General features: G+C 38.0%; 3 protein-coding genes across 7 annotated transcripts; 2 read left to right on the top strand and 1 right to left on the bottom strand.

The window, feature by feature from the left end:
* The first annotated feature begins 18,350 nt into the window (after positions 1–18,350).
* Positions 18,351–33,938, top strand: tmem175 (transmembrane protein 175). The gene is made up of 10 exons (XM_007250478.4): positions 18,351–18,772; positions 21,938–21,976; positions 23,933–24,030; positions 24,497–24,548; positions 25,404–25,439; positions 26,515–26,598; positions 27,036–27,200; positions 28,057–28,138; positions 28,238–28,373; positions 29,738–33,938. The coding sequence occupies exons 1-10, from the start codon at positions 18,569–18,571 to the stop codon at positions 30,405–30,407; spliced, it is 1,566 nt and encodes a 521-aa protein (XP_007250540.1). The 5' UTR covers positions 18,351–18,568; the 3' UTR covers positions 30,408–33,938.
* Positions 33,939–38,628: 4,690 nt separating this feature from the next.
* cds1 (CDP-diacylglycerol synthase (phosphatidate cytidylyltransferase) 1) lies at positions 38,629–92,276 on the top strand. The gene is made up of 13 exons (XM_022664901.2): positions 38,629–39,045; positions 62,166–62,314; positions 67,669–67,765; positions 70,174–70,271; positions 73,946–74,085; positions 76,243–76,301; positions 79,793–79,875; positions 82,569–82,656; positions 83,333–83,401; positions 83,506–83,658; positions 85,639–85,758; positions 85,868–85,971; positions 87,944–92,276. The coding sequence occupies exons 1-13, from the start codon at positions 38,977–38,979 to the stop codon at positions 88,074–88,076; spliced, it is 1,362 nt and encodes a 453-aa protein (XP_022520622.1). The 5' UTR covers positions 38,629–38,976; the 3' UTR covers positions 88,077–92,276.
* A 10,465-nt stretch (positions 92,277–102,741) lies between these two features.
* Positions 102,742–283,838, bottom strand: wdfy3 (WD repeat and FYVE domain containing 3). 5 transcript variants are annotated; one of them, XM_022664815.2, is made up of 66 exons: positions 283,614–283,838; positions 257,509–257,719; positions 251,358–251,481; positions 246,489–246,598; positions 236,820–236,981; positions 236,035–236,227; positions 233,869–234,055; positions 232,714–232,880; positions 225,930–226,397; positions 223,998–224,096; positions 221,388–221,581; positions 220,233–220,690; positions 218,091–218,174; positions 215,778–215,955; positions 212,777–212,991; positions 207,768–207,880; positions 205,124–205,358; positions 197,429–197,529; positions 193,652–193,870; positions 190,872–191,053; positions 189,288–189,519; positions 186,548–186,708; positions 185,775–185,886; positions 185,377–185,567; positions 183,199–183,351; positions 181,506–181,579; positions 180,252–180,413; positions 178,704–178,798; positions 178,472–178,592; positions 177,435–177,652; positions 176,190–176,386; positions 172,620–172,754; positions 172,264–172,443; positions 170,390–170,623; positions 169,460–169,559; positions 169,208–169,368; positions 164,313–164,542; positions 136,307–136,416; positions 135,434–135,616; positions 135,102–135,259; positions 134,173–134,250; positions 131,954–132,181; positions 131,459–131,509; positions 129,374–129,542; positions 127,234–127,394; positions 126,675–126,823; positions 126,207–126,327; positions 126,020–126,105; positions 125,843–125,923; positions 125,696–125,750; positions 124,754–124,873; positions 124,438–124,555; positions 123,480–123,586; positions 120,056–120,209; positions 119,872–119,963; positions 118,838–119,050; positions 116,852–116,999; positions 116,207–116,361; positions 113,823–113,981; positions 111,872–112,051; positions 111,523–111,705; positions 110,573–110,669; positions 109,975–110,343; positions 108,492–108,603; positions 107,067–107,264; positions 102,742–105,556 (listed from the first exon to the last, which is right to left on the bottom strand). In XM_022664815.2, the coding sequence occupies exons 2-66, from the start codon at positions 257,686–257,688 to the stop codon at positions 105,436–105,438; spliced, it is 10,581 nt and encodes a 3,526-aa protein (XP_022520536.2). In that variant the 5' UTR covers positions 257,689–257,719; positions 283,614–283,838; the 3' UTR covers positions 102,742–105,435. The 5 variants fall into 5 exon arrangements, with proteins under 5 accessions (XP_022520536.2, XP_022520533.2, XP_022520534.2 ...); XM_022664812.2 differs by lacking the exon at positions 283,614–283,838 and adding an exon at positions 276,714–276,980; XM_022664813.2 differs by lacking the exon at positions 283,614–283,838 and adding an exon at positions 276,714–276,979 and having other exon boundaries at positions 176,196–176,386.
* Positions 283,839–288,358: the final 4,520 nt, after the last annotated feature.

Raw genomic sequence — 288,358 nt, 5'->3', positions numbered from 1 at the left:
AAGTTGTTTGACTGTAACAATAGGCATGTTTCTGTATTGCTGGACACAGATACTTAATTTGACTAAAAGTCTGTGTGGGTCTCGGTGGCCAGTGCAGTCAAAGACCTCATATTTTCCCTGTGGTTTATCAAATATTCACAAAAGTGACCAGCCTTCCAAAAGTTTAAGGCCTTGCTCAGCTCAAATAAGGTGAGCTTTTCCACCATTATGATGATTCCCCCATTAGAAGAAACTGGACAAAACTGTATTTATGGGAGAGCTGCAAGGCTTTAGAGCTAAACAAGAGAAAGATAAGGGCTTATCTTACATTCGCCAAAAATACTATGGTAACCCAAACCTTAGGAATAGTGTTCTCTAGGCAGATGAGTCAAAAGTGGAACTATGTGGGAGTCAGGGATTTAGTTACATATGACAGCATCATATCAACAGTCAAACATGGTTGTGGTAGTTTGATGTGTGTGGATGCTTTGCTGCTTCAAGGCCTGGATGACTTGTTAAAAGTCATGGGATTTATTTTTTTTAATTGATGAAGGGATTTTACTTTCTACTAGGGGTGGGCGGATCGATTTAAAATATCGCTAGTATCGATAAATGTTCTTAGTTAACGTACTTAAATAAGCCCCTCCCCTTTCTTAACAGACTGATTAATAGACTATTCAGACAGTCACATACAAATATTGCCTGAAAGGTCCAAATTATTTAATTTAATATTTATTTAATGTATGATTTGTTGTACTTTTTTACATCAAATAAATAAAAGTAACTATGTAACTTTTACTCAAATTACAGTTTAAATTGAGTACTTTTTTACTTTTATTCGAGTAGATTTTTATATGGGTACTTTTACTTTTACTTGAGTAGAATTTTAGCAAAGTAAAGGTACTTTTACTTAATTACAATTTTTCAGTACTTTTTCCACCTCTGGTCAATACTGGCCCTGTATTAACTTGGTATTGGATTGATACCAAGTTTTGCAATATCGCACAGCCCTACTTTCTACAAGTAATTGTTTCAGGAGAATGCTCATCATCAGAAAATCAGATTATGAACATACAGATATTTAGTTATCAGAATTCATAAAACTGCAAACTGCAAATATTACTACAGCTATGAAATACTGTCTGTAGTTTTTCTGATGAAGGGTCAAGCCTATTAAGTCGAATTTATTTTAACTGGGTAAGACCTGAGATTAGATTTAGCTTCTGAAAGTCTTAAGATAAAGACAGACTACCACTGGAGTTCCAGCTAAATGACTCAATAATCCTCTACATAAAACTTAGTGAGTCTTAGTGAGTCAGTCTGGCTGTTAGTGAAATCACTGATGGCCATCATGGATATCAAATTCCACTTTCTACTACATGCCATTCCAGACAGACTGGAAGCCACAACATCTGCTCCAGAGTCAACACTGTCGAGAAACAGGATGACCTCAGATGACATCATCTCACTGTGAGCAATCCTCCACATATTACACCGCGTTATTGTAATCAAACACTGCCGTACATTCATCAGTTGACAGTGATGATGAGATTACTTACTAGGAGAACACACTAGTAAAATATTATTTCATAAATAGCACTTAATAAGAAAAAAATTAATAAGTAGAACAATAACAAGGTAGTCAAGTCAAGCGGTTGATAATGACTTGACTTGACTTGACTAATAACAAGGTAAAACATATGTTAGCTTTTTTTCCTCTGAACCATTTAAAATAACTTCTAAATAGCACCAAAATCTTTCACTCAAAGGACAGTTTTTAACAGATTAACATCTATAGTTCTGTCACTTTGATTTTACCAAATTAAAAACCTCTGGAATATAATCAAGAGGAAGATGGATGATCACAAGCCATCAAACCAAGCTGAACTGCTTGAATGTTTTGCACCAGGACTCAGGAGTGACATAACGTTATCAAAAAGCAGTGTGTAAGACTGGTGGAGGAGAACATGCCAAGATGCATGAAACCTCTCATTAAAAAAACAGGGTTATTCCACCAAATATTGATTTCTGAACTCTTATTAATATGAACGTGTTTTCTTTGCATTATTTGAGTTTTGAAAGCTCTGCATCTTTTCTTGTTATTTCAGCCATTTCTCATTTTCTGCAAATAAATGCTATAAATGACAATGTTTTTATTTGGAATTTGGGAGACATTTCCATTTTTGTTTATAGAATATTGTTTTTCATTGTATTTAATTGCCAAATGTTTTTGTTTTATTCTGTGGCAAACTCAACATAAAATAACAAACCAAATGAAAAAAGAGCATTGTGTATACATGATTTAGCATGTACAGTATGAAAACAGTCTTCTCCCTTGAATACAGTTTTTTTCTAATTGCTAACACACTAAAATGACATGCATAGCATAATTATTTAAGCCACAACACACAAAGAGTATAACCTCTTCTCAAGACTTGTGCCGATTCTTATATTATACTTGGCAACCAGGGTATTGGCACAAGCCACTCATGCCGATTCCTATATTATACTCGGTAACCAGGGTGTTGGCACAAGTGATTAATGCTGATTCCTATATAATGCTCGGCAACCGGGATGTCGGCACATGCGGCTTGTGCCAATTCCTACATTATACTGATCAACCGGGATGTTAGCACAAGTGACTCATGCCGATTACTATATTATACTCAGCAACTAGGGTGTTGGCACAAGCGACTCATGTTGATTCCCATACTATACACGGCAACCAGGGTGTCGGCACTCTCTGCTCTTCCCAATTCCAATATTATACTCTGCATCCTGGGTGTTGGCACATGCAGCACTCGGCCTGGATATGAGCCAAGCATTTGGGCTGAATTGAGCCTAGATTTAACTCAGAACCAGACCGATGCAACTGGAAATGGCGAAGTGATTTTTGCACTCTCTGTAATAACTTCTAAAAGTCTAGGGGTTCACATACCTTTTCCACCCTGCACTGTGAATGTTAACATGTTGTGTTCAATAAAACCATGCAAACATAGTTTTTTGTGTGGTATTACTTTAAGCAGACTGTGTGTTTTTGTCTATTGTTGTGACATAGCTAAAGATCAGAACACATTTAATGACCGATTTATGCAGAAATCCAAGTCATCCCAAAGGGTTCACATACTCTTTCTTGCAACTGTAAACCCCTCCTTTAGAACTGACCTGAAAGTTGAAGGTTCTGACCATATTAAACAGCTGGGGAAACAGAGGACTTAGAGGAAACTCTGGCCAGGCTGCTCAGGTTTGGTGAGATTACACGGCTGTTATATGGAACTATGAAAAGCCAAGTCTGGGAGAGCCTTTGGAGACCAGAGTCTACTGCTCATCATCACGATTGGCTGCTGCTTGCCTTACCATCACAGACATGCCGTGTTAGCGGATTAGCTAGCAGATAGCAACATCTGAGGCTCCGAGTCTTTGTTCTGCGTCTGAGTTTCGTTATTTTTTTAGGTGAAGCTTGGAGAAGCGCTAGAAGCACACATTATCATTCAGTGCTGAAGCACAGTGACTTTTGGACTTTTAAATAACGTAATGTTCTCTACATGGAATTAAGGGCTGATGTACTTCAAAACGATGCTTGGATTTAACCTCACCAGAGCGGTGCCTTTAGAACTCTGACTGTGTGATTAAGGCTAGTCTCCCAGAGACACACTCACAGTCGCTTATGTCCCGAGGCAGAAGAGAGCGAGAGTGCCAGTATCACGCCAATCACTCTCCAACAGTGCCCCATCAATCATTAAATCACCAAACCAGCACATTCTCTGAGGAACACAGCCTGAGATGGCCTGAAGGCAGGGCATACTAGAGAGAAAGAGAGAGAGAGGATGGGACTTTCCTGGTTTCAATTCAGCAAGATTTCAAGAGAAAGATGACAAGTTAAAAACGTCCGTCACAACCACAAGAGAATGATCAGCATATTTAAAAGAAAAACCTTTAAAGTTCCCAATTTCATGTAAATATCTGCAATAGGAAAAAGGAGAACCAGATGGAAATGACCGCCCTGTCTGACTGTAGACCAAGAATGGATTAGAATATTTTTACTTTCAGCTGTTTGTTCTGTTCCTTATTCATTTTCTACCCAATTTGGAAAGACGGTTCCCCAATCCCAATTCATATGCACTCCCACTATCACAGTGCTAGTGTGCACCTTCTTTCACTCACTGAAACAGATGGTTTGTTACACTGTGTGGTTAGGGGGGGGGGGGTCTTTAATATTTATGATGTTCCACTTACAGGTTTAGAAGAATACTTTGGCAAAATAAATGTAAATGTAAACTGATGATTTATTACATACCCAGATGCAATCAATCAGCCAAGACATGTTTTATGTTTCACATCTGATGTTTGCGTCTTATGTTTTGAGTTCTGAATGGGAGATGCTAGGCTAATGCTAACCACTGCTAACCAATCATCTACATCTGACAATTTATGTCCAATATTGTCTTTAACTTTTACAAAACGCTTCCATTTGGATCTCCATTTGGTGTTGAACACAACAGGAGTTACTTTAATCTTTTCAATAAACCTTAAACAAGGTCCTATCCATACTGTTTTACTAGGTTTTTTACTTGATGACAAAGTCACTGACAGATTTTTTAATCAAATTTAAGATTTTGGCATACGTACCAACATGCAATTGGTGTCCAGTAAATCTTAACAACCTTAGTTTAGCATTCACTGTTCTAAACTAAAGACATATATGCCAGATATCATTGTGAAATCGTGGAATACTGTAAAGCATTTAAGAGGGTTTATCTGGGGTGCTGTTAACTTGGTTTCTGAGGCTGATAATGCTGATGAACTTATCCTGTCCTGTAATTTACCGGGGAGATCCTGATGAGTGCCAAATTCATCATAACATTTTTGTGACTGCACTTAAGGATGCATTCAAAGTTCTTGATATTTTTCTGATTGACTGATCTTTATTTCTTAAAGTAATTTTTTCCTTTTCTTTTAAGGTTTAGTATATATCTTACATTGTGCTCAGATTTGCCACAATAATAACTCAATCATTTATTAAGAACTCAACTATTTCTACTCAAAACACAAGAGGCAAAAGGCATGCGGTTCAGATGTACATTTGTAGTTTTAGTATGTAAAATTGTACCAACACATCAGGTGTTATTCCCGAAATATATGTTTTATTTTATTATGCAAAATTACTTGTGTATCTTGTTCAAGTTGAAATGAATGTGTTTATTTAGGGTTACACAGCTTTAGTTCTTAACTTCTGAGTGTTTCTTTGAAGTTTCAACTCTCAGAAGTATCTCATGTTTCATCTGTGTCTAATTTTGTTTCTCTTAAGGAATTTTAGGAGAAACATCTCTGACAAAGTTGATTTCTAAATGAAACCTACTTCACAAATACATCTCCTGAGACTTCAAAGATCAACAATGAAGCTCAATGAAATTTTCATCTGGGATGATGGTTGAACAGTATAACCAAACAGTCAAAAAGCATGATCATCATCATCAAGCTGGTTGACCAGTGTGACCATGTTTGTTAACCATGACCAGTATGACCACACAGTCAATCAGTATGACCAACCATCATCAAGCTGATTATGTGGCTGGACCAACATCACCAAGTTAGCTGATCAGCATGATCAGCATGACCATGACCACCATCACCAAACTGATTGACCAACATCAGCCAGCATTATCAATCAGCATGAACAGCATTGCCAAGGAGGACCATTATAACCAAGCTGGTCGACCAACATTACCAGCATGACCACACTGATAGACCAGCATGACCAACAGTCCCAAACTGGTTGACCAACATAACCAGCATGGCTACACTGATAGACCAGCATGACCAACAGTCCCAAACTGGTTGACCAACATAACCAGCATGACTACACTGATAGACCAGCATGACCAACAGTCCCAAACTGGTTGACCAACATAACCAGCATGACTACACTGATAGACCAGCATGACCAATGGTCCCAAACTGGTTGACCAGCATGACCAGCAGGATCAACATGACTACGCTGGTCAAAGTGCATGACCAAAATGACTAACAGCGTTGACCTGTGTGACATTGAATCATGCTGGTTGACCAAAATGACCAGCATGATCAAGCATGACCATAATCAAACGCTACATTACTGTACTGTTAAGAGCTAATTAACCAGCTATCTTACCATTATAGTGTATATTTTCACAGGGTAATTTGCTTTTCAACCACCTTGACCATCAAAGTCCAGTTCAGACCATCTAAAACCAGTTACCAAAAAAAAAACTTGACGTCTTGACATTTTTGCAAAGATCAAAGACAAATACAAACGGTTTGTTAAAAATATCAATAATGATAATAAAAAAGCTCTTTTTATGATTAGGGTATGGTTATGTCTATTTAAAAAGCATCATACATCTCTCTCCTCATATCTGATCAGTCTCAGCTGTTCACTGTAAAACAGAGAGGTTGATTTGTGCTGCTAATACCGCTAATGCAGCTCACGTTCCTTCACGGCCATCCCGGCCTCCCTCCCCCTCCTCCTCCACAACACGGCATGTAAAGATTAAAGAGCAATTAAGAGCCACTCTACAAATTACAGATTAGGAGGAGGGAAAGTCGATGTGGCGCTGACCTACTTCTGCCCCATCACTGCGCTGGAGCAGCGGGGTGAGATCTGATATACAAAAGAGCCACGATTTCGAGGACGAGATAGTGCTGGCTGCCTGCTGCTCAATTCAGCAACTTTACAGAACTGAAACACTGACAGCAACAAGGAATTTGCACATCATTCACATTTCTACAGATGTGTGACAGCTGTGCACAGAAATTAGCATACAGGAGCAGTTTGTAGTTGTATAATTATATTCAATTAGTCCTGTGGGTAGAGTCCTATGGGCAGCTTCCTGTGGACAGTGTCCTGTGGGTAGAGTCCTGTGGGCAGCGTCCTGTGGGCAGTGTCCTGTATGTCCTGTGGGTAGAGTTCTATAGATAGTTTCCTGTGGGTGGAGTCCTGTGGGCAGTGTTCTATAGGTAGAGTCCTGTGGGTTGTGTCCTGTGAGTAGTGTCCTGTAAGCAGCATCCTGTGGGTGGCGCCCTGTGGGCAGCGTCCTATAGGTAGAATCCTGTGGGCAATGTCCTGTAAGTAGAGTCCTGTTGACAGTGTCCTGTGAGTAGAGTCCTGTGATCAGAGTCCTATGGGTAGAGTCCTATGTGTAGCATCTTGTGGGTATAGTCCTGTGGGCAGCATCCTGTGGGTAGTGTCCTGTAGGTTGTGTCCTGTGGGTAGAGTCGTGTGGGCAGTGTCCCGTGGGTAGAGTCGTGTGGGCAGTATCCTGCAGGAAAAGTCCTGTGGGTAGTGTCCTGTGGGCAGCGTCCTGTGGGTAGTGTCCTGTGGGTAGTGTCCTGTGCATAGCATCCTGTGGGAAGAGTCCTGTGGGCAGCGACCTGCAGGAAGAGTCCTGTGGGTAGTGTCCTGTGGGCAGCATCCTGTGGGTAGCATCCTGTGGGCAGTGTCCTGTGGGAAGAGTCCTGTGGGCAGCGTCCTATGTGTCGTGTCCTGTGGGCAGCTTCCTGTGGGTAGAGCCATGTAGGCAGCATCCTGTGGGTAGTGTCCTGTGGGCAGCGTCCAGTGGGTAGAGTTCTTTGGGTAGCATCCTGTGGGCAGTGTCCTTTGGGTAGTGTCCTGTGGGCAGTGTCGTGTGGGTAGATACCTGTAGGCAGTGTCCTGTGGATAGAGTCCTGTGGGCAGCGTTGTGTGGGCAGTGTCGCTGCAGTGCTAGGAATTATCCACCACCTAAGTAAAATGAAGATCTGTTCATGATATAAATTTACTCCAAAAGAAAGAAAACTTTGGACACTTTTTTAAGATTCTAATCCAGGTTGATTTGAGGTCTATTTGGATTTGATTCGGTTTATCAGTGGGACGTCTCCTCTTTAATCAGCCTGTAAGATCTGGCTTTTCTGACTCACATGATTTGCTCTCTCCTGCTGTCAACACATGATGTTTCTTCTAGTATGAAGAAGAAATCAGTAATAGAGTCCCTTCTAAATGTATAGTGTGGTACGTATTGCAAAACGGCTAGAATAAACTTTTTAATTGTATTATAATATCTTTTAATGTTTTATTGTGCTAAGTAAGGCTTTTAGGGAGAGCATGTGCATGATGGAGCTCGGAGAAAGAAGCTTTAATAGAAATAATGAACCACAGCTACCACAACACAGCTGTTAACTAAAATAGTAAAACTACTCTTACTCTTAAACACGACTTAAACAGAAAAACAAGTGGATTAAACACGCAGGAGAAGAAACAAGGCAAACTGACTGTATGCCTCGCAAAATCAGTGTGTGTGACAGAAAGAGAGGCAGAAGAATGAGAGTTAGTTATGAGATTTAATCCATATTTCAGCATAAATAAATAGTCATCTACCTTCTGAACTAGTATGTCACTAGGATCTATTATAGAAAGTGAATTTTAGAAGTTTATTTATGTGTTGTAGCAGTTGTCATAAATACTTAATCTGGCTGAATGTATGAAACATTGCCCCAATACTTTCACCACCATGTTTTACAGACGAAGTGCTGAAGTGCCTTTTTGCTTTCATGTTTTAATTTTGCTTTAAACTATTTTCTGCAGATCTCATTCCCACATGGACCTGTTTACATGTGCTCTTTTTTGTCTATTGCTGTCAGCTCCATCACAGTCACCAAACCCTTAGGTGACTAGAAAAAGTCTTACTTAGCTAAAATCACTGTGTCTTTACCCAAAACTTTAGGCAATTAGGTGAATTTGACATTTTATTTAAGACTCACTTTTTGCATGCTTTTTTTGTATTTCAGCTTGGATATTGACTGCCCCTTTAAACACTCCATCCATCCGTTTCCTTTGAATCAGCTTAAAGAGTTTCGTGTCAGGAATCATATGCTTCTATGGATCACTTGAATGGCTCCCTTATTGTGATGTCAACTTCCTCACCCACTACATCAGTTAAAGAAATGTTATTTTAGTCATTTTGGTTGAGAACCTCAGACAGTACAGAGCAGGATTAGCCAGCAGACTTCGTCTGACTGAGGGATCTGTATCTACTGTTCGTGATAAGTTAGCTGATGAGTGAGATAAGTGAAGAGTAAGTACTTTTAAAGTAATGAGTTTTGTTTTTCTATCGCGTGTAGCATGTGGTAAACGCTGAGGTTAAACATGGAGGCGTGGCCAACAAAAGCTTATGCCCAAAAAAGGCAGAGTCTTTAAACGGCTTATTCTGAAATAAACTGGGAAGAATAGAACTGGTGAGATCTCATTATGTGAACGTGATTTTGTGCAAGGAACTACATGAACATTATTTTTAAAGCCCATAGAATTCTATTCTAACATTAGGTCTAAAAAATAGCTAATAGAGCCCTAATTGATGCTTTATTGTGGTTTTATTGTGTTTTTTTAATTGTGTACTCTGTGTGGGGGGGGGGGGGGAGAAAATAGGACAATTGATAAATCTTGAAAGACCATTATTTTATAATATACTGTATAATAGACTCCTGCTGAGCTGCTGACTCAGGATCATCACAATATCTTTGTTGTCTTGTTATGCTTTTTTCTTAGATTATCCCTGATCCACCAATAAGAATGAATAATTGATGTTACACAACAAGCTGGATCAGAACAACAAACATCTCAGGGCCAGATTTACGAAGCAGTACAGTATACAGTTCAGATCAAGTGTGCGTAGCTTGGCTCTAAAACATAATTGGTTCTTTTTGAAGTTACTGCAAATGCAACAAGATTGGTCATCTTAAAGTGGCATTAAACCTGCATTATTCAACACAATATATCAAGTAATAACAAGTTCTAGTATTTAATATAGACAATATGCTTCTTCTGAAAACAAGAGTATTAAAAGAGAGTTTATTCTGCTTTTGTTGTCTCTACTGTCCATGAAAGATTTTCCACTAGATGCTGGAACATTGCTTTGAGACTTTGTGTGCATTTAGCAACAAAAGTATTGTTGATCACCACCTCACCTCATGTCAAACTCATCTCTTGATCAAGCAGTGGGTGTCAGAGACCTTATTAATGATGGGAATGATGAGTTCGTCTGTGTGAGTGTGTTCATACACTGAAAAAAAGATTAGTAAAATCTACTTTAAAAATTTAAATTTCAGATAAATTTGAGTAACTTCAACTTGGTTTCAAGACTTAAATGTTACACAGAGTAAATAAGTGAACTGAATTCAGTCAATTCTTTCTTTTATTAAACTTTACTTAATTTATTTTTGCTGAATCAATTCTTTCTTTTAGTAATCTTTACTTAATTTCTGCATACAATACTACCTAATTATGATTACTTAATTTATACAATATTACTCAAATAATTTATGATACATAACATATTATAATTCCTGAAATGTAAATATTTTTATTTAAAACACACATATTACACTGTCTCAACACATGGATGGCATGTAATACATTCTTTTGATTATACTAAAAAGATTGCATTACATGCCATCCATGTGTTGAGACAGTGAGACTTGGTGGGTTTACAAAATAAAAAAATAAAACATAAAAATTTTAAATATAAAATAAATTATTTGAGTAATATTGTATAAATTAAGTAATTGTATTTAGGTAATATTATATGCAGAAATTAGGTAAAGGTTACTAAAAGAAAGGATTGACTGAAGTTCAGTTCACTTATTTACTCTATGTAACATTTAAGTCTTGAAACCGAGTTGAAGTTACTTAAATTTATCTGAAATTAAATTTACTTAAAAAAAAAAAAGCAAATGCAGAAAGTTGCAAAACTTTTTAAAAGTAATTTTTACTCAACCTTTTTTTATTCAGTGTACACAGCAGGATTAGCCAGCAGACTTTGTCTGAGGGAGGGATCTGTACCTACTGTCCGTGACAAGTCAGCAGATGAGGGACATTGTTGATTACCACCTCACCTCATCTCAAACTCATCCCTTGAAAAAGCATTGGATGTACTTGATGGAGCACCATGATTTTAGAGAACACTGTTCATTCCACTGCTCCACATCTCAGTGTTGGGGATCGTTATACCCTTTGGTCCCCACTAGAACACTTGGTTTGGGAAGGTCCGTTAAAGGAATATTCCACTGTGCAGTTGCTGCTGCTGTGTGCTGTAATTTGCTTAAAATGTGTAATTAAAAGTACACAGTAATGGTGCTCAAACAGAAAAAAAAGAAGTCAACTAAAGCAGCATGTGTTTTGACCTCCTAGTCCACTTGTCCGGATCCATGTACTAAATTATGCATATCCTAACAACCCACCTATTCCGTCCCACCTCACCTATCTTTGGGCTCCAGTCAGAGACTTTAAATAATGATGGGAATGATGAGTTTTCTGTGGGAGTGTGTTCGTACACATCAGGATTAAATTAGCAGACTTTGTTTGATGAAGGGATCTGTACCTAGTGTTTGTGACAAGTCAGCATATGAGGGAGATGTAAAAACTTTCAAATGGTTTAGGTTTAGCATAGATAATGCTATCCCCACCCTTTACACTCTCTCTCTCTCACACACACACACACACACACACACACTAAAAACCTAGTATATCTGTTACACTTGACAAGTTTATCTTGTACAACCTCCATCTTCACTGCCTCTTCCAAACCTGCCACATGTTTTAATCTCATCAACCCCTAAAACTGACCCTGGGTCAGTATATCCATGCAGCAATTGGATTGTGATCAGGTCTGCTTCTCAGTGGTGTTTGTAGAAGACAAACTGTGATCTGTGTTAACAACACACACACACACACACACACACACACACACACACACACATACATTTACAGCTCCACTGACCTCCATCGTGAATCACTCCACACACACCTACAGCAAACACAGTCATCAATAATACGGTCTGGACTGAAGGAAAGTGCATCGTCAGCATCTAGAAAATAAAAGTCAGCAAAGTCTGGAGAGTCGGAAGAGAACTTTACAGTCAGAGTCAGTTCTATTACCCTCCACAGCGTCCAATCAGGACTCAGAGACTGGACATGCCATATTATAACTGTCAATGATGATGAAATATAGAAGAGCTTTGAAGAATTCTGTACAAAACGTCATAGAGCGAAAACATTCATACATTCATTAGGCAGGTTTAAACAGGGCATTTATGCAAACAGTTAAAGGCCCCTTTTTTGTTATTTTATTTATTAACAGTCTATTTGTGGTCTCTAGTATGAGTGAATGAAAAAAAAGTGACCCAGTGTTTTTCTATAGCCCTGCTTTAGTTCACTGTATTAGTGGTCTCTGAAGAAAGACAGGATTACGCCTATCTGTCCTCCCCCAGTCAATTTTACAGCTCTAAAACTCAAAGGACACCTTTTTTTTTGGAAATGCAGCCTTAGTTGTAAAGATATAGCACTAAGTGCTATAGGTAGAGTTAACCTTTAAACTTTACTTAACACCAGACTTTCAGCGTTGCTCGGCTGCTTTGCATCCATAACCCCCCCCAACCCTTCCTCCACGTGTACAAACAGCATTGTTAACGTGGCATTAATAACGTTTCTTTCAGCTAAATTAACACTACTAAACTCTTACCTCAGACTTGGTGATTCGGTCCTTGGGCAGTTTCACCACATCAAAGCCCCAAAGTTCCCTCTATACCTTAAAATCTGCGAATGTCGCTTGCTTTGACTGGTGTTCTGTCAAGTTGTGCTACCTTATCAAACCATGCTTCCCTAGTGTATATTTAAAGTTTCAGTAAAACGCGCAATCCACCGGAGATCCGATTTAAACCTATAGTTAATTACACAAGTAACAAAAACCCAAGAAATCTGTAAGGGGCAAAAACTTTTTCACGCAAACGAAGTCAGAAGCAAGGTTGATATGTTTGTTACATTGAGTATTATACATTAATTCTGGTTAGTTTTGGTTTCACATCGCAGTTTAATGAGCAGACTTTGTATCATAGATTACATATAAGACATTTGTTGTAATATATTGGTGTGTACAAGAGTTCTGATGTGTGCTTGTCAATTCTTTGAGTGCAGGAGCATCAGGCAACATAGAACGTGACAGATTACCCTCAGATGTTAATACTCATTTACAGTAGCTGTAGGTATTATTCATGACATGTGTGCACACAAAGGGGAATCGTATTTTGGCACATCATTGATCCTTTTTCTTTTTTATTTGTTTGATTGTGATTATAGAATGCCTCAACTTCCTCTAATGGTGGGTAGAGCTAAATTCAAGCTAAAAATAGAAAACTGGATGTTAAAACTCATTATTTCATTTATTTTTTTAAGTTTTCATCTATGGTCAGTGTAACGTTTAGCAGTTTCATTTTCTGGCTGTATCAACCCAAATTAAATTTTTCAATGATTGAGTTTTTCATATTAGCCTTTCGCAAACAGAATTTCAAGAAAAATGAAAAATTCAATGTTCTCTCAATTTTTCAGATTTGTCCATTTTTGTATCTTGAAACACACATTTCTAATGTATAATCCAACTTGCATAATGCAAATATAGAAAAATCTGAAAATAAAATATTTTTTAAATCAATGTTCCTGAAATTACGAATGTAATCGATTGTGAGGGGTAGAGATGAAAAATGGATTAGAAAAATGGATGAAAACTTATTTCTTGTACACTAAGCTACATAAACAATTAAAGCAGCACTAGGTATGATTTCCTTGATTTTTGATCTTTTTAAAGTAGTAAAATTACAGCTTGAAACTCACTGCAGCGCTGCATTGAGGTGTAATAGGAGGAATAGTGGTGCTCTCGTGTCTGTGCCGGAGCTCCTCTGAGCTCAAACCAGACTCTGTGAGTTTTCCGAGGCGGCCGCGACCAACGCTCGCGAGAACTGCGACCTGCTTTCCGACCATTACTTCTAACAGTTCTACAAGAACTACTGGTTCGTTCTTTACAAACTAACATACAGACACTCTGACAGAAGCTGGAAAGAGACCAAATATGTCTGTGAAAGCCAGAAAACGAGAAAGAGAAACTAATCCGCCTGAAACATTTATTACGATCTACAACTGTAGGGGGAGCCCACAAGCACAAAATCTCAATCCTACCTAGTGGAGCTTTAAATAAAGAGTTTTTACATCCAATTTTTCTATTTTTGCATTTAATCTCAAACGGTCAGAAAATGAAATTAATAAAGGTTACACTGACCCTATATCCACAAACAGGCTTTAAAATAGAGTCATTGAACAGATTTGAATACAACTTGAATCTTGCTCTAAAGCACATTTAGTATAATTGACAATGATCACACAAAGCTCCCATACAGTACAAAAACTTAACCCACTCTTCGGAACAGTTTTTAGTTATCCTCCCTTTATTTTTCATCACAAAAAAACAGCTTCAGCTCTTCCTTCTGTTATTCAGCGTACAGATCCAGAGTAACATGGATTAGACCCATATCCACCGCACAGCTATTATAAATTACAGAGGTTATGCACCATGAAATGGAATTCCTACTGCTTGTTAATGTTGCAGAGCATCAATGTTCACCAGACTGAATAGTGTAGTTTTAAAGCTCACTGCAGTTTAAGGCACGTCTCTGTAGAGCAGGTGTACATATATTTTTAAAGAAGGGTTTACAAGGTTCTTTAATAAAAATAATGGTCCTGTATAGAACCATGAATACTAAATGAACCAATGGGATGCTTAAATTGATCTCTGCCTAGTTAAAGGGTTCTTTGCATTGGTGGAAAATAGATTTTACTAGATGGTTTAATAAAGAACCTTCATAATATGGTTCTTATTAACCTGTAAAATGGTTCCAAAATTTTTACACATCAAATAACCACTGTTCAGATTGCACTGAAACAAAGAATATTTGGCCAAAACCACAAAATTAAACATGTGGCCAAAGGCAGACACTTATTTTTATTTTACTTATTCCAGAAGACAAATAACAAGGCACAGTATATTAACGACAGTAGTGCTATTTTAGTCATAAATGTACCCCAGCAGTGGTGTTCAGGCCATATTCAATTCAGTTTAATTTTATTGTCATTATACTGACACTGGGTTGTGCAGTTTTGTACAGGCTAGATCTCTGGTAACTAACAGAAGGACATAATTGCAAAGACAGACATTAGATAGACATCACACTGTGACAAAACATCAGGTCCATATAGACAATAGACAGTACAATAATTACAAGTATGTACAGTGATGTGATTTCTTATTTGTTGCATGTTTTTCTCTTAAATGTTTCCAAAATTACCCCAAGAGCACAGTGATGACTCATCCAATAGGTCACAAAAGAACCCATAACAACATGCAAGAACTGCAGGCCTCACTCGCCTCAGTTAAGGTCAGAGTTCATGACTCCACCATCAGAAAGAGACTGGGCAAAAACGGCCTGCATGGCAGAGTGCCCAAACAAAAACTACTACTGAGCAAAAAGAACTTTAAGACTCATCTCAATTTTGACAGAAAAAAATCTTGATGATCCTGAAGACTTTTGGGATAAAGTCCCAAACTCTGCAAACTGACAGGATAAAAGTTGAACTTTTTGAAAGGAGTGTGTCCCAGGACATCTGGTGTAAATGTAACACTGCATTTCAGAAAAAGAACATTATATTTACAGTAAAACATGGTGGTGGTAGTGTGATTGTCTGGGGCTGTTTTGCTGCTTCAGAATACCTGAAAGACTTGCTGTGACAAATGAAACCATGAATTCCACCATGAAAACCAAAAAAACTCCTTGCAAGTTAAAGCAACAAAATGTCTGTTGGCCAATTCATCAATGCATTATGAAAATGATGCCAGAAGAAATGTGTTCCAAAATCTGTAAAATGGCAAAATTAGTATAAGGGTTTTGTGTCCATTATTTGTAGTAAAATCTACAAGGACGTATGATATGTTGCCTATAACTCAACCAATCATCAGATTGCAGTTGTTTTTTAAAAGATCTCTACTTACACACCTGCTGATTGCAGATGCTTCATGTTTCATGACATATTGCAGTAAAGGGGTGGCTCTGTGTGACAATGTGTTCGTTTATTTCTAAAGATCTGCACACAGCCCTAAAAATAATCTAAACTATATTTATAAACACACATATTATATAGTTACTAGAATTACAATCCATATAATATACAATTACACGCATGATTAGTCAGAAATATGTGTCTTAATATTAATCTTCCAACTACACTATGGTTACTTTAACCAGTTAGCTGCTAATGCAGTTAGTGATATTTATAGTACATCGCTAAATGTGTGTGTGCGCATGTTATCTGGTTGTAACAGGGAGGAGGAGACCGGATGCAAACGCAAGTTGATTTTTATAGACATAACAAGACAAACCAAAAACTAGGAGAGGAAAATAAACACTAAGACTATAAAACAAAGACGATGAAACAAAAGATAAACAAACTTAAGAGAGGGTAGAACAGGACAGGGTCAAACAAAAGAAATCAAACAGAAAAAGACAGAATCTACAAAAAATAGTAAAACATGGTTGGAGTTGAAAAGGACTGTGAGTAACACAAAGAAAGACAAAAAGCACGACAGAGAGCAAAGGAGCACATGGGGTATATATGGACAGGCACATACAGGGGACACCCATGAAAATAACGAGAAGGGCGGGGTTACAGGTGAGACAGGAGAGGCTACAGATGACAGGGCGGGGCTAAGGCGGAGACAAAACCAAAACAATAACAGAGCCATGTGAGGCACATGGAGAACAAGCAGAGGTTTGCATTTTATTAAAAGTAATACATTTTAGGCATTTTATACAAGTACCTTTTATTTTCCTTTTATTCTCCTTTTATTGTGAGCAACTAATATTCATGAGTAAGAAAAGATATGCAAAATCTATCAAATCAATAATTCTCTAAGTATTTATACTGAAAGCACCAAGTCAATGGCTAACTAAGAACCACATCCTGGTGTGTAAATCAGGGTAATTGAAGTCTGACTGCTTGTAGCCCGAGGCCATGTCTGCATGTCTAGCCTCTCCAGCCTCCATCTCCCTCCCATACCGGTTCTAATCTGGGCCTGCTGCTTATACTGGACTCCCAGCAGACTCCTCCAGAATACTCTGTATATCCTTAAACTAATGCTGCTTTTTTACATTTGATTTCTCATCTGATAAGAAAGAACAGGAGTGATTTATTTTAGTCAAAAGCTGCAATGCTATTGAAATCATACATTCAAAGAAAATGTATTTTAAAAAAATATTTTCTATATTTATCCTGTATTGTTGATTTTTTCTGCAGTGGCAATGTTTGTGTGAGTTATTTAAACATGTAATTTATGTTCACAGAATTGTTATTCATGTATACATTACATCAGTTCCAACTGGGTTTCTAATTAAAAATAGAGCCAAATTAAGGGTGCCGAGTGGTCCAGCAGACAAAAGTAAGAGACCACTTCTCTTTTTGAATCAGTTTCTTTGAGATTGTTATTTATAGGTATATGTTTTAGTAAAATTAACATTGTTGTTTTATTCTATAAACTACAGACAACATTTCTCCCAAATTCCAAATATAAATTATATCATTTAGAGCACTTATTTGCAGAAAATGAGAAATGGCTGAAATAACAAAAAAGATGCAGAGCAAAGAAAACAAGTTCATATTCATAAAGTTTTAAGAGTTCAGAAATCAATATTTGGTGGAATAACCCTGGTTTTTGTGTGTCAGCTGGGTGTGATCTCTGCGAAAGATTTTGAGAGCAATTAAACTTTAGCAGTTTAATTTTCTGACCATATCAATCTAAAAACTCAATATTTCATTTTTTTAATGTAGTGCTGTGTACAAGAAATAAGTTTTCATCCATTTTTCCAATTTTATTTTTTTCATCTCGGCCCCTTACAATCGGAATTGCAAGAAAAAAATACAAAAATATGTCTTATATTCTTTTTCTTTTCTTTTTTTTTTTGCATTTTGCAAGTTGGATTATACCATCAGATTTGTGTTACAATACACAAAAATGGACAAATCTGATAATCGAGATAAGATTCAACTTTTCGTTTTTCTTAAAATTCTATTTGCGAAGGGCTGAAATGAAAAACTTGATAATTTAAAAAATCGGATTAAAAAATACCTTTTTTGTTCATTTTGAAATTTAGCTTGATACAGTCAGATAATTCAACTGCTACATTTACACTGACCTGTTTTTATCCAATTTTTTATTTCAATTATCTAGTTTTTGTTTTGGCCTTTTACTACATTGAAAACTACATTTAATTACATTTAAAAATGAAAATTTTAACGATTAAATAATTAAATAATGAGTTTATAGTGAACTATAGTCAACCCACAAAAAAAAGTTCATGCATTGTTTAACTGTTCAGCACCAGCAGTCCGTGTGCTCTCAGCGCCCCCTGCTGACCAGTGCAGCACAGCGCAGCGCAGCGGACCAGCGCTCGTGATTATCACGTGTCCAAACATTGTGTCATTTCCTGTGGGCTCTGATTTAGTTTCCCTGTGTTCTCTGTGTGTGTATCTGGGCTCTGAGCTCTGTCTGTGTGTGTGTGTGTGTTTTAAACAGTATATATATATATATATATGCGTGTGTGAAGCAGGTCTGCACAGCTCTGTCAGAATGCAGCTCTTAGTCTCAGTTCAGCTCAGTTCTCACTGATATTAGTCCAGAACTGAGAGCGCGCGCTCACTGCAGTCATGGGGGAAAACTGCGACAGCAGCGAGATCATCGAGCACCACGACGACGAGGCGATGGAGAAGAGGAACCCGCTGAGAAACGACTCCAACTCCTTCCTGGAGAGCCTGACTCCCTCAGAGAGAGACGGGCAGAGGAGCACCCAGCCCTCCCACCGCCTGCTGGCCTACAGCGACGCTCTCATCTCCATCATAGCCACGGTCATGGTGAGCTCACCAGCACAAGCACAACATCACTACAGGGTGTGCACAATGACTTACATACAGCACAACATCATTAGAGAGTGTGCACACTGACTTACATACAGCACAACTTCACTACAGAGTGTGCACAATGACTTACATACAGCACAACATCATTAGAGAGTGTGCACACTGACTTACACACAGCACAACATTAATACAGAGTGTGCACAATGACTTACACAGAGCACAACATTAATACAGAGTGTGCACAATGACTTACATACAACACAACATCATTAGAGAGTGTGCACACTGACTTACAGACAGAACAACATCACTACAGAGTGTAAACACTGACTTACATACAGCAGAACATCACTACAGAATGTACACAGACTTACATACAGAACAACATCACTACAGAATGTGCACACTGACTTACATACAGCACAACATCACTACAGAGTGTAAACACTGACTTACACAGAGCAGAACATCACTACAGAGTGTAAACACTGATTTACATAGATCAGAACATCACTACAGAGTGTGCACATTGACTTACATAGATCAGAACATCACTACAGAGTGTGAACACTGACTTACATACAGCACAACATCATTAGAGAGTGTGCACACTGACTTACATACAGCACAACATTAATACAGAGTGTGCACAATGACTTACATACAACACAACATCATTAGAGAGTGTGCACACTGACTTACAGACAGAACAACATCACTACAGAGTGTAAACACTGACTTATATACAGCAGAACATCACTACAGAATGTACACAGACTTACATACAGAACAACATCACTACAGAATGTGCACACTGACTTACATACAGCACAACATCACTACAGAGTGTAAACACTGACTTACATACAGCACAACATCACTACAGAGTGTAAACACTGACTTACACAGAGCAGAACATCACTACAGAGTGTGCACACTGACTTACATAGATCAGAACATCATTACAGTGTGCACACTGCCTTACATAGATCAGAACATTACTACAGAGTGTGCACACTGACTTACATACAGCACAACATCACATCACTACAGGGTGTGCACACTGACTTATATAGATCAGAACATCACTACAGAGTGTGCACACTGACCTACAGACAGCACAGCATCACTACAGAGTGCACACTGAATTACATAGATCAGAACATCACTACAGAGTGTGCACACTGACCTACAGACAGCACAACATCACTACAGAGTGCACACTGAATTATATAGATCAGAACATCACTACAGAGTGTGCACACTGACCTACAGACAGCACAACATCACTACAGAGTGTGCACACTGACCTACAGACAGCACATCACTACAGATTGTGCACACTGACCTACAGACAGCACAACATCACTACAGAGTGTGCACACTGACCTACAGACAAAATACATACAGATACAGGGTTGTGCTGATGATTTAAACATATAAGAACGTTATCTCAATTAAAACCAATTCATCTATATTATGAAACATGTTCTGCTTTGTCTTACCTGGATTTAACTAAAGTAAACGATGTGGGGTTGATGCTGCAGTTGGTCAGGTTTAGGTTCAGCAACAGTATGTGCTGAAAGAATGAATCTGAATATACTGAATATAGAGCAGGTTATTCCATCAATGGATTTTTTCTTCCCTGATGACACGGACATATTCCAAGATAACAATATCAGGATTCATGGTGCTGGAATTGTGAAAGAGTGATTCAGGGAGCATGAGATCATCATTTTCACACATGCATTGAGAGAGTTCACCACAGAGTCCAGATCTTAACCTCATTGAGAATCTTTGGGATGTGCTGGAGAAGACTTTGTGCAGAGGTCAGACTCTACCATCATTAATGCTGCTGCAAGATCTTGATGAAAAATGAATTATGAAATGAACACTGGAATAAAAAAAAAACTTGTGATATTGTCAAAGCTTATCGAAACAATGCCACAGTGAAATTGTAGCTAAAAGCGGTCCAAAAATATTAGTGTGTGTGACCTTTTTTTTTGGCCAGGCAATATATTAATAATATAGTCTTCAATATTTAATCTACAATGTAAAAGTCAATTATAAAAAGATAGAAAACACATTGAATGAGAAGAGGTGCGTCCAATCTTTTGACTGATAATGTATAAACACAACTAAGTAACAATCCAGCTCACAACAAGCTTCTGCTTCTGCTGGTTTTAAGTGGTTCTAAGCCCTATCTGGATGGGATTAGTTTCTCAGGGGGTCCTGAGGTAATTTCTCATTTATGGGAGGGTCCTCTGAGATTTTATTCCCGTCTGGAATGATCATGTATGTGTTTTTCTCAGATCATGTCCTCTGAGAAAATTACAGGCTGAAATTCCTATGTTTTTTGCTCTAAACTCCGTGGTCCTCCGGTAATTTTATTGTTGTCTGTTTGTAAATCTCTGAATTTTGTCACCTCGCGTTTAATAAAATAGCTACTTGTCCACTGCTACCCACCGTAATTACACTTTGAGTGCACGTTTCCACAGAGATCCACATAAACACAGCAACAGAAGGAGCTACTCACATTGTGAAATATTTTTCATTGACTTCTCCCTGATAAACTAATTGCTAGTGTATGATGAAACAAACCTTGTAATGGTCAACATAGTGTATGTTGCATTTGATTTGAGTCATACTGCTTGACCAGCTCTGTTGTGTTGGCCAAGCTTGCCAACCGTATTGGTCAGCCAACCTGGTGATGCCAGTCATGCTTGCCAAACAACTTGTTCATTCTGTTCAGACAGCTTGGTCAAGCTGCTTGTGCTGGTCATTCTGGTCAATTTGCTTCGACTTTCTTGTCATTCTGTTCAACTGAAATGGTCTCTCTTGTTATACTGGTCGTTCAGTGGGTCAGGCTTGATCATACTGATTGTTTAGGTTGGTCAGATGTACCAGCTAAACCATCAAACTCAAACAGGAAAATACCCAGTTCTGGTGAACAGTTTAGCTTAGCTGACATGTTGATTTTCTCAGCAAGGTAATGCTTACTGAATAAATAAACACTTCCTACCTAGATAAGGAGCTTTTTCATTCTAATTTTCCACAGGTGACTAAAAAGTTTGCACAATACTATAAATGCTGCACCATTTAATCTCATTCAGTATCCATCATCATCCTCTCATTTGTGTTTTTTCTTTCTCGTTGCAGATATTACCTGTTGCCCATACCAAATTCCAAAACAATGAGGTAAGACACATTAGTTCTAGTTCTTCAGCTGTTTAGAATTAATCTGTAAAACTTTTTATCTCCAGTAAGAAAGTGATTCATTCTTCACAGTCTGGTGTTGTTAAAAAGCTGAACAGAGCAGAGGGATTTCTTCCAGACGGAGGAAAAGGCCAAAAGCATGACTGAGTCATTTTTGTTTGGATTGCTTGCTTACATTTTGTAATCATGTTTTTGTCTTATTTGCTCTAAATCTACAGAATTAATCATAAAATGTATAGAGCAGTATAAAACTCTATAAAGGCAGTCTAGTCAAATTGAACAATTTAACCATTGCTGCTGTTGTTGTGAACATGCCTAATCATCGTAAGTGACAGCTGTGCATCAGTACCCCCCTCTAGAGGCGTGGTCGTCTTGTAGATTTCAGCTCAAACACAAGTCTAACACCTTATTCACACAATCAAAGACTTGTTAGGAAGGCAGTGATTAATTTTAAAGACTTTTAGAGGATGAGGTTAAGGCTGTATTAAAAGCTCTCTTCAGGAACCGAGTTGCTTGAATTTATCAATGGCTGTGCTAGCACACAAGGGTTCCTATTTTCTGGATAGAGGGAATCACTAATTCTGTAAAACCTAAAGCTAAAAGAGACAGTGTTGCACTACAGTAGTATTACATAACGTGACCAATACATCCATCTATCCTTGTCTTTTCATCCACCTCTTCTTGGTCAGCATGGTCAGAGTCTGGGTGTTTGGTGTTAACATAAATCTGAACATAAGTTGCCACATTCAAAGGTGATCAGAGACCAATATGACCTGATTAATATTATTATTGTAGTGTGAACACCAAAGTGTTTTATTGCTCCCCCCAGCAGCAAAGTATTGCTTTTGCTTTGCCACATTAATCTTATCACTACTTCTGCTGCAACATTTGTTATAACCACACCCACATGCGAGACCACACTGTCCATCCATCATCCACACGGGTTAGCTGAGCACTTTATAGTTACAAGCTAATGAATGGAGGTGATGATAGTCATGGCTGGTGTGCAAACCTAAAACTAGGTGCCTCGTCTTGATTTTTGGGTGAAGATTCCAACAACTGGACATTTGGAAGACTCTTACCATAATTGGTTCCTTCTTCCAGCCAGAAACAATGTGTGAGAATGTGTCACAAACAGTAACAGGACTAGGGGTGGGCCATTATGACCTTAAAATAATATCACAATATTTCATGGGATTTTCACAATAACGATACTCTTGGCAATATGGCAAAACACTGAAAAAAAATTCCATACACTACTGGAACAAAATGAACTTAATTAACTTTTATTATTGCATACGGTATGGCATGGCACACAGCTAACTGAGATATTAAAAAAATAGATTTTTTTTTAGATTTGTAACAGTCTATTTGTTGTAGAGAATGTCATGATATGAATAAGGCACTCCATATATTCAGGATTAAAGCAAAATAAATGATACTGGACAGATATAATCAGTCTCTAGTAGATATATAATAGGAAATGAGAACAGTGTAAATTTTCCTTTTGCTAAAAACAGAAAGGATGCATGTTAATTTCAAGTGTGTAGGTTGTAGGTTTACTGGGTAATTTGACCCCATGCTCTATACAAAAAGCAGAAACCAACAAACACACACATTTAAATGAGAAGTGGATGTTTTCTGAAATATCTTGTGATGAAATGGCACTCTGTACATGGTGCATTACTACACTGAGCTTCTTTGACATTAATCAAGGTGATTGCAAATGCATAACATAATAAATTCTTCTTTTAGTAGGATCCTATGAACTTCATTTGATCAAATCCTTGATTGCTTACTTTTCTCTTGGTTGTGGATATCATAGAGCCCTATTTTAGGCATGAGTGCATGACCAGTAAGAGTGGTATTATGTATTATTTAGCGCAAAGCATTTCTAATTCTGTTTCTAAGGATTGTTTGTTATTTCTCCGTCCTCAGGAGCTGAAGGACAGCTTCCAGCTACTCCTCACTACTAAGATCGCTGTGTACTTGATGACCTTTTTAATAGTCACTGTTGCTTGGGCAGCCCATATAAGGTAAGTAAACACTGAACTTTGATTAATCTCATTAGCATTTTGATTCAATTTTCTAAAGTGGGATAATGAAGATTGTACATATTTAAATATAGAAGCTGATTCATGGGTGAATCTCAGCACATTGTGTTGGTGGTTTACATATTTTACACTTTTTCTTAACTGAAATATAAAGAGGTTATGTTTACACTGTGTTTAATATAAAAGTTGTAGTTGCTTACTATTTAAAAAATAATAAATATAACTAAATAAAAAAATGTAAATGAAATTTAAAAGAAACAATAGTTTGCCCATAACTTTTAATGGTCCTGTCTGTTTCCAAATGAAAAGAAATTGTAAGTTATATAATTGAGAATCGCTCATATATTTGAACAATAATGAAATTAATTTTAATTTAAAATATCACCCAGCCTTACCGGGTCGTTTAGCTTAAGGTTTTATAGTTGTTTTATTTTCTTCATGTTTTCAGGTTGTTTCAGGTCATTGAGCGCATCGATGACACACTTGCACTTCTTAATCTGGTGAGTTTATAAAAGTACACATAGTAATAATTTCGTGTAAGTTCATTTTGAGGGTCTCTCATCCTCATAGGGCCTTTTGTGGTCTCTGTGTATTTTAGCTGAGTGTGTTGGTGGAAGGAGGTACCAGGAGGTACCCGTTTGATGCCCAAAAGTCAAATGGTTTGTTTGCTGGGATATTAAAAATATTAAGTAAATTTTAAATTGAAGTTTTATATGATTACACCTTAGCTATTTCATTTTTTGCAATGGCGAAAAAAGGGACAGAATAAATGAAAACCTGTTAAAATTCTGCAAATGGTTTAATTTTGTTCGGCTTCTGTGTATTTCGATGAATCAGTACTTGAGAAAGAATCCAGTTATTTAATAAATAAATAGAAGTTTAATAGAGAGTTGTATTATTATTTTTGAACACACTGCAGCTGAGCAGTGATCATGTGACCTACTTCCCCAGCACTCATGTCTGTAGACAGTTTTTTAATTGTATTTATGCTTCATGTTTCTTTGCTTGTGGTGAAACTTGCATTCATTCAGACAGAAAAAGGAAAGTGGTGTAACCGTGATGGTAGGAACTGTACATCAGCAGACTACAGTCATGCACAGACAGACAGTATTGCATAATATTGTGATGCACTTCTAGTAAGTACATATGCGTGTAAGCTGTGCTCACGGTGCTAAAAACATAAGAACATCAACATACAAACACAGGGCACATCATCAGGGACTCCTTACTGACTTATACCTGCTGTATCAAAAAAACAAAAAAACACCATATCATGTAGAATCGTGTGTTTCTTGTTTCAGGTTCCTGTTATTTGACACAGACCTTTCATTTCCATTTTTTTCTCTTTTTTTCAGGCCTGCATGATGCTGATAACATTTCTGCCTTACACAGTGAGTAATGCAGTTTGAGGAAATAGATATGGAAATGTTCAAGCACTACTCACTGCTACAGTGTGTCATGTGTCATTTCACTATACAGACACAGTCACATGGTATTTGATCGACAGATTCAGGTTGAAGGTGGATTACTCAAAAGGTTTTCAAAATCATGACCTCTAGTGGTTAAGTAGGTGAATACTGCAATCAACATAAAGCTCACTTTTAGGAATATATCTATGCCAATGGGTGCAGTGGTCTCGAATTGAGGTGTTTTCAGGTAAATTTCTGGTGTATTGCTATCTTGGCAATGAAAAACATTGACAAAAACACTGACAAAAAAAACAACAACATAATTTGACATCAACGGTCAGACGTTTGCTATCTTGGCAGTGAATTGTCAATACATTCACATCCTCAATACGTGTTCATCCCAGCTTGTTACTCACACATAGTAACACAGCAGCAATCCACCAATGTCAGATTGTACCTGTCTCTTAAAGGGAATGGCATGTGACACGCTGACTGGTTTATTCACGTTATGCCCAAAACTCACCCATGATTATTAAAGAGAATTAGTCCATACCTTTTGCAGGTTTTGAGCCAAACAAAGGGTACTTTTCCTGTTGTTATGATAGCAAAGTCACACTGGCATGCTCTAAAGAAAGCTGCATGGTGTGCAAAGTTGTCGGCTTGCCTAAAGTTCACTAAAAATAGAGCTCTTAGTTTCTTAAAAATAAAGTTATGAACATATTAACTCATATTATACTTTAGCTTGTAATCTCCCATGAGTTTATCAGTCACTATCCTTGTTATATGGTTAACATTGTTAGCTCCTCCATGTTTTTCTAATTGGGATAAAGCATTAATGAAATAGGGTGGAGTAACTGATAGGAGTTCAGTGTAAATACAGACAACACTCTGGTCCAGAGCGCAGTTTTCTCCTAATACTGTATTAATGGTAATTATCACATACTTATGCTATTGTTCCTATTATTAAATGATTAAATAAAATAAAATTATGATCTTTAATGTGCTACGTTTGACAGGGAGGGCAAGTTTATGTTTTTTTTTCTTTCATCTTTTCCAGTTTTCTCTGATGGCAACATTCCCAAATAACATTCTTGGTATTCTCTTCTTCTGTGCCTGTGTCATTGTGATAGGCCTCATTCAGGTATGGGAGCAAAACTCCACGTGTTTAACACTTAATCTGAATGAATTATGTTTTTATATGTTATATGTTATATTTTATAATGTTGCAGTGTGTACTATTCCAGAACTAAAGTGAATTGTCTTAATAACTAAAACTCTCTGTATTATTAAATATAAATATGATGCGAACAAAGTGCCCATTGTCATGCATGACTTATTGCAAAACATTCATGTACTGCTTAATAATAGTAGTATTTCCATTTGAGAATTACTACAGAGTAATAGAGCTGATTTTTTTTGTATTAACTCTGTAAAATGGGACTAAGACACACAGCAAGGGATTAGTGTTCTTATTTTGTAGATGCAATAAATATCTGAATTATATCAAATTTGATGCAAATAAAACCAAAAGGGAATCCAGAATTGCCTAATTTTAAATGTTCTCACTCATATCCACAGGCAATTATTGTTGTTTATGGATTCAGCCGTCCTTACCTCCTCAATGAGCACATTCAGATGTCGGAGAACCAAGCCTACTACAGACGCCACGTCCTTGAAGTTATTATGAGGGTCCCTATAATGTGTGTCTTTGCCAGCATCTTTTCAATCATTTTTTTGCAATTGGTAGGTATTCTTAATCATGTTTCTGGTTTAAGTAACACATTAAAAGTAAAACAATATGAGTCAGATTCCTGGACAGGGATTAAGTCTAGTCTTAGACAATGAGATTTTCCCTTCAGTCAAAATGCTGTTTAATTTAAAACTAGGCCTAATTCTTATCTAGGAAACTGCCCCAAGATAGAGTACCATATTTTTTGCACTGTAAGGAGCACCGTATTTCTGGTCTATTTTTAAACATAAGGCGCATTGGATTATAGGGTGCATTATGCAACACTAGTAAGGAACAGGGGTGTCACCATGTTTTCCGTGTAATTCATCAGGTCTCACCGCTGGGTGGTTAGACCTGTTAAGATAAGCTAAGCTAGGTATACAAAACTGTGATTCTTACAAAATAAAAAAAAATAATAAAAAAAAACATTTATTTTACAAGTGCAAGTTTTTTTTTTTATAAGGAATCTTAGATTTTCAGATTTTCACTAAGGCTGGGTGCAGCAGCATTATATATACTCACCTCTGAACGGCGAAAGAGCTAGAGCTTAGCGCGGTTAGGGGCTAATGCTTATGCTGCTCCAGCAGTGCTAGCTGGGGTTAGCAGCAGGCTACATGCCAATAATACTCACCTCTGAACAGCAAAAGAGCTAGTGCTTAGCGAGGTTAACGGCTAATGCTACTACTGCTAAAGATTTTCAATCGGAGTGGCTTTCTGCACCTTAAAACCTGACTGGTAAAATTCATACATAAGGCGTACTGGCGGTTTTTGGTGGGAAAAAAAAAATTAAGTGAGCCTATAGTGCAAAAAATATGGTAACTGAAATGATGCTACATGAATGCTTCTGAATCTGTGCTTTTTGTTTTCCAGTCTTATGTCCTGCTGGCCATTGTCATATTCCTGCCCTATATTTCTCAGTCTTTGAAATGGATTAAGAATAAAGCCATAGGTGGTGAGTACTGATGCCTACAGACGCATTCATAGGTAGTGAAGTTTAGTGTGTTTATAACTGACCTTTTATATTAATTCTCTCCTCCGTCTTTTAACTCAGGTCAGTTGGATGACACTCCAGACTCAATGGTGTTCTACACATATCACCCAAATGAACCACTGAGCAAAGAGCGGGTAGAGGCTTTCAGTGACGGCGTGTATGCCATTGTAGCCACCCTTCTCATCTTAGACATTTGGTATGTATTTAAGTTACGTTATTAATGGAGTGTATTACACTATACATATGCATAAACTGGACTACTACACTAAACATACAGTATATTGGTGTGAGGTTCTGAAATACTGGGTACCAGAATAGTAGTCACTTTTAGGAGTTCAGGCATCAACAACATGTAACTCTTTTACTGAAGATTGTGCAGAAATGTATTGCTAAACATGTGGTTTCAGTGTGTGGCAGCCAAGGTTTTTCAGTTTATGACACCACTGCTCTCTGTGGAGCTTTTAAGAGACATAACTGCATGAGTTTTGTTCTAATCCAGGGTGCATTAATGTTACGACTTCAGTAGATTATACCTTTTTAAAACGTAAACTATTGTAATTATTTATTAGCATCTTTCTTCTTGGTTTAGGGCGTCAGTGAGTCTTTGCTGTTGTAATGATGGGAAAAGTACACCTTGCGTGGCTTGAAGCACGGCAAAAGCATGTACCAATTCCCTTAATTAATCATGGCAAAAACAAAGTCTATAATTTTTATGATTTAATATTTTTCCATGGTATATTTTAACAGAGAAAGACTGAATATCAATAAAAAATCCAGAACATAAAATGTAAATAAGAGTCATAAATGAATTTGTATTTGATTGAGTGAAATAAGTATTTGATCCCTACCAACCAGCAAGAATTTGTACCCCCCACAGACTGTTTATGTAGCCATGAGGCACACAATTTAGTTCTGTCCTTTTAAGAAAGTACTCCTAATCTCACTTCATTATGTGAAAAATCCCTGTCACAGAAACAGTCTCTTCTATTCAAACCTCTCGATCACCATGGGCAGAACCAAAGAGCTGTCAAAGGATATCGGAAACAAAACTGGCTGGAATGGGCTACCATCCAGACCATTCACAAAAAGCTTGGAGAGAAAGAGACCACTAAATCGAAAATGAAAGGAAAACAAAAAAAGTCAGTTGCCCTCATTCTGGAGATCCATGCAAGATCTAACCTTGTGGATAAAGATGAGTCTGAGCTTGTTAATGATCTCAAGGTAGCTGGGTGCACAGTCACCAAGAAAACCATTAAAGGTCTTATTCTATCGTTTTTTCATTCATGTTAAAATTTCTAGTTGTGGTCTCTAGTATGAATGACCCGTAAACAAGTGGCTCCAACCCAAACACCATGCATATACAGCTCAGAGAAACCTATAGTATTTCACAAAGAACAAGAAAAGGTAGATTTTAGAGAAAGGAGACCTTGAATAACACATTTTGTGTTTTTCCATAATCAGTGACATTAAAAGCAAAATATGGCAGCACTACTGACACGTAATGATCATTTTACTGGTGCTGATTTGTAACAAAATGTGCAATAACTCTATTGTTTTCAGTGAGGACAATGTTCCAGACCCTTCCGTGGTGAATAAGGAGTTTGACGGCAGGCTCATAAATGCACTTCAGGAGTACGGCCCTGAGTACCTGGCCTATTTTGGCTCCTTTGCCACTGTAGGCCTGCTGTGGTTCGTCCACCACTCGCTCTTCCTGCACGTGACCCGGGCCACTCGTCTGATGGGCCTCTTCAACACTTTCTCCTTAGCCTTCGTTGGTGGTCTGCCGTTGGCCTACCAGCTGACCCACGAGTTCCCCCGTGGATCCCGCAATGAGCTGGAGGCCATCCAGATCAGCTGTGTTATTATTTTCTTTGCGGGCCTTTTCCAGCTGGCCATGTGGGTCACTGCGCTCTTTTCGGAGCGTGAGACACTGCACCCGTACGTGCGCTACGGCGGGCGGGAGCACGCCTTTATGTTCGCCAAACTCTCGCTCTATCCCTGCGTAGCTTTAGGAACCTTCTTCTTCACCTGCATCCTCAGCCGCTTCAGCTCACCCATCTTCCACATGATGCAGATTGCCGTCCCCTTCGCTTTCCTGCTGCTCCGGCTGATGGTGCGGGTGACGCTGGCTGTGCTCAGGTGGCTCTTCTGTCCTGCTAGACCTGAAGTAGGGAACACTCCACTGGAAGAGGAGGACTCGCGTCTGCCCTTTAATGAGATTGTTACCTAGCGGGAGATGATCAGTGCTGGGTTAAGTCCAGCAGGTTCTGGGCCTGTATTCACAAAGAATCAGAGAATTCCTCTACTGTTCTTTGAAGTGCTTGTAATATCAAATTGAATATGATTGAAACTGTGCTGTTAAGTAATCTTGCATGGATTTTATTTTCTCAGTTGTCCCTGTGGTAGCAAGCTATTTTTTCAGCCCTTCAAAGTATTAGGACAGCAGCACATGCCTATTTTAAATCCATAGGCATTAATATGTAGCAGGCCAGTCAAGTTATTCCATGCCCCTGAAAAAAACCCAATAGCATTATCCCTCCTCCACCAAATTTTACAGTCGTACAGGTTACTTTATCCTTGAATTCACCAAAGCCAGACTTAACTTCCACACCAAACTCACCCAACCATGCCTTACTTGTACACTGGGGCAGTGTACAATTAAGATTAAGATTTGCCCTCACTTGAACTAAGGGGCCCAGGCCTGTCCCTGAGAACAACTCAGTAGCATTATCAATACTCAATACTTTTTTCTATATATTGTGCTGCTTATACTGCGGTGTCCGATCTTATACACACTTCGACTGTGGCAGAAAACAAATAAAATGCAGTTGTTATCCTATAAATGAAAAATCCAAATCTATTGGCCAGTTTGGAGGAATGTAGCTAATGTTAAACTGACACTGTATAGCAGGACAAAAGCAGCCACTGGTGAATGGTGGTGATGTTACGTGATGGTTTTGAAATGAGGAAATTAGTGCCTTAGTTTTGTAGGATCAAGACTGATGGATCCACAAAAAGGTCAAAATCCTGGCATAATAAAACAATACAAAACATTTATCATAAAATATATTAATTGGACACTTTTTTTAAATGCTTATCAGTTGATTTCTTATTAAATTCTCACAATATTCTCATTCAGAACAGCCTCTCTTTGATGATATTTTGTAAATACAGGCCCTGATGTTGGATACCCTAGTCTCTAGATTTGTTGGAGAATGGGAGCAAAACTTACCACTGTATAACCTGTAACACTAACCTTAATCATTCCTACCTTTTCATTCAGATTAGCTGCAACATAATACAGTACCACTTTACAATAAGGTTTACAAATAATACAATTAACAGTACTTAAAACAGACCATAATAAACATTGTTAAATGGTTAAGTGATGTCTTAGCTAATTATTCATTGACACTAGTTAAGAAAGACATTTCTATTAAACATTACTAAATTTAATGTCTTAAAAATGTTGTAAATAATGATTTGACATTAGTTATACAAACTGTAATGATTAATAATGTCTTAACTATTGTCAATTAATAATTAATTAGTTAAGACATTCTGTTGTAAGCAATGTTAATTAACGTACCCTCATTTTAAAGTGTTTCCAGTAATACATATAATTCTACATTAAGATATCTTGTCTCTAAACATTTTCCATTCAATACAACGGAATTAATGTTGTTTTATAAAAATATTCCTGATAAAGGCAAAGGAAGGAAACAACCTAATTTTATTGTAAGTCTATGATCTTTCCCATTATCTTCCAACTTATTGGTTTGTATTGCTTTTCTTCTCAGAGCTGAACTGTATTTTTTATGTAGAATTGTAACGGGTTTTTATTTATTAACATTGTCATTAGACATTATTTTATGACAAAAAGTGCACATAGACCCTGTTTACACTTGTTCACGTGTGTGTGTGTGTGTGTGTGTGTGTGTGTGTGTGTGTGTGTGTATGATAATGAGTTCACCTCTTCACATTTTTGTAAATATGACATGACAGATATGACACTTTGGTACAATGTGCTCTTTCACCTTTCATTTGAGGATGCCCAACAGTAGGGAATAGGGATTATGTTTGGAGGCATGCTGGGCAAATCCGTCACTTTTAACTTTACCTTCCTCCACAAGGCAGTTGTCATTTTGGGGGGTGTGTGTGGGGCAGTTATGTTTGAAAACTGCTTCACGGCCCACAGGGTTCGTAGGGTCATGAAAAACCTGGAAAAGTCATGGAATTTGAAAATAGCAATTTCCAGGCCTGGATAAGTTTTGAAAAAATAAAAAATACCCAGAAGGTTTAGGAAAAGTCATGGAAATTTGGTCTACAAATCTTTGTGTTTCCGCTTATCGATGAAGAAAATCTAACAAATCCGTCAGCTCAGAGGTAATTCAGTAATTTATCTATACACAATGGAGCTCTCAGGATGTGACACACATTTTATTATTAAAGATTTTGTGTCCACATTTTTGTCAGATTAATTTTAGGCCTACTATAATTATATATAATTATTATTTTGATTATAGATTATAAATTTTAGTTTATTTTTAGGTTTATTGTCCATATCTGCACTGATGTTGTAAAGATTGTGTGGTTGTGTGGTAATTTGCCATGAAGGCATGGAAAAGTCATGAAAAAAACCCTGGACATTTATTGGTTAAAAAGTGTATGATCTTTGGGCCCAGAATCTGGGGGTAGGGGGCACTGACTACTTTACATTGTATCAAAGTGTCATATCTTGACCTGTAAAAAAATATAATAAAATATTGACAAAATGTGAGGGGTGTACTCACTTTTGTGAGATACTGAATGTCATGAAAAATGAGAAATATTAAACTGCATCACATTGTGACTATTGAAATTATATATTTTGCAATCTGGATAAGGCCTAGACAGCAAAAAATTCAAGGCCATATTTATGTCTCATCAAAATACAGTCAACGATCATAACTCCTCCTAGTATAACGAACAACATCACTAACTATTGTTGCAAAAAAGCACTTGCAATTTGCACATTCTGTCCAAAACAGATTTTCAGCATGACTAACCAGAGGTGCAGTTGCCAACCAAGTGTAAATGCATGTGATTACAATCTAATCAGGATACAGGATTCAGTACTGGTTACATGATGTGACCAGGTGTAAACATGGTCTTAGATTGTTTCTTAGATATATCCATATAGCTTTTTTTAAGGTATAATTTCCAGTTGCAAACATTTTTCATACCACTTAGCTAATATTGAGGAGAAGATAGAATTCACTAATGAACAGTGATCCACTTAAAAACAAAACTGTCTATTTAACAAAACTTGTTTGCACTTCAGTTGGGATGATGGCGGCGATGATGATGTTGATGAGGAAGAAAGCACCTGAATGATCCATTGATTATCTCCTTGCACTTTACCTTAGATCCTAAAATCAGGGTTTTGATTTCTGTTAATTCTGAAGAAATTAAAGTAAGCCATTCTTATACGCATGTTCCTAAATTGTCTAATATGTTTTTGTATTGGTTTATTTTCTGTCTCAAAATGTTGATGATTAAGCTTCCTTGGTTATGAATGCATTGTGAGTGTGTAGTGAGAGTGTGACAACTGTACCCGCCACAAGGAGCTGCTGTTGCATATCTGTTCAATTACATTCATTGTTGGTAAAAATGTTGCTGACCTTTCCCCGTCTGAAAATAAATGTCAAAGGGAACGTTAAGATCACTGTCAGAACTTATACATCAGTTTATTATTTGAATAATAAAGCCTAAAACTGCTGCTTTGTGTAGTATGTGCATGTATTAGAGATGGGGACTCGCACTTGCACAGTTTCAGACATGACTCGGATTCGTGTTTTGAGACTCATGAACACTCATTGTGTTTTTATTTTTTTTTTTTATAAAAAAAATACAATGCTATTGAGCGAGAGTCCTACAACATCTTCAGCTTTTAAGGTGGAACAGAATATAATTAAGAATCCAGGTGTAGTTTTATGTGGAATGTTTGTAATGCCTGCACAACATAATCAGAAATGTATGAATCGTATATAGCTCTTAAAATCTAATACAGGCTCAAAGTAACGTGCACAATTTTAAGGTGGAATGGAAAATGTTAGTTACCATGAATCTAAAAGATTCATAATCTGGTGGCTGTAGGAGTGTGGAATTAGCTAGTTCTAGAGTAAACTCAAATCAGGGTATATGCAGGTATGAGGGAAATTAAATTTAAAACTTTTATTTTTTTTGTAATACCACTCAGAGTGATATTATAAGATAATTTTCAAACAACAAAATTAAATGTATAGATTTTACAGCAGGTTTGTGATTATTGTGTTTTAACCAATATTTAACAGTTCTGTCACTTCGGTGCATTTCTAACATCAGAATTAATATTTGCACCACAGTCTGGGAATTCCTCAAAACAATTTGTTTAAATAGCTCCACATAATGGATGAGCAGCAAATGCACTTACTTCACTCACAATCCTTAGTTCATGTCCCGAAGGTGCATATTTATATTAGTAACCAGATTAAAAAAAATATTTGGTCATTGAGTCATAATCATTGAACATAGTCATAATCTAAATGATTATTCATGTGGACATGTATCAGTTTGCTGATACGTATATATATATATATATATATATATATATATATATATATATATATATATATATATATATATATATATATGTGTGTGTGTGAGAGTAAACAGCTGGTCTGAAGTATATGCTCAGGCTGAAAAGGAGAAAAAAGGCCAGCTATAGCTGCACAGAGATGTGTTGATATGAGAGAGAAGCATGTAGCGCATGCGTAAAAGCAAAAATACGCATGAAATTCAATTTGATCTTTCACATTCATGTTGCATGAATCGGATACATATCTGATTTAGTACCACAAAATAAAGTGACTCAAAAAATGGATTTGGCACGTTCACACAACCGTGAAAAAATCTGATCTGAGCCACATTGAGCAAAAAATCAGATATGAGTCACTTCAGCCTGGTAATGTGAACGTGGCCAAATAGACTCAGAAAACTGTAATATATGGTGTAAGGGCGAGCTGCAGTATGGAGGATGGTCTACTGGTGGCGCTCTGTGATAAGCGCGCGGTGAGCTGACGGTCCTCGCGCTGCGATACCGAGCCGCAGAAGCGCGTCCCGCCCGCGCGTGCGCTCAAAGCGGATCAATTGCACTTACTGACCATTAACTCACAGTAAACTGGAGGAACTGTTTCACACAGTCTGTGGAAACAAACACACCATGTTAACTATAGCTCAACAAACCAGCCGTGTGCGTGTGTGTGTCAGTGCTCCTTAGTGTTGCCAGATTGGGCAGTTTTACGCTGGCTAATGAAAACTTAATTTGGCAAATTCTGGGCTGGTTTGAAACGATTTTGAAATGCTATTTATTTACACACATACAATAAAGTGCATTGCATTTTATAAAGGCGCTGAAATATATAATAATAAATAACCTTACCCTCAGCCCTCAACCAATCAACTGCCAGCAACGTGATTGACAGGTTCATTGGCGTAGGAACCGGGGGGGGGATGGGTGAGACATGTCCCACCCAATATTGGAAACAGGTGGATTTGTCCCCCCCAAAAATTATATCGTTTCGCTCAGATCAGCTGTACTATTAATGAGGAGACAGACCGGACCAATCACGGAGCCGGTTCAGGTATTAAGTCACGCCTCTCAGCACAAACAGCCAATCAGCTTGCTGGTTTTGCGGCCCGCGGTGTGCTAGTGGGGGAAGCCCCGCCCCCTCGCTGTGAGATTTAGCAGCGGGATCGGGCTGCAGCAGCTTCAGCTGATTAAGATCTGGATATACGGGGATTTTTCTAAAAGAAAGGTAACGATAGGCTAACCACATAAACTGTGATGATGTTTCTGATAGCTGGTTAAAAATACAAGACTCTAAATCAGCACACAGTTTAAACCCACTGTGATTAATAAACTGCAGCTGTGTGAGTGAGTTAGCTTAACTTTGGAATTAGATAGATTGGAAGTCAACGTTAAAGAAAAAATAAACTATATACGTAATGTTCAATTTGCCCTGTACCTGATCAGCTAATTACTGTTTCATTTTTAAACTGTCTTTATTAATTTAGGATTACAGGATTTACTGTGAGCAATAATGAACAAAAATTAATTTAGTTAACTAGTTATCTAGAAGCCAGATGTAGTGGATAGTCAGAATTTAGTACAGTACTTTATGTTTGTCGTTTAAAGCAGTTTCTTAACCCTGATCACTGCCCCAAAATTGTGTTTTCCACCTGATCCAGCTGATCAGCTAATAAACAGTCATTTACTGAGTTTACTGAGTTTAATCATGTATATCCAGCAGTGCATTAGACACATCATACCACCACTTACTTTATTAAATGTCTTTAAAGCAGAGAAAGCTCTAGAATATGTAGAACAGTGTTAATATTCAGTAGAATATGTAAGAACAGGGTTCACAGTAAGGCCACATGTCCTGACGTTTATAATTAAAATCTTTATGAAACGTAAAGTTACATTCTTTTACATAAAAGGACACCAATCTTTAGAAGAGCTCTTAATAGAAAAATAAAAGCGTAGGATTTTTTTTAAAGAGTGGAGATAATGTAAATATACAACAGAATTGACATGCCAATACATGATTATAATAATAATAATAATAATAATAATAATAATAACAACCAAATCTGTTATATTATTTTAAATATTAGGTGATAACTGATAATTTTTGTCATATGTATATGTATATGCATAATTTTTTCTTACAACAGTAAATGTAATGTGAAGTCACATGTTTAGGTTGTAAAATCACCTTGTTAACTAATAAAAAACAAAATACAGAAAAAAAAATATTATTTGTGATTAAAAGTAATTTCCACAAATGTTGTTCTAAGAAACTATAGGGTGGGCTTGGGTTCATATTGGCAAATGTGTCCCCCCCCAATATCAAACCTGCTCCTACGCCCTTGGACAGGTTATTCTGTCAACACAACTGCTGTGCCCAAAATTGTTGAGGGAAACTTTACTTGCCCATGTTCTAGTATATAGCAGTGCTGTAGCCAAAATTGCAAAAGCAGAAACTTTTAGTAGTTGATTTTGGCTCAATCCCATTTTATGCCTTGGCTCTACCACTTTGCCCTACCCCTCTGTTTTTTGTGTGCACACCGAGGGGTAGGATGTTCTGATTTGGTGGCACATGCCACCAAAAGACTGCTAGTACTTCGTCTCAGATAACTAGCTAGCTCATTTTACCATTTCACCTTAAATCTTGCAACATATGGCAGAGCTCCCCATCTCATAGGAAATAAGGAATGGACAATAAAAATTACTTGCTGCACCACCCACCTCCTCTTTGAAGACATATGATGCCCTAAAGTAACCTGAACTCAAGATTTTAACAGATTTTAAGTCATCCAAAATAAAAAAGAAGAATATATGATATATAATATAATTAACTTCATTGTATATTCAATATCAATCAATATACATGATTGATTTACATTATTAAATTCTATTACAGTTTATCATATATGTTGTAAGAGCCCAAAATAATTATTTATTATTATTCTATTATAGCTTACTATAACTGTGAATTTAGAGTAATAAAATAAAATGACAAACAACGGTCATACAGTACAGTACCAGTCAAAAGTTTGAACATTTAGATTTTCTCATTCAATATTTTTTCTTTTTTATTTTATGATTTTTATATGGTAAATTTAATATAAGACATTAAAGCTATACAGGAACACATGTGGAATTATTTAGTAAACAAAAAGTGTTAAACAAACCAGAATATGTTTTATTCTTTAGATTCTTCTTAGTCTGGGGCGGTATACCGCCCGATGCCGGCTTGGATAGGCTCCACCGCAACCCTTGCCGGATAAAGCTGTATTGACAGTGACAATTCTTCTTAGTAGAACATTTATCTTTCAGGACAGATCTGCAGACCCTTGGTATTTTAATCTCAGTGTCTTCATGAGGGGAAGTCACCTGGAATATTGTTCTCAGCGTCTTGATAGAGTTCCTGGAGGTGCTGAACAATAGTTGCTGCAGGTTGGATTCAATTCAAAATTCAATTCCACAACCTGTCGGATGGATTCAATTCATATTCAATGTCTAGTAGGGTGAATAAAATTATAATTAAATTCAACATTCTGTAGGATGGATTCAATTCAAATTCAAATGTATTCACTGAACTAATTAAATTCAGAATTTTGCACATACTTGAAATGTACAAAGGGTACTTTAAAGTGAAGGTTAACATTGTCTATACTCTACATTTGTAATAATGTATTGACTCAGGGTAAACCTAGAGAAAATGTATTGTAACAGTGTCTGTATCGAAAAATAAAAAGGCAGGATATAGTGATCTTGACCCAAAAACAAACGATCTGGCAACCCTATGCTGGGCTCCAGCCGCAGAGTGGAGCAGTGTTCACTCGTGTTGAGTCACTGAGGGGTGTGTGTGTGTCTGTGAGAGAGAGAGAGACACACAGGGGGCAACAAGATAGCTGTTAACACGGGGAGGGGGACAGATCCCACCACCAACAAACAAACTCCGCACCTGCTTACAGAAAACAAATGCAGGTATATCTGACTCTCAGCGCACAGAGGGTCTCCCGCACTTCCCCGACCCCGCAAATCCGCCTCTCCCCGCCTGTCAGTCTGATGGTCGGCGGCTGTAGGTCCAGTTAAACCGGATTACCAGAGCGGACACTCGCTTTAACCCAGCTTCTCCTCCCGGGACGCTCTCCGTTCTCTATGCGTCTCTGAGCGAAGATCAGCTGTTTATCTACAGGGACGGAACATGACGGAGCTGAGACGGCGGGGAGCGGGAGGCGGAGACCCGGACAGCGCAGAAAACATCAGCGACAAGGTGAATAACGTTGTTTAACGTTCATTTAACGCGAAGAAAACTGTAGGGAATGCTTTTGGTGCCTTTTTACACATCTGCTTGGGCTTATAGAGCACGGGAGAATGCGTGTTAAGGATGTATTGTGGAAAAAAACAACTAATTAGCTAGCTAATATAGCTAGTTATCTAATACTCACTGGTCAGGAATTAGCTAGAAAGCGTGGTGAATCCAGATCCAGGTATGGTAATAATCCGCTCCAGGATTTTATTCTAACTGCGTGTGGATGACTCTGCTGCAGCGCTAAACCAAGCAGGTGGAGCTACAAATCCTGGAGCGGATCTTTATTTCAAGGATTTGGATTCATAACTAACAGCTAATATTAGCTCTTTTTATTGTAAAGCTAAGTTATATTGTCGCAGTGTTTTTTTATTTATGGTGCACTGCTTATTATTGAGCAGACAGGTGTTTAAACCTGTCTCACATTCTAATACGTCCTTAAATTTAATATTAATAATATTTTCCTAAATATAGACGTTTTACTGTCATAGCTAAGCTAACTAGATAGTTAACGTTAGCTATTTAATGTGGAGAAAAATCTAGGGTTTGCTTTTTGTGCCTTTTTAGACCTGTGTTTAAGCATGTTAAGCACTGTAGAATAATTGTTAAGATTTTTTTAAGGATAAAACAGCTAATTAGCTCGCTTACTAGTTATCTAACCCAGCTAGTTAGCTAACAACTTCAGTGCTGAGTCTCTGAACACACAGCAGCTAAACTCAGCTAAGCTACCTTAGCTAACCTAACTTCTTATAAAACACGGTAACTAGTCTAGCGTTAACTAAATTAGCTGTATGTCAGGGCTTGCTGCTAATTTGTCAGGCTTATTTAACGTTACTTTAACTTCCCTCGGTCACATATCAATAAAAGCTGCTCTCTGAAACGAGAATTTGTGTGGTAAAGTGAGGCGGCAGGTGTGAGGAGAGCAGCCAAGCCTCAGATTTGCTTACTAATGCAGGTGCAGTCAGACACACTGTAGGGGGTGGGGTGTATTTAAATTTCGATAACTAGCTAGTTATGTTAGTTGTGTTATCCATACACTACACGACTTTGAAAAGACTCTAAAGACAAGTTACAGACCTTTTACTCACAGATAGGGGTGGGCAATATTATATCGTATACAATATATCGTGACAGAAATATCATGATATTAAAAATCCATATCGTGAAAACAAGGCTGTTCTGTCTTAAAAGTAGTCTATTATTTACTGTGAAGCTTTAGGTGTATTTATCGTATAATTGTTTTAGTTTGCAGTTTACATGCATGCACTAAATATTCTGCAATATTATTTGGTGCATTATATTATTTTATGCTATATTATTTATTTTGCCACATTATGATTATGCTGTTATACTATTATACTATATTCCTGAAATGAATTAACTATTGTAGTTTTCCTATATCGGCAAGTATATCGTTATCGCAAAAAAACCCTGAAATATTGTGATATTATTATAGAGCCATATCGCTCAGCCCTACTCACAGACTGGGGATCACTATCTGTAGAACTGTAACTAGATTCCTTCTAAAATTACTTTCCATCATGCTTCTGGTGGAGTTTACACACAATACATATTAAATATTAAGTTACAAATAACGTGTATATCGACTCACAACTTTTGTCCCAAATCAGCAGTTTATTTTTACGCCACAATGTTAGTTATTGGTATTTTATAATAGAATACATTTTGTGTTTAACTCTGCCTATAAGCCTCTTCCCCCTTTTTTGCTACAACCTTGTATAGCAAAGAATAATCGTTTCATAATAATTTGTTTTAGATAGAATTAATGCAATAAAGAACATTATACTTGTAATATACAGGGGTTTGACAATAAAACTGAAACACCTGTTATTTTTGTGTGGGAGGTTTCATGGCTAAATTGGAGCAGCCTGGTGGCCAATCCTCATTAATTGCACATTGCACCAGTAAGAGCAGAGTGTGAAGGTTCAATTAGCAGGGTAAGAGCACAGTTTTGCTCAAAATATTGCAATGCACACAACATTATGGGTGACATACCAGAGTTCAAAAGAGGATAAATTGTTGGTACACGTCTTTCCAACGCATCTGTGACCAAGACAGCAAGTATTTGTGATGTATCAAGAGCCACGGTTTCCAGGGTAATGTCAGCATACCACCAAGAAGAATGTTCCACATCCAACAGGATTAACTGTGGACGCAAGAAGAAGCTGTATGAAAGGGATGTTCGGGTTGTAACCCGGATTGTATCCAAAAAACATAAAACCACGACTGCCCAAATCACGGCAGAATTCAATGTGCACCTCAACTCTCCTGTTTCCACCAGAACTGTCCGTCACCACAATAAATTATTGTGGTCTAAAACCAGGTGTTTCAGTTTCATTGTCCAACCCCTGTATGCATTTATTAAACTTATTTGTTTAAAAAATAACACTGCATAATAAGACAAAGTATTGCAAAGCAAACTAACTTATAAAAATATAATGGTTTTAAAGTACTACCTGTGTTTAAAAAAACTGTACATATTAGAGTAAGAACCATATAAGAGATATAAACTGCAAATTGTGTTTTTTTTTCAGGTCCTTTGTAAATAGTCACGTAAAATATTCTTGCAGCTTCCTGTAGCTCTCCTATTGGTTGTGGAGATTTTTCACGTGATTATTTGCGTGAGCCAAGTCTCAAGACATACGATAATATTAATCACAGGTTTTAACACTGAATGCAGGAGGAGACAAAGACTGACTTAAACTTTCAATGGTAACCTCATTCCACTGAGCGATCGAGATGATGTGACCACAACTCAACACTAGCAAGACTCTCATGATTTTATTCTGACTCTGAGAATTTGTCTGCAATAGTGAAATCCCTTGAAAATCGTTAGGTCAGCATTAGAAAACTACATTAGTTAGCTGTATATTTGCTGTAAACAGACATTTTAGACCTATAGATGTATGATTACATTTAGAAAAAGAAAAAAGGCATTATATAAAAATATATATATATATAATTAATATGTAAATAAGTTTGACATATTAACTCATTGATGTTAATGGATTCTGCTTGCTAGGGAAAATCAAATGGGCAATCCTGAGGTCGACAAGGGGGACTGAGGTCATGTCCATATTCTATGTTAATTAACTTTAACAACCCCTGGTTTCCTGTAGGACGCTGTTAGAACACCAGTACATGTCTAGCGTCAGTCCGAGACACAAAATGTTGTGTTGGTATCCATAAAGAGACCTATCGATTGATTTGCTTACACTGGTGTTGATAGTAGCAATGTCTACAACACAGCTATATAACAATTGTATTAAAAAAACTACCAGTAAGTCTACATGTTGATAATGGTAAAACATGCAGTACTATTTGTGTACATATGGCAATTTCACAAATCTGCGTGCCACCCACAAACCTTAAGCTGTAAGCCACTGGATTTGCATGTGGAAATTGTAGTGGTTTTGTATTGTTATGGTTTCTGTGGCCCTGTCATGTTGCTCATATGCCTGCTGTTGTGCGTAACACTAATCTTTATCGTTCTTTATTGTTTGTTCTTGTCACATTTGTATTAGAAATGACTGAAAAAAAGTTTTTTACAGATATTGTAGATTTTAACAACTTATTTTACATGTTAGATTTAGCAAGGACAATGTTTTTGTGTTTGAAAACACTATGAACATGCTATTACATTATGTTCAATGTTAATTAACACAATAGAAACATCATTAACTACCTCAGGGGTGCTATACTGCACTATATGGAACAAACTGTTACTTTTCCAACTGTCTGTTCATATTATATGGAAATAAACTGTAAGGTCCAACCCGTGGTGTGAACCAAACTGTGACATTTATTTACAGAGCTGACACTTAAATAGCTGAAAAAGTGAGTTCTGAAAGAAAGTGTTGTCTTCAAATGTTGCAAAAAGTAGCAAGACTTAATACAGACAGTATTTCTCAAGATTGGTGTCATACAAATATTTAATAGGTCATTTATAGTCTGAGTCAAACCCGCAGTTATAAATAACAAACTGCTAACAAATGAGAGAAAGCGCTTCCTGTTTCACTGGGTGGGTAATTATGAAATTCTGACATTTGCTTGCTCTGATTTTGAGCAATACAGTAATTTTTGTGTTTTGCATTATGGCCTGAAGCCTTTCATTAAGCCTTGTAAAACTGATATGTTTCACAGTGAGCACAGCTAAACAGTTTATCACAAATATGCTGTACAGTCACATGTCTGAGCATACGTCTGTCAGTTAGATACAAGATGTGCTTTTGTAGAATAAGTGTAGAATAAAGGGGCTGTTTTTTAGGCCTCGTCCACATGCATCCGAACATCACAATACTGATGTTCCTGTCTGAATCTCAAATATGTCTTTATACTCTACACAGTGTACTACATAAGTCATTAAACTACACACAGAAATGAATATACACATATAAATAAATGTTAATTCAGTTTTATTACAAATTATTATTGTTTATTGTGGCAGCGCTGAGTATTGGCAGAGCTTAACCCTGCTGATACCCTTAATACTGACAGGCGAAAAGTCACTTGTGTCGTCCCATGTTTTTCTCTTGTGGGTGTGTTTGAGGCTGTTTGTGCTGTCATGAGTGGACTTGTATCTGTGTAGCTGGTTAGCATGCTAGCAAGCTATTTATCTAGCTATCCTTTACTCTCTTTCAAGCTTTATTTCCCCAAACTGCCCCTGAATCTGTGCAAAAATACATTGTAGAAATTGGAGCCAAATTGGAGCTATGTTCAGATCCTCCCCGCTCGAAAATCTGTAGGAAACAAACGTTTACACAGCAGAAGCTGCGGACCTCAGACCCCCGTGTCTGTGATTGGTCTGAAAAATTAGTTTAGTACATCTGTATAGACTGTTACTTTTTTCGCATCATAGTTCAGTTGCATAAATTTGAGAAAATCTCAACTTCGTTTGTCACTTTTCACACTGTCGCTTTGTTGCTGGCTGCTTGTCACCATGTCACAGTTAAAAATTGTTGCTCCTTGTGATCTTCAGTCGTTATTTCCTCTTGGTTGGGGTTGTTTGGGGGCTTTATGTAGTTTGGGGGGTTATGGGGGTTTATGTGGTTGTTTAGATAGATGGGTTTTTATTTGTGGCCTTTTCACTGGAGGAGTATTATTTACACTCTTGGTGTTGGGTTGGAGGGTGGATAAGGGTCTTCACCTGTGTGCCACCAATACTGTTTTCTTCTTGGGAATGCCCACACCTGGAAAGCTGTGAGGTGTTATCGTGTGGTTGAACAGTGGCCAGCATGCTCATGGAGTTAGAGCGAGGTCTGGTAGTGGGTGCCAGATGAATGGAACGTTCCACAGAACATTCCTCAATCCACAGTGCCATGTGCTTACTGGGAATATGTAACAGAAGACATTACCACCCACAGTGGAGAGTAATGCGATGGCATCTACTGTAGCTTAAAAAAAATGACATGGCAAAAATCATGGGACATGATACTGGTTCTGTCCTGTGACTTTCATGGCAGTGTGCAGTGTATGCTACCCTGTTACTCTTGTAGACCACAACCCTGTTTGATCATTCAGTGACCCTCCTTCCCAGATACTGTGATTTGAATGTTTGTTATGCTTATGTAATGCCCAGTTAGGACTACATGAATTTAGCCCGATTTTGACCTGATTTTGTCGAAGCCGACACATTGCGTGCATCAAATCCGAATTTCTATGTCGTGTGCGACAAAGGTCTGGGTAGTATGACATAGTTAAAGAGCAGTAATTTGACGTGAGAAACACCGTCAGAGTGTCTGACGAAAAGACTAGCATGTTAGAATTTGTTGTATCTTGCTCTGCGACGTGCTCCCTGACTCTGACCAATAGGAGGACAGAGCTTTCTGTGGCACACAGGGAATAGAACATGGGAAAAGAAAGCGGGACGGTAATTCTGCAGTTCACTGGACCAGCAAAACAGAAAAAAAGTTTATTGAGCTGTGGCAACAATACCCCTGCCTTTACTCTGTTTATTCTTTATTTATTTATTCTGTTTACATGCACTGAAACCTAGCTAAAGTAGCTTAATCTTTACCATACCTCAAGTTCTCTCTGGAATACACAAAGCCTGTGATTGTCCTCTTTGGGTCACCCAGGAACGAGCCCACAGTCTCTTTTTCCTCTTCGTTTTTTTCTGAGCACCAAACGCTACCATCACGCAAAGCGCTTATGTAGCAATGATTGTCACATTTTATGCTTCTCCTCCGCGATGACCTACAAACTCGCACAAGGACGTAGACGATGATTGGTCGGTGACTAACGTGTAGTGTTGCCAGTTCCATGAGTACTTCTCGAAACAAAGATAACTGCTTAATCTGACATAGTGAACATCGTGAGAGACAGAAATGTTGTGTAGTCTGAGCTTGGCATAAGGCATAGTTTTAGAACGGATGTAGCCAGATGCTATGTTGTTCTTGTCTGCTACCAAAACTGAAACCTCAGTATCATCCAGTCCTTTAAAGACGTGTAGACATTGTAATTTTACCTAAAAGTAAGTAGGCTATTATGCTTAAACTTCACTCAGCTAACACTGTCTTTTAATATTTGATCAAACCATTTTTTTTATTGATCAATTGCCCATACCCACATTTACTGATACCTCTCATCTCTGATAATATTTTGCATCGATGGGCTTTATAATCATCTCATGAGCTCATCATCTCATCCATGAGTTTTCTTGCTAATCTGTGATTGAAAGCCAGGGGCCAGGGTTGACTTCTAGTCTTGCGGTATGGTAGTCATGCATTTAGAACTGTTTTTTTTTTTTTTTTTTTTTGGTCCATTTAAAAAACAGATGCATCTCATCTCAAGGTCAGCCTCTTCCTCCTGTTAGCAGTCTCTGCTCTCCTCTCGCTTCTCTCTTTAGACTGGAACAAGAGATGATGGTAGCTTGCGTCCGGTGTCATGACCTCAGACAGAGACAGGCTGCTGGCCGTAGCTGAATGCTTTGTCCTTTAGCTGTCTCTGGTGAGCCGGGGAGGCAGCAGAGCATTAGTGCACGGTGGCCTGCTCAGTTTACTGCCCCTCTGAGCTTAGTGCAGTATGATGACCTCCGTGTGCTGGCCACACACGAACAGCAGACAGGCCCAGTGTAGGATATCTCACCTAGTATCTGAAATGACTCCATTCAGTAATACAGACAGACATATCACATGTTGTGATTTGCTTAATTGACAAATCCAAATCGGCTATTATATTGGTGATTGATGATTACTGACTGATGTTGCTTGAAATCATACGCTGACAGATTAGTAATAAAAGTAAATATATTCAAGTCGCACACTTTTAGAATTTAACGATAATTTTACAAAATGTTTATGTTCTCTAAGGAGGAGGAAAAATGAACAACAGTAGTCAGACAGGATAATGATCCTAAATAAACCTCAAATTCAATTCAAATTCCATAATGATCTACCTCTGCATATTCCAACTGAAGGTTTTGTCATGGCCCTCACATTCCCTAATCTTAAACATCATTGAAAAGCATCAAAACATTAGACAGTGGAGCTCAAAAGAGCACTCCAAGCAAGAAGACATAGATAGCTAGACAAAGCAGCAAATTTTTGGCAACTGAATTTTTTTTACTTTTGGTTTTCAGCCAAGAAAATGAAAAGGCCAAGTATTTTTACTGAATAATATTTTTAACCAGTTCGGTTGATGAAAATGTTTAGTGTTCAATAAATATGTTCAATAGGTTCTGTTTATCTTTAAACTGCAAGAAAAATAAATACATTTAGTGTTCAGTATTTAAAAATTGGCCTTTAGCCAAATATTTGTTGACTTTTGGACAAATGTAAAAAAAAAATTCAAGCATGACTATTAAAAGACAGTTAGTCAAGTCAGGTCAAATCAAGAAGCTTTTATTGTCATTACATGTGAATACAGGTACACAGTGTAACGAAATACGTTCCTCCAGAACCATGGTGCAACATGGAACAACAATACAACAGACAAACTTAAAGTGTAAAAGTGTAACGATATGACGGACTATATAACGGACTATAACACTACAATAAATGCAACAGACGAGACAGTCTAACAGACAGGACAGTGCAGTAGTGATACGGTACAATGGAAATTATAGTGAAGTGGCCAGTCTGCCTCACTCTTACCTCACTTTGCATCACCCTACCTTTATTTGCCTCTCTCTATGTCACTGTTCCCTCGCTTTACCTCAAATTACCTCACTCTACCTCACTCTATCTTACTTTATCTTACTCTGCATCACTTTGCCATTCCACATCACTCTACCTTACTCTATCTCACTCTGCATCACTCTATCTTACTTTACATAACTCTGCATTCTGCATCACTTTACGTCATTCCACATCCCTGTACCTTGCTCTGCATCACTGTACCTCACTGGGCATCTCTCTGTCATTCTGCGTCACAGTGGCGCAAAAAGGGGGTATGCTCAGGAGAAACAGCCAATCAGCTTGCTGGTTTGGTGGAGCGCGGTGGTCTAGTAATGACAGGACTTTCATCCACCACCCCCCACCCCCGCTGATGATGTATCTACGAAACCACCCTCCCGCCCCCCCACCCCCACCCCCCCACCCCCACCCCCCCCCCCTCCGCAGTTGATGTTACAACGTAAACACCCCCGGGGGGCACCAATAGTGCGTTAGCTTACATCTCAAAAGGTATGTAGTTGCACCACTGACTCTACATCATTCTACCTCACTCTACCTTATTCTACCTCACTCTACCTTTAGCCTGGTATTGTCACATGAGCGGAGCCTGCAGTGTGAAGAGCTGTTTTACATAATTTACAGTACAAAGGGCAGTGAAATTATTTGTTGAATCCTGAATGGTGCCGAGATTTACCACCACATTCCTCGGGCCGGGTCGGATCGGGTCGGGCTCCAGAAAATAGTCTGAGAAGTAGGCATCTGTTTTTTAATTATATTTTTATTTTTAAATAAAGCTCTGGTGTGATAATCACAATGTTGCTAAGTAACCAATTATTATTGTTGACGAAAACGAACCAAATAACGAAAACTAAAAGTAAAAAAAAAAAAATTTATAAGCGCTGTTTTCACTCCCGCAGTTCTACAGCGGGCGGTGTTGTGCCGATTCTGTCCGCCGGATTCAGCAGGGAGTCGGATTCGGCGCAACAGCGGCAGTGCGGTGGCACCTCGCGGTCCCCGGTGTTAGTTGTAAGCGCTCGCGCTAGCCGCAAAATAAGTCAGAAAACACTGAGGGAGCTGCAGAATTATGTATGGGACTAGAATATGAGCACGAGGAGATAAAGTGTGAGAACCTTTACTTGTGAGTAGCTCATACACCAGAACATGCAAATCTCTCTCTCTCTCTCTCTCTCTCTCTCTCTCTCTCTCGCGCACGTGAACTCCTCCGCGTTTGACTTGTAGCACTGTGTGTAGCTGTTCTTAAAAATCATTTTAATTAAATAATAGTTCTATGCTTCTATGTTACACTGTTAATTAACATAATTCTGATCATATTTCGCTCATTCAAACAGCCCGAAAACAGCCAGTCTATGGGGCGGGGCGGGCTCGGGCTCAGAATGACAGTTTATGGATCGGGTTGGGTCGGGGTCGGGCAGAACGTGCACGGGCTCAGGCTGGGTCGGGTCGGATTTTTTGGGTTCCGATCTAACCTCTAATTAGTGTATTATAACTGAGTGATTAACAACAGTACAATGCAAGAGAAAAGCGTTGATCATTGTAGGTGTTCAGGTGTGCTTCACTAATGTGTGTGGAATTTACACCCTACCTTTGTGCACTTTATGCATACTAGTGTGCGTGCAGTTTCACTCTCAGCCTCTGACTCTCCCTTAATTCTTGGCTTGTCTTTCTTTTTTAGTTTTTTCAGAAAACAGGTTTTGTGGGGCTTCATGTCATCAAACGCTCATTCAAAAAAAAAAGTTAATTTAACTGGAAAGGCAAGCTCAGCGAGTGCAGATGACTCAGGTACCATTCTGTCAGGTGTAGCTGATGCTGTTGCTTTATTTAGTGTCCTAGAGCTGTTATTTCAGCTGTTTTCAGTTGTACTACTGTATTGCAGTATAACACACTATACTGCACTGTTTTAGGAGTATACAGTAAGGCTTATCAGTACAGATGGGTATCAGTATCTAGCTGATAACAGTACAATGGGCTGGACCAGATATCTGAGAAAAAGAGAATGAATCCGATCCAATCCTGCAGCAATCCTGGCCAGCATAGAGTATGATTTGATTGTGTTTAGGCCTGTCAGGGTAATTCATTTTGTATTACCAATATGTTGTCCCAAATATAATTGAGATAAACCATATTATTGGCATTTTAGATTTAATGATATTGATAATATAATAGCATAATAATAATGCATTCGCACTTTTAATTAATAAATGGAAAAAAAATAGTTAGGCATTGAAAAAGACATGAAATACAGCTACCGCTTTTACACAGTGTTGACATACAGTACAGGCACTTTCAAGTTAATTGAAAAACTTTGCATTACATATTCTAAGAAATACATAATTGACAGTAGGGGTGGGCGATATGGCTCTAAAATAATATCACGATATTTCAGTTTTTTTTGAGATAACGATATACCCGGAAAACTATAGGAATACTATATATAGGAAACTATAGGAAAACTAAAATAATTCATTCATTTCAGGAATATAGTATAAGAGTATAACAGAATAATCATAATGTGTCAAAATAAATAATATAGCATAAAATAATACAATGCAGCAAATAATATTGCAGAATATTTAGTGCATGCATATAAACTGCAAACTAAAACAATTATACAATAAATACACTTAAAGCTTCACAGTAAATAATAGACTACTTTTAAGACAGAACAGCCCTATTATCACGATATGGATTTTTAATATCATGATATTTCTGTGTCACGATATATTGTATACGATATAATATTGCCCACCCCTAATTGACAGTATTGAAGTCAACAAAAATGATTAAGCTTAATAGTATGTTAATATATGGTACAAAATGAATAATTAATTTACTCTGACTAGGGCTGAGTATCTAAATTCGGTACTAAAAAGGCACCAATCAAAATGTCTTGGTACTACAGAGTACTGAAAGGTCTAAAAAACCTTTCCCCCCCCCTTAAAAAAATACAGGGAACTAGCAGCATTATAATGCTGCTTTATAATGATTATCATTATAATGATAATCATGATTATCATAATAGTTTTTAAGTGACTGACACTATTAATTTACAATGAGATTACTCATGTCTGGTGTTAAATAAATACATTGTTTGAGAATAATTATCATTTTTTGTATTTTCTAAGACCCAACTGTGACAGACCTATTTGAGTTTTGCTGGTCTACTGGCACAACCAGTTTAAACAAGCTAGTCAACCAAAGGTTATCAAGTTTATTGAGCAGCATTACCACCCTGGTTGACCATGCTGATCCACCAGTAAGATCAGCTAAGCTAGACTAGTCATGCAGTATGATCACCTCGATGGCCAATTAGAGACTATTAATGAGGTAATAATAAGGACACCAGCCACTTAGTGAATTATGATTGGAAGTTCTCGTATTGCTAAACCCAGCATCTATGTAAGAATCAAGTTCAGCCCTTCAACACAAATAGCTAGTCAGCATGCTAGTGGGGAAACTCCCCTCGATAAAGAGATCTGCACAAAAGCAGTAGCTATATCAAGCTCTATTTCCATCAGCGATATCTAGCCTGTAACCGCACATGCTCACACTGTGCGATAGGATGTTGTTATCCTTGCATTTCCTTCTGTGGGTAGATGAGAGTGTGAATAGTTTTTAACACCTCTGTTGGTGACTATTAGACATTTCCCTGTTGTAGAGTAAAAACACCTCCCACCCAACTCCAGCCATACCCACCCAGATAACATGCCCATTTGTGGGGCAATATTGGTAGCCCAACTATACAAGTAACAGAAGTTATTTTTGTACACAGGTTACAATTTGGGTACACTCCACTCCTCTCCATCACTGTTCTACATGGAGCCTATTACTGACACATGTGAGATTAGGGTGGGCTGTAACAATGGGCCCATTTGAGAATTAGAATTCTCAAAAGAATAGGTTAGAATAGGTCTAGAGGCTATACAAAACATGTTCGTGTTCTCTTTGCACAAAATCCAAAACATAAACAGCTGTATTCCTGCCAATATCGGCCTCTTTTAGAATGACCCGTTTAAGGGCTCTGTCACTTTTATGCAAATAAGCTTGTGCTGGCCAGGCCCTGTATACACTTATATTAGTTCGCACATGTTAGTGCTAAATGGCAAAACACAAATCTAGCTAGTTCATGTTTACCTGCGATAGAAGCACAAAACCTTATTTGAAAGTGCTTACATCTCCCTTACCTGCTAACTTCCTACAGACAGTAGGTCTAGATTCCTCTTTCAGATGAAGTCTACTGGCTAATCCTGCTGTGTAATGTCTGAGGTTCTTAACCTGCAGACTGAAATGGTGGTGTTTCTTCAACTGATCTAGTGGGTGGGGTCCTGGTGGGTGTTGATGGGTGAGGGGTGGTGCCAGGGTGTTTCTATGCAGGTTTCCTCTGTTTATTGTAGGGCTGCAACTAATGATTATTTTGGTAGTCGACTAATATGCAGATAATTTTTTGGATTAGTCGATTAGTCTACTATTATTATTTCTATTACTATTACTATTATTTCTGCTATGTCCTGTAGCTCTAAAATGGTAGTTACAGATACTAAAATCTTTTTTTGTAAATTTGTAATTATGTTTAGGCACTTTTGGAGACTAAATTGAGTGTTAACTGTATAAGTGAGTCATTTACCCATCTACCATTGCGCTTCAATCCCCAGCACTTTGTGTAATGCAGTACAGTTATAAATAACGATTAGTCAACAATTAAATTTGTAGTCGACAAATTTAAATAATCGATATTGTCGATTATATTGACTAATTGATGCAGCCCTAGTTTATTCTGACATAACAATAAGGGAGCATCCAAACGGCTCATAGAAGCATATGATGATTCCTGACAGCAAAGGCCTATTTTTTTTTTTTTGTAAAAAATATTAGTATGCTAATATTGGTTGCTGGGTGTTGTATTTTTTAATCTTTCATACACACAAATCCACTAAGCACTGAGTGATTTATTGTGTGTTTCACTGTAATGTAGGCTAATGTTACTAAAGCCTTTGCACTTTTCCTGTGAGGTGGATTCTGCCGCATTAACTTACGCCCCTGCCAGCAGTGAGCGAGTCTGTTTTGGTATTTGCTGCACACGTCAGAATTCCAAATCAGCCACCTCTGCAAAGCATTTAAAAGGACAGTGAAAACTGGGCCAAGCTGTCGCTCACCGAGCGGAAAAGTCCCTGAGAGTATCAAATTGAACCACGCTGTAACCCTGAGCCTACATTCTCACTTCAGACATGCTGATCTGGAAGCTCTTCCATACAGCAGCAACCTGCAGGGCTCAGGTGGACAAACCGAGTGAGCTGGAGGCTGTTTAGTGAGCGAGTGGGCGGGTTTTACTCTGGGTTAAGTTTGTTTGTGTAGCGTGAGGCCTCTGGGGTCAGGCTTGGCCGGGGTTATTCCCCTTATGCCTGGGGATTAGCGTAGTCTCATTTCTGGAGCAGCTGATCAGAGGCCTAGCCTGTGTAATGGCCTCATTCACAGGGTGGTAGATGATAAGGCTGGTGGAGACTTAAGGGCAATGAGTGCGAGGCCAGAGCACTTTGACACTTTGCTCCTGGAGAAGTAAAGTCCTGAGGTTCATACAAGTAACTGTAGAGCATTCTTTTATTAGCAGATTGTAACACTCTAATAAGGCAGAGTGAGGTAGTATGAAGTCCCTGTAAGATCTGTGTGATGTTAATTATATTAAAGGAGAAATGCATAGTTTGGCTTATGTGACAATGCATGTCCATGTTCGATAATAGTTTCAAAAATAGTTTTAGCTAAAGGGGGTTGTTAAATCTTCTACTCAGATTAAAGACAAAAGTTACCAGGAACAATAAATAGCAGTTTCAGACTTAATATTCGCAATAGCTATTAAGCTACATATACAGAATTAGTGCAGACGTCTTGGAGTTGTAGAGGTTCCTAATGGTGTCCTGTGATAATCCATCCCATCCAGCTTGAATATATATGCATTTCCCTTCACAGTTTTGCAGTTGGGAATTGTTGAAGAGTTGATGGTGTGTTCAATAGCATCCCAGACATTGTTTAGTTAAAAATAGGTCTGGTGATACAACTGGCCATGGCATACTGTCTCTTGAGACAGTAGCGGTATGTGGACGTGCATTGTCATATTGTAATAGCGCAGCAGAATGTGGGGTCAGAAAAGATCTGGCATCCAACAAAAAGGCACCCCAAACAGTGATCACCATCACAGTGCGCTCAGAGGACTCGGCTCCAATACATCAGCTTACAGACGCCTTGTGCTGAGCGACATCACCCTAGGAGTGATGTGGTTAAAGAGAGCCATCTACCCACCCAGAGAAAGCAAGGCTAGTTGTGCTCTCTCAGGGCCCTGGCAGCTGATGGCAAGCAACATGAACGGGATTTAAACCAGTGATCTCCTGATCGTAGTGGCAGCGCCTTAGTCCCCTGGACCAAAAATGCAGTTTTAAAATGAAGGTCTACAGTTATAAAAATAACTATTGCTGGACTTGCAAAATGATGAATTATTTATTGTCATTAGAATTCTAAGCAAAATATTTAAGTTTTCCTTTTTAAACCCATACCACAGTGTTTCACCTTCTCTCCACTATATTATAAATAGAGAAAATAAAGTTAGAGATCCAGTTCCTTCAGCCATCCGTCCCCTCCTACATCTGTAACTGTCTCTCTGAGTCTATGTTAAGCCTGCAGTAACATCATATTCAGCGTGTTTAAAGAACACTGTACCCAGGTTCAGTACATTTCCACAGGAGCTGTCTGCAGGCATTAGCGTCCCCTCATTAAAAAGTCAGCAGAACGAGCTTCTCTTACCAGCATTAATCTGATGTTTCAGACCTTGGTGACCCCTCTTCTCAACTGAACTTGCTCCCAATTATCTCTTCACAGTCCACTCATTAGAGCCATGAACAGAAGACTTTGACTCGATTGCTAATTTTGGGCCGTTGTGGTCTTCTCCGCTTATGCCCATATTTAGCATAGCTTCCATTGAGGAGTTCATAAAAAGGGCAGTAATAATTTCAGAACATTGTTTCCACTTGGAATAATGTGTGGATTTCAAAAATCGACCACACAGAAAGCACTGACTGCTTAATTTTGTTTTGGAACATGGCAACCATCTGGGTTTCTTTATTGCATAGCCAAAATACAGGGCCAAGCAAGCTACAGGTGGTTGTGGTTGATACAAAACCCTTTTCTCTGCAGTAAAACAAGATCTTTACATTATGAACACTTTTAAGGGATTTGGAGACTCTACTACAGGGCACTTGCCTGTTAACTCTTTACTCCACTTAGTAATTTAGATCAGTTTTAAGAGGAAGCATCCCCAAATGCATGTAAAAAAAAAAAAAAACAGACAAAACTAGAGAACCATAAAAAAAACTTTTTAGGTTTTTAGAATATTTTATATTACAATAAGGATTTTCAGTAATGTTTATAAACATAAAACCTTTTTATGTAGTGCTTGAATAGATTTAGGCAAATTAGGTTTGATATCAGGCAGAAACTGAACAAAAAGGCCTGTCTGTCTGGGATTTAACCAATTATGTACAAATATAAGATGTTAAATCTTTATGTTTACACATATATTAAAAGAGCATTTATCTGTTAGCATGTAGTAAGAAAAATAGTATAAATTAGGGGTGTCATATCTTATAATATTGTTATAATTTTTTAGATTCTAAGAAAAATCCATATTGTGATAACAGCATTCTGTCACTCTTATCTGATGGGAAACTGGCTTAGATAGTCAGAAACAACCCATCAACCCACCAAGGCAAAGCTGCTGGAACACTAGGGTCACTGTCTAGCTCTGTCAAGTAAATTTTACATCAGCATGGATTGAGATTGCTGTCCATGAAATAAGCTCCTTCTCCTTCTCCAAAATCAACACAATCAAGAATACTTTGTTAGCTATTAAACTTGGGGGTGGTAGCATCATGGTCTGGATCATGCCTGTTTTGCCCAAAATAATGACCCCAAAGTCAAAAACAAAGGTGGTTGAGGGGTGGATAAAGCAGGCTAATATTAAACCATATTAAGTAATTCCTGACCAAAACACTGTTAAAAATAAATATGTAGACTAGGGTTGTGCCAAAACATATCAGGAACAATAATATCGGCAGCATTGTTTTATATTGTGAACAATATTGTACCCTGAAATATCGTGCCATATAACCCACCTCTAATTATCACATAATAATTTACACTGTTCTCATTTACCATTATATATCTACTAGAGACAGATTATATCTGACCAGTATCATTTATTCTACTTTAATCCTGGATATATGGAGATATTTGGAGTGCATTATTAGTATCATGATATTCTGGATGATTAACTTTTAATAAAAATCTGATAAAATTCTTGTATTTTTTTTTTTTATCTCAGTTAGGGGTGTGCCAATCATATCGTATGCAATGATAAAATATTTTTTTTATTTTGTTGCAGTAGTACATTCTTGATTTTTTTTTATTCAGTGTTATGTCATATCGCCAAGCGCATCATTATCGCAAAAATACCATGAAATATTTTGATATTATTTTAGGGCCATATCGCATCACATGACCAAAGCTACCAACAGTGGCTGCGTCCAGAAACCCCAAAAGTGTCTCCTTTTTCCTACCGATCCTCCTCCTCTCCTCCGTGACCCGGAAACTGATTTCGTGACGCCATCTTGCCGCCTGTCCGAATACCGTAGGAGACGAAAGAAGCCGCTTAAAATCCACCTGTAGTAGGCTTCCAACGAAGGGTGCATCAGTGTATCCTACTCCGGAAGACTTTTAAGGATTTTCCAATGACATCACTGCATCCACAGAGCACGCGAAAATGGAGCAGGCAACGCCCAAATATACGTCATAAACATATTAATTAACTAGGTTCCTTATCTAATTATACAGCCAGTAAAACACTAATATATTTTTTTGTTTAGATAAGCTGTATGCTCAGTAAAACTATATTAATGATCCTATATTTGTAACATGATATATATATATCTCACTGGCCAGAGAAATGCGGCCAAAATGCCTGGGAGTAAGCAGGATTTTATTGGAATATCTGAATATTTAGCTGTGTGTGATAGTAATGTTCCATTGATGCTGTTTCATCTAATATTTTTTCACTTCAACATGTGTGCAAAATATAATATGTATTATTATATTTATTATTTATTAAGATTGTTATTTGTTTTATTACATTCAATGAAATCATATTTTACTATTAAAATAATTTAATATTTACATATGCAACCTTCATTAATGGCTAATCAGGCTGCACTTTGAAGCTTGATCTCTAGAATTTGGAATTGTGTTTATTGATCTCTCGTTTTTATTTTTGTATGTGGAGCTTTATCCAGAAGCTGTGATTGGCTGGGCAGTATCCGGCATGTGCTGAAAGTGAGCGTTGTGATTGGCTCAGTTCATCGGTAGTCAACATCCTATCTAAAAGGGATCAGCTGTCCCATTTCCCCAATTACAGCTCCTTCCCTCCATTCCTCCTCCTCCTCTCCTCTCCTCGATTCCTCCACCTTCTTCCGGGGTAGGAGAGGAGGAGTAGGAAAGGAGGAGTAGGAGAGGAGGAGTAGCAAAAGTTTCTGGACGCAGCCAGTGTCTGGTTAAGGTGCGACTGTTTCTTTCTTATTGTACACTAACATGTAGTGGCAAAAGTCACATGATATAGGTATATAAATGAATCACAAAGTATTACCTCAGGTTATGCCAGGGGAATGCCCACACCTGTATAAGTTGTGAGTTGCTATCTTGTGAGCAAAGTTGAACACTGCTCAGCATGCTCATGGGAAAGTGATGTGAATCATAGGACTTTGATTGATTTTTTATTTCCATAATGATGGATGGGATGTTCCATTTTTGAGTCTATGTTGTCATTTAACATTTCTCAATCCACGGTGTCATATGTGCACCTGGTATATATCATAGAATACATTACCGCCCTCAGTGAACAGCACATTGAGAATTTTTTTTTTTTCCATATTTCCCAGCCCTAACCTTACGTTTTTTTTTTCTCAACTATTCTGTGTGGGTGCATGTTTGACTTAAACGTGTTTGGCATTAGTGCACAAATTCTGCTGAATATCAGTCTCCCCATTTCTCACTTGGCCCGAAACGTCGTCCAACATAACGTACAGCAGATGGAGAATTCTGCAAGTCAGCTTCAGCAGTTCCTTTGCCAGACACCTTTCTTTTTTTTCTCTTTAGGGTTGCCAAACAAAGTAACTATTATTATTACTATACTACTGAAACACCACCCTAAAGACTAAACTGACTTTGCACTTATCAGGGCGTAGCCTGGCTTGTTTGCTATGACTGCACGGCCTCTGTTTTATGACATGTGTTAATGCTGTGAGCGTTGTGCAAGATGGAAAAAGTTGGAAGTTGACGGAGTATGTGCTCTCAAGCCTAGTGTCATTGTTTTGCTCTGTCATTTAAGTTTAGTTTAAAGGCAGTACCGAGGCTTTGTCAACTGGACAGGCCGCAGTGGTGAAATGTCTGCTCGTGTCTAAAGCCAGATTACAGATTTATTGCAGATTAATGGGGCAGTTACAGTCTTAACTTTGTAGGACATGATCCACAACCTCCAGCTTGATGGTGAGGGATTACAAATTAGCTGCAATTTAGCATTGCAACAGTGCGCAGACATCCCGCCGGCTGTACCCATAGTGACTGTGTCAGTAAACACTCCACTGTGACCAGATATTTCTGTGATGAAAACACTGAAATTGCTTTTGTTTTGAAATGTATTTCCATGTCTGCCCATTTACTTGGCAAGCAACTGAAATCTAACTATTGGCTGTTTCATAGTGGTCCGTTTCTTTGGCCCAATCCTGTTAGTGCTACTGGAATGTCCTGATCTAGATCAGTGCTGAGTTTAAGATGCAACAGATCACTATGGGTCATAGTCAAATAATTGATTATTATTCTGATTATGATGCGCTGTATTACCCAATAACCCTTATCTTAATATCACACACAAGAGCTACTGTTCTAAGTTTCTTAGTACCCAGCAATTAATTAAAGCCTTATAAAAATCACACCTGAGTGAAATTTATACAGAGAAAGGCAGCCAGTTTTTAGGTAAACAAACAAATTGTTAGGCTAAGTTAACTCAGCTATTGTGACCATCTTATCCCTGTAAAGCTTTTATATTTCAGATTAACATGTGCAATACTCATAAGCAATGATGAACTTGCTTTACACTCTCTGTCTGTTAGCATCATAGCTCCAACCCTGCTGAGCCTGGCTGTTAGCATCACAGCAAACAGGCTCCAATCCCGCAAAACCAATCTAATGTGTCTGTTAGCATTGCGGCAGCAATTCTTCCAGTCTCAGCTACTGTCATCAAGGTTCCAACAATGCTAGGCCTGCTAAAATTCTAGCTACTGTGTTTGTTATCTATCATCACAGCTCCAACAATACTGAGCTTGGCTGTTAGCATTACAGCTAACAACCTTGTCCAGGGCCTAGGCTTCCAGAGCTAAAGCCCCGAATGATTATCCAGTAGGTCCCGAATCATTTCACTCAGCTCAGCTGTACTTATAAATGAGGAGATCAAACCCACTGTTTGCTTAATAAAATGCAGCTTGTGACTTTTCAGTTAACTTTGGAATTAGCTAGGCAAGGTTTGAGAAAAAACTATATATGTAATGTTTAGCTTGCCCTGATGTACAGTTAATAATTATTTCATTTTGAAATTGTGTTTATTAATTTAGGATTGCAGCACTTACAAAAAATATATAACTACACATTATAGTGTTAAACATTATAAAAAAAATAAAATAAAAAAAAAGCTTATGTATTGCTCACGCCACGTTCAGATGGGAGTGATTCAGTCTGGCCTGAATTAATTTCCCTGTGGTTTGCAAGACATTTTGCACTCTAGTGTCCACCTACTTTATTTTGACTGTGACTCATTGACAGGTAAATCAATTGCAATTGGGATTTCCATACAGGGCTTGTAATGCTGTAGTAGAATGCTGGTAAAGGCTGATCATAAACAGAGGCTGCTGGAACGTCATTGGTTTACGCAATGTCACGCTAGCTTTTTCGCCTTGAATGGTCATATGATTATGGGTAAAAAGTCATAAAAAGTGATATTTATTGTTGTGCAATAAATATTGTGATGTTTAAAAGACAAACACGTGTATCAAATATGATAGTATGATAGCATAATAATAATGAAATTACATTAAAAAAAGCAATGAACTTACAATTATAAAGAATATTCAGTCAGTGGAATTGGAATGTAATATATTTTTTAAATATCCTAAATTAATACAACTTTAAATCCATTTAAAATGCAACATATTGAATCATGGTATGAGCCCTGCTATGAAAAACACAGTGGGCAATATTAAGGCCAGAAAAATTACTGAGGTCATACCCTTATATTGTATAGATTACATTGTAAATAGAAAATATATTTATTGTGACAAGCTATCAGAGTACACTTTTCACTAACACAGAAAATTACCACTCTGCCAATGGCATGAAAGTGTGTAACAATACATTAAATGGTGTTGAGTCTCTGGATTTGATGTGTGTTTTTGATTGGACTCATTTTAAAAAAAAGCATACAATTGGGCAATCTTCTGAAAGCATGTAGTGTGCACTAGCTTGGACCTAACATATAAGCTCATGGCTAGCATTTTGATTTAATAATAAAGGTGCTAAGATTTAACCCTATTTTTCACACTTGAAATGCTTTAATTTTTGAAAAAATCATCAGTGCTCATTTTAATCTAGTGCGCTTTATGTATAAATTTTACCAGTCAGGTTGTAAGGAGCAGTAAAGCCACTCTGATTAAGTACAGCAATTATACCGGAGTTTCAGTGTTGTTTCTCTACCACCGGGGCTGGCGCCACTTACCGCGCTAGCTCTATCTTATCTGCCTGTAGCCTGCTCCTAACCCTAGCTAGCACTGCTGGAGAAGTATTAGCATTTTCCGTTAACCCTGCTAGCTCTTTCTCCGTTCAGAGTTGAGTCTTATCTGACTGTAGCCTGCTCCTAACCCCAGCTAGAACTGCTGGAGAAGTATTGACATTACCCGCTTACCCCGCTAGCTTTTTAGTCACTCAGAGGTAAGTATTATCAGCCTGCAGGCGGTGGAAAATTTCCCTTATTTTTAAATCAAAAACTTGACAGGTATGCAGTAATATGAAGTGTTACAGTGTTACAGAGTACCGAAAGTACCGCAAAGTACTCTCTCTCTCTGTCTCTCTCTCTAAACCACACTACACTTTTATTACTGTCCCCTACGGAGCTCGGGAGGGGCCGTGGATAAAAAAAATTAAAAAATCGAGTGAATGATATAGCAGTTTGTTCTCACGTTTTCTTTAATTTGAGTGAACGATTTCTTTAACTCGTGCTCACGATTTCTTTAATCTGTGCTCACGATTTCTGCTGATATTAATGCTCTAGTGTTACAGTTAGATGTACAGTGTGCAGATTTTGCCGTGGTGGAATCTCCACAGCGTGTGGGGAAGAGCCGACCGTGACGTCGGTTCCCACGCCGCGAGACGCCTGCCGTGTGGGTAGAGCGCACACAGTCATTCGCGGAGCTTATTTACCAACAATATAGACAAACACAGTCAATTCCAGTCATGAATAAAGAAAACAAACATTTTACTAATGCAGGATGGCTGTATGTGTGTTATTAAAACCAGATTATTGTGTAAAAATCTTCTCCAAAAATAAAGGTACTTTACCCCATTTAGACAACTTTTTGGCAATATCATTAAAAAATTCATCTTGATTTATATTAAGGGGATACAAACTAACAACTGTTATTTGATGACCCCCCAAAACCTTTTAAGTTAAATGGCCCATAGTTCATCTTTTGTACTATTTTCTAAATGGAAAGCCAAATTCTTATTAATTAGTTTCAATATACCTCTAGACTTTAAATTAAATCAAGATGAATAAACATGACCAAACCATTTTTTCTCCAGTTTGGCCACTTCATTTTCAATTAAGTGAAATGAGTACCTTAAACAGTTTGGGGACGGCCCCTTCCTTTTCCAGCATGACTACGCACCAGTACACAAAGCAAGCTCCATGGATGAATGAGTTTGGTATGGAAGAAGAGCCTGCTCACATGATAGAAATCCTTTGAAATGCATTAGAGCAAAGACTGTAGGCCAGGCCTTCTCTTCCCCTCTGACCTCACAAATGTGCTTCTGGAAGAATCAGGGGCTGTTTTGGCTTAGCAGTAAGAGCACTGGGTTATTGAAGATAAGGTATGGATTCAATACTCTGGTTCCCCAAGCAAGGCCCTTTACCTTCTTTGATTCCACCTGTGTTCAACACAATAGTGAATGTGCTTGTCTTTGTCTTTGAGCCTGCGATGTGGCATTTCATGCATTCGGTGACTGGTTTCACCATATTGCAAACTGCTGCAGTATCGGTGTTTAAAATGCATTGTTGTTAATTGTTATTGTATTAAAGTCCTTCCACACATAGAGTACCAGCCAAAAGTTTGCACACACCTTAAACACACCTGTTTTTTTTAGTATTTTAAAATTGTCTGCATTGTAGATTTAAAATTAAAGTATGAGGTAGAGAAACCACCTAGAGTGGTTTTCAATTAACAGCTGTTCTGAACTTGTCATAAGTTATTACTTGAATGTCTTGCCTCTTAATGTATTTGACAGCATCAGTTGTGAAGTTGTGAAGAGTTCCTTCTTAGTCTGTAAGAAGGAATATAAAAATATTAAAATATTAAAATATAAAACAATAAAAATATTGAAGGAGAAAGTGTGTTAAAATTTTTGACTGCTACTGTATCTTATTTCTGCTAGGTAATGCTGTTTGTGCGTAGTGACACAGTGACCCAGGTTAAGTCCTGTTGATACTGCGCTTTGGCTGCTCGCCTAAACAGCTAAAAACAAATATGGCTGACCTGTATGTGTGCCACTGTTTTTCTCGTTTGTATGTGTATATAGGAGGCAGATGGAGAGGACAGGCTGGGGCTGCCCAGTGAAGGGGAAGGAGAAATGGAGGGCGACTGTAAAGCAGACACTCCAGACGCGCCGCCACCTACTGACAACACTCCACAGTGTCTCAACAAAGCCCTGGAGGGCCTGTCATCCAGGTAACCCTCAAACCCTTCACCCTTATCCCACCTGTACTGTCAGTCAGCCAGGACAGTGTTGTAATTTAGGAAGACAGTTCACACAGTCCCATCTAGAAAGGTAATGGCTAAAACATGTACTACAATCGCACCATTAAAAAACTTAATTGAACAACGAGACGCGATTTAGCATAACAGTAACTACACACAGCTACACGCTCATGTAGAGCTTAGATCAGGCCCAAAAAAAAAAAACAGCCCGAACCAGCATAAGCCTGTGAACCTTTTTTCCGAGCCTGACCCGACCCCTAAACCCGACATTTTTTTTGTAAGTAGAGCATTAAAACTGATCTTTTTAATTTTTTAATCTATTTTTTTTCAGGCTGTTTGAATGAGCGAAATCTGTTCAGAATGTTGTTAATTAACGTTGCAACACTCAAGAAGCACAGGACCTAAAATGCGACAGTGGAAATTGTTTAAACCCACCTTTACTAACACCTCTTTCCCCACTCTTCTAGCATGCACCTTCTCAGAACTGAGAAGATGAAGCTCATACATTAAAGCTAGCCTACATAAACCACTAAGGCTACATTGAGAAATAAGAACAAATAAGGCATTAGATATAATGTAGTAGTACTAAGCCTGTCACGATTAGATTTTTTTGTAGACGATATATTGTCTCAGAAATAATTGCGATAAACAATATTTTTGTAATTTTTAAGACTATTAAATGCTACTGACATAATGATTACTGAATAGCATAAAACAATGATACACTTTTTAAAGACAGCAAACATTTATTTAATCATTTATTATAAATATTTAGGAAATTATATACATATTTTTTCACCTTCTTTAGTCTATACTGTGTGTATGTCACAGGTATTGTAGCATGACTGGCTAAAATACTGTTCACTGTTTTATATATATATATATATGTGAACAAACATACAATTAAACACAATAGACGATATCACGATTATCAAAAATTACTGAGTTCATGTTCATTTATTGTACGATAAATCAATATTGCGATTATTGTGACAGGCCTAAGTAGTCTTAATAGTACTTCAGAATAAAAGGCACATTTACCACAGGAAACTACCTACGGTTATAAAACACACACCCAAGCTGGTTTCCCTGTTACTGAAATGGGATTCTCTGTGGACTGGTTTCACCTCTCCAATCTGCTGATAACCATGAAAGCTGAAACCAGTGGGCTCAGTGTGTCACACACACACTTCCGAAATGGCTTCAGCATTTACTGTCCACTCTTATGGTCTTTCTTAGTAGGGTTTTATCGCAGCTATTTTACTGGATTTGTCGCTTGGCAACATTTTGACCTATCCCAGACAGCGTAGAGCAGGTGTTTACACCTGTTGCTCCTATTTTTCCCGAAAGCCACTCTAATTAAAATCACAATGACAACAGAAATGCCATTGAATATGCTAATGAAGGTAAAATGAGAGAGTCAATTGGGCAGCAGAACCCATAGGGGATTATGGAGGATCTCCACTGAGGGAGGTGGAGCTAATCCTGCTGGATTTGCTGAAGCCTATAACTTACAAACACACACACAGACTTCACATGTGTGTGTGTGAGTGTGTTTCACCTGAAAAATAATTAATTCAGGATAAAAAACAAATAAACAAATCCTAATCCATCCATCCATAATCTATATGGACAACAGTATTAAGGTCAATAATAGGTTCAAGGGTAACTGCCTCTACTATCCAGGGAAGAAGGCTTTCTACCAGATTTTGGAGCATTACTGTGAGAATTTGATTGAATTTATCAACAAGACTATGACTATGGATTTCAGGAAGTTCAGGATGATCACCACAGCACCTCATCCAAGAAGTATTGGATGTAGTACTATCATTTCTAAGAAAACAGTGCCACTTCCCCACTTTTGCTGTTACAAATAAATACCGATAATTTAAAAAAGTAATCAGGAAATGAGAGCAAGCGAGTACAATTTTAAAACACCAAAGAGATGTCGTCATATTGTACGTTAGAAATCACTTAACATATAATCACATTCATAGATAAATTGCTTTAATATAGATTCTAACTTTCACTTTCTAAAATATATTTTTGTATTAGATGTTTTTTGCCGAAGTATCGTTTCAGTATTGGTTATGAGATATTTAGGCAGGTATAGTATCAAAAGACCTTTAGTATTTTAGTATTATGTATATGGGAATTACCTCAATCAATATCCCTGACCTCAATATTGCCCATTATATATTTTTAGCAGGAAGAGCCCATTGATGTAAATGAGCTGGTATGTTGACTTTGTTTAAAAACTGCATTTTAGTTTTTTTATGTTTTATATATTTAGGATATTTATACATTTTTGTTTGTTAATACTGATGTTGGAATTTTCTTAATAGTTAATTGTCATTGCTTTTAAGTAAGATGTACTTGTTTTATCATACTATGATATTATGTTTAAATTAGTAGAAGATTATTCTTTAAATATTACACTTATTTTGTTTAGTCCTGACGTTTTAGACCTGGCCTATTAGTCCTGACACAATAATCCTGGTACTTTAGTCCTGGCACTCTAGGCCTGACACTTTAGTCCTGACTCTTTAGGCCTGTTTTCTTGATTATTTAATTTTGGCCAGATATAGAACAAAAACAAACACAAACACACACTGCAGGGGCACTGTGTGAAACGCTTCAATGGAGGCAGCTTCCCCGCCCTGCCACATTTTCTGATGACTCAGGACTCTCTCTCCATCACACTCTCTCTCTCTTTCTCCCTCCATCACACTCTCTCTCACACACACACACTCTCTCGCTCTGTTTCACGTCTCTCACACACCCTGCCTCTCTCTTTCTGTTTCACACTTTCTCTTCATTGACAGTTCCTCCTCCTGTCCCTCCTCCTCCTCCTTCTCTCTCTGGTTTGCTGTATGAGTTGTGGCACCTGTCCTCTGTAATGTTGGAGTGGTCGAATGCTTTATGGTGCTGTCCAGTAACTCATATCTTTTATGGAACTTCCTTTGTTCCCTTTATGAACTCTATCACTACTCTGTGAATGAATGGGGGCATGCAGTGAAGATGTGTGACTCCTTACACACACACACTCTCACACACACACACACACACACACACACACACACACACACACACACACATATTCCAGGAAATCAACAGAGCAGTATATTGTATTGACCTTCCTGTGTGCTGTGAACTGATTTGCAGGCTGTGTCACAGACTGTTAATAGAGCAGTTTGTTATTGAGTTGAAATGCTTCTTTCACTGAACTTATAATGGTTCTGAGAGTCCGGCTTCTTAAATTCAGAGCAGGGAAGTTGATTACAGGGTTTTTGCAGTCACACTCTCTCATTTTGATTTAGTTCAGGTCTTTTCATTAATATAGATCTGTTTACACATAATGCAGATGCATTGGAGACCCATGTTGCCAAATTCTGAGAGGCTGTTAAATAGTTATTTGTCAATTACTAATAAAACTAAACATAACAAAATCTGTTCACCTGGCCCATTCTAGCCAGACTAGCCAGGTAGTCACCATCATCACCACCCACTGCGCTCATGTTACTCGTGTTACATTGTGGAACGAGGAATGTTAAATGCTTGAGAAATGGAATGTCTCATCCATCTGATAATCTGATCCACTATCAGACCTTACCCCAGCTCTCATAATTCCCCTCACCATCGCCTTGTCATTAACATGCTGGCAAACGTTCAACCCCACTCACAAGATAACACCTCACAACATATACAGGTGTGGGCATTCCCAAACCATTCTCTGTGGTAACTCTTCATGATCAATAAACATAGTGCTATCCCATGACTTTTGTCAGTGCATGTCAGTGTATGATTTAATTATTTAGTTGTTAATTACTACAAACTATAATTATTTATATATGAACAAACACATTTATAAATAAACTTTTACATCTTTCTATGACTCATTTTAATATGGTACCCATAATTTGGTTCTAAGATTATATCTGTTTATTTCAAATGAAAATGCCCTTTTACGCTATTTTGTATTTCTACAAAAATTGCACTTAAATGTAATCAGATCTTCATCTAATCTCTAAAATAGGTCTTAACAATAATTCAAAATCAATATATATATATATATATAGCTCTGGAAAAAGAAAATAAAAGACCACTTTAAAATAATGAGTTTCTTTAATTTTACCAAATTAAAAACCTCTGGAATTATAATCAAGAGGAAGATGGATTATCACAAGCCATCAAACCAAGCTGAACTGCTTGAATTTTTGCACCAGGAGTAAAGGCACAAAGTTATCCAAAAGCAGTGTGTAAGACTGGTGGAGGAGAACATGCAAAGTGAAAATGCGTGAAACTGTGGTTAGAAACCAGGGTTATTCCACCAAATATTGATTTCTGAACTCTTAAATCTTTATGTATATAAACGTGTTTTCTTTGCATTATTTGAGGTCTGAAAGCTCTGTATCTTTTTGTTATTTCAGCCATTTCTCATTTTTTGCAAATATACGCTCTAAATGACAATATTTTTATTTGTAATTTGAGAGAAATGTTGTCTGTAGTTTATAGAATAAAAAACAATGTTCATTGTACTCAAACATAAACCTATGAATATCAAAATCAAAGAAACTGGTTTAGAAACTGAAGTGGTCTCTTATTTTTTTCCAGAGCTTATATTGGAATCAAGGAAGGACACGATGAATGAATGTTAACCCAAAAATGTCACCCATGGTGATGTATGTCACAGACCTTTCAAATCAGTTCCTTACAGCACTCTATTCTTTACTTTAACTCATGAAGTCCCTTAGTAACATGTACTGAACATTCCACAGAACAGAGAGCATCACTACAGGACAGTGTTACATGTGAATTTACCCTTATAATATTTCCAGTCATGCACCCAAAAAACAACAACAACCATAATTAATTAATTAATGAGCTGCCTACTAAATTTATGATTCAAATTTGAATTTAGTATCGATATTCAGAAATGGTTAATGCCCCCCACAATTTGGAAGTGGAATGAGCCATCCATCTGGCACCAACTCTCAGGCCTCACTCGATAACTACGATAATTGCTGTTGTATTGCCATGAGCCTTACTCACAAGATAACACCTCACAACCTTTACAGGTGTGGGGATTTACAAAACATCCAGAGGAAAATCCAGAGGAAACACTTCATGATCAGTTTACACTTAAACTGCTGTTTTGTGACTAGTGACATGGACTTGTCGATTTTTTACGAAACTGTACCTTTAATAGCTCAATTAATAAATGTTTAAATAACCGTGTATTACCGAAAGTAAAATCTAGCATCAGGAAACCCCAGTGTAAGGTAATATAATATGCTGTGTTTTTTGTTTTGTATGTTTTACAGGTGGAAAAACTGGTGGATACGGGGGATTTTGTCACTGACGATGATCATAGGCTTCTTCCTTATCATCTATTTGGGACCTCTTATGCTTATATTTGTTGTAAGTATGCAGTTTTCAGTCCTTATCTTCAGTTGTGGATGTAAACAGACAAGATAACACTCTGGCAATTATACTAGACTCTAGCACCTCTAAATGCTCCCTTAAAGCTCCCCTAAAATCATGCTGGTGAGAGTGTATTTTTAAAGTGGTCTTTCACCAGGTCATTGAAGGTTGCGAGTCAGGCAGGCGAGTCTCTTGGATGACTTGCAGACACTGGATAAATATTTATTTACAGAATAAATAATAACGTTTCATTTGGATAGCCCACTGTAAATGCTCAGCACATGCTTATCTTCACTTTTACTTTAATGTGAATTTTGTAATGGAAAAAAGAAAAGTCTAATCTAATTTTAACCCAAACCAGGGGCGTTGCCTGGGTATCTAAAGATCAGGGGCTCAGCTCAGCCAATTATAAGATTTTTTTTGTACATATATTTTTTAAGCATCCTGCATTGTATGTAGTTTTTATATTCAATGGATTTAAAAGTGTGCTGTAATTCAGCATGGTTGATTGATGCTATCTTATTAAAAATCATTAAAAAACTTGAAAACAAGAGGAACAAACAGAAAATGAATATGATAAACTCTAAAAACATAAAAAAACCATCACTAGCTTTCACAACACAGTTTCACCAGTTTCCCCAGCATTTTATGTAACAATGTAATTTATTCCTAATTTCTAGTAGCAAAATTATAGTTACTTTTTACTGTTGCTCACTTAATCAAATTAGTGAAAGGACCTCTGATCTGAAGTATCAGAGGTCTCTGATCTCCTCTGAACATCACAAAGACCCAGTTATTAGTCAGTGATTCCAGTTTACTTCCAAACTTTCAATTTCAGTCGTCCATAAACATCACCTTCCTACAGAGAAAGAGAATATTACTGATGTACAGCTTTGTTGATTAGTTACTAAAACGATGGAGCATGCTGTTTGTCAGTAACAGTGTTTAGTGATATAGCTGAATCATTAGCTGCTAACAAGCTGAGATTAGTCTAACTCAATAACAGCATAATATTCATCTGCAGCTCTACTGCTATAAACACTGCTATCGTTCTGAAATGACAGATACCTGAAACAGTGCTGCCTCTGACTCTGGGGACAGACCTTTTCTCTATTTTTTCCCCAAATGTCTGGATTTGTTCATACAGTTATTGACAGCCGGCAGCATGCAGTGCGCGGGCGGGGGGCTGTAGGTGGAGTAAGGGGCTGTGTCTTAAAAACTGTGCCTGTTTCAACCCCTATTCAGGGCATTGACAATATTTACATGCAACACCTAAAATATACATTTATATAAACTCTACTTTTTAAAATTGAGTCTTTAAGCCCTATTTTACACCCTGTGCAAGGCGCTATCTTACACCCTGTGTGTTCAGAAAAAAATGGCGTATTGCTATCTTAGCAATAAAAAACACAGGTGCAACACTGAGTGAGCTAAACTCTGACAACCGTTAAATTTCAGACGTTTATTGCTGTCCTGAGATCAGACGCACTGTTAGTGCTCAATGCTTGTATACCCCTGCTTGTTACACATACAGGGACATGCAGTAGTGCACAAACCCAACTTTAACATCAACAATAAACAGAGTGCAAAACAACGAACGTTCATAGCGTGAACAAGCAGTTCAGTTTCCTCTGCCGAGAAGCACAGAAGAGCTGCGCCTTTAAAATAGCAATACACCAAAGTCAGTGTGCACTTGGCTTTTAATAGGAATGTAAGGCAAGTGACATGCTGATTGGTTTGTTGCATGTTACACCTAAAACACAACCATGATTAAATAAGAAAATGATTATGCCTTTTACATATTTCGAGCAGCGTAAGGCAATTTTTTATGATAAAAAAATTTTTTTATGATAAAAAAAATATATGATTAATAACTCTGTTTTTTTTTTTTAAGTGATTCGTTTTATTTTTAATGTCTCTAGTTTTGCCCTGGACCTGCAAAGCTAACATATAATAGAATTAGATGCCTATTATGGATCAGTAGTTTAACTGCTGCTAAAATAATTTGCACACTTGCTTAAAACTGTACTGAGAAATACTCAATATAGAATCTCAAGTAGACTTTTTTATGTGGTGGCTTATGTTTTTCTATATAAGAAAGTAGTGACACTTAGACTTCAGTATATAGATAAATAGATCCATGAATAACAGTTTTTCTCATAAATAGACATAAGCAGGTCTGTTTGGTATTCTTACCTCAGTTTCTGTACATTAGCTAAAGTAGTGTATAGCTCCAGTGCAAAACCAAAAGAAGCACATTTTTTAAAAAAATCACAGAACTATTGCGTTAGTCCAAAAGCTCCAAATAAGAACTCAATGGGTAATTTCATAAGTATTGGCTATTGTGAACACTGTGTCAAATTCATGAGTAACTGTATTTTAATGCATGTATTGTGTTTTTACAGGTTATGAGTATTCAGATTAAATGTTTTCAAGAAATCATACAAATTGGCTACAGAGTTTACCGTTCCTATGACCTGCCATGGTTCAGAACACTCAGCTGGTAAGTATGGCTCTATGCAGCTGTATACAGCAAGTACAACAGATTGCCCTTTTGATGCCTGTTTTTCCTGTTCATGAATAACCATTATTATTATTAGGGCTGTCACTGTTAGTGTTAACGCATGCAATTAATTTAAATTCAGTAGCATTTTATATATATTTTTTTACGTAATTAATTAAGCCACTAAGTTTGACCCCAACTGCCGTAATCTGCCCCTTCCCCGGCCAACATGTTTTTGGAGCGATTCATTTATGGTGAGAACCTGATATGGTCTCTGTTCGACCCAGTTATCCAATATACTTCTTTTTAATTGAGCTTAACTGTTGATAAGGCACAGTTTATTCTGATATATTAGCATAGATAATATACTGCTATGAGCAAGCGCTGTCTCTGCTGCTTCATGCTGTTTACATGTGTGGTCTGTGCTGCGTTCACTGCTCGCAGATGCACAACTCCATTTACTACATCTGCTCTGTACCAAACAGAGGGAGAAAACTCTCCAAGTAAACGAACTCATCAACTAATCCGGACCAGAGAAACCATCTACAGGTTCTAATCACTTCCACAGTCTCAAGTGAATAAAAATCTGCACCAAGGCATGCAGACTCAGGGCTCTAGGCTGACTTTTTGCAGTGGTTGTACAAGTGCGCCTACTAGGGTTGGGCGGTATTGAAGTTTTTCATACTGTCATACCGTCGTCAGATTATATGGCGGTATACGGTATTACCGGTGTGGGGTGGATTTATATTATTTTATTAATGGAAAATCTCGGGTCAGTCCAGGCTCCAGGAAATAGTCATCTGTTTTTTAATACTATTTTTATTTTATATAAAGCTACGGCCTGATAATCACCATATAACAACGTATTACTGTTAACGAAAACGAACGAAATAACGAAAACTGAAAGTAAAAGTTCCCCTTAACTGAAACTAATAAAAACGGTAATTAAAAAAAAAAATAAAACGTACTGAAATTACAGATTGAATACCCTCATTTTTGTGTTTGTTAATTTATTTCTAAGCGCTGTATCCACTACAGCAGCTTAACAGCGGGTGGTGTTGTGCCGTTTCTGCTCGCGAAGGGGAGCCGGGGTTCAGTTGTCGGCGCCTCGTGGTCCGCGGAATTGCTTATATTTACAGCGCTCGAGCTAGCTGCGAAATAATGACAGAAAACTCTGAGGAAACTGCAGAATTATGTACGGTATTAGAATATGAGCGTGAGTGACATAAAAAACTGTTTTGTAGAGAAATAGGAGATGAGGAATATTTAAGGAAACAGCTGTAACTTTGAGTAACTCACACTGAACACCCCATGCTGCAGGATAACTGATAAATCTGATCATTTCGGTGGTTGGTTAGTTGTTAGGGATTTATTGTCACTTCAGCACAAATGTGGCTATTTGTGGCGATAATTTTGGTGAAAATTTGTGAAACCTAGGGGTGTGACGAGACACTAATACCACGAGACGAGACGAGACACGATATTGGGTTCACGATAACGAGACGAGACGAGATTTAAAAATTAAATTTTAAAGAAAACTTTTTTTTTTTTTTGGACAACATCATATACTGCAAACTTAACAGACTGGTTTCTCTCACACATTGATTCTATAAGGAATAGAAATAAGAATAAAAAATAAAAATAACCTAGACTTTTATAGGTCTTATATAATGCAAAAAATAAGTACAAACCACAACTAGTCATATTAAGACTATGGTTTGTGTTTTTTCTCCTAAATATCTTGTAATTTAACTATGCCTAACCATAACCAGTTAGATTAAGACTATGCTTGAAGTGCAAACAGAGACAGAACATTTTTTTAAATACAGTACAGAGCTAAGGGATTAGTACAACTGCCTATGAAACAGTCACATGTAGGATTTATTTACAGTATTTACATATGTTTTATATCTTGTTGGTCACTCTGTTACTGTTTATTGTTTTCACTGGAGCCAATATGCAGCCAGACATACAACTAAAAAGTAGCAGAAGCATCTTCTATGCCAGGAGTATTTAATTATATTAAATAATTAAGTGCTATATCCTGTAAGGTTGTTTGCACTGAATGATGTAAAAATATAGAAGAAGAAGAAGAAGAAGAAGAAGAAGAAGAGCCTCTCTGGACAGATTTTGTTTACATTTATCCCCTGTCTCTCTGTCGCGCTCGGCGTGACTAGTTTCCGCCCGTTCTCGTTTTTCCACCCGTTCTCGGGCTCCCCATCTCCTTATAAAGGCGTTTTTTCACGGCCACGGTACCGCGACCCTGACAACACGGGTTTGATCCCGCATGAGGAGCGGTGTGTTTATTTATTTATTTTTCCCTTACCACGTCTGCACAGATCTGATTGACTGAAGAGAGCGTTTGGTGATCTTACCCCACACGTGATTGGTCTGTGAGTTTACTGTGCCGCACAATTAAATCCTTCTCAGTAGTTCATCGGTTTGGGTCCGCATTGGACAACGTTTGGGTCCGGACCGCGGTCCGCCCATTAGTGACCTCTGTTCTATACAAATGCCCGAATTGTCCTCTTCTGCTGAGAGCTGCTCTCACACTCGCTGCTACTGGGTTGCCAGATCCCTCTTAAAAAGTACACATTAAACTTTTTTTTTTTTCTCCCGCGAGACAGGTTTAAGCTTGACGAGAAATATCGTCACATTTAATCTCGCGAGATCTCGTGGCACGATATCTCGTCACACCCCTAGTGAAACCTGTAGAGTTTATTGAGTTTTTGCTGTATGATCTCCTCAGTGAGAATCCCCACCCCATAACCAATCAGGGAGCTCCAACTTCTTACCCCTCCCACTGCTCTTTCATTGTGGATGCGCAGAATGTCTTAAACGTCCGTTTTTCAAAGTCCAGGTTTGGCACATCACGTGGTTAATATACCGTCACTATTTTACAATACCGTCACCATATTTAAATACCGTGGTATACCGAAATACCGTCATACCGCCCAACCCTAGCGCCTACCGTTTTTCTTAGTTGCACCAGCACAATAGTTAGTCGCACCCAAAAAAAATCCATATAGGCTATGTTGCTGATTAATTAATTGGTCAAGATCAAGTTTTTATTTTATTTATCACAGTTCTAAGAGAAAAGGTAACTTACTTTTTCTCTTACGTAAAGTGTTGGTGCCTAAAGTGTTTAACTGAGCTGAAATTCACACTTACAGTCTTACACACTGCTTTTGGATAACTTTATGCCACTCCTGGTGCAAAAATGTAAGCAGTTCAGTTTGGTTTGATGGCTTGTGATCGTCCATTTTCCTCTTGATTATATTCCAGAGCTTTTTATTTCATTTTGTAAAATCAAAGAAATTCATATTTTTTAAGTGGATTATAGTAATTTTGTGTAGTAGTCAGTATGGATGCACATGGATGCAGTATGGTGCCTATGTTTCTTTTTTTGAGTGTCTGTGAAACACAAATATGCTTTTTTTTCCCCTCCACAACTCACCTCTGCTCATAGATAAACTAGTCATTAACTGGACTTGAGCAAAGTGCACTTCCAAGTTGGAGCCGTGCATAAAGTGCACTCAAGTGAACTGTTCTATCCAAACAGTAACACTGCAGTGTATTTCTGAATGAGTGTGAATGCATGTGGATGATTAAATCTTAAAAACACAAACACTTTCTAAAGGGATTCTAATAATAACACATTTCTTTCATTTTAGGTATTTCTTGATTTGTGTGAACTACTTCTTCTATGGTGAGACAGTAGCTGACTATTTTGGAGCACTAGTCCAAAGGGAGGAGCCCCTGCAGTTTCTTGTGCGCTATCATCGCTTCATTTCTTTTGCTTTGTACTTGGCAGGTGAGTTTGTTTTACAGGTTAGACAACAACCTGTGAGCCCTGAGATCTGTGACAGTGACAGGTTTACTGTGCTGTAGCATAGCATAGCTTAGCATAGCATAGGCCGTTTCTCAGCAGCACACTTTTGAAACTAAAACTGTAAAAGAGATCGTTGTTTTTCTTCAAGTCTTACTGGCTAATCACACACAGTGAAAGGCTTGTTCTGATGACAGTTTGGATCCATGGTAATTAATCATTCTTTTAATAAACAGTAGAAATGAATGAGGCGTCTCTTTTACTTCAAGCGTAGCACATTCTCTGATTAGGACCAGCATTCCTGAACACAATTATGAATGAAAGTTTTATACATTCTGAAGAGGAACTAAACATGATGTAGTTCAAACACAACATTGTTTACAGTGAAGATCATTTTAGATCTTTCACTCTGTAGAGTGACCATAGGTTTAGCTAATATGCTTTCGGTACTTTTATGGACCTAATTTCTCAATCTATTGTTAAAACATGTGGAAAAGATTTGCAGACTCTGCATAAACCCCAGTATAACATTAGTAGAACATGTGTATGCTAATTAATATTATTGTCTGGCTAATTTGGTACAGTGGCTTGCAAAAATATATAATAATATAATAATTTGAACATTTTTACATTTTGTCACCTTACAACGTCAAACTAAATTGTTTTTTATTAAGATTTTAGGTGATATACCAACACAAAGTAGCACACATTTGTAAAGGGAAATTTTAATCAAATAAAAATCTAAAAAGTGGTATAATGTGCAAAAGTATTCATCCCCTCTATATCTATATTAAGTAGTGCTGCTATTTCAGCTCCAAGTCTTTTGGGTTATGTCTCTACGAGCTTTGCATAATAGCTCAAGCTCAGCCAGGTTGGAAGGAGAGCGTCTGTGAACAGCAGTTTTCATGTTTTGCCACAGAAGCTCAATGAGATTTAGGTCAGAACATTGACTGGGTCATTCTAACACATGAATATTCTTTGCTCTAAGCCATTCCACTGTAGCTCTGGCTGTATGTTGAGGGTCATTGTCTTGCTGGAAGGTGATTCTCCTTCCCAGTCTCAAATTTAGGCAGCCTCCAACAGGTTTTCTTCCAGGATTGCCCTGTACTTATCCCCATCCATCTCCTCATCAACTCTGACCAACTTCCCTGTCCCTGCTAAAGAAAACCATCCCCACAGCACGATGCTGCCACCACCACCATGTTTCACAGTGGGGATAGTGTGTTCAGGGTGATGAGCCTTGTTACTTTTTTCGTTTTCTTCTTGCCACTCTTCCATAAAGGCCACCTTTGTGGAGTGCAAGGTTTATAGTTGTCCTGTGGACAGATTCTCTCACGTGAGCTGTGGATCTCTGCAGCTCCTCCAGAGTGACCCTGTGCCTCTTGGCTTCATCTCTGACTAGTGCCCTCCTTGTTTTTGTTCCATTTTTGAATGATGAATTGAACAGTGCTCATTGGGATGCTCAAAGCTTGGGATATGTTTTAATAACCTAGCCCTGCTTTAAACTTTATCTCTGACCTGTCTGGTGAGTTCTATGGTCTTCATGATGCTATTTGTTCACTAGTGTTCTCTAACAAACCACCAAGGCCTTCACAAAACTGAGAACTGAAAATATTGAGACTAAATTACGCACAGCCAGATTCTATTAAAAAAATAAGTGACTTCTGAAGGCAGTTGATTGCACTGGATTTTATTTAGGGGTTTCAGAATAAAGGGGATTAAATACAATTTGCACATCACCCTTTTTACAATTTTAATAACCATGTATCCTTTTCTTTTCACTTCACAATGATGTGCTACTTTGTGTTTGTCTATCACTTAAAATCTCAATAAAATACATTTAAGTTTGTGGTTGTAAGGTTGTACTTTTGTACAAATGTACACAAGCATGTTACCTTAAAATTGTTGAATAGTTATCATAATCCATGCTCATAAATTAAAAATAACCAAAATAGAAGCAAGGCCAGCAGAAGTTATGGGCAGGGGCTGTACCAAAATCTTCTTTTAACTTTTATTAAATTAAATCATATTTCCCTTCACTTTATAAGCACTTATTTGTAAAGTTTTTTTTGTAAACTGTGTATTAAAACAATTGCCCTGTTGTCTGGGTAAAACTGACTGCATGTTATTTGCTTTTCACAGGTTTCTGCATGTTTGTTCTGAGCTTAGTGAAGAAACATTACCGCCTGCAGTTTTATATGGTGTGTACCAGGGATTACAGTGTGCAAGCACTAACTCAACCTCAACTGGGACTTTTTATTCTATGCATGAAGAAGAGTCTGTGCACTTGTAAATGTAAAGTTTGTGTGCTGTGTATGTGATACTCACCACTGTAAATTGTATAATGTTGACACATTTTTAGCTAAACTATATTATTTTACCAATAATATGTTTAACGTAACTACATAATCCAGGCAGACAGCATAGACCCATTTAGTTTATTGACTGGTACTATAAAACTTGAGCTGCGATATATGTTGTCTTACAACTCCCCAGTGGTAATGTGAGGCAATATTACATAAATCAATAAAAAAATAGTAAAAGTAAAAAAATAATAGTAAACAAAACATGGCCTTTCACACACTAATGATGAAACTTGTTAGCAGTTAGCTGACGGAGCAAATATGCAAATGCAAATAAATATTTAATTGCAGACAGTATGAACCCAAAATATTTAATATAGTTGATAATCCATCAACTTTTTTACATTTCATTTCATTTGTTAATATGTATCTATTCCTGCATTTCTGTGTTTCTATTCCTTGAAATAAGCTTTAATTTTCCCCATTCCACCTAAAAAGCTGCAGCTTCTTTCATCTGTTGCATCATTTAAGGTGGAATAGGGAAAATTAGCTACTAAGGCAAACTATTAGCACATTTTTATACTTGTTATGAACAAATGGGCCAAAAAACATTGAAACTACACATTAAGCTATGGCGATATCTTGTTTATTGCCATTTTTAACAAGGAAGATACTCAAATTTGTGGGTTTTCTTTGTTGGTTTGTGCCGCCATTATGCCAGTGATTCTCATAGCCCTCTGTTTTAAGTGTGCTTCTAAAACATTTCTGTTTGATAGGCCATGTAGCCCCAACACTTTCCCTCTGGCCTAATGAAAATCAGGACACCTACATCAACACATTAGGCATGCACACGCAAAACAAAAGTGTAGGGTTAAATATTAGGGCCAAGGGGTAAAATGGGATTGGGCCAAAAGCTTAGCCTTCTATGGGCAGTACTTTTTCCAAATCATAATTTAATGTAGCTTTAATTTGCTCATGTTCAAACTTTTTAAAAATGCATTACAGACCTAAAATACAAGAATAGCTGTATATTAACAGATAAAATGAACAGAAAACATGGTATATCTTTGGTTCATACTGTCTGCAATAAAATAAAACCTCAAGTAAATGAGTAAACACAGTAAACAGTTTTTATTTTTTTGCATTTTCTTTTTTTTCTGGGGTTTCGGGTTATATTACACTAAACTAAATGGGTTTATTATTTGATGATAAGAATAAATGTCAGTCCTGTTCAGTCTTACACACTTGATTTATGATATAAGCCAGTCAGAGCAGTTTAAGTTGCATATAAGTTACTAAATTAATAAGGTAAAAATCACTGTATGTGCTGTTTAAGATGATAACTAGCGACAGCAAATGTACAACACCTCAAATCTGAAGCCTCAGTTACTGTTTAGTTCATTCATACTTGAGTCTACACAATAATATACAGTTGTGGTCAAAAGTTTACATACACTTGTAAAAAAACATAATGTTATGGCTGTCTTGAGTTTTCAATAAGTTCTACAACTCTTATTTTTCTGTGATAGAGTGATCGGAACACATACATGTTTGTCACAAAAAACAGTCATAAAATTTGGTTCTTTCATAAATTTATTATGGGTCTGCTGAAAATGTCACCAAATCTGCTGGGTCAAAAATATACATACAGCAACATTAGTATTTGGTTACATGTCCCTTGGCCATTTTCACGGCAACTAGGCGCTTTTGGTAGCCATCCACAAGCTCCTGGCAAGCTTCAGGTCGAATGTTTGACCACTCTTCTTGACAGAATTGGTGCAGTTCAGCTAAATGTGATGGTTTTCTTGCATGAACCCGTTTCTTTAGCACTGTCCACATGTTCTCAATGGGGTTTAAGTCAGGACTTTGGGAAGGCCATTCTAAAACCTTAATTCTAGCCTGGTTTAGCCATTCCTTTACCACTTTTGATGTGTGTTTTGGGTCATTGTCTTGTTGGAACACCCAACTGCGCCCAAGACCCAACCTTCGGGCTGATGGTTTTAAGTTTTCCTGCAGAATTTGGAGGTAATCCTCCTTCTTCATTATCCCATTTACTTTCTGCAAAGAACCAGTTCCACTGGCAGCAAAACATCCCCAGAGCATAATACTACCACCACCATGCTTGACAGTAGGCATGGTGTTCCTGGGATTAAAGGCCTCACCTTTTCTCCTCCAAACATATTGCTGGGTGTTGTGGCCAAACAGCTCAATTTTTGTTTCGTCTGACCAGAGAACTTTCCTCCAGAAGGTTTTATCTTTGTCCATGTGATCAGCAGCAAACTTCAGCCGAGTCTTAAGGTGCCTTTTCTGGGCTTCTTTCTTGCACGGCAGCCTCTCAGTCCATGGCGATGTAAAACACGCTTGACTGTGGAGACTGACACCTGTGTTCCATCAGCTTCCAAATCCTTGCAGACCTGCTTCTTGGTGATTCTTGGTTGACTCTTGACCATCCTGACCAATCTCCTCTCGGCAGCATGTGATAGCTTGCGTTTTCTTCCTGATCGTGGCAGTGACACAACTGTTCCATGCACTTTATACTTGCGTATAATTGTCTGCACAGTTGCTCTTGGGACCTGTAGCTGCTTTGAAATGGCTCCAAGTGACTTCCCTGACTTGTTCAAGTCAATAATTCGCTTTTTCAGATCCACACTGAGTTCCTTTGACTTTCCCATTGTAGCTTTTGTAGCTGAGTCTAATCACTGGGTCAAATGAGCCCTATTTAAATGGGCTCATGAGAAGTCAACAGCTGTAGTCAATCAGAATCACTTACAAGAAGTGAAGAGGCCATGACATGAAGCTAATTTGATTGACACAACTCGCTACATCACCAAAATTGACAAATTTTGTTGCTGTATGTATATTTTTGACCCAGCAGATTTGGTGACATTTTCAGCAGACCCATAATAAATTTATGAAAGAACCAAATTTTATGACTGTTTTTGGTGACAAACATGTATGTGTTCCGATCACTCTATCACAGAAAAATAAGAGTTGTAGAACTTATTGAAAACTCAAGACAGCCATAACATTATGTTTTTTTACAAGTGTATGTAAACTTTTGACCACAACTGTATACTCTGCTTGTTGCTGCTGCTGCTGCCTACCCAAACACTGGTTAACACTGTCCCGCATTCACATCCTAACACTGACCTATAATATATAAACACATCACTGGATGCTTGTGGTGGTGAGAGTAATATTTGTTTATTTGTATTTTGATACACTGTTTGATTGAGCTGTGCTGTAACTCTGTACATTGCATCATCATCCACAGTGGTCAGATGTCATCCTCACTTTTCCATTGATGGTGTGTTTGTGTGTGTGTGTGTATGTTTGTTTCTGTGTGTGTGTGTGTGTGTGTGTGTGCGTGTGTGTGTTTGCCATTCCAGTTTGCTTGGACCCATGTGACCCTGTTGATTGTGGTAACTCAGTCTCACCTGGTCATTCAGAACCTGTTTGAAGGAATGATCTGGTAAGCAGGAATCTCACCCAAACCTGACAGACCTGTGTCCTGTCTCCAGCTTCTGCACTCTGACTGCAGCACGGCCTCAAATCCCACAGCTAGAATAAAACAAGAACACTGTGCATCTACTGTAAAACTGACCCATATCCCTGCACGAGTTTAGCATGTGCATGAAAAACAAACATAAAGCCCCTCATAGTTAGAGGAAATAAAGTGGGAAAAATATTTTAAAAGGGATATATATATATATATATATATATATATATATATATATATATATATATATATATATATATATAATAATAAATAGAACCCAACACAAGACATATTCTATGTTAAAATTAAAATCATGCCTATCCTTGTTTGCCCTAAAGATATTAGCAATCATAAGTAGCAGATTCCAGAAGAAAACACAGAATGGTTGCTTTGGTATTCCATGTGGTTACAATAATAATCTGTTTGCATTGTTTTTTCTAAATGTTTGCTAGATAATTGATTTGGTATCCAAGGTGGTTGCTGTGGTGTTGCCAAGTTGTTGATATGGTGTTGCTAAATGCTTGCTAGGTGGTTGCTATGAAATACCAGACAATTACTCTAGTATTGCTAAGTGGTTGTTACAAATTCCACATGATTTCTATAGTGCTAAATAGTTGCTAGGTGGTTGATTTGGTATCCAAAGTGGTTGCTGTGATATAACAGACAGTTGCTCTAATATTGCTAAGTGGTTGTTAGAAATTCCATGTGATTTCTATAATGCTAAATAGTCGCTAGATGGTTGATTTCATATCCAGGGTGGTTGTTGTGGTGTTGCCAAGTCATTGATATAGTGTTGCTAAATGCTTGCTAGGTGGTTGCTATGAAATACCAGACAGTTGCTCTAATATTGCTAAGTGGTTATTACAAATGCCATGTGTTTTCTATAGTGCTAAATGGTTGCTAGATGGTTGATTTCATATCCAAGGTGGTTGCTGTGGTGTTGCCAAGTCATTGATATGGTGTTGCTAAATGCTTGCTAGGTGGTTGCTATGAAATACCAGACAGTTGCTGTAGTATTGAAAAGTGGTTGTTACAAATTCCAGGTAATTTCTAAAGTGCTAAATGGTTGATAGATGGTTGATTTCATATCCAAGGTGGTTGCTGTGGTGGTGCCAAGTCATTGATATGGTGTTGCTAAATGCTTGCTAGGTGGTTGCTATGAAATACCAGGCGGTTGCATTAGTATTGATAAGTGGTTGTTAGAAGTTACAGCTGATTTCTATAGTGCTAAATGGTTGCTAGATGGTTGATTTCGTATCCAAGGTGGTTGCTGTGGTGTTGCCAAGTCATTGATGGAGTGTTGTTAAATGCTTGCTAGGTGGTTGGTTTGATGTTGCTAGGTGGTTTATATAGTGTCCCAGACAGTTGCCTTTGCGTATCATACAGTGGTATTGCTTGTTTGTTGATTGTTGTTTCATTGATATGTTGTCCTATCTGGTTGCTTTGGTATTCCAGGTGGTTGCTGTGGTGTTGCTAAGTGAACACTAGATCAGTGCTACAATGTTGCATGGTGTTTGCTATTATATTTTAGGTGATTACCATGATGTTACTTTGTGGTACCTAAGGTATTGCAAGGTGGTTGCTTTGGGATTGCATTTGGATCACAGGCAGTATCTCATATGTTTGCTTAAATTGTTACCAGGGTGGTTGCTGTGATATTGCCAATTAATTGACAAGGTGTTGCTAAATGCTTGCTAGTTGATTGCCTTGGTGTTGCTAGATGGTTGCTATGATATCTCAGACAGTTGGTCTAGCGTTGCTAAGTGATTGTTACGATCCACAGATCTGGGGGGAGGTGCATCTTACCTTAGGGGGCTTCTTCCTGAAGGACTTACGCCATTCTTTCACTGCATGAGCGTTTTGTTTGCTAAATGCTTCATATAATCATTTTTTTAGCTGTTCAGTGGGAGATCAGACAGTCAGACTATAGAGGTTCTACAGCTCTTTAGTTGTAGAGTTGCAGTCATATCAAAACCTCATAAGCACGTTATTATTTTTTCATGTAATTTTAAAATTTTCCTCAATTTTAGCTATGCCGATTATCCCACCCACTCAGCTGTACTCCTTCTCTCACTAGTAATGCCCCAACCCAAGGACGGTGAAGACTAGCACATACCTCTTCTGATACATGTGAAGTCAGCCACCACCTCTTTTTTAAACTGCTGCTGATGCAGCATTGCCGAGTAGCATCACAGTTCACTCGGAGGAAAGTGCAAGAACTCGGTTCTGATACATCAGCTCACAGATGCCTTGTGCTGATCGACATCACCCTAAGAGTGATGAGGGAAGGAGCGCCATCAACCAGCCCAGAGAGAGCAAGGCCAATTGTGCTCTCTCAGGGCTCCAGCAGCTAATGGCAAGCTGCATTACTGGGATTCAAACCAGCGATCTCCCGATCATAGTGGCAGCGCATTAGACCGCTGGACCACTCGGAAGCTCACATAAACAATTTTTTTCTTTCTTTCATTTGCACATCATTTGAATATGTCAATATATTCAATATACAAATAGATGATTTACATTTGTAACTTTTCAAATTAAATTACAGATTTGTAAAAACGAGGTTTTGTTATGATGGCATAAAACATAAACTGTTCTCTATTGTTTCTCTGTACCTTTTGTTGAACAACACCTAAATAACAAGAGTCCGCTCTTCTGTTCTACAGGTTCATTGTTCCGATATCGATTGTCATCTGTAATGACATTATGGCTTACCTGTTTGGCTTCTTCTTTGGAAGAACACCTCTGATCAAGGTAAATATTCTTCTGTGGTTAAATTTTACTCATTACCAAAACTGATGTTTGGATACTACTGACCGTTCTAAAGAAAGAAGATCATTTATATTCATTTATGGCATATTACACTGAATCTGTCCCATTTTTGTCTCCGGGAAATGACATGTATAAATGTGCACACAAATTAACTTTAAAATAAATTTTATTATTAAGCATAGTGTCTACAACAGGAATTTACATCTGAAGATCATGGGAAGAGTTTTTCTGTATATTTGATCTTATTGTAACTATGACTGAGAAGCTCAATCTTAACGCTCTGTCCTGTTACCTAAATTAATTTTTAGGTCTTATTAGTTCATTTTTAAAATACACTAGAATGTTCTGATGCACATTAGCATAGCCACCATTTAGCTATTTTTTATGTTTTTGCTAATTCTATGCTAAAATCTCACTCCTATTACTTTCATTCCTGTTACTCAAAACATAAAAAGTAACAGGAATGAGTGCCAGTAACAGGAGTGAGTGAGCTGCCTGAGATTGACCTGTACATGTTTTGAATAGTTAGATAAATGTGTTATTAGATTCAGAGTTGAAAAAAACATAAAATTTTGATTTAATTTGGATTTGTTACAACAAGCAAATGGCACCCATTCGGTGGAATTGCACTTAATGAAACCCTGTCTGTTCCTTTCAGCTCTCTCCGAAGAAGACCTGGGAAGGCTTCATCGGTGGCTTCTTCTCCACAGTGTTTTTATCTTTCCTTGTAAGCATGGAGTTAAACTTACAAAAGCACAATTTTTAACAACCACGAGAAAGTAGTGTTCAATAATATGAACTATTATAACTTTTATTTCCTTTATTTTCCAGTTTGCCTACCTGCTGTCTCAGTACCAGTACTTTGTATGTCCAGTAGAGTACAACAGTGAGACCAACCGCTTCGCTGTGGAGTGTGAGCCTTCAGATCTGTTTGTGATTCAGGAATACACTCTGCCTGTGATGGTACAGAATATTCTCAGATGGGTAAGGAAGTGTACATGCATGAACTGTACAAACAGGGGTAGATTAAAATGATGCACTAAAATTTAATCCAGTGCATGTGCACAGAAATTATTAAAACAGTTTTGTGGGGAAGTGTGATTATACTAAATATGAGTATAATTAAGTAAAGGGGCCATATCATGTTATTTTTCAGGAATTCTACAATTGCAAATACATTTAAAGTATGTACAGATTTAACTCATCAATCAACTTCATTATCCTTAAACAGTTTCATCCATTAAAAAAATAGTTAATAATAACAAATTTGACATTCTCCACCATTTGTTGCTTTATCTCCATGTGCTAATCTACACCTAGATATCAGAGGTCTCAGAATTGACCAGAACATTGGGACAGATAACATAAATATACTGAATGCATGTGCAATTGTGAAGTGAGCAAATGTGTTTGCAAACAAGCCAAAATTTATTTTAGATTTTTCAAAGTAGCATCTTTTGCTTTGATGCCAACCTTGCCCACTCTTGAGGTTATTCTCTCAGTTGCTTCATGAGGTAGAACCTGGAATGGTTCTCCAGCTGTATTAATTGAGTTATAGAGGTTCTGAACTTGTGTTAACTGCTTTTCTTTACCTCTGAGCTCCAACTCATCCCAAACCACCTGCATTAGGTTTTTATGACAGGTGTTTGTGTAAGCCAAACACATTTTTGGCTACTATTTGTTAGAAATTCAGACTTTAGGTATCAGGAGTCAGATTCCGGAGTCAGGATACTGGATATTCAAATTGCAACTTTGTTCTTGTGCATACAGAAGATCATACATGGGTGCAGCTTAATTGGTCAGCAGTGTTCACAGTCTGTTGGGTCCAGGTCCAACATTCCTCTCTGTCTGTCTTTCTAAGTACATACTGCGGTCAAGGGGGAAAAGTGTTAGGGTGTGACTAAATTAGCATAGCAAAAGGGCATTTCTTCAAGAGGCAGTAAAAAAAAAAGCTAATTTGTTGTAGGCAGAATTTCTCATACCCAATTACATGTGTTACAAGCCTTTAATATTAATGTACAATGTAGTAAAATATACAAATATAAAACAAATATTATTAAGAATGTGTCCAAACTTTTGACTGGTACTGTATTTAACTACTAAAATTACATATTTATAGCTTTTTAATTTAAATTTTTCTATTAATAAAGCAAACCCAAAAAACGGAAGGTGTCAACAGTAAAATGTGTGGGCTGGGAGTACTTTTTAGTTCTGTGTATAAATTGTGCCAAAACTTTACATCAAGATTTATTAATAGTAAACATTTCTTTATTTATTATGTATTATTATTATTAAAAAAAATGGATTTAAAAATAATTTTTAGGTAAAAATATAAAAAGCTTAACCTGGGCGACTTAAAATGTATGCAAATCTCTAGAATGACCCAAATAAAATAAAACTGTCTAAGTTTTAGATATATTTCTAACATGTCTTTCTCAAAGGTATCAGAAGTATTACTATTTATTTCTCAGGTAGAATGATAAAAAACTAAGGTTTAAAATACTTCTGTAGAAGTTAAAGTACCAACTTAAGCTTTTTACTCTTTAAATAAACATGTAAAAGTACTGTTATTTGAAACTATTTAAAGTAGAAAAGTAAAAGTAATGTAAGGGAAAGAATGCCATTAAGGACAAAAGCTTAGGCCACACCACAGGGTCCTATAGTGGGTTGGGTAATTTGCTGTGTAAATTGGGAGAAAAATTGGATAAAAAAAAATAGAACAAAAATGTATATAAATCTGATTAAGAGATTTATCTGGATAGAGTATATTGAATAAACATCTACAATGCAGGCTAGAAAAAGTAAGTGAACCCTTGAATATAATAAGCTGTACATCCTCCTTTGTATTTTAAATTACACTGGTAGGTACTGCGTGCCATTGGCTTATCTGATGACCTGGCTTGGTTTTCACCATGTCCAAACCTTCATCATGAACACAACTGTGCTCTTTTTTTCTGTCTACAGAAAACCGTGAACCTGTACCCCTTTCAGATTCACAGCATTGCTCTCTCCTCGTTCGCTTCTCTGATTGGACCTTTCGGTGGATTCTTTGCCAGTGGGTTCAAGCGAGCTTTCAAAATCAAAGTATGTCTATTAATACATCACTTACTTTATCATTTACAAGCAGTCATGTTAGTCTAGAAAGACTCCTGCTTTGTCTTGTCAGATTCATTAAAGTCTTGTAATTTTACAGGATTTTGCAGACACCATCCCTGGGCACGGTGGCATCATGGATCGCTTTGACTGTCAGTACCTGATGGCGACCTTTGTTCATGTTTATATAGCAAGCTTTATCAGGTAAGGAGGTGTATCCACCTCATTTTCAGGAGAATTTCTCTATGGGATGAACAGATGGGGTGTGTTCCAGTTGTACAGTGTTAGGTGCGTCCACTTTCACTTTAGCTGCAGAAAGATAAGCCTCTATAGCAAAGTTTGGAAAGTATATCTTGGGCACTATTTGCATAGCATTAGTGTTACATGGTGTGGCTTAGTAATAAATTTAGTTATCAGTGTATTCCACTTATATTAATATAATTCAAATTATGTTTCATGAATGTTCTTCAGTCTGTACAGATTATGAAAGATTATTTTATGTAATGAAATTCAAATAGAAGAACTTGCTTGTGGTTGTGGCAAATTTTTTGTAGACTGACAGAAAGCATTGTAGACCCTGTTATATTTAGTCAGTTTTTCTAAAGCATGGATGCACTTAAGGAAACATTCATACATTTGTTCCCTTGAAGACTACGTTTTGCAGTGGAAATTTCTTGTGAAGCCAGAATTGTTTTTGTGAACCATAAAGGTCATATTTGCAATGGTGTCTAGTTATTCAAAAGCTTTCAAATGTCCCCAGACTTATTAATGGTGTTAAAATCATAAAAATGTTATTTAAAAGTGTGTATCTTTATTAAGCTTAAAATATTGAAAAAAAAAAAAAAAAAAAATTCAGTTCATCCTCTCTCTACTCATGTAAATATTCACAGCAACAGAAAATTTAGACCAGGATGCTTAAACATTTAATCCAACTGTGCATTGCAACAACTCACCATTGCCACCCAGTGGTAAAATTAATATATAATAGTATAGCTCTTTACATTGTTTGTTAAATTGTTTTTATGTAATGATTGACTAAATGCTTGAATAAATTAATGCTTACTGCCAAAACAGTTTTACATATAGTGTTATCAGTTTTCTTTTTATACATTTGATATAGTATTTTTGATGCCCTGTCTAAACAGATATGTTTAAAACTGAGATTTCTACTTCCATTTTTTAAAATATTTAACACTGTTTACACCGAGAGGATGCCACCTGTACAACAAATCCAGTCATGAAATGACTACAATTACTAAGGATTTCTATTCAAGCATTCAATAATTGAAAATATAAAAAAAATATTGAAGTAAATCTGCAACTGTCAAAATATAATGAAAAAAAATATCATTAAACTAGTGTTTTTCTAAACCTAATTTTAAAATCAATATAATGGTGAATACAGCTCTGGAAAAAAATAAGAGACCACTTAAATATGTTTTTTAATTTCTTTTTATTTTATTTTTTTTACCAAATTGAAACCCTCTGGAATACAATCAAGAAGAAGATGGATGATCACAAGCCATCAAACCAAATTAACTTGCTTGAATTTTTGCCAGGAATGGCATAAAGTTATCCAAAAACAGTGTGTAAGACTAGACTGACTAGACTAGACTAGACTGAAAACTGTAATAAACAATTAGGGTTATTCCTCCAAATGTTGATTTCATAACTCGTAATGAATGAAACGTAATGAATATAAACTTTTTTTCTTTGTATTATTTGAGGTCTGAAAGCTCTGCATCTTTTTTTGTTATTTAAGCCATTTCTCATTTTCTGCAAACATATATCTACAAATACCAAAATCAGAGAAACTGATTCAGAAACTGAAGTGATCTCTTAATTTTTTTCCATAGCTGTAAATATCAAACAATTCATGTCCTCCAAACATTCGTTTTATTATGGATGTCTCGTTTTTTTTTTTCAATGATTAGTTTCAATAATGCAGAATTTGGGGTTGGTTCCTCTTACTAATCTGGAATTATTAAGTGGAGATTAGGTAGAGAGTGAAGAGGCAGCTTCTCCAAATGTCCTGTGGAAGAATCTCCAATGAAAAATGGTTTTGTATCACCTACACCTGTAGCCTGTATACAGGCCAAGGCTTGTCAAGGGGTTAAGAAGTTCACTGTGTGTTTTTACCTGGTCAGGTCTAACTTTTCTGTTTTGTTTTTTTTAGGGGCCCGAACCCCAGTAAAGTGTTACAGCAGCTGCTGGTCCTGCAGCCCGAACAACAGCTCAACATTTTCAACACACTGCGCAACCATCTGAGAGAGAAAGGCATGCTGCCTCCTGCTGTGCTGGAGCAATGAGGGAACACTCAGCCCATCAGAAGAACTGCAGATAAAAAACAAACAGAAAAGAACAGTTACGGTTTAACTCGATAACTATTCACACACAACTGTGGATGCTCAACAACACACCCATCAACACGCTGTCCAGAAACTACTCTGGAGGTTCTGTACAACAAAGTGAACACACAGAAGTCTTTACCTCACGCTTCCACTGCACGAGCAGCTCACCGCACTACAGATAAGAAACACGGTGGCGGCAGCAGACTTGACCACAAGGGGCGCTAAAGTGAACTACAGCAAAATGCAGTCTTCCAGCTAACTGAAAAGAAATGGAAGCACGTGGTAAGTGAATGTAGAGGGCTGAAACGTTTGATAATTATAGTTTTTATTATGCAGAGTAAGAGCTGCGATGCACTGATTCTGAAACTGATTCTAGTTTATTTTATTAGCGTTAGCGTGATTTTGTTTTTTATTTTTTCCTTAAATCAGAGCTAACAGAGATTAGCTCACTTTCTGGCAGCAATAATTCTAGACTGAGGACGGCAGGTTTTGAAATGCTAATAGTCATGATTAGCATGTTAATAAGTGCTTAATTAAATAAAAAATAATCATGATGTTACTTACAGCACATTCAGTACACAAAAATAAATACAAAGAGGCATGTTTCTCAAGACTAACCATTACTTATACTGCTATAATAGCCATTTTCTCCTTTCTAGCTTTGCCTGTTGTTGATCTGGAACTGTAGTTAGCTAACCTAACTAGCTAGTAGCTTTGGACTCATAAGTTAGCATTAATGCTGTATGACAGACTCTGTATGTACATATCTCATATATTGATGTAAATAGATAGAGATTATACTAAAATATTTACAGTATAATATATAAAGTATACCTGTGTGACTCTAAATTCTATACATTTTTGAGGTATGAAGAAAATATATGCAAACAAACTAGACATTCCCTGAACTTTAGCTAGCTAGCATGATCAAACCTCTCTGAGGAGAAAAGTTTGGGGAATGAGTGAGACTTGAACGAATGTCAGGTTAACCTGCTTGGGGTGAAATGGAAGATGATTTGGAGTGACTAATATTAATCTGTGAATTATGAAATTTTTTTAAATTGCTGTGCTTCCAGTAGCTACCCCACTGACCAGTCTTAGTTGCACTGTAGTTAGCTATAGGACTCGACATGTCATTTTATAAGATCTGAAATTTGAAATCTGTAGTGAAGTTAGCATCTGTTAGCAATAACGTGTTGCAAGGAAGGTTTAAAATATTCATACAAAAATGTGGGTTTGGATTTTCTAGTTAATGTTATTAGCAGAAGTCCTTCCTAATTGTTTACCAAAGCTTTGTGTCTTTTTTACTGTAAAGGAAAACCCCACATTAGCTAGTTCACACCGAAAGCGCCAATTCTGGAACTTTTCCAAGTTGATGAAGAAATAATTTATTGACGTGGGCACTGATATCATACAGTTAGCTAACAAAATAACATACTAAAACACCTCACTCCCCCAACTGACTAGTCTGATCTAGCTGTAGTTAGCTAGCTTGTGAGCTGAGCTATTTTTTTTTTAAACATCTTCTTCAGGTTTTAGTGTGGAACACTGTCGTCTTGTAGTAGACTCTGTGTGTTTAGGATATTTTAAGAGTTAAATATGCTTCTATAATAATAACTAACTAATTTATCTGTTAACAATAAACTGTTGCGAAAAAGGTTAAAAATACACATACAAAAACGTTGGTTTGGATTTTTACTAATTGTTTACCAAAGCTTTGTCCTATTTGCTGTATTAAAAAACCCATTTCAACACTAATTCACAAAAAAAAAAATCATCAATTCTGGAAGTGTCCCAAGTTGATTAAGGAATAATTTATTGACGTGCACTATTATAATAGTTAGATAACAAAATTACATACTGGAACACTTCACTTCCCCACTGACCAGTTTTAGCAACACTTCTTTAGGTTTTAGAATCAAACACTGGCCTCTTGTGGTAGACTCTGTGTGTTTAGGATATTTTAAGAGTTAAATATGCTTCAATAATAACTGAAATTTGAAATCTGTAGTGAAGGAGATACTGTGTGTTCTTTAGTTAGCTAACTAATTCATCTGTTAACAATAAACTGTTGCAAGGAAGGTTTTAAATACACATACAAAAATATGGCAAAACGTCTTCAGATTTTAGTTTTGAACACTGGTGTCTTATGGTTGATTCTGTGTGTTTAGTATATTTTAAGAGTTGAATATGCTCCGATAATAACTGAAATTTGAAATCTGGAGTGAAGGAGATAGTGTGTTCTTTAGTTAGCTAAATAATGTTAACAATAACATGTTGCACAGAATGTTTAAAATATACATACAAAAATATTTGGATTTAAGATTTTGGGATTTTCCTAATTGTTTATCAAAGCTTTGTGTCTTTTTGTGCTGTATTAAAAACCCCACTTTAACGCCAATAATTTCACACAAAAAGCATCAATTCTGGAACTGTTCCAAGTTGATTAAGGAATAATTTATTGATGATTGCACTGATATCATACAGTTAGCTAACAAAAATACATACTGTAACACTTCACTGCCCCACTGACCAGTTTTAGCAACACTTCTTCAGGTTATAGAATCGAACAGTGATGTCTTATGGTTGATTCTGTGTGTTTAGGATATTTTAAGAGTTAAAAATGCTTCAATAATAACTGAATTTGAAATCTGGAGTGAAGGAGATACAGCGTGTTCTTTAGTTAGCTAACTTATTCATCTGTTAACAATAAACTGTTGCAAGATAGGTTTAAAATATGCACACAAAAATATGGGTTTGGATTTTCCTAATTGTTTATCTAACAAAATACATACTGGAACATTTCACTCCCCCACTGACCAGTTTTAGCAACACTTCTTCGGGTTTTAGAATCACTGAACACTGGCGTCTTGTGGTAGACTCTGTGTGTTTAGGATATTTTAAGTAGTTTTAGTAGTTGAATATGCTTTAGTAAGACCTTTGAAAGAATTTGAAATCCAGAGTGAAGTAGTTACAGTGTGTGCTTTAGTTAGCTGGCTAATTCATCCCTTAGCAATAATGTGTTGCAAGAAAAGTTTAAAATACAAATACAAAAACGTGGGTTTAGAGTTTCCTAATTGTTTACCAAAGCTTTGTGTCTTTTTTTTGCTGTATAAAAAAAGCCCACATTTATTCTAACTAGTTCAGTCCAAAATCTGTCCCAAGCTGATTAAGAAATAATTTATTGGGATATCCATGATTTCCTTAGTTTAGCAAACAAAATGACATACTGAAACACATGACAAATAGGATATTGTCAGTTACGTTTCACTCTTAGCACTTTTTTTTTAGGTTCATAAGGAAATACATTTCCCTAAAGTGAACTTGATAAACTTCCCCTGTCCAGTGATCAGTACTCTTACAGGTCTAGTAGGGGCATAGAGAAGTTTGGGACCAGATGTTTGTACTGTATAACCTTTAACTCAGTAAATATGTGATGATATATGCATCCCCCTACCTTAATTACCCTGTGGTCCACCACAGTACCCTGTTCATTCCCTTCTGTAGTTCTGCGTGTTTACAGACGTCCTCTTCTTTTTCTTTCTTGTCTGCTGTGCCGTTTCCTAGGCTTTGTTTAAATAATGGCTCCACTTGCTCTTTCTTGTAGCTCTGTATGAATGTTGCATGTCTAATAGAAACCTGTCAAAACCCTGTCAGACCAAAAATATAATATAAAAATAAAACATCTGGTGTCTGTAGCTTGTTCCAAAGCTACCACAACTGTAATGTTTTCAACTTAGCTATGAGTTGTTGCACGGTTTCTGTTCTGATGCTTTCCAACATGTAATACTGTACATGCACATACAAATACAGTTCAAGTAGTTTAACAGCAAATGGGATTTAACAGCAAATGGGGACTCACCATTGCATTGTCAGATGTTATGTTATGTGTATTGTTTAAAAAAAAAACATTTGGGATCTCTCTCTTTTTTTTTCTTCTTTTTTTTGGATGTTGTTTTAATAATTATTTATGACTTTGATTTACAGATTTATTTTCTAATATAAATATGTTTTAAATGGCCAATATTTAACAGTTTTACCACGAATACACAAACAAAATGGTGTATGGGCAATTTAAAGGAATCAGACATGATGTATGAAATTATTATTATTATTATTATTATTATTAGAGGTGAATAAAATATTGTATTTTTTTTTTCGTTAAATCCTGTGTGTCTTCTTTTTTTTGTGTCTTCTTCAGTATTGATTTGTCCTTAGGATCACAGAAAACATGAAATTGATTTTTAAGAAGTCTTTAAAGGTCTTAAATTTATATTGCAAAAAAAGTCATTTTAAATTTTAAAATAATTAAAGGTCATTAATCAAAGGTGGAAAAATTCCACAGATAGTAATCTTACAATTCAATTGAATTTTTGCACCGTTGGTTGGATTCAACTCGACAAATAGATGACAGATAGGTCAAAAAAAAAAGGAGAAGCCTTCAACTATAAGAACATCATCCCCACTGTCAAACATGGTGGTGGGAACTATTGCTCCATGAAAAAAGAGCAATACATCAAGATTCTCAACAACAACATCAGGCAGTCTGCAGAGAAACTTGGCCTTGGCAACCAGTGGACATTTCAGCACGACAACGACCCAAAACACACAGCAAAAGTGGTGAAGAAATGGTTAGCGGACAAAAACATTAACGTTTTGCAGTGGCCCAGCCAGAGTCCTGACTTGAATCCAATTGAGAATCTGTGGAGGGAGCTAAATATCAGGGTGATGGCAAGGAGACCCTCCAACCTCAAAGAGTCGGAGCTCATCGCTAAAGAAGAATGGGCAAAAATACCAGTGGAGACATGCAAAAAGCTGGTCAGCAATTACATTAATTGATTGCTGTAATAGCCAATAAATGCTTTTCTATTAATTATTGAGAAGGATATGAATAATTTTGGACCACTTTGCCACTTGAAATGTGAATAAAAGCTGAGAAATATTTTTTTCCACAATGATGCCTCTTGTACATCATCATATTATCTCCTGAGAAATGCGTGTGTCGTTTCCGGTCAAAAATAAAATTGCTGGTTGAATAAAAGTAACATTAAGTAAAAATTTGCCAGAGGTATGAATAATTTCGGGCTCCACTGTAAATCTAAACCACAAAACAGAATAATAAACTCTCCATTCAATATTAAATATTTTGTTTACAGACATGATTAAAAAAAAATTGATGTCAAAAACAGTCCTCTCCTTTACAAATTTAAATTAGGTGGTTATGGATTATACTTTTGCTTCTCAAAACTTTAGACCCTATTTTGATGCCATACCTAAACAGACACTGGTCATCTCTAATTGCCAGCAACGCAATAGAGAAATGTCTCTCTTGTAGTCGTAATATTGGCACTACATGCTTTCCATCTATTGTTCCCACACAGTTGGGAAATTGTCATGTCTTCATGTAACCCTGGGTAACGTCCCTCCAGGGTTCCATTGTGTTCTTAAAAAGTCTTAAAATTTCTTAAATTAAATTCCTGGTAATTAAGGTCTTAATTTTACTGTAAATTTGCTGTAGGTATTGCATTTTCAAACAGTGCGTTTAATGCCGTGAGAAAACACAGTGGCTTACCATAAACATGGGATCCGGGGAGAGTACAAACGTTAGCAGCGAGCTAGCTAAAGCTACCAGCAGGGGTGATAGCGTTCCGGCGCCGCGCCGGAAATCCGGCGTAGCGTGGCTCTGTATAAAAATAAAGCTTTCCCCATCCCCTATGAAAAGCCCCCCCCCCCCCCCACGTTTGACGTGTGCAGACCATTTAAAGGGGACATGAAACATTTCAGTTTGTACAAGTTTTCTAAGGTATTAAATATAATGGCATTTATTTGGGGGGGATTTTTTTATATAAAATGTTTACACACTAAATTATAATATATTTATGTTTGTTACGTTTGAGCTAGGGCGCCGCCATGTTGCCCGTGCAGCACTGGTGACGTCACGAGGTTGGTTGGTTTAAGATCCCAGGCATATAGCTAGAGGAAAAGAGCGTATTGTTTGTCGAGATTATGGATGAAGACGAAGCTGAACTAGGCTAACATGGAGCATTTACTCAGAGATCTTTCCTATATAAACCTGAGCAGAACTTTTTAGATGCTTTTCTGAGAGCGAGGGGTTTGGGGAGTGTTTATTCTCTCTCTCTACGTGGAGCCGTGCAGAACCCTGCAGCGCGTCCACAGCAGGTACTGCCATCCAGTTAACCAGCTATTTTATATACATTTAGCTATTTAACATGCAAAGCCCAGAGTTCATTAAGACTGAATGAAACGAACATGATTTAAGTGGATATTGAAACATCCAGGCGCTGTTTGGTTGATAAACCGTTCAGTTTAGAAGTTAGAATGCTTACTGGGTACTTAGCTTCATCTAGTTAGTGTTAGCTAGTTAGCTAGCGTTGGCTAGCTAGAATAAGATAGCTAGCTAAGTAGCTAACGCTAGCTATGTTATCTTTAAATTATCTAATTTATCTAGATTTTCGGTAACGGTACCTCTCGCTGCTCTGCTGGGTGGGCGTGTTGTTTGGCTGGTGCGGCTCACAGCTGCTGCTCTCATAGTAACATTACCATCAGTCAGACGGTCTGTACATTCCAGCTGATCAGAGGAAAAATAAAAAACGGAGGAAAAAAGCCTTGGACTGCAGCTTATTTATCCGGCGCTAATGCTCCTGACTCAAACCCCTCTCCTTCACATAGTCCTGGTCTAGAAAGTGCTCGCCACTAACCCCTAGCGTTGCAGCTAACCGGAGGATTCTCACGCTTCAGTGCTGCGAGCCCCCGCTGAAGGTATGAAAGTGAAAGTAAATATTTCTCATTCCTCACCTTATTAAATTTCACTACTCCCAGTATTACTACACACAGGGACAATACAAAAGTGCCCCCCCGCTCTGCATTGAGTTTTGGTTTGGATTTTATTATTTATTGAGGCGCTAAATTACGGTATTCTCATAGATTCTAGTAGTGAGGCGTGCGAGAACCAACCTCGTGACGTCACTTTCAACGCTGGGACAAGATGGCGCTGCCCTTACTTAAAAAAATGACATTTAGATTGCTTATTATTTTAATTCCGCTTCACTGACAACTGTTAAACTTATAAAATTTGTTAGAGTGAAAATACATCTTGTGAATTAAACTAAATACTTGAAGTGTTTCATGTCCCCTTTAAAGCTCAACGCAAGCCTTCCATCCAATCAGAAATAGGACGCCGGCGGGTCTTGTCTTGGCCGCTCATGGGCTCCGAGTCCTCCGGGCATGTTAGTTGAAAAAATTGGTTACGGCCCAGATACATCAGTGGCAGCTTAAATTCTGCGCATTACGACTTCCTAACTGTAATAAGCAGAGGCGGAAAAAGTACTACAAATTGTAATTAAGTAAAAGTACATTTACTTTGCTAAAATGCTACTGAAGTAAAAGTTAACGTGCTTTTTTGTCTAATATATTTTTGTTAAGGGGCTAACGAGCTTCACACGTGCTTTACTCACCCAAATAAACTTAAAGCTTAGTACAGGGCAGCTGCGTACCAGCATGAATCGCGCATTTGAAGAGCTCTGAGTTGAGTGGACGGGTTTGATGAAAAGCGCGATATATAATTTAATTAAAATGTATTTAAATCATATTATATATATAACAGGTGTGCCGAATTTTGCAGGCAGAATCCGACTCTCTTTTGCGTGCACACGCGTCTGGTAGTGGGCGCTAAAAGTTACTCTCGCGATGTCCGTTAATATTTTTATAATATTTCCCTCAGAATACAGCAAGATATAAAGCCAAACAAAGACTCCTGTAAGACAGTGCTAGTTTAGTTGTATAAAAAGCGAAAGAAAGACGGGTATTGCAGAACTAAATAACTCGTAGGACTTAACGCGCATCGAGACACGTCCAGTCGGGAGAGCGCACGGTGCTCAACAGTTATATTTTCTTTATAACTGGCTTTAAAGAAATTACTTTCAAAAACACCCGTTTTAGTCTCCCATTAATTTATATTAGGCTTACAAATGAATTCAATAAAAAGGATAATATAGTTTTTAAATGTAATGTGATGATATAATTTGTCCTACATCTTACAATTACATTTGGTCACATCTAAAACACATTTAATATTGGAATAAATTATCGGATTAATCAAAATTGCAATATAAATTCCCTTCTAAAATAAACATTTTAAAAACATTGTATTATTTTTATTTTAGGCCAGCAATTATAATTTAATATAGTGTTACAGATCTAAATCAGATTTAGGTCATCATTCATCATAAAGCAGGTCTCATGTGAGCCATTTATAGAACTGTCCCTAATTCCATTATACATATATTTTTTTATTATTTTTTTTCTTTCCTCATTTTTACAGCGTACAGTTGGAACTAAGTCAATAAACAAAACTCTAGGTTAACACGCATATAATGCTTTACAGTAGATAACACAGAGACAGTCCTCCTGCATCAGTAAAAGGTTTATTTCATTTATTCATGACTGGAACTGATTGTATTTACGTTCCTTTGATCGCAATAACTTGAAGTGAAGCAGCTGACGACCTCCGCGGACCAATGCGCGCTCTCGGCATCGCGCGCTCTTACGACGCAGCATAGCGCGGCGGGGGGTCCCGAAGCCGAAGCGCAATACAGGCGAGGCTGCAGGTAGAGACGGCCCGCAAAATCTAAATACTGTATTATTTAACTATAACAATACAACAGTGTCAATGCCACCGCGTGTGATGCTCCTTGCGATTGCTTTGCTGAATTTCATAATCGGCTGAATTTTAGCTTCATCATGCGTCGTTTGTCGTGTAGTGTGAGAGGGGCAGGATGTCCGATTAACTGCCCAAACGAGCAGCCGATTGTTTCAAATATAAAAGCGAATTTCAGTTAAATAATAGCGAAGTGAAATAAAATAGATTTATCTTCAGTCAAAGAGCTTTTTTCTGCTCATTTTTTATTTCCAAAACTGCGCTTTCACGATGTGAGAGAGAATGAGTGAGAATAAGCATCACGTGTATCTGTCTAATTCGCAAACGGCAAATCTCCTTTGTTAATCTAGGAGTAAGTCCGTGTAGTAAGCATAACTATAAATCCTTATAAATGTTAAAAATATATAGCTAGTAACTAATAGTTACTGTGCACATTTTAAAGATATTTTTTGGCTGGTAAACAGAGGCATCTCCGCTTCCCGACGTCGGTCAGCAGGAGGCTTTCTATTCGCGATGTCTTCAGGATTTGCAAAAATAAAAATAAATGATTTTCAACGCATCATTCAAGCTTCCACAGCAGTAGAGTTTAGATTGTCAGCCGGAGCCTGACCCGATTTCCGACCCGAACTCACACATGCGCTCCTCCTCTCCGCAAAATGGAGCCTTCTGAAGTGAGGAGGAACATTACATAAGGTGAGCTAAATTTGGTCCAATGCAAAGGACAGTCAGATGTATGGAGCTAATTCAAGTTAGTTGTTGATAGAAACAGCACGTGTGTCGGCTTCGTAGAGTGTGTTAAGCACAGAGTGCTATAAGCTTAAAATAAAGGCTAAATTAATCTATATGCTTAAAAAAAATCGTGTGTTCGTAAACATTGTTAAGCATATTAGAGAAGAAGAAAAGTAATTGTAAATTATTGTTATTTTGGTTTAATGAGTGTGCAGGGCATAAGGGGGCAGAACGTGCATAATCATGTTTAAAAAAAACACTGCATTAAAAAAAAATATATGCACTCTTAGTGCTTCCTTTTCATCTACTGGATAGAAACTGAAGCTGAAAGCTAATCTCCGAGTTGTAGCTTGAAGAATTAGCACACAGAGGCACAGCAGTGTAGAACTGTTCTCTTGGCGCTGGTACGTTAATCGTGTCTCTTGGGTTTTTATGAATTGATCAGATAAATAGTCGTCTATAAACAAAGGTAATGTTATTCCATTAAAAAAGTATTGCTTAATTAATTGGTAATCACCTCCTATATTTTAGACAGAGTGTAGTTACTGTACTTTGGAGTAGTATTGCCCCCTACTGACCTGTCTTGGTATGGCTGCTGCATATGCAGCTTTGAGTTAATGCATTCTGGTGTTGAAATGTTGCATTGTGGTTCAATACACACCTCAATTTCTAACTATACTGCAACATCACAAGCCTTGAATGCATTTTTAACGCATACGCTGGTATTCGTTTTAACAGGTAGAATCGAACGTGGCCAGTTTCTTTCAGTCAATCGTAAGTCCTATACTAAGATGGAAATTATCTGTTTTAGTGAATAACACTATAGACATAAGGCAAAAATTAAAACATCTAAAATGTGTCACTTGACAATAAGGTCATACACAGACTATTAAATGTTTGAATAATGTATCAAAATGTATGCCTACATTACGTCGCATATGCAGTATGTTGTGCCCCCCTCACCCCGTTGGAACAGGAAAAAAAGTTCAGGCTCAGGATTTTTTTTCACTATCACCCCTGTACCAGGTAGAGAACTAAGGTTAGGGGAGAGCTAGCTAAAACTAGCGACGGGCTAGCTAACATGCTAACATACCAACGTTAGAGGTGAGCTAGCTAACTGGAAGGTCTAAATAAGTCTTGACTAAGACTATGATAAATAAACAATTTTAGGCTACATTTTACAGCTGCTGTTCTGCAACGTTTCAGTTGGAGACCCCCTTTGTGGCACTGGGGCCTTCCACCCTACCCGGGGTAACAAACCAAAATCTGCACACTTTACAAAGTTAGTTTTCAGACACCCCTATTATAGATGTGGCCAAATCAGATAATAAATGGGCTTTGATAATTATTTACAATTTAATTGATAATTTTCTCTTTTTTTATATGTGCAGGAAGCTACAAAAGAGCTCATGCAACTTGGGAACAAATGGGAAATGTTAAGTTTTGAGTTCATATACAATAAATAATTTTCTTCCAAAGACATTATGACTACATTTTGAGATCTTAAAAAGGTCTTTAAAATTAAATTTGACTTTTAAAATGGTGCAAGAACCCTGCCCTCATTTGGCCAGCTTTTGGAACTAGAAGGAAGTCCTCCACCAGGCTGAAATGGCCCTGTAGATCTCTAGGACAATACGAGTGTTTGTGATGAAGCTGCACCTCACCTTGTTGGTCAGCAGGAGCAGCCGGGCGTAGTTGGAGAGAAGTCAAGATAGACAAAAGGAGTAATCTCCTAAAGCAGAACTACAGCAGATCTTGCAGTGTGGTGATTTTTCTTTTTTTTTGCACTGTTGTGCTATATTACCTATATTGCTTAAAAAAATAATTGTTTCGTATTCTCTGTTCTTCATAAATCCAGTCAAAACTAATCCCATCTCTCTGCCTTTCTCCGAATTACTAACTGCTCACCTGTCTGACCTGATTCATATGCATGTCCAGCCAAACCAATGGAAGTTTCTGAAGTCAGGCTTCCCATTATCACCCACCACAGATCAGCTGCCCATCATCCAGTTCATTCACCTGCCTGAAGCTAGCTGTTCACTCTTCACTGGTGATTGCATCTGAATTTATATGAACTCTAACTGCTTTTATTACTGGTGCTGCTGTGATAAATGATATTCATTTAAAAGCTGTCTGATCAGTGGTAGGATGGTCCTCCCAAGGTTTCTTCCTCCTCCAGTTTTGTTTTAATGTTTTGCCTGATTCTCTGTCCTGTGATCACATCTCTGAAAAAATGTGATTTTATGAGATATTTTTGTAAGCTCTTTGGAGATATTATACATGTTGCTAGGTTTTAACCATCAGCCTATTGCTGGCCTATTTGCTGTCATGTAAAATGTAATATTTTCAAAATAGCTCAATTTCACTGGAGGTCAGTCTCTCAACAGTTAGATCTAGTTGCCTTTCAGCTTTGTAATCTTGTAAGTGTTTGGATGGGTTGATGTGATTCTGATTTCAGTGTTTTATGTGTTTTATTCAAGCCAGAAATGTTTAGCACTGGAAAAATGTATCAAGAGTTTATTATGAAATGCTAAATGTCCAATAAATAGTATATAATAGTTATTAATAAGAATAATATCACATTAGATCAGTAGCATCATCAGTGAAGATCTTCATCTTTCAAGTTTTTCAGTATTTAATTATTTAAATATGTTGTGTTATGTAGTATTTTTTACACTGACTTCCAATAAGAATTAAGAAGGTTTCCTCCAGGGCTCAAACTAAATAATTCAGGAGATATTTACCAAAAAAGTGTAAAAGAAATGCATAAAATGAATTGACTTGTGTGATTAACTCATGTAAATAGATGATGTGCAGTTTGAACAAATAGTTTTGACAATTTCTCCAAAGTAACAAGAAAAACTTTAATATCTAATTATATCTAAATTGATTTTTGCACTGTTGAGTAAATGATGCTTCATGAGTTTCAGGTTTAATTCATGGCCTACAGGTAAAAAGCTAAAAGCCTAGTTTTCTGTCTACATTAATCATTGAAAAATATTAACAGTATTACATTACATATACAGGTGCTGGTCAACGAATTAGAATAATTTGAAATAGTGCAATCATGAAATTCTTTGAATGCATTTTTTGTGCAGAAAGCAAATCAGGTGTTCACCGCACCTGTCCTACTCGTTAGACTAATCACAGAACTCGTTACCTGGAAAAAAATTTGCTCAGCTGAGCTTTCCAAAAGGCCCATTTAGGCTATTTAACTGTGACACTGTTGTTTTATTGAATTAGAATAATGGAGAAACCGTTTCATTGAATTAGAATAATTTTTATTATAATTACAATCATCACTTTCTCGGTATTTTGTGGCTGCCCCCTTGGCTTGTATGACTGCCTGAAGTCTCCGCGGCATCGTTTTGACCAGCTTGTCGCAAGTTTCCGCACTCACAGCTTCCCAGGCAGTGGCGATGTTCTGCTTCAGTTGGTCCAGCGTAGTAGGCTTTCTGTCGCAAATTTTCCGCTTGACGATGGCCCAAAGGTTTTCAATGACATTGAGGTCAGGCGAGTTGGTCGGCCATGCCAAAACTTCAAGCTGTTTTTTAGCTTTGGTCGACTTTGCCGCATGAGCCGGTGCAAGATCCTGTTGAAATATGAAGTCTTCTTCGCCGAACTGTTCCTCAACAGTCGGAATCAGGAACGTTTCCAGAACATCTTGATATACGGCAGCATTGACAGTCTTCTTGAGGAAGCAGAGTTTCCCTACACCTCGAGCGGACATGCATCCCCAGACCATAACGCTCTGGGGAAACTTGACGGATCTTTTCACGCACTCGTGGTTGTAGGTTTCGCCACCACGACGCCAGACACGAGGACCTTGGTCACCGAAGGAGATGCAGAAGCGTGATTCGTCACTGAAGACCACTTTCTGCCAGTCTTCAGCAGTCCACTCGCCGTGTTCTTTGGCCCACTTCAGCCGTTTCTCCATTTGTTTCTTGTTCAGCATCGGTTTTACTGCTGGAACGCGAGATTTGAAGCTGAGTTTGCGCAGACGACGGTAAGTGGTTGATCTGGAGACGTCAGCGCCGGTCTGCTTGTTCCACAAGTCGGTGAGCTCGGAAGTGGACTTGAACCGGTTGCTGACTGCGATCTTTCTTAGCTGCTTGTTGTCGCGAGCAGAAGTTTTTCGGACGCCGGAACAGTTGGTGCGCTTGCTGCAGTTTTTCTTGAGAGCTTTGCAGACGGAAGACTGGCTGATGCCGAGCTGCTCAGCAATTTTAGTTTGGGTCAAGCCTTGTTGGCGAAGGGCTTGAATTTGAGCCACTATTCCGGTTGAGAGGTCGCGCTGCTTACCCATGATTGATTTTACAACTTAGAAATTCTACTCAACCCTGACTTTATACTGCACAGTGAACACTCTTCACAGAAAACAAAAATTCGAGCATTTATTCTAATTCAATGAAACGGTTTCTCCATTATTCTAATTCAATAAAACAACAGTGTCACAGTTAAATGGCCTAAATGGGCCTTTTGGAAAGCTCAGCTGAGCAAATTTTTTTCCAGGTAACGAGTTCTGTGATTAGTCTTACGAGTAGGACAGGTGCGGTGAACACCTGATTTGCGTTCTGCACAAAAAATGCATTCAAAGAATTTCATGATTGCAATATTTCAAATTATTCTAATTCGTTGACCAGCACCTGTATAATATAGATATAGAAGAACTTGTGCCTTACATAATTTTTTCTGAATATCCTTGTTGGGATATTCAGTAGTATTTTTTACTCTGACCTTGTTTAAGAATTTAGAAGGTTCGAATCCCGGTCATGCAGCTTGCCGTCGGCACCTGGAGCCCTGAGAGAGCACAATTGGCCTTGCTCTGTCTGGGTGGGTAGATGGCGCTCTTTCCCCTCATCACTCCAAACGGGTGATGTCTGCAGCACAAGGCATCTGTGAGCTGATGTATTGGGAACCGAGTCGCTTCGCTTTCCTCTGAGAGTAATGCTGCATTAGCAGCAGTTTGAAAATAGGTGGTGGTGGTGGTTGAATTCACATGTATCGGAGGAGGCATGTTTTAGTCTTCATCCTCCTGGTGTTGGGTATCACTAGTGATATGGGGATGGGTTGGGTAATTGGCTGTGTAAATTGAGGATATAATGGGCAAAAATGAAATTTGAATACCAATCAAATAGTGTCTGTTCCAGAAAATGATGAATATTAAACACTGAATTAAATTAAAACCATGGAGGAAAAACAGAGCTTGAACACCGCTGGTGGTAAACAGCAAGATTTTAATTGAAATTAAATTAAAAATATGAGTACCAGATCTATTGCATTATAGTAACAGTACAGTTCAGGGATTACTCTACGAGGAGGGAGGAGGGCATGTAGTTGTACTTGAACACAAATGCACAATGAACATTCAGCTACCACAGATTGCACACCAGATACTGTAGCAATGCAGTCTAACACAAGACCACCAAAAAAAGAGAATCCTTTAGTTTGTGTTCGTTTGTATTATTTTTTTTTGTTTCGTTTTTTTTTGTGTGTGTGAGATCAGTCCTTGATTTTCATACATAGAGTACAAAAAAAATCTAAACGACCCAGAGATTTTTGGGCACACCTTCAAGCATAGCTGGCTGCTCTGTACACGACACTCTGGGCTTTGGAACTCATTCGATAATGCCATAGAAGTGAAGAAGAAGAAAAAAAAAAAAAAAAAAGAGAAGAAACAACAACAATAATAATAATAATAATAATAATGCCAAACATGTACAATGCACTGACACAGAAAGTCAGCTGTGTTAGACATGCAACAAGTAACCCAACTTGCTGAAAAAAGAATAAAGTACAATAATCAATCATTAAAAAAAGAAACATTATAATTGCATAAATACTTTGTACATTTCGTCTCGCTGTAAAGGAACGCACCCCTTTAAAATGATATCCCACAACATAAAACCTTGTGATCCTTTAACGTCCTGAAGGTGCGTAAATAAAGCGGGATTGATAAAACCACCCGGCCTCTAAGCTGATTGCACACTAAATTACAGTACACGAGTGAGTGAATTCTAATAACCCTGGCCGTAATCGCAACGGGTGCATATCAGGCTTTACGGCGAACGGGAAATGGGGAAATGTATGAAGAAGGTGAACAATTCACTACTGCACACGTGAAGCATTCTGTCTTTTAAAAGTGATTTATTTAAGTGTTTAACGTTAGTTTTAATAATAATAATGATAATAAAAAAAGAAGTTTCTTACTAATTATCGAAGCAGCACTTTCTGCGCAGTATTGCCCACAGTACCAACAGAGATGATTAAAAAAAAGACAAAAACAATATAAAAAAAAACATACGACAGTCTCATCTCGTCTCAGTCTCTTAAACCGTGATTCCAGTTGTTCAACAACCCTCACGCAACATCAGTTTCTCACACTATAATTTCGTAAAGAGAGAATGCAAAAAGAAATTCACAAACATTCTACAAACCTGAAGCAGCACACTTAAATAGAGACAAACAAACCTAAAAAATATAAACAGAGATGCTGATATTTGACTATGGAAGTATATTGTATATATGTATATTAGCTCCATTTTCCACAATGAGTTCAATTTTTTTATTTGTTTCCTCAAGATCTTGAGTTATTCATTTCATTAGCACAACATAACTGAGAAACAATATAGTTTTCTCAAGAGAATGGTCAATACGTTTTTGGTTTATTCAAATACGTGAAATTAATTGTTTGAATAATTTGTGATCTTGGGAAAAAAAAGCTGTGATAATGAAATAAGTTTAATTTATTTCATTCTAAATTTCATCCTTAAAGTTCTTAAGAAAGATCTCAAGCAAACTAGTGAAGTGAACTTTTCTGGAATAAACTGCAGTTTTCTGTTAGTTTAGAGGGCATTTAGGTATTAACACATTTAGTAGAGAACAAATACAGATAGAAATAGATCTGGAAGAAAAGTCCCTTGTTAGCCTAAATTTACAAAATTCAACAGTGATTACATTTTATATTCAGTCATATTCAGTAGGGCCGTCAGTTTGATCTCATGTTATTTTTTTAAACCAAAGGTTTGTAGAGTAAAACCTTGATGTGCAGTAAAACAACACGTTTTTATATTAAATAGCAGTAAATGTTAAACATAGTAAGCTTTTCCTTTTAAGAAACAAAGTAAAAAAAGTCTAACTGAAAAATAATTTTGCTCCGATTTGCTCTGCTGCTCATAAATACACTTTAAACATTTTACACCAAAGCAATTTGGCCACAAAGCGTAAAATCCACAGCCGTTCCTATCAGCTACTGGCAAACCTGTTCTGATACTGTGGGCAACACTCGAATTCAACACACTGTAAACAAAACTATGAAGTATTTGCATAACTAGAAATGGTAAATGATGTCGACCCACAAACATTTATTATTAACATTCATAGTCCACGATTTCATACCCGCCGGGATGCTGTGACTAGTGACAACTACACACAACTGTTTTAGTTTCTCTGCTTTTTACGTCAGGAGTGGTACGTTATAATGCTCTATGTTACAGGCAATGCTTTTCTTTCTCTCTTAATAATGACTCGTTCTCCTTGTTCTAGTTAAAAAGGCCATCGTAACTATTTACAATATAAACACATTTCATCATCGTGGAGGAAGAGGAGGAGGGGGAGGAGGGATTTACGCGCAGGTTTCTAAAATCTAACAGTTCATGGAAAATGCGTATGTCGACATGATGGAGTGTAGGAACGTGAAGGAAAGCAAAAAGAATGAAAAATGCTCCGCCTCCATCCTTGAAACAACGGATATTTTAGTTTACGTCACTGCTTTACAAACACTGGCTCTCTGGCACAGGGGGTGGTAGTGGCGAGGAGGAGGAGGAGCTCTCTAGAGGGAGGTGGGGAGTCAGAGGGGGCAGAAGAGCGCGTGTTGGAGTCAGGGGGAGGGAGGGAGGGAGGGAGGGAGGTCTAGTTTCTTGGACCTTCTTCTGAGGCCCGCTCATGCTGCAGGTTGTAGTAACAGTTCTGACACACTCGGACGGGGGAGGAGATCTTCAGCCGCTTGATCTCTGACTGGAAACGACTGCACCTATGAGAGAACAAGAAGAAGAGGAATTTGTTCATTTACATGTTTTATTTGGCAGATCTGTATACATTCCAATTAGGGCTGCAACGATTTGCCGATATAATCGACAATGGTGATTATTTAAAATTGTCGACTACAAATTTCGACTAATCGTTAAATAAACAATAAACAATTCCGCATTACACAAAGCTTTCAGAGGATCTACAATCAAAAACTCTTGATTTACATAATGTTGGCTTCAGAAATTGACCAGTCTACCGTAACGCAAGCAATTTACAAATGGAGACAATTTGGTCTGTGGCTACTCTGCCAAAGAACTGGGCACCCAGTCAAAATGACTCCAAGGGCACAACGGAGATTCCTCAACAAGGTCAAGAAACAGGACAAAAAGGAAAGACAGACAAAGATTGAAAGAGTCATTGATACAGTATAACATCTTTTTATCCGTCTACAATCCATCAAACCTTAAACAAGCAAGGTGTTTATCTGAAATTTTTCGATAGAACCCATCATCAAAATAAAAATGTTTTCTATTTGTATTATTTAGGCACAATATATTTTTTAACACCTTTGACTAGGATGAAGATTTTATCAAATTTTATGTCAAACCTCAGCTGAAAATTCTGCAATTCTAAAGGGTTCAGATACCTGCTATTGCTAAGCTAAGTAAAAAAAAAATCATTTAAAGTCAAGTAAGCGCTGGATGTTAATCTACATGAATTTATCTCCTATTTGGGTAAGTAAAGCATTACCGTTTTATTACAGTAAGCTAAGATTTCCAGATTTCCACTAAGGCTGGGTGCAGCAGCATTAAATGCTGCCCGACAGCGGTAAACTCAGGAACCCTGAGTGTTCCGGTAAGCCAAAGCGATGTTAGCTAGCGGCTCTTCCCACATAGCTGGTTTTAACACGGTAAACATACAAACTACAGTCTGATATACTCACCACTGAACGGTGAAAGAGCTAGCCCTTTTTACACTTAGCGGCTAATGCTAATGCTGCTCCAGCAGTGCTAGTCGGGGTTATCAGCAGGCTACAGGTCGATAATACTCACATCTGAACGGCAAAAGAGTTAGCACTTAGCTAATGGATAGCGGCTAATGCTAGTACTGCTCTGGCCTTGGTGCTGGAGAACTAAACTGAAACTCCTGTATAAAACTGTACTTCATTGACTTTACTGCTCCTTACAACCTGACTGGTAAAATTCACACATAAGGCACACCGGACTATAAGGCACACTGACGATTTTGGGGATAATTAAAGGATTTTGAGTGCGTCTTATACTTCCAAAAATATGGTACTGATTTTTGTATATATCAGGCAATATACATGCATACCATAATAAATTAGGACTGCATTAGGACTAACTTAATATAAAAAAGCAGCAGGCTTAGAAATAGTAAAATGAAGTAGTAAAATGAAATGTAAAAAAATATACACTGGGACATCACTATGAGTTGTGGATTAAAGTTGTGGATAAGAAGCTGAGACTGGAGTTCTTGTGAGATCTTACTTTTGGCAGAAGAGCTGGCCGCAGTTCCTGCAGTGGTGGCGTCTCTCTGTGAGGGAGAATCTCACAGCGCAGCCGGAACAGCTGTCCACCTGCTCGTCCTTCACCCAGTGATCAGCTGCAGAGCGGCCCGGTTGCTCGCTCACTGACCAGCTGAAGACACGGCCGCGTCCATCACCCACCAGGATCTTACTGTGGTCCCTGAACGGAGTGGTAGAGGGTTACAACACATTTAGGATTTCTCTGCTCTAATAACCCAACCTACTCAACCTGCTACCCCTCTGCTGCCCTCCACAGGACTGGGTTTCTGGACTACACCAAGGAACCACACCCTTTGAAGTGGCACGGAAAAGGGTATTGGGTGCTTATTTCATTGATCTACTGATCTAAAAGGTGACCGTCCTGCTAAAACTCCTGCAAACATTTCTGCAATTCAGTTCAAAATGTGAAACTCTATATTATATAAATATATTACACACAGAGTGATCTATTTTAAGCATGTATTTCTTTTATTGTTGATGATTATGGTTTACAGCCAACCAAAACTTAAAAATCAGTATCTCAGTACCTCTGGCAGTGTGGGCAGTGTGCCAAGTACTGCTGAAAAATGAAATCTGTATCTCCATAAAAGTTGTTAGCAGAGGGAAGAAGCATGAAGTGCTGTAAGATTTTGAGGGAAAACAAAACTGCACTGACTTTAGACTTTGGATAATAAAACACAGTGGATCAACACCAGCAGATGACATGTCTCTCCACACCATCACTGATCATCAGTAAATTTCACATTTCATTTATAAATCAAGGGAGCAGAGTCTGGAGGAAGAGTGGAGAGACACACAGTCCAAGCTGCTTGAGGTCTAGTGTGAAGTTTCCACAAATCAGTGATGGTTTGGAGAGACATGTCATCTGCTGCTGTTGATCTACTGTGTTTTATTATCAAGTTCTATCAAGTTAAAATCTGTGTTTAAAAGCACAAAAGTGAATTTTCAGCATTCGGTGTTAAAGCAGCTTCACACTGTACAAATTTACATGATGGTCTGGAACACAGAATCTTCTTTCTGTATTTACTCCCTTTTTAGTCGATCCCTCACCAGATGTCCTTTGACCAATCAGAGGAGATAATGCCCTTACATGGTTGGTGTGTATTTTGGTGTATTTAGGTTTGTGCCTGTGTGGGGAAAACGCTCTAAGTAAACTAACTTATCAACTGATTCAGACCAGAGAAACAAAGTACCCTTAAATAGTTTAAGTTGCACTGTGCAATTACATTATTACAATTACATAATTGCAAATTCAAATATTGGATTCAGCCAAATTTACAGGACTTAAATAGGACAAAAATAACTGTAAAATACTCGAGTTGAAAAACCCTTAGCTTTCAATTTGAACACAACAACAGAGACACACACAAACACACAGTGTATTTACTTTGAGATGGCCAGCGCTGTGATTTCTGCCGGCTGAGCGTTGTCCTTGCGGTCGAAGGCGGTGTGCATGGTGAGTTTGCTCCGGAACACCAGCTGTCTCTCCCATCTGTAGCCTGTTTCAGAAGAGACAGCAACAGCAACACACGGTTCAGAACTGCCAGCCGATCACACCCACAACTCTGTGCACTCACTGGCCTGCAATATGTGCTAACCTCCACGGAGAAGGATGAATGCCAGCTTGGAGAGAACAAATTATTTATCTGGAAAACTGAACATCGATCTGACTGCGGCAGAAAACAAAGACCTCTATACCTGCTGGTGCAGAATCTCTGAATCTGTTACACATTAAGTAAAAATATACTTAAATTAAAACAGCTTTCTTGTTGTATTCATTACATGAAGCTATGATCAGTTTCTACAGTTGGGTTGCAAAACTCATAACATAGAACAGATCAGGTTTAATACTAGGGTTCACTACTCACTACTGCACTGTCCACTGTGGGTGCTCATGCCTTACTGTGAATTGAGGAATGTTAAATTCCTGCAAAACATTGCTGGGCAAAGCTCAACCCCACTCACATTTTACAACTTATACAGGCCCAATATTGGAAATGCAAATATTAAGAGAATTTAATACATACATCTCTGGAAAAAATAAGAGACCACTTCAGTTTCTCTGATTTTGCTATTTACAGGTTTATGTTTGAGTAAAATAAACATTGTTGTTTTATTCTATAAACTATGGACAACATTTCTCCCAAATTCCAAATAAAATTGTCATTTAGAGCATTTATTTGAAGTAAATAAGAAATGGCTGAAATAACAAAAAATACAGATCTCAAATAATGCAAAGAATACAAGTTCATATTCATAAAGTTTTAAGAGTTTAGAGTTTTAAGAGTTTGGTGGAATAACCCTGTTTTTTTCATGCATCTTGGCATGTTCTCCTTCACCAGTCTTACACACTGCTTTTGGATAACTTTATGCCTTTACTCCTGGTGCACAAATTCAAGCAGTTCAGCTTGGTTTGATGGCTTGTGATCATCCATCTTCCTCTTGATTATATTCCAGAGGTTTTAATTTGGTAAAATCAAAGAAACTCAATTTTTAAGTAATCTCTTATTTTTTTCCCTTAGAGTTGTTTATATCTGTATGTTACTCTGGTCTTTGATTATTAATGTCACCAGCATGTTGATACCAACAAAACAATTATATTACAAGTCCATCATGAAAATATCAACGTTGAATAATTGTTCAGCCCTAGTGTAGCTGTATGATTGTCCAAAAAGGGCATATTTAGCTAGAATTTAAAGTAATAATTTCCTGAAGTATCAGTCAGGTGTTTAAAATATACTACCACTATTATGTAGGTACAGTATTACTGAATATTGCTATAAAGTGGTATTGCTAATTTCAGTAAATAAACAAACAGAGTAATATACTGTATATCTGCACTGTGTGAAAATTGTACAGCCCTGCAGTACCTGCTCTTAGCCTGTTGTAGGGTCGGGCCTCCATGGTGCTGGGCTGCAGAGGCTGTGGGACGGCTACGTGTGGAGGCGCGGAGTGCGGTGGGTGCGGGTTGCCATGTTGGCCCGGTCCAGGCCTGCCCTGGCCCTCAGAGTAATTCACAAACACAAATCCGTCCTTCTCGTCGATGCTGAGCGTGTCGGACCAGCGGCGGGAATCGTCCGAGCTGCTGTCCACCGACCACGAGGCCCCAGGGCGCGGCTTTGGTCTGTGGACGGCGCTGCCGGGCTGGCTGCTGGGTCTGCTCGGTTTGGGCTCCTGACTCAGGCTGGTCTCCTCACCTTCAGACTCGCTGCTGTCCTCATCTGGAGCTTCACGCCCATCTGAAAGATATGATGAGTAAAGGAGTCTGTTCTGTCAGTGCTGGTAAATGTTGTAACATGGTTATATACAGTAGTAGCAGCTATCCTAGTAGCAAGGTATAAACATTTATAGGTTGCCTATAAATAGAAATAAATTGCCTATAAATTGCATTTTGCAGGTAAGCCACCACATAAGTATATCTAATATAAAACATAAAAGTCAAAACATATCAAATTGTTGATGGATTACCCATTTTTTCCTCTCCACAGCAGTCTGGTACATCTGGAGGCTCCACTGGCTCTGGTGCAGGGGTTTCTGGGACTTGTAGGAACTCCATTCTCCAGAACTACAGAAAAAACACTCAGAGATTTATATCAACTATTTGATATTACATTCTAAGAGGGCATTTTGTTTTTTTTTTATGTTCAGTTTTTTTGGTTGTATTTTTTCCCTTTGATATTTGTCCTCCCTATGCACAATGATTACACTTACTAGAGTTTTGTATTAATACAAATAAAGTTTTATTGGTTCTCTGAAGAGGGAGAGCCTTAAAAAGCAAAATGAAAAAAAAAAAAAAAGAAACAATACAGCATTATTTAATGCAGCATGCACATGCTTGCCACTAGGCTTCCCTTTCTGTTTAAAAAAAGGGCAATATTCACACTATTCACTTACAATAGACTAAGTTGGGATGCCATGGCAAAATGCGAGATTAAATTATATGCAAACTTTTTTTTCTTTTTTTTTCTTCAAATTTCCCCCAAATTAAATGGCCAATTACTAGTAATGCCCCAACACCAGGAGGGTAAAGACTAGTACATGCCTCCTCCGATACTTGTGAAGTCAGCCTCCACCTCTTTTCAAACTGCTGCTGATGCAGCATTACCGAGTAGCATCACAGCGCACTCGGAGGAAAGCGCAGCTACTCGGTTCTGATACATCAGCTCACAGACGCCTCGTGCTGATCGACATCACCCTTTGGAGTGAAGTCGGAAAAGAGCGCCATCTACCCACCCAGAGAGAGCAAGGCCAATTGTGCTCTAACAGGGCTCCAGTAGCCGATGGCAAGCTACATTAACAGGATTCAAACACTTTGTCGTAACATTTAACCGTACAAGTGAACTAGGAGGTCAAAATGCGTGCCTGTTACGCAAAATGCTGGCAGCAGTGATACAGAAAATAAATTGAATTCTGATTACCCTGACAACACCATCCGAGTGTCCAGTCACAATGACATTCTGGGTGTCCCATTCATTCATCTCAGATACGCAGCAGCACAGGATCTGCTGGCTTCGGCCAGTGAAAGTGTTGGCACTGGCAATGGGGTTTCCATTAATGCTCCACACATGGATATAAGTGCCAGCACTGGACACAATGTCTCCCTGTACAAAGAAACGAAATACAACATCTGTCAACATGGCACTGCACATTCATTCACTCCTCAAAGAAGCACTTTAGGTTCTTGCTGGAACTAATCAGTTACCAATCTGTTCTTCTCCACTTTAATGGTGACTAAAGCCCAGTGTATAAAAAGTGTGGAGGACTCACAGTCAGTTCATTAATGCAGAGCGCTGAAACAGGAGCACGGTGGCCTCTCAGCTGAGTGACGAAAGACAGCTTGTTCAGGTCCCAGATGATGCAGGTACGGTCCCGTGAGCCGCTCACAATGATATGGTAAGCTGAGGATGCTGTCAAGCACGTCACTGCATCCGTGTGTCCGAGCAGAGCCTGTTAACAGGGAACAAGAAGAAGTTTCGATGTACAAACTCTAAAACAAAACTATATTTGTAGAATGTGTAAGACTAAATAAAACATCTTGAGATGAGAGAGAATAAAAACTTTTGTCATCACTATCAGGATACCCCTGTTACGAGTGCATCTTTTAGACCATACAAAAAGTAGCAATTAGCCCAGCCACACAGCAAAAACACCATTAATCAAATCAAGAAAATTACAGCTGCAACAGTTAAAAAACTAAAGGAATTATACTCAAAATTAGTTTAAGCTTTGAATAAGCAGGCCTTTTCCATACACTGCAGTTCTGTATGAAAATTCTTGGGTTGTCTTGGCTGGTGCTGAGTTTTGAATGTGGTTGATTTATAAAAAAGTAAAGAATATTTTGTGTGAATGCGAAAATGATGATTAAGTATAGAAATTATACATACCATATTTTTTATTAATCCTTTAATTTTCTCCAAAATTGTCAGTGTACCTTATAATCCGGTGCGCCTTCAAGGGTGTCAAAAGTATTCACATTCATTACTCAAGTAGAAGTATAGATACTAACTTTCTCACTGGTGCTCAGTTTCGATGTATCAGGAATCAAATCAAGCAGGGATAAAATAGAAGTAACTAGGCTATTTTTAAAATGTAAGGAGTAGAAAGTATTGATAACTGTGTGAAAAAGTAAGCTGTAGAAGTAAAAAAAAAATAATAATAATAATAATTATAGATACCATAAATATGGTAATAAAATATTTCTACCTTGTTACTTGACACCTGTGTGCCATATGTATGAATTTTACCAGTCATGTTGTAAGAAGCAGTAAAGCCACTGCACTGTAGTTTAGCTCTCCATCACCGAGACTCGAGACTTGAGCAGTATTAGGATTAGCTACTAACTGCGCTAAGCAATAGCTCTTTTGCCGTTTATAGGTGAGTATTATTGGACCGTAGGCTGCTAACCCCAGCTAGCACTGCTGGAGCAGTATTAGCATAAACCGCTAACCGTGCTAAGCGCTAGTTAGCTATTTTGACGTTCAAAAGTGAGTATATCGGACAGTAGCCTTCCTGTTTACCGTGTTAAAACAAGCAACGCTGAATGAACCACTAGCTAACAACACCTTGGCTTACCGGAACACTCAGGGTTCCTTAGTGTAGCGCTGTCTGGCTAGCCTTAGTGGAAATCTGGAAATCTAATTTTAATCAAATAAAAATCTGAAAAGTGTGACGTAGAAACGTTTTTAGCCCTCTTTATTCTGAAGCCTCTAAACACAAAATCCAGCGCAATCAATTACCATCAGAAGTCTTAATTTATCTTAATTAGTTAATAGAGTCAGGGCCTAAATGAAAAGTGCTTTTTGTGGCGTCCAAGTTACACTGCTCATCGCCCTGAACACACCATCCCCACTGTGAAACATGGTGGTGGCAGCATCATGCTGTGGGGATGCTCTTTTTTTCTTCAGAGCTAAATACAGGACAATCCTGAAAGAAAATCTGTAGGAGGCTGCTGAAAGGTGGCTCTACTAAGTATTGAAATGAGGGACTGAATACTTCCCAGATTTTTATTTGATAACCTTCATTTTCATCTTAAAATCTCAATAAAATACATTTACGTTTGTGGTAGTAAGTTGACAAAATGTGATAAATATCAAGGGGTATGAATACTTTTGTATGCAACTGTAGACTTGTAGACTAGCTTTGTGTATGGTCATCACACCTTCCACCATTAGTGTGATAAAACATGTCTTAAAAAAATAATTGTATACTGTTATTCTACCTGCTTGAGTGTGAGAGTCTTGGCCTTCTCTTTAGCTGTGCTCATCTCCCACACACAAATTGCTGTGCTGGTTCCTCCAGTAATCACTAGTTTGGGGTTTGGACAGATGGCACACAGGATCTGACCCCATTCAGACAAACATTCATACACGATCACAGCCTGCAAAAAGAGGAGAAACGCAGTCAGTCAGACAACAGACAACATAAAAACGACAAAAAAAAACACAAAACCAACAACAGCATAAACTATTCATAGCATGAGTCATCCACAGAAAATGAAGCGCCCTACATACATAAGAACACTAGGAGGCACTGTTGTCCCTTCGGTGTAATGCATGGCACATTGCAATGCACGTCTTCAAAAAATGATTTAAATAACACATTTTTATAATTATTTTACAGCTGGTAAACAGAAGGTTAAGCAGAAAAAGTCGTGTACGTGTGTTTGGGGATGCCTCAAGAAGCGCTGCTAATTCAAAAATACTCATGAAACAACAACAGATTAGTATTTGGTAAAATTATATATCAGATTAATGGCAGTAAACAGTAAAACAACAGCTTTAGAAGACATAGTAGACATAATAGACAGTCTTCTGTCATTAATCTGCAGTTATTTCAACTGTATGTAGGAATGTCCTCTGAAAGCTTACGGATATGGACATAACACATTTGTGTAAGGTTCTTAAAAAAAACAAACATACAAATAAATAAATATATTTAACTCATAACAGCTCAGACCCATTTCTAAATACTGGCCCCAAAATCAACATTAAATCATATAAATTCAGTAAGCAGCTCATTTGTGTTTTTCTCTTGTTTTGGGCACATAACTGTTAATTATTTGAAGATTAAACCCTGATATAATGTAACTGACAACAATTTCCTAGCTATTATTTAACATTTTGTTCTTTCACTTTACCAGCCTTAAGCTATATACCATATTTGCACAACTGTTATACGGGTTCTATTTATACTGTCATTTCATCTCAATCACAATCAATATTGCACTATTGTCTTTCGCCTTACGTATGTCTATTGTGTTCTTGTTGTATTGTACATATTGTGTCTCCCATTCTTTTATATTATATATCTTATTTCTTTTTATTTATATTTATATATCTATTTCTCCCCCACACTACTGCACCTTGTTTCTGTCTCATGTATGCCTATTGTGTCCCTGCTGTATTGTACACATAGTGTCTCCCATTCTCTTTTATTATATCTATTATCTGTACTTGCTGTAATTTTTGGGAAGGAGATTAACGTGAATTCTCTGTATGTCCTGTACATATGCAGTATTGACAATATAACTACTCGACTTTGACTTGACTTGACTAGAAATCAGCTCAGAGCTAGTTATATTGAACATAAAATATTCATTAAAGTGTTTGTGACCGGTTAAACGGTTGAAACAGATCTGTAGAAGCAAACAAGGCACTTTTAAAAGGAGCTAGTTTTATCTCCAGTACTAACTCGGCACACTTGCATTCTGTAAATAAGGTGAAATTAATGAAGCTATTCACACACTGTCCTGTAGTGATGCTCTCAGGGTGTTTAGTACATGTCACTTAGGAACTTCATGAGTTAAAGTGAAGAAATTTTCATTCTAACATTCAATGACAATCATATTGTCATTTAGAGCATTTATTTGCAGAAAATGAGAAATGGTTAAATTATAGAAAAAAGGGTGCAGAGCTTTCAGACCTCAAATAATGCAAAGCAAACAAATACATATTCATAAAGTTTAGAAATCGATATTTGTTGGAATAACCCTGACTTTTAATCACAGTTTTCATGCATCTTGGCATGTTCTCCTCCACCAGTCTTACACACTGCTTTTGGTTAACTTTATGCCACTCCTGGTACAAAAATACAAGCAGTTCAGCTTGGTTTGATGAAGATAATGATCATCCATCTTCCTCTTGATTATATTCCAGAGGTTTTCAATTTGTAAAATCAAAGAAAACCATAATTTTTAAGTGGTCTCTTATTTTTTTCCAGAGCTGCAGATTACAGTGTTAATTTATATTTAAGTATAGTTCAGCAGCGATGTATTTGTAAGTCATTTATGCATTTGTAACCTTATATTAAAGACAAAAACCCAACCAAACAAACAAACAATAATCTACAATTATATTAATATTACATTTTGTTTTGTTGCTCTTGTATAGAAGAGCAACACGCCTCATGAATGAGTGTGTTTCTAGTGATTCCACAGTTGTAGATGTTATTAATGTGGTTTTAAACCCACTGTGGGTATTAACAGTGTACTGTGGTGCAAGTGCGTGATCTCTTGCGGCTCCTTATTACTTTTTCTTTTATTTATTATGTTCTGCATGCCGGGGTGTTTGCAGTTGCATGGCGTTCTGCCGTGTAGGTGCTGACCTTGTCGGACTCGTAGTTGGCCAGTCTGCAGCTGAGGTCTGCGTAGCCCCAGGCAAAGGTCTTATTCCAGGCAGGAGGCACCAGCACTTTGTTCTGCTCCACGGCCAGAATGCCCTTATCAGTGCACACTATCTGACCCACCGGCTCCTTCAGCTCTGCAACACAACCACACACACAGACACAGAGACACACATTGAGAGCTTATTGAAATGCGGCTGCCTCTTCCAAATTCAGACTGTGCTGTCCTCATTTTAAGGTCATTCTCACACACACACACACATTCCACGAGCCTGAATCCAGAAAAGCTTTAAAAAAGAAACTGACAGAGAAAAACTCTGACACTCCAGACACTGTGACAAGTACTAACACTGCAAACAATAAATGAATGATAGCATGGGTCAGTTAGCATTATGCAAATGAGCTTGTCCTGACTGGTCCCCCCATTAGCATTCATGCTAATTTCCGGAGAAGCTATTTATATAATACAATGAACACAAACAGAATAAGCAAACAGTGAGCTCTCCGCTGACATCTCTCTCTCTCTCTCTCTCTCTCTCTCTCTCTCTCTCTCTCTCTCTCTCTCTCTCTTTCTCTCTCTGTCTCTCTGTCTCTCTCAGAAAGTCAGAAAGCTGAGTTCCTCCATACCTTTAACAGGAGCCAGGGAAGGCCTCAGGTTGTCCAGATGATGGAAGAAGATCTTGTCAGCAGTGGAGCTGACAGAGGCAGGCATGCCAGGGATTTCACCGTTCAGCTTGCTGCGCACTCGCTTAGGAGGATGGGGCTTTTTAAACAGCTGCAATATATAGAAAAACACCCACACATCAAGAAATCAGTGAAGGCATACCCAAGTTAGAGAAAAGAAAACTATTTTACAATATAATACCTGATGAAGAAGTACAGTACTGTTCACACTGTAATGACTGAACGTCTATGTTCTGGTCTATTTTCATACATAAAAGAAGCCGAATTATAAGGCGCATTTTAAAAGACACTATAAGCAACTTTTAATTCAGTAGATCTTGCCGCTGGGTGTTGTTGTGGGGTGGGGGGATAGCTAACTAAGTTAAGTAAAAGCTAAGCTAAGTAAACAAAACTGTAATAAAAAAAGTTTCTTTTAAAGTCAAACGACCGCTGGATGTAAATATACATAGATTTTTCTCCTGAAAACTGTTTATTTGGGAAAATAAAGTGCGTAAATATTCCCAAATTCCTCCAGCACTACGATGAAGCCATAGCATTAGCTGCTAACCACTTCAGCAGTGCTAGCCGGGGTTAGGAGCAGGCTACAGGCCAATAATACTCCCATCTGAACGGGGAAATAGCGAGCGCGGTTAGCGGTTAATGCTAATGCTGCTCCAGCAGTGATAGCCGTCATTAGCAGAAGGTTACAGAGCGATAATACTCCCCTCTGAACAGGGAAATAGCTAGTGCGGTTAGCCGGTAATGCTAATGATACTTCAGCTACGGTGCTGTAGAACTAAACTGAAACTCCTGTATAATGCTGTATTTACTGATTAACTGCTCCTTACAACCTGACTGGTAAAATTCATACACAAGGCACCTTAACGTGAGAAAAATACGGTAACTAATCTTACATTTACTAAAATTGTAATGTGTTTGGCATAACCTGACAGCATGATATGGTTTGTATCACATCAAATGTCATTAGATAATACAGAGAATATCATGTTTATTGGGGAAATTATTTATTTATTAGAAGCGGCCACGATGTTCACAGTCAAATAAAACCTCACAAAAATAGACAAAGATCAGGATGTATCATTAGATATTATGAAAACATGCAGAGTTAAAGCACTGGCAGCTCTTAACAGCAGAGCATGGAAATCTGTGTGGGTTTTAGCCTCTGAATCTGCCCCACTGCCATCTCCACCAGTCTCAGGCAACAGCACGCGAACATGAAACAAAAAAGCCATGGGAATGGGCAAGCTAGTTTTTTTCTGCTGAACAGGTAATCATTGAGCTTCGGAAAGGTTGCTCACCACAGCTAGGCAATTTACCACCACTAGCGTAGTTTTTGGAAAATGAAATGTATTTATTTATTGATCAACTACAGAGTAAAACTCGTCGTCACTTGCACCTGTGTGTCAATCTGGCAACCCACGTGAGCTTTGCTTCCAGAAAGGAGTGGGGAAAAAAACTCTATCCAGTTTTTGAAAATTAGACTCATGTAGCATTTCACAAACTCGCTTTTATTTTTTACTAATTTTTATTTTGCATCTAAACATGTATCATGATAAATATCTATTAAAATGTACCACTTCTCTGGGTAAGGATGTTCTGGTATTGGTTTCCCCTCAATAACATGAAAGAGTATGAATGAATATTGTTTTGTGTTCATAACTTTACATACTTAAAAATAAAGCATAATATAATAAGTCTATGGAACATATGGTGTCAATACACTTAAAAATAGCTTCAATTAAATAATAATACAGTCTTGCTAATAGTAATAAACCTAACCTAAGGGTGACACACTAGTGACAGCTTTTGTAATGTAGTTTTGCAATTAACACAATAAAATAAGTACTCTTAAGATAGACAAAAGCAACAAGTGAGTGTAGGATGTGTATTTTTGCTTCTTTTTCTATTAAAACCAAGTCAGTACATTACCTGTTTGGGTATCTGGCCGAAGTTGTTGATAAAGCCAATGGTGGCGGTTTCTTTCAGAGGGTCATTAATGTTGTAGATGTCCACCTGGCCCTCGTAGAAGAGGTGATGGAACACATTGACAGCCTCCACCGCTGGAGGACCTTGCTGTTTAAAGCCGAAGATGAGGTCGATCCATTCGTGCAGGTGAGCGCTGACATAGTCACATTCCAGAGCCTTATGATAAACAGAGGAACAAAATATTAAAGGATGACTAAGAATTACATTTTCTGTAGGAACTCACAGAATGACCAGGATCTATCTTCAGATATTAAGATTTTTTTAAAGGTGTGGTACATCAAGATAATCTGTGTGGATTTTATTTAGCCTCCGAACCTACCCACTCCCATTCCCCAAGTCCCATTTCCACACCCCGAGTTGCCAGGTATAGAACACACTAAAAGCCAAATAGTTTTAGGCAGCATTAGCTTCTACACACCCTGAAAAGCATCAAATCCATTTAAAAAGCTCTATAACAACGAATAGATTAAAATGGTAGTAAATATCAGCATCGCTTCGCATCTGGGTTATTAAGGCACCTAGCATTTCAGATATCTTAATGATTAGGACTATGTTGGTTAACATAGTAATGCTATAACATGTTAAAGCAAACTGAACTTCTATCAGTCAGAGCGGACAGGTAGACCTTCCACAGCTGTTTACGGCCTCTGCAGCAACAAGAGTCACAACATGCATACTACCAGTTATAACCCAGACTTAGCATACTAGTACTATGTACTGAGCTAGGAAGTAATTAAATTAACTATTGAGGTTGAGGTTTTGGTGATCATCCACATTCTTTATTGATCATCCTCCATCCTGACCTTTTTGAGAAAATGAAAGGATTTTAAGCGTGCCTCATTGTGCGAAAAATACAGTATTCATTATAATGCCCTACTCTATATCCTGATAATTCAACCATTTCTGTCTCCAACATATTCCGTCTCTGTATCACTGTGTGGGATTAAAATATGTGGACGTAGTGGGTCGTTTCTCACCTGTCTGTGGACCCTGATGAACTCTCTTGGATCTCCTTTGGCCCAGGGGGGCAGGATAACATCTCCGAGCCGGGTGCCGTTCTGTTTACTCCCTAAACAGCCACAAGAAAAAACAATCACAGATTACGTTAAGACCTTCTACTGGAAAACGTCATTTAACAGCAACTAGTCAGACTTTCCTCACCTAAGTCAAAGTTGTTGGAGTTCAGCAGGAACTCCGGGAGGTAGAAGAACTCTGGGATGAGCTCCTTGACGTCGGCCATGTTGTGCTTGGAGGCCGAGAGCCAGGCTTCGCGCACGCTGTGGAACATCCTGTCGGCCAGATCAAAGTGGCCCCCCTGCAGACACCAAGACGACAGAGTTCATAAACAATTCAAAAGCTTCATTCACTAACTGAGAGGAGCCGCTAACGACGAGCCCCCATGCAGACTCCCCTCTTCACAAAAATCTGCCCAAACGCATCAACACATCCTGATTTATGGCTGTTTACTTTCTGGAAACGGCAAGACTGGAAGAAAAACAATCCCGAATGCAAATATTTCCACAGCGCAAGGAAGACGCTATTATTGCTCAGACAGCTGGTCTCAAACCTGTTCCTGGAATTGTGGAGGAGAAGCTGAGTTTGAATATAATGAGAGTCATTTATAGAAACTTTACGTATACAGTTCTTTTTCTACACTTTCGAAGAGGGAAACACTGTTACTGCAGAATTCAGTTTAAAATTCAACTCTTTTTTTTTTTTTTTTTTTTTTTTAGCTCATTTTCTTCTAAATTTTACAAGGCCAATTACCAAACCCACTCTTTAGGACTCCCCCTATCACTAGGAGGGTGAAGACTAGTAGCTGACTTCACATGTCAAACTGCTGCTGATGAAGCATCGCCAGTCTGAGTAGCCAGTGCATTTGGAGGAAAGTGCAGCAACTTGGTTTTGATACATTAGCTCACAGACGCCTTGTGCTGATCCACATCACCCTTTGGAGTGATGTGGGGAGAGATCGCCATCTACCCACCCAGAGAGAGCAAGGCCAACTGTGCTCTCTCAGGGCTCCAGCAGCTGACGGCAAGCTGCTTGACCGGGATTCGAACCAGAGATCTCCCGATCATAGTGGTAGTGCCTTAAGCTGGACTACTGTGAGCCCTGTTAGAATTTAACTCTTCAACTGAGACACTGTATGAAGGAAGTAACTCACTTCTACAGCTTACTGGGTTCAGACTATATATGTGGGGAAGGGCTATGTTTTACTTTCTGCTGTTTTGAGTTAATAGTGACAGGGTGATCAAGAAAGCAATTAGTCATATTTAATAAAGCTTGAAATGCTTTATTACCAGTAACACATTCTCTTAAAAACTGCAGTTAATTCAATTTGAAATTGAATCTGTTTGTTTGCAGTGTGCAACAATAAACTTTTAAAATATGAACTAAGTAAATTGAAAATCTGATGTATTTGTCTCCTGCCTGTCTTATGACTTAAAAAGAAGTCGTGTCATCCAAACAGTGAAACCACTGTTTTTTTATTGAACACTTGATTCATCAGAAATAGAAACATTTTGACACCAAAAAATGTGTTTATTTAATTATCGACTGTATAGGTATTAGTATGATTTGTAAAGTTTAGTGAGGTTTAGTGAGGTCAGGATGTTGGATGATTACCAACCCTACCTCATCCCCTAGGTATTCAATGCTATAGCTCTTTATACACCTCAAGTCCAAAAACTAGGCATTAAACTTGATGGCATCATAAATCATGTTTATTCATGGCTCCAGACAGTCCTACTCTATTTGCACACAGCAATGTTCCAGCATCTAGAACAAAGTCAATTTAAAGGAGTAGAGGCTGTTGTTACACTGTTCATAAAGGCTCTTGATTTCAAAAGTAATCAAAATGTTTGACATCATGTAGTTTAACAAGACATTGGACATTTTCCCGATGGGTGTCAAAATATTTCATTTTCATTCTGAGGTTTGATATGATGGAGGATGAATAATTCATCATGAGCTGCATTTTATGAATATAATGACTTTCCATCTGGTGAAAACCTATTTAATTGAACAGCAGTTGTTCAGTGTTCAACAAAGCATATACTGACATAATTCATCCCAAATATCTACATGATGACACTGAATCAAAGAACTGCAGACGGGCAAAATAAAGCAAAAACCGAATAATATTTCAAGCAGTTTCTGGCAAAAGTGATAAATGTATTCTCATTCATTACTCTGTTAGAAGTATAGATACTAGGGTTTTAAAGTACTTCTGTAGAAGTTGAAGTATCAATAACAAGTAACTAGCTTTTTACTCAAGAAAAAAGGGGTGTAAAAGGGGGCTATAATGTTATATTAAAATGTTAATGTCGATAAATTTGGAATGGACTAGGCTTCCGGTTTCAGCTGCATATATTTCCATTGTAAATGGATGTATTTTAGTAGAATAAAGTAAATATACTAAAGTTAAAGCTTAGTTGGACGTTTGGCTGGAGTTCTCTTGAGTCTCTGCACGGATCATCTTGATACTAGGCTACATACGTCTGCTATGTTCTTTCGTGTGATTGATCGGGTATAAACCAATAGGGTGTCAGAATTATATATGTTTATAGTTCTCTTCCAACCACAACCAGATCCACTCTATATCTATAGATGGAAAGATTTATCTGGATTATTATTATTTATTTTGAACGATGAGAAGCCGGAATGAAAACAAGCTGAAATGAAATAGGAGTAACAAGGCTATTTTTAAAATGTAGGGAGTAGAACTAATAAAATATTTCTTTTTAACTTTTGTTTATAGAAAATACAGATGAAGCCAGCGAGCAGTGAGTACTGTTTCCTACACCTTTAAAAGACTCTTGGAAACTGGAGAAAATTGGCAACGCCAGCTTTTAGCTACAGTACAGTAATAAAGTCATTGCTAAGAATAAGGGGAGTACTCTGCAAACTCTTAGCTAATTAAATTATGTAAGGAAATAAAATAAATCCATTTGAAGGTTTTAAGCATTGAAAATGTAAATTGTTTTAGTTCATTTAAAAATAATTTATCTTATTCAGTCTTATTTTGACTTTCACCTAATTTTAAGTAATTTGAAGTCAAAATAAGCACAAAAAATTATTTAAGCCACAAATCAAGGGATTTTGATTGAAGTCTTATTCACTTATTTTGAGGCTTTGTGATTGTTTTATTTTTTTTGTTCAAGGAATCTTACCAAGAAAAATTTGCTCATCCCAATGGCATTTTTTTTTTGCTTAATTTCATCATTTATGTCTAAGTTTAGCTATATTTTGTCTAGTTTTTGCCAGTTGATTTTTTTGCAGTGTATTGACGGCTTGTTTTGGAAGCTAACAATGATAATTTTTAGTAACTTTCCATTAGTTCTGATTTCCCCATAAAAAATGAAGTACTCTCTCTATAGGATGAGTGAAAACAAGATGTTGCTGTACCAAGTTTTACAGGAAAGAGAAGGAATGACTTTCTCACTAAGTCCCAAAGTTAAATACATTAATAATATAAATCTACATAATACACAAGAATTCACATTAATTGCACATATAATGGCAGAAGAACATTTAGGATCATTCAGTTAAAAAAGTTGCTCAGTCATCTGATCTCACTCACTTGTAGCCTGAGGAAGATCTGGGTGAAAGGCTCCATTCTCAACAAGTAGGAGGCCACGATCATAGCAGAGGAGTAATGAGTTCCATAATGATATGCTGGGGTCTCACCTAAGAAAGAATACACAGGATCCCATACAATAGTTCAGATTGAGCACAGATCAACCTGTTACAGGCTTTTAATCGTTCCTCTTATGCTTGAGGAAATGGATTTCCGCACTGTTAATGTTATACACATTTTAACCAATAATTTTCCACAATTTTTTCATGATTTTTCTAGGCCTTCAAGGCAAATTTTCATGACCATACAATTTTTTTAAACATCATTGCAGACATGGACAGTAAAACAAATGTCTTACTAACTCTATAATTAAAAATGATTATAGTAGGAATAAAATGAATCAAATAAAATGTTGACACACAATCTTCAATAATAAAATGTGTCAGATCCTGAAAACCCATAACTTATCCAGGCCTGGAAATTGCTAATTGTAAATTCCATTACTTTTCCAGGTTTTACATGATCGTACGAACCCTGATGATTCAAATTGTGTTTCACTGTAAATTTCAACTAATCATGACCATCATGACATGTTTACATGTCAAGGACATTTCTCAGAGGCACATGTTCACTTTACTGCAAAAATATTATATTTGTACTAATTAACTAATTGCACTTTTTTTTATATTTCACTGCTGTAGATAATCATGTACTTACTTGTAAATAATATCAATAAGACATTACTGTTATCATATACATATTTAACACCAATTTAATATTACTATTTAGTTAGTTTTTTTCTTGCCTTATTGTATATTTTCTACGTTTATATTTATGGGGCATACTTGGCGAGGAGCAAAGAAAGAATTTCATTGTATGAGTAAACTTGTTTCTTACTTTGCACATGACAATAAACCCTTTAAAACTTGAATCTTAAATAACCAGCAGGATCAGCACTTACCATTGGGATCCTCCCAATCTTTGAATCTCTTTTTGTACTGGATCAGTCGGTCGTCGGTCTGAGCGCCCATTGGTTTGGACAGGTTACGGAATGTTTTGGGATTATTCAGATCCAGTTCCTGAAGACACAATTCCACACACATCTCTGATTAAACTCTAGCCAGTGGGCTTCTCTTGCTCACAAACAGATTTCCTTACAGTACTTATAACCTGTAGTATACTCCATCACCCAATATCTGCACGGCATGCTGTAGTGCTCAGACTGTGTTATACTGCTGCAGTAATTAGTCTTAGAGCACAGCTAGGACTGAAAGTACCTCTGCGTCGTAGTCTGCGAGGATCCAGGGGAAGACTGGGTACTGCATTAAGTCGTTGTAGGACCTGCCGGCCAGCGTGTTCAGGTGCATTAGATACTGGAAGTTGCTGATCTCTCCTCTCTGGCAACATAGAAATGCATACATGAGGAAAACAGTCCAAGTGAAAGGCATTCACACAATTTAGCTAAAAATCTAATTTGTACAGTTGTTTGTCATAAAGTTTATCAGTGTAAATGTTAATTTACACAATAGGAAGTAATGAAAGTCCTTCACCAGTAGGACTTGAGCAAAATACGTTTAAACTGCATCAGACGGCTTGCTCAATCTGTGGCTTAAGTGTTTTCTTACACTGTAAAAAATACTGTTATTATACAGGCTACATTAAATAAAAATGTTACTGTATTTTATTTCCACACTCCACGTAGTCCACACTGTGTAAATTGTGTGATGGTATGCACCAAAAGCAGTCAACATTTTTACCATCATCACCCTTTGGAGTGATTTGGGGAAAGAGCACCATCTACCCTCCCAGAGACAACAAGAAAAATTGTGCTCTCTTAGGGTTCCGGTAGTTGATGGCAAGACGCATGAACGGGATTCGAACCATGCATTGTTTATTATGACATCATAGAAACAGTGAATTCAAACTGGGCATGATTTTGCCTGTTAGCTTCTAGATCTATATTTATTTAAAAATAAAATAAAAAAGATAAATGAACGGTGCATGCAAATGGTGGACTTATTTTTAAAGCAATTTAAAGCAGCCTTTGTTTCAAGCCTGAGGGAAGGAACCTAAGACACGACCTACTGAAACTTTAGGGAAAAGGAATAAACTACAGTATCTTTGTGTGACACAGAATAATAGAACAGCCTGCTTAATATCTAAACAAGTTTATTACACTTATAATAACATTTAATCATTCCTAAAAACGAATGATTTACCTCCCATCTTTGTGTTACAGATTTCTCTCCAACCAAAGTGCTGAGAAGCCCAGACCTAGATAAGCAGACACAAATTGGAGCAAGTCAGTGAGTCATGTTAAGCTCTGCCGTTGGATTATTTAGCACCACTGCGCTCGAGGGACGTACCCCTGCTCTACGCTGGTGTTGGGCCGCTGTCCTGAGACTGATTCGGAGCTGTCTGCGAGGGAGGGGACAACTGCCAGAAACCTACAAACAGAGAAGTCAAGATCTATCAGTCCAAAGAAGATTTCACCACAAAATCTGAGAACGTTTTCAGCAGGACAAGACCATAAACATATTTACCTCTGATAGACTTTATTTCTGACACCCTTCTGGAAAGCCAGGAGGTAATTTCGCCCATCGCCTGAAAACACCTCCACTGCCATTGGCTGTAATATAGAAGAAAGAGAATCATTGAACATCATGGGTAACCATTAACAAATTCTAGGAGGAAACCAGGTTGTGATAAAACAGAAGCTCCTCTCCTCACCTGCAGCAGGTAGCGGCGCTTGTGCACCTCTTTAATATCCTCGTATGCGAAGATACTGCAGGATCTCTTCAGCTGACTCTGGCTCTGTCGGGCCCCTCTGGGGATAATCGGCTCGTGCAGGCTGGAACAATCAGACGTACTGTTTAACACAATGCTCCTCAATGAGGGAACGGTTCTGTCTGAACTACTTGTGCTTGTGATTCTAATAGCCCTCTGTTTTGAGCGTCCTCTGAAAAATCTCTGTTTGAAGGTCCATGTAGCCTTAACACTTCCCCCTACCCCTTTAGCCTAACAAGAATCAGGACACCCTTCCACTACACGTTTACATTCAAAACCAAAAGGTAGGGCTAAGTGAAGGCAATCTACCCTCCCAGAGAGAGCAAGGTAAACCGAGCTCTCTCTCTCAGACTCTGGCTGCTGATGGCAAGCAACATGACGCAGGGTTCGTCATCCCTGCTTGTGACTCACTTTGCAGGAAGTGTCTCAATGTCCCTGATCTCTCTGGTGACCGTCATGGTGAAGCCATCAATAACGTAGAAATGCTCTTTCCCGAAAAGAAGCAGCCCCTCACTGGTGTCCAAGCCTTGCACTCGTGCACAGCGGTACATGTGCTGAATCTATACACAAATATATCATTGATATATGTTCGTTTATTAGAAAAAACATTAGGGTTAAGAAAGAAAATGTGCAGAAATTCACATGCTAAATGTGAAGTTAGCCAAGTATTAAATCAAATCAAATTTATTTGTATAGCGCTTTTTACAATTGATGTTGTCACAAAGCAGCTTTACAGAAACATGATCACAGGACAAAGAATCAGGTAAAAAATTAAACATAGAAAATACAGAATCGGTGCTATATCTATTAATAGATATAAATAGACATATAGATAATAGATATATGCTATATCTATTGCACAATAAAATAGTAGAAGGTGATTAGGTTAGGGACAAGGGATGTGGGTGAGATGTAGACATTTGTATGAACATGTGTGTGTGTAGATTATATTAGCATGTGGGGGACAGACCTTCTCCCCCTCTTCCAGCAAGCGGAGCAGGGTGGTGTTGTCAGTTTTCTGCTCTTCATCCATGGCTCCAGACTCCAGGAGCTCCTGTAGCTGCTCCTGGCTATCCTCATCACCACCGTCTGCTGTGGATCGTGAGCGCTTCAGGGGAGCTTTTACAAGACCTGCACACACACATACACACACACACACACACACAAAAACACACCACTGTCAGAGCAGTCTGCACACACACCACACTTTAAACTCACATCTCACTTTTAAAGTGCAGACTAAGCAGAAAACCAAACTTCACGCTGTCAACCACAGCGGTTACGGTTACGCTATAAATTCAGCACTTTTTCCTAGCCACAATTAAGATGATGTAGATTGTTATGAAGCAGAAACTTGCTCTGAATTTTAACAAAAGTTCAAATGAACCCTAATACTCTCGTTTTTGTCCAGGGTTGGCATCTGCCATGATGCTCAGGGAAGCTGCTATTGTAGCTTGTGCTGTGGGTGGCTACAGTGGAAGCTGACAGACAACTTTTCTATGGCCAGAGTCTACTGCAGCATTAGTATCACCAAGTGACCCGGGAGGCACAGTGGAATTATCATAGGCCTAAACTTAAGTAGAAATTTTGGATATCTATACTTTACAACTTAATAAAGCTGATGTCTATATGCTTTGGGATTGAGGGCCCTCTCTGGTGAGAATGGGTAATTGCATTGAGCATGCGGAAGAATCATTTTAAACTGGGTGGGTGTGATGCGGTCTCCTTTCAGAGCGGATTAATCCAAATCCAGGTTATGTTCAGCCAGAGAGAGAGCGCGCTCAGCCGAAAACTTCACTTCAACTACACACTGGTTTTACTATGAGTTCTGAATGAGCTACTGTGGTCTGAGTTTCCCCTTCTGAAGTCTCCACTGCTCCACCAGCCGCTTGCGTTGAGTAAAACTGAGCCAGATCCTCTTTTAGAGTCTCTACGTGTGAAGTAAGTAAGTAAAGACACGTGACATCATGTCATGCCAGGCTGCCATTGTAAATAAGAAGTTGTTCTTAATGATTTGCCTGGTAAAATAAAGGTTTAAATAAATAAAAAACTTGAGGAACTCCTGTGAAAAGTGTCTCGACACCCCAGTTTTTAGAATGAATATATTAGGCTTAGCACAGATGGTCATTCCAGCACACTGGTACCATTAAACACAATATTTTATCCCTTCTTCACAAAATAATACGGACTGACGCTTTTGTTTATCTATACTTCACTGGATTTTTTTTTTTTTCAGGTGACTTTTTACTTCTTAAATTTTTAAACAATTATCTGAACTTTCTACTACTTACATTTTAAAAATAGCTGCGTTACTCCTATTTCATTTCAACCTGTTTTCATTTTGACTTCTCATTGTTAATAAAACCCCTATCGAGATAAATCTCTCCATTCAGATTGAGGGAATCTGACTGTGGTTGGATGTAGAGAAGTATAAACATATACCATTCCCACTCCATATTGGTTTATATGATCCATCACACCTGCACATGCCACACCCCTCCCCCCCTATAGATGATCCGTGCAGAGACTCAAGAGAACTCGATATAAACATCCAACAAAGCTTCTTTTTAATATATTTACATTGTACTAAAATACATTCATTTACAATGGGCACATATGCAGCTGAATCAGGGAGCCTGGTGCCAGATTTATCAACTTTCACATTTTAATATAACATTATTGTCATTAAGCATTATGGCATTACGGCCTAAGCGTTTGTTCTTAATAGCATTTTTTTCCCCTTACATTACGTTTACTTTTATACTTTAAGTAGTTTTGAAAGCAGTACTTTTACACATGAGTAAAAAGCTGATAGAAGCTGATACTTCAACAACTTCTACAGGAGTATTTGAAACTATAGTATCTACACTTCTACCTGAGTAATTAATGGCAAGGCATGTGGCAGTTGTTGCAGCCCTCCGTATTTCAAAAGTATTTACAGTGTCATCGTGCATCCTGGCTTCAATAGAGAGACTGCATATTCCAGAAGGAAGCCTGCAGCTGCCACCACCTCGTCAGAACCACCACACGTCCCGGAGGGCACGCTGGAGCAGCAACTGGCCTCGACAGTGCTAATTAGCATTTTGAGTTGAAATTGATTGGTGCCTCACCTTTTACCCTTGCGATGGTGTCCTCCCCGTGCTCAGGCTCCTGCTGAGTGGTCTCTCCCTCCGTGCTCTGCTGAATGGAGTGCTGGTACATGCCTGGGTTTCCAGACAGTAAGCGCATGAAGTACTCCTTACTGTCGTAACTGATGGCTCTCCGATAGCGCATCGGCTTCTAAACAGCAGAGCAAGACAGACATTAAATCGTAATCACGAGGAAGACGGATGATCACAAGCCATGCTTTTTCCACAAGGAGTGGCATAAGGTTATCCAAAAGCAGTGTGTAAGACTGGTGGAGGAGAACATTCCAAGATGCATGAAAACATGATTAAAAACCAAGGTTATTCCACCAAATGTTGATTTCTGAACCCATAAAACTTCATGAATATGAACTAGTTTTCTTTGCATTTCTCATTTTCTGCAAATAAATGCTCTAAATGACAATATTTTTATTTGGAATTTGGGAGAAATGTTGTCTGTAGTTTATAGAATAAAAAAACAATGTTAATTTTACTAATTTTAGGAAAATCAGAGAAACTGATTCAGAAATTGTAGTAGTCTCTTAAGTGGGATGGGTGAGGGGTGGATAAAGGGAACCCTTTGCAATGAGCAGGATTTCTGCATACTGATTATTAAGTGATATTAATAGACAAATACAATCTAACTAAACCCAGTTACACTGGTGCTTAAAAGTTTGTAATTCCATTTGTATTTTCTATATTTCTGCATAAATACGACCTAAAACATAATCAGATTTTTAGACAGGTCCTAAAAGTAGATGAAGAAAACAAAGTTAAACAAATGAGATGGACATCTATTAATTGAGGAAAATGATCCAATCAACGGTATGACGATCAGAATTGTTGATGCTCATCAGGCTGGAAAAGGTTACAAAACCCTCTCTAAAGAGGTTGGACTTCATCAGTCCACATCCAGAGAGGAAATTCAAAACTGCTGTCACCCTCCCCCAGGAGTGGTCGAACAACAAAGATCACGTCAAGGGCAAGGCACTTAATAGTCAACGAGGTCTCAAAGGACCCAAAAGTAACTTCAAAGCAAGTAAAGGCCTCTTTAACATTGGCTAATATTAATGGTAATGTTAATGTAAACCTTATCCCATCTGTGAAACATGGTGGTGGTGGTATCGTTGTTGAATTCACACAATGAATTCTGAATTATTTTAGAACATTCTAAAGGAAAATATATCAGGACATCAATCCATGAACTAAATCTTAAGAGAAGGTGGGCCATGCAGCAAGACAATGACCCTAAGTACACAAGTCATTTTACAGAGGAATGGTTAAAGAATAATAAATGTTAATGTTCTGGAAATGCCAAGTCAAAGCTCTAAATTAAATACTGTGGAAAGACCTGAAGTGAGGAGTTAATGTGGGGAAACTCACCAAGCATCTCACCAGATACTGAAAGCAAATTTTGACATATATTTTCCACTCATTTATATGTAATATTGGATCATTCCCTCAAAAAATAAATTACCAGGTTTACTTTTTTTGTATTATTTTTTAAACTGGGTTCTATTTATCAACTTTTAGGACTTGTGGTGAAAATTTAATGATGTTTTATGCAGAAATATAGAACATTCTAAGGGGTTCAAAACTTTCAAGCATTCTGTATATAGCTCTTTTTTTACTGAGCATTTGATTGCACATCCTTTTGACTTTCATAAATGTATTTTCAATCATATGTTCATTTAGTTAAACACAGACGACAATCAAAATCACTCAGAGAAAGTAGCAGTTATGTGTCAAGCACAAAAAATCAGCTGTGAAAATGCATCTCAACCTTTGTTACATCAGGTCAGTTAATCAGCCTTGTGCAACAATACAGCATGTAAGTTCCTAATGACAGTAAATGTAGACATACTGGGATTAAATAATAGACTATATAATTGATGTGCAGGCCATATACTAACAGGAAACAGCCAGTGAAAATGCGTCAGGATATAAAGCACGTCGCTTAGGCCTGTATATTTTAAAGGCTTCAGTTTAGGCCATTCTTCAGCATCATGCAATTGATTGTGTGCACAGGACAACAAGTCACTGTTAAGTCAGTCTTAAGCCAGCTTGTACCTGGACTGGGATGCAGCCTGCTGCCCCCAGCAAGGGCACTGGAGGAGGATTCTGACAGAAGGGAAAGTAAGTAAGGTTCGGTTGGACAATATGAAAAAAAAAAGGCACTTTTTAAAAAGTACTCCTCGTCACCTTTCGGCTCTTCTGTGCTCACATCACCCTCATCATGTGCCTAACATTGCTGATTTCAGCAAGACAGGCCACAAAAGAGCCTTTCACTGCAGATTAGCAGCCTGTTAGCACTGAACTCTCACCAGCTTTCGCAATCTGCAGAACCTTCAGTTATAAATCGTGTTGCTGTGTTGCGAACACTTAACATGGAAGTAATAGGTTAAGAAATGGAGCTGCTGCCTTATTTTGGGATTTGAGGAATGAGGAAATTTGAGGGAAAGAAAAAACATTGTAAACAATGGAAATCCCCTCAACTCAGCTGAACCTCAACACATAATATGAACTGGATTATAGAAAACAAGAAAACATCATTATCTATATTACCTGAGAGCTGTTGTTGGGCTCAAAGTCAGGCACATAGGGGTAGTGGATATAGAACATGTCATTGCGAACCATCTTCTTTCTCATTCGACAAGGTCCCTCAGTCATGTCCAGCTGGAACTTATCTAGGTGTGAGCCAATAGGAGGGCCCCAGAGGCCTCTCTCACGCAGTAACTCGTACTCGATACCCGCCCACTCATCAGTAACATACTTCAGTGCATTCTGCTGCCTCTGCGAAAAACAATAAAAACACAATTTTAATCAATATAACATCACACTTAATTGCTTAACACATGCATTTCTGGACAAGCTGAGAGATACAATTAATGAAAGTGTAAGAAGCTTGTGGCAGAAGCTTGTGGAAGAACTATCGTGGCAGTGTAACACACCACACAATTATGACCTGTAAGTACTTTTCTGCTTGCTTTGCCAAAGTTAACACAGCAGTTAGCTGTACGTGGTATTCTCCTTATTACAGTCAATGAAGCATAATAATGATTTTGAAGCTGCTTTGAAAATTATGGTCAATTTATTCATCAAGGTCAAACCTACACCATAGGTTCACTCTCGCTGGATATGTGTAGGCTACGGCATAGGTTCAACGCAAAAGTATAAATTGGCCTTTAGCCAGGAGCGGATTAATGTACAGGCTACCGTAGGCTGCAGCCTTGGGGCACATGCAATGATAAAGCCCAATGATTGGTCTTGTTTTATTTAATACATTTTTTTGTACAAAACTTGAACCGCCATTGGCTTATTTTAATGATAAACATTATTGCAAGTTCAGGATTGGTTGGTTTGGGAGGATCTATTAAATGAATACTTCACTGTACAGTTGTTACTACAGAAAAGACAAAAGCAAGTCATCTTAAGCAGACCTGCCAACATGTACACATATTGTGTAATAGGCACTCATTTTGACTCATTTACTTTTTTTGAAACTTCTACGTTTCCAAGTTTTGAACTACGCCTAAATCTTGATCTTGCATTTCGCCACTTTCAGTCAAGTTGACACTGAAATTGATTCGGGCGCTGATCCATGAACAAAGTGCTTTTAGCCAATCAGATCGCTTCATTTTTACCCAACCACCCTGCTCAAACGCGCACACAGCTGATGGCACTTTTCCAGGTTATTTAAAGGTAGAATATAGAGCTATACTATCATTTATTTGCTCCGATAAAACTGTCAGTTTAATCTCAGCAAATCATCAAATCTACCCTGAGATAAAGTAAATAAAAAAAAAAAATAAAGCATATAACTTATGTGCACTTATGTGTTATTCGCACAAATAACACAGGAACAAACTGCCATGTTGTTCCTAACTCTGTTAGCTCCTGTCTGATGAGACGGTGACGCTGCCTGCCTTCAGCTCTGCCTGTAAGCGGTCGCGAGCCAAGGTGGGCGAGGCCATGAATAATTCACAGGTTGCCGTAGACACAGGTGCTTTGAATATTTTCTTTTACTAGCTACTGCAAACAATGGATGTTGAGGAAGAGTTTCATGTGCACCATCATATACAACTCAGAGAGACCTATTGTATTACACAAAGAACAAAAAAAAAGTAGATTTTAGAGGAAGGACCCTTTTAAAACTGATGAGAATGTGTGATGCTCCAAGACAATAACCCACTCAAGACAATCGACTAAAGCAGGGTTGAGATGCTGCAGGAGCTGAAGAGGGTCTGCATGTAAGGCATTCCAGAAATGAAGATAAACCGAACAGACATGCTAATGATAATGATGGGATATCCTGAACTGTGGATTTGCTCCAAAAAAAAAAAAAAGTCCAAACATCCATGTTTTTAAAGCTGTAATTTTAAGGCCACATATTTTAGCTTGAACTTCTTTCAGTACACAGAAGGGAATAAAGAAAACATGATTTGATCAAGCAGAGGTCATTGTGCTGACCGATCAAAACCGACACTGAAAAGTCTGAAAGCGTGATGTCAACCATCTGACTGTTTATGAGGTCTGGAAAGGGCATGGATTGAATTTAACCTGCAAAATCTCTAACGAAAGCCTGCTATTTTTCAGCTGTTTGGATCATGGAAATGTGAGCTGAGTCTGTGTCCATCAAATCAATATTGCTGCACTCAGATTTAAGGGGTCAGCCCTTGTTGCTGCTATCGATGACAATTAGGTTAAATGCGAAATACACAGAACTAAAATATGTGTGTGTGTGTGTGTGTGTTGGTTTATTGTTGTATAATGTGTGTGCTGACCTCTTGATATTCTTTGTACTGCATGGCCACCAGGTCCCGCACCACTGCAATATGAGTGAACATCCACTGGAAAGTCTCCTGGAAACAAAACATAACAAAAATAATTCTCTTTTAGACAGTGGTTTTACAGGATTTAAACCAAATTAAGAAACATAAATATATACAAGAAGCATACACTACTTTTTAAAAGTTTGTTGACAACTAGCTTATCAAAACTATTTCATTTTAATCTTAAACAATTTAAATGGCAGCACTATGTGGTGTTTTTGTTCCAAATAGTTTTAGACCTTGGGCGCTATCGTACACCCTGCACAACGCACGTAGCAATGCTTGTTGCTATCTTACACCTCCATCAACAGTCTATATTTTCGCACCTTGTGTCTTTGTGAGTTTAGGAATAAATCTACACTGATAGACGTGGTGGTCTGGAAGTGAGGTGTGTTCAGGTAAATATCAGGTGTTTTGCTATTTTAGCGTCAGAAAACACAGGTGCGCCACTTACTGATTTAAACCCTGACAACGGTCAACAGTCTGCCACCCAATCCTATCTTAGCCATGCAGGTGCGACATAGATCGCTTAAAGAGAGCCTCTTGTGTTGATATCCCCACTTACAAGCTTTTATCTTTTATATGTATTTACTCAACTCATTAAAGCAATTTATATGAAAGTCTCAATTCAGTCTGTTCATCAATACTGTTGACTTTGATGCTATGTGGAAGAATGCAAGATAGACGTTATGCATCCAGTCCTACCAAAATCTAATCTAAAAAAATACAAAAAAAAATAATTAAGAAACTATCCACTGATTTGTAAATATTCAGACCAATTCTCAGTCCAAGGTGAAGACTTCAATAAAGATTTTAAAATTAATGTAAACTATAAACAATTAGCTGGTTACAAGCAGATAACAAAGATCCGCTTTCTGCACCTGTGCTGACAGGTTGTTTTTGTTCATGCCGCTCTCCTTCTTGCTGCGTCGGGCTCCTGTAAGCTTGGACAGTCCAAAGCCGCTGCTGACCCGTGAGAGTTTGGACTGGGTCGCTGGGACGATGGTCTCTCCCCTGCTGATGCACTTCTTCTCATGAGCTGATCAAGACAGAAAATCACACATTTAGGCTTCACATAACATACACACATAAACTGTTATATCTGTATCTTTATTACAGAACTGTGGTGTGTAAGTCACACTTTGTACACATTCGGCCAACTACACACAATGTGCACAACAACAGAGAGCAGAAAATGGTTCATTTCCCTCACCGAGGTGGTTCTGCCAGCTCTTGGCGGCCGGTTCCTCCAGCCCAGGCCGGGCAGTGGCGATGTCCACATGTCCTCTGTCATTGACTGGCAAGGAAACCTTAAAAATGTCCTCCAGCATCTGTCTCTTACTGTGCATCAGCTCCGTCCACACCCGGTTCACTGCTTTCAGGAGCAGCTGACGTCCTATGAGCATTCAGTACAGGTTAGTTTGCATGGATTCTTTAATAAAATAAAATTGAAATAGACTGATGGTGATTGCAGTTGTCTCTGTTTTTAAGGAGATATTGACTTATCTGTAGTAACTCACTAACTGTGAGTTCTAGGATTACGGTTTCATTCTCTGTCTTATACAGTGCTGTGATAAAGTATTTGCCCCTACAGATTTCTTTTGTTAAAGTAAAGTTTTTAGAGTAAAAAGAACTTATTAAATGATCATTTCATTTATTAAGGAAAAAAAACAACCCCTAACCCTAATAAACAACTAATAACCCTTGGCCCTTGTTTTTTAGATGCTATTTTGGGTTCTTTTTTGACCTCCTGGATGAGTTGTCCCTGCCCTTTTGTCAGACAGGTTTTAATTAAGTTATTTCTGGATTCTACAGGTCTGGTTGTGGCTAGTGGAATTGCTTTCCAAAAAATGTAGTTAATCACAGTTAATTTGTTATGTAAAAAACTGCTATGTGTATTTATGTTATATTTGTCTGATATTAAATTTTTTTCGATTATGTCAAAAACAAAAGAAATCTGTAAGGCCAAAAAAAAAAGAAAAAAAAAACACAACAACAACAACAAAACATTTTAACAGCACTGTATAAGTAGTGCACAAAACCCTAAAAGCATTGCTGAGAGATTGTGACTGGGAGGGAGCCGTACCCTCACTGACATCCTGACTGTGGGGAGTGTCGGCCTCGTTCTCTGATGGGATCATCACATGCCAGGTGGTCATACGGGCCTCAGCCTCCAGTCCAAACCCCTCCACGTTACTGAAACACACACAAAAAACATGATACAGGTTCAATTTGTCAAATAGTCAATTAGTCAACAAGTTTTTTATTTTACTATATATAGGTATACATTGTTTTATACTATTAACTACTGATACCATTTTTCCCAAATTCCAAATAAAAATATTGTCATTTAGAGCATTTATTTGTGGAAAATGAGAAATAACAAAAAAGATGCAGAGCTTTCAGTCCTCTAATGCCCAATGTGGTTTTTTGCAATCTTCAGCCTGGCTCTTCTTTGCTTTCATTGATGAAGGGCTTTTTCTAGCTTTAACATTCTTTTTGTAGGTTACTTGGTGTCATAGATGGTCACAAGCCATCAAACAAAGCTGAACTGCTTGAATTATTATAGTCAGCCAAAAACAGTGTGAAAGACTAGTGGAGAGCATGCCAAGATGTGATTAAAAAATTCAGGGTTCTTCCATCAATATCTTGATTTCTAAACTAAATTGTATTGTTTCTAAATCTAGTAGCAAGAACAATAGCTTGAATCTGTCGGTGGAGGAGGGCGAGAATCTAGGCTGAAGCAGTTATCTTAACTGAAAGGTGAGCATCTGGTCTGAGGTGGGTAGCAGAAAAGCCTGTCAAGCAAGTGGGTGGTTATTAAATCGGAAAAAGACTTTAATTTTGATTCGTCATAGCATGCTAAGAAGATTTACGATGTAATTTTGGACACAAACATGTCTTGGCTGACTGACTATGTCTGGGATAAGGAGAAAAATTGTGTAACATGAAATACATGGTGAAAACAAACAATACTGGGCAGAGTGACAGGTTGTGAAAGCGTATTTTCTAGCTAAAGTCACGTAACAGTATTTAAGAAATAAGCATTTTATTGGCACAAGCCGTAACATTCATCCAAACATAGGTTACAAATATCTAGTGATGGGACGATACACTTTTTTCAGCTCCGATTCCGATATAAAACTGATATAAAACTGCTGATACCGATACAAATACAGATACTTTTAGTTTATTATTAGTACTATAAATAAAGTTACATAATAAGGCTGAAACAGATCACACAGCCATTTGAAGAGGATACACAAGTGCATTTAATGTAAATGCGTTACAAAGTCATTTATTTGACACACTTTATATGCAAATACACAATAGTTTCCTTTCAAATTATGTTTTAATTTTTATTAAATATTAAAAAAAAAAAGTTAAATATTAAATACAGGGCTTTTTTGCAGACTTTTATTTTGACATGGAAGCGTAGTGGATTAGCTAACGGCTAACCAGCGACGCTAGCTGTATTTCCGAGCTGAATTAATCACTGTTTTTAATAACAGATTATTTTCTTAGTGCTGGTTAGAGTGGGTAGGATCTGTTGTTTGATATTCGACGTGGATTATGGCTGTAGTTCACGTGAGTTAGTTACTTATTACAATTACAGTGCCGCAATGCATTTCTTGGGCCGATGCTAGCTAGGCTAACAGACTGCAAATGTTAATGGAGATGGCTAACGGCTAACTGGCGATGCTAACTGTATTTCCGAACTAAATTAATGACTTTTTTTTAAATAACAGATGAATGTGTTTGTACTGGTTAGTGTTGGTAGATCCTGTGGTTTTATATGATATGTGGATTAAGACTATAGTTTACTCCAGTCTGTATTTTATATCTTTACAACACCAGAATGCAGCTGCTGTCGGTTCAGTACTAGCTAGGCTAACAGACTGCAGATGTTAATGGAGATGGCTAACGGCTAACTGGCTATGCTAACTGTATTTCGGAACTAAGTTAATCGCTTTTTTTTAATAACAGATGGGTGTGTTTGTGCTGGTTAGTGTTGGTAGATCCTGTGGTTTTATAGGATATGTGGATTATGACTATAGTTTACTCCAGTCTGTAGTTAATAACTTTACAACGCCAGAATGCAGCAGCTGTCGGGTTCAGTGCTAGCTAGGCTAACAGACTGCTGGTGTTAATCTCTTCACCCCTCGGACGCTGACTTTACAAATATTACATGTAGCCGTTCTGCTTAACGTTTCCAAAGTTAAAACTCTCCAGATAATTGACTTTTTTTGTAGACAACCAGCTAAAGTTTACTCAGTTAGCCACAGACTGAAGCTGCTGGGGGTTCAGGGTAAACTGTGGAACTGGAATCCGGATCAGTTATGCGTTTCGTGTTAACATTACGGCGGGTTTATTTTCCAGCACAAGCTGTGGACTGGAATTATGGATCGGTAAGTGAATCGGCTGCGGTCACCCGATATCCAATTTGTCGAATTACATCAATATCAGCCCCAATACCGATATTGTATCGGATCAAACCCATCTCTACAAAAATCCCTGGATGAAAAAAGTATTTAGCGTAGCTGCTAACAGATAGTACACAATAGTCCTTAAAAAAAAACTAATCACAGTAATCTATTTCTCTATGCCAGCTATAGAAGCCCAGTCAGATAGCATGGCAAGTGTTATCAGGACTGCGAGTGTTTTCGTTCTTCTCAGAGCTCGTTCTTCTCTTATTTCCCAGTCTATCTGAAGGCAGAGTTCTGAGTCAGCCTAGTTACAGAGTCCTGACAACACAAGCCTCTGCGACAGGCCCTTCTGTGCCAGTGTGACTCACACACTCCGAAAAACAAGAGATATGAGACAAAAGACACACACCAGCACTGATAAGCACATTCTACAGGCAGAAACTGACTCAAGAGGAGCCGCAAAGGACCAGACCTATACAAACAACAGCAAAGCCATCACTACTGTTTAAATATATCCTCACCAGCCCACTTCTCTCTCCAGCAAACAAAACAGAAAAACACTCCATCACCGGTCATCAGCAGACCATTACACCACTTGACCAATATAGTAGATATTTCATGACCAATACAACACACTTTTTTCTGATAACCACTCAGAAATGATCTAAATCTGATCTACAACTCTGTAAAAAAAAATTAAAAGATGCCTCTGATTTTGCTATTTATAGATATATGTTTGAGTAAAATGAACATGGTTTTTTTTTATTCTATAAACATTATTCCCAAATTCCAAATACGAATATTGTCATTTAGAGCATTTATTTATTTAGCAGAAAATGAGAAATGGCTGAAATAATAAGTTCATATTCATAAAGTTTTAAGAGTTTAGAAATCAATTTGGTGGAATAACCCTGGTTTTTAATCACAGTTTTCACAATCACAATGCATCTTGGCATGTTCTCCTCCACCAGTCATACACACTGCTTTTGGACAACTTTATGCTTTACTTCTGGTGCAAAAATTCAAGTAGATTAGCTTGGCTTGATGGCTTGTGAACATCCATCTTCCCCTTGATTATATTCCAGAGGTTTTTAATTTGGTAAAATGAAAAAAAAAATTTTAAGTGGTCTTATTTTTTTCAGAGCTGTATATGAATCTAACTAGAATTCTGTCAGAGTCTTGTACACTGACCTGAAAAAGCATCTGCTCAAGCTTCAACTTAACCAAATATTAGGTCTGCTGTGTTGATTTCAGAAATCCTCAAAAAAAAAACTAAATAGTTTGTTTTCTATTTAATATAGGGGTTGGCAATATTTTATTGTTTCACCAAGCATTCCATAGATATTGTCAGCACTGACCGATTGCACATTTCACCACAATTAGTGTAATTACTAGGAGTCTGATAAGACATTTATCTCTGTTCACGAGACTAAACATGACACAATATTGGATTCACGAGAACAAGGTGAGATTTTAACAATATACAGATCTGGAAAAAAATAGGAGAAGACTTATAAGTGATGAGTTTCTTTGATTTTACCAACCTGAAAACCTCTGGAATATATAAGATAGATGATCAATTTTGAACTGAACTGAATTTTTGCACCAAAAGTGTCATACATTCATCCAAAAGCAGTGTGTAAGGCTGGTAGAGGAGAACATTACAAGATGCACAGAACCTGTGATTAAAAAACAGGGTTATTCCACCAAATATTTATTTCTGAGAACTTTATGAATATAAACTTGTTTTCTTTGCATTATTTGAGGTCTGAAAGCTCTGTATCTTTTTTGTTATTTCAGCCATTTCTCATTTTCGGCAAATAAATGACAATATTTAGGGTTCAAGCACCGAAGGTGCGTAGAACCCTATTGTTTTTGCTAAGATTTTTCTTCTTATTATTATTAGGGTTCAAGCACCGAAGGTGCGTAGAACCCTATTGTTTTTGCTAAGATTTTTCTTATTAGGGGTTCGAGCACGTAGTGCTAGAAACCCTATTGTAATTGTTCTGATTATTATTATTATTATTCTTATTCTTTTTCTGCCATAGAAGTGATTGGGCAGAAGAAACCGTAAGGCCTACAGGGCTGAGACTTGGTCATATGGTAGTACTTCTCACCGCTACTCAGATTCAAAAGATGAGCCCGATCGGCCTCAAGGGGGCGCTATGGCGAAGGTCAACGCGTTTGGCCTCGTAACTCCCACGCCCTGATAGCTAGATCAAAAATTCTTGCATTATATGATTCCTTGGTTAATGGCAAATCAAAAAGGTCAATAGAACCACTAAGCTCCGCCCACTTAGATTTTTTGCTATTTAGCATAATATGCAAAACCTACTTTTGAGAACTTGTCCTAGGGTCATTGACCAATCCTGTCATATTTGGTGTCAAACAACTCAGCAGAGTCCCAACCTCAATAATTATCGAAAAAATTGAGAAATTTTTAAACAATATGGCCGCCATATGCAAATTAATCTTACCGTGGCACACCCAAATTTACTCTAACAGCTGTAACTTTTGAATGCTTAAACCTACACTAATGCCACTTTACAACTTTGATGCCAACATGATTCTGAGGTAGCCCGTCAATCTGTGTAGACATACGCCCCCAGGGGGCGGAGCCAAAGCTAAAAATCTGTTTCTCAGGAACCGTACAAGCTATGAAGCTCTCCTTTGGCATGTATCATCTATGGCCTATGTCCTAATGTTTTACAGAAGGAAAATTTGATATGCAAATTTTTGCGATCGTTATTAGCCAATCAGATTCCAGCAAGCTTTTGACAGGCTAAACAATGACCAATCAGGACGATACTTATACCCTACATGTATCTCAGGGCCTTCTATCATCCATTAAAATATGGCGTTGATTGGCCTCAAGGGGGCGCTATAGCAGAAAATCAGTTATATCTAAAGGTACAAGTGGCCTAAGCTTGTTATTCTTTTTTAGTTGTATACTTTGCTGTAGCTCTTACAACTTTGTAATTACATGTGTTTACCAAAAATGCAAAGATTTTCCTCAGTGGCCAAAAGAGTAAAAATTGCTCTTTTCGAACTTGTCTTTAAGTCCTTAATCAATCAAAACAAATTTGGTCTTGATGCAATCTTGAGACCCTGTAGGTAAATAATTATCAAAAAAATCTTGACATTTTAACTACTTGAGGCCCATAAACCTTGATCAAACATGTACGTGAAAGCCTTTTCAGAGTTATTTGGCCAAAACTCTGTCAAAGTTTAAAACATGCCAAAACTGTTGAAGCTACTAATTAACAATGACATTTGAAGCACATGTGCCAAGTATGAGCCAAATAAGTCGTCAGTAGGCTCTACAGTGAAAAAATAACTATTTTCAATTTATTCTATTTATCGCTATTTTCCAACCTAAATGGACAGAAGACAGGAACCTTTCACCCTATCAACACACAAATTTATACACATATATAGACTGATATTGTGATCTTGATTGCAAATTTTCAGCCAAATCGGACATGTTTTGCCTCTACAACGGCTGGAAAACTACAGCGATTTTGTAGGCCTCAAGCCTGTATTATCGCTTTTTTCAAATCTAAATTGACAGAAGTCAGGAACCTTTGACCCTATTGACACAGAAATTGACATACATATATAGACTGATATTGTGATCTTGATTGCAAATTTTGAGCCAAATCAGATATTTTTTGCCTCTAATATGGCCAAAGAGCAACAGCCATTTTGTAGGCCATAAACCTGTATTATCACTTTTTTCAAACCTAAATGGTCAGAAGTCAGGAACCTTTGACCCTATCAACACACAAATTTACATACATGTATATACAGACCACGTGATCATGAGTACCAATTTGGAGCCCAATCGGACTTTTCTTCTCTTTTTAATAAATAGAAACACACTGATAGGGAATGTTCTGTCTTTCTGATAGAGTGATAGATTTCCAGCAGGTTATATGTGGTCTCTTGCTGCGCTCTGGTGGTCATTTGGTGAAACAGTTACAGTTGAATTATTCTAAATTAAAGCTCTGCTGAACTTATTCAATCTTGCTTGTCTTGCTTAATTGAAGATCTTTATCCTTCTTGGTCATGCTAGTCAGCCGCCTGGGTCATTCTTGTTTATGCTCCACCCACTTAATTTTTTTTAAAATTTGCATAATATGCAAAACCTACTTTTGAGATCTTGTCCTTGGATCCTTGACCAATCATGACATGTTTGGTGTCAAACAGTTCAGCAGAGCTTACTCCTCAATAATTATTTAAAAAATCTTTACATTTATAAACAATATGGCCGCCATATGCAAATGAGTTCTACCATGGTGCAGTAAAATGTCTTTAACACTTATAACTTTTGAATGCTTAACCTGACACTAATACCACTTCAGTCCTTTGATCATTGCATGATTCTCAGATACCCTGTCAGTTTAAGTAGACATACACCCCCAGGGGGCGGGGCCAATGCTCGATAGCTGTTTCTCTAGAATCATACAAGCTATCAAGGTCATCCTAGCCCATCTATGGCCCATGCACTAATGGTACACCAAATGAAAATTTGATATGGACACTTTTGTGGTCACTATTAGCCAATCACATTCCAGCAAGCTTTTAACAGGCGGAATGTTAATCAGGTCAAAACTTATATACTATATACGGGTTATTTATATGCCCTTTTTATGCCTTGTGTTTTTTCAATTTAAGAACTGAATTTGTTTCACCAAATGCCCACTAGAGTGCAGTAAGACACCACATAAAACCTGATGAACACTACAGCTCAATTTATCAATGCTTTTCAAATAATTTACTCACACCACTCATCTAGCATTGCCATTATGGTCTTTATGGTCACGCTGGTCACCCAGCTTGGTTATGCTGGCCATCCAGCTTGGTCATGCTGGCCATTCACATTGGTCATTATGGTCCTGCTGGTCATTCAGCTTTGTCCTCATAGTAATGGTGGTCTTCCAGCTTGGTCATACTTGCCAACCACCTTTGCCATGCTGGTCATCCAGTTTGGTCATTATGGTCTTCCAGCTTGGTCAATATGGTCAACAAGTTTGTCATCCAGATTAGTCATGCTGGTAATCTAGCTTGGTCTTCACGGTCATGCTGGTCATCCTCATCCAGTTTGGCGATGCCGGTCAACCGGCAACATGTTTTAAGCCTAACTGGCCTCCAGGGGTCTCTTTGCCTGTAACGCTCGAACCCCGTAAATCGCCGCTTGCGGCTATATTGGTATTTATAATCGCTTCCCCTGCTTTTTCTGACCTAGAAGTGATTGCACAGAACAAACCGTAAGGCCTAGAGAGCTGAGACTTGGTCATATGGTAGTACTTTAGACCGCTACTCAGCCGCATGACATGAGTCCCGATCGGCCTCAAGGGGGCGCTATGGTGAAGGTCAACGCGTTAGGCCCTGTAACTCCCACGCCCTGATAGCTAGAGCAAAAAATCTTGCACTTTATGATTCCTTGGTTAATGGCAAATCAAAAAGGTCAATAGAACCACTAAGCTCCGCCCACTTAGATTTTTTGCTATTTAGCATAATATGCAAAACCTACTTTTGAGAACTTGTCCTAGGGTCATTGACCAATCCTGTCATATTTGGTGTGAAACAACTCAGCAGAGTCCCAACCTCAATAATTATCGAAAAAATTGTGAAATTTGTAAACATTATGGCCGCCATATGCAAATTAATCTTACCGTGGCACACCCAAATTTACTCTAACAGCTGTAACTTTTGAATGCTTTAACCTACACGAATGCCACTTTAGACCTTTGATGTCAACATGATTCTGAGGTAGACCGTCAATCTGTGTAGACATACGCCCCCAGGGGGCGGAGCCAAAGCTAAAAATCTATTTCTCAGGAACCGTACAAGCTATGAAGCTCTCCTTTGGCATGTATCATCTATGGCCTATGTCCTAATGTTGTACAGAAGGAAAATTTGATATGCAAAGTTTTGCGATCGTTATTAGCCAATCAGATTCCAGCAAGCTTTTGACATGTTAAACAATGACCAATCAGGACGATACTTATACCCTACATGTATCTCAGGGCCTTCTATCATCCATTAAAATATGGCGTTGATTGGCCTCAAGGGGGCGCTATAGCAGAAAATCAGTTATATCTAAAGGTACAAGTGGCCTAGGCTTGTTATTCTTTTTTAATTGTATACTTTGCTGTAGCCTTTACAACTTTGTAATTACATGTGTTTACAAAAAATGCAAAGATTTTCATCAGTGGCCAAAAGAATAAAAATTGCTCTTTTCGAACTTGTCTTTAAGTCCTTAATCAATCAAAACAAATTTGGTCTTGATGCAATCCTGAGACCCTGTAGATAAATAATTATCAAAAAAATCTTGACATTTTAACTATTTGAGGCCCATATACCTTGATCAAACATGTACGTGAAAGCCTTTTCAGAGTTATTTGGCCAAAACTCTGTCAAAGTTTAAAGCATGCCAAAACTGTTGAAGCTACTAATTAACAATGACATTTGAAGCACATGTGCCAAGTATGAGCCAAATAAGTCTTCAGTAGGCTCTACAGTGAAAAAATAACTATTTTCAATTTATTCTATTTATCGCTATTTTCCAACCTAAATGGACAGAAGACAGGAACCTTTCACCCTATCAACACACAAATTTATACACATATATAGACTGATAATCTGATCTTGATTGCAAATTTTCAGCCAAATCGGACATGTTTTGCCTCTACAACGGTTGGAAAACTACAGCGATTTTATAGGCCTCAAGCCTGTATTATTGCTTTTTTCAAATCTAAATGGACAGAAGTCAGGAACCTTTGACCCTATTGACACAGAAATTGACATACATATATAGACTGATATTGTGATCTTCATTGCAAATTTTGAGCCAAATCAGATATTTTTTGCCTCTAATATGGCCAAAGAGCAACAGCCATTTTGTAGGCCATAAACCTGTATTATCGCTTTTTTCAAGCCTAAATGGACAGAAGTCAGGAACCTTTGACCCTATCAACACACAAATTTACACACATATATATACAGACCACTTGATCATGAGTACCAATTTGGAGCCCAATCGGACTTTTCTTCTCTTTTCAATAAATAGAAACACACTGATAGGGAATGTTCTGTCTTACTTATAGAGTGATAGATTTCCAGCAGGTTATATGTGGTCTCTTGCTGCGCTCTGGTGGTCATTTGGTGAAACAACTACAGGTGCATTATTCTAAATTAAAGCTCTGCTGAACTTATTCAATCTTGCTTGTCTTGCTTAATTGAACATATTTATCCTTCTTGTTCATGCTGGTCAGCCGCCTGGGTCATTCTTGTTTATGCTCCACCCACTTAATTTTTTTTTTAATTTGCATAATATGCAAAACCTACTTTTGAGATCTTGTCCTTGGATCCTTGACCAATCATGACATGTTTGGTGTCAAACAGTTCAGCCGAGCTTACTCCTCAATAATTATTAAAAAAATCTTTACATTTATAAACAATATGGCCGCCATATGCAAATGAGTTCTACCATGGTGCAGTAAAATGTCTTTAACACTTATAACTTTTGAATGCTTAACCTGACACTAATACCACTTCAGTCCTTTGATCATTACATGATTCTCAGATACCCTGTCAGTTTAAGTAGACATACACCCCCCCAGGGGGCGGGGCCAATGCTCAATAGCTGTTTCTCTAGAACCATACAAGCTATCAAGGTCATCCTAGCCAATTATCATCTATGGCCCATGCACTAATGGTACACCAAATGAAAATTTGATATGGACACTTTTGTGGTCACTATTAGCCAATCACATTCCAGCAAGCTTTTAACAGGCGGAATGTTAATAAGGTCAAAACTTATACACCATATGTGAGTTATTTATATGTGGCCTTTTTATGCCTCACCACTAGGCTCCCATCAGGATTAATGTGGTTTGTATTTTTCAATTTAAGAACTGATGTTGTTTCACCAAATGCCCACTAGAGTGCAGAAAGACACCACATAAAACCTGCTGAACACTACAGCTCAATTTATCAATGCTTTTTACAACTAGTTTACTCACATCACTCATCTAGCATGGTTATTATGGTCATGCTAGTCAACCAGCTTGGTCCTTATTTTCATTCTGGTCAACTAGCTGGGTATTTTGGTCATGCTGGTCAACCAGCTGGGTATTTTGGTCATGCTGGTCAACCAGCTGGGTCTTTATGTTCATGCTAGTCAACCAGCTGGGTCTTTATGTTCATGCTGGTCAATCAGCTGGGTCTTTATGGTCATGCTGGTCTACCAGCTGGGTCTTTATGGTCATGCTGGTCTAACACCTGGGTCTTTATGGTCATACTGGTCACCCACCTTGGTTATCCAGTTTGGTGATGACGGTCAACTAGCAACAGGTTTTAAGCCTAACTGGCCTCCAGGGGCCTCTTTGCCTGTAACGCTCGAACCCCGTAAATCGCCGCTTGCGGCTATATTTATTATTATTATTATTCTTTTTCTCCTGTAAAAACAGTTGTGCAGCCTAAACCGTAAGTCATAGAGAAATGAAACTTTGTAGGTAGATGTAGGATCAGTGCATCTCGGTGGACAACAAAAATGGCACCGATTGGTCAAGTGGTGGCGCTATAAACAAGGAAATTCATTTTTCACAATTTTCTCAATAACTCAAAAACCATAAGACCTACATTCAAAATTCTTTTTTTGATGGATTCCTTGGGTCAATACCAACAACTTTCCAATTTGGACCATGCACTTCCGTCTATATAGATTTTGTGCTAATTTGCATAATATGCAAAACCTACTTTTGCAAACTAGTCCTAGGAATTTTGACCAATCCTGGCATGTTTGGTATCAAAACACTCGTGAGAGCATGCGCTTCAATATTCATTAAGAAAAAGTTGAAATATGTAAACAATATGGCCGCCATATGCAAATTAGTCCTTCCGGATATATGCCCCATTCACTTCAAGAGGTAAATTTGGAGCACTGTTTCTCAGCAACCGTGCAACCTAGCAAGTTGAAACTTTGCATGCAGAATCTATCATACAGCCTCTAAAGGATGTTCAAAGGGCAACTTAATCAATCAACATGGCTGAACACCATCAGCCAATCAGCATTCAGCAGAAATTTTGGCAGGCTGAATGTTGCCCAATCTGGATGATATTTGGCAGTTATGTTCAGGTGGAGACACTGTAGTGACCTGCAAAGTGCTGAAACAATCCGCCCACTGGGGGGCGCTGTTCCAAAAAAACGAGTATATGTCAATCATGCTGTACTATTTTGACATCTAATTGTTTTTGCCATATTTAGTACAGTGGCTCTGACAAATTTCTCAATACAACTATGTTTAAAAAGTGCTTTGTTCATTCATAATTGCTAATTGTTTGAAAATAGCTATATTGAAACTACTCTCTGGATATTTGGCCTATCACCTCCATTTCAGTCTTGCTGCACACTGTAGAGTCTCTAGGTAAATGTTCATTAAAAACATTTGTGAAAATTTCACATACAATACTCTCCAGGCATCAAGCAATCTGTGCGTCCTTGGAATTTCTAACCTAAATTGCTGTAACTCTGCAGTATTTGCTGTAATCTCACAATGTTAAAGACCTCTGTACAATATCACTCTGATGAAGCGCCATTTAATACAGAACTAGATTAAGAATAACTTGACATTACATGTCATATCAGAACATTCACTCCTTTGTGCCTCTTCTCAACATTAATAACAGGTGAAAGACTTTTGATCATTTTAAATGTGACAGAATGTCTCCAATTGTGTTAGACCTTCTTACACATCACCATCCTATGCTCTAGTAGGCACCATTGTGCTAGTTGGTGCTTGAACCCGATGATTGCCGCTTGCGGCTATATTTAGGGTTCAAGCACCGAAGGTGCGTAGAACCCTATTGTTTTTGCTAAGATTTTTCTTATTATTATTAGGGGTTCGAGCACGTAGTGCTAGAAACCCTATTGTAATTGTTCTGATTATTATTATTATTATTATTATTATTATTATTATTATTATAGTTCTTATTCTTTTTCTGCCATAGAAGTGATTGGGCAGAAGAAACCGTAAGGCCTACAGGGCTGAGACTTGGTCATATGGTAGTACTTCTCACCGCTACTCAGATTCAAAAGATGAGCCCGATCGGCCTCAAGGGGGCGCTATGGCGAAGGTCAACGCGTTTGGCCTCGTAACTCCTACGCCCTGATAGCTAGAGCAAAAATTCTTGCATTATATGATTCCTTGGTTAATGGCAAATCAAAAAGGTCAATAGAACCACTAAGCTCCGCCCACTTAGATTTTTTGCTATTTAGCATAATATCCAAAACCTACTTTTGAGAACTTGTCCTAGGGTCATTGACCAATCCTGTCATATTTGGTGTCAAACAACTCAGCAGAGTCCCAAGCTCAATAATTATCGAAAAAATTGAGAATTTGTTAAACAATATGGCCGCCATATGCAAATTAATCTTACCGTGGCACACCCAAATTTACTCTAACAGCTGTAACTTTTGAATGCTTAAACCTACACTAATGCCACTTTACAACTTTGATGCCAACATGATTCTGAGGTAGCTCGTCAATCTGTGTGGACATACGCCCCCAGGGGGCGGAGCCAAAGCTAAAAATCTGTTTCTCAGGAACCGTACAAGCTATGAAGCTCTCCTTTGGCATGTATCATCTATGGCCTTTGTCCTAATGTTTTACAGAAGGAAAATTTGATATGCAAATTTTTGCAATCGTTATTAGCCAATCAGATTCCAGCAAGCTTTTGCCAGGCTAAACAATGACCAATCAGGACGATACTTATACCCTACATGTATCTCAGGGCCTTCTATCATCCATTAAAATATGGCGTTGATTGGCCTCAAGGGGGCGCTATAGCAGAAAATCTGTTATATCTAAAGGTACATGTGGCCTAGGCTTATTATTCTTTTTTAGTTGTATACTTTGCTGTAGCCTTTACAACTTTGTAATTACATATGTTTACCAAAAATGCAAAGATTTTCATCAGTGGCCAAAAGAGTAAAAATTGCTCTTTTCGAACTTGTCTTTAAGTCCTTAATCAATCAAAACAAATTTGGTCTTGATGCAATCTTGAGACCCTGTAGCTAAATAATTATCAAAAAAATCTTGACATTTTAACTATTTGAGGCCCATAAACCTTGATCAAACATGTACGTGAAAGCCTTTTCAGAGTTATTTGGCCAAAACTCTGTCAAAGTTTAAAACATGCCAAAACTGTTGAAGCTACTAATTAACAATGACATTTGAAGTACATGTGCCAAGTATGAGCCAAATAAGTCTTCAGTAGGCTCTACAGTGAAAAAATAACTATTTTCAATTTATTCTATTTATCGCTATTTTCCAACCTAAATGGACAGAAGACAGGAACCTTTCACCCTATCAACACACAAATTTATACACATATATAGACTGATAATCTGATCTTGATTGCAAATTTTCAGCCAAATCGGACATGTTTTGCCTCTACAACGGCTGGAAAACTACAGCGATTTTGTAGGCCTCAAGCCTGTATTATCGCTTTTTTCAAACCTAAATGGACAGAAGTCAGGAACCTTTGACCCTATTGACACAGAAATTGACATACATATATAGACTGATATTGTGATCTTGATTGCAAATTTTGAGCCAAATCAGATATTTTTTGCCTCTAATATGGCCAAAGAGCAACAGCCATTTTGTAGGCCATAAGCCTGTATTATCGCTTTTTTCAAGCCTAAATGGACAGAAGTCAGGAACCTTTGACCCTATCAACACACAAATTTACACACATATATATACAGACCATTTGATCATGAGAACCAATTGTGAGCCCAATCTGACTTTTCCTCTCTTTGTAATAAATAGAAACACACTGATAGGGAATGTTCTGTCTTTCTTATAGAGTGATAGATTTCGAGCAGGTTATATGTGGTCTCTTGCTGCGCTCTGGTGGTCATTTGGTGAAACAGCTACAGGTGAATTATTCTAAATTAAAGCTCTGCTGAACTTATTTAATCTTGCTTGTCTTGCTTAATTGAACATATTTATCCTTCTTGGTCATGCTACTCAGCCACCTGGGTCATTCTTGTTTATGTTCCACCCACTTAATTTTTTTTTTATTTGCATAATATGCAAAACTTACTTTGGAGATCTTGTCCTTGGATCCTTGACCAATCATGACATGTTTGGTGTCAAACAGTTCAGCAGAGCTTACTCCTCAATAATTATTAAAAAAATCTTTACATTTATAAACAATATGGCCGCCATATGCAAATGAGTTCTACCATGGTGCAGTAAAATGTCTTTAACACTTATAACTTTTGAATGCTTAACCTGACACTAATACCACTTCAGTCCTTTGATCATTACATGATTCTCAGATACCCTGTCAGTTTAAGTAGACATACACCCCCCCTGGGGGCGGGGCCAATGCTCGATAGCTGTTTCTCTAGAACCATACAAGCTATCAAGGTCATCCTAGCCAATTATCATCTATGGCCCATGCACTAATGGTACACCAAATGAAAATTTGATATGGACACTTTTGTGGTCACTATTAGCCAATCACATTCCAGCAAGCTTTTAACAGGCGGAATGTTAATCAGGTCAAAACTTATATACTACATACGGGTTATTTATATGCCCTTTTTATGCCTTGTGTTTTTTCAATTTAAGAACTGAATTTGTTTCACCAAATGCGCACTAGAGTGCAGTAAGACACCACATAAAACCTGATGAACACTACAGCTCAATTTATCAATGCTTTTCAACTAGTTTACTCACACCACTCATCTAGCATTGCCATTATGGTCTTTATGGTCACGCTGGTCACCCAGCTTGGTTATGCTGGCCATCCAGCTTGGTCATGCTGGCCATTCACATTGGTCATTATGGTCCTGCTGGTCATTCAGCTTTGTCCTCATAGTAATGGTGGTCTTCCAGCTTGGTCATACTGGCCAACCACCTTTGCCATGCTGGTCATCCAGTTTGGTCATTATGGTCTTCCAGCTTGGTCAATATGGTCAACAAGTTTGTCATCCAGATTAGTCATGCTGGTAATCTAGCTTGGTCTTCACAGTCATGCTGGTCATCCTCATCCAGTTTGGCGATGCCGGTCAACCGGCAACATGTTTGAAGCCTAACTGGCCTGCAGGGGTCTCTTTGCCTGTAACGCTCGAACCCCGTAAATCGCCGCTTGCGGCTATATTTATTATTATTATTAGGGGTTCGAGCACGTAGTGCTAGAAACCCTATTGTAATTGTTCTGATTATTATTATTCTTATTCTTTTTCTGCCATAGAAGTGATCGGGCAGAAGAAACCGTAAGGCCCACAGGGCTGAGACTTGGTCATATGGTAGTACTTCTCACCGCTACTCAGATTCAAAAGATGAGCCCTATCGGCCTCAAGGGGGCGCTATGGCAAAGCAAAACGCCTTTTGCCCTGTAACTCCCACGCCCTGATAGCTAGAGCAAAAATTCTTGCATTATATGATTCCTTGGTTAATGGCAAATCAAAAAGGTCAATGGAACCACTAAGCTCCGCCCACTTAGATTTTTTGCTATTTAGCATAATATGCAAAACCTACTTTTGAGAACTTGTCCTAGGGTCATTGACCAATCCTGTCATCTTTGGTGTCAAACAACTCAGCAGAGTCCCAACCTTAATAATTATCGAAAAAATTTTGAAATTTGTAAACAATATGGCCGCCATATGCAAATTAATCTTACCGTAGCACACCCAAATTTACTCTAACAGCTGTAACTTTTGAATGCTTAAACCTACACTAATGCCACTTTAGACCTTTGATGCCAACATGATTCTGAGGTAGCCCGTCAATCTGTGTAGACATACGCCTCCAGGGGGCGGAGCCAAAGCTAAAAATCTGTTTCTCAGGAACCGTACAAGCTACGAAGCTCTCCTTTGGCATGTATCATCTATGGCCTATGTTCTAATGTTTCACAGAAGGAAAATTTGATATGCAAATATTTGCGATCGCTATTAGCCAATCAGATTCCAGCAAGCTTTTGACAGGCTAAACAATCACCAATCAGGACGATACTTATACCCTACATGTATATGAGGGCCTTCTATCATCCATTAAAATATGGCGTTGATTTGCCTCAAGGGGGCGCTATAGCAGAAAATCAGTTATATCTAAAGGTACAAGTGGCCTAGGCTTGTTATTCTTTTTTAATTGTATACTTTGCTGTAGCCTTTACAACTTTGTAATTACATGTATTTACCAAAAATGCAAAGATTTTCATCAGTGGCCAAAAGAGTAAAAATTGCTCTTTTCGAACTTGTCTTTAAGTCCTTAATCAATCAAAACAAATTTGGTCTTGATGCAATCTTGAGACCCTGTAGGTAAATAATTATCAAAAAAATCTTGACATTTTAACTATTTGAGGCCCATAAACCTTGATCAAACATGTACGTGAAAGCCTTTTCAGAGTTATTTGGCCAAAACTCTGTCAAAGTTTAAAACATGCCAAAACTGTTGAAGCTACTAATTAACAATGACATTTGAAGTACATGTGCCAAGTATGAGCCAAATAAGTCTTCAGTAGGCTCTACAGTGAAAAAATAACTATTTTCAATTTATTCTATTTATCGCTATTTTCCAACCTAAATGGACAGAAGACAGGAACCTTTCACCCTATCAATACACAAATTTATACACATATATAGACTGATAATCTGATCTTGATTGCAAATTTTCAGCCAAATCGGACATGTTTTGCCTCTACAACGGCTGGAAAACTACAGCGATTTTGTAGGCCTCAAGCCTGTATTATCGCTTTTTTCAAATCTAAATGGACAGAAGTCAGGAACCTTTGACCCTATTGACACAGAAATTGACGTACATATATAGACTGATATTGTGATCTTGATTGCAAATTTTGAGCCAAATCAGATATTTTTTGCCTCTAATATGGCCAAAGAGCAACAGCCATTTTGTAGGCCATAAGCCTGTATTATCACTTTTTTCAAACCTAAATGGTCAGAAGTCAGGAACCTTTGACCCTATCAACACACAAATTTACATACATGTATATACAGACCACTTGATCATGAGTACCAATTTGGAGCCCAATCGGACTTTTCTTCTCTTTTTAATAAATAGAAACACACTGATAGGGAATGTTCTGTCTTTCTGATAGAGTGATAGATTTCCAGCAGGTTATATGTGGTCTCTTGCTGCGCTCTGGTGGTCATTTGGTGAAACAGCTACAGGTGAATTATTCTAAATTAAAGCTCTGCTGAACTTATTCAATCTTGCTTGTCTTGCTTAATTGAAGATCTTTATCCTTCTTGTTCATGCTGGTCAGCCGCCTGGGTCATTCTTGTTTATGCTCCACTCACTTAATTTTTTTTTTTATTTGCATAATATGCAAAACTTACTTTTGAGATCTTGTCCTTGGCTCCTTGACCAATCATGACATGTTTGGGGTCAAACAGTTCAGCAGAGCTTACTCCTCAATAATTATTTAAAAAATCTTTACATTTATAAACAATATGGCCGCCATATGCAAATGAGTTCTACCATGGTGCAGTAAAATGTCTTTAACACTTATAACTTTTGAATGCTTAACCTGAAACTAATACCACTTCAGTCCTTTGATCATTACATGACTCTCAGATACCCTGTCAGTTTAAGTAGACATACACTCCCAGGGGGCGGAGCCAATGCTCGATAGCTGTTTTTCTAGAACCATACAAGCTATCAAGGTCATCCTTGCCAATTATCATCTATGGCCCATGCACTAATGGTACACCAAATGAAAATTTGATATGGACACTTTTGTAGTCACTATTAGCCAATCACATTCCAGCAAGCTTTTAACAGGCGGAATGTTAATCAGGTCAAAACTTATATACTATATACGGGTTATTTATATGCCCTTTTTATGCCTTGTGTTTTTTCAATTTAAGAACTGAATTTGTTTCACCGAATGCACACTAGAGTGCAGTAAGACACCACATAAAACCTGATGAACACTACAACTCAATTTATCAATGCTTTTCAACTAGTTTACTCACACCACTCATCTAGCATTGCCATTATGGTCTTTATGGTCACGCTGGTCACCCAGATTGGTTATGCTGGCCATCCAGCTTGGTCATGCTGGCCATTCACATTGGTCATTATGGTCCTGCTGGTCATTCAGCTTTGTCCTCATAGTAATGGTGGTCTTCCAGCTTGGTCATACTGGCCAACCACCTTTGCCATGCTGGTCATCCAGTTTGGTCATTATGGTCTTCCAGCTTGGTCAATATGGTCAACAAGTTTGTCATCCAGATTAGTCATGCTGGTAATCTAGCTTGGTCTTCACGGTCATGCTGGTCATCCTCATCCAGTTTGGCGATGCCGGTCAACCGGCAACATGTTTTAAGCCTAACTGGCCTCCAGGGGTCTCTTTGCCTGTAACGCTCGAACCCCGTAAATCGCCGCTTGCGGCTATATTTATTATTCTTTTTCTCCTGTAAAAACAGTTGTGCAGCATAAACCGTAAGTCATAGAGAAATGAAACTTGGTAGGTAGATGTAGGATCAGTGCATCTCGGTGGACAACAAAAATGGCACCGATTGGTCAAGTGGTGGCGCTATAAACAAGGAAATTCATTTTTCACAATTTTCTCAATAACTCAAAAACCATAAGACCTACATTCAAAATTCTTTGTTTGATGGATTCCTTGGGTCAATACCTACAACTTTCCAATTTGGACCATGCACTTCCGTCTATATAGATTTTTTGCTAATTTGCATAATATGCAAAACATACTTTTGCGAACTAGTCCTAGGAATTTTGATCAATCCTGGCATGTTTGGTATCAAAACACTCGTGAGAGCATGGCCTTCAATATTCATTAAGAAAAAGTTGAAATTTGTAAACAATATGGCCACCATATGCAAATTAGTCCTTCCGGATATATGCCCCATTCACTTCAATTGTTAAATTTGGAACACTGTTTCTCAGCAACCGTGCAACCTAGCAAGCTGAAACTTTGCATGCAGAATCTGTCATACAGCCTCTAAAGGATGTTCAAAGGGCAACTTAATCAATCAACATGGCTGAACACCATCAGCCAATCAGCATTCAGCAGACATTTTGGCAGGCTGAATGTTGCCCAATCTGGATGACACTTGGCAGTTATGTTCAGGTGGAGACGCTGTAGTGACCTGCAAATTGCTGAAACAATCCGACCACTGGGGGGCGCTGTTCCAACAAATCGAATACATGTCAATCATACTATACTATTTTGACATCTAAATGTTTGTGCCATATTTAGTACAGTGGCTCTGACAAATTTGTCAATACAACTATGTTTAAAAAGTGCTTTGTTTATTCAGAACTGCTAATTGTTTGAAAATAGCAATATTGATACTAGTCTCTGGATATTTGGCCTATCACCGCCATTTCAGACTTGTTGCACACTGTAGAGTCTCTAGGTTAAGATTCAATAAAAACATTTGTGAAAATTTCACATACAATAGTGTCCAGGCATCAAGCAGTCTGAGCGTCCTTGAAATTTTCAACCTAAATTGCTGTAACTCTGCAGTATTTGCTGTAATCTCACAATGTCAAAGACCTCTGTACAATATCACTCTGATGAAGCGCCATTTAATACAGAACTAGATTTAGAATATATTTGTAATTACATGTCATATCAGAACATGCACTCCTTTGTGCCTCTTCTCAACATTAATAACAGGTGAAAGACTTTTGATAATTTCTCAATGTGACAGAGTGTCTCCAATTGTGTTACACCTTCTTACACATCACCATCCTATGCTCTAGTAGGCACCATTGTGCCAGTTGCTGTTTGATGAAGCGCCATTTAATTCAGAACTAGATTTAGAATAACTTTGTAATTACATGTCATGTCAGACAATGAACTCATTTGTGTTAATGTAAACTTGTTTGGTAAAACATTTCAGCTTGTTTTGCAAAGGTCAAAAGGTCAATCTGAACACCACTTTGTAAACATTCTGGTTGAAACCACCTGATCAATACCAATAACATGTAGACACATTTTGACTAGATCTAACTCACTTGATGAATATCCTACAAACTTCACTAGATTGACATTACAATTACAATTTACAATTTAAGCACTGATCACGTTGAAAGGCTTCTGCTCAACATTAATAACAGGTGAAAAATTTTTAATAATCTCTAAATGTGACAGGGCATCTCCAATCATATTAGCCCTTTTTACACATCACCATTCAGTTCTCTAGTATGCACCATTGTGCCAGTTGGTGCTTGAACCCGATGATTGCCGCTTGCGGCTATATTTAGGGGTTCGAGCACGTAGTGCTAGAAACCCTATTGTAATTGTTCTGATTATTATTATTATTATTATTATTATAGTTCTTATTCTTTTTCTGCCATAGAAGTGATTGGGCAGAAGAAACCGTAAGGCCTACAGGGCTGAGACTTGGTCATATGGTAGTACTTCTCACCGCTACTCAGATTCAAAAGATGAGCCCGATCGGCCTCAAGGGGGCGCTATGGCGAAGGTCAACGCGTTTGGCCTCGTAACTCCTACACCCTGATAGCTAGAGCAAAAATTCTTGCATTGTATGATTCCTTGGTTAATGGCAAATCAAAAAGGTCAATAGAACCACTAAGCTCCGCCCACTTAGATTTTTTGCTATTTAGCATAATATGCAAAACCTACTTTTGAGAACTTGTCCTTGGGTCATTGACCAATCCTGTCATTTTTGGTGTCAAACAACTCAGCAGAGTCCCAACCTCAATAATTATCGAAAAAATTGTGAAATTTGTAAACAATATGGCCGCCATATGCAAATTAATCTTACCGTGGCACACCCAAATTTACTCTAACAGCTGTAACTTTTGAATGCTTAAACCTACACTAATGCCACTTTACAACTTTGATGCCAACATGATTCTGAGGTAGCCCGTCAATCTGTGTAGACATACGCCCCCAGGGGGCGGAGCCAAAGCTAAAAATCTGTTTCTCAGGAACCGTACAAGCTATGAAGCTCTCCTTTGACATGTATCATCTATGGCCTATGTCCTAATGTTTTACAGAAGGAAAATTTGATATGCAAATTTTTGCGATCGTTATTAGCCAATCAGTTTCCAGCAAGCTTTTGACATGCTAAACAATGACCAATCAGGACGATACTTATACCCTACATGTATCTCAGGGCCTTCTATCATCCATTAAAATATGGCGTTGATTGGCCTCAAGGGGGCGCTATAGCAGAAAATCAGTTATATCTAAAGGTACAAGTGGCCTAGGCTTGTTATTCTTTTTTAGTTGTATACTTTGCTGTAGCCTTTACAACTTTGTAATTACATATGTTTACCAAAAATGCAAAGATTTTCATCAGTGGCCAAAAGAGTAAAAATTGCTCTTTTCGAACTTGTCTTTAAGTCCTTAATCAATCAAAACAAATTTGGTCTTGATGCAATCTTGAGACCCTGTAGGTAAATAATTATCAAAAAAATCTTGACATTTTAACTATTTGAGGCCCATAAACCTTGATCAAACATGTACGTGAAAGCCTTTTCAGAGTTATTTGGCCAAAACTCTGTCAAAGTTTAAAACATGCCAAAACTGTTGAAGCTACTAATTAACAATGACATTTGAAGTACATGTGCCAAGTATGAGCCAAATAAGTCTTCAGTAGGCTCTACAGTGAAAAAATAACTATTTTCAATTTATTCTATTTATCGCTATTTTCCAACCTAAATGGACAGAAGACTGGAACCTTTCACCCTATCAACACACAAATTTATACACATATATAGACTGATAATCTGATCTTGATTGCAAATTTTCAGCCAAATCGGACATGTTTTGCCTCTACAACGGCTGGAAAACTACAGCGATTTTGTAGGCCTCAAGCCTGTATTATCGCTTTTTTCAAATCTATATGGACAGAAGTCAGGAACCTTTGACCCTATTGACACAGAAATTGACATACATATATAGACTGATATTGTGATCCTGATTGCAAATTTTGAGCCAAATCAGATATTTTTTGCCTCTAATATGGCCAAAGAGCAACAGCCATTTTGTAGGCCATAAGCCTGTATTATCACTTTTTTCAAACCTAAATGGTCAGAAGTCAGGAACCTTTGCCCCTATCAACACACAAATTTACATACATGTATATACAGACCACTTGATCATGAGTACCAATTTGGAGCCCAATCGGACTTTTCTTCTCTTTTTAATAAATAGAAACACACTGATAGGGAATGTTCTGTCTTTCTAATAGAGTGATAGATTTCCAGCAGGTTATATGTGGTCTCTTGCTGCGCTCTGGTGGTCATTTGGTGAAACAGCTACAGGTGAATTATTCTAAATTAAAGCTCTGCTGAACTTATTTAATCTTGCTTGTCTTGCTTAATTGAACATATTTATCCTTCTTGTTCATGCTGGTCAGCCGCCTGGGTCATTCTTGTTTATGCTCCACCCACTTATTTTTTTTTTATAAATTTGCATAATATGCAAAAAATACTTTTGAGATCTTTTCCTTGGATCCTTGACCAATCATGACATGTTTGGTGTCAAACAGTTCAGCAGAGCTTACTCCTCAATAATTATTAAAAAAATCTTTACATTTATAAACAATATGGCCGCCATATGCAAATGAGTTCTACCATGGTGCAGTAAAATGTCTTTAACACTTATAACTTTTGAATGCTTAACCTGACACTAATACCACTTCAGTCCTTTGATCATTACATGATTCTCAGATACCCTGTCAGTATAAGTAGACATACACCCCGCAGGGGGCGGGGCCAATGCTCGATAGCTGTTTCTCTAGAACCATACAAGCTATCAAGGTCATCCTAGCCAATTATCATCTATGGCCCATGCACTAATGGTACACCAAATGAAAATTTGATATGGACACTTTTGTGGTCACTATTAGCCAATCACATTCCAGCAAGCTTTTAACAGACGGAATGTTAATCAGGTCAAAACTTATATACTATATACGGGTTATTTATATGCCCTTTTTATGCCTTGTGTTTTTTCAATTTAAGAACTGAATTTGTTTCACCAAATGCCCACTAGAGTGCAGTAAGACACCACATAAAACCTGATGAACACTACAGCTCAATTTATCAATGCTTTTCAACTAGTTTACTCACACCACTCATCTAGCATTGCCATTATGGTCTTTATGGTCACGCTGGTCACCCAGCTTGGTTATGCTGGCCATCCAGCTTGGTCATGCTGGCCATTCACATTGGTCATTATGGTCCTGCTGGTCATTCAGCTTTGTCCTCATAGTAATGGTGGTCTTCCAGCTTGGTCATACTGGCCAACCACCTTTGCCATGCTGGTCATCCAGTTTGGTCATTATGGTCTTCCAGCTTGGTCAATATGGTCAACAAGTTTGTCATCCAGATTAGTCATGCTGGTAATCTAGCTTGGTCTTCACGGTCATGCTGGTCATCCTCATCCAGTTTGGCGATGCCGGTCAACCGGCAACATGTTTTAAGCCTAACTGGCCTCCAGGGGTCTCTTTGCCTGTAACGCTCGAACCCCGTAAATCGCCGCTTGCGGCTATATTTATTATTATTATTATTCTTTTTCTCCTGTAAAAACAGTTGTGCAGCCTAAACCGTAAGTCATAGAGAAATTAAACTTGGTAGGTAGATGTAGGATCAGTGCATCTCGGTGGACAACAAAAATGGCACCGATTGGTCAAGTGGTGGCGCTATAAACAAGGAAATTCATTTTTCACAATTTTCTCAATAACTCAAAAACCATAAGACCTACATTCAAAATTCTTTTTTTGATGGATTCCTTGGGTCAATACCAACAACTTTCCAATTTGGACCATGCACTTCCGTCTATATAGATTTTGTGCTAATTTGCATAATAAGCAAAACCTACTTTTGCAAACTAGTCCTAGGAATTTTGACCAATCGTGGCATGTTTGGTATCAAAACACTCGTGAGAGCATGCGCTTCAATATTCATTAAGAAAAAGTAGAAATATGTAAACAATATGGCCGCCATATGCAAATTAGTCCTTCCGGATATATGCCCCATTCACTTCAAGAGGTAAATTTGGAGCACTGTTTCTCAGCAACCGTGCAACCTAGCAAGTTGAAACTTTGCATGCAGAATCTATCATACAGCCTCTAAAGGATGTTCAAAGGGCAACTTAATCAATCAACATGGCTGAACACCATCAGCCAATCAGCATTCAGCAGACATTTTGGCAGGCTGAATGTTGCCCAATCTGGATGATATTTGGCAGTTATGTTCAGGTGGAGACACTGTAGTGACCTGCAAAGTGCTGAAACAATCCGCCCACTGGGGGGCGCTGTTCCAAAAAAACGAGTATATGTCAATCATGCTGTACTATTTTGACATCTAATTGTTTTTGCCATATTTAGTACAGTGGCTCTGACAAATTTCTCAATACAACTATGTTTAAAAAGTGCTTTGTTCATTCATAATTGCTAATTGTTTGAAAATAGCTATATTGAAACTACTCTCTGGATATTTGGCCTATCACCTCCATTTCAGTCTTGCTGCACACTGTAGAGTCTCTAGGTAAATGTTCATTAAAAACATTTGTGAAAATTTCACATACAATACTCTCCAGGCATCAAGCAATCTGTGCGTCCTTGGAATTTCTAACCTAAATTGCTGTAACTCTGCAGTATTTGCTGTAATCTCACAATGTTAAAGACCTCTGTACAATATCACTCTGATGAAGCGCCATTTAATACAGAACTAGATTAAGAATAACTTGACATTACATGTCATATCAGAACATTCACTCCTTTGTGCCTCTTCTCAACATTAATAACAGGTGAAAGACTTTTGATCATTTTAAATGTGACAGAATGTCTCCAATTGTGTTAGACCTTCTTACACATCACCATCCTATGCTCTAGTAGGCACCATTGTGCTAGTTGGTGCTTGATGAAGCGCCATTTAATTCAGAACTAGATTTATAATAACTTCGTAATTACATGTCATATCAGAACATTCACTCCTTTGTGTTAATTTAAACTTGTTTGGTCAAACATTTCAGCTTGTTCTGCAAAGGTTCAAAGGTCAATCTGAATACCACTTTGTGAACATTCTGGTTGAAGCCACCTGATCAATACCAATAACATGTAGACACCTTTTGACTAGTTCTAACTCACTTAATGAATATCCTACAAAGTTCACTAGATTTACATGTGAATTTAAGCACTGATCAGGTTGAAAGGCCTCTGCTCAACATTAATAACAGGTGAAAAACTTGATAATTTCTAAATGTGACAGGGCATCTCCAATCATATTAGACCTTCTTACACATCACCATTCAATGCTCCAGTAGGCACCATTGTGCAAGTTGGTGCTTGAACCCGATGATTGCCGCTTGCGGCTATATTTCTTATTATTATTATTATTCTTTTTCTCCTGTAAAAACAGTTGTGCAGCCTAAACCGTAAGTCATAGAGAAATGAAACTTGGTAGGTAGATGTAGGATCAGTGCATCTCGGTGGACAACAAAAATGGCACCGATTGGTCAAGTGGTGGCGCTATAAACAAGGAAATTCATTTTTCACAATTTTCTCAATAACTCAAAAACCATAAGACCTACATTCAAAAATCTTTTTTTGATGGATTCCTTGGGTCAATACCAACAACTTTCCAATTTGGACCATGCACTTCCGTCTATATAGATTTTGTGCTAATTTGCATAATATGCAAAACCTACTTTTGCAAACTAGTCCTAGGAATTTTGACCAATCCTGGCATGTTTGGTATCAAAACACTCGAGAGCATGCGCTTCAATATTCATTAAGAAAAAGTTGAAATATGTAAACAATATGGCCGCCATATGCAAATTAGTCCTTCCGGATATATGCCCCATTCACTTCAAGAGGTAAATTTGGAGCACTGTTTCTCAGCAACCGTGCAACCTAGCAAGTTGAAACTTTGCATGCAGAATCTATCATACAGCCTCTAAAGGATGTTCAAAGGGCAACTTAATCAATCAACATGGCTGAACACCATCAGCCAATCAGCATTCAGCAGACATTTTGGCAGGCTGAATGTTGCCCAATCTGGATGATATTTGGCAGTTATGTTCAGGTGGAGACACTGTAGTGACCTGCAAAGTGCTGAAACAATCCGCCCACTGGGGGGCGCTGTTCCAAAAAAACGAGTATATGTCAATCATGCTGTACTATTTTGACATCTAATTGTTTTTGCCATATTTAGTACAGTGGCTCTGACAAATTTCTCAATACAACTATGTTTAAAAAGTGCTTTGTTCATTCATAATTGCTTATTGTTTGAAAATAGCTATATTGAAACTACTCTCTGGATATTTGGCCTATCACCTCCATTTCAGTCTTGCTGCACACTGTAGAGTCTCTAGGTAAATGTTCATTAAAAACATTTGTGAAAATTTCACATACAATACTCTCCAGGCATCAAGCAATCTGTGCGTCCTTGGAATTTCTAACCTAAATTGCTGTAACTCTGCAGTATTTGCTGTAATCTCACAATGTTAAAGACCTCTGTACAATATCACTCTGATGAAGCGCCATTTAATACAGAACTAGATTAAGAATATCTTGACATTACATGTCATATCAGAACATTCACTCCTTTGTGCCTCTTCTCAACATTAATAACAGGTGAAAGACTTTTGATCATTTCTAAATGTGACAGAATGTCTCCAATTGTGTTAGACCTTCTTACACATCACCATCCTATGCTCTAGTAGGCACCATTGTGCTAGTTGGTGCTTGATGAAGCGCCATTTAATTCAGAACTAGATTTATAATAACTTCGTAATTACATGTCACATCAGAACATTCACTCCTTTGTGTTAATTTAAACTTGTTTGGTCAAACATTTCAGCTTGTTCTGCAAAGGTTCAAAGGTCAATCTGAATACCACTTTGTGAACATTCTGGTTGAAGCCACCTGATCAATACCAATAACATGTAGACACCTTTTGACTAGTTCTAACTCACTTAATGAATATCCTACAAAGTTCACTAGATTTACATGTGAATTTAAGCACTGATCAGGTTGAAAGGCCTCTGCTCAACATTAATAACAGGTGAAAAACTTGATCATTTCTAAATGTGACAGGGCATCTCCAATCATATTAGACCTTCTTACACATCACCATTCAATGCTCCAGTAGGCACCATTGTGCAAGTTGGTGCTTGAACCCGATGATTGCCGCTTGCGGCTATATTTTTATTTGGAATTTGGGAGAAATGTTGTCTGTAGTTTATAGAATAAAACAACAATGTTCATTTTACTCAAATATAAACCTATAAATAGCAAAATCAGAGAAACTGATTCAGAAACTGAAGTGGTCTCTCAATTTTTTTCCAGAGCTGTATATATTTTTTTATTTTAAAGTTGAAATATATGATTTAAAATATTTTATTTGACTGAAACTCACAAAATGCAAAACTGCAGGTGAATTTAGAAAAAATATTTTGTAAGTAATCATCTAATGTAATGGATATCAATCAGTTTTTACTCTAATTATGAGTTTAACAATAAATAAACTTCATACTTTGTTTTTCTGTTCTCTGCAAAATCCAAAAACCTCAACATATCCCTTTTACTCTTTATACCTGCTGCTACCCCTGCACTCCAGCCCTGAACCATACACACACACAGCTTCATACACAGCCCACACTCACCTCCCGGTGTGCAGGTTGATGAAGCAGTGGGCGAGGCAGGCCACAAAATCCTGGTCGTGATTTCCGGGGCCCAGCACCAGGTTGCGGTTTACGGTCAGAACACGGAGCGAGTCCAGCAGGGCCACCTGCTGAGGGACGGTCTTGTGCGGTCGAGAGAGCTGGTAGAGGATGGTGCGGTTCAGGCAGTGGTAGATGGAGTCCAGAGACAGACCCTGAGAGCGGCGCTTGGCCTGAAGGAAAGAAAGAAATAAAAGAGGGAGTTAAGAGATTTTCTCACTGTTGGAGGGTAATCCCTGGAGAATGCAACTGCTGTGATTTAGTTATGCAAGAGAAAGGGAGAGCGGGAGGGGGTGCAGACGTTAAAACTATTTAATTAATTAAAAACAAGGATACACAGTGTCAATGATGCAAAACACTAAATATCAGTCAAGTAATAAATTAATACCAGTAGAAATGACAAATGACCAGTAACAGAAATGCAGGATTTCTGATTATAATAATGTTTCTGGTGCAAGTTTTATTATTAACCAATAGTGCAACTTTTTAAGTGCACTATGTTTCTGCAGCATAATGACAATAAATCAAGTAAAGTTATGCTTTTGGCCATTTTTGTGGAAAAAACAAAACAAATAAAACTCCCACTCCCATGTGAAAAGGACTAACAAAAATAAAATAATAATAATGTACCTTTGCAGCTGCTACCATTATATTTTCATGGTAAAAGTACTAGAATTATTTTTATTACTTGTATTCAGTGATGTCTCTAATCTGATCATTTTTTCAGTCCAGTAATTAGATAAAAGTTTGTAACCGGACTATTTCACACCCAATTTTTTACACATTCGTATTTGTGCACATTCTGTAAGACCATGCCTAGGTAAAAGATGCATAGAAATATGTGGGCAGTGACTGTTACAACTGGGGTAATTTTGTGTGTGATCATATGTTTACCTGGAGGATATTTGTCTAAATGCAGACAATTTAGGTTTTGTTGGTTGTCTGGTTAGATATTTGAGTCTCTGTTCAGGCCTGTTCGTCAACTGTTTCTTAATTCACCAATTAACTTCAGTCATGATTACTTTTTATTTCACTACAAGAGCTTACCTCCCACCAAAAAGGCTGTCAAGAGATCACCTCCTATGATCCTATGGTATTTTTATTCAGAAGCAATTACAAACAATTACTACAAAAATGTTTCTGGAGACTAAGTTTAAGTGAATCAGACTGTGGTTCTATTTGAAACAGGACACTTGTTTAAGTTAATCCTACAACAAAAGCTGGGATTGAGGTTGCTATACTGGAACATCCTAAAGGAAGAAGGAGATAATTGAAAAATAATCAGAAATACAGTGAGGAAAATATTTGAAGTATCTTTGAAGTTCTTCCACTTAGAAATCATGGAGGGGTCTGACATTGTCATCTTAGGTGAATGTCCGCTGTCAGACATAATCTAAAAAAAAATCACAAATCACAAGGTATGATTTAAAAAAAAAATAATTTATTTGTATGTTACTGCTGCAAATAAGTATTTGAACACTTGCCAATCAGCAAAAAAATATGGCCCTCAAAGTCCTGTTAGTCCGCCTCTAAAAAGTACACCTCCACTCCACCTATTATTCTAAATTAGAAGCACCTGTTTGAGGTCGTTAGCTGCATAAAGACACCTGTCCACCCCACACAACCAGTAAGACTCCAACTACTAATTTAGGCTAAGAACAAAGAGCTGTCCAAAGACACCAGAGACAAAATTGTAGATCTCCACAAGGCTGATAAAAAAAAGATCAACTGTTGGAGCAATTATTAGAAAACGGAAGAAACTTTACATGACTGTCAATCTCCCTCAGACTGGAGCTCCATGCAAAATCTTATCTCGTGGTGAATCAATAATCCTAAGAGATGTGAGGAATTAGCCCAGAACTACATGGAAGAAGCTGGTCAATGACCTGAAGAGAGCTGGCACCACTGTTTCCATGGTGACTGTGGGTAATACACTAGACACAAGACGTCATAGTTTAAAATAATGCATGGCACGGAAGGTTCCCCTGCTTAAGTTTGCCCACGACCATTTGGATGATCCAAAACTCTTTCTGTGGTCAGACGAGACCAAAATAGAATGTTTTGGTTTTAATTCCACTCGCCGTGTTTGGAGGACAAAGAATGACGAGTACCATCCCAAACACACCATCCCTACTGTGAAGCATGGGGGTGGAAGCATAATGCTTTGGGGACAGGACGACCGCACTGTATTAAGGAGAGGATGACCGGGGCCACGTATTGCGAGATTTTGGGGAACAACCTCCTTCCCTTAGTTAGCGCACTGAAGATGGGTCATTGCTGGGTCTTCCAACATGACAATGACCCAAAGCACACAGCCAGGATAACCAAGAATTGGCTCCATAAGAAGCATATCAAGGTTCTGGAGTGGCCTAGCCAGTCTTCAGACCTAAACCCTATAGAAAGTCTTTGGAGGGAGCTCAAACTCCATGTTTCTCAGCTACAACCCAGAAACCTGGCTGATCTGAAGAAGATCTGTGTGGAGAAATGCGCCAAAATCCCTGCTGCAGTGTTTGGTGCAAACCTGGTGAAAAACTACAGGAAACGTTTGACCTTTGTAATTGCAAACAAAGGCTACTGCACCAAATATTAACGTTGATTTTTACAGGTATTTAAATACTTATTTGCATCAGTAACACGCAAATAAATTATATAAAAAAAAAACAATCAATGTCATTTCCGGATTTTTTTTTCTTTTTTCAATTATTTCTCTCATGTAGACATGCACCTAAGATTAAAAATGTCAGACCCCTCCATGATTTCTAAGCGGGAGAACTTGCAAAGTCGCAGGGTGTTCAAATACTTATTTTCCTCACTGTAAATATATTTGCTGTAAGTAAAAAACAACAATACTGCCTATTCATTCCTTCTTAACCCTTTTGTGCACTTTAAGGTTAACATATTTCATCTTAGGCTGAAGAGATTTATTCATCACACAAACAAAAACTCAATCCAAACAAGTTAACAGGGCTTTTCTTTCAGATCTAGAGAGCATGCCATATTAAATTAGGCTCTGCGGAACAAATTGAATGAGATGCTTTTGGCGACCGCTCTATGAGTAGGTGACTAATTCAATCAGTGTTCTCAAAGAATGCGCTCATCTGCTCATTAGTGCAAAGTACACTCGGTTATGGAACATTCACTCCTACTGCTTCGGCTAACAGATGTCTTCTGTGTCTCTTTCTGTCACACTGTGGAAAGTGCTTCAATTAGCAACTACAAACATCAGCTTGAACCTAACGGGGAACGTTCACTTTACAAACATTTCTCCTCCAGATGCTAAAAAGTTATATGCATGCTCTAGTACCTTTGAAAGCAAACCTCAAAAACTGACTTCAAAGCCGTGACTATCCTAAAGGTGTCCACTAGAGGCAACAGAGACCCAATGATTAGACGCTTAAATTTGCACATTGACCAGATTTTTGCCACTAACGACACAAATACAACCACACACTAAGAAGTTGGTCATTTAATATTGTATATAGATGTGGCATCCTAAAATTAATGCACCCTCTACTGGGCCAATGTCAGCAGAAAATGTAGGATTGGATACTGGATAAAGAAAATAAAAATCTAGTAACTAATCTAGTCTAAGACAGCAGCACACACTCACACTAGAAGTGTTAGTGTCCTGTGGGACAGTAGGGTGTTTGAGTAGTTTAAGCATCATCGCCCTCTTTTAGATGCTCATCTTCTCCAAAAGACAGGATTTTTCAAAATCTAAGAATCACTGTTCTTGCTGTTTTTTGTACTACTTTGTGCCAGAAAAGAAATGCTTACCTGGGCTTTTAGTTAAAAAGCTGGTTTGGGGATTGTCACGATCTACTAAAATTTGACTGCAATCAAAGCATCAGAGCTTAGCCATGTGTGCTCAATGTTAAATAAAGTGCTGTAATTAAAAATCAACCAAGGTAAAACAGTATTGTATGGGAATTTGTATTAAATCTACTTTCACACAACTGCAGTACCTTATTCACACTATATGGTGCACTTAAAATCATTTAATGTTCCTGCTCCTAACCCTGGGTAGCACTCCTGGAGCAGCATTATCATTACCCACTAACTGTGCTAGCTCTTTTGACATTAAGATATGAGAATTGTCAGCCTGTAGCCTGCTTCTAACCCTGGCTAGCTCTGCTGGAGCAGCATTAGCATTAACCACTAACTGCTAGTTAGCGCTTTGACTGTTCAGAGGGGAGTATACTGGACTGAAGCCTTCCCATTTACCATGTTAAAACAAGCTACGTGTGACGAACAGTTAGCCAATAACGCCCTGGGTTACCGGAACACTCAGGGTTCCTCAGCATAGCGCTCTCTGGCTAGCCTAAGTGGAAGTCTAAAAATCTAAGCTTACTGTAGATAAAAGGAAGCGCTTTACTCACACACAAAAAAAAAAGTTTTCAGGAGAGAAATATGATTAGATTAACATCTAGCACTTGTTTGCCTTTAAAAGAAAGTCTTTTTTATTACAGTTTTGTTTACTTAGCTTAGCTTTACTTTACTTTGTTAGCTTCCTCCCCACCACCACCCAGCGACAAGAACTGCTGAATTAAAAGTTCCTTATAGTGTCACTTAAAATGCGCCTTATAAGCCGGTGTCCTTTATGAATGAAAATAGACATTCATTGATAGTGCGCCTTATGTTGCCAAAAATATGGTACTGCTATAAACAAGCGCTGCTGTTTCCGTACTGAACACTGCATGTGCAGCGTTGGAAGTCAGTTTGAGTGAGACTTTATTATGTGCTCATTCAATAAATCAACTTAATTTATCCTTGTTAATCAACATAATTAGTCTATTATTATATCTTATATTGACCTATAATAACTGTTGCATTCTTACCTGACTTATCAGTTGCACTATGAACTCCACCACCAGTTTGGACTCCTTGTTGAACATGCCCTGCCAGAGCTTATCCACAACCCGCTGTGTGAAGTAAAACACATTGTTCGTAAGAACCTGGTAGCTCCCTCCAGTTGTGATGGGCATAGATCCATCTTCTCCTGCAGGAAAAGTTCAGACACATGTTTAGACATCACATGACACCCACACATCTCCTCAAAGCTCATTTGACAGTCTTACAGAAAAACTGACCGAGCATAACATCTGCAGCAAGGAGGTGCTCCATCACACTGTCCAGGATATAGGACTGGAACTCCTTCTGCTGGGTTCTGGTGGAGCGTTCTGGTGAAGCCTGGAAACAAAAAAAAAACAAGTTAGCAGTCTCGCCACACAGATGCATATTAAACACAGACACACACACATACTAAGGGGCATAATTTATATACATGAGCAAACTGTCAATCAGCTGTGACCAGAGTGATGACCAGCTTGGTTACATTGTGGTCATGATGAATGTGGTTAAGAGTCAGGCTGCAGAGGGTGCGTTTTTGCCTCAATTGACATCTTGTTAACCAGTTTACCTATTCATCTACAGCTCCAGATGCAAGAAAAGGGCCGCCTGCATCAGGAAGGTTCCCACCCACCCACTTTCTGTCCCGCTACCCTCAGGCAGGAGCCTGTGGAACATTAAGATGGCGCTCTCTACAAGACGGCTGTGAGCTGATGTATAGGAACTGAGTCGCTGTGTTTTTTTCCGAGTGCGCTGTGATGCTACTCGGAAATGTTGCATCAGCAGCAGTTCGAAAAGAAGCTGTGGCTGACTTCGCATGTATCGGAGGAGGCATGTGCTAGTCTTCACACTCCTGGTGTTGGGGAGTCACTAGTAATAGGGGGAGTCCTAATAAGTGGGATGGATAATTGGCCGTGTAAATTGGGGATAAAATGGGGAAAAAAAAATAAAATGATTAAATATAAATAAATAAATAAATAAAAAAAGACAACCTAAAACTAGAGACTAGTTTTGAGCTGAATACTGTGATGTAATTAACTTAAATTAGCCCTTTTTGCAGCTTAGACTTCAAATACGAACCGTATGGACTGGTATTTTGCTTCACAAAATAAGAATTGTCACAGTGAGAACTACAAATTCTACTAGTAACACTTAATGCAGAATGATCTCACCTCCAGTAAAAGGTCTATAATCGGTGTTTGCTTGCTTGCAGGGGTCAGACACAGGTTGTCCATGATCAGCACCTTCATGAAATCAAACACATACTTCTTGGCCGGGTGGTTGGTCAGGTAGGTTTTGGAGCCCACGTTGCAGTACTCGGACTGGCTGCGGTTCATGCCAGTGTCTGCCACGAAAGCTTTGAATTCTTCTGTTGGTGAGCCAGCTTCATCATCCAAATCGGTGACCTGAGGAAAGGGATGAAGCTTATAGTATCAAGTCTATTGTATAACATGCCTTCCGACAGTCAGCTCTAGGAAATCTGGCAGATTGGCAAACTGAGAACAGAATTTAAAAGTTTTGCAATAAAGGGTTGGCAAAGGTGGCACATCTGGATTAATTCCTTGAAAGGTGTTAAAAGTGCATTTTATAATTTGTTGGTTTCAGTCTAAAGGTTTTGAATCAATCTGATTTATAAATAATTGGATTATGGAAAGTGACACAATCTTTCTAAATTTAATTATGCCATCACACTGGATGAACCAAATGAGATGCAACTGAAGTGTAGACTTTCAGGTTTATTTAAAGGGGTTGAACAAAAATATTTTATTAAGCGTTTTTCTACAAAGCCATTTTTCTCATTAGCACAAACGAGTCACCGTATTCACCAGACCTGAACCTGATTGATCTTCATTTCACTCACTTAAAGGTCTCATTACATTATTTTTACAATCATTTTAAAATGTCTCGTTGTGGTCTCGATTATAAATAAACTCCATTTGAGATGTTTTTTGTGAAAAAAATGCTCTGGTGATCCAGTATAACGATGCTTTAGTCCCGTGGAAGAGTGAGGGAGAAACGATAGGATTTCGGCTCATGAATTGGTCATGAATATTCAAACACATCGCTTCTGATTTGCTAACAGCACTGTGATGCAGCGAGACGGACAACAGTTCGAAAAGTTTTAAATTAAAGACATTTTTACACTAATAACTGTCATTGCAATGTCATATGTTACTTTACAACATGTGTAATGAGCTGCTAAGTGCAGTTCAGTCACTGAACTAGTCTTAGAGTCTCTGTAAAACGCAAAATCCATCAGAGATCCTATGTAAACCTAGTTACATACACACAGAGGTGGGTAGTCCAGGCTGTGATTGGGTGGAGTCTTACTTTTAATTAGTGTATAAACAGAATTGTTTTAAACATACACCTACCTATCTCAATTGTACTTCGCTGGTGGTGTTCCATAAACAAATTCTAATCATTTGTTTCTTAGCTCTGAATTACTGGGCAAAGCATAGAACACTGATGTGTTATTTGCACAAATAACACAGGAACGAACTGCCATTCGGTTCCTAGTGCTGTTAGCTCCTACGTGAACTCACAGGTTGACGTGAAACCAAAAACACCTGAACCCAGGTGCAGTGAAGGCCAGGAAAAGCATCATAAAGGAGGGAACCCAGTGTTTTCCCGAAGTCTGGAACCCACTGACCTCACCAGTCATTGCCTGCAAAGCATTCTCAAAAATGAACTTTTTATTTATGGTAAAGTTCATTTGTCCATTTACTTCTGAGCCCCCTAAGTGTAACCATAAATCACATATTAAGCATTCAGCAGACGGAGAAGCTGAAATACATATATGTAATATGCAGTTATGTAACATTACACCATAACACTATAAAAATACCAATGTATCTAAATGGGACTGACAGGGAGCATATGATCATATTTCAGTATTTTTATATTTCCCAATTTTAGACCCATAGTACCCTCTTTCTGCATATCTTGGTGTTGAAACGCCTGATGACCTCAAGGCTACTCTGTTGCAATACTACAAATTACATAATGGGATAAACACTGCAGAAGTGAAAGCACAAGCGCGTACCATTTCAGAGTAGGGACGGATGTTGAAGGGGAAGACGGCAGCAGCTAGAGCACACAGGAAGTCAGGGCTGTGCCACATGGGAGCCAGGTCGGGAACATTGTGGTAGAGGTAACGGAAAAACTGCATCAGAGTGACGGGGTACTCCCTCAGCCAAGATCCCTCCTCTTCAGACTGCCAGGGCTACAGAGAGATGAGAGGCACAGGAACAAGTAAATTTTGTGTTATTGATAATGTGCTACTCTTAATAAAATAAAAACAATAATGACAAAAACACTTTAAGCAAACACTTTACAGTATTCAGTATTTGTATGAGGTTTTTTACAGTTTGTCAGACAGGGAATGTGATTGGTCCTCACCAGGTTGAGCATGCTGCGGAGCATAGCCAGCAACAGGAAAGCTGCCTCTGTGCAGACGTTGTGGATGGAGCCCACCACTGTAGCACTAGAAGCTGGTACACCAAAGATAAACGACCAGATGGAGTCCGGGTCAAACTGCAGAGATAAAAGGAATTTATCATTCGGTGCAACTTCACAGTTTAATGTGTAAAGGTTTTAGTTGCATTCAGGCTATTGTCTTTTGGACCCATATTCTATCTCTAGCCCCACACAATTTATTTCACAATCTATCATAGCCTCTCTTTATCTATATATTTAAACAGACTGCTTCCATTAATGTACCTTTAAGACAGCTTAAAGATAAATTACCTCTATTCTGATTGGGTCTCCTGTAATATGTCAGTAAAAATTAAATATTATTATATATATATATATATATATATATATATATATATATATATATATATATATATTTACCACTTTAAAGTTATGAGTTTTTTTTTTTTTTACCAAACTGAAACCCTCTGGAATATAATCAAGAGGAAGATGGATGATCACAAGCCATTAAACCAACCTGAACTGCTTGGATTTTTTGCACCAGGTCCTGCATAAATTTATCCAAAAGCAGTGTGTAAGACTGGTGGAGGAGAACATGCCAAGATGCATGAAAACTGATCAGATTTAAAAACAGGTTTATTCCACCAAATATTTATTTTCTGAACTCTTAAAACGTTATGAATATGAACTTGTTTTCTTTGCACTATTTGAGGTCTGAAAGCTCAGTATCATTTTTGTTATTTCAGCCATTTCTCATTTTCTGCAAATAAACGGAATTTGGGAGAAATGTTGTCTGTATAGGCCTGGACAATAATTCGATATCGGTATTTATCGCGATAAGAAATGTTTCAATAACGGTGATATCATTTTTGTGGTATATCGATATGTATTATTTACAGATCTGTCACGGACATGCGATTTACTGGCGTCAGCTCGCCGCACAGCTGAACACAATCAGCTTCCGTAGCTGGACTATCTCTGTGCGTGATGACGTAATCACATAGGCACGTAGCCAGATAGGCTAGGCTAGGCTAGATTTGGCTAGGCTAGGCTAGGCTCGGGTCCGCTACGCATCTAAAATGCCTCGCGCTGGAGCCAAACGGAGCCGGCACGAGCGGATCCAAGGTTAAGGTAGGCTCGGTTTGCATCTGAAATGTTCCGCGCTGGAGTGGAACGGAACGGAACCGAGCCTAGCCTAGCCTAGCCTCGGGTCCGCCCACGGGTCCGCTCGGTCCGCCTACGGGTCCGCTTGGTCCGCCTCTGGTTCGCTCGGTCCGCCCACGGGTCCGCTCGGTCAGCGGTCAGTTGCGGGTCCTCTTTGTCAGCCGCGGGTCCTCTTGGCTCCCAGCGCGGGACATTTTTGATGCAAAATGAATGCCCCTGCCGCTTCCACAAGTGATTAATTGAAGGAGGGAGGTCTAATTCAGTGGTGAGGATTTGGTTCGACTCTCGGAAGGTCTGCTAAACTTCAGTTTGCTGCAAATTGTGCCGGAGAGTGGAGCCGACCAGCAGCGGTAACGTTAAAACATCTAATCTGTTCCACCACCTCAATCAGTTCCACTACATACAATATTTTCCTTATACTGGCTGAAGCACTTTTATAGCTTATGTTGTAAGTTATTTAAGTTATTTAAAGTTTATGAATCCTTTAGGTTTGTTTATTTGACGGGGATATCATGTTCCTTTTATGTTCATAAAGAGTTGTATTTTGGCTGAAGCACTTTTGTAGCTTATATTGTAACTAAGTTATTTATAGTTGATAAAGCCTATAGGTTTGTTTATTTGACGGGGAAATTTTGTTGCTTTTATGTGTATAAAGGCTTCTTGTGTTCTTTATCCTAGTTGGAACACTTTTGTTTTGATCTGTTAAATTTGTTTACAAAAGACTAAGAAGCTCTGCTTCTATCCTAATTTTAAGTTATTTTTTATTGGTAATAGTTATATTGGCTTATGTTTGATAGGGATGTCATGTTTTAATTTTGCTATATGCAAATAAAATTGAGCATTGATTTATCTTGACTATTGTTTATTTCTTAAGTATTATAATGTTTTCGTGAAAGGAGGTTTCAAAGACTTAAATTAAGTAGACAGTAGTAGGTACTAGGGGTGTGCCATATCATATATCACGATATTATACTCTGAAATATCGTGCCACATCACTCATCCCTAATTATCACATCAGGGTACTAATTTTTTTGCTGTTTTAAGCAAAAGGAAAAACTCACACATTTCTAATTTCCTATTAAATATTTACTAGAGACAGATTATATCTGTAAAGTGTCATTTATTATACTTTAATACTGGATATATGGAGATATTTGGAGTGCATTATTATTATTAGTATCATGTAATTCTCAAATATTGACTTCTGTTATAAATCTTCTGAAATTATTGTTTTTTTAAAATATCTTAAAGGTGTGCAATATCATATCGTATACAATAATAAAAAAGTTTTTTGTTTTTTTGTCATATCGCCAAGAGTATCGTTATCGCGATAATACCATGAAATATTGTGACATTATTTTAGGGCCATATCGCCCACCCCTAGTAGGTACATATTTCCATTGCAGGGATTCTTAGCAGTTTTCTGAGGCCTTCTAAGTATTTATATCGATATCGGAATTATATCGTATCGACCGAAATTAAGGAATATATCGTGATATGAATTTTGGCCATATCGTCCAGCACTATGTCTGTAGTTTATAAAATAAAACAACAATGTTTGTTTTACTCAAACCTATACCTATAAATAGCAGAAACTAATTCAGCAACTAAAGTGGACTCTTATTTTTTTCCAGAGCTGTGTATATTTATATTCTTATTCTAATTCTCATAAAATCAGAAGCATCCACTTTAGGGGGCTTTAAAATGGTTCCTTAAAATCTTTAACATTCAAAACAACTAAAAGATAGTTTAACTAATCGAGTAATTAAGCACATTCAAACACCACATCACTTCAAACACAAATAATCTGATTACTAAAGAATTAAACATATTAGTTAGTATACATGCACATGCAGTATCTACATACATTTAAAGGTTTCACTTGACCAGGACAAACTACATGCATTTAAAGACCATAAAAACTGCACATAGACATATACACACATAAACAAAATGGTTGGTACCCCTCAGCTGATGAGAGAAAAACCCACAATGGTCACAGAAATAACTAAGAATAATAAATAAAAAACATATAAAAAATAACAAATAAAAAATCTGACACTGATTTTGAACCGTGAACTTCAGATGCTGTGTGCAGATGGTACTGTATGATATTAAAAGGTACAATATGATTGCATGATTGGAGTATTATTCGTACAGCAATCAGACTGTACAGTAAAAGGATTGTAAGCATGCAGTCAGTGCAACATTGTAAATCAACAACAAACAAGATATCAAGACTGAAATCGAAAGGAGAAAAGACAGTAGGGTTCTCCACATCACCAACTACAAAAAGTACGAAGAGAAGACAGAAGTTGACGAGGACACACAGTTAGTACGATTAGTAGGGTAAAAGGCTTGTGTACTGACATGTACCTGCAGGCTGTCTGGCAGCTCAGTAACAGGCTGCTGCAGGAAGAGAGCCATGAGCAGGAAATACAGCTCAGGAACGTTGGTGTGTTTGGGCAGCAGCGTCTGCAGCACTGGGAATCCTGGGAAATGGCAAGCGTCACGGTTGATCTCACGCAGGGTGGACCTGCCACCTGCACTGCGGCCCACGTTGAAGCCTGAGGTGAAGGGAAGAACACCATAAAAAGAGGCATCTTATACTGTACATAAACATCAAAAATGAGATATTTGACTTAATTAGAATCCATTCATTAGTTAAGGACTTTCTATGATACCTAAACCAAAAAAAAATTATTGTGACTGTAAGTCTGTATGTGGTCAATATGTATTAGTTTTAAAAGTGGAGCCAAGAAAGTAAACGTTGCTGGTTAGGGGTATGACAAGATTTCGTGCCACTAGATAAAAACCGCACACTATTTTTCTCGTTCGACTAATGTGCAGGTAACCAAAACAAATGTTTGATCATTTAAGGGGGCAAACTGCAGAGCTGGTCTGCTCAAGTGAGAAACAGAGGCTTAAGTTGCCAGGTCTGTATAGAACCCTCAAGGGGGACTGCCAGTTGAATACAGAACCCTCACTGTGGGGATTGTGACAATAGGATATCACACAGGAGATAAGCTGTTGGGTTTATGGTAAAACCAGCTACAGCACTTACATGCTGTTCTGTATTTTACTGCATATGATAAATCAAACGTAATTCATAAATTGGTTGAAATCCATTACAAGACGATTACTGCAGTTTTCAATTTTGTAAGTTTCAGTCAAATAAAATATTTCTATCTCATATTTTGACTTAAAAAAATATATATCATCATGTCTCTTTCTCGCAAACCCAATACCTCGTCTCTTCTCATTAGATGAGTGTCTCGACTCATCTCTATTGTTGATCCCATTATAAGCACTGTGCACTCTGGGAACTTGGTTGTCTCCCTTCACTCACCAAGCATGCCTTGTGTGACTCAAAATCCCCCAAAAGAATGTACTATGGGCGTAATATGGGTGTGTTTTGGGCATCAGCGTGTCACCAGCCATTCCCTTTAAGAGCCAGGTGTGCTCTGACTTTGGCAGATTGTTATTTTAATGGTGCAGCTACCCGTTCTCGCTGTGAAGGTGTGCGAGCAGGTCAGGAAATGGCCTATATTTGTGTTCCTGACCCCACTGCAAGCATTGCGCAAGCTGGAAACTTGGTTGTCTTCTCTCACTCACCAAGCACCGTGCCGATCTTGTTGGTGAGAACAGAGTCTGTGTGGTCGAGCCAGCCTCCTCCGGACAGACCTTCTTTGAAGCGACCCAGAATGGATTGGTTACTGAGCAGCACCACCAGGATCCAGAGTGCTGCGGTCACTGTGCTTGAGTGAATGTGCTCCTCCATAAACATCAGCAGCCAATCAAAGCCCAGCGTGCGCACCAGCTCCTCACATGCCCTGTAGAGGGTAGAGAAAGTGTATGTTAAAAAAACACTAAGCTTTCCCCACTCACACTAACCCTCCTCCAAGCTACGCAAAACCAGCAAGCTGATTGGCTGTTTCTCCTAAAGGCGGGACTTTATCTGTGAACTGGCACCATGAATGGCGTTAAGAGCTTTCCCATTCACATAGAGGTCTCCGGATAAATCCTGTTTTTTATTTTATATAATACCGGAAATTTACGGGAAAATACTAATTGCACATGCCTGCGTTGTAGGGTTTTCATAAAACAGACAGTTTTATGTAGTTTTTTTAGTAGTTTTTAGGGCCACTTTTGAGGGGTGAGGGTATTTTCCGGTAATTTACATAAATGTCAGAAAGCACAAGCCTATTATTTATTATTTAAGAAAACTTTTTATTAAGCTGGCTTGGAAAAGCAAACTAACTGTTATTATTCTACTCACGTTTTTTACGCGCTACTCCTCCCACATCTTTTGACTTTTGCATTGGTAGGAACCATACTGCATTATGTTGCTTGTGCTTTTCGGAGCGATATGTGGTAGGGTTTTCGTAAATCAGAAGTTTTTAGTAGTTTTTAGGGCCACTTTTGTTGGGGGAGGAAAATTTGCATAAGAAATAATGGGAACTGCCCCGGAGAACAAAAAAACAGAATTAAAAAACATAGGTCTATATCACAGGATAGAGAAAAACAACCCAAAAAGTTGGGGTTAGGCATCGGATTGAGGTCTTTATAACAGATGACAACACCAGTGTCTGACCTCACCAGTGCTCCTGTGACTCGTGAATGAGGAGAGGTATAATAGTAAGGTCACTTACTGTGCATTAACAATTGACTTTTCTTTAGAGCTGAAGAGAAGTTTGAGCAGGATGTCCAGCAGGCGATTACGCAGCAGGATAACATTGGAGGAGAGCAAACCTCCAAAGTCATCATCATTTCCTAAACAGAGAGAAAGACAGTCACTAACAAACACTAAAAACCATGTGTATACAGTGGCTGTGATGTGAATGAGGCACTAAAATGAAGAAGATTTCTGAATTTCAGTCTCACCTCCATCAATCTTCTCCTCATTGCTGACCTCCATAACCACAAACTTCTCACAGACTGCAAACGTGGGTAATGTGGAGGAAAGGAACTGACCAAACCTAAAAGTCCACAACAAAAAAACAACATTAGACATTAGATACTGAGTCCCAGTTTACAAATAGTCACTTCATGTGACGGGTACATGAGCTTCATCCTGATTTTAAACACATTCTTCTACACACATCTGTACACAAATGCATCTCTGATAGGTCAAGACTAAAATCCAATTGCTGTATAGGATGGAATATACATCCTATATATAACAACTTAATTAAACAACATTTTCAGCTTAGTAAAAAAAAAAAAGTGTTACTACGAACCGCACAGCTTGATTTAGGGCATGTCAGTTTGTTTTTGCTATCGTAACGGTGGGAAAAGTACACCACAAAAGGTATGCACTAATTCTTTTAAGAAATCATAGGGGTGTTTTTGGGTGTAAAATGCCAAAAATAAATAAACAAATAAATTGATTAGTGTTACTCATCATTCCCTTTTGAAAATATGGGTATTAATAACTTGGAGATGCACCTGTGTTGACAAATCTATTGCCAAAATAACAATAAACGTCTGTCTAGATTTTTTTTTGTAATTGACGCACCTGTGTTTTCCACTGCCAAGATAGCAATACACCACACATTTCTTGAACAAACCTATTTTCGAGACTTTTACTATGCCCTTCAGTGTAGATATAGTCCCAAACTCCGTTGTTATTAAAACCATGCAGATGCAAAGTGTGAAAAGATAGCAATGAGCATCGCAACGCACCTTGCACAGGGTGCATGCATCTTAAGTATTAGAGATATTTGGATGAGGCCAAGCCACATAAAAATGCACATTTAAAACAGATAGAAATCCAGGGATTGATGTTGCTTCCCTAAACCCCAATCAAACAACTAATTTTAGGGCAGACAAGACTATTAATGACCATTAAGGATTATTTTCTGTAGTAAAACATAACATGATCAGGAAGTATCAGATATATTAATAACACATGCTGAGTTAAAACACAGGCAGCTGGTGTCAGCATGGCTTCATCCGGTATTTTTTATTTTTTTATTTTTTGAACTATACGGTTCATCATAAAAATCTGTGTGCTATATATAGCCTTTAAGTCTGCACAGTGCAATTTCCCCAGTCCTATTTCAACACTCAGGGTTGCCAGGTATAGACCACAGCAGCCATGGAAACAGGCAAGCTGGCTGTTTTTTTTTTTTTTGCTGAGCAGGTAATCAGTGAGCTTCAATAAGGTTGCTAACCATAACTGGATAATTTACCACCACCACTAGCATAGCAGAGATGGACATTTTGTACATATATTTACATATATATTCACTGATTAGATACAGAGTAGGACCTGTCGTTGCTTGTAACAGTTTGGATGTAAAAAGCTTAACGTGTTTTACTCACATTTACCATTATTTAAACCACCCACTTCCACCTGATTGGTCTTTTAACACAGTGATTCCAGGTTTCTGAACAGCAGTGCATGTTGTAGATAGATATTTGACGTACCGGAGCAGGTCGTAGGAGTTGGGAAAGCCCTGCAGCAGCAGGCTGAGGACATTACTGATGGCAGTGATGGTGGGTTGAGACAGCGACTGGTCCCTCAGGGTCAGCAGCAGCTTGGGAATCAACTGGAACTCCCGCAAAAGCTTAGCATTCTTAGCAGCCTCACTGAAATCAGAAAACAACATTAGTCTGACACAAATTATAATTATGTATAACTTGAAAAAAATCAGAGCAGAACAGAGATTTATTTCTCACTTCCCTGTGTATTTCAATGCAAATTAAACATATGAAAAGCTTAAAGCTGTTGAGGGTGGAATATGGAGCTACACTAGAGTTTATTTCCTCTATTAAAACTCTCAGTTAAACTCAGAAACTCAGTATTCTAGGACTATCATCAAACTAGCCTGAGATTTTATAATACAGTAAAAAAAAAAATGGATCTAGTCTGAGAGGTGATCTACTCTCTTCCCAAAAACACAGTTAGATACCAGCATTTAAAAAAATATTATGATTTTATTAGGACTGTCAACGTTAAAGCGTTTAGTTAATACAAGTATATACTAGTATTTTAATGACTAGTATTTAGTATTTTAATATACATATAATTGCATTTTACATTTCTTACATTCATTCTTGTATTTAAATTTAAATATCACTATAAAAAATTACTTCTGAAGAAAAACGAATGTGATTAATCACAGTTAATCACAGACTTTGTTGTGATTAAACAGATTACATTTTTTAATCGATTGACACCACTAGATTTTATTCATGATTTAGTAACAGAATATTGTCGTGATTCATACAATTATTTTAAGAGATTGCCAGCAATAATACAAATACAAAGCATTTTTAACACAATTTTTTTAATTCACATTTAAATGCCAATTATCAAAAGCTTAGTATTAAGGAAGAAAAAGTGTGATTCATCGTAATTAATGACAGAATTGTATTCTGATTAATTTGATTTTATTTATTTATTTTTTTTTTTACCATATTTTTATTTTAGTCCTATCAAGTGTGTGATTTCGTACATCAAGGGTAATGGCTCTTATACGGTTCATGTCCATATCAGAATTGCATTGTAAATATATTTCATGATATTGTTTATTATTGTACAAAAAAAATACAAAAAAAACAAAAAAAAAAACAGACAAAGTCATAGAGGTGTACATTGATAAGTAACAAAAAGAAAGTCAGAACTATTCTGCCTGTGCATTTATGGTAGTATAAATAAAGTCATAAATAAAAACTCACCTGGATTCAGTCAAAAGCTCAATGAAATGCTCAAAGAGAGACAGATGCAGCTCGTATGGTGCGTGCAGCCAAACCTGTGGCAGAAGATCAGAGAACATCTCACATCTGTCTTTTTTTTAAAAAGCAGTAAAACACAACTGAGAAGAAACTTGCAGAACACAAAAAAACATGTTTAGCTAAATAAATTTAGAGGAAATATAGAATAGTTAATACAAAATATTGACTAATTTAGTTTTGAGCAGAGACAGAAGCCCCACACTCCTTCTCCACTCTAAAATAAATAAGTGTTCAAGTGCTGCTATGTACAGTGTGGGACAGAGCTGGCAGAAAACTAACATCACGTTTAAGTTCATTTTTACAATCTTTTAACATAGTAATGTTGGCTGAACTAACTTAGCCTTAGAATCTGTTTGTTTACCAAAAAAGTAATGTGTGGCCCCCTATTTTAGGCCAGTCCTTTTTTTATCTATAGTTTTCTTTCTCTGTCTGCCAATCATGTTAAGGAAATTCAACTTAAACTAAACTCTTTATTCGTAAATCTGTGCGTAAAAAAATTGTTTTCGTAGCGTGACATATATTTTTTACAGATTTTTTATGTTTACACCACTTAGGGAGCCTAAATCTAAGTGAACAAAGGTGTCGCCATGTTTCCCAAACGTAAGAGTATGGATGTCCACACAGGACCAATGCAATGTCCTTATACACCACTGGGAGCCGCTGGATCCCATAGGCACACTGCAGAAATGCCATGTCTCCAATACGCAGCGCAGGCAACGACGGGGCCATCACAAATAAGCCCAACGATTCGAAAATATGCATTATTACACACATTATCAGCCACCAATATCAAGTTAAGAGTTGTTATTATTAAAATAAAAGCTTAAGTGTATATATTTTCCAGTTAATACAGAGTATTTTAAGATGAATATAAGGTGGTCCAAAATAGGGGACCCCTGTAATTCCGCAAGTCTTGTCGCTGGGGGGCGTCAAAGTGAACAAAACTTTAATTCTTAAAAAAACAATAAAAAACAAGCACTGAGCTTTAATCTACACAGATTTATTTTCTTATGTTTATTTACAGTAAGCCTAGATATCCGTAATTTTGACTGAAATGGTCGAAAATAGAGGCCTCTACGCTAACTAACTTTTTCTGTGTTAATTCAGAGTTAGCAAGCTACATGTGACTTGAGAAGCAATGCTGAGGTAAATGTATGACTAAAAGTACACTGCTCAAATTAATAAATGTTTAGAATGTTATCACTGCTAAGAAAGCCAGCTAACTAAATATGTGACTAGACTAAGCACTGCTAAAAAAAAGAAAAAAAAAAGAGACACATTCAATGACAACGTGAAAAAAAAAACTATTCAACCTTCAGCTTAAGGTTTCTTTTTGTTCAGTTTCTGACTCAGTGTGGGGCAAAAGATGCCTAATCAAGGCTAAAACCAGTAGCCGCATTAATCTGAAAGCTTAAATTACTAATTTGTTTATTATATTTATTATATAACAACATGATGGTGTCAAAAACCACACCACACAACTACCACATCACCAAGGTTTGAGGCAGCGTACATTTAACCTCACGATTCCGGCGAAAAACTAAAATTCAGACCACAAACATGATTTTCCTGCAAACTACAGCTTTTTAGAGAAGCTCTCTATCAGGATGTAAAACCAAATGAAAATCAGTCGAACCTCAAAGTCACAGAGCAGGTCCTGGAAAGCAGTGGAGTTGGGAATAATGGAGGTTTCGTGGCCGCTGTCCACCGTGCCCACTAAGGAGAAAGTCAGGTGCAGGATGTGGCTGTTCAGGAGCAAGCGCTTCTTCTTCAGAAGCATGGCCAGCAGCTGCAGACGAGAGAAATCAATAAGAACAGACTGCATTCTTAGCAAAAGGGTTTCTAAAATTAGGACTGAAAATAGGTTCTTATTTGGAACCGTTTTAAGAGCTTTACACAACCCCAAATCAGAAAGAGACTGATTTTACTTAATTTGCATTTTTTAAACCAAAGTTTGAATATCTATTTCACTACACAGAAAGTATGAACAAGACATTTCAAGTTGTGTCTGGTCAAATGATTTTATTGTCATTTAATAATTTAATAATAATTAATAATAATAATGATGTATAATTTGTCTAATTTGTATAAAGTACAGGCCAAAAGTTTGGACACACCTTCTCATTCAATGCGTTTCTTTATTTTCATGACTATTTACATTGTAGATTCTCACTGAAGGCATCAAAACTATGAATGAACACATGTGGAGTTTTAAGTACTTAACAAAAAATGAGCTGTCCTCCACAGTCACCGGACCTGAACCCAATCCAGATTTGGGGTTTGGGGTGAGCTGAACCACAGAGTGAAGAAGGCAAAAGGGCCAACAAGTGCTAATAAACACCTCTGGGAACTCCTTCCTTCAGGACTGTTGGAAAACCATTTCAGGTGGCCACCTCTTGAAGCTCATTGAGAGAATGATGCCAGGAGTGTGCAAAGCAGTAATCAGAGCAAAGGGTGGCTATTTAAAAGAAACTAGAATATAAAACATGTTTTTTTTTTCTTTTTTTGTTAAGTACATAAAACTCCATGTGTTCATTCATAGTTTTGATGCCTTCAGTGAGAATCTACAATGTAAATAGTCATGAAAAGAAAGAAAACGCATTAAAAAAGAGAAGTCCAAACTTTTGCCCTGTACTGTATTAGTGTATATTATACATACATTACAGAGAGTATGAACCCAATTTGTACATTAAATGACAATAAAATCATTTGACCAGACAAAACTTAGTGTATTGGGTTCATACTTTCTGTAATGTATGTATATTATACACAAATAATTTAATTATACATAATTAGTATAATTATACCTAATAATACATATTTATGAAGAATTGTCCTCTTATCTTATCTTATAATATAATGTGGAAAAATGCAATGACACACCAAGAACAAGGACCTTTAAGAAACTGGAATGTTTACATTTTCTGCACAAATAAAAGAATGATAAAAACTTTTTTTTAAATAAAGTTGACATAGCAGCTCAATCACATTAATGTGATGATCTCCTTGAAAACTTACTGTTCAAAAGGTCAGATCAGATTATTGTTATCTACCATATAAAGGTAGTGTTTTGTGCTGTTTAATAAGAGTACTGGACTCTCAGTGAGTATCAGCTTGGTGGAGATCAGTTTACTCTGCTTCTCTGAGAGGCACGGCACGCGGAGTCATATGCGACGCACGCAGAGCCAGATACGGCACACGCAGAGCCAGAATGATGAGTCAGATATGGTGTGTGTGAAGGACTATACATTTCTATGGCACTTTTTCCTCCAAAAAAAATAAATCCTGGTTAAAAATGTCAATCTGTCAAAATACATGGAAGTAAACACAACAGCCAATATAAAGGCTGGGAAAATGTGTTAACGCATTTTCGTTTATCTTTTGATGATTTGATAAGGTATATATCAGAAAAAAGGCCTACAAATAACACTTAACCACATTTAGAAGTGGCATTGAGGCATCTGGGATGAACCATTACACTATGTATTTTGCAAATTAGCATTCCAGATTTCTCTCTTTTTTTTAGGCAGTAATGAACGCTGTGAGCTCCAAACCAAAGATGGAAAGGATCATCCAGACTGTTATCAGTCACTACGCTTCTGCTATGGCAGCATTAGGGAGGAAAAGTTAATCTTACTGCAATATTTGCTGCTTCAAGATGACTCATTTTCCAGGAATGCGCAAGCATTTTTTACACCTTTTTTAAACGAACACTTTTAATACTTTCTGGTTCGGGGTTAAGTATATCCCATATATTCCATAACACCATATATATAAACAAGTATGTGACATCATCTCAGGATTGGGAGCCCACCTGGTAGCCTTTGATCCGCTCCATCTCTTTGCAGGCCAGCGGGTTGCTCTTGACGACACACACCAGCGCCTTTACGGCTGCATACAACCCCTCCACATCCGAGGCCATGGCCACCAGCCCCAGGATGGCGGCAGCTCCTCCAACGTACTGCAGGTTGGTGGCCACTGGCTTGGGAACGAAGGCTCTTACGCCTGGATGGAGAGAGAAATAGAGGTTATGAATATATTAATACTGAGAAATGCTTTGCTCTTACATGATCCTGAAAGTGTCAAGACAACACAAAGTTTTGATTTATTAAGGTTTTTTTTTTAATTATGGAAACAGGGTCAAAACTTAAAACATTTACTGGTTATTTTATATACATGCATATTCAGTATTCACCATTGCTCAGCTCTTACCCAGGTAGCCGATGACAGCAGCTCCGATGGTCCTGGCTGGGCCGTTGAGATGTCCTGCAGCATTGTGGATGAGCTTGACCGGAGTGGCATTCTCATGTGATGAAACCGCCAACTGTAGAAAGGATTTAGCATTTGAATCTGGACGAACTATGATCTGCATACCGTGATCCATTTTTAAAGTACCGTCATTTTTCCACTGTAAGGTGCACTATCAACAAATGTCTACTTCCTGGTCGACTTTCATACATAAGGCGCATTTTAGGAGACACTATAAGTAACTTCTAATTCAGCAGGTCTGGTGATGGTAAGGAGTTGCCCTAAAGTAAATCTAAGTAAACAAAACAGTAATAAAAAAGACTTTCTTTTAAAGTCAAATGAGCGCTGGATGTTAATCTACACAGATTTCTCTCCTGAAAACTGTTAATTTGGGTGAGTAAAGCACTTCCCTTTATTTACAGTAAGCTTAGATTCCCCAATTTCTCCAGCACTAAGGCTGGAGAATTAGCAGCTAAAGAGCTAGCACTTTCTTTCTGTGGCTAGCAAGTAATGCTAATGTTGCTCCAGCAATGCTAGCCAGGTTAAGAGCAGGCTACACTCCAATAATACTAACTTCTGAATGGCTAAAAAACTAGCGCTTAGTGCAGTTAGTGGCTAATGCTAATCCTGCTCCAGTCTCGGTGCTGGAGATCTAAACCGAACCTCCTGTATAACAGATTTTAAGTGTGCCTTACAGTGGTATACCGAAACCCATTCAAAAGACACATGTTGCTCACTTGTTTGGCGATGGCCTTGCTGTCGAGTTTGTTGTAGACCTTGCGGATCTTGGCCACGGTGAGGGCGGAGACTGAGAGGGCGTAGAGGCTGAAGGAGACTTTCTCCTCTGGAACCAGCGCCACTGGACACGGAGGCACTGCCTCAGTCTTGGAGTCTTTGCCTGAGGAGCAGAGCAGAAACGTAATTTAAAAGTAGAGTATAAATGGGTACATATCAATATAACATGCCTTTTGTGCCTGTAGTACAGTTACAGTGAATAACAATGTTTTTTTAAGATTTTGATTGAATGAACAGATTATTACAAATATAGTGGAATGTCTTAAAGGACCATCACAGAAATCTGTGTGACATTCCTACAGTCCCATTTCCACACTCAGGGTTGGCAGGTATTGAACACAACAGCATACAAATTATGTGCTGCAGCCATGGTTATGCATCTGTTTATATTTCTGTTGAACAGGTAATCACTGAGCTTCAGTAAGGTTACTAACCACAGCTGGGTAAATTACAGCCACCACTAGCGTGGTAGAGATGGGAATTTTGGACATTAAAATATATACTTATTCCCTGATCAGCTACAGAGTAAGACTTTATACACACTTGTGTATTAATCTTGCAATCTGGATAAGTTTTGCATTTGTAGAGGGTCGAGAAGTGCAAAAAATGTATCCATTGTTTGGATATTGAACTTCCGTAGCAATTTTCAAACATTTGCTCGCATTTATTACTGATTACTGTCCCTTTAATTTTTTTTTGATAATGTAAGCATTTTAATTATTCATGTTGCTATTTTTATTTAAATATTAAGCTAACCAAAAATTACTGGTCCAGCCCGTCATTTTGGAGTAAACTGGCCAGATGTAAAGTTGTCATGTTAAAAGCGGTTAGATTAAATTCATTTTTGAAAATACATAATCCAGAGGAAGATGGATGACCACAAGCCATCAAACCAAGCTGAACTGCTTGAATTGTTGCACCAGGAGTGGCACAAAGTTATCCAAAAGCAGTGTGTAAGACTGGTGGAGGAAAACATGCCAAGATGCATGAAAACTGTGATTAAAAACCAGGGTTATTCCAGCAAATATTAATTTCTGAACTCTTAAAACTTTATGAATATGAACTTGTATTTTTGCATTATTTGAGATCTGAAAGCTCTGCATCTTTTTTGTTATTTCAGTCATTTCTCATGTTTTTTCTTTCAAATAAATGCTCTAAATGACAATATTTTAATTTGGCATTTGGGAGAAATGTTGTCTGTAGTTTATAAAATAAAACAACAATGTTCATTTTACTCAAACATATACCTATAAATAGCAAAATCAGAAAAAACTGATTCGGAAACTGAAGTGGTCTCTTCATTTTTTCCAGAGCTGTATCTATTGAAAACAGATACTGGTCCATTCAGTGACTCATATGACTCAAGACTGAGAATGAACACTCAACCCACAGTTCTGAGCAGCCATCAGGTCTCATGAAGGTGTTTTACTCCACACTGTGTGATGCTGGGAATGTAATTAACAGGAGTTTGGGAGGTTGAAGGTTTTGCTTAAAATGTTGCCATGACAACACTTTCCCAGCCTCACTGTATTACTGTAATGGCTGGCTGCAACTGCACCGTGTGCAGAGCAGGCTAAGAAAAGACTCGCCGGAAAACAAGGAACAGGGAGAAACACTCAAAATAGTGATCCTGACCTCCACCATGCTGAAAGATGAATGAACTGAGCAACTAACTCACTAATAAACAACCATGTAAACTATTGTACAACAATAATTGTAAATATTAATTTGGGATTAATCGTTATAATGAGAAAATAAATTATAATATTTCAAATAGTCTTAAGACACTTAAGAGAACTGGAAGAGACGTTTGTTGTGTTCATAACACAGAAATAGGGCTGGGTATCGTTTTAAAATGTTCGATACCAGTGAATTTCGATACTGATACCAAAATAATATTTTTTTCCGATACCTGTTTTTAATTGTAACCAAAAAAATACAAAAATAAAAAATTCTTCTCACACAATGTATTTATTTAACAGCTGACATGAGTAATCTCATTTTCATATTGTCATCATGAGAGAATCCTACAGTAAGTCACAAACCAAAGGCCAAAGGTCTTTTTTTACATCTAGAGTTTTTTTTTTTTTTTGATCCAAGTGTGATAGTGAGTTTGTTAACTTGGGGTTTCCCACCTGGTTTGGTTTGTTTTCTCACATTGACATATGCAAGTGCATCAATAAATGTGTCACAATAAAGCATATAAGAGCATTCTTATTACTTATGTAACTATTTAAATTATTTATATGTTTGATATTATACTACATGTAATCCTACAGTAGGGGTGTGCCATATCATTATTAGTATTGTGCAGGAGTGTATTCTTAAAAAATAAATAAATAAATAAATAAATAAATCAGTGTTTTGTCATATCGTCAAGAGTATCGTTATCGCAAACAGAACATGAAATATCGTGATATTATTTTAGGGCCGTATCGCCCACCACTATACTGCAGTAAGTCACAAACCCATATTTAAGCCAGTTAAGCCAAATAATAATAATAAATAAATAATAATAATAAAAATAATAAAAAATCCGATGATGTACCCTGAAACCACCAGAATCTTGCAAAATAAAGTGATACGCGTTTTTGGTTATACCTCCCAGCACTACTAAAGCTCAGAGCTCAAAACTCTCAGAGCTAACTCTCCCAGTTCTCTGCACTGCAGTCTTTTACTCACATGGCAGGTAGACAGCCTGGAAGCTGCCCACGTAGTTGGGCCCCAGTTCATAGATGGCCGCCACGCTGGTAGCGGGCAGCACCTCCTCCAGAAAATGTGTGGGTCCCAAACGCCAAACCAGTGAGGAGAGCTGGCGCTGGGCCGGGGGCGTCCCGATGTAGCTGTACACCGTGCTGACAACCGGTGGGTTAGCAGCACCTGAACCACCCGGAGCACTGTGCACGTAGTGGAGCTGCACAGAACGAGAGAAACAGAAAGAGAGTAAGTAAGGGACATCTTATTCGGGGAAAGGTGGAAGGAAGTGGTTTGCACTGTCAGTGCGGTCTCTAATCACTAGTTTGCTGTGGCGTCCGCTGTCGCTTCATCTAGCATCAGACGGAAGCTGTGGTGGAATCAAAGGTAGACCACAAAGGAGCCCTTGATGAAAGCTCTGCACGATTGTTTGTGTGCAAAAGTGTGTGTGTGTGTGTGTGTGTGTGTGGAGCCAGATGGTGTGTTATATGATGGCTGCATTGTCTGACAGGCCTGTCTGATGTTTCTACAGAGAGGCATGTCTACCACGTGTTCTTCAGAGCCAGGTTCTTCTCTAAGATGCTGCCAGGTGACCTCCTTACAAACTAAGTTTCAACTAAATGAGTTGGGATTCTGATCTCACATATACAGCTTTGGAAAAATAAATAAGAGACCACTTAAAAATTATGGGTTTCTTTGCTTTTACCAAATTGAAAACCTCTGGAATATAATCAAGAGGAAGATGGATGCTTGGAACTGCTTGAATTGTTGCACCAGGTGTTATCCAAAAGCAGTGTGTAAGACTGGTGGAGGAGAACATGCAAAGATGCATGAAAACTGTGATTAAAAACCAGGGTTATTCCACTGAATATTGTTTTCTGAACTCCTAAAAAACTTTATGAATACAAACTTGTTTTCTTTGCATTATTTGAGGTCTGAAAGATGTGCATCTTTTTTGTTATTTCAGTTATTTTTCATTTTTTGCAAATAAATGCTCCAAATTATGATATTTGCATTTGGACTTTGGGAGAAATGTTGTCCGTAGTTTATAGAATAAAACAACAATGTTTATTTTACTCAAACATAAACCTATAAATTACAAAATCAGAGAAATTGATTCAGAAACTAAAGTGGTCTCTTATTTTTATTTTTTTCCAGAGCTGTATTTCTTAAAAACTTGAGCACAAATGGGCGAGACTACACACTGAAGAGTGGGGTATATGTATTGAGGGGGGTATTGAGATACTGAGTCCAACACATTTTTAAAAAATAATTTTTAATCATGATTTAATCAAACAGGGCAATACCTGGGTCTTGTTTGGATTGGACACATATTTCAGGCTCTATTCAGGGTGTAAAATTTCCCAAAAGGTGTTGAAAACAGTATTTTAGGGCATATATAACTCAAAAGAACACAAAGTTCTGTATATCCTGCTACATTTCAAGTCCCCCAAGATTTATGCAACTGTTTTTCACTAAAACTTCTCCAGCTTAAAATAATTTATGGTCCTTCCTTCATTAAATTCATGAAGTGACAGATTTAAAGTGTCCACATCACAGTGCTGCCCTCACCTTGACTGTGCTGACCAGCTGGCCGTCTATGTAGAGTGTGGCCATGCTGTTCTTCAACATCCCTTTGCTCATGACCAACACCAGGTGGTGCCACTGTCCCTCGGTGATGAGGTCAGCGCAGCGGAAGCGGGCGCAGCAGGGCAGGATCTCGTAGAAGGAAGATTCCTCGCTGAAGTCATCCGCTGTGGAGGGAGCCAGACAGGAAGTGACAGCACGCTCACAAGCCACAGACAAAGGGAAATTCATGAAGTGAGAACTGCGATGAACAATCTCAGATGCGAAACCTTTCAGTCGTCCAAAATAACCTTGTGTTCTGGACACGTCTAAAAAAAGTCGAATCCGATGACAAACGGCTGTTAACTTTCTGTGGAGATTTGTAATGCAATTACAAAACTTGCAACCTTGGCGAATCTAAAATGAGCAAACTTGAAACTCAAATGTGACGCAAAGCTAAAAATGAGCACTTTTCTTTTTTCTCAGAGATGAAAAACAAAGACAGGGTTCTAGCACCATTTTTAAGTCAAATTTAATGCTTTTTAAGACCTTTTTAGGACCTTGATAAATATAATTTAAGACCCCAAAGTTGTCATTTCTTTGGGAGAAAAATATTTATTGTATTGGAAAACTCTGCTAATCTCAGTTCTATTCCCGGTAGCTTAGGTAACTCGCCGGAAAGGTTTGCTAGGTCGCCACTAATGTTAGCTAGCTCTCCGCTAACCTTAGTTTTCTCCTTGGTAATGTAGCTAGCTTGCCGCTAACATTAGCTCTCTCCTCGATAAGGTAGCTAGCTTGCCGCTAACATTAGCTAGCTCTACGCTAACCTTAGTTCTCTCCTCGGTAACGTAGCTAGCTTGCCACTAACGTTAGCTAGCTCTCCGCTAACCTTAGCACTCTCCTCTGTAATGTAGCTAGCTTGCCGCTAACATTAGCTAACTCTCTGCTAACCTTAGCTCTCTCCTCGATAATGTAGCTAGCTTTACGCTAACATTAGCTAACTCTCTGATAACCTTAGTTCTCTCCTCGGTAATGTACCTAGCCCTGCTGTTAACGTATGTTAGCTAGCTCTCCGCTGACGTTAGTTTCCCACCAGCATTAAAGGCAGCGTCTAAAAATGTTAACATTAGCTAGCTCTCTGCTAACCTTACTTCTCTCCTCGGTAACGTAGCTAGCTTGCCACTAACGTTAGCTAGCTCTCCGCTAACCTTAGCACTCTCCTTGGTAATGTAGCTAGCTTGCCGCTAACATTAGCTAACTCTCTGCTAACCTTAGCTCTCTCCTCGATAATGTAGCTAGCTTTACGCTAACATTAGCTAACTCTCTGATAACCTTAGTTCTCTCCTCGGTAATGTACCTAGCCCTGCTGTTAACGTATGTTAGCTAGCTCTCCGCTGACGTTAGTTTCCCACCAGCATTAAAGGCACCGTCTAAAAATGTTAACATTAGCTAGCTCTCTGCTAACCTTACTTCTCTCCTCGGTAATGTAGCTAGCTTGCCGCTTACCTCTCTCCCCCATAATGTAGCTAGCTTTACGCTAACGTTAGCTAACTCTCCGCTAACCTTAGCTCTCTCCTCGATAACGTAGCTAGCTTTACGCTAACGTTAGCTAACTCTCCGCTAAACTTAGCGCTCTCCTTCGATAATGTAGCTAGCTTGCCGCTAACGCTAGCCAGCTCTCCAATAACCGTAGTTCTCTCCTCGGTAATGTAGCTAGCCTGCTGTTAACGTATGTTAGCTAGCTCTCGGCTGACGTTATTTTTCTCCCCAGATTAGATGTTCACGGTGGGTCACTGTGTTTTCCCACCGGCATTAAATGCACCGTCTAAAAAAAATTATACCTACAGCAAATTTACAGTTAATTTAAGACAGTTTAAGACCTAATTACCAGGATTTTAATTTGAGACATTTTAAGACTTTTTAAGGACACATAGGAACCCTAAAAGAAACACAATCCTGGCATGCTACAACACTGAAGTGCTTAACTCCTAATTGCCGGTTGGAGTTGGAGGACAGAATGGAGAAAATTTAAGTAAGGTACTAAAAACACCTAGTACTGTAAGAAAATGGAAAAATTTATGAACACATTTCTACTAATCAGCTAACTATCAGCCAATATTATGTTTTTTTATGTGGAAAAGCACTAAAACATACAAAGCACTGGGCCTCCAGGACCAGGGTTAAGAAACACTGACCTAAAACTAGTGGTATTAAGGTGCCCACACAATGAATGTGCTGCGTTTTTCAATATTACAATAAATTAAAACCAAAATTAAACCACAACAATCATTAACACAACCTGTGACTTGCATGACTTCTATGAAATGTAAGAATTTCTGTATTTTAAAATAATTTATTTCACTGGAAGGAGGCTGGCTGAGCTCTGTACATCACCAAGTCTATGTACTGCAACAAGAAAGTACTATAGGCTAGATGGATGAAGAGAGGCTAATCTATGAGCTAAACTTATTAAATATTAAATAATCTAGTCTCCAAAAAAATATTTTATCATGTTACAACCACAAACCTAAACATATTTAATTGAGATTTCAAGTGACGGATCAACACAAAGTAGCGCATAATTCTGTGAGCTGTGGTTTTTCATGACCGTACGAATCCTGTGAATATTTTTGCAAGCTACTGCAAACAAATCATCCAAACACGCTGCAGCTCTTTCAGTGTGCGGCTGCCTTTAGCCTACTGAGCAGTATGACTGATCACCACGTGGTGAAATGGCGGAGGCTAAACAGAAGTGAAAGTGCTGCGAGTGCGCTGATGTTCTTTACCATAGCTCTGCAGCAGCTCCTCCTTAGTGGACACCACGAGCGAGCGATCTTTAGCTGAGAGGACGATCGCCAGGCAGACATAGTGCTGCTCGGACGCAGTGGCCCTCCGGACCACCGTTAACAGCCTCACCGGGTGGCTGTGAGGAGCAGTGCTGAAGCGCTCCACACAGAACCAAGAGGAGTAACTCAGGCCAGACGGAGGAGGAAACAGACGTTCACCTGCAGAGAAAAAAAAAAAAAGAAAAGGCGTCAAAAATACTTATAATTTATTATAAACGTATAATGCTAAACTTTATAGCTAAGGATATCAAAACAAGTGGAATACTATGGGCAATTCCACCGAATAGGTGCCATGTGCTTGTTGTAAGCCTTCCAAGTTAAACTTGAAGCAATTTTTTTAATCTATCTATTTAGCCATCTTTTTTATAACTGTGAATCTAAAAACACATATATTTCACTATTCAAAATATGTACTGGTCAATCTCAGACAGCTTTACAAGGTTTTACAAGGTTTCTAAGCTGAAGATGGTTCTGTTTTTCTTAGTCCTGTTACCAAAACTGTTCGTTATAATAGATTTATTTATATTTTTAAGGTAAGGTTTTATTTAAACCCAAGCCCAGGTTTTTGTCTTTACCTGCACTCTATTTTATAGCTATTTGCAGTATGTGTGTGTTGTTGTTTTGTGCAAAAATAAAAATACTTTAATACTTTAAAGAAATGGGTGACTGCATGTTCAAATAATATATGATATGATATTTATGACCAAAAATCACTATATATATATATATATATATATATATATATACATATATATATATATATATATATATATATACATATATATATATATATGCATATACATAGTATTTTTCTAAAAGGTGCAAAGCCATTTTTATCTTTTCAAGAAGACCCAAACCTGAAATTGATTTATCATGCAATTTAATTTAACACATGGATAAACGATGAACCAAACAAAAATAAAAAAAAATAAAAAAAAATAATAATAATATAGGTTAACATAATATATAGGTTAACATGACTAATATTCATAATAATAAAACAAAAAAACTATGGGACAACGTTCATTCCTATTATTGGAAATCACTCCTGTTACTGGAACTCATTCCTTTCACTAGAACTCAGAAACTCTGAAAATAACAGGGATTAATTTTTAGTATAGAATTAGCAAAAACATGGAAAATAGCTTGATGCTAATGCTAATAGCATGAGGACACTGAGCACATTCTAGTGATTTACCCAAACAAATTGAATAAAAACAAAAAACAAATAAGATTGAATAATTAATTTAGGTGTTTAACAGGACAGAGTGTCAAGATTGTCCTCCTTATTTACAATAAGATCAAATATATAGAAAAACAAATGAGGGAACCTAATTTTAACTTTTATTTTGCTTTAAAATAAAGACATTTTTACACTAATAACAGTCTTTGCAATGTCATATGTTACTTCACAACATGTGTAATGCCCTGCTAAGTCCAGTTCAGTCACGAGCCTAGGTAAAATATTACTTGATGGACAAGAAAAAAAAAAAACTTTGCTTCTGGTCCTTTTGACTGCACTGAAAACTCAATGAAGGCAGTATGAGACACTTGCTCTGGTAGAAGGAGCTGGTCTACCAACTAAACAGGTGAGTCTGGTTCTGTGTTTGGTCTCTATTTTGCAGACTCTGATTGCAAAATTTTTACTTTATGTTCTATAGACTGGATAGGAATGATTTAAAATATCGTCCATGCTTTTCAATGTGAACAAAAGAGCGAACATTAAAATAGAAACTGATCAAATGTTTCAGATCTAACTGATAATCTATTAAATAGTACCAAAGCTATTAATCAGCATCTCAAAGCCCTCATGAGATCACTGTTCACGGTTGCTGATGTCACAAAGACAATACCGGACGTCTGCTCAGGTCTTCCGCAGACAGACGGCAGCGATCTGAATGAAAACCTTGCAGTGAACGGCAACGATGATGTCATGCACAAAAATGGGTCAGAGGACATGGTGCAGGAGTCTATCTATAAATACTGAAAACTCCATTTACATTCAGGAGAGGCGGGAGAGAGGGCGAGGAAGGGGGGAGGAAAGGAAGAGAAAGCGTGGGAGAGCTTGCGTTAGAGAGAGCAAGCAAGAGTGTGAGGAAAAAAAGGATAAAATTATGTGCGAGAGAAAAAGAGAGAAACAGAAAGGAAGAAAGAGAAAAGAGAGAGTGTGAGAGGAAGCAAGAGAGAAAGAGTGAGAGAAAGAATGAAATGGGGGAAAAAAAGAGCGAGAAGATGAAGGGAGCAACAGAGACACAGACAGAAAGCACAGAGGGAGAAAGAGAGCGAGCGCGAAAGGTACAGAGCAGTATACTGTAGGCAGCATCTCATTAATACTACATAGCACTGCCACTCAGGGCTGCTGTGCCAGGAGCTGCTTAAAGCCTGTAGTGCCTGAAGACACACACACACACAGCTTCTCTTTATCCATCCTTTCAGATCAAATCCTGCATTTACGGTTCATGTCCCAAAAATCAGTCAATCACTTGCTCCCTTACTCTTGACCCTTAAAACTCAAAATTCTCCATTCCATTAGCATTAGCATAATCGCTAACCATGCTACCTTTTTTTGCCATTCAGAGGGGAGTATTTCGTAGTGTAGCCTGCAGCTAACCCTGGCTAGCACTGTTAGTGCAGTATTAGCATTACCCGCTAACCGTGCTAGCTCTTTTGCCATTCAGAGGTATTATCTGCCTGTAGCCTGCTCTTAACCCTGCTAACCCGTGCTAGCTCTTTGCCGTTCATTGGTAAGTATTCTCGGCCTGTAGCCTGCTGCTAACCAGGCTAGCACTGCTAGAGTAGCATTAGCATTGCCCGCTAACCTCGATAAACGCTAGCTCTTTTGTCGTTCAGAGGGGAGTATACTGGACGGTGGCCTGTTCCTTACCCTGGCTAGCACTGCTGAAGAGCATTAGCATTACCCACTAACCATACTAGCTGTTTCACCATTCAGAGGTGAGTATTATCTGCCTGTAGCCTGCTGCTAACAACGGCTAGCACTGCTGGAGCAGCATTAGCATTAGCTGCTAACCTCGCTAAGCGCTAGCTCTTTCGCCATTCTGAGGAAAAGTATATCAGACTGTAGGCCTGCAGCTAACCCTGGCTAGCACTGCTGAAGTAGCATTAGCGTTACCCGCTAACCTCTCTAAGTGCTAGCCCTTTCGCCATTCAGAGGGGAGAATGTTTGGCCTGTAGCCTACTGTTAACCCAGGCTAGCACTGCTAGAGCAGCATTAGCATTACCCGCTAACCACGCTAGCTGTTTTGCAGAGAAGCATTTTTTTGTTTGTTTTTTTTCATTATCCTTCATTATAGTTCAAACAACCTCACGGGCCAGATGTTTTCATAGATCCATCATTTTAAATGGTTGATTTATGTCTTATTACCAGATTTAAAAATAAAACTGCACTGAAAAAATATCATTTGTAAAAAGCAATATACAAATTAATTTAATTTGATTTAACATCAAATTAATTGTTAAACCCTTTAATATCAGTAGTCAGTTTTGGTGTCTTCATACATAAAAAAAAAAAAAAAAAAAACGGTTATTAAGCCTGAGCTGTGTTCTTCACCTTTATCAGTAACTACTCAAGGATGAGATGAAAATAGAAGAGCTTTTGTGTGCTGAGTCAGGTCTTGTGTTTCACTTGCTGTCTGTGTGTGTGTGTGTGTGTGTGTGTGTGTGTTTGCTGAATGTGAAAGAGAGGCAAAGGACACTGACCAGTTCCCATTCCACTGACCACAGCCCCGTCACTCACTCCAGATGTGTTGGCGTTGTTGGACGATGCATTGTGAGGAGCCAGACTGGGCAAAAACAAGCATCTGGTAGGTGAAGGACAAACAACGAGAGAGAGAGAAAGAGAGAGAGAGAGAGAGGGAAGAGAGAGAGAGAGAAAGAAAGAGAGAGGGAAGAAAGAAAGAAGGGGGTGTTAAGTGAACTCACTTGGTACAGTCTAACATTCATTTTTGCACATTTTGTTCCTGCAAGACAAATCCTAGTAAATTCTTCACATATTTCAAATGGTTCCAGTGGCTTATTGCACAGGACGCCCAGCTGCACATTTGTGGGTGTAATAACTTACATAACATCATAAAAACGACAGAGAGCACAGAGAAGATATTAAAGAACATTTTTTGGGTGTTTTTCAATCTAATCTGCATCTGCAGCATAAGGACCATTAGCATGGACATTCATTTTTCTATGCCTAGAAAAAGACTGGAAACGTCTGAAAGAGTCACAGTGGCTTCTATTATAAGCCTATTTTAATGAAACAGTTAAACAGTTTTTGTTCATTTATGAACAGCAAGAAAATGAGTTGGATTTGTTGGTCTTTGTTAATCTACCATTTGCTGCTGACGCAGTAGGTTTATTAGTGCATCTCAAAAAAATCAGGAAAAGTTACTTTACTTCAGTAATTTAGTTCAAAATGTAAAACTCATTGTATAGATATATTACACACAGACTGATCTATTTTAAGCTTTTTGTTTTTTTTCTTTTATTGTTGATGATCATGACAAATCAGCGTTTTAGAAAATTAAAGTGTTTTATAAGACTAATTGGTACTTTTGGCAGTGTGCCAAGTCCTGCTGGAAAATGAAATCCGCATCTCCATAAAAGTTGTCAGCAGAGGGAAGCATGAAGTGCTGTAAGATTTTGTGGGAAAACAAAACTACACTGACTTTAGACTTGATAAAACACAGTGGATCAACACCAGCAGATGACATGTCTCTCCAAACCATCACTGACCAAATTTCATTTGGAAATTAAGGAACCAGAGTGGTGTCTACTGTTGGTGTTGGTCCACTGTGTTATATCAAATCCAAAATTAGTGCAGTGGTTTCTCTGTAGATTGGCAATAAAACGTTATATAAAAAAAATCATACTACAAACCTAGTCTAAAGTCTAAAATATAACTTTTAGAACCAACATTTATTATAGATAAAACCAGTCTACAAAACATGCATCATGTGTGCTCCACTGGTTTCATTATAGTAGGACTGCAAACTAATGATTATTTTAGTAGTTGACTAATCTGACTATTCTTTTCTTTTTCATTAATCGATTAGTCAACGACTATATCTGCCACGCCCTTCCTCTCTGCTTGCTGTGGGCAGGGCTCCTGTTTCTAGCTTTCACTATTGGTTCAAAACGATAGAAAGTAGCTGAAGATGGGATTTAAATGCTCTTCAAATCCTTTGAATGTGGAAGGTGCTGATATATAAGAAAATGTAGAACGTCTGTTGTGATTGGGCACTTTTGGAGACCCTAGTAATTTGTGTAGTGCTATTAATTGATGATTAGGTGATAATTGACTAATCGCTGCAGCCGTATATTATACCCCCTGATAATAGCCACTCAAGAAGCAAGGTGATAACAGATTAACTAGCTGCTCTATATTAATTTTAAGTTGTGTAGTACAAAGATCATTGTGCAAATTAACTCTTTCTTTGCCACCTTTGCTACTTAGAAATCTACTGAAAACAGAAATATATAATTTTCATAGTTCAGCAACTAAATATTAATTCTGATTTATAATGTTTGGGAGGATAATGAATAATAAGATTAATGCCTTTACTATTCTCTGCCTGTCTTCACATTTTACATGAATAGCTTTTTTCATTAATGAAAGCATAAGCAGTTGAATTCTTAATTCTTCTGTCACTCCATTTCTTTGTTTTTATGTCCATATGAAACTGACCCATCGTTTTTGTTTCTGCTCATCTTAACTGTGTGTGTTCTGTCAGTCTGTCCAGCACTGTTCATTTCAATACATGAAAAGCGTTATGTAAATAAAGGCGTGATTTTCATTTACAGCTGTCAGAGTCGTCTCCACAGAGTCCAATTTACTTCAACAGCAGACGCTTCAGTTACTGCTGTGTTGTGCTGACAGATGTGTCCTCACAATCTTTATCCCAAAAAAAAAAAAGAAAGAAAAGACTAGACACATTACTCTACAACCCGTTTGTGTTCAAGGGTGTGTATCTGTGTGTTCGGGGTACACATATGATAATGATGCCCCCCCCCCCCTCCTCACCCAGAGAGCCTTCCACTAGCCCTCAGAAGCTTCAGCCCAGCTGTGACTCCATTAAGCTGCTCCGCCTGGCCCAATGAGGAAGGAGTTAATATGAATATTTTATACAGGCAGATGGGGAGCTGTGTATGTATGTGTGTGTGTGCTTGTCAGAGGAGGAAATGTGGGACAGCACAGCCAGTGCTACACCTTTAAATATGAACATCATGCTATTCTGCTAAGCAGCAGCTTAAAGATGTCAGACCTTGGAGTGAAAAACATCAGTAACTTAGAATAAGGCATTTGGTTTATATATTTATGTGCTTGAGAGAACATGACTGGTAACTCTAATAATACATATATATATATATATATATATATATATATATATATATATATATATATATATATTTATGTATTATTAGAGTTACCAGTCATGTTCCAAGTGAGTTATGGAAGGGTTTTGGGGCCAAAATTGATATAACTCTTCAATCATTTTATCAATTTTGGCCCCAAAACCCTTCCATAACTCACTTGTTTCACAGAGCCTAGAAGTGTAAAATATTAGTGGCTTGGGGCACAATTTAGTGATATAAACATGGTCTCTGCTGGGAAATTCAGAAGGTAGATTTTCTTTTATCTATTCTGAAATATGGATTAAAAATGGATTCTCTCTGCCTCCTTTACACATAGTTCACAAAGAGGAATTTTATCTGGGTTCAAAGTAAAAAGATACAATGAAAGGTCTCACTTCATGTTTTTTTCCCCCCCATTTATGTTACGGTGGTCTCTAGTATGAATGAGACCACGGTGTTCCTGTTCCAGGCTGTTTTAGTTTGGTGGAGGAGTGGACACGGAAAAACGACAGGATTTCGGCTCTTGAATACATTTTATATAGACATAATTATCATGATGTCTTGCCTCTGATTGGCTAACAGCACTGTGACGCTCCCTTATGGCTCTGCGGTGGGCAGTCAAGGTGTGTGAATCTAAAATTACGGGTTGACATGAGTTTGGGGGCTTTTCCTGATTTACTCGTTTTTTTTTCTGTCTATTTACTTTTATTAGCTAATGCAGGCAATAATGCAGGGTTTAGAAGAACAGTTTAATATTCAGTATGCATACACAAAGAGTACCTGCTATATTTAAAAAAAGAACTTAAAAAGTACTAAATGCTTTCTAGCAAAATAAGACCTTTAAACAAACATATATGAATATGTTATGATCTTTCACTTATTCATTTATTTTACATTTAAAAATCCATTACTAAAAACAGGGTTCCTACACATTACTACACACTTTTTTTCCAGACTATAATTTCCAGACTTATCTGTAAAAAAATAATCATATATATATATATATATATATATATATATATATATATATATATATATATATATATATATATATATATATATATATATATATTTAGCCATTTATAAATTTCTCAAAAATCATCACATCAAGGCATTTCGTATATTCTGCTCACGAACAGCGCAGACATCACCTGACATCACCCAGATGTGTGGGTGGGACCTAAAGTGGGTTGGAGGAGGGGGCTGGGCATTTCACTGGTCAATGAATCTGCCTAAAGAGAATGTATATATTTTTTTCTGGACGTGTATTGTGTGCACACACAAACATTCTCACAGTTTGCTTCTAAGTGCTTTGAAAAAACATATTGATCCTTTTTTATTAATTTTATGTAAATTAAAAATATATAAAAACTGTAACCACATATTCTGGAAACATAAATATTGTTCTATACAATAGTTTCCATTTTCCATCCTTTTACAGACCTGTGCATTTATAAAATCAAATTACATACTTTTGCATATTTTCCATAGTTGTGCAGGAACCCTGTAAAAATGTCAGTCTTAAGAAGGAAAATAGTGATCAATTATGATTAATCCCAGCTAATTGTGCAATTGGTTAGTTATTTTTAATCGATCAACACCCTTATTTCTAAATGTCTATTATATTCTTTCTACTATACTGTGGCTATTTTTAAAAGAGCCTAAACTGAACAGCATAATAAAGAAATCCAAAGTGTACTGGTCGCCCAAGGTAATGCACCAAAAAAGTAGTTTGAACTGATTAAAATTGTATGTGCATGTAATGATGAAATGTGATTACAGTTAGAGAGAAATCATCTTAATATTGGGGAAAACTGTATAATTGAAAGAAGGCCTCTGGATAAAAGACACAAAATAACATACAATCAGGCATGGAAGGAGACACATGGATTCCATATGGCATCATGCAGCACACCTGCCTAGAGATGTTGCTCTTTAGCCTGTAGATCCTGTTCCCTCGAAGATTGCCTAAATTTGTGTACCAATTGGTCACACAAACGCTTGATTGGCGATAAATCTGGCAACCAAGTAGGTCAAGGAAGTCTTGCAATCTGGCGTAGACATTCCTGGGAAACACTGTGTTGGTAAGCATCTTGCTGATGCCATAAGAGACAACACATGTGGCCACAGGTTGTCCTGCACATATGACTGGGTTGTTACTGTCCCTTATTTTACTACAAGGTGTGACTGACAGTTGTATGCACTACATAATTCTCCAAGCATTACATAATTCCGGTCTAAAGCACTGCCATTATGATTAGGAGATTGCTGGTTCGAATCCCGGTCATGCAGCTTGCCATCAGCTACCAGAGCCCTGAGAGAGCACATTGGCTTGCCACCTCTGGGTGGGTAGATGGCGCTCTGTCCTCTCATCACTCCAAAGGGTGATGTCGATCAGCACAGGGCATCTGTGAGCTGATGTATCTGAACCAAGTCACTGCGCTTTCCTCCGAGTGCGTTGTGATGCTACTCAGCAATTCTGCAACAGCAGCGGCTCAAACTTAAAAAATAAAAAAAGAGGCGGTGGATGACCACATGTATCGGAGGAGGCATGTTTTAGTCTTCACCCTCCTTGTGTTGCGGCATTAACCTGTTCGATAGAGCTAAACAAATTAATTAATTGACTCATTGGTGGAAGAAATCATTAGAAAACATTAAAACTAGATTTTTTTTGTTTTTATATTTTAAAAGTAACAATAGTCACGCAATGAGGAAAAAAAAGAAATCCTCTATAGAAGAAAAAGATGCATCAAGATGCACTGATAATAGTTTTATATTAGTAGCCCAACACTCAAGTAAGGCTCTTTAGAATCAGGAACAGTGTTGGTTTTTCCACATAGTTGAATCTAATTCATCACTTGTGCTCAAATCTCTGCTTGTTTTGATGTAGCACGTCAGTTTAGTGAATCAGGCACAGAGAAACACAGCAAGGATTCACACTTCAAAAGAGGAATGCACCTTCTTTTCAGTCACACCAGATAAACAGGAGTTTCGACACGAGCACTGGCAGCACAGCCCAAACTGCTTTTCACCATCAGTGCTGAATACAAAATGTCATCCAAGTGTTTTTTTTATATAGTCTTTAAAATATAGAGGTTGCAGAAGCATAAAGCTCAAATTACGCATTAATACTAAAAAACAATAACGAGTGGGATGGCATTCCTTGTGCTTTTATAATTCATGAAATGTATCAAATATAAAAGACACACAGCTAGAGTTATTTTGAGACGAGTGCGCAGGGTTTCTGACTCATTGTAAATGAAATCGGGTGGGATGGTAGTGTTCATGCGTTGTGCTTTTAACTCTGACATGCTGAGAGTCTTCGGTAGGCTTACATGTAGGGCAAGGCACCCCTCAGAGTGCCAGAGCCTCATGTTGGAAAAAAGTAAACACCTGGAAATCTTGACGGTGTCAAGATTTTAACACCTCTCTTTTAACACCATCTGTGCTCGAAATTTGATTCAAAGAGTTTTCAAAGAGAGCAGAAAACAAGTAAACAAGTCCTCAGTAATGTTTAGATTTAGAAGTAGTTTTTGGTTGTTTTGCACTGGAAATACAAAATTACATTAGTGTACCATCATTCAGCCCTGCACAAACATTGCGCTAATATTAAAGTTTTCCTCAGTTGACTAAAAGAGAAAATTATTATTTGTATTACATAAATACACTTACTGACAAAAAAGTAAGACACTCCATATTTGCTGTAAAACTCAGCATGTGGTTATGTCTACAGTCCTATCCGGACGGGATTAGTTTCTCAGACGGTCCTAGGGTAATTTTCTCTTTTATGAGGGGTCCACAGTGATTTTATTCCCATCAGAAACGACTATTAACGCACTTTTCTCAGACGTCCTCTGAAAATTACAGGCTGAATTACCTCCTGTTTTTCGCTGACCTCCGTGGTCATAAGGTAATTTTTGTCCCATCTCTGAGTTTTGTCACCTTACATTTAATAACCGCACCGTAATTATACTATATTTGCTTCTGCTTCAGTCACCTGATTTTGGACTGACTGGTACCCTGAACCCTCGTCTCAGACTTAGCATCTTCTAAGCCCCACCCACCTGTGACAACTGTTCCATAATGCAGAAGCAAACAAGAGATACCAGAAGCAAAAGTCTTTAGCAGCAAAACCCACAAAAATCCACAGAAAATACGAAAATAAAAAGCAAAATAAAAATAATCAAAATACCTGAAAATAATAATTATGTAACCAAGTATATTTAAAAACAAATATTTTTTCTCTTTTGAATTGCCATCATACATTTTTTCCTTTTGATTCTTAAAATTTTGATTGTGGATTTTATTTATTTATTTATTATTATTTTTTTTTGCAAAACTTTTGCCACAAAATTCACTCCATAGAGACGGAATGAGAGAGAGAAAGAGAGAGGAAAATAAGGCGAGTGAGTTCAGCTCAGGAAACTCATGAAGCATTCAGTCCAGCTGCCGTTAATTAAAGCTTTACGTTAAAGAGTAAAACCAGCTTAAAAACTTATTAAAATGTATTTTTTCCTTTCCTTTTTCATTTAATTGGCTGATATGGTCTGGACATCTCATGATCATGTTTAAACTAATCTCTATTTTTATTTACAAATAATGTAATAATTGCTTTAAAATATGTTTGTTTGGAAAAATTAAAAAATGTTATATAACGTGACTGTCGCAACAAACCTCAAAATTAAGAAATTAATTGCTGCATTGCACTCCTTTACACTAACGACTTCACTACTACATCATACCCCTGATTGTTTCATTCTAAGTAGTTACCAATGTTGACAAGTACAAAAAACACACTCTTGGAACAAAAAAGGGTATCTATGCATCTCTAGTCTTCAGTAACAGTTTTAGTAGTCTTTGGCAGTCAAGCACAAACAGGGAAAGCTTGTATGTCTGCTTTGGCAAACCTATGAGTGTACAGGATCTACAGGGCCAGATGCAACATCTGTGGGCAACCAAACTCCTCCCCATGAAGTTTAATCAGTTAAAACAGTTGTTTTCTCATCAGCCTGAGCTGCTGGATGTGTTTAGCAGTAACAGATAACTTACCCAAATCCCTCCAGAGACGAGTCGAACTCCACGAAGGCGGGCGTGACCGCGGAGCCGTGCAGGCGGATGTCGTGCGGAGTTGTCATAGAGACCAGGCACTTGACGCGGGTCAGGGGTACCGTGCTGCCTTCGGCCGAGCGCACCAAACTGCGGCTGATCCGGTACTGGCTGTTGTCTTCATTTACGGCAAACACACTGTCCGGCCCAAAGCCCTCCATAGACGTGGTCATGCTGTCTGTAATGAGGAAACGACACTGTATGACTGGGCAGCTACTTAACGTTGGGATTACAGTTAAACAACTTATTGTGCATAATGGGAATTGTATTAGTTATACAATATTCAAAGACCAGAGCTGAGTGAATAAACAGGACCAATTGACTATCGTAGTTGTATCATCATGGAATGAGAAGGATGCACATATCTTTGCATATCATTCATTCCTTTGACAAAAAAGTCAGTTAAAGAAAAAAAATTTAAAATTGTGCTTTTAATTGTTTTTGCAAAAGTGCAACTACTGTATAATGTATAAATCACTGGTAGAGGCTAATTAAAGCCAACTGTACACAATGCTAATATTTATTTTACTTACTTTTGCAATCATAAGCATTTCTGAGATACTTTTTTTTTTTTACCTTAAACCAATTTCACTTTAAATTAAGTTAAAAATGATTTTGGTCAGTTTAATTCATAATACATAATGAAAATGTCTTTTTTGATCCAGACAAATCTGATACGTTTTCAGGACGATGAAGGTACTTTTGGGAAGTACTACTGTATTCACACTTAGCCCAGTCTTACTTGCAGAAACAAGTCCCCCACATCTACTCAACCTTATCTTTATACCAGCAAAACCAGGGAAGAGCAGTTTCTCAGAACCTGACTAAAGGGTATTTAAATCTACTGACCCGCCACCATCTGCAGGTTTGTTATTGGTACCGGTAAAGCTCACTGGCTGATAACAGTAAGTGCAGCAGCTGAAAGCTACAGTCATGCTCATGTCTGAATCACTTGAATGCCATTCTGAACCAGTGAATCCTGGTAAAGGATTAACTTGTGAGAACTCGTCCTGCATTTTGCGGTTTTACAAGCATGGTAATTTTTTGCACTACTTAGCACCTAATACTATCTGCAATCTTTTAAGTGAGATGTCAAATGTTTAGTGTTTTTCTACTGTGAGATAAGATGTACAGCGGTTGGACAATGAAACTCAAACACCTGGTTTTAGACCACAATAATTTATTGTCCCGACGGACAGTTCTGGTGGAAACAGGAGAGTTGAGGTTCAAGTTTAATTCTGCTGTGATTTGGGCAGCCGTGGTTTTATGTTTTTTGGATAAAATCAGGGTTAGCACCCGAACATCCCTTTCAGACAGCTTCCTCTTGTGTCCACAGTTAATCCTGTTGGATGTGGTTCCCTCTTCTTGGTGGTATGCTGACATTACCCTGGATACCGTGGCTCTTGATACATCACAAACACTTGCTGTCCTGGTCACAGATGCGTCAGCAAGACGTGCACCAACAATTTGTCCTCTTTTGAACTCTGGTATGTCACCCAAAATGTTGTGTGCATTGCAATATTTAGAGCAAAACTTTGCTCTTACCCTGCTAATTGAACCTTCACACTCTGCTCTTACTGGTGCAATGTGCAATTAATGAAGATTGGCCCCCAGGCTGCTCCAATTTAGCCATGAAACTTCCCACACTAAAATGACAGGTGTTTCAGTTTCATTGTCCAACCCCTGTACATAAGCTGTAAGATAAACAACAGACTAAAAACAAATATGTTACTGCTAGGTTAGTGAACTTTTGCACTCTTGATGACGATGTGTTTCCACCATTAAAATGTTAAAGATATTCTTATTTTTACATTGTTTTAATTGGCTTGTTATAAAATCCTTATAGATCATTGCCCTGACAGCAGCATTACGCATTGCTCTGTTTTCTTTTGAGTTTAAAGGATAAAGAGCTCACAACCTGAGGAAAAAAAGTTCAGAAATGGAATGCATGGGTCAAAACCACAGTTGGCCTTGTGCTAAAGCTTGCAAATCAAATGCTCAGAAAGCAGAACAGTTTCTGAGTTTCTTCCCTGGTGAAACTCTTTCACACATTCTGTTTCAGTATGACAGGCTAGTCTCGGCTAGGGAAGGATTTGAGTTTTAAAAAGTAAGATAAATCAGATTGAAGGTATTCCCCCAAAGAAAGGATAACTTTGATTTCTGGCAATGTAATTATAAGACTGTCCAGATTGCTCAATTAAAGAGAACCCTTTCAGTGTGCAATCATAAAACCTCTGCATTCACCGCTGGTTTCACTGGGATTGCTTAAGCAAGATGAAACCCTACAGAAAGGTTATTTCCACAGTAATTACTGCAGCAGAGAGCTCATCTCCAGCAAAGCCCATTCAATTTATCTGCTGGCTGTGGCTATGACCCGAAAGACTGTAGAGTGTAAAGTGGGCTCTGGTTGATGCTGCAAGTAAGCGCTGGCCTTTCAGAGAATGTTTTTTTTGCTGTTTTTCCCAGAAAACTGCACTAAAAACAACAAAATAAGGAACCCAGTGAGAGCTGTTTACACGCTACTGAAAAAAGGCAGATTACAGGTCAAACAGAGAGGAAATAACAAAACTAAGTCTTTTCTACTTACTTCTTGCCTCCGCCTCGTAACTCAAAGAGCTTGGCTTGTGGACCCGATACTGTTTCAGCAGCTTTTTGTCCCAGGCACCGCAGTTCAGAGGATTCCCCAGCCGCAGAAACTCCCTGTGGAATAAAATATAGATCATTAACTAACTGGATAAAACAAGGGAAGAAAAAACACTTAACTGTGTTACCTTTTATATTTAAGCACAAGTGGGAAAATTAAAACTCAAGAGCACTAGCACTCCAAATCCATCATATCCTGTTTTTTTTTTTAGCTGTAGCAGAATACATTCAATATGCCGCAGGCACTCTTAAGCTGAAGTAGCTGTAATAACTCATCTGATTTTATATCCCATAAAATAACGTTAACAAAAAACATATATCTGAAAACAAGGTTCTGACCAGAATATTAATGTGGCTTCAGAAAGAAAATGACAACTTCAGACACTGAAAAAATTAAACTGGGCTGATATTTTTTCATAAGTTGTAGGATATTATTCCTTTATACTAAAAGCAACATCCATCTAATAATCCAAACTGCTGAGTCAAGGCTGCTTGATACCAACTTTAATAGGCTGTAACTCAAATGACCTGTAAGCTGTAAATTTTCATTACCTTATTGAGTCAAACATTGGAAAGGGTTTTTTACTTTTTTTTATAAATATTTTATATTTTTTTACTTTTTATTATTATTTTTTTTTTTGTCATTTTCAGTCATACATTTTTGACCACTAATGCTGACATGGACTCACTAGTTTGTACACAAGCGTCAGACGAAAACCGTATTTTATGGACTATAAGGTGCTCCATTTTATAAGGTGCATTGTCAGTAAATGTCTTTTTTTTATACATATGGCACACCGGATTATAGGAAGAATTTTAGGAACAAGGATGTCACCATGTTTCCCTTCTGATTAAGAAGGCCTTGCGGGGGGAGGGGGAAACAAAACTTTCTAAAATTCTTTTTAAAAAAATAAAATTTTATTTCAAAGTCAAACGAGTGCTGGATGTTAATCTCAACAATTTCTCTCCTGAAAACTGTTCATTTGCGTGAGTAAAGCGCTTCAGTTTATTTACAGTAAACTTAGATTTCCAATATTTTACTGGTTAGCAGTAAAAGTAGCAGTAGTGCTAGCCACGTTTAGCAGCGCTTAGTGCTAGTAAACGCTGCTCGACAGAGATACACTGAGGAACCCTGAGTGTTCCGGTAAATCCAGGCAATATGAGCTAGAAGTTTGTCCTACGTAGCTTGTTTTAACACGGTAAACACGCAGACTACAGTCAGATATTCTCACCTCTGAATGGTGAAAGAGCAGGCGCTTAGCGTGGTTATCGGCTAATGCTAATACTGCTCCAGCCTCTGTGCTGGAGAAACTTCACTGAAACTCCTGTATAACGCTGAAACTCAGCAGAGTGGCTTTACTGCTCCTTACAACCTGACTGGTAAAATTCATAAATAAGGTGCACCGATGATTTTTGGGAAAATTAAGGAATTTTATATGTGCCTTATAGTGTGAAAAATACAGTAAAATAAATTGACTAATTTGAACATAATAGAGAAAAATGTGGTACACTGAGCTGCAGAGACAGCACTCCTTATTATTCTTTCTTTCTCAGCATTCTTTTCTTATCAGTTCATTATTTTTTTTTCTTCTCAAGAGTGACAACACCAAACTCTAAAATACAGCCAAACATCTGATTTCCAGCACCCAAGATGCCACAGATAAGCAGAATTACTGTCATTTGCTAGCAGGGTGAGTCTGCATCCTCCATTACAGCTGACCAGCCATGCGGGAAATTGGAAAAGTTAATCTACCAGCGTACTGCTTACAGACGACCCACGGAGAACTGTGAATAATATTGAGACCTGTCAAATTTGATCATTTTCTTTTTATATGAAGCGCTGACATTTTATTGCCACGCTTCTGTCTGGATAATCAGGCAATCATGCAGACAGTGGGAGGATTCTGTTTACAAGCTACATCAAATACAGACAAGATCTAATGCTTTTGGGATGCGAGGTGGCAGAATAGATGTTTATCAACCTGTCTCATCTGGTCTTGGATAAAACAAATCAAATCACTCATTCTGGAGGTGAGTTTAGAATGTACTGTATTTTTCACTCTATAAATCACACCTAAAATGTTTAATTTTCCCAAAAATCATCAGTGCGCCTTATAATCTGGTGGACCTGTATGAATTCTACCAGTCAGGTTGTAAGGAGCAGTAAAGCCATTTCGGTAAATTACAGAGTTTAAGGGAGTTAGCATTGCTAACCTCAGCTGGCTAGCGCTGCTAAGCGCCGCTGGGTAGCTCAGCTAACCAGGGCTGGCTATGCTGGTAACCAGAGCTGAGTAGTGCTGCTAACCAGAGTTGGCTAACACTGCTAATCAGGGCTAAGTAGTACTGCTAACCAGGGCTGGCTATGCTGCTAACCAGAGCTGAGTAGTGCTGCTAACCAGAGCTGGCTAGCACTGCTAATCAGGGCTAAGTAGTACTGCTAACCAGGGCTGGCGATGCTGCTAACCGCAGGTGGGTAGCGCAGTTAACCGTGGCTGGCTAGCGCTGCTAACTGGGGCTGCCTATGCTGCTGACTGGAGCCAATATCGCTGCTAACCAGAGCTGAAAAGCGCGGCTAACCGTGGCTAATTAGCGCTGCTAATCAGTGCTGAGTAGCGCTGCTTACCGGAGCTGCCTAGTAATGCTAACTGAGGCTAGCTAGTGCTGCAAATTGAGGCTGGCAAGCACTGCTAATAAATGCTGGCTAGCGCTGCTAATTGGGGCTGGCTAGCACTGCTAATCGGGGTTGGCTATGCTGCTAACCACGGCTAGCGCTCACCCTTGGACAAAATACTGAAATTCTAAGCTTACTGTAAATAAACAGTAGTGCTTTCAGGAGAGACATCTCTGTAGATTAACATCCAATGCTTGTTTGACTTTTTAATTACAGTTTACTTAGCCACTTCCCACAGCTTCCCTTTAAAAGGGAAACATGGCAACCCTCTTGCTTACTTCGATCTAGGCATCCTTACTAGAATGTATTATAATCCAGTGCTCCTTATGTATGAAAATAGACCAGAAGATAGACGTTACCTGCGCCTTATAATAGGGCAAAAAAATACTGCAAAAAATACAGAAGTGATAGAGAATGTGGTCAATCAAACAGATCAGCTTATAAAGTGTAAAAAAAACCTAAACAATAAAAGGCACAGTCAGCGAAAGAAGAAGTTGTGCACTGTAAGTGTATGAATGAGTGGTGACAAATGAACTCAAATATCTGTCCACTATTAAAACTGGGAAACTAGGGGCTCTTATAGAGGTCACTTTCTGTTTTTTTACGAGAGGCCATAAAATCAGCTGTCAGCTGACCAGCAGCATCTTAATTAAAACCATACCAAAATACTCCACTCATATGACCTGATTTGTCCTTCGCTAACTGAACACACAGTACCAGTTCAGGCACTCAATACAAAAAAGGGTATTTTATAATTTAGTATAACAATAAAAATGCCAAGTATTATTATTAATAGTAAAACATATAAGAGCTGGGTAATATGACTTCAAATCACTATCACGATAAATCCTGATGATCCAAACACATGATCATGATTATGATAAATGATTTAGTATTTAATTAAAAAAAGGAACATATCACAATTCTTTGGTACAAGTTATTGAGTTGCTCAATTGGCTCAGTGTTTGAGTTCTATTCCATGTTGCTTTTATGTTGCAGACATGTAGGCATGTAACTTTCATAGGACTACGCACTTATATGTTTTTAAGAGGACAGTAGATGGACATGCACAGTGGGGAAAGTATTAAAGCGTTTAAAATAGTATTTAAAAATAATTAAATAACCAACTTTGTATGATTATGTAAGTCATTTATTATTTAAGTAATCAGATAAATTAATTGCATATCTAACAAGATATTACTGTACACAGTCCGTATGTTGTTCTGTACATTAAACTGGTGGTTGCACACTGGTGAGTGTATTTCACTCACTTTTAAATGGTGCGCCACCCAAGCCAAGAATACTACCTCTGCCCTTTTGTGGAGAAACTTATCAATCAAACTACAGATGTTTAGAAGTATGGATGTGTATTTTCTATAATTGAAGTATTCAAACCCCTTGACCTTTTTCACATTCCAACCACAAACTTAAATGTATTTTATTGAGATTTTAAGTGATAGACCAACATACTTGCTGTGGATTTCAGCAGCTTCTCCAGAGTGACCATAGGCACTCTTGGCTGCATCTCTGACCAGAGCTTTTCTTGCTTGATCTGTCTGTTTGACCATGGCTATGTCTTGGGTATGTTTGCAGTTGTACAATACTTTTTCAGGTCTATTTTTGTATGGTGGATGGATTTTATAGTGCTCGTTGTGATGCTCAAATCTTGGGATATATTTTTATAACCTAACCCTGCTTTAAACTACTTTTCCACAACTTTATCTCTGACCTGTCTGGTGAGCTCCTTGGTCTTCATGATGCTGTTTGTTCACTAGAGCACAAGAGTTGTTCACTAACACACTACTGAGGCCTTTACAGAACAGCTGTATTTATATACTGAGACTAAACTACACACAGCTAATTAAGTGACCTCTGAAGGCAATGGATTGCACTGGATTTTATTTAGGGGTTTTAGATTAAAGATGAATACTTTTGCACGTCACACTTTTCAGATGTTTTTTATTAAAATGTTTAAAACCATGTATCATTTTAATTCCACATCACAATTATAATTTGGAAACTAAATAGATTTCATAGAATCCTAACATTCGTATCCGTGAGTGTGGGTATCCGGCCAACAACAGGAGAAAATAAATTTAATGAGATCCTTTAACACTTCTTTTAACAGTATGTTTAATTTGTATGTTAATGATTCATGCTAATACTTTAGCATCACTTACATCAGTTTCATGCTGAATTTAACTTTTATTTAACTGTTCCATCTTCCGAGTGCAGCATGTTCTGATACTACATGAGTGTATGCAGCACACTTCATCACTTACCGGAGCACCATGGGCTGCAGGGCCTGCGAGGCCAACCGCTCGAACATTCTCTGCAGTGGTGGGTGGAGCGGGTGGTCCTCGTCCCCCATGGCACAGCTGCAGCGCTGCAGCAGCCGTGAGTGCAGGCCAGCCTCACAGAGGATCTGCTGATTCCGCTCAGAGTGAACCAGCACCTGCAGGATGTTTGCCACCGCTAGCTGCAGGTCCAGTGCATGCTGAGGAGAAAGAAGGGAAGAGGAAGGTAAAGTGAGGATGATGTTTAATGAAGAGATTAAGATTTTAGCCCCGGAGACTCAAAGCAACTCAATGAATATTACAAAAAGGCAAAGACTGCTCAGCGTTTAAATATTAATGGCTTAAAGAAAGGGAGTTCCGCACAGTCCTTACTTGGCATGGCCCAAAATCTAGCTACGAAAAAAACTCGATCCAGCTTAATTTTACCTTAATTTAGGTAAATTTAGAAGAAAAATACTTCAAACAATCCGAAACATTTCAAGAACTTAGAAAGAATAATCAAGTCGCAAAATCCATTAAACATGTTATGATGAAACTGGCTCTCATCTGGAGCGCCCCAGTTAAGGAAGTTCATCAGAATTACCAGCCACGTTACGGTGAAACTGGCTCTCATCAGAAGCGCCCCAAGAAAGGAAGTTCATTAGAGTTACCAGCCATGTTATGGTGAAACTGGATCTAATCAGGAGCGCCCCAAGACCATTAAACATGTTATGATAAAACTGGCTCTCATCAGGAGCACCCCAGGAAAGGAAGTTTATCAGTTACCAGCCATGATATGGTGAAACTGGCACTCATCAGGAGTGCCCCAGGAAAGGAAGTTCATTAGAGTTACCAGCCTCAGAAACTTCATGTTAACAGCACCCAGATAAGAGCACCTAAATGCTTCACTGACTATTTTGGTTTGTTTAACCCCTTTTATTTTACAATGTAGGAAAAAATAAAAAAGCCAACATTTTTGACTGCTACTGTATGTGTGTTCTGCAAATTTAACTAGCACCGCTTCTTCCGGCCTTATATGCGAGCTCCTCTGATGCCCTTCAGTGATGACTGTGGCTCAAGCTGTAGATCTGAACCTGCCAGTACAGCTCAGTGGTAAAATTAGCTTGGAATTTACAGTGTGATTCATGCTGGCAGTAAGCCTGACATATGAAGTCATGCAGCTTTTGTTCCCAACAAAGGGTTTAAAAGGACTGGGAAGTTCTTTTTATGGTCTTGCAAGGAAATGATGCTGTGTTTTTGAAGTAAAGTCTGCAGTAAAGGCGATGGGGAAGACAGCCAGATGGATTTGACAGAATATAAAGCAAAAAAACATCAGACAGAAAAGAGAGAGAAGAACCCTCCACAGATCATCTGAAATTCCTGTCCAACAACCAGTGTACAATCACTGTAGTCAGGCTTCTACAAAGACAAGACATGGTTGTGAATTCCCATACAGAACTGCACTGTGGAGCTCAGTGTTGTTAGCAATGTTCGCTAGCTCAGCTAACACTCTAGATACCTGGATGTACTTTTCTAGTTTCTATTACTATCTGATAAAGGGTGTTAAAAGCCTTGATGTAAGTTTTAAACATTCTACAAATATTAGCAGATCTTTCAGACTTCTGCTTATTTACCGTAAGCTTAGAATTCCAGTATTTTGTCCAAGGGTGAGCGCAAGTTCATTTAGCAGCGCTACCCAGCTTTAGTTAGCAGCGCTTAGCCAGCATTGGTTAGCAGCGCTAACCGGTCAAACAATCAAATGATCTGAACAGCTTTCAGGATTGACAAAGTTAATGGCTAAAAAAATTAACTAATACCGATGCATACTTGACCAATGCTTAAATTTCTAATTACAAGATTAATCATCTTATAACTACCCAATTTTGACATGTTTACTTGTTCTTACTTGTTAAGTCACTTAATTTTCCTGAAGGTTTGTCTTATTCCACTGGCAGATTAATTAGCTTTTTTAAGCTAAACTTGTAACAAATATTCAAACAGCTCATTTAAGTTAAAAACAAATCTATTAATAAATACATTTTACATTAGAAATTTGTTCGATATTCAAAATGCATTCAGTTCTGGAAAAAAAAAAAAGAGAGAGAGACCACTTCAGTTTCTGAATCAGTTTCTCTGATTTTGCTATTTGTAGGTATATGTTTGAGTAAAATGAACATTGTTGTTTTATTCTATAAACTATGGACAACATTTCTCCCAAACTTCTAATAAAAATATTGTCATTTAGAGCATTTATTTGCAGAAAATGAGAAATGGCTGAAATAACAAAAAAAGATGCAGAGCTTTCAGACCTCAAATAATGCAAAGAAAACAAGTTCATATTCATAAAGTTTTAAGAGTTCAGAAATCAATATTTGGTGGAATAACCCTGATTTCTAATCACAGATTTCATGCATCTTGGCATGTTCTCCTTCACCAGTCTTTCACACTGCTTTTGGATACATTTCGGTCCTTCCTGGTGCAAAAATAATGGCTTGTGATCATCCATCAGCTTTTTTACAGAGCTGTATATGAGGATTTCACTTGCTAGAGAATTACATTTGTTTTAGTTTAGATCCCTTGGCAGAAAACATTTTAAAGCTAGTGAGAAGGCCACTATCAGACACTGGATCATATAAAGATATAGAAATAGATGTGAGCATATTTACATGTCAACAGATTGACATTTCAGATGAAGGAACAATTGTCTATGAATAAGTCTAAGAATTTGTTGTAAAGGTTTTAAAGAGTTTTAAACTGTTTTATGAATAAGCACAGAATAGTTTGTACATGAGCAAGCAACCACTGACTGAAAAAAGCATATACTGTCAGAACATAACATATCGACGCTGTCCTATGAAAAACACTAATCTCCATTTTTGGAGACTTGAACGGACCAATAGAAACTCTTCAAAATGACCTGAAATAAACTCTTCCATTTAAAGTTAATAAAGTTTTTTCTCTCTCCTGTAAAGTTGCTGTTTTGGAGATAAGTGGTAAAGACTGGTACCTCAGGTTGGGCGTCTGAGCTGACGGAGGCTAGCAGATCCAACATGGCCAGTACAGCTCCTGGATGAATGACTACAGGGTCTGAGGGGTGCTGAGAGGGGTTCCCCAGGTAGAGCTTCAAGTCTGTAATGGCTTTGACTGGAGCCGTGGAGTTGGAGGAGGAACTGTGGTAGCCGTGTCTGTTCAGCAGGAGACAGGAGGTCAGCATAAAAGTCTACAAGTAGCATTATGCCATATAAATACAGAGACATTTTATAATAAATTCTACACAATTTTCTTTACACATCAAACTAGCATTACACTTTTTCTTTATCAAAAATCCAAGGGAGTACAGAACAGGCTAAATTAAAAAAGCATCTGCAGCAGAAACGTATCTGAAAATAAAAATAGACCTTTATCTAAATGTGAGCTCTGTAAGCAGTGGTGGTCTACTCCAAATCTCTGCTTTAATTCCCACCCTTAGAATCCACAGGACCAGAGATCCTCAGGTTAGTTAAAGGCTGGCGGCCTTGACGCAACATTAATTACTGATCAAAACCCCCCGAAGATACATGGGAAAAAAGCAGGGGCTTAAAAGCTGTCAGCAGAACTGCATGAAAGGATTTTTTTTCCTTTTCATTTTTTTGCAACTGCAAGCTTAGGGGGCCAGCAGAACAGCTTGACAAGGCAGCTGAGGTTGGTGAACACACAGAGAAAAAGAGAAAGAGAGATAGAGAGAGAAAGAGAGAGAGAGAGATGAAAAGATCGAGGAAAGGCACAGACATTTAGGTTTCTTGTATGTGAAGAAACAAGCAATAAAAAGGAGCTGGAAGAAGGAAGAAGACATTGTGGGAATGAAATTAGGGCTGTCTCTCAGAGTCGGCTTTTAGCACTTTTAATCCTTTAACAGTCATTTCTTCATACTTTATGTGTAGATTTACTTATTACTAAATAAACTATAGTTTAAAATATAAAATATATGATATATTTAACTAAACAGAACAGGTGAGTATCTGTATTTGAAGCATTTAAAGCGGATATAATAGAAGAACAAAAAAAAAATCGGACTTCCTCAATAAAATGTTCACTCTTAAGCCTGGGCTGGGTGTGCCGGTGCTCAGAGGGAGCAAAATTGGCTTTGCTCCTTCCTAAAGGGTGATGCCGATCAGCACAGGGCGTCTGTGAGCTGATGTATCTGAACCGAGTCGCTGCACTTTCCTCAGAGTGCGCTGTGATGATACTTGCCAATGCTACATCAGCAGCAGCTCGAAAAGAGGCAATGTATCAGAGGAGGTATGTGCTAGTCTTCACCCTCCTAATGAGTGGGTTGGGTAATTGGCTGAGCAAAATTGGGGAGAAAATGGGGAGGGGAAAAAAAAAAAAGCCTGGGCTGAGTGTGCCGCACGCTATCAGTTAAGATAGTACTTAGACACTAGGCCCACAGTGAAGCAACTGTCCAAGATCATCTGTGGTCTATGGCAAGTCATTTAGCCCAGATTCCAGATCTCTGCAAATAATAAAGTTTTTAGATATCAACTGTGACATACCCTTAATGTCTTTATTCCATTTTCTCCCCAACTTACATGGCCAATTACCCAACCTACTCATTAGGACTCCCACATTACAAGTGATGCCCCAACAACAGGAGAGCAAAGGCTAGTACATGCCTCCTCCGACACATGTGAAGTCAGCCACCGCCTCTCTTTTCCAATTACTGCTGATAAAGCATTGCTGAGTATCATCACAGCACGCTCGGAGGGAAGCACAGCGACTCGGTTCTGATACATCAGCTTACAAAATGACGCCAGTGATGCAACACCCCTGTAAACAAACATGGAGATGATGCTCTCGGGAGTGCATGCTGTGTCACTATGTATGTAACTGTGACCGAGATATCCGTGACTTTTGGCGCCTATTTCTATGTAAGTTAAATCGTTTGTCAAGTAGACGTGTTTACGTGCTCCTGAAAGAGGGTGCTTTTCATGGCGGGGGTGCTGAATTTGGCACAATACTGGTAAACCCACTAAGCAGTGAGTGACATAAGTGTGGTCGGGCACGGATTGTTTAAACGTAGTGTGAGTGCAGGCCAGTGGGGGAGTGGGGAGGGGGCAGAACCATGCTCCAGCACGATTAAACCAAACCGTGCCTAGTGTGAGCAAACCCTCAGTCACAGAACAAACCTTTGGTTTACCAAAAACAGATAAGACAGCCCTTAATAAGAGAGAGAGAGAGATCTGGGAAGATAAGATGAGACTAAGAGACAGATAGAGAGAGAGACAGAGAGTATAAAGAGGGGCAGAGCGAGAGGAAAACAGAAAACTGCAGAGCTCAGTACCTCTTCCTGGCGAGTGCTGGCGTGCCCCAAGGAGAGGGGAGTGAGGTCTCGTGAGTCAGGCAGGGGGGCACCTGCTCCGCACGACTACACACACACAAATACATACACACACACACACATTTATACACACACATTCATACGCACCATACACACCGTACAAACATTCATACGCACCACACACGTTCATAAATTCACATATTTCATATACATAACACCACACAAACCACCAAATCACCATCCAAAAAAAACCCACACAGCCATGTGAAACCATAAACACACCAACACACACACACACACACCCCCCGCATGTGCAGCCAGGCGATGCCATGGGTTTCAGGAGAGGGAGAAGGGAGAGAGAAGAATAAAAGAAGGGAGGCAGTTAGTTCAAGCTGAAGAGAAAGCTCAGAGCAAAGCACACAGGCCTATTAATACTGAGAGATCAGCAGATACAGCACATGCAAGACTGACACACATACACATACTCATACACACACTTTCAGGAAATAGCCAAAGCCCAAAGCACCTTGACAGCAACTGGACCTTCATTTGACTTTAGAAACGTAATGCTAAATCATGTCTACTAATTGCCCCAAAGAAGTAAAAAAATAAGAGACAATACAAAAAATACAAATAATAAAAAATAAGCTTAATATAATAACCTGAAAAAGATGAGACAATATATTGGGACAGATATCTGATTTACACAATTTTCCCCTTATTTCACAGTGCCATAAATTGTGCCACAAGGTCTATTTGCCAGAAATTAGCTTCTTCTTAGTTCTTGTAACTAACCACTTTATGGCAACATGCTGATTTTATGTTTTTGTTCCATGTTCTCAGATCTCTGGGTGAAAGTCAGAATTTTATCTAAATCTTTGAGGTGCAAGTACCAGTCAAGTCTTTAGTCTCTAAAACACCAGTTGGAGTAAAGTCGTTTGTATTTGAGGTACAAGTTTAAGTCAATTAAAGTCTCAAGCCTCCGAAGTGCAAGTTTGGACTTCAAGTCCTAGTGGAGTCTTGACCCTCTTGGTCCAAGTCATTGTGGATCTGTCAAGCCTCTAGGTCCAAGACCTACTGGAGTCTTCAAACCTCTAGATCCAAACCTCTGATCACTTTGTTTCCTCTGGTATATCAGGAAATGACTGATAAAAGCTAAAGGGAGCTCACAAGTCCTCTATAAATGGGGGGAATGAAGCTACAAACAAAAAACTTAAATTAAAAATAGTATTATTTTATTTAACTTGCCTGAGTATTCCTTTACCTGCAGAAATTAGAATAATGTATTATACCAATAAAAAAGAAAAAGAAAGCATACATGTATATTTGCTACTTCTGCTACTGTGTTCTGACTGGATGTTGAGCTGATGCTGAATTTGCAGTTAAAGCATGTTTAAAAGGTTTATAACTGGAGTAATAAGCTTTACAATTTTAAATCATACATAAGTTCTGATTTTGCTCAATTACTTCATATGAACCTATTCATTTGGTACTTCCAGTGAGTATTCTCTTCTCTAGAGCTTCTCCGGCATGGCATAGCTAGTTCTCGCGTGTGTTTAGTTCTGGTGTGTTCTCATGAAAAAAGTGTTTTTGGAGATAAGCCAGATAAGTCTGCGATTTCCAACGGGGAACAAAAAGTGTAAATGTGTCGTCGATCAGTCATGTAGTGTGCAAGCTAAGGTGTGAATCAAAGTAGAGTCCAAAAACTGCAGTGCGACATTGACTACAGTTCCTGTCAATAATGATAAATACACTGCAGTTTCACTAACATTTGTGTATGAGCACTCTCTGAAATACTGCAAGCCTCAAATCCAAGTAGAGTCACAAGTCAAGAGTGGCAGCTGAAGTCAAGTAATAAGTCACTTTTGAGTAATGAGTCGAGTCACTTGAGCTGAGCTGAGTTATAGATGCAGCGCAAATCTAAACAGACAAACATTCCTAACAAACTTGGATAATGTATTGCATTCCTGGTGAAAATCAGATTTTTTTTACGTTTTCAGGGCCTAAATTGTAAAAAATAATCATCCTTACACACAGACATGGCAGTAACATTAACTTACAACCCCTGCCGCAAAATATCACAGACACTCCAACCCCCTCATTCCTGCCTACATTAAAAAAAAGCAAACCCCAGCAAGTCCTGACCTGTCGAAGGAGTCTGTAGCCATCTTGTACAGATAGATGAAGAGCTTGCTGCAGTGCTTCAGTGTGGGGCACACACTTTCTGCCGGAACCACCTCATCCTCCAGCAGCCTCTGGAACGGCTGAGCGTTCGAGGGGAAAGCGGTGGCCACCACCAGTTTCTTGGCATCGCAGAAGCAGCCCAGCAGACGCACAGCGTCGGCCAGCTTCTCGTACTGGATCTCGCTGCGGAAGAAGTGCGAGTTGGCGGGTTCGTAGCGCATGGCGGCCGTCAGAGTGCAGAAGACGGTGTGGAGGAGCTCGAAGACCTGGTTCTGGTTGACCTTTTCCCAGCTGCCAGCCGGCTGTGAGCCCAGCGAGCGCTCCATGGCCACCAGCAGAGAGGTCACGTACACAAAGCCGCCCACCTTGCGGAAGACGGTGCGGGTGCGGTGACTCTCCCGGAGGACTGCGAGCAGCGCCTATAAAAATGAAAGGATCAGTGAAATAACATTTTTACAGAAAACCGACACAATTTTGCTTATAGTCTAAATTTGGCTTTCTTAATACATAAGAAACTGTGGGTCCAAGAATATTAATTGTCTGGAAAGAGATCAGGAGATATAATACGTGGAATAAACTCTAAACACCGTCTACTGGGCTGCATTTGAGAAGCAGCATAAGAGTGCTAACTGTACCAGCCTGACTCTCTGAGTAGCTCATACACCAGAACACCCCAAGCAGGAGGATGAACTTTCAAATCTTGCGCTCTCTCTCTCTCTCTCTCTAACTAAAACTAAAATTAATAAAAAACTAACTAAAACTTAGAATTAATATAAAAATAAAAACTAATCAAAACTAGAAAACTCACCCTAAAAGCTAAATAAAACTTAATGAATTGGAGGAGAAAAAGTGAAAACGAAATAAAATGAAACTATAATGAACAATTTTTCTTGGTTCCCACGCCATCTCCTGAGGTATAATTTTCATACTACTATCATATGATTCTTGGCATGTGAGTGTTTCTGGATATGTCTCAGTACTTTTACACTTTTACTTGAGTAAAAATTTTGAGTTGACGTTTCGCCTTTTACAGTAGTGTTTTAAATGCTAGTATCTATATTTCTACCTGAGTAATGAATGTGAATGTGTGTTTGAGTGTGTGTGTGAGTCCCTCACCCGCAGTATGTCAGTTTTGAGCTGCAGCTCTGTGGAGGGGGCAGAGTGCATGAGGCCCAGCAGTGTCCCCATGTCGTCGTCTCCGGAGGGAGAGAGCACCAGCTGCTGGATGATCATCAGGGCATGCTCTCGACACTGCCGGTACTTCACAATGTTGTGGACACAACGGGCACCACCGAACTCCCGAAACAAACCTGAGGGAAAGAAAGAGAGAAGAACAGAAAAAGGTTGAAATAGTCCAAGAGCCATAGAGCGGACTTCCTGACTATAGTAAATGTAGAGCAGGGGTCACCAACGTGGTGCCCGCGGGCACCAGGTAGCCCGCAAGGACCTTATGAGTAGCCCGCAGGCCTGGTCTAAAAATAGCATTTTTGTTGCTATTCTTTTTTTTTTAAATCACAGTTGCATTGGTGTAATTTTAGATTATATTAGATTAATATTAGCTTAGAGATAGCCTATAGTTTATATATTATTATACAATATAATGTAATATAATATGTAATATTGTCATTAATTATTAATAATAACATATAATTAAAGGTAAATTGAGAAAATTTGTAATTTCACGAGTGTGTATCAAACTGGTAGCCCTTCGCATTAATTGGTACCCAAGAAGTAGCTCTCAGGTTCAATAAGGTTGGTGACCCCTGATGTAGAGTATAGTGCTCTACATCAACACGTTAGTTCATGGCCTTGCCCACCTTGGCTCAGGACCGCCCACAGGCAGCACTGAACCCGGGCTGCAGCAGAGCCGACACTGTCGTCAGCTAAAGAGCTTTCAGCTCTGTTTACACCAGCTAGTTAACGTTAGCTTGTGGAAGTAACTATAGGTGTAAATAGGATCTCCGGTTGATTCCACGTTTTACCGAGACCTCGAATGTGGGGGGTTTGAGCTGTAAAATTGACTGCTGCAGTGCTGTTAGCCAATCAGAGCTGATAATATGATATAGATAAGGTGGCCTTTCATCAAAGTAAAAAGGTTATTTCTTTTTTTTTTATTATAGAAGTTTGACTCAGCAGCTGCACCTCCAGAGACAGAGCTTTTACAGAGGTTTATGAGAGATGCTTCAGTTTGGGAAAAGAAAAATTCTGGGTGGGTAGATGGTGCTTTCCACTCCCAGCTTACTCCCATTGAAATTACTGGTCAGCACAGGTGTCTGTTAGCTATTGTATCAGAGCTGGGTTGCTGCTCTTTCCTCCAAGAGGACTGGCTACCCAAGGGTCATATCAGCTGAAGTCTGGCTTCGGCTGATGTGCACCTCTAGAACCAGAGCCCCAGGGTATGACGTCACATCAATGTCAAAAGTCGAGGGCGCAAAAACACAACTCGGGGGCGCAAAAATACCAGGTGAAAAAAAATAAACAGCGTGTTTTAACATTTTGCGTGTGTAAATGAACTTCTTGTAAGCACAAATGTGAAACTAGCGAGCAAAAAAAGTGAATCGTGTGCGTGCTGAAGAAAATGTTGCTCTCGAGCTTCATTTTTCTCCTCTCGGGGGCTTTTTTCTCACGCGCTGTGTGAATTACCTGCAGCAGTAGTTTGTGCTCAACTGAGTGTTTTGCTCTCGAGTTTTGAAAGGGGTGGTTTTGACAGTTTGGGGGCGGGGCCAGGGTCGCCTCCTTCAGCGAACGTTATTGGCTGATATCTCCAGGGTTCGTGACGGACCGCCTACCTCCACGAGCCGGAGGAGGGCGGGGAAAGAAGGACGGCAGGAGGGTTAGCTAATTGGCTATGCTAACATCCAAACAACCCGATCGCTCCAAGCGAGAGTTGGATGTTAGCATAGCCAGTTAGCCAACTCTCCTGACGTCCTTCTTTCTCCGCCCTCCTCCGGCTCGTGGAAGAAGGCAATCAGTCACGAACCCAGAAGATATCAGCCAATAGCGTTCGCTGGGGGAGGTGACCCCGCCCCCGAAAACTGTCCAATCCACCCCTTTCAAAACTTGAGCGCAAAATACTCAAAACACTCCTCCTTCCGAGAGGAGAAAAATAAAGCTCGAGAGCAACTGAACTGGAGATCTGGAGACGTTTGTCTATATTGGTATACAGCTCTAGAAAAATTAAGAGATCACATACATTTCTGAATCAGTTTCTCTGATTTTGCTATTTATAGGTTTATGTTTGAGTAAAATTAACATTGTTGTTTTATTCTATAAACTACAGACAACATTTATTCCAAATAAAAATAAAAATAATATTGTCATTTAAAGCATTTATTTGCAGAAAATGAGAAATGGCTGAAATAACAAAAAATGCAGAGCTTTCATCCATCTTGGCCACCAGTCTTACACACTGCTTTTGGATAACTTTATGCCACTCCTGCCACAAAATTTCAAGCAAGTCAGCTTGGTTTAATGGCTTGTGATCATCCATCTTCCTCCTGATTATATTCCAGAGGTTTTCAATTTGGTAAAATCAAAGCAACTCATCATTTTTAAGTGCTCTCTTATTTTTTCCAGATCTGTATTTGTTGCATGAATCTAAACTGAACTGGCAAAAGAAACTAAAAAAAAAAACATGAAAAGAAAAAAAGGTCTGGAATGTTTGGACACCTGCTGGTATACAATATCATGAACCTATTTATACAGTTTCTTGTATATTAAACACACCTGCGTTGGTGTTGGAGCCCTGAAGAAGAACTGTGAGAGTCTCCATGACGAGCCAAGCTAACTGCTTCTGATCATCCGCCACGTTGTTCTTGGAATCACCTGAAATTGTAGAGAAAGAACAGCCAGTCAAAAAGTGTAAATTAGAAACTAAGCACATATATGTGTATAACAAACCAATAACATAAACTATTCATTCATTCACTATTCACCACTGATTATTTATCAAGCAAAAAATTGATACAGATCAACAACTTATCTATTTTAAGTAATATTAAAGTATTTATTAAGGGATTTTTCATTCATTTTAAATCATTTCATTCATGTCTAGTTGTGGTCTCTAGTATAAAAGAATGCCATGTGAGCCATTTTTTGTGAAAAAAGTGCTCCAGTGTTTCTGTATAGACCTGCTTTAGATCACTGGAGAATATGCTTCCTCAGTTTATATTTAAGGTCTCTGTAAAGCGAGGAATCAACCGGAGATCCGATTTAAACCTATAGTTACTTACACAAGATAGCTAACATTAACTAGCTGGTGTAAACAGAGCTGTAAGCTCTTTAGCTGATGAGACAATGTTGCCTCTGCTGTAGCCCGGCTTCAGCTCGCCTGTGGGCGGTCCCAAGCCAAAGTGGGCGAGGCCACGAACACAAGAGTTGACGTAGACACTGGGGCTTTTCCTGATCAACTCGTTTCCTTTTACTAGCTACTGCAGACAATGGAGGTAAAGAACTGTTTCATGTGCAGCATCATATACAAATATAGAGACCTATAGTATTTTACAAAGAACAAGAAAAAGTGGATTTTAGCAGAAGGAGGCCTTTAAAATAATTTAAGTTAAGTTCCCTAACATTAGCATAGTGAACCCAACAGGGAGTGAGAGGTTGAGCAGACAAATGGCAGGTTTAAATTCATTTTTACACTCTACTCGCATAAAATAAAGCATTTTGCATCACTTATTATACTTGGCATTAGTTTAATATCTCTTCACAAACGTTTTTTTGATGAAAGATACAATCTGCAGGGCTAAGTAACATTAGCTTAGCTAACTTAGATTTAGCATTTGTTGCTTTATCAGGAGACCGACTGAATAAATCAAAGTTGGCCAGATACATATGACTTTAGTAGCCAGCACTGCTGTGGTAAAATTATGATAAGAAAAGCACTCCTGAAGTAAATATATGACCAATATTGCACCACTGAGGTAATTTTATTTTATAAATAGCACTTACTGATGTTCATGATTAAAATAGACCTTCTAAAGAAAATTCCTGACAAGGATAGCACTGCATAAGTAAATTCATGATTAGAATAGTAATGCTAAAATAAAATCATGATTAGAATAGACCCTCTAAAGAAAATTCCTGATTAGAATAGCACTGCTGAAGTAAATGTATGATTAGAATAGCACTGCTGAAGTAAATTCGTGATTAGAATAGACCTTATGAAGAAAATGACTAATTAGAATAGCACTGCTGAGGTAAATTCATAATTAGAACAGACCTTCTGAAGAGAATTCCTGATTAGAAAAGCACTGCTGAGGTAAATTCATGATTAGAATAGCACTGCTAAAGTAAATGAAATGTGCTTATCTGGTATGTCTGCTGAAATATAAATGTAAAAGTAAAAAAAATAATAATAATTGTTCAAAAAATACTGGTGAAAAAAGTGACAAAAGATCCATGGTGTGGGGAAAAACTTAAAGAAAATGAAAGTGAATGTATTAAAAATGTATTTTATTGCAAGTTAAAAGGTTAAAGCATCTACAATGATCCTTAAATGTGCTATCCAACAACCAACAAATACTCACCTGCCTGAAGTTTATTATTATTTAGCCCAGGTTATGTGTATGATGGTGAATAATAACTGAAACTTTGGTCCTCTAAAATGAGGTTGGTAATTATTTGAAATACAAAGTAAAAGGTTAGGACTCTCACCGTGTTCTCCATGAGTTTGTGTGGGGTCTTTCAGCAGCGCTGCATATTTGTGGAGCAGGTTGACGAGCACCTCAAGAAGCCCCACTTCACGGAAAACGTCACTGAACACCGGGTGGTGGTGGCTGAGTTTGAGCAAGGTACGTGTAGCCGTGATGCTGCAGCTGTAGGAGGTGCTGGACTTTAGCAAAACGCTAACACTGAACAGCTCCTTGCAGGGTACATAGTTTAACCCGAAGACCACAAACTCCAGCAGTTCAAAGTATTTGGCCTGGACCTCCGGAAGCCGAGCTACTCGCTCGGCGAACTGTGAGAGCGTGTGCTGTGCCTCCAGAATAAAATAGTTGGCGTAGTCGGCGGCGTAGATGTTAGCGATCGCCTCCAGCACCATGCGGGCTAGCCGGCCGCTCTTCGCCTTCAGAAAGGCATTCTGAAGCACAGAAAAGGCCTGGATGTTCCTAACGGTGTGACCTGCAGAAAAAAAAAAAAACAGTAAAGACTTTTAGTGAAACACTGGTAGTGTCTGTGTTCATTATTTTTAAATGTTTTGGATTACTACTAAAATCATGCAAACTATGAAGAAAAAGATAAACAAAAAACTGTTAAACTGTTCATATATTTTAGATTCTTTATAGTAGACACCTCTACTATCTACTACTATCTACTATCTACTATTCTACTAAAGTCATCTTTATGAGGTAGAGTCACCTGGAATTCAGGCTTTCAGTTAACACCTGTGATGAAATTGTGAAGAGTTGGAATTCTTGTCTCTTAATGTGTTTGAGAGCATCAGTTGTAAAGTTGTGAAGAGGTAGAGTTACAGGTATACAGTGAATAGCTCTATTTGAGTAATGTTTTAATCCATATTATTGGAAGAACTACTGAAAAAACACATGTTAACAGCGCCCCAGATAAGAGCACCTAAATGATTTTGGTTGGTTTTATAATACAAATAATAATAATAATAATAAAAAAACACACATTGAATGAAAAGGTGTGTCCAAACCTTTGACTGGTACTGTGTATATATTTATTTATATTTTTTTGCACCTATTTTGCAAGCTCTCTCTACATTTTTTTTTTCTTTTTCTCTAATTTGTATCCCATTTTCTCCGCAATTTACAAGGCTAATTACCCAATCCACTCATTAGGACTCCCCCTATCACTAGCGATGCCCCAACACCAGGAGTGTAAAGACTGACACATGCCTCCTCCGACTCTTTTTGAACTGCTGCTGATGCAGCATTGCTGAGTAGCTGTTAGCTGATACAAGGCCAATTGTGCTCTCTCAGAACTCCAGCAGCTGATGGCAAGCTACATGACCGGGATTCGAACCAGAGATTTACTGATCATAGTGGCAGTGCTTAGCCTGCTGGACCACTCGGAGCCCCTAAAGTTCACATTAAAGGTGCTGTATACCATAATGGAGAATGAATTAAAAACAAAAACATTTATTACTGAACTCCTAAAACTTGAATATGAACTTGTTTTATTTGCAATATTGGAGACCCAAAAGCTCTGCACCTTTTTTGTTAATTTGACCATTTCTAAATTTCTGCAAATAAACTTTAAATGACAATATTTTTATTTGGATTTTGGGAGAAATATTGTACGTAGTTTATAGAATAAAACAGCAATGTTCATTTTACTCAAATATATACCTATAAATAGCAAAATCAGAGAAACTGATTCAGAAACGCTCTCTGAAATGGTCTCTTGTTTTTTTCCAGAGCTGTATGTGTGCGCATTCTAATAAATGACACATTATCCAGCATGGGTGGGAACATCTCCATTAATACAATAAATATCTGGGGCAAGGACCTCCAAGAAAGAGGGTAAGTCTGTATGTGACAGGGTGCATAAACAACGCTATCTGGTGCTATTGTGTCCTAATTACACCACTTAAAGCATCACGACGAGGCGTACGACAGGCCAAACAAATAGCTTAACCAAATTACACAGTAGGTGTCTGACGCTCGCCTCATTCAGTCCAATTAATGCCATTTGCAGCTGGTGAGCCTTAATGTTTTAATTCCCTCTAAGAATCGGTAAGCCCTCCATTTCTTCCAGTGTGATTAAAAGTTTTATCTACAGCGCGAGCGGAGGAGACCGAGCCCCTGACGAAGAGATTAACGAGGGAAATAATGAGCGTGAGTGGGAAAATGCTGCTAATCTCGTGTGGCAGCAGAGATGGACAGACAGCTATTGATTAGAGTAGACTTAATTTCACCCCACCAAGTTCTTTAACAGCGGTCTGGTTTGGTGGCATTCCGGGTTTGATCTCGAGGGTCTGCTTTTAATGAGCGGCTCATTCCTGCCCTGAACTGACCTCAACGAGTCATGCAGAGGAAACAGATTTCCAGCAAACAGCTCCTTTTTCTGCCGGTTTTAGTAAAAGCAGAAGTGCAAAGCGGCCACCTTGACCAAACTAACCACACCTCGGTTTCTTTGTTCACAAAAGCACTTAGCTTTTTTTTTTAGTGCTGAACCTTCTATCTGAATATCTGTGTGTTTAGAGCGTATTTGAGGACCACCCACACGAGTGAGGCCACAGTAAAAGCAATAGCTGCAACTAGCACAAACTTCGGTACCACTTTAAAATAAGACTACCTTCATAAAGGTTTATGAATGGTTTATACAGGAGAGGAGTTTACTTGTAGTTAATAATTTGGTTGCAAATACTTTAAAACCCTTTATTAAGCATTAATAATTATACAACAACACATAAATAAACATGGCAACTGAGCTGAAAACTTGCAAAATATTAATTCCACACTCATTTATACCCATGTCAAACCTCAGATCTTTCTAAATACTGATCTTACTTTGTGTTTTCCATCAGTCAGCATTAAACCTGCCATTAATTTATGTGTAAGTATGTTTAACTATTTACTATAAATTAAATGTTGACTATGTTGAATTTAATTACTAAACAAACAATTGATGTGTTGTAGCTGCTTATCAATGTTTTTTTAAGCATTTACAACATACTCAATAATAATTAATAATCTAATTTATAAACAATTTATAAACCCTTCATAAGGGTAGTCTTATTTTAAAGTGGTACCCAAACTTCTATTAATAACTTATGCTGAAAGCCAAGATAAAACATACAGCTCTGGAAAAAAAAATTAGAGATCACTTCAGTTTCTGAATATTTATTTTTTTTGCTATTTATAGGTATATGTTTGAATAAAATTAACAATGTTGTTTTATTCTACAAAATAAGGACAACACTTCTCCCAAGTTCCAAATAAAAATATTGTCATTTAAAGCATTTCTTTTTGCAGAAAATGAGAAATGGCTGAAATAACAAAAAAAGATGCAGAGCTTTCAGACCTCAAAGAAAACAAGTTGATACTTATAAAGTTTTAAGAATTCAGAAATCAATATTTGGTACAATAATCCTGGTTTTTAATCACAGTTTTCATGCATCTTGGCCTGTTCTCCTCCACCAGTCTTACACACTGCTTTTGGATAACTCTATGCCACTCCTGGTGCAAAAATTCAAGCAATTCAGCTTGGCTTGATTATATATATTGATTATATATATATATTTTTTTTTTAATTAGGTAAAATCAAGGAAAAACTTCATCATTAAGTGGTCTTTTATATTTTTTCCAGAGTTGTATATAATAAAGGAGCATTTTGTAGTTCTATAGTTACAGACATTAGTCCTTCTATGCATGCTTTATGATCCTCCTCTCACCTTTTTCTTCAAAAGCCAGGAGCCTACAGCACCACCACAGAGCAGCAGGTATTATTTGGGTGGTGGGTCATTTCTCAGCACTCCTGTAACACTGTTTGACGTAGTGGTGGTGTGTTGTTAGTGTGTGTTGAGCTGGTATGTGTGGAACAGACACAGTAGTGCTGCTCCTTCATCCGTGGTCAATTTTTGCTCACTACAGGAGGCTGTTGGCTAGATATTCCTGGTTGGTGAATCATTTTGCTCAGTCCTGCAGTGACACTGAGGTGTTTAGAAACTTCAGCAGCACTGCTGTGTCTGGTTCACTTATACCAGCACAACTCATTCATTCAAAATCTCAAAAAAAGTCAAGTTGCATTACATACTGCTCTGAAAAAACATAAAACACAACTTAATGATCCTTGATTTCCTTGATTTTCCCAAATTGAAAATCTATGGAATATAATCACAGGGAAGATGGATGATTGATGCTTGAATTTTTGCACCAGGAGTGGTATAAAGTTATCCAAAATCAGTGTGTAAGGCTGATGGAGGAGAACATGCCAAGATGCATTAAAATGTGATTAAAACCAGGGTTATTCCACTAAATATTAATTTGTGAAAACTTTATGAATATGAACTTGATTTCTTTGCATCATTTGAGGTCTGAAAGCTCTGCATATTTTTGTTATTTCAGCCATTTCTCATTTTCTGCAAATAAATGCTCTAAATGACATAGTTTTATTTGGAATTTAGGAGAAATGTCCGTAGTTTATAGAATAAAACAACAATGTTCATTTTACTCAAACATACACCTATAAATAGCAGAGAAACTGATTCAAAAACTGAAGTCTCTAACTGGTCTCTTAAATTTTTCCAGAGCTGTAAAATTGCCTATTAGGTCTATTCTCTGTAAGAATTAGCCTGCTTGACACTTTTTACTATTTTATTATTCTGCTGCACTTTTGTTAGCTGATATATTATGCAACGCTGTTTTCGCACAGTTTCCACCTGGACCTGCTGTTTTATGTCCTTACTCAACGGTAGCTCTTCCTTCGATGAAATTCCTCTTGTATCCGTCCCTCATCTAGACCACCACCATCTGGTTGCTCATCAGGTTTAATCTCCACCTGGTTCTCAGTCTCGCTTGGTGATTCAGTGATTTGGTCGACATCGTCGTCTACATTACAGCTGCTGATGCTGCTGCTTGCAGTTTAGCTGCAGCCAAAAAGCTCTACAATTTTTTTTTTTTTTACATTTTAATACATTATTTTCAAGGGACTTGGCTTTCTATTCTTTCACCTGTCTCCTATAGGCCAATTTGTACTTCTGAGTCGAACCTATGCCGTAGCCTACGTGTATCCAGCAAGACTGCACTACGCAGCGGAACGCGTTTATACTTCTGTGTGCCCGTATCAGCAACTCTGCAGTTTAAACCACGATATTTACATTTCCAGGAAGATGCGCATCAAGGTTATTAACGTAAAAGAAAACGAACTAAATAATACAAAATCTCAAAATGACAAAACATTTTCGTTTACTGAATTAAAAACTGTAATTAAAAGAAGAAACCGTAACTAACTGGAACTGAATTGAGAGTTTATAAAACTAACTAAAGCAAACTGAAATTACAGATAGAATACCCTTAGTTTTCGTGTTCCTGTTAATCGCGGTCCGTGTCGTCCCTTCTTGTTTACAGTGCTCGCGGTAGCCGCGAAATAACGACAGAAAAAACTGAGAAAGCTGCAGAATATTCTGTATCGGATTAGAACATAAGCATGAGGGAGATAAAAGCATGTGTCTTGTTGTGAAACAGGAGAAACAGTATGTGGAATAAACTTCACACAGCTATAAGTCTATTTGAGAAGCAGCATAAGAGCGCTAACTGTAATAACCTTAACTGATAAATCTCTCCTTCTCTCTCTCTCTCTTTCTCTCAGTCACACACTCTACAAGAAGTGTATTTCAGACAGCTGTGTTCACGTTCTGATGTTATATATGTGATGTACAGTATAGTCAGTTCTGCACTGATATGGTAAAAAGCTGTATCTGTATCTAGTGCTGGGGGTTCATTTCCTAGTTTATTTCTGAGTTGATCATTTTGGTAAAAATATGTGAAACCTGTAGAGTTTTTTGGGTTTCTGGGTTCGTTTATGTGTTTCTCAGATAGAGCTCTCTGATGTGATGTGTGTTTCTGTAAATTCATGTGTGTTCTATTGGCTATTTTAAGCAGCAGTATTACATATATTTTGCACTGAAGGCTGCTAGCTTGTGGACTGTTACAGTTTTTTGTGGACAGTTGTTTGTTTCACGGTAACTAAATTTTTTAAAATTGTTTATTTTGTTGAATTTTATTACATAACACCTTTTTGAATCCTGCACCTCACAAAGTATGAAAAAATTATATAAAATGAAATGAAATAATAAAATGAATAAAAACTAACTCTAACTAAGCACCAATAAAAAAATTGAAAACTAATAAAAACTAGTAATCCCACTCTAAAAACGAAATAAAACTAACTGAACTGAAGAAAAAGTAAAAACAAAATAAAATTAAACTATGAGAAATTCCCAACTATTATATCCCTGGTACTTGATTGTATTTCTGCCCCCTGCTACTGTTAAGACTCTTACTTTTGCTTTTTGAAGAAGGCCAACGCCCGTCGACCAGATAGACGTTCTAGACTACCATGACCACCATGTCAAACAGTGTTCCTGCAGTGCTGAGAATGACCATCCACCCTAATAACACCTGCTCTGCCCTGTGGGGTCCTGATCATTTAAGAGGATCATTGAGTGATGAGAGAAACAGATACAGAACTACACTACTGTGATTACAGGACTAAAAATTGCTTCAATATGCAAAAAAAAAAGACAATATGTGGAAAAAAAAAAAAAAAAAAAAAAACTAAACAAAAGAACCAGTTAATATACAAACAAATGTCTCTCAAAGGCGTCTCAAAACCTACAGTACTTTTCTTCTACCTTCAGCGCTGACCCAGTGCTTCCACCAGGCCTGCTGTGTTTAGACATCAGAGTGCATCAGTCAACAGCAGTGAAGAGGTGAAGAGTGTAATGTATGGTACTTCCTATGAGACTGACCTTTCCCAGAAGGTTGTGGGACCACAAAGCCAGGCAGGAGGAAGGGCGCTCCAGTTGTAAGACCAGCTGGTTTCAGCTCACTCACACCATACGTGGTCAAGGAGGTCACCAGGTTCACCAGGTCCTTCAGAGCGTCTTTGGATTCATCCTCTTTGGCCTGCTCCAACCTGGAAGTACAGCAGAAATGGTTGTAACATGGATAACAGGACCTGGACCATGTTTCTATTTAAATGTTTAGCAAAATACATGTGCAAAAAAAAAAAAAAAAAAAACATCCATTTATTACAGTCGAGCAAAACAACTTTAGATAATTTAGGTATCATGATTGAGAGCAGCATTTTAATAAGTATATTAGCAAGATCTAAAATGTATGCTTTGATATGCACTGCTTACATTATCCATTTTATCTGTAGTTTATTCTATTTCTATCTAATTTATTCTAACTTTTCTACCTCATCCTAGTGCATTTTGTCCCCAAGCTTGGTATATGGAAAACCCACCACAAACAGTCATTTAAGCTCCAGATGAATTATTACCGAACATCAAAGGATTATCATACTGTATTATCTATCCACACACTATCACTACATATATTACATATATTATAAAAAATAGGGATGTCAAACTACTAAAATATTTAATCACGATGAGTGGCATTTTGTGAAAGTAATTGCGATCAATTATATTTACTATATTTACAAGTTCCCCTCCACCAGTCTTACACACTGCTTTTGGACTTTATGCCAATCCTGGTGGGAAAATGCAAGCAGTTCAACTTGGTTTCATGGCATGTGTTCATACATCTTCATCTTAATTTATCATTTTTCATGATTTTTTAAGTAGTCTCATATATATGTGAAGTGGTATATAACTGGAATATCTGACGATTATTCCTTTAGTTGATTAGTCACAATAATTATATATATATGAAGCATCTACGGAGACATTAATCACAAAACAAGACGTTTAACAATATGAAACACAGCAAAATTTAACCGTTATTTATCTGGTTCACAGAGCAATTTCAATTCCACTTAAAACTGTAATTGTAACTGAAAAACACACTATGCCACAACTTCTGAGATGAAATCTCAATCATATCAACAATTACTACAAACGCTACAGACCTAGTATTAGATATACTACAAAATCTACCTAAGCATGAGGTCGGTCAGAAAGTTGTAACCCTGGCACATGCGGAAGTCATCCAGCAGCGCCTGAGACACATTGCTGGAGTCTTTCAGAAAGCAGGACAGCCCCGCAAACATTTCCACTATCTCCAGCGGAGACAGGTCATCCGACTGCTGCATGTTCTGGATACATGTTGATAGACACTCCTTCTCTGTAAAAAAAAAAAAAAGAAGAAGAAGAAAAAAATGTATACAGTAAATTAACTGTAGAAATTGTTTAAAAAAATTATGAATTGTTAGAAATTAATTAATAGTCCACAGTTTTTTGTGAAAACAAAATCAGCAATATTTAAATCCACCATATGAGTAACAGTAAACAGGACAATTTTGAGGAGACAATCCTACTAAGGTTTAGAAGACACAAGGAACACAACACTTTTCTTCCATGTGTAAGACTGACCTGAAACCACATGGGAAAGTAAGCAATTAGAAGAGAACTGCTCAGTCAGCCATAACCATTTAGCTATGCTTCAAAAGCTTATAAAGGCCTTACTTAGCTTTGTAAGTGAACATACAAAGAATATACATGGAAATAGTGAGCAATTAGCATAACTACAGATTGTAAAACATGATAAAAAGCTATGATATTAAAGAAAAATGCAATGCCAATACAGATCTGCAATTGGCATTATTTTTCTTATTTTTATTGGCAAAAAAAATTAAACACAAAAGTCTGATGAAAAGTTTTGATGATTTTACTGCATTTCAGGGTGTACTCACACTAGGCCCGGTTTGGTTGAATCGTGCCGGAGCACGGTTCGGCCCCCTCCCCACTCCCCCGCAGGCCTGCACTCACACTGCACTAAACGATCCGTGCCCGAGCACGCTTTCGTCATCAACAGGTGACTTTTGTTTTGAAGAACAGTATGCGCGCGCAAAACAATGGAGTTCAGGATTGTACTGTTGTTTTTGTTTCTCTGGAGTCGTTTTGGGCGTGCAAATACGCAACTGAACCAGAGATTCATTGATTGTGCAACACAGCGATTTACTGCTAATCGTGCTGCACGTGTAAGAAGGTTTTTACACAAGCAGCAGACATCCAGGGAGAAATTTGCAGCTTTACTCGCGGACTACAATTCACGTTCACCAGTAAGGTAAGAGACGTACTTGCTATATACATAAATAGTGACCAAAGGAGCGAAACATAAAACTCAAGAAATAATAAAATGTGTTTGTTGTTTAGGACTTGTAGATAGTAGTCCTAATTTATTATGGGTAACACTAACCATTATGGTGCTCTTTAGAACCCTTTTCAAAAATGTTATATGCAGAATTGTGTATAACACGTCCTTCGTTTACAGTAGCGTCGCATCACTGACGTCATCTTGATCCGTGCCCGGGCACGGTTTGCGCTCACACTGCATCTGTACCGTGCCCGGGTACAACTGAGCCGGAGCGATCACACTAGCCAAACAAACCGTGCTTTGGGAGGTAACCGTGCCCGGGCACAGTTCGGATTGCCTAGTGTGAGTACACCCTCAGAGTCTGGAGGAAGAGTGGAGAGACACACAGTCCAAGCTGCTTGAGATCTATCAGTGATGGTTTGGAGAGTCATGTCATCTGCTGGTGTTGGTCCACTGTGTTATATCAAGTCCAAATTGCAGTGTTTTTATGGAGAAGCAGATTTCATTTTCCAGCAGGACTTGGCACACTGTCCATACTGTCAAAAGTACCAATTGGTCTTATATAAAAATCACATTTTCTGAGACACTGATTTTTGGGTTTTATTGGCTGTAAGCCATAATCATCAAGAATGAAAGAAATAAAAGCTTAAAATAGATCACTCTGTGTGTAATACATCTATATAATACATGAATTACACATATTAAGATGCAATAACGTTATGATATATTGTTATAATGTAACCAATGCTATATATAAGGAAAACGTTTCAAAGTACAAAAAAAAAAAAAAGGACACCATCAGACACATACAATCTAAGTAAACAATTACTTCTCTGCCAGAAACCATAAAGATATACCCTTTTTGAGAAACTATATGCCATTGCAAAACACAATTGTTTAAAATGTTTAATATGTCAACCGCTAGTAAATTGTATTTTCCACCATACTATTCTTTTAACACTGGAAATGATGAACAGAAAGTGAGTAGAAATCTGGTCTGTAATTACCGTGGATGTATTTGACGACGTTGACGCTGAGACCATGTCTGGAGATGGTCATGAGCACCTCGCCGGCACTCTTCCTCCAGGGCAGGTTGTGAGGAGGACACCAGGAGGTGATGGCACTGAAGAGCAGCTGCAGGTCATCCTTCTGAGCCAGCTCCTCCGCTGGAGACACGAAACTGCACAGCTTCACCAGGATCTGAAAGATAAACAATCAACAGAATTATTACATCCTGTAGAATGTAGGGACATCATTAACTAGACCTGCTAGACCTGGGGTCTCCATGCCTGCTCTTGGAGAGCTAAGCTCCAGCTGGCTCAATCAATGGTTGCTATGGTAACCTGTGTATTAAAATAAATTGGTCACTAATATGACAGTTCTGTAATTGAACCACCTTTCAAACTCTGTCCCTTTAAAATTACTGTATTCTGAGATTTGCAATAATAAATTTTAATGTTTAATTCATTGTTTTGTTATATCGCCAAGAGTATTGTTATCGAGTAAATACCATGAAATATCATGATATTATTTTAGGGCAATATCACCCACCGATAGTGTTCACATATCAGTGGCTCTGCGTCGCTCTGCAGTTTAAACCACTAATACAGGAATGTATGGGCGGGAACCAAAGGCCCGGCGGACCAATGACAGCTGTGACTAAGCTACGGTGCATGCTTCGGCATAGAGATAGCGGCGATGCGGGTTAAACGCAGAAATATAAATTGGCCTTTAGTGGTGATGATTCCAACATAGTCCCCAGCGTTTGACGTTGTCCTTAAAGCCTACTTACCTGAACAAAAACCTTCTGCAGCAGAGCTCGGCGGTCAGCTAGGGGCAGTTCTGTCTGGGTGGCAGCGGGAACCTCAGGCATGTGAGGCAGGTCAAAGAACAGGTACAGGCATTTCACCAGTGTGGAGGGCACAGACATGGTGGTCATGCAGTCCACCGTTTTCTGCAAAAGCCAAAGAGACAGACGAGCTTAGATAAAGAGTATTATCTGCACTAACATAACGTAATCACATTCGACGCAAACAAATAAGCTTTGCAAAAAGACTAACGTGATTTAGTACGCTATTGATTTCTAGAAAAGAACACACCTCAGCATAAAACAAGCAAATAAATGTAAAAATAACTCCTCTGATTTATCTTTGTTCAAGCTTTGTCCAGAGGCAAGTTCTGGCCTTTAGAGTTCAAACCTCCATTATCAGTGAGCTGAATCTCTAATGCTCTACATCAGCTGACAGTTGAAAAGAGCAAGAGGGCTAAAAAAAAAAATCATCTGGGTTCCCATTTTCCTCTTCTCAGTTCAGCAGTGACCTTACAGAGCCTTTCACCCAGTTAGTCAGGTCACAAATAAAAAAAAGTCGTAAATCTTAGAATAAAAGCTTAAAATCTTGCAAATATTTTTATATGATTGCATGATTATGTTGAAGTCAATCAGCCTTATTAGCCCAAACATATTTCAGGAAAAAAATACAAACATATATAAAACACAAATAAAAAAATACTACAGCTCCTGTCCACTGCTGGTCCTGTATTGCAACATATACACAACCTGTCTGCCATGTAGTAGAAGAAGAATTGATAAAACTACTTTCAAAATGAACAACTACGTTCAAAATGCTTTTCTGTTTAAAGGAGCTTTAAAGGAGAAATAAACGGGCAGAAACCTGTGCAGAAACAGTAAGAACTTTATATTCTACTACATTGCTTAAAGGTTAAAGTCCTTCCGGCTAAAAAACACTTTTTCTTGTTTTTCATGAAATACAGTAGGTCTCTTTGAGTTGTATATGATGCTGCACATGAAATTTTTCCTCAGCCTCCATTGTCTGCAGTAGCTAGTAAAAGAATATATTCAGAAAAACGAGTCGATCAGGAAAGGCACCGTGTCTACATCAACCTGTGAATTAATATTCATGACCTCGCCCACCTTGCCTTGTAACCGCCCACAGGCAGAGCTAAACCAGCCAGCCAGGCAGCGACACCGTCTCATCAGATAAGAGCTTACAGTGCTAGGAACAGCATGGCAGTTCATTCCTGTATTATTTGTGCGAATAACACATCAATGTTATATGCTTTGCCTAATAATTCAGAGCTAAGGAACGAATGGTTGGAATTTGTTATGGAACACCACCAGTGGAGTACAATTGAGATAGGTAGGTGTATTTTTAGAACAGTTCTGTTTACACTAATTAAAAGTAAAAATCCAAAATTTCTAGACTTGGACTACCCACCTCTGTATCAGTAACTAGGTTTACATAGGATCTCCGGTGGATTTCGGATTTAGCATTTTACAGAGACTCTAGGACTAGATCAGTGACTGAACTGCACTTAGCAGGGCATTACACACACACGTTATAAAGTAACATATGTCATTGCAAAGACTGTTATCATCAGTGTAAAAATGTCTTTATTTTAAAATGTTTCTAACTGTTGTCCGGCTCGCTGCCTCCTGGTGTCACAGTGCTGTTAGTCAAACAGAGACGATAGATATGTTTGCATGTATGAATATTCATGAGCAAGAGCCGAAATCCTATTGTTTTCCCGTTTACTCCTCCATAGGACTAAAGTAGCGTTATACCGGATCACCGGAGCACTTTTTTTTTCCACAAAAATTGAAAAAAAAAAAAAAGCTCACATGGCATTCATTCATACAAGAGACCACAAAAACAATGGAATGAGACCTTTATTTGGCAATTACATACAAACTATAAACTGCTCAATGTCCTCAAATACCATAATAAACATTGTCTTTCAGCTTCCCTATGAAATGAGCTTTTTCTGAGTGTGGCCATATTTGGACAAAAGTGATGACATCACCCCAGACCCCAGGTGGGAGGACAGAGCACCAAAAAAAAGGCAGCTGCGGCAGGCAGGAGGCATGTGTTAACACCTGCATTACTCACTGATCTGACACTAATTGCAGGTAGAGCAGGCAGGCCACCACTGCGTACCAGCCAGCAGTGACTGGAGATTAAAAAAAAAAATCCGATTTTGAAGAATCTGAGAGAGGACTGGTATCCCACTCATTTGGACAGATGGATGATTCATTCAGACACTCATACACACACACACACACACACACACACCTCAGACAGCACACAGCGGTAGAAAGATGGAAATGCTGTGAGTCAGTGTAGCTTTGCCACGCAAAACACTTGTGTAACCACAGTGCCTCTGAAGATGGAGTGACTATTGAATACTGCAAATATAGCCACACTGTGACAATAGTGACCAGAAATGAAATCATATTACTGTTCCTTCACCACTAATAAGATACTGATCTGATATTTTTTGAAGGAAATAATAAAAACTGCAAAGTGTTTCCTGGGAAAACATTTGCTGTATGTGGATGAGCATTATCCTGCTGAAAAGTAGGTTGGTTGGTTGGTTGGTTGTCGGGGTTTTATTGCCACTCCAGCACAAATTTGGCTACTTGTGGCATACACTTGGTTTTATATGTCTAGATATAGTCCAGTCACTACATATGTGTCAAATTTGATGTTTGAAATAAAGATCTGATTAAAAACTTTTAAATCTTCCCTGGTGGGGTATTTCCAAAAAGGTCCTTTATGTTGTTTTCTTGATAGTAAAGTTTTCTTATATGGTTATGGGCTGGACAGTCGATGAGGATGTGTTTCATAGTTAGTGGGGTGTTACAGGATTGACAAGATGGTATTTCAGTGTTTGTTATAAGTTGTCCATGTGTTATTTTAAGTGGCCTATACGGCATCTTGTGTAAACTGTCTGATCTGGTCTTGAGTTGTCTGAAATGTAGGAAATACATAGGTAATACACACAGTTGTCACAGGAGGTCCGGCACAAATCTTGGAGCTGGTACTGTCCCTTACAGTGGCTTGCAAAAGTATTCATACCTCTTGATCTTTTTTGGATTTTGTCGTATAACCACAAATTAAATGTATTTAATTGAGATTTTGAGTGATACAACAACGCCTGCGATTCATATCCTCATATTGGAGGTATGCTGCTACTTCAGTGTATGCGTGTTTAGGAGTGTCTGAAGCATTGTCCACTTGCTATGTGTGTATTTGTAGTGACTTGGATTTTGTCTGCTGGTTAATTAACTATACAGTATCATTATGTACCACTTTAGTTGTTGTAGCTGTAAAATTGTTGTTTTTGTTCATTTCTTTTTTTTTCTTTTTTTTGTATTTGTTGCCCAGACGCAGTTTGTTTACTTTGGGATATTTGTTTTTTTTATAATATTAGTTTTTTTGTTTTTCTACTGTTTTTTTATCCTTTAAAATTTGTTAGATTTTTTCGGGTTTAATAAATATCCAGTGTCAGTAAGTTTTTTCTCTTTTATTATATATGTAGACGGAGAACAGGTCATGATGTTAAGGAATCAGCTCACACTGTGAGACAGCACTCAAAATTTTTGGCATTTCAGAAAGTCCTCCTCGCGTCCGACTGCACATTCGCAGCTGGCTTGGGCAGTTAACTGGACATTGCAGAATAGCGACGCACAATGAAGCTGAAATTCGGCCGATCATAAAATTCAGTCACATCTGACCAGGGCTTAAAATCGAGCTAAAATTGCACAGTGTCTGCCTGGCTTAACTGTAACAACAGAACATTAATAAGCAGCAGGTTAGAAATGTAGCTACCCGATGGTAATCACAGCTGCCCTGTAACAGATCAGGAGCGGAAAATTATTTAAAGCTGATTTCTTAATGTCACGTACTTTTTTCTATCTACGTATTAGGGCTGCACGATATATTGTTTAAGCAACATCATTGCGATGTGTGCAATAGTTACATCGCAGGACATGTAAGGTCACTTAAGGCAATTAAATCAAACATGTCATGTTGCAATGTTTTGATTCTTGACATAAGAAGTAGATACACAGCGTTGTCTCTGTGTCTGTGTAAGTGACAAACCGCTGCTGCCTGAGAAGCATAGGAGTAAACACGAGGTAACCGCATGGCCTTCATCCACATGGTTGGATGTGGAAAGCTTTGCACCTCAGGCCAGCACAGTATTGCACAGATATTTCCAGTTACAGCTGAATTCACGCTTTTAATCCCAGAAAAATATATTATTTACCCTTTAAAAGGCCATTTAATGTCTGATTAAAAGGCCTATTATTGTGGTTTTGAGTGCTCATCCCTGACTCAGCTCTTGGGCGGGCCGGACAAGAGAGAGTGTGCGGGTGGGGACGGGGCTGGTGATGTCATGGGCCCTGCAGTGTTGAATATCGCGCTGGATTAATCTACACTTGTATCTCTCTTTTGATGCCCCTTTACCCGTAAACAAAACATACATTGGCCGCGCCATTATTTAAGCCACAGAAGTCAAAGCATGTGAAGAAAGTAGCGGCTTATAGCCCAGAAATTACGGTATGTATAATTTCATGGTTCTGATGATGTCTTTTCCAACCATGCCAATGACCCTTCTTGTAGAACACACACACAGTATTACACATAGCAGATTTACAGCTTCTATTACAGTATAACCGTAGTAAAGAAAAGAGACGTCTTATAAACTCTGTGCAGCTCTGCATTGTGATTCTAGGAAAAGGAGCCCATTACGTCCGGCACGGTAAATCATACCTCGTCAAAATGTGCAGCAAGCTGAAAATTCAGCCTGCCGTTGTGCTTTCATTACGTTTGACGTGCTGGATGAAGGAGGATGCATTAGAAAAGCCTGCCAGGCAGAGGGAAAACAAAGGTCCGTGTGTGTGAGAATAAGAATCACAGTTGGGTTTCCTTCAGCAGGGGAAAGCTTTCTAGTGGCAGACGGTCAAGGCTGGGAATAGCTCTCTCTGTGTGAAGTCCATCTGAATGCTAATGCTACACCGCTCTAAGGTCAAGGTTACGCAAATGGAGCCTCTCGCTTTCGGATGACAGCGACAGGCACAGGAGAAATTGCACCTGACCAGTGGTCAGCAGAGAGTGGAGCGGTGAGCGTCTCCTCATTATCTGCTAATACAAGGTGTCATGATGGAAAAGAGAGGGAAGTCGGAGAAACGGCGTCTGCAAAGCTGGACTGAGAGAGTGCACTGGGAGTATGAAGCATGAAGGGCATGTTTTTTGGAGAAAATCAAAGCACTCACCTGTTATTTTACCTTTTTTTTTCTTTTCAAAAGGTTCTACAAAAGGTAGAGTGCCTCGCAGGGTGCCATAAAGGAAACACTTTTGTAAAAGTGAAAAACGCTTCAATTTAAAAAGAAATCCGGTGTGAAAAGGACTAGGAATTGTAGTGAAACATAGTGCTGATAAATACAAACTTTTAATCAAATAGCCCACCTCCGTTCTCCCCAAGCATTACAAAAAATAGACTTACAATACTTGTGATAGGGGCATAGAGTTGCCCATGCAAATAAATCACTGCTTTCACACCATAAACGCAAGCTTAAAGTCGCTCCACACTTCATGATTAGAATTCTGAGGGCTCTGACATTTAAAACGAGGAACTGGAAATTTTAAAAGTGCACAGATAGTTTAATAAAAACACTGTTTATACACACAGTACCTTCAGTTACTTCTCTGGGTGCCGCCATCTTGAAATTAGGTCACGATATGTTGACTGAAGAGCACGAATGAATAGGTAGGATAGGAGAACAGACTGCAAAATTAAATTAATTCTGTAGAAATGCAAGAATTTGCCTACACCTGTTGCACCAACTCCAGTCTAAAACGAAAGCGAGTACTCACATAACAAGTCTTGTTAATTGTGAGAAAATAGTGATTTCTTAGCATGGGCAATGCTTTACCCCTGTCAATAATAATCTAAGCCTGTTGGCGAATGGCCATGAGTTATTCATGGGTCCAGGTCCTTTTCTTAGTTTTCTCTATAACTTCAAAACAACAGGAACTGTTGAGAGTGGAATTTAAATGCCATCTAAATGCCCAGAAGACATTTAAATGAACTGAAACGAAATATACAATCTATTGTGTTTGGTCACTTTTGGGGAACAAGCAGATTGTTGACGGAGAGAGAGTGAGCAGCCCATAATCATCCCCATAGCGCTTCTATTCCCAGCACTTTTCAACAACTGTCGATTATGTTGCCCAATCAAATTAAATATTTAGCTGCACTGAGAAATTACTGATAACTACAGTAGGAGCTTGCAGGGCTCCAGACTAACCCCATTTCACCTTCCCAGGACCCATAAAAATAGCACACCAGAAAGTACAAAAAGTACAAACCAGTTTGCTGGAAACTTCAGAAACAAAGGGTCAAGTGTAAAAATCTAGTGTAAAAAGCACCTTAAAAGGTGTCATTCCATCGTTTTTTTTTTTAAATACATTTTTAAATGTCTAGTTGTGGCCTCTAGTATGTGAGCTGTTTTTTTGTGAAGAAAAAAAAAAAGTGCTCCGGTGATACGATATAACGCTGCTTTAGTCTGGTGGAGAGATGGGTAGGGGAGAAACAATAGAATTTCAGCTCTTGCTTATGAATATTCATACATGCAAACACATCACCTCCGATTGGCTAACAGCATTGAGACACAGGAGGCGGACAACAGTTAAAAACATTTTAAAATAAAGACATTTATACAATAATGATTACAGTCTTTGCAATGTCGTATGTTGCTTTACAACATGTGTAATGCCCTGCTAAGTGCAGTTCACCCACTGACCTAGTCTTAGAGTCTCTGTAAAACACAAAATCCACCGGAGATCCCATGTAAAACTACAGTTACACACTAGGTCAAGAAGGTAATAATCCACCCCTTGGTGGATTATTCCAACCCTTGGGGTGGATTTTTATTTTTAACTAGTGTAAACAGAACTGTTTTAAACATACACCTTATTCAAACCTATCTCAATTGTACTTCGCTGGTGTTGTTCCATAGACGAATTCTAACCATTTGATCATTACCTCTGAATTACTGAGCAAAGCCTATAACACTGATGTGTTATTTGCGCAAATAACACAGGAATGAACTGCAATGCTGTTCCTAATGCTATTAGCTCCTGTCTGACGAGACGGTGTCGCTGTGTGGCTTCAGCTCTGCCTGTGGGCAGTCACGAGCCAAGGTGGGCGAGGTAGTGAATACTAATTCACGGGTTGATGTAGACACAGTGCTTTTCCTGATCGACTCGTTTTTCTGAATATTTTCTTTTACTAGGTACTGCAGACAGTGAAGGTTGAGGAAGAGTTTTTTTATGTGCAGCATCATGTAAAACTCAGAGAGATCTATTGTATTTTACAAAGAACCAGAGCCCACAGCTTGATTCCTAGTCCATTTTTTTGCTTAACATGGAGCATTAAAATACTGACACAACATAAACTGAACTACAATAAGTGAAAAAATACAATGAAGAGCACTGAAGAAGATCAAAAAAAGTTTTTTCTTGAAAATATTAACATATAAACAACTAAACCTGAAAAAAGGCATGAAAGGAATCATCCATATTTATGAAAAAAAAGAGCCTCAAAGATCTAATGACCTCCCCCTCAAATGCAGAGTCAAGAGAGCTGTAGTCTTACAGAAAATAATCAGATCCAGAAGTAAACAATAAAACATGGATGCCTCATCAGCGTCATCGTAAGGGCTCCACAGGGGGAAATATGATGTGCTTTCCTCATTTCAGCAGTTTTGCACATCAAAGAAGGCAAATGCAAAGTGTGCAGATATGAAATGCAAAGAAAGCAGTACCAGCAAGCTTCCGTTCAAATTACACTGCTAAAACATTACCCAGGATATCTGTACACTGCAACTGTGTAACAGCACCGTTATAGCTTGAGACGTTAGGGAAAAAAACATGCCTTAACTAAAGCATAATTAGAAACCAGTATAAAAAAACTAAAATTCAAATGAAAAAAAAATAGGACAACTCCACAGAGAAATCCTACTGTACATAGTATTACAAATCCACATTCATAATCTACATTTAGCACTGTGCACAAAGTTTTAATCATACGATCAAAAGACAATCTGTTTTTATCTACTATCTAAAATAACTTATCTAGTAAGTTTTTAATTTGAACTTATTTTTAACTAAATTTATACACATTAAAGTAAAAAGCAGATGGTTAATCAGTGTTTTTGAGGTGAATACTGATCACAGATTGTCTTTCAGAGTGATCAATTGATCAATGATACTAAATTTGGAACTTGAATCATTTTGCAGGGCTTCTGTAATTTGTAATGCTTCTGTTCATCAACTCTCAAGATAAAATGCGCTTTCATTTTTGGAAACAACTACTTACATATTTGTTAGCTCTGCTGTGTTGCTCTGCTAAAAGATAATCACTGCACTGTACTGGGCTAAAAGATTCTCTGACTCTTGAGAGGGATATCCGGTTAGTCCTGTTTCTAAGTCTTTATTCTCTTTCTTTTATGAAGAGGCACTTAAGTTTCACACATTCTATAAACATATGAGTTTGAGTCCGACATGGTTTAAAAAAAAAATAGAAAAAAAAAAAAAAAGCACCTACAAAGAAGTCTTGCAATGAGCTGCTGTAACGCTTAAAATCTAAATGGTTAATTAGAGAAATATTGTACGATCTATTGCACATCTAGACTGAAAATCAGTAATAAAAATGCTTCGATCGACTTTAAATCTCTAATAAAAAATATAAGATAAATATAAGATGGTCAATAAAAAATTAAAACATTGGTTTATAATTTTGATTAATATTTTTATGTTCTTTATAAAAAGACATCACTGTAGGCATGTCTGGAAAGTTTCACCAGCAGTTCACGTGCCCATCATTCTGGTACATTCTAATATTAATATTATAACATTCATCAGTGTTTTGTCTACATACAGCTTTGGAAAAAAAAATAGATCACTTTTTGAATCAGTTTTTTTATTTTGTTATTTATAGGTATATGTTTGAGTAAAATGAATACATTTCTCCCAAATTCCAAATGAGAATTCTGTCATTTAGAGCATTTATTTGCAGAAAATGAGAAATGGCTGAAATAAAAAAGATGCAGAGCTTTCAGACCTCAAATAATGTAGAGTTAAGATTTCAATATTTGGTGGAGTAACCCTGTTTTTTAATCACAGTTTTCATGCATCTTGGCATGTTCTCCTCCACCAGTCTTACACACTGCTTTTGGATAACTTTATGCCTTTACTCCTGGTGCAAAAATTTAAGCAGTTTAGCTTGATTTGATGGCTTTCGATCATCTTCCTCTTGATTATATTCCAGAGGTTTTCAATTTGGTAAAATTAAGGAAACATCATTTTTAAATGATCTCTTATTTTTTGTACATAGAAATCTAATAAAGTAGATTATTACAGGGAGTGGAGGAACGTGATGACAACCGACTCATTTCTCATTTCCCTTTTAGAGAAAGAAAGATTAAGGAAGACAGGGAGAGGAGATAAGAGACAAAGGACCTGCCTCTACTGCAGCCATTATTTATCTGATCCCATCTGATCTGTTATGTATTCTGAGTTAACTGGCCATGACATTGTTTTACCCACTGTTTAACTCCAGCTTATTTTATCTCCAAGACTGGAAGAACACAAACCTGTCCAGAAGAGGCCAGCAGGTTGATGGTGGTCAAGAGCATCCAGCCACGACTCGCCTCCTCGCTCTGATTCACCTCCAAAAACTGCACAATGGCTCTGCTTGCTGCCTCTGTAGCAGAAACACACATGCACACACAAACACAGAGTTATCACTGTGTGAAACAGTCTGTTCATGTGGATCGAATTCATTTTTACACACGGCTCTGAGTGTGACTGGGCTCATCTGGGGGAGGCTAGTGAGTCAATTAGAGACAATGACATGCAAAAGCCTTCACTCTTCCATCCATCACTGACTCAAGCTGCAGAACATTATCCGTCCCAACAGAACACACACAAAATGGCAAAACGCACAAATGCACTGAGGACAGAATTAAAAATATCTGGGCTAAAAACAAAAGGACACACCTTAAATTCAATTATTTTAAAATGTTCTGCATTGTAGATTAATACTAAAGTCATCCAAGTCAACTATAAAGAAAAACATACAGAATAAATTAGAGAACAAAAAAAAGGGTTCAAAAAACTAAATATGTTTTATCTTTTAGGCACCGTCCACACGAATCCGGATCATTTTAAAAACTGAGGTTTTTGTCTCTTTACACAATATATTTACACAAGCAGAATTTTAAAAAATATCCCTGTGCACACGGAAACGACATACCCCTCAAAAATGCTAAAATGAACAGGACTTTCAAGACTTTATTTTCAAAATTGTCCCACCAGGTGCTTGAGGGTCCAGACCTGGTCCTGGAATCTACGTTCACGGTAAGATTCGTAGGTTACCTCCGGACAGGAGGATCGAGAAAAAACTGCACGCAGCGCATTTTTGTGCCTCTGCTGTGTTGGCTCATGTGAGAGTTACATTAAATTGAGCTGTAAACATGTTATTAATTTGCAAATTGCAAAAAAAAAAGAACCAATCCAGGCGCTGTCCCTGTTTCAGGCTCATTCTGAACAGGCTAAGCTAATGGAAACAAAAAGCAGATATGTGCAGACTGGCTATGTGACGTCAGCGTTTTCAGAAAGCTTCGTTTTCCCCGTCCACACGGCTCTGCTGGTAGCGGAGTTTAAAAAAAAATCTCCACCCTGGAAAGCTTTTTCGAAAAGTGACCAAAAACACTGTTTTCATGTGGATGGAAGGTCAAAAAGTAGCACCTCTTGCTTAGATGACAGCTCTACACATCTTGGCTGGATTTTCTCATTCACCTTTATAAGGCAGAGTCACCTGGAATTCAGGCTTTCAGTTAACAGCTGTGCTGAACTCATCAAGTGTTAATTACTCAAATTTTTTGTCCTCTTAGGCTACATTCACATTACCAGGCTGAAATGACTCAACTCTGATTTTTTGCTCAATATGGCTCAGATCTGATTTTTTCATTTTTTTCGTGTGAACGTGCCAGATTTTTTTTAAATCAGATTTGAGTCACTTTCATATGTGGTCCTAAATCGAATATGTATCCAATCCATTGACATGCGACATGAATGTGAACGGTCAAATCAGAATTCTTGTGTCTTTTTTTTTTTCCTTTACGTGTGCGCTACGTGTTGCTTTCTCGTACCCAAAACACATCTCTTGGTGCTGCTGTGCAGCTTTAGCTGCAAAAACAGCAAAAGCAAACACAGCCTGTCCTTTTTTCACCTTCTCGACCTGAACATGTACTTCAGACCAGCTGTTTACTCTCCACTCCAGCAAAAGATGCTCCACATATGAGCTGATAACTCATCCATTTCCCTTTATAAAGCTACGAGTCATCTCTCAAATATGAGGTTTTTTGTTGTTGTTGAAGGCGGCAACATTTTTTCACGTATTAATGTGGGCACGTGACACATATTAGGGACAGATCCGTTCACACTACACACAGATACATGTAATGTGAACGTAGCCTTTTTCTGTTTGAGAGCATCAGTTGTAAAGTTGTGAAGAGGTAGAGTTGAGTAAGTATACAGTAAATAGCTCTATTTAAGTAATGTTCTAATCCATATTATAGCAAGAACTACTCAACTAAGTAAAGAAAATAAATAGTTTAAGAATTAAAGGTCAATCCAAACTGACGACTTCAAGAATGTCTTGAAAGCTGATAGTATCCTTAAGTGCAGTCACAAAGGCCATCAAAAACATTTTGATGATGGAACCGGCTCTCATCAGGAATGCCCCAAAAGAGTTAAAGCAAGAGTTTTCTCTGTTGCACAAGATAAATTCTTCAAAAGTTACCAGCCTCAGAAACCACAAGTTAACAGAACGCCAGATAAGAGCATCTAAATACTTCACATTATTTTAAATTTTGGTTTGTTTCATGTAGTAACTTTTAAGTTACTACAAGTTACTAATGTAGTAACTTTTAAGTTACTACATAATTCCTTATGTGTTCCTTCATAGTCTGGATCACTTCAGTATTAACTCAAAATGCAACATTGAATAACTTTTTAACCAATAAATTTGCATGATTTTTTCAAGACTTTTCCTTTAAGGCAAATTGTCAACTAAATCAACAAAATATAATTGAAATCGATTATAGTAGTCTAAATTGAACCTGACACACAATCTTCAATAATAAAATGTGTGTCAGATCCTGAGAGCTGCATTGTGTCAGGCTAAATTACTGAATTAACTCTGAGCTGACGTATTTGTTAGCTCAAAATAGATTTTATCCATCGATAAACTGAAACACATAGATTTGAAGACCAAATTTTCTTCAGATTTTAAGTACATTTACCTTTTAAAAAATGTTTTCCAAAACTTTCTGTATCTGTATTTTTATTTTTCCGAAACTTATTCAGGCCTGGAAATTGCTAGTTTAAATTCCATGTCTACTTTTGACTGGTACTGTATATATGTTATCACCAGCTAATGTGGATCCAGGGCCAGGGCTTTTTTTCCTCAATATGCTGCAGGACTGATTTGATCACTAAACCGATGTTCCCATACTGTGCTGGAACAAGCTGCTTGGAATGTTTAGTACATGGAAATCCTTCAGAGATAAGATCTTAAAGCTATGTGAGCCTGTGTGTGTGACTCTCAGAAGTTCCTTTGAGGCTGTAAAGCAGAAACAGAAAAGGCTGCAATAGATTCAGTCAGAGCAGTGAAGCAAGAGAGCACAGCAGTAAAAACGGGGGAAAAAAGAACAGAAAGACAAGCCACTAAACCACTTGTAACTCCATGAGACAACTGACAATTGACAATTCTGTCATATAGAATAACTTTTACTGCTCTGGGAGTCTTTTTTGTATACCTTTCTTTAGTTTACTTTTGATGTGTAACTGACCATACCTGATTGCACAATATAGTTTATAGGATTTGTAGGTACATTCAAATTACCAGACTGAAATCAGCCAAATTAGTGCTGGGCGATATACCAGTTCATAGGGTAAACCAGAAAGAATTTTAAAATCAGTATGCATTTTTCACATACCGCTAGAGGTGCTGCGGAGCACTGTGTAGAACAGCGCCACCAAAGAAGCACATACAGCTCACTAGATAACGCCAGCCAGTTAGCATAACAAGCATAACAGTTAGCAGCCTGGAATGAAAGGAGCATAATTGCATAATCGACCCACAGCTCGGACAAAAGTTTTGTAAAGGAAGCTGTGTAAAATGTGTTGGTTTATCTCTTTTTAAAGACTATTGTTTATGTTATTAAGCTGTTTTTTCTGATAATAAAGTCTGATTTCTTCATATATTGCGTATTTTGTGGTACAAAGTGAACCCAATACTAATCAAAGTCTTAATTTAAAGCCTTAGTGTTTTATATTATATGTACTCCTAACAATAAAGTAAGTCACAAATCAATATAAAAGCCCAGTAATACAAAAAATATATATAAATAACATAAAATAACATACTGTGACATACTGTGAAACTGTCAGAATCTTGAAAAATAGTGATATATTTTATTGGTCAGATACATACATATCTGATTTGAATTGATGCCACATTAATTGGAATGGTCAAATTGAACTCCATGTGTCTTTTTACCAGTATGCAGCATGTGCTAAGCACTAGAAGTCTTTAAAGCAAAGCCTGTTCACTTGGCAGCCATCTTTGCATTGTAGCTAGGAAATTATTTCTAGCCACACAAGACCAGCTCTGATCTCTATGAATAGGAAGAAGGGGTGTGCAAAATTGAAACAAAATTTATATTTTTGGAAATTTGGATGATAAAGATGAACTACATTTTCCTTATTCAAAAACCTGTTAAAACATTTTTTTTACAAATATTGTACAAGTTTGAGCTTCTTAAATGATAATAATAATTGCTTACTAAACATATTAATGGGAACAATACATTTAAGGCAATTTTTTATACTTTTTAAATTGAAACAAACATTAAAATCACCAGTGCAAATATCAAAAAGTGCATGTATGTGTAAACCATGTGGCCTATCATATTTTATTAAGCTTGGATATTTTTAATGTAAATAAAGTAGATATTTAAATGTAAATGTAAATTACAAGGCGCACTACCAATAAATATCTATTTTCTGGTCTATTTTCATACATAAGGCGCATCGGAATATAAGGTGCATTGTGCGACACTAGTAAAGAAACAGGGGTGTCGCCATGTTTTCCTTCCAATTCAGCAGTTCAAAAGCTAAGCTAAGACAAAAGTCAAAAGAGTGATGGACGTTAATCTACATAGATTTCTCTCATAAAAACTGTTTATTTGGGTGAGTAAAGCGCTTCTGTTTATTGACAGTAAGCTTAGATTTCCAGATTTCCACTAAGGCTGGGTGCAGCAGCATTAGCGGCTAACTTTTAGAGCAGATTTTTCATTTTAAGTTTACATCCCTGAACACCAAAAGGAACTGGCTGATCCTAACAAATGTCAGCAAATAAAAGAGGAAACAGATCAGATTGAGTGGGTTGTTACCTGTAGATTTATTGGATGCTCGTCGTCTGATTTCGGTCACCATTAGTCTGGACACCTGAGTGGTGAACTGCAGCAGGTCTGAAAACTTTTCATTCATCGTGCTCGGGGGCGCGTTCCCAAACACCTGCCAGAGAGAGACAGAGAGGTTTGTTCAGACTTTCACACACAGACTAGGGAGAGAGAGAGACAAACCTTTAAATGAGATAAACCATAAACTTCACAGGGTTAGGGCTTGGCTTGCATTAACTTGATTTTTGCTCTAAAAATATGAACATAACTGATCAAAACTCTCATATAAACACTTATCTGAAAGTGTGGATGGTGAAGAGTCTCAGGAAGTCATATAATTAAATAATGCATTTAAAATATCAGTTTTTTTAAAAGGTCAATATCAATGAATACTGTAAAAAAAACTCCACGTAAGGAAGTTCTAACATGCACACTCACTCACGCATGTCGCACACTCAAAGGAACAGGTCTAACTCTGTTTGTGCATGCCTATCAGACCTAAAATGCTCCTGAAATCACTTTATTAAATTTAATCAGCCATCAAATTGCCTGGTTTATAAGCTAACTGCTGGACTGTGTGTCATAGATACACACAAATGAGCCATTCACAGCTGCTCAGCTGCACACTACTACGAGGCTGCCTCCAACAGGGCAAGAAAGGTTCTATTCAGGTTTCTTGTGGCTTTTTTCCACAGTACTGTGTGTTTGTACACCTGGTATCTGGTATGTTCCCCAAGCCCCCCTCAAAATGTAGCTGGCGACATCACAAAACAGCACTGTCCCTATCCCCCACTGTCTGTGGGATATCAGAATAACAGTGGAGACTGCTGAAGAGGGCTGTGTTCCAGCTTACTGGGTTGTTGCTTTTTGTCATAGCACTGCATACAGTGAAGAATCTCTCTGGCCAATCAGCAATCAGCTCTGCAACCCGCTTGCTTGGAACCATGAGCAAGCATGTACTAATGTTGCAGGTACCAGGTATTAAAATTGCCTAATGGAATAGCAAAAGAGCTAAGTAGATTTGAGTTGAGATGAGTCGAGTAGCGTGAGTGCAAAAGCACCATTAGAGCCTGTTCACACCTGTTCACTTCACTTGATTACTATTCAGATTGTATTCTGATTACATTTTAACCAAATGCATTTACACTCGGTAGACAAACATGTCTACCAAAGCATACCAACTCATTATGTAATTACTTGTGTGTGTGTGTATGTTGTTCTGGGAGAGGTTTTACTAAAAGCACTGCCATACGATCGGGAGATTGCTAGTTCGAATCCCAGTCATGCAGCTTGCCATCAGCTGCCCAAGGCCTGAGAGAGCACAACTGGTCTTGCTCTCTCTGGGTGGGTAGATGGCGCTCTTTCCTCTCATCACTCCAAAGGGTGATGTTGATCAGCACAGGGCGTGTGTGAGCTGTGAGGGTGTCTGTGAGGAATCGAGTCGCTGCGCTTTCCTCCAAGCATTAGCGCTGTGATGCTACTCAGCAGTGCTACATCAGCAGCAGTTTGAAAAGAGGCGGTGGCTGACTTCACATGTATCAGAGGAGGCATGTGCTAGTCTTTACCCTCCTTGTGTTGTGGCATCACTTGTGATGGGGAATATTCAGATGAGTAGCTGGTGAATGGATGGGACAATTGGTAAGTAGATTTAGACACTCCTAAAGGATGTGTGTTACAGATGCATTTCTGGACAAGCTGACAAATAGAAAACAGTTGCTGAAAGTGACAGAAACATGTGGACCAATTAGGTAGAATAATATTGTAGGTTTTATATAGAATGATCATCAGAAGGTACAATATGTAATTAGTAGCATGCCAAACCTGGCGTAGCAACAATAGACATTATTCTCACGTTTACAGCCAACATGACTGAAGGTAGCTAATCTATTACTTTAAGGTAAAATGATACATATTATATTGCCTTAATATAGCCAATATCTAAGCCGTCCAAGGGTTTCCTATTAGAATGCTAACACTATCACTTCAACCACAGCGTTTCAAACACTCCTATTAAACTTGAATACCAATGACTGTTCCAGCCATCGCTGGGTCTGCTTCATTATACTTTAACAAGTGCTCTTCAAGCCCTCATGGACGGAAAGAGGATGGTGCTCACTCACGCAATTATGAACAGTTAGAGAAGACATTAGCAGTCTTTCTGTATAATCTGTACAGGCTGATTAATACCACAGCACACTCGACCACGCTGAGAGACCCTTGATTCCACAATGACTGATTAACCTCTCTGGATCAAGTGTGAGGCATAGGTGCTGGTCTATCAGGTCTGTAAGTCTTTAAATGTCTTACAGAATGGAAAGATACAGGGATTAACATTCATATTATTGTTGACTGTACAGTTATTATTTGAGCTGAATGAAATAATTACAGTGGTGTGTGAAAAAGATTGGGCACCAATGATAAATCATTGTTTTATCAGATCAGCAATTTCAGTTAAATATATCATATATCATATAGCAGACGAACACAGTGATGTTTGAGAAGTGAAATGAAATTTACAGAATTTACAGAAAGTGTGCAATAATTCTTTAAACTAAATTAGGCACGTGCATAAAGTTGGGTATTTTATCAATTTGAGTACAATTAGCACTAATTATTGGAAAACAATATTTGTTTGGTAAATCCATTGACCTTTGACATAAATTCACACGAATGAATTCAATTATAAAAAAGGGTTAATGTTGGGTTTTCTCCTCTCTAAAATGTGGCAACATAGGATCCTCAAAACAAAACTCTCAAATGACCTGAAAACAAAGATTGTTCAACATCATGGTTCAGGAGAAGAATACAAAAAGCTTAAAATCTCAGAGATTTCAGCTGTCAGTTTCCACTGTGAGGAACATAGTGAGGAAATGGAAGAACCACAGGCACAGTTCTAGTTAAGACCTGAAGTGGCAGAACAAGAAAAAGCTTAGATAAGCAAAAAGGAAGGATGGTGAGAACAGTCATAGTCAACCTACAGACCACAGACCACAGACCAGCTCCAAAGACCTACATCATCTTACTGCAGATGATGTTCTATGCAGAACACTTTGCACAAGGAGAGGCTGTATGGTAGAGAAATGCAGAAGCCTTTTCTAAGCACAGAGTCGCCTCAAGCACAGAGTCGCTTGAGGTATGCTAAAGATAAAGCACATTTGGATAAAGCAGCTTCATTTTGGAATAAGGTGCTGTGGACTGAGGAAACTGCTTTAGTTACTTGGAGGGTCACATGGATTCCAGTCAATACCAGCAGATTCTTGAGAACAATGTTTTAGAATCAGTGATAAAGTTGAAGTTGCTCCGGGCCTGGATACTCAAACAAGACAACGACCTTAAACACTAAACCCTGCTCAAAATCTACTAAATCATTCATGCAGAGGAACAAATACAACATTCTGGAATGATCATCTCAGTCCACAGACCTGAATATTATTGAAAATCTGTGGTGTGATTTAAACCAGGCTGTTCATGTTCAGAAACCATCAAACCTGACTGAACTGGAGATGTTTTGTAAAGACGAATGATCCAAAATACCTTCAACCAGAAGCCAGACTCTCATTGGAAGTTATAGGAGGTGTTTAGAGGCTGTTATTTCTGCAAAAGGAGGATCTACTAAATATTGATGTATTTTTTCTTTGTTGGGGAGCCGAAAGTTAGAATTATTGCACACTCTCGGTAAATCCTATAAACTTAAGTTCACCTCATACATATATTTAATTGAATATGCTGATCCAAACAACCAATGATTTATAAAGGAAATTTATAAAAATTATCAGGGGTGGTAAAACCTTTTTTATACCACTGTAACAAGTAACAAATAAACAGAATGTATTTAAATGTTGTGACCCTCCACGCTGCTGGTCTCTAAAATACAGCAAGCTTGAGATTTAAGTGCTCTACTAAATCACAGAAATTTCTGCTGTCTCAGAGTGCTGACCAGTCTCACATGGTTCCAGTGAAGTAAAAATCACAGCCACTTGACAACCTGACAAATCACTTTTCAGCGTCCCTGTTTTAACGGTGACACAAAAACACCAGCATTTATTAGTGCATTACCCCATGTCGCTACTTATACAACAGAGTATCTTAGCCTGGAAATAACATGAAAATGGATATGTGATATAATATGCAAGTAATAATAGAGCCAGTTTCCTAGGCAGAGTTTAAGCCTAAGGCAAGACTACACAGAGCTCAAGCCTAAATACAGCTTCACACAGATCTGAAGCCTGTAACAGACAATAATAAAACACAAAACACATTTAACCAGAGATGTTCCACTTTACAATGTAAAATAAGAAAACATTTTAACTTAAATCCACTTAAATTGCCCACATTTACACCTGCTATTATGTGCATCCTGGGTGAGCTGATCGCAAATTCGTTCCTAAATACAAAAAAATGTGGGAATATGACAATATTTTATTATACTGTGATATACAGTATATTTCTCATTCAATGTTTTCTAGATTTATTAATTTTTTACATTGTAAATTAATATTAAAGATGTGAAAACAATTAAGACACACATGGAATTAAGTAGTAAAACCGTAAAAAAAAAAAAAAAATGTTTGTTCTCCATAATCCCCTGCTTTAAACCCAACTGAGATGGGTGATGTGGGAAGACCAAGAGTTACCTCTGTTACACAGCATAAGTGTATCATTGTTGCTAGTAGGGGTGGGCTATATGGCCCTAAATTAATATCACGATATTTCATGGTTATTTTTATGATAACTATACTCTTGTCGATATGGAAAAACACTGAATTAAACTGCAACAAAAATGAAAATATTTTATTACTGCATACGATATGATATGGCACACCCCTAACTGAGATATTAAAAAATACAAGAATTTTATCAGATTTATAACAGTAGTCAATGATCCAGAATGTCATGATATTAATAATGAACTCCAAATATCCCCATATATCCAGGATTAAAGTGAAATAAATTATACTGGACAGATATAATCTGTCTCTAGTATATATATATAAATATATATATATATATATATATATATATATATATATATATAAATATATATGGCACGATATTTTAGGGTATAATATCGTTCACAATATTAAAAAATGTTGGTGATATTATTGTGTACGATACGATATGGCACCCCCCCAAATGCTTCATAGAATTTTTTTTTTTGTTTGGGTGACTTCGGTATTCATTTACAAAGTATGGGGTGGAAAAATAAATGAATAAAAACATTGAATGAGAGGGTGTCCCCAAACTTATGACTGGTACTGCATGTAAAAGAACATTTTTGAAAAGTTCTAAGTTCTGTAATGGTACAATTGTTAGCACTGTCACTAACATTGTTTACTAACATCTCTACTGCTAGTAAACAAGGAATCACATTTAATGTTTACAGGGATCACAATGAATGACTTTTAGTTTAATTGTTTATTAGGATGCTGGTGATAACTGACACAACAGTTAGCAGGTGTTGGCAGGCCTACAAGGGTTGGACAATGAAACTGAAATGAACAGTTCTGGTGGAAACAGGAGAGTTAAGGTGCACATTGAAATCTGCCGTATTTCCGGGTTATCACCCGAACATCCCTTTCAGACAGCTTCCTCCTGCATCCACAGTTAATCCTGTTGGATGTGGTTCGTCCCTTTTGGTGGAATGCTGACATTACCCTGGATACCATGGCTCTTGATACATCACAAAGACATGCTGTCTTAATCACAGATGCGCCAGCAAGACGTGCATCAACAATTTGTCCTCTTTTGAACTCTGGTATGTCACCCATAATGTTGTGTGCATTGCAATATTTTGAGCAAAACTGTGCTCTTACTTTGCTAATTGAACCTTCACACTCTGCTCTTACTGGTGCAATGAGCAATCAATGAAGATTGGCCACCAGGCTGCTCCAATTTAGCCTTGAAACCTCCCACACTAAAATGACAGGTGTTTCAGTTTCATTGTCCAACCCCTGTACATTACCTTAAGACAATGGCTAATGTCTATATAAAAAAAATAAACTGTAACAGAATCAGACACGAGCATTTAGAATATGTTAATTTACCATCACATCACTTAATATCAGTGTCTTACAGCATCACAGCACGTTCTAAGTCAAAATGACAGCATTAGACTGACACATCGACACGCCAGACTACTCACCCGGTTGAAGACAGGCAGCATCATGTAGAGCTTCTCCTCCTGCTCCTTCTGGGTCATGTGGCGCGGCGGGTGGCACAGCTCGGAGAAGAGGCGGCGCAGGTGCATGAGGCCCAGCGCATTGTCCTGCGGGCTGCACTCCTCCTGCCGCGGCCGCCCCATGATCCGCTTTACCATGTTCATCTTCAGAGGCTTCTTCAGGCCGAAGCCAGGCCTGGGAGAGGGAGGAGAACAGACAGGATGAATGAAGGAGGAGGGAGATGTGGTGAACAAAAACACAGCAGACAAAGCAGCGATGAGAAACACGCCACATTTCAAATACATTTTTTTTTTTTGTGCTGGTGTTGAACTGGTTACTGATTTTACTGAGGTTCAGCAGTATTGACAGACAAATGTTAAACCAGGTTAAACTAATAGTAAACACATGATGCAATATATAAAATTAGCACAAATGACACTGTCATCACTGGCACTTGCTGCTCATAAGTGTCATCACTTCTCCCACTTCGCTGTCACATTGTGATCCAATGAGATACTGATGTATTTAGTTTTCCAGTGGAGCACTGGTTTGAAAAACACAGAGCTTAAAGAGGCAGTGCTGTTCTTTTTAAAAACAAATCAATTTTTAATTTTTAGTTTACGTGTAAAAATGGGTGTTGAAATATGGTCCAACTGGTGGTTGTGTTTATTTATTTATTTATTTTTTTATTTTTTTTAACCAATTTTACAAGACCAATTTCCCAACTGACTCATGACTCTCCCAATCACGAGTGATGCCATAACACCTGGAGGGTGAAGACTAGCACATGCCTCCTCCGATACATGTGAAGTCAGCCACCACCTCTTTTCCAACTGCTGCTGATGCAGCATTGCTAAGTAGCATCACAGTCCGCTTAGAGGAAAGTCAATCAATAACACCGTCCCTCTGCTGACGTCCAACCATCTGAATCAAATTTGAGCTGAGGGTGGAGTCCTTAAGAGGCCCTTTAAAGAGAAATTCAACATATATATTTTTTTATTTCCTTTACCATTCAGTCATCTAAATGTAATTAAGCCTATTCTTCAGATTTCTTATTAAAAGAGAAGAGAAAGATGCCCGTCTGTGAAACTGCTTCTTTTTTGTGTACTCACTAAGCTGTGTGTACTGTGTCCGAACACGTCCATGATCCAAAATTAGTTTACAATTAAAGTTAAAATGGGAAAACAGTGCTGTGGGGACTTTTTTAATTTACAACACTGCATGTTTCTCTGTACCATGAATGAGGTTTTATAAAAGTTTGTAAAACACCTCAGACAGTATCAGGCAGTAAAACCAGAAACATGATGTCCTGTAAACTTGCTAGTTTTAGGGAGCGTTAAATATTTTGAGTCAAAGAGTTAAAATTGAGACTTTGACGCCACAGTAATGCGTAATCGTAGAACATTATTTTAAAAGATATTGACAAACTTGGGCTCTGAGTGGTCCAGTGGGCTAAGGTGCTATGATCAGGAGATCGCCGGTTCGAATCCTGTTCATGTAGCTTGCAGTCGGCTACCAGAGCCCTGAGAGAGCAAAAATGGCGCTCTCTCCCCCCATCACCCAAAGGGTGTTGTTGATCAGCACAAGGAGTCTGTGAGCTGATGTATCAGAACCGAACTGCTGCGCTTTCCTCTGAGCGCACTGTGATGATACTCGGCAACGCTACATCAGCAGCAGTTTGAAAAGAGGCAGTGCATGATTTCACATGTATCAGAGGAGGCGTGTAGTCTTCAGCCTCCTGGCGTTGGGAAATTACTAGTGATAAGGGGAGTCCTAATGATTGGGTTGGGTAATTGGCCTTTTCTGACCTCTTAAAACTTTATGAATATGAACTTGTTTTCTTTGCATTATTTGAGGTCTGAAAGCTCTGCATCCTTTTTCTTATTTCAATCATTTCTCGTTTTTTGCAAAAAAAAATGCTCTAAATGACTATTTTTATTTGGAATTTGGGAGAAATGTTTAGTAGTTTATAGAATAGAACAACAATGTTCATTTTACTGAAACATATACTTATAAATAGCAAAATCAGAGAATTTTTTTTCCAAGGCTGTATTACTGTCATATGTAACATGAGTTAAATCTGTGGGACTCCACAAAATGTACTAAACCTAAAACTAAACAATTTTTCTAAATCATTCTAAAAAGTTTAAAAACTGAATATGCATACATTTCCAGATATCATATATTAAAATCACTTTAAAAGAAGCTGTGAGGGTTTGAAACGGTGAGATGCTGATTAAAATTGATTGTCGATTATGACAGTCTGCTTTGTGATGTGAGGTGATATGCCAGCATCCAGTTGCAGCTGGCAGGTCGAAGATCAGATTCTGCCAGTTTATTTTTTGCCCTGGCTTTGCCCTGGCCAGAAACGCTTCTCTGCAGACACAGAGACAAAAACACACGCAGAACTAAAGCCAAGGCATTGTTTGGGGTCATTTCAAGGAGGCAGAGTTACACGTCAACGTTCTATAATAAAGTCCAGTCTCTGAGACGTGTTTGTCTACCCTGATGTCAAATTACAATTCAACCAAGAGGCAGCGTTTTGCTGACACGAAAAAAAAAAAAAGTAAATCTAAGGTCAAGACAGCTTTGATTTGCTGGCATTACTGCCTGGAGGGAGAGATCCAGACTCACATCAAACTGCAAGCCAGTTATTTCTTCCACAAAAAGAAGAAAAGACAGGGCAGTCACAGGGCATCAAAACCAATCTGCTACAATATACTACACTACACAGCAGACAGAGATAGACAAGAGTTTCATACAGGTTTTTATTTTTTTTATTTTATTTTTTTTTTAACTGGGAGAAACTCACGAGGAAACTGCAACAACTCATTAACTTCAACCCTCTAAACATTAGCTAGAAAGCAATTTACTCAGCTTGCAGGAAATTCTGTGTCATGCACAGTCAGACACGAGCAGTGACGCCCTATAGAAAGCAACATCTGCCAAATATCTGTCTGGCCAAGAGCGAAATCCAACACTCAGCAAATATGACCCTGAAATATGAACATCATCCATCCTTGAGAAGCAGCTTTACAACCAGAGAAACCCACTCACTCACTCGCTCAATCAATCTGTTATTTAGTTTTAGTTACAGTGGCACAGACTGAATACAGCATTCACAAAGACAAGGCATGTTCATACAAGCCAGCTTAGTCAGGTTATAAACACTTTACTGCTAATTAGCTTACCCTATTTTTTGCACTATAAGGTGCACTTAAAATCCTTAAATTTTCCCAAAAATCGTCAGTGAGCCTTATAATCTGGTGCACCTTATGTATGAATTTTACCAGTCAGGTTGTAAGGAGCAGTAAAGCCACTCTGCTGAAGTACAGCATTATACAGGAGTTTAAGTTTAGTTCTCCAGCAGTATTAACATTAGCTGCTAATCAGAGGTGAGTATTATCGGACTGTAGGCTGCTGCTTATTCTGGCTAGCACTGCTGGAGCAGGAATTAGCATTAGCCACTAACCACAGCACTAGCTTTTGCTTTTGTCTTCAGTGGAGAGTATATTGGACTGTAGTCTGTGTGTTTACTGTGTTATAACAAGCTACGTGGGACGAAACGCTAGCTGATAGTGCCCTGGCTTACCAGAACACTCAGGGTTCCTCAGTGTAGCGCTGTCAAATGGCATTAGCCGCTAAACACTAGTAGTTACCCACTAATGCTAATGCTCCAGCTTTAGCGTCTAACTGCTAGCTGTTAATGCTTCAGCTTTAGTGGAAAACAGGAAATCTAAGCTTACTGTAAATAAACAGACGTGCTCTACTAACCCAAATAAACAGTAAAGAAACCTGTGTAGATTAACATCCAGAGCTTGTTTGTCTAGCTCGTCTGAATTATTTTTATTTATTTATTTTTTTTAAGAATCACAGTTTTGTGTATTAACTTATCTTAGCTTTACTGCTGAATTAGAAGGAATTAGAATTTGGCAACTCCCCAGTTCCTACTACTAGTTACTAGTGTTGCATAAAATGTGGCTTATAATCCAGTGCACCTTATGTATAAAATCAGACCAGAAAATAGACGTTTATTGACAGTGTGTCATAGTGCTGGGCGATATGGGAAAAATCATATATCACGACATGGAATTTTTTTATATCACGATAACGATATATATATATATATATATATATATATATATATATATATATATATATATATATATATATATATATATATATATATATATCAATATATCAATCATGATATACCACATTTAAGTATGTTTTCAGTTAATATGAAAAATGATAAAAATAATATCATTGCTTACTTTTTTCCAATTTTATTTCAAAGTTGCATTAAACCCAACTTTCACAAATGAGAATTACTATCTTTTAGTGCAGCAATATATATGTATCAAATGAAAACAGATGAGGCAGATGCAGTAGCTATTTTTTTTTAAAGAACAATGCATCTCCATTGTTCAGCTCTCTTGAATTTAATAACGTAAAGCATGTCGCAAACCGGCGTGTCCGCGCCTGTCCATCAAATAACGTAAAGCAGCGTCATGTTGCAAAACCACATTATGAGGCTTGTTTGTGAATATTCCTTTATCATCACTTCGAGTTTATGCAAAGTGACCATGCCAATACATTTAATCATAGCCTACTTTATATATTTGCATGAATAATTGATGAAATTACTGTAGAAACAATAGGGACGATAGAAGGTAAGTAGCATGATAGACACTTTTCTATCGTCCCCACGATATTTATCGTCATATCGCACAGCACTAGTGAGTCATATAAACCGGTGCGCCTTGTAGTGCAAAAAACTTTATATTACAAGTGGTATAATTTTAGTCCTGGAAACAGAAGGTCTGGAAACGCTTTAAAAACTCCTCACAGTGGGAAAATAAAAAGTCTACCAATATTAGCACAGGAAAACTACTGTTGGAATTAGAACCCTGGAGATGGAAAGACAGTTTAAAGGAGAAAGATGAGATGGAAAATAAGCTGGTGTGTTGCTGTGTTGCTACTCAAACTTATGGTTATTGGCGGAGCTACACATTATACTGCAACCAGACAGCAGAAGTCACTAACTTACTCTAATGTTAGGTGTTCACATAATGTCAAACACACTAAGGCTTTAAATACTGTTTGGTTTAATTTCTCCCACAAAATTACACCAAATATGAAGGAATCAGACAACATTAGCAGAAAAACAGCTGAAGAATGAAAAAGAGATACGCCAACAACTTTAATGAGCTTGCTTTATAAAACTGAATATATTTTAAACATAAAATACTCATTGTTTAAGTATTTAAAATATATTTCTCAAATTCTCTATTGCACCAGTAAGACAAAAGTTAAATATCAAATTACAATATGTTACTGCTGAAGCCATTAGAGACTTTAAAGTATTTAAATATTTGTTTATTAGTCACAATTAACTATTAACTAATATATATTTTAAAGCTCTGCCACTATGAGTGGGAGGTCGCAGGTTCGAACCCCCGCTCATGCAGCTTTGCCATCAAGCTGCCGGTGCTTAGAGGGAGCACAATTGGCCCTGCTCCCTCCGGAAGGGAAGATGGTGCTCTCTCCCCACATCACTCCTAGGGTGATGTCCACAGCACAGGGCATCTGTGAGCTGATGTATCGGAACTGAGTCGCTGTGCTTTCCTTTAAGCGTGCTGACTGCTCGACAATGCTGCATCAGCAGCAGCTTGAAAAGAAGCGGTGGCTGACTTCACATGTATCAGAGGAAGCATGTGTTAGTCTTCACCCTCCTGGTGTGTTGGGGCATCACTAGTGATAGGGAGAGTCCTAATGAGTGGGTTGGGTAATTGGCCGTGTAAATTGGGGAGAAAATGGGAAAAATTAGAATAAAAAATAAATAAATAAATAAATAAATAAATAATATATATTTAATTTAGTGAGCATTGTTAATTGCCTTAAGTGACATTGCACGTCCTGCGATGTGACTATTGTGCATGCCCACATCCCGATGACAATGCTTAAACGATATATTGTGCAGTCCTAGTGAGCATTAATAATCATCATCATTCGAGCTACAGTATTCCTCCTCCGTCTACAGTAGTATTCTTACAGTAGTCCTATACTTCTGCTTTCTTAAGGTTTAATATGACTGTAATCAATTCAAAACACCTCGTAAAAACATCACTATGAACATAGTAAGCCTAAAGGCATTAATGTAAGAATGTGTGTTTGTGTGTGTTTGTGTGTCTGGGGGGGATGAGTCCTCTAGACCACACAGTCTTTGAAGAACACTGTTAAAAAAAATACTATAAAAGCTGAATCACAGACAAATTTATAGATGTCTCCACCACAACAGCCAGTCAACCTTATTCTTCATCAGGCTGCAGCAGAGAGCTAGAACAAGAATGCTGGGTTTGAAGTCAGGTCTGAATTCTCCAGCACAATGTCACATGGGTTTCTCAACAGTTAAAGAACCTGACAGTCCGGCATGCAGCTCGGAATGCTTTCTTCCCTGGAGGAAGTCCTCTCCTCTCCTCACAGCGTTTTACTCCCTCTCCACAATATCCGAAAAAACATCCAGCCAGCCAGACCTGCAGGCCCAGGCAGCTTTCTTCCCATAACATTCCAGTATCACACGCAGACATTCTTTAACCTGACTGCATGTGATGAGCTCGAGGATGACCAAGCTTCATAAGACAGAGAAGGTAAAAAAAGGCAAAGCATAATATATGATTATGCTTTAATAATGCCATGATAATGATTAGATCTGTAAAATATTTTATGTAACAATATAGACTAAAGTGTATTCAAAGCAAGCAGTGGCCTATATTTACACTGATCAGTCATTACATCATGATCACCCCCTACTTTCTACACCCATTATACGTATTGTATTTGTCAACTCCACTAAGCATACAGAAGAACTCTATAAAGTATTTACATTATTACAGACTGTAGTCCTGTAGTCATTTAGCTTTAAAAGTAGCTCTGCATACTTGTATTTAGCGAATCAACCTGATCTTCAATGATCAGGAGCCCACAAGACCACCACCAACCACATAGCAGGTTATATTTGCATGGTGGGTCATTCTCAGTACTACAGTGACACTAATGTAGTAGTGATGTGTTAGTAGCATGTGTTAAAAACTCTGAAATGACCCCAGGGTAACTCCAAAGCAACTGAAGGCCTCTCTTAAATTGGCTAATATGAATGTTCATGAAACCATCATCAGGAGAACACTGAACAACAAGTGGTGTGCATGACAAGGGCTGCAAAGAGAGAGCCACTGTTCTCCAAAAAGAACATTGCTGCTTGATAGCAATTGGCTAATATCACATGGAAAAGCTACAGGAACAAGGTTTGTTCCAAAGAGCAAAACAGAGCAAAACTTTTTAGTTTAAATTAAGTGTTTTGTTTGGAGAAAAGAAAACACTGAATTTCAGTTTTTTCCCCCATCCATGAAACATGGTGGTGGAGGGATCAGGGTTTGGGCCTGTTTAGCTGCATCTGGGCCAGGAAGGCTTGCCAGCATTAATGGAACTATGAATTCTGAATCATATCAGATCATTCTAAAGTGGGCAGCGTTCAAGAGGACAAGAGGATCTCCATCTACAAGGTGAGCCAGCTATAGGCAGGAGTGTCTAATAGAGTGGACAGTAAGTGAACAGTGTTTAAAAACTCCAGGAGCACTGCTGTGTCCGATCCACTCGTACCAGCAAAACACACTCTAAAACACTAAAGCCACCATGTCAGTGTCACAGCAGTACTCATGCTAACATTTTAAGGTCAATTTTTGTGTGAAAACATATTTTCATAAACACTGCCGAAGATCAAGAGAAAATCATGTTTTTTTTAAATATCTGGAAACCAGTCACCTGAAAATCCTAAAAGCTAATGTAAACCAGCCAATCAAAGCAAATCCTACCGTACAAAGAAGTCAGTGTATTTCATTCAAAGTTAAAGTAACAGTGTTGTAAACAGGTGTGTAAAACTTTCACCTTTTGAGCTTCTTTCCTTGCTTTCCTTGGCGCTTGATGTTTTCTTAAGACTTGGGAAAAGTGTGAACCAGTTGCCACATTGCTCTGACTTGAATGAGTAATGAGACTCACATGTGACAAAAAGCAAGACTAAAACCAGAGGAAAAACTGATAAACAAGCCAAACTGCAGATTAAAGCCCCATCTGGACAGGATTAGTTTCTCAGGGGGCATCTGTAAAAAAATATTCCACACTTCTACTCAATGATAAAACTCGTGCATCTTGACTGCAACTGAAAAAAAACAAGAGGACCAGTGAGTTTTTAGGCTTTCTTGGTCATGTAACATCGCGTTCAGTAGCTCCTCCATTTCCACTTGCTGTTGTGGTTACGTGGATCTCCATGGAAACTTGCACCCAAATTGTAGCGCTTAAGCCCTATCTAGAAGAGGTTAGTTTCTCAGGTCCTGGGGTAATTTTCTCTTTTATGGGGGGCCTCTGTGATTTTATTCCTGTCTGGAACAACCGTGTATGTTTTTTTTTCTCAGACGTTTCTCACACGTCTGAATTATCTACTGTTTTTTGCTGAACTCCGATGGTCATCCGGTAATTTTGGTCCCGTCTGGACGCACATTTCTGAGTTTCATCACCTCGCATTTAATAAAATAGCTATTTGTCCAGTGCTATGCACTGTAAAAACACAACAGCGAGTGGAAATGGAGGAGCTACTGAACATGATGTCATACTTACTGGTCCTTCTATTTTACCAGAGTAGAAGTGTGAAATATTTTTCACAGACGTCCCTCTGAGAAACCCGCCCAGATGAGGCTTAAGATAATTATACTCTGTGATATTTAACTTACATAAAGCATAATGTCACTGTCCAGTGAAAAACATGTACAACATGTACTGTGCTATACATTTTTGGCTATACTGCCCAGCCATAGGAATAAACTTTGAGTAGCTTAAACTAATTTACGATTTTAATTTATTGCGTTTCACACAGATATCAGTAAATCATTTTTTGTCCATTTCGTACACCCCTCCTACCAGTACAGGATGTTTGATGTGCTAGTGGGGAACGGGACCTTGGGGCAACAGAAGAAAATCGACTGATCCGATGAGTCAATCACATGAACAAGCTTGCTGAGATGTCCCTCCAGAATTAGTACTGCACTAAACATGTCCACAAAAGACTGATGGGCTTCTTGCTGTCACTGACTTCTGGTGTGAAACTTGGTGAACTGACATTTCTGTCGGGCTACACCCTTCAGGAAGTGAACTAAATGAAGATATGCTTGTACGACAGTAAGACAGCTTACACGACTTCCCCGAACAGCTTTCCAACTGATACAGCAAGAGTTACACACAGGCTGTGTTCCCTGATTTACAGGCAGTTGCTTGTAGGTCAACACTTTGATGAGCAGCTACCTTGGACATCAGTGTCAGGGCCAGAACAGAACACTGAAAGTACTTCTAGGTACAAACAGCACAGTAAACATGTGTACTTGGAGAAGAAGATTTATCTAAGGACAAGACAAATGCTTTAATGAGGGCTACTTATTCTTTTTTTCAAGAAATACTTACCGTATTCTTTCTGTCTATAAGGCGCACTATCAATGAACGTCTATTTTCTGGTCTATTTGCATACATAAGGCGCACCAGATTATCAGGCGCATTAAGCGACACTAGTAAAGATGCCTACATCGAAGTGAGCCGTGTCGCCATGTTTCGCTTATAATTGGGAAGCTGGGGTAGCACCTAAGTAAACAAAAGTATAATTCTTAATAAAAAAAAAAAGAAAATAAAAAAAAAGCTTTTTTTAAATCTACACAGTAGTGCTGGGCGGTGCATATCATGGCACAGTATCATTTTGCAAGATTCTTGCGGTTGTTGATTTTTTTATTACAATTTATTTATAGTTTTTTGCATGACTGGGCTTTAATATGGGGTTGTGACTTACTGTACTGTTAGGAGTATACATATAATATAAAACATTGAGGTTTTTATTACTATTAGGTTTACATTGTCCCACAAAATTACAGAATATATGAAGAAATCCGACTTCATTATCAGAAAAGCAGCTGAACAATGTAAACAATAGACCTTAAAAAGAGATATGCCGACAACTTTAAGCTTTCTTTACAAAGCTAAAGCTGAATTTAAAAATTTAAATAGTTCCATAAACACTATAAAGGAACCTAAAATACCCAACATGTAAGTATTTAAAATATATATTTTTCAAAAGCTTTATTGCACAAATAAGACAAGTTTAATATCAATTTACAGTGTGTTTTTACTGAAGCCATTAGAGGCGTTATTTAAGCAGCTGTTTATCAGTTTATCACAAATCCTTGGTTCTCCAGTTAATTAATACATTCAGTTCAGTGTGCATTAATATAATAATTCACTCTACAGTGGTATACCACCCAGCACTAGTACACAGATGTCTCTCCTGAAAATTATTTGGGTGAGTAAAGCACTTCTATTTATTTACAGTAAGCTTAGATTTCCAATATTTTGTCTAAGGGTGAGTTTTCAGTGAAGTTTCTCCAGTGAAGGCTGGGTGCAGCAGCATTAGCTGCTGGGGTGGATTTTTACCGGGGTGGATTTTCTGGACCTGGACTACCCACCTCTGTGTGTAAGTATAGGTTTACATAGGACCTCCGGTGGATTTTGTATTTTACAGAGACACTAAGACTAGGTCAATGGCTGAACTGCACTGAACAGCAGGGCATTACACATGTTGTAAAGTAACATACGACATTGTAAAGACTGTTATAAGTGTAAAAATGTCTTTATTTTCAAACTTTTCGAACTGTTGTCCATCTCACTGGTGTCACAGTGCTGTTGGCCAATCAGAGGCGATATGTTTGCATGTATGAATATTCATGAGCAAGAGCCGAAATCCGATCTTTTTCCCCTCTGCACTCCTCCACAGGACTAAAGCAGCTTTATACTGGATCACCGGTCACCAAGTCCGTTTTTTTTTTTTTCCCACAAAAAAATAAACTCACGCGGCATTCCTTCATAGTAGAGACCACAACTACACTTTTTAAAATCAATGGAAAAACGATGGAATGAGACCTTTAAGTCAAGCCCTGTGCCAGATTTAATAGCTTCCTTGCTATGCATTATAAGCAAAGTTGCCAAAGCTAATAGCACAGCCTACAAGCAAGGTAGTGGGGAATAAAGCAGGGCAGGGGCAGTGAGAGGCGATGCAAGTGCTCTAAATTCCAATAATTAGGCATACTTAACTATCATTGCATATGCTAAGTAAAAGTAAAGGTTCAGACATGCTCCTATACTCTCTCAGAAACCTCTTGGGCACATGCATTATTCAACAGTGATTCTTTTTACAGTATGAATAAAAAATCCATTGGTATGTTCAGCAAATCATTCTTTGGCTGAAAGTCTCGATAACAAATACTGAGCCAAAGGCTTGTATGCTCTTTCCTCACAGATTCGCTATTACACAGGACTCCGTAGAGAAACATTTCTGAGCTGCTTGTTTAGTCTAGGCCAAATGTGCAGTTGCTGAGTCACAGAGCTGCCAAGTTTTAAAAAAAGAAAAAAGAAAACAGTAACTTCTTGATATCTTGGCACGTCTACCAAAGTCTCCGGCCACATCAGCTGATCCCTGTGCACAAATATCACTTTCCTTCTCTGGCTGAGAGAGACAAGCACTTTGCTCTGTTCCAAACAATGAAGTCATCAATCAAACCCAAAGCAGCACAGCGAGACAAACAACGGCTCTCTTTTGGCTGGAACAATGAGGCTCTCACAACACTGGGCTTTTACATCATCTTCTGCTAAGGCTGCTCGCTGCACATGGCTAAAGTAGGCCACACATCTGACATACATTTGCTGAGGCTGGTGGACCAGAGCTATAAAATGAAAGTGCTGCTGCTGCTGCAGCCATGTGTTAAGTCAACTCGAAACATGTGGAGGCTGAAACGGAATTCCTTAAACCAGGGAAGTTGGAGACACCACAAACGTTAAAACACCGCAACACTTAAAGGCTGAAGACATGACATCAGCAAAAACAACAATGGCCAAATCCAGCTGACAAAAAATAACCTCATCCTGTCCAGGCTCCTGAGGTCTTGGGTATTGTTCCAACTGTTATTAAGTAATGCGTCAGTCCAGATAACTGCAAAGCTTTTAGACCGCCAGCAGACTCTTCTCTCAGCTCCCCGATCAATAGAGTACCAAACATTAGCGCAACACCACTGGATCTTCTGAGGTCCAAAGAAAAAAAAAATGCACAGATTTGACAATGCTGTAAAAATAAAATGTATAAAACTAATAGAAAAGTTAACAGTTATTTTACACTATGGCTGCTAATGTATTCATAGTATAGCCATAATTCAGATGATTTTGTTAAGAACACAAAGTGCATGCCACCAGTGACCATTAAAAAACAGACATTTAAATATCTGACACCACTACATTTTACACAAGAAAAAATAAGTTTAGGGTCTATGCAAAACATGTTCATTAAGTTATTTAGATAAATCAGTCGCACATAAAAAGATCTCACCACATTCTTTCATAGTGTGAACTTTAGAATCACACAAAAAATAGGTAGACAGAGTGCCCCATGTTAAAATGTCACTTGCTGGTGGTCAAAATACACAGCTGTTTCTATGCTTGACTTCTGTGTGTATTTTTAAATCAGATGAAGACACCGTGTGTCCCACTTGTTTACAGATTCAGCTTGTGAATCTAATCTCTTAATTACATAACCCCTCACTAAAGGGGACTCTATTTTGTAGTGTATTAGGGCTGCAAACAATCGAAAAAACTGTTAATTATTTTTCTTTTAAATTTATATATTTTTAGTCAATTTGTCAGTGATTATTTCTGCAATGTCCTCCATCTCTGCCTCCTGTGGGCACTACCATCATTTAAAAAGAATCTTTTTAAATTATTATTTTATTTATTAATGGAAAAAAACTATCCAATCTATCCCTGTGTGAAAAAAAATTGTTTGCCACCCCATACATTAACTGTGACTAATCAGACTTTTTGGAAAGCTGAGTTCAATTTCACTACTAACCACAACCAGTAGTGGTTACTACCAGACCTGTAGAATCAAGAAATCACCTAAATAGAACCTGTCTGACAACATGAAGCAGATAAAATATCTTAAAATCAACACATTATGAACAAATTCAAAAACAGATGGAAAAACAAAATAATTTATCATCTATCAGTCTGGAAAAAGCTACACGTTTTTTCAGTATGGCACAAATTTGCCAAAACGGCCAAAAAAAACCAGGACTTTGCACTGTAAGCCTGGATAAGTTGAACTTACTTAAAAATAAAATTGAGGAAACCGTTTGCCTTAAAAAAGTTAAGTAATGGGGAATGAAATAAATAAAAAAAAAACATAAATTAAAACATCAAGTTATTACAACTAAAGGGGAAGTTGGTTTATTTGTAAGGTAGCCCAGGGGGCATCCCTACACACTGATGGTGAGTGTCTGTCAGAAACTGTTGGACACACCCAGTACGCAAATAGATTGTGACAAAGGCCAATGGAAAAGAAGCTGCCAATGACAACAGACTAAACTCAGTAATTGTAAGTTGGTTCAACTCACAGATCTCAGTTTGAATGTATTTGTGCCCACAAATGTTCAACTAGTGTTCAAATAGTTAAGTATTGTTTAGAAATATCCAATTTTATGTAAAACAGACTTAAATCATTTGAGTTTAAACAACGTATGGGTTTACAGTGTGGGTCAATATTTTTTTTTTGGACTGTTGTGACAAAAGTGGAACTTTTTGGAGGGTGTATGTCCCGTTCTCATCTGGTGTAAAATGAACACATAATTTTTGAATAAGTTCATCATACTGAATGTAAAACATGGTGGTGGTAGTGGGATGGTCTGGGGCTGCTTTGCTGCTTCAGGGACTGGAAAACTTGCTGTAATAGATGGAACCAGAAATTCTGCTCTTTACCAGACAGTCCAGAAGGAGAATATCCAGCCATCTGTTCGTGACCTCAAGCTCAGGTGTACTTGGGTTCTGCAGCAGGACAATGATCCAAAACACACAGTCACAGGTCCACCTCTGACTGGCTTAAAAAAACTAAATGAAGGTTTTGGAGTGGTCAAATCAAAGTCTGATTGAGGTGGTGTGACTTGACCTTAAACAGAAAGTTTATGCTGGAAAACCTTTCTGTAAAGAAGAGTGGAACAAAATTCCTCCCCAGAGATGTGACTGTGACTCGTTGCCAGTTATCAGTAAAGCTTGACTGCATTTGTTGACAGTAAAGGTGGAACAAACAAGTTATTAGGTTAAGGGGCAAACACAGGGCTTTTTCACACAGGGCTAGATTGGTTCGGGTAATTTTTTTTAGATTTTCTTTAATAAATAAAATGATTATTTAAAAAAGTGCTGTTTATATTTACTCATCTTATATTAAAGTTTTGTTTGATAATTTGAAGAAAAAGAAACAAACAAAATCTGTAGATTTCGAATACTTTTTCACGCCACTGTATACACAAAGGGGACCTCAAACTAAAAAGTTTGAGAAACGCTGGTCTAAATAACAATACATAAGCACTTCATAAGCACCTAGTAGCATCCAGTTTAGTCGGTCCTAGTGCAAAAAAGCTGTGCTGCACATTTTCGACCTTTATTTTTGTTAGCAGACAATTCTAACTTGCTGTTTACCTCTGTATAAGTCTTCTACAGGATATTACTCATTAAGTCTAAATGCAATAAAAACATACAACAGGCAAACCACTGAGTGAGGCACTCCTCAATCTAAGGCGGTGTGTGGTGGAAAAAGAAAGAAAGCGAGAAAGAAAAAGGAGGAGGAATGCCTGGGACAGAAAAGGATGGAAACATTTTGTCAAAAGCATTCTTCAGCAGACAATGAACTGTCACTTCACTTCCAAAGCAGCACAAAGATTAGCACTAAAAAGAAAGTGACAGAAAAGAGAGGAACTTGTTTATGATTTCTCAGCGCTGAGCTTTCAATTGGTGGCATTCAGCGCGAGCACTGCGAGAGCGAGGCTTCTGAATGTTAACTCCAGTAAATTGTGGCTAAGCTTTTCACCCTTCAGTCTTTCCCCTCGGTATTCTCTTAGAGCGCTGCCAGCTCCAATGACTGTCTGAGAACGCAGAGTGGGCTGCGAGTGCTTTATTAAGGAGGGAGGGGGGAGACCCGCCGTCCTCAGAGGCTCACAAAAGGCCTGCGAGTGAGAGTGTGTGTGTGTGTGTGTGTGTGTGTGATGTAATCGTAGAAACATCACCTCACCGTCATGGTAATCTCTGACAGGGGAGAAAACGAAGACTTGGCGTCTCTAAAAAGGCCGGAAGCCAAACGCTACTGAAAGAGCACCACAAAGAGTCTGTGTTGTTGAGAAGTTAAACTGGGGTTCTGATTACCTGAGGAATTTTGAAGATTTGTCTTAAAGAAAAATAACATTTTGTTGGTTGATTATTAACAGCAATCCTGAAATCTATTTGTTTTTCTGTAATCTTTTATAAAAAAAAAATACAATCAATCCCCCCCAAAAAAAGACAAATCATTTGATGAGTGAGACATGTAATGATGAAACTTTAGTACACTTCTTAAACTTCTTAAATCTGGCATCAACATACAATACCAACATAACTGCAGCAAAACACAGACGACCGCAGACACTACATGGAGGCTTTGTTTGTCACTTGTGCATATAGCATCTGGACGAAAACCACGACAAAGACACTACGCAACAAAGTCTATGACTGTTCACAAAAAAAAAGAGGCGTGCCATGAAACAAACATGAAGAGCACTTGGTCAATAAATCGAGCAATAACAGTTCTTCTTTCTCTTCATCTTCTTTTACTAGCTTTTGTTTTTCTGTTTCAAAAACGGACACATCGCCATAGACCTTAACTGTAAATCGTTTTTTTAGTAGCCACGAAATTTAACATCATAGGATGTCACAGCAGCATCAACAGCAGTATTGAAGTATACACTACAGGCAAAACCAGAGACTGTAAAAAAGATGGACGCTGTGTCGCCGTTCCCATTCATTTAATGAAAATAAAGCCAAAATCTTCCTCCATGTTGGCGATCCTGAAACCCGAGTCTGAGTCGCAGTAGAGACCAGAGGAGGGAGAAAGACTGTGGAGAGACAGCCTACTCATTTAAATAACCCCGCCCCTGAGCGCGAACTCCACAGAGCTCACACAGTCTATGGTTCTGTCCCTAGAGTCATTGATCCCATCCCGGCTAGGTGTAACCCAGCTCTTTTACAATAACCAACCTTTTTGAATAGAGCTGAATAACGTTTTAAAAAACGAATTCTGTGGGGATATAAAAATCTGACAAAATAAACAGAAGTTACACTAGCTGTTGTATTTAAATAATGGAGGTAGAATTACAGTATATTAGAAAAAAAAGTGATTAAAAGTTTTCTGTTTTGCCATTGAAACCTGTGGTTATGGGTGGGTTTACACAGCTTTCTGAAACCGAACAGCAGGGGGCGCCCGACCTGTGGTGGCTTCACTTTTGAGAGACGATGCTCTGTTCAGCTATACACAGTCTATGGGTAAAACCAGTATATACAGAGTGCAGTGTACAAACCCTTTAAATTTTAAATGCCACTTAGACATTTTACAAATAAACACTTTTTGCTTGCTTTTGTATCTCTAATTGGGATCTCAACTGCACACAAACACTCCAAGCGCGAACATATATATCTGTGCGATGAAAACCAAGTATCTCCAAAACATCAACTTTACAGGAGTGAGAGATAACCTCCTAAACTTTCAATGGAAGTCAAGGTAAAAAGAGTCTATTTCAGGTCATATTAATGTATTTCTATTGGTCCGTTCATCAAAAAAGTTTGGCTCAGTTTGAAGGACAGTTTGTATGTACACATTATGCAGTGAACTAAAAATTGACAAAAATGGAGATACTTGTTTTTTGAGTCTCTACAAGTCTCTAAAATAAAAGAGGGCTTTCATTTATAAGACATTTATAAGGCTTCATCAAATAATAACAACTGCAGCAAACTGACTATGACTATGAGGAGCACTGTAAATAACACAGGCAAACACATTATTTTCTCTTCTGTTGTTCGTGAGGTGACAAAAAGCAAACGGGCTTAGAACCACCCTGGCACCATCCCCAATTTGCATAAAAGTGACGGAGCCCTTTAAGGGCTTATTCTGAAAGGGACTGAAATTGGCAAGAACAGAACTGATGAGATCTCTTTAAGTAAGAGGGATTTTGTGCAAGAACTTCATGAACATGTTTTGTATAGACCATATACCTATTATTGTGTAACATTCTTGTGTAAAAAGAAGAATAATATGTCTCCTTTAAGACCACTTTCGCGATTAGGGGTGGGCAATATGGCCCTAAAATAATATCACAATATTTCTTGGTATTTTCACGATAACGATACTCGTGGCAACAAAACACTAAATTAATTTTATCAGATTTGTAACAGTAGTTAATGATTCAGAATGTTAGGATACAAATAATGCACTCCAAGTATCTCCATATAGTAAAATAAACGATACTGGACAGATATAATCTGTATCTAGTACATATTTTATGGGAAATGAGAAAAGTGCAAATTTTTCTTTTGCTAAAAACAGTATAAGAAAGAAAAAAAACTAGTACCCTGATGTAATAATCAGGGGTGAGTGATATGGCACGATATTTCAGGGTATAATATCGTTTGATAAGATATGGCACATCCCTATTTGCTATAACGAAAAATAGCAAAAACACACAAAAATCAATATTATAACCAACATAAAGGACTGTGAAGTATGTGGGTTGGACTCTTTTTGAATATAAAGGAAGTATTAATAAAGAATAGGAGCCATACCCACTGGAAGCAGAGAAAAAGGAAAATGGAAGAAACAATCGTTGAATAATCATTGACAAATCTGAAAAATAATGGACTGATTTGTCAACTTCCAAAATAATCCTTAGAAGCGGCCCTACAATGATTCACAATATTTAAAAACAATTTATCTCGATACACGTGACCATAGTCAAAATGCATTAGTAGCAATAGATGCTTGATTTAATGAAATCTGCAGTTGGGTCAGTGTTTTTAAGGATATAAAGGTATATATATGAATTACATTGTCAATATGAATCATTAATGATATAATGATAACAATTAATCAAAAAGAAAAAAAAACACTGTTACATTACACACTGTCCACGACTATGGGTCAGTTTTTTTATTATCCATACAAACTAATAAAATCACTGTCAAAGCCACCAACAGAGCAAAAAACATCATTAGGACTTCCAAAAAAAAATCATTGGGGTTCCAAAAAGTGGTTCTATAATGTAAAAAACTGTGTCTAACTGTGTGTGTTTGGGATTCTGACACTAATAAATCCATTCCAATTCCTTAAATCTGTACTTTATCCTCTTCATTAACACAGATGGTGTAAAGTAAAGAGTATCAACAATATAGATTTTTTTCAAATGAATCTTGTGTTTAGACAACTTACGTGGATAAAACCTGCTTTTAAGATCAATTTTTAGCCTCAATTGCACTAGACACTCATTTTAACTAGATATTTTTCTGCTCCTGACAGAATTTGTTATGAACAATTTCCGTATCAAATAAAAAATAAATACATAGAGCAGTCTCACAAGATGGCTTGATTGTGTTCACACCTGTGTACTTGGATTTATTTATCAGTTACAGACTTACCACAGAAGAAGATTTAAAGAATTACAACCCTCCAACCATACAACACTGTGCCTGTAGAGGTGGAGATAACGACAATCAGCCCCACAAGAGGCTCTACCTAAAAAATAAATACATAAACCTCTCGCTATTGGACAGAGCCTAATCTGACTCAGACAGGCGTAATGAGAAACACAGAGGCAGCAGACTCTAAATACGAGCATAAATCACATTCAGCACATCCCCCGATATGCATATTACAGAAACCAGATCTTGTAAGAACATCCTGTGAGCCATTTTGAGCCATTAAGCTACCAGAACCTTTCTACACCTATTTCAACCGAGTCTACTAAGTATATGATCATCTAAGAAGAAAAGAAAAGAGATAACAGAGAAAAGAATAAAACCTGTGGTCATCCAGATGTATTTCATTTATATTCAAGCTATATATTTTTCTTCATACGCTTCGACTCAAGTGATGTCAGCGGCGTGAGCTATTTCCAGCCCAGCATCACAGCACAAAAACGCTACGGAGGTGTAAACAAAGCTCACGGTCACCATGGAGACAAGCTGGTCAGATCTGTTTTTTCCATACCTGCTGCTCTCCCGGTGCTCCGCCAGCATCCCTCGACTCCGTGGATGAGGTGGAGGTCCAGAGGCAGAGGGATAATAACAGTCCGTGATTAGCGCGATAGATAGAGCTCCGGAGAGGAGACGGAGACAGAGCTCAGAGCTCAGAGCGCAGAGCTCAGCGAGTCATGATGAAACGAGCGGAGAGTCGAGAGAGTCTTCACTGCTTCACTGGCACCGCCACCAGAGCCGAGTGCCAACGAGCGGAGCGACCTGCCGGGACTGGCACAGCTGATCCCCCCCTGACACCAGCTGTACCACGCGGGTGGATCATGGGAGGGGTGGCCTCTGTCACACCAGGACGTACCATCTGGGAGCAGCAGTAGGGGGGTTAGAGATGGAGATGGAGAAGGCTCAGGGGTGACACTAAAATCTGATTACAGTTTAAACTTGCCATTTAAGACACTCACAAATGTAGAGTTTGGTAATGATTGGCTTAAAATTGGATTTTACTATACTGATATCAAAACAAATTCAGCCTGGGCCTCCGAGTGCTCCAGCAGGCTAAGCGCTTCCACCATGATCAGTAGATCGCCGTTTTTTTTTTAACAGAACTATATAAAATATTTTAGTACTACATACATCATTTTTATGGTGTGGAAGTTATAGTTCTCTAGTTAAAAGCCTTTTAAACATGCTCTACCTTTATCTCCAGGATCAGATCACCAACCAATCAGCTCATAGTAGCAGTAACACTAGTGATTTACAGTGTAAAAGTATTTCTTTAAAAAAAACGAAATATACAGGCAAATGTTCTTTGGTTAAATTAATTATTCTTCTTCTAAAATTAAAATTAATACTTAGAACAAGTAGTTAACTCAGTTTTTTGCTTTTAGCTCCATTCACCCCATTCAAAGACTCTCCATAAATGGCTCTGGTCATGCAGGGGGTGCGTTTTAGACCTGTGGATCTGTTGTTCTCCATAATTCAGTTGGCTGTACATAGTCGCTGCTCCTGACTCCCAGTTGCCGGCTGGGTCAGATATCTAGCATGCAAAATATTTGCCAGGCATCTGCGACTGGTTGGCAATCAGTCGGCGACTTTTTGAGGCCGATTTAAAAAAAACTATCGGTGACTGAAAAAATGGGCTAAAAAACCTAACAAAAGACTATAAAACGAAAAAACAAGTACATTTTGGCCGGAAATTCAACAGACAAGTTTCTGCAGAGTCAATCACTACACACCTCCAAACTTTATGTGGCCTTTAGATTATCTCAAGAACAGTATGTAGAGAGCTTCAAGGGTTTCCATGGCAAAACAACTGCATCCAAGCCTCACATCAAAAAACACAATACAGGCAAGCGGATATACAATATTGTGTATGTCATGTGAGAATCTGTCATTACAAAAGGTACTGAATATCCTGCAATCTAATTACTGTGCATGCAGACATTGTGATAATAATGCAGGCTTTACCTATGATAAATTAGTGCCGCAAATAAAAAATATATATAAAACATATAATTGTGATTAATCTGATTCACTTTTGTAGTTAATCACAGTTGTTCATTGCAGTATATATGCTACACAAAAAGGTCAGGCTCACTTCAGTGACCAGATCTTCCATTCGTTTTCTAAAGTTTGGAACCTGGAAAATGTACATTTACCCACAGTGCAGCAGTGAGCTATGTCTTTGTCAACTAAATCAAAGCTGGTGTGACTCAATCTTTTTAAACTTATAAACATATCTAGTCATACACCACAATTTTTTTTTATTTATATATTTTTTGTATTTAATTATCTTATTTGACAAATTTTCTTAATTATTCTTAATCAGTCACTTTCAGATTTTACCTTGTTTATTTCTTGACACTGACATGCCAAAAATCATGACACACGAACTGGTATGGTTTCTTGTTGAAGCTATATAAAGCTGCACTGACCTGCAGGATGTGTGTAGGGTATCCTGCATCAAATCATGACTTAATTTCTGCCAGAATCTTTTGTCTGTTCACAAGGAAAATTCATGATCATGACCACCCACTGCACTGTCCACTGTGGATGGGACTGATGCAAATTTGAAAGCATACATTTTTTTTTTTTTACATTGATACAGTGAGCACACATTTTGTATTTAAATGTTTTGTCATATCACCATGAATATGGTTTTCGCAAAACTTTTCCTAAAATTTTGTGACATCATTTTAGAGCCATATCGTCCGGCCATAATGTAAACGCCATCTTGCCACAATACCAGTAATAACTGCAATGCAATGATAAAATCTGCATATTCCATCCCACATATTAATCAGATTTCAATCTGACTAAGCAGCACAGCATGTGACTTCTAAGTGTAAATGCGTAATCCAGATACTAGTCACAGAAACTAACCGGGTGTCAGTGGGATTGTGATTTTTGAGTAAATGCAAAAGTAAGCACATAATACAGCCTGACCTGAAATAACAACATTTCTACTATTTCGACAAAAAAAATCTTCTTCCACAAAAATCTCAAACCACAAAGACCTGCAATTTACGCAAGGCCATGTTCTCATGAACAACAAAGTGGTACGGAAACACGCCAGCAGGACGCAGAAGTGAGAAGTGAACTTCCTTTCAGGAACTGGAAGAACAGAAAGAAAAGCCCTGAAAGTATAGTTCCTACAATACCAAGCGCTTATTTAACCAACCAATCTAAGAACATGTTAGGATTGATAAACACCCAATAATCTTGAAGTAGATGACTGTTCTTGTCAAATAACAGATCAAGCTGTGCTTGGGTCACTCTGGGACAGAACATCAAGTGCACCAAAGACTCATAAAGATAAAATCTATACAGTTACTGGGACTAACTTACTGTATATGTTGATATCTTAGTTAACAGTTAAAAAGATCACCTGTAAAAAAAAAGCCAACAAATACAACATACACTGACAACAGACTCTAATAGGAGCCACTAAAAAACGTGGAAAATACATAAAGAAGTGTTCCTATAGACTGGTGTCATAGTTAGCATTTCAAAGCTTTACTAAACTGCTGGAATCTGCAGGCCACATTTTTGTGCTGCAACAGCAAAATCTGTGGAACAGTAAAGATTTTAGGAACGAAATGTCCAATATGTGATTTTACTGTGTAGCGGTTGGTGGTTAATTAAGCAATAATACATGAGAACGAGTACTGATTATATTGTCTCAGATTAAACCACAGTTCCATTATTGCTGTTCATTAAAAGATTTTGAGTTAAAGAGGACGAGAAAATATGATCTGGGTGATTATAAACACTCCACAAGTTAAAATAGCTCCATTGCTGCTCTGTTTGTAGCTACCAGTTACCTGTATGTGGCACAGTAATACATGGAGAGCTTCGGTTACAGTGCATTACCGGCTGATAGCGGCACTCATACAATGTCTTTCAGCCAATCACATTGCAGGGTCGGAACTAACTGTGGTATAATTCAAAATAACTTGGATAATTGTTTTAGTAGGATTTTATATAGGGGGTAAAGATACCTTTACAAACAAGAACATGTCAAATGGCATTTCAGTTCATAGGCTTGTGCTTCTTTCAAAAACCTGAAAATAACTCTTTTATATAGCAGTGATTTTTTATATTTTATGAAATAGTACTTTCATATATGTCCTATAAAATAGATTTAAATAGGTGTGTGTATTGGCAAGACGATAATTAAGCTAGAAAACAATATCAGTATAAATTGCGATATTATAGGCAATATTATTAATAGTTTTAGAAAACACTAGTATATAAAACGCCATCGCATTAAAAAAATCTGAGTAAAAGATTTGGGATCAGAAGACAGAGTTAAACACTGCTATCTAGCGGGCAGAGTTTAGACACACAAAATGAACCACTGACAACAATCTTTACATATAAACTAAACACAAAAGATTTTCACTGTATTTTAAAAAAAAGTTTCATATACAGCTATGGAAAAAAATATGATTTTCTTTGATTTTATCAAATTGAAAACCTCTGGATTATAACCAAGAGGAAGATGGATGATCACAAGCCATCAAACTAAGCTGAACTGCTTGAATTTTTGCACCAGGAGTGGCATAAAGTTATCCAAAAGCAGTGTGTAAGACTGGTGGAGGAGAACATGCAGAAGATGCATGAAATAAAATAAAAAACTAAAATAAAACTTTATGAATATGAACTTGTTTTCTTCATGTTATTTGGGGTCGGAAAGCTCTTTGTTATTTCAGACATTTCTCATTTACTGCAAATAAAAATATGAAATGCTATACATGAAAATCTTTTTATTTGGAATTTGGGAAAATGTCTGTAGTTTATAGAATAAAACGATAATGTTCATTGTACTCAAACATAGGACTCTCAAATTTAGGAAAATCAGAGAAACTGTTTCAGAAACATTCAAAATGTTTCTAAATTGACTTCCATGGTAAGTAAGGCTTTCTCCTGGCAAGTTGTCATTTTAGAAAAAAATGGGGCTTGTGCATGATCTTGATGAAATGCTGAATTGGCAAAATTGATAAAAAAAGAAAACTGGTCCTGCCATCTTCACTGCCAGCAGCAATGTTTAAAAAACACCACGGCTGGGTGGAGGGTGGATGCCTTTTCACTTTGTCAAATTTTGTCTCAAAACAATATATTAGAACATTTTGGATAAAAGAAAGCCAAGAGACACTTTCCTCACAGGAACCATTTATAGGGAAAGCCCAGATAAACAGACTCAAATCTGAAACTGTGCACAACATACAGACAAAATGACCAAACAACTAACTTCACCGCTCAATAACAGACTTTGATGGTGGCATTCCAAACCATCTTAAATGTTAGAAATCAAAGGTTTATTAAACATGTGTTTTTGAGCACAACATTGATAGTACTGACACTGATGATGCACAGATGTCAGAGGGTGTGCAGCCTATTCTGAAGTGAGTTGACTAAGACTGGCTCATGGCCCACACTGACTGGCATTGGAACACCTCCAATTTTATGATTGTGATATGGAGGGGATATTGATGCAGTGACTTAGCGCAGAGATAAAGGTGCTCAGAGTCTGGCAAGGGTAGCTGGCTTGATTTTATTTTCAAAGACTGAAGCTCGGTTTAGCTAGATATAGGTTGCTTTTTTGAGACACGTACATACAAACACACATATTTCACTGCAGTAAAGTATTTGTTCTCTTTAGTTTTTAGCTTTTTTTCCCTCATACTTACATTTTGAGAATAACAAATACATTTAATATCAGACTTAGCTTACCTGAGTAAATACAAACAGCAGTTTCTAAATTATAATTTCATTTATTTAACGAAAAAAAAAAATATCCAAACTAATTTAGCACTGTGTAAAAAGTGTTCGCCCCCTAAACCTAATATCTTGGTTGTGCCACCACTGACGGCAACAACTGCAATCAAAACCAAACTTTAACTAGGCAATTCCAAAACCTTCATTTTGCTTTTTTCCAGATGTTTGACTTGAGGTCATTGTCCTGCTGCAAAACCCAAGTACACCTGAGCTTGAGTTCACAAACTGACGGACAGACATTCTCTTTCAGGATTTTCTGGTAGACAGCAGAATTCATGGTTCCATCAATTAGTTTTGCAGAGGACCAGGTTGGTTTGGATAGATTTTTCCCTTAATAAATGACATTAAAACTGCTTTTTAGATTTACTCAAGTTATATTTGTCAGATATTAAAATGTGATATTTGTTAATGTGAATTTTTTTTTGAATTATTTAAAAAAAGCAAAAAACAAAAGAAATAAGAAATATGTAGAGTGGTGAATCCTTGGTGAATTTGGTGGAATAACTCTGTTTTTTTTTTAATCACAGTTTTAATGCATCTTCTGCATGTTCTCCTCCACCAGTCTTACACGCTGCTTTTGGATAACATTATGCCTTTACTCCTGGTGCAGAATTTCAAGCAGTTCAGCTTGGTTTGATGGCTTGTGATCATCCATCTTCCTCTTGGTTATATTCTAGAGGTTATCAATTAGGTAAAAATCTTTATGATTATCCCCAGAGCTGTACATACATACCGCTGTTGTATGACCTCCTCTCACCTGCCTGAGGAGGACAACTGGCAGCAAAAATGGCAATTCAATGGGTGGCTTTAGTGAAGAAAATAATAATGGAAGAGCCTATTAATCTGAGTTGAGTTATTTATCTGTAAATATTACATTAAGGCCAGAGAGTGTTTATTATTGTTAAGGTAAATAACAGGATATATAGCAGAAGCTCCACTACTGGAGCTGCTGGACAAGCCGGAGGACAGCTGCCAAAACACAGCTAACAGCTCCTTTTTTATCATTTATACTAGCATTTCACAGGTTCTATGACTTTTAATAGATATAGATATTTTTAACACACGGTCTGCTGAGTTACTAAAGGTTTAAAACAGTACAATTTTGAGCTAACGTTAGCTAGGTTATAGGGTATATTACATAGGTGGTGGTGGCCAACCGCTAACCTTCCAACACACACAAATTAATTAGCTAGCTAGCTAGCTAGCACACAGGCTAAAGCCAGATAAAATCAGTTTAAACGGGCATGTCACTGCTTTAAACAGCTAACTAGTTGAAAAATAAACATGAATAAACGCTCAATTAAATATTTATCAGGGTGTAAATGCTATTAAATGGGGTTGTCTGGGTTTAAATAGCCCGTAAAGGCATCCTCCTTCCCGAGCTACTTCCCCTCCTTCTCCTGCTGCTGCTGCTTCTTCCCGCAGGGAGCGAGCTAGTTAGGGGTTAGCTAAAGCTAAAGCTCCGTAACCCAGGTCCGGAAAGTTAAAATCCATCCCTGGGTTTTGTACCAACTGCCAGGGCGGCTCGGCTGCAGCAGAGCCGCCCTGGCAGTTGGTACAAAACCCAGGGATGGATTTTAACTTTCCGGACCTGGGTTAACCACCTATACTACCCGCATATCAGCGCTCAACTCACCCACAGCTCAGCTGCTCAGCTCGGGATAATAATCCAGGCGAATAAACCGCGGCTCCGGCTAAAAGCACAGCGTTAGCGGCGGCTGTCTGCTCGTCCTCTCTCCGTCCATATCCCGCACATGACTTCCCGGGCCGCTAGCGGTTCGTGTTTGTGTGTAAATCAGCTAGAAGCCATGTTTAATCCTCGCCATCCCAACAACACTACCTCCTCCTCCTCCACCTCCTCCTCATCCCAGCAGATACTACACACTCACTCACTCATACACACATAGAGCTACACCAAATCCACGAGCACAGCTCCACCTGCCGCACACACAGATACACAAGTGCAGAGATACATACAGCTCTGGAAAAATAATAATAATAATAATAATAATAATAATAATAATAATAATAATAATAATAATAATAATAATAATAATAATAATAATAAGAGATCACTTAAAAATTATGCGTTTCTCTGATTTTATCAAATTAAAAACATCTGAAATATAATGAATAGGAAGATGGATAATCACAAGCGGTCAAACCAAACTGAACTGCTTGAATTTCTGCACCAGGAGTAAAGGCATAAAGTTATCCGAAAGCAATGTGTAAGATTGGTGGAGGAGAACATGCCAAGATGCATGAAAACTGTGATTAAAACCAGGGTTAGTACACCAAATATTGATTTCTGAACTTCTGAAAACTTGATATGAATATTAACTTTGTTATTTCAGCCATTTTTCTCATTTTACAGAAATGCTCTAAATGACAATATTTTTATTCGGAATTCAGGAGAAATATTGTCCGTAGTTTATAGAATAAAACAACAATGTTCATTTTACTCAAAAATATACCTATAAATAGCAGAAACTGAAGTGGTCTCTTCATTTTTTTCCAGAGCTGTATACAGGATTTTACACTGCAAAACACATTTTTACAATCTTAATGTTTATTACTTCACTTTCTGATTGTTTAAAGCTAAATAAACAAAAAGGAAAATAATAAAAATAGAATCTTCTTGTTTAGTTTTTTTCCCATTAGGTGTAGTAAAAAGAAATCTCAATCGTAAATTTCACAGAGAAAAAAATTACTTTACTTAATTCTTTCATTTTCCATTTTTGCATTGAGGATCCATATCTTTTATAATATTTTGTAAAATTTTTGATTATGAAGGGCAGAAATGAAAAGCAGGAATACTTAAAAAACTAACAAAAAATATTTTTACTATAGCAAAAGAAAAATTAAATAATACAATTTTATGCCTAATTTTCTATTTTTGGTCTTAAGAAAATGGTCAGAAAATTAAACTGATAAATCCTTTCCTTTAAGTGTAATGTTTGAGTAAACATTTGAGGCTAAATTAGAAAATAGAAAAATTAGTCATGAATCTTCATTATTTATTTTTTCCCATTTGTTATAATAAAAATAAATTTCTTCTTTTTTTTTCTTTTCTTTTTTAACCAGAATCTGATGGTGTAATCAAGCCGACTTTTGTTTCAAAATAGTTAAATCAGAAAATCAACTAAAATTTATATTTTCATTTTTCCTAAAAAATACATTTTCAAAAGGCAGAAATGAAAAATATAAAAAATTGGTAAAATGGATGAAAACCCATTTTTGTTTTGTAATTTTATTCCCGTTTTCTCCCCAATTTACATGGCCCGGTTCTGATACATCAGCTCATAGACGTTGTGTGCTGAGCGACATCACCCTGCAGTGATAAGAGGAAAGAGCACCATCTACCAGACAAACCAAGTCTCCCTGAAGCTGCGGGAGTCTCCCGCATTTCGGCAGTGGCTCCCGGATGCCCGCGAGTCACATATAATCTCCCGGCTCCCTGAAATCAACTTTTGCAACTTGGGATGTCTGATCTACCCACCCAGAGAGCAAGGCCAATTGTGCTCTCTCTGGGCTGATGGCAAGCTGCATGACCGGGATTTAAACCAGCAATCTCACAAATCTCAAAAGGCTCAAAACTGAACTGAAAACATTACACTGACCCATTTCCATCATTTCCCCATCATTAATTTTACAATATTTCCCCTGTACAATGTAAAAGGTCTTTTTAAAGGGAAAAACATCTTAAAATGACAAAAAGTGACATTGATCATTGAAATGTGTCATGATTTTTGTAGAATACATTAAATCTGCAAATAAGCAAAACTAACTATGAAAAGGGAAAAAAAAGTTTATTTAATTTAAGACAAACCTTCTGTTGTTGGATAAATCACTGTCAAATACAATTGATATTGTATTTAATTGTATTTTATAACTGTAAATGAGAATGTGGATGAAAAACTGTGATTTTCTGACACCCCTACTGCAGGAAAATATCCATTGCCATTTTTACACAGACATTTTCTGGCAGCATGGTAGCTTAGGACCTCTCAGCACATTTCATAGTCAAAGGTTTCTGTTTGATGGGGTTATTTGTGGGTTATTGTGTGTGTTTTTTAATTTAGATGCTTCAAAATACGTATACTAGCTAAGGCCTCCTTTTGCTGTAGTTAGGTGCCATTAAACCACCTCTTCCAGCCTGTAGTGTTGTTGACGCAAAACAGTTTGGGTCAATTGATTCATGCTGCTGGCACCAAATTATGTAAACATAATTTGTGTGTCTCTGCAGAAATCGAGGTTCATTGAACTAGGACATGTTTTTCCAGACTTTACCTGCCCACAACAAGGTTTGCTAAGTCTGTGAGCACTGCAGCCTCAGCTTTCTGTTCTTGTCTGACAGAAAAGGAACACAATATGGTCTTCTGATCCTGTAGTTCATCCATACAGCTCAAGGTTTGGCATGTTGTGCCTTTTAATACCTTTCTGTCCTTTCAGTTTGCAGCTCTCTGTTCACTTCTCTCCTAAACAAGTTTCTTCCATCTGCAGAACTTCTGATTAAACTCTGGAGACTGCTGTGCTGAAAATCTTGGGAGATCAGCAGCTCTAGAAATACTCTAACCAGCTTCTCTCCTGCTTCAGTTCCATCCAGTTTCCAGTTTCCAGTTCCAGTTTCCAGTTTCAGCACAAAACCAGTAGAGGCATATATTATAAACACATGGTCCTTCTGTTTGTTTCCTTAAGTAGAAGACAAATGTGTCACAATGTTTACTGGCACACTGTTTTTAACAATACATCATCAGCTTTCTGATCAATCATTAAACATTCTGAATAGAATTCACTTGTTCTTTAACTATTTTTTTCTCTCTACGGCTCTGAGTTCTAGGGGTCTAGGGGTATGATTCTCTGAATTTAACTCCCCCCCCCCAAACTCCCCCAATCATCAATTAACCATCAATCAATACAGATCATCTACCAGCAGTACTAAGCCTTCCAGCAGCTTTATATGACTGTTGAAGTCCATTGCGTGTATATATGGGGGAATAACGTGTGTGTGTGTGTGTGTGTGTGTGTGTGTGTGTGTGTGTGTGTGTGTGTGTGTGTGCGCGCTCTATTGCTCTATCTAAAGTGCGACATTTCTTTGTCAATGTTCATATACCTCGGAAGGTTCTACGGTTTGGTTTGGCTTAAATACACATACAACACGGGACATTATCTTCTGTCAGAGGCGGCCTGCTGGCTTAGGGGTACCAGATTTTGAATGGACATACATCTCTACAAGACTAGCCCATCTGTTAAGAATGCTTAACAATGATGATGATACTGTCAGAGAAATGGCCAGAGCCTCTCTCTTTTTAGATCTGAAACGGAGAAAGGTCCCATATGCCAGCGAGACTGAACCTAGCTTTCTAGGCTTCAGACAGAAGCCCTCTGGTAAGCTGGATACCAACGCAGCTGGGTTTGGAGTTTGGTCTGACTGGCCAGACCTGAATGATCTGTGCAACTGGTCAGGAGTCAGTGTACAGTGGACGGACGCAGACTCTATGCCAGTGAAAGTCAATGAAAGAATTATAAAAGATCAAAGTGTCAATGTGAGCGTGACTTCACTAGTGGAGAACACACAGCGAGTTATTTCCTCTGAAAATGTGCGGACTTCTATTCTGGCTTCACGCCACTCTGAACTTTGTAAACACTGGACTGGATTGAGACTGCAGGGGGCGCTAGCGTGTCTTCCCTCAGCTGATCCCTCAATTTCACACTCTATGTTTGGAAACTTTTCTTTAGATGAAGACACTTTGCTGTTCACAACTAAAGCCAGACTTCAGGTCCTACCAACACGGCTATTTGGTACCCCAATCTGCATTCTGCTTACTGTCTACACCACCTTCAGACTCAGATCATCGAGTCCATGTCTCATATTCTGAACGGCTGTAATTTTTATAAGGACATGTATATCTCAAGACATGAGAGAATAGTGGAATTAATTTGTAAAGAACTGCCATCTGTTTTTCCCTCCTCAGTCTCTGTACATACAAATTGTTTGGTGAATTCTGAAATGTTGCACAGTGTGTTTGGTGAAGCAGCTCTGTGTGAAATATCTGCCAGAAGGCCTGATGTGGTTACTGTAAATGTGGAGGGTAAATCTGTGTTTCTGATTGAAGTAAGCTGCTGTTTTGACTCATCAATGGAGGAAGCTTTTTGTACAAAGATTGTGAAATACCAGCCGCTCGTAGAGTGTATTGATAGTTTAAGCTACAAATGTACTCTAATTGTGCTTATTTTTGGAAGCCTCGGTCATGTACACCGATTGGCTGTTAGAGGCCTTCAGATCCTCAGCTTCTCAAAGACTAGAGCCAAACGGTTAGCTAGATATTGTTCTATATCTGCAATAATTGGAAGTCGACATATTTGGAGAAAGAGATGTTT

The sequence above is a fragment of the Astyanax mexicanus genome, chromosome 22, assembly GCF_023375975.1.
Source record: "Astyanax mexicanus isolate ESR-SI-001 chromosome 22, AstMex3_surface, whole genome shotgun sequence".
Taxonomy (NCBI): Eukaryota; Metazoa; Chordata; class Actinopteri; order Characiformes; family Acestrorhamphidae; genus Astyanax; species Astyanax mexicanus.
Note: the sequence above shows the minus strand (reverse complement) of the source record. Positions and strands in the feature narration are given on the sequence as shown.

What these genes read in the sequence shown, in the direction of transcription:
- tmem175 (XM_007250478.4), top strand. Translation starts at nt 18,569, where the DNA reads ATGGGGGAAAACTGCGACAGCAGCGAGATCATCGAGCACCACGACGAC. An exon ending in GCTTGGGCAGCCCATATAAG is followed by an intron (nt 24,031 to 24,496) that starts GTAAGTAAACAC and finishes TCATGTTTTCAG; the next exon opens with GTTGTTTCAGGTCATTGAGC. An exon ending in CAATCATTTTTTTGCAATTG is followed by an intron (nt 27,201 to 28,056) that starts GTAGGTATTCTT and finishes TTTGTTTTCCAG; the next exon opens with TCTTATGTCCTGCTGGCCAT.
- cds1 (XM_022664901.2), top strand. Translation starts at nt 38,977, where the DNA reads ATGACGGAGCTGAGACGGCGGGGAGCGGGAGGCGGAGACCCGGACAGC. An exon ending in CTGTTTGAAGGAATGATCTG is followed by an intron (nt 79,876 to 82,568) that starts GTAAGCAGGAAT and finishes TCTGTTCTACAG; the next exon opens with GTTCATTGTTCCGATATCGA. An exon ending in CAGTGTTTTTATCTTTCCTT is followed by an intron (nt 83,402 to 83,505) that starts GTAAGCATGGAG and finishes TTTATTTTCCAG; the next exon opens with TTTGCCTACCTGCTGTCTCA.
- wdfy3 (XM_022664812.2), bottom strand. Translation starts at nt 276,742, where the DNA reads ATGCTGGCGGAGCACCGGGAGAGCAGCAG. An exon ending in GCTCAGACGCCCAACCTGAG is followed by an intron (nt 212,992 to 215,777) that starts GTACCAGTCTTT and finishes CTTTCTCCTCAG; the next exon opens with CATGCACTGGACCTGCAGCT. An exon ending in CACCATCGCAAGGGTAAAAG is followed by an intron (nt 127,395 to 129,373) that starts GTGAGGCACCAA and finishes GTGTGTGTGCAG; the next exon opens with GTCTTGTAAAAGCTCCCCTG.